At 36.1% G+C, this 288,358-nt stretch overlaps 1 protein-coding gene across 1 annotated transcript; it reads right to left on the bottom strand.

The window, feature by feature from the left end:
* Positions 1-31,379: 31,379 nt before the first annotated feature.
* Positions 31,380-207,488, bottom strand: RPS6KA6 (ribosomal protein S6 kinase A6). Its single transcript, XM_043569575.1, has 22 exons — positions 207,141-207,488; positions 179,378-179,437; positions 162,909-163,025; positions 145,647-145,728; positions 144,638-144,718; positions 143,124-143,203; positions 104,864-104,970; positions 104,288-104,325; positions 97,138-97,280; positions 93,501-93,571; positions 93,176-93,264; positions 92,067-92,125; positions 88,798-88,900; positions 87,876-88,006; positions 87,317-87,439; positions 86,732-86,821; positions 85,593-85,751; positions 75,001-75,162; positions 66,136-66,212; positions 64,209-64,326; positions 39,123-39,263; positions 31,380-34,270 (listed from the first exon to the last, which is right to left on the bottom strand). The coding sequence occupies exons 1-22, from the start codon at positions 207,216-207,218 to the stop codon at positions 34,145-34,147; spliced, it is 2,235 nt and encodes a 744-aa protein (XP_043425510.1). The 5' UTR covers positions 207,219-207,488; the 3' UTR covers positions 31,380-34,144.
* Between the last annotated feature and the right edge of the window lie 80,870 nt (positions 207,489-288,358).

Below are 288,358 nucleotides of genomic sequence, written 5' to 3' on the forward strand. Positions count from 1 at the left end.
TTAGGGTCTCTTGTAGGGCTGGTTTATTGGTGGTGAATTCCTTCAGTTTTTGTTTGTTTGGGAAGACCTTTATCTCTCCTTCTATTCTGAATGACATACTTGCTGGATAAAGGATTCTTGGCTGCATATTTTTTCCGTTCATCACATTGAAGATTTCCTGCCATCCCTTTTTGGTCTGCCAAGTTTCAGTAGATTGGTCTGCCACCAGTCTTATAGGTCTACCTTTGTAAGTTAGAGCCTGTTTATCCCTAACTGCTTTCAGAATTTTCTCTTTATCCTTGTATTTTGCCAGTTTCACTATTATATGTCATGCAGAAGATCGATTCAAGTTACGTCTGAAGGGAGTGATCTGTGCCTCTTGGATTTCAATGCCTTTTTCCTTCCCCAGATCAGGGAAGTTCTCAGCTATGATTTCTTCAAGTACACCTTCAGCCCCTTTCTCTCTCTCTTTGTGTTCTTGAATTCCTATGATATGGATATTGTTCCGTTTGATTGCATCACTTTGTTTTCTAATTCTCCCCTCATACTCCTGGATTTTTTTTATCTCTCTTTTTCTCAGCTTCCTCTTTTTCCATAATTTTACCTTCTAATTCACCTATCCTCTCCTGTGTCTTTTCAATCAGTGCTTTGGCTGCCTCTATTTTATTTTGCACCTCATTTATTTATAGCATTTTTAGCTCTTCATGACTATTTCTTAGTCCCTTGATCTCTGTAGCAATAGATTCTCTGCTGTTCTCTATGGTTTTTTCAAGCCCAGTGATTAATTTTATGACTATTATTCTAAATTCTTGTTCAGTAAGATTGCTTAAATCGTTTTTTTCAATTCATTAGCTGTTGCTTCTTCCTGGAGTTTCTTTTGAAGAGAATTCTTCTGTTTTTTCATTTTGGGTATTCCCTGGGGTGGCTTTAATCTGCAGGGCACTTCCCCTGTGCTGTCAGGAGTAACTTGTCTCGGTGGGTGGGGCCACAGTCAGACCCAACGCCAGCCCCCAGCCCACCACTGGGGCCACAGTCAGACTGGTGTGTACCTTATCTTCCCCTCTCCCAGTTGCAGGACTCACTGTGGAGTGGTGTGGCCCCTGTCTGGGCTACTTGCACACTGCCAGGCTTGTGGTGCTGCTTCGATGAGATCTGGCATATTTGCCGGGGTATTTTTTTTTTTAATTTTTTAAGTATCTCCATACTGTTTTTCATAGTGGCTGCACCAATTTTCATTGCCACCAACATTGCAAAAAGGTTTTATTTTCTCCATATTTTCACCAATGCCTGTTATTTCTTGTCTTTTTGATAATAGCCATTCTGACAAGTGTGTGGCAATATCTTTTTGAGGGTTTGGTTTGCATATATCCCTGATGATTAGTGATTTTGGCCAACTTTTCATGTGCCAGTTGGACATCTATATGTGTTCTTTGGAAAAATTTATTCAGGTGCTTTTCCCATTTTTAAATTGGATGTTTACTATTGATTTTAATGAGTTCTTTACATATTTTATATATTAACACTTTATTGGATATATGATTTCCAAGTATCTTCTCACATTCAATAGGATTCGTTTTCATTTTGTTTATGGTTTTCTTTGCTATGCAGAAGCTTTCCAGTTTGATGTAGCCACAGGTAATTATTTTTGCTTTTGTTTACTTTGCCTTGTAGTCAGATCCATAAAAACATTACCAATACCAATGTTAAGGATTTTACTGCCTGTTTTCAGCTAGACCTTTCATGGTTCCAGGTATAACACTCAAGGCTTTAATTCACTTTGAGTTTATTTTTTTATATATTGTAAGATACTGATCTAGTTTCATATTTTTTGCATGTAGCTGTCCAGGTTTCTAACGCAATTTATTTAAGAGACTGTCCTTTTCCCATTGTATATTCTTACCTCCTTTTTTATTAATTAATTAACCACATATGCATGGGTTAATTTAAAGGCTCTTTATTCTGTTCATTGATCAATGTGTCTGGTTTTATACCATAACCATACTGTTTTGATCACTATAGCTTTGTAATACAGTTTGAAGTTAGGGAGTGTGGTACCTCTGGCTTTTTTCTTCTTTCTCTAGATTGCTTTCGCTATTTGGGATCATTTGTGGTTCCATATAAATGTTAAGTTAACAGTTCTAGTTCTGAGAAAAATGCCGTTGGATTTTTTATAGGAATTGTATTGAATATGTAGATTACTTGGGTAGTATGGACATTTTAACAATAGTAATTATTCCAAACTATGACATGAAGTATGTTTACATGTATTCATCTTTACTTTCTTTCAGCAATGTCAGGTAGTTTTCAGTGTACAGGTCTTTCACCACGTTGGCTAAATGTATTCCTAGGTATTTTGTTCCTTTTGATAAAATTGTAAATGGGATGGTTTTCTGGATTTCATTTTCAGATATTTTATTGTTAGTGTATATAAATGCAACTGAACTTTGCATTCTGTGTTTGTATCTTGCAACATTGCTGAATTCGTTGATTAGTTCTACAGTTTTTTGGTACCATTGTTAGAATTTTTAATATATAAGATTATGCCATTTGCAAACAGAGACAACTTTATTTTTTCCTTTATGATTTTGGTGCCTATTATTTCTATTTCTCACCTAATTGCTCTGGGTACAACTTACAGTACCACGTTTAATAGAAGTGTTTCTGTTCCTCATTTCAGAGGGAAAGCTTGCATCCTTTCCCCCATTGAGTATAATGTTAGCTGTAAGTTATATATGTCTTTTATTATTTTGAGTTATGATCCTTCTCATATTTATTTTGTTGAAACTTGTATTATTACAGGATGTTGAATTTTGTTACATGCTTTTTCCACATTTACTGATATGATATCATTTTTATCTTTCATTTTAATAATGTGGTGTATTATGTTGATTGATTTGCAGGTGTTGAACCATTCTTGTTTTTCTGGAATAAATCCCACCTGTTCATGCTGTGTGATTTTTTTAAATATAATTTATTGTCAAGATAGCTAACATACAGTGTAAACAGTGTGATCTTGGCTTCAGAAGTAGATTCCTATGATTTATCGCTTACATATCACACCCAATGCTCATCCCAACAAGTGCCCTCCTCAATGCCCATCACCTCTTTTCCCCTCTCTCCCATTCCCCCATCAAACCTCAGTTTGTTCTCTGTATTTAAAAGTCTCTTACGGTTTGCCTCCCTCTCTGTTTGAAACTATTTTTTTCCCTTCCCTTCCCCCATGGTCTTCTGTTAAGTTTCTCAAATTCCTCATAATGAGTGAAAATATGATAACTGTCTTTCTCTGACTGACTTATTTCACTTAGCTTAATACACTCCAGATCCATCCACGTTGTTGCAAATGGCAAGATTTCATTCTTTCTCATTGCCAAGTAGTATTTAATTGTATGTATAAACCATATCTTCTTTATCCACTCATTGGTTGATGGACATTCAGGCTCTTTCCATAATTTGGTTATTGTTGATAGTGCTGCTATAAACATTGAGGTACATGTGCCCCTATGAATCATCACTCCTGTATCCTTTGAATAAATTCCTAGTAGTGCTATTGGTGGGTTATAGGGTAATTCTATTTATAATTTGTTTTGCAGAACCCCCACACTGTTTTCCAGAGTGGCCTCACCAGTTTGCATTTCCTCCAACAGTGCAATAGGGTTCCCATTTCTCCATATCCTTGATCACATCTGTTGTTTCTTGAGTTGTTAATTTTAGCCACTCTGACTGGTGTGAGGTGGTATCTCAATGTGGTTTTGATTTGTGTTTCCCTGATGATGAGTGATGTTGAGCATCTTTTCATTTGTCTGTTGGCATCTGGATATCTTCTTTGGAAAAGTGTCTATTCATGTCTTCTGCCCATTTCTTCACTGGACTATTTGGTTTTTGGGTGTGGAGCTTGGTGAGTTATTTATAGATTTTGGATATTAGCCCTTTGATGAGTGACATTGAGCATCATTTCATGTCTCTGTTGGCCATCTGGATGTCTTTGGAAAAGTGCATGCTGTATGATTTTTTACTGTATTGCTGAATTTGGTTTGCTAATTTTTAATTGAGGAATCCTACAACTATGTTCATCAGAAATATTGGCTTGTTATTTTATTTTTTTGTGGTGACCTACTCTGGTTTTATTATCAGGATAATGCTAAACTTGTAAAATGAGTTTGGGTGTGTTCCTTTCTCTTCAATTTGTTGGAAGATTTTATTTTATTTTATTTTATTTTTGGAAGATTTTAAAAAGGATACGTATTAAATCATTGTTTTCAGTGTTTTGTAGAATTCAACAGTGAATCCATCTGATCCTGAACTTTATTTAGTTGGGAGGTTTTTGATTACTGATTCAAGCTCCTTACCAGTAAACAAGCTATTCATATTTTATATTCCTTTATGATTCAGTCTTGGAAAATTTAAGTTTTTAGGCATTTATCCATTTCTGCTAGTTTTTCAACTTGTTGGTGAATACTTGTTCATAGTAGCCTCATGATTCTTCATATTTCTGTGGTATTAGTTATAATTTATCCTCTTTCATTTCAATTATAAATTGAATTATTTGACACTCTCTCATTTCTTCCTGGTAGATCTAGCTAAGTGTTTGTTCATTTTGTTCATCTTTTCAAAGAACCAGCTTTTAACTTCATTGATATTTTCTTTTGTCTTTTTAGTCTGTATTTCTTTTATTTCCACTCTGATTATTATGTCCTTTATTCTTATAACTTTAGATTTTGTCCATTTTTTTCCTAGTCCTTTTAGGTGTAAAATTAAATTATTTATTTCAGATTTCTCTTGTTTCTTGATGTAGGCCTTTTTGTCATAAAGTTTTTGTTGCATATAGAGATTTTGGTATGCTGTGCTTCTGTTTTTATTTCTCCTTTTATTTCTTTAGTAAGACAGTAGTTGTTCAGTAACATCTAATTTAATCTCCATGTATTTGTAGTTCTTTCCAGCTTCCTTCTTGTAATTGATCTATAGTTTTATACCATTGTGATCAGAATAAATATTGATATGATTTCAATCTTCTTAAGTTTATTGAGACTTGTTTTGTAGCCTAAAATGTGATCTATCCTGGAAAACATACTGAGTGCACTTGAAAAGAAAGTATATTCACCTGCTTTTGAATGGAATGTTCTGTATATATCTATTAACCCCATCTGGTCTAATATATTGTTTAAAGCCAATGTTTTCTTATTGATTTTCCATCTGGATTATCTATTCATTGATGTGAGTTAGGTGTTGAAGTCCCCTACTATTATTTTATGGTGTCAATTTCTTCCTTTAATTCTATAATATTACTTTATATATTGAGTGAATATATATTTATAAATGTTACATCTTCTTGCTGAATTGACCCCTTTATTATTATGTAGTGCTGCTTTCTGGCTTTTATTGCAATCTTTGTTTTAAACGTCTATTTTGTCTGACATAAAAATAACTACAGCAGCTTTACTTTAGTTTCAATTTGCATGGACTATCATTTTGTATTCTTTCAGGTTTAGTCTGTGTACATCCTGAATACTGAAGTGAGTCTCTTATAGGCGGTGTATAGATGTGCCTAGATTTTGTTTTTTCCCTTTAGCCACTCTTATTTCTTTTGATGGGAGAATTTAGTCATTTAACTTTAATGTAATCATTGATACATATTTATTGCCACTTTGTTTATTGTTTTCTGGTTCTTTTTGTAGATTCTTTCTCTTTTCTTTTTCTCTTACTCTCTTCCCTTGTTATTTTATGACTTTCTTTAGTACTATATATATATTTTTAATTTGTGTATTCGATATAATTTTTTAGTTTGTAATTATTGCAAGTTTCACATATAAAAAAAATTAATGTTTATTTATTTGTGAAAGACAGAGAAAGAGTGAGAGTGTGAGTGGGGGGAGGGCAGAGAGGAATACACAGATTCTGAAGAGGGCTCCAGGCTCTGAGCTGTCAGCACAGAGTCTGACATGGGGGTTCAAACCCATGATCAGTGAGATCATGACTTGAGCCAAAGTCAGTCACTTAACTGACTGAGCCACACAGGCACCCCTCACATATCTTATAGTGTAAATTTGAGCACATTCCAAGATATTGATTTTTACACACCCCACCAATGTTTTATGTTTTTGATGCCACATTTTATTATATAATTATATTATTATTATTATTATTAAATAATTCATTGATTATTGTAGTTTTAATTATTTTTACTACTTTTGTCTTTTAAATCTCATAGTAGCTTTATAAATGATTAATCCACTACCTCTACTATATATTGACCTTTTCGAGGGAGATTTTTACTTACATATGTTCTGTTAGTATTAATTAGTACCATTTCTTTTCAGTTTAAAGAAGTTCCTTTAAGATTTCTTGTAAGGCTAGTTTAGCAGCAATAAAGTCCTTTAGCTTTTATAGTCTGGAAAACTCTTTATCTTGCCTTCTATTCTGAAGAATAACATTGGTAGGTAGAATATTCTTGGCTGTTAATTTTTTTTCAGCACTTTGAAAATGATATGCCAATCTGTTTTGGCCTGCACAGTTTCTGCTGAGAGATCTGCTGATGGACTTTTGGGGTTTCCTTTGTACCTATTTGTTTTTCTCTTTCTGCATTTATGATTTTTTTTAATTTAGCTTTTGATATTTTAATTACATCGTGTCTTTGTATGTATATCTTTGGGTTTATCTTATTTGGAACTCTCTGTCCTTCCTAGAATTAGATATCTGTTTTATTTCCTATATTTGGGGATATTTCATCAATAATTTCTTTCCATTTTCAGTCCTTTTTCTCTTTCTTCTACATCTGGGATCCTATAATGTGAATGCTGTTCCATTTAATATTGTGCTATAGTTGCCTTATGTTATCCTCATTTTTTTAAATTATTTTTTCCTTTCTGCTTCTGTCTGCATAAGGTTCATTGTTTTGTCTTTCAGATCACTGATCTGTTCTGCTTCATCCCGTTTGCTGTTGAACATCTCTATTTTTCATTTAAGTTATTCTTCAGCCTATGATTTATGTTTGGTACTGTATATATGTTATATCTATTTGTTGATATTCTTATCGTGTTCATCCATTCTTCTCTCAAGTTCAGTGAGCATCTTTATGACCATTAGTATGAATTCCTTATCAGATAGATTACTTATCTCAGTGTCATTATAGTCTTTGAGGTTTTGAGTTTCTTTAATTTGTAACATATTTCTCTGTTTCCTCATTTGGCTTGGCTCTCTGTTATAAGATGAAACCGGTAGATCTCACAGGTAGATCATGTCTCATCCCATGTCTGTGATGCCATTTATTCATCCTGGCATAGCTTTTGGTGGCCTCTCAAAACTGCGATTTTCGAAACTGCTTGATTTATTCTTGATAGGTATGCTAAGGTCAAGATAGGTCTTGAAGGTATGCTAAGACTTGTTAGTGTTCCAAGGGAAGAAATTTCATTTAGCTCCTCAATTGGGGATGCTTGGAAATCAGACCCTCAGCAGCTTTACAGTAGCCAAATATATATATGGTCTTGTGGGGCTGCAATTGTAATCCTTATTGGTGTTCAGATTATGAGGTCTGGAAGAGTCCTCTGGCTGACAGTTGGGAAAAATGGGGCTCCAGACAAATGTATAAGCTCCTTTCTTAAAGGTATTGTCTGGCTGTAGTGAGGCCGAAAGAGTGCACAAAGATAAGATTTCCTTACTTACATTCCCAGAATGTACCTCTTTAGCCTCTAGATGTGTGGGAGAACTGAAGCCTGTCCCTCAGGGTAGAGTTCCAGGCTAATAAAATAGACGTTTTCTTTTTTATTTAAAATAAAATTTATTGTTTATTTACTTTTGAGAGAGACAGAAACAGAATGCGAGTGGGTTGGGGCAGAGAGAGAGGGAGGCACAGAATCTGAAGCAGGCTCCAGGCTCCGAGCTGTCAGCACAGACAGAGCCTGACATGGGGCTTGAACTCAGGAGCAGTGAGATCATGAAGTCGGACACTCAACCTACTGAGCCACCTGGGCGCCCCGAAAATAGATGTTTTATATAGGAAGAAAAGTGTTTCAGTGTGTTGTCATTTCAGAGCCCTGGGGACGGTGCCCTGCCAAGTACTGTCTTTCCAATTGTTACATTCCCTTGGATCTCAGTAACTCCACATTCTGTGGCCACCAGGGCTCGTTGAACAAGTATCATTTCCTGTGGGAATTGTGTGCTACCACTAGCTTGAGCTATGCAGCAGGAGAATGTAGGAGATAAGGAACACTTGTTGCCTTCAGAAAGGCAATACTGAGAAAGTAGAACAAAGCTGGAGGTATCACATTATCAGATTTCAAGATATAGTACAAAGCTGTGGTAATCGAAACAGTAGGATACTGGCACAAAGATGGACACGTAGATCAATGGAACAGAATAAGAACCAAAATTAAATTCACACCTATATGGTCAATTAATCTATGACAAATGAGGACACAAGACACATTGAGGGAAAGACAGTCTTTTCAACTTATGGTACTGGAGAAACTGGGTAGATAAAGCAATGGAATGAAACAGGACCACTTTATTACACCATATGCAAAAATGAACTTAAAATGGATTAAAGACATAAATGTGATACCTGAAACCATAAATATCCTAAAAGAAGACATAAGCAGTAACTTTTGGACATTGGCCATAGCAACATTTTTATTTTTATTTTTTATTTATTTTTCTTACTTTTTTTAAATTTAAATTTTATTTTTTTGAATTTACTTCCAAATTAGTTAGCATGTAGTGCAACAATTATTTCAGGAGTATATTCCTTAGTGCCCCTTACACATTTAGCCCATTCCCCCCTCCAAAAACCCCTCCTGTAACCCTCAGTTTGTTCTCCATATATGAGTTTCTTCAGTTTTGTCCCCCTCTCTGTTTTTATATTATTTTTGTTTCCTTTCATTATGTTCATCTGTTTTGTATCTTAAAATCCTCATATGAGTGAAGGCATATGATTTTTGTCTTTCTCTGACTGACTAATTTCACTTAGCATAACCCCCTCCAGTTCCATGCACGTAGTTGCAAATGGCAAGATTTCATTCTTTTTGACTGCCGAGTAATACTCCATTGTATACATAAAACACATCTTCTTTATCCATTCATCCTTCGATGGACATTTGTGCTTTTTCCATACTTTGGCTATTGTTGATAGTGCTGCTATAAACATGGAGGTGCATGTGTCCCTTCGAAACAGCACACCTACATACCGTGGATAAATGCCTAGTAGTGCAATTGCTGGATCATAGGGTAGTTCTATTTTTAGTTTTTTGAGCAACCTCCATACTGTTTTCCAGAGTGGTTGCACCAGCTTGCATTCCCACCAACAATACAAAAGAGATCCTCTTTCTCCACATCTTTGCCAACATCTGTTGCCTGAATTGTTCATGTTAGCCATTCTGACAGGTGTAAGGTGGTATCTCATTGTGGTTTTGATTTGTATTTCCCTGATGATGAATGAAGTTGAGCATTTTTTCATGTGTCGATTGGCCATCTGGACGTCTTCCTTGGAGAAGTGTCTATTCATTTCTTTTGCCCATTTCTTCACTGGATTATTTATTTTTTGGGTATTGAGTTTGATCAGGTCTTTATAGATTTTGGATCGTAACCCTTTATCTGATATGTCATTTGCAAATATCTTCTCCCAATCTGTCTGTTGCCTTTTAGTTTTGCTGATTATTCCCATCACTGTGCAAAAGCTTTTTATTTTGATGAGGTCCCGGTAGTTCATTTTTGCTTGTGTTTCCCTTGGCTCTGGAGACATGTTGAGTAAGAAGCTGCTATGGCCAAGATCAGAGAGGTTTTTGCCTGCTTTCTCCTCGAGGATTTTGATGGCTTCCTGTCTTACATTGAGGTCTTTCATCCATTTTTTTATTTTTGTGTATGGTGTAAGAAAGTGGTCCAGGTTCATTCTTCTGCATGTCGCTCTCCAGTTTTCCCAGCACCACTTGCTGAAGAGACTGTCTTTATTCCATTGGATATTCTTTCCTGCTTTGTCAAAGATTAGTTGGCCATACGTTTGTGGGTCCATTTATGGGTTCTCTATTCTTTCCATTGATCTGAGTGTCTGTTCTTGTGCCAGTACCATACTGTCTTGATGATTACAGCTTTGTAGTATAGCATGAAGTCTGGGATTGTGATGCCTCCTGCTTTGGTTTTCTTTTTCAAGATCGCTTTGGCTATTTGGGGTCTTTTCTGGTTCCATACAACTTTTTGGATTATTTGTTCCACCTCTGGGAGGAATGGTGCTGTTATTTTGATAGGGATTGCATTGAATATGTAAATTGCTTTGTGTACTGTTGACATTTTAATAATATTTCTTCTTCCTATCCAGGACCATGGAATCTTTTTCTATTTTTTTTTGTGTCTTCTTCCATTTCCTTCATCAGCTTTCTATATTTTTCAGTGTATAGATTTTTCACCTCTTTGGTTAGCTTTATTCCTAGGTATTTTATGGGTTTTGGTGCAATTGTAAATTGGATCAATTCCTTGATTTCACTTTCTGTCACTTCATTCTTGGTGTATAGGGATGCAACCGATTTCTGTACATGGATTTTATATCCTGTGACTTTGCTGAATCCACGAATCATTTCCAGCAGTTTTTTGTGGAATCTTTTGGGTTTTCCATAAGGAGTATCATGTCATCTGCGAAGAGTTAAAATGTGACCTACTCCTGGCCATTTTGGATGCCTTTTATTTCTTTGTGTTGTCTTATTGTAGAGGATGACTTCCAATAGTATGTTGAATAACAGTGGCAAGAGTGGATATCCCTGTCTTGTTCCTGACCTTAGGGGGAAAGCCCTTAGTTTTTCTGATGGAGGATGATATTAGCATTGGGTCATTCTTATATGGCTTTTATGATCTCGAGGTATGTTCCTTCCATCCCTACTTTCTTGAGGGTTTGTATCAAGAAAGGATGCTGTATTTTGTCAAATGCTTTCTCTGTGTCTATTGAGAGGGTCATGTAGTTCTTGTCCTTTCTTTTATTGATGTGATGAAACATGTTAATTGTTTTGTGGATATTGAACCAGCGCTGCATCCCAGGTATAAATCCCAGTTGGTAGTGGTGAATAATTTTTTAACGTATAGTTGGATCCTGTTGGCTAATATCTTGTTCAGGATTTTTGCATCCATGTTAATCATGAAAATTGGTCTATAGTTCTCGTTTGTAGTGGGGTCTCTGTCTGGTTTTGGAATCAAGGTAATGCTGGCTTCATAGAAAGAGTTTGGAAGTTTTCCTTCCATTTCTATGTTTTGGAACAGCTTCAAAAGAATAAGTGTTAACTCTTCCTTAAATGTTTGGTAGAATTCCCATGGAAAGCCATCTGGCCCTTGACTCTTTTTTTTTTTTGGCAGATTTTTCATTACTGATTTGTTTTCCTTACTGGTTATGGGTCTGTTCAAATTTCTATTTCTTCCTGTTTCAGTTTTGGTGGTGTATATGTTTCTAGGAATTTGTCCATTTCTTCCAGATTGGCCATTTTATTGGCATATAATTGATCATAATATTCTCTTCTTTTTGCTTTTATTTATGCTGTGTTGGTTGTGATCTCTCCTCTTTCATTCCTGATTTTATTTATTTGGGTCCTTTCCTTTTTCTTTTTGATTAAACTGTCTCATGGTTTATCAATTTTGTTAATTCTTTAAAAGAACCAGCTTCTGGTTTCATTGATCTGTTCTACTTTTTTTGTTTGTTTGTCTGTTTGTTTTTGGTTTTGGTTTTGGTTTGGTTTCAATAACATTAATTTCTGCTCTAGTCTTTATTATTTCCTGTATTCTTCTTGTTTTGGGTTTTATTTGCTGTTCTTTTTCCAGCTCCTTAAAGTGTAAAATTAGGTTGTGTATCTGAGATCTTTCTTCCTTCTTTAGGAAGGCCTGAAAATCTATATATTTTCCTCTTATGACCGCCTTTGCTGCATCCCAGCAACGTTTTTCTAAATATGTCTCTTTTGGCAAGAAAAGCAAAGGAAAGAAAAAACAATTGGAAGTAAACTAAAGTAAAAAGTTTTTGTACAATGAAGAACATTATTAATAAAATGAAAATATGACCTACTTAATGGGAGAAGATATTTGCAAATAATTTGATGAGTAAGGGGTTACCATCTAATTTATATAAATAAAACATATAACTTACTGCCAATGAAGCAAACTCTCTGACTAAAAAATGGACAGGGGACCCGAGTGGACATTTGTCCAGAGAAAACATACAGATGGCTAACAGACACATGAAAAGATATCGAACATCACTAATCACCAGGGAAATACAAATAAAAATGAGAATGAGATATCACTGTACACCATTTAGAATGGTTGCTATCAAAATGGTTGCTATCAATAACAGGTGCTGGCAAAGATGACAAGAAAAGGGAAAGGTTGTGAATTGTTGATGTGAATGTAAATTGGTGCAACCACTGTAGAAACAGTATGGAGATTCCTCAAAAAATTAAAAACGGAAATACTATATGATCCAGTAGTTCCATTAATGGGTATTTACACAAAGCAAATGAAAACATTAATTTGAAAACATATGCATCCTCAATGTTTATTGAAACATTATTTATAATAGCAAAGATATGGAAATATCTTAAGTGTCCGTAAGTAGATGATGGATAAAGAGGAGTATACACACACACACACACACACACACACACACACACACACAAAATAGAATATTACTAATCCATAAAAAATAAGTAGATCCGTTTGTGGCAACGTGGATGGATCTACAGGGTATTATGCTAAGTGAAATAAGGGAGACAGAAAGAGGCAAGTACCATATGATGTCATTTACATGTGGAATAAAAAAAAATAAGCAAACAAAAAACCACAAAAAAACCAACCCAGAACAGACTCATAAATACATAGAATATACTGGTGGTTTCCAGAAGGGAAGAGGGTGGGGAGTTCAGCAAAATGAGTGAAGGGGTTTGGAAATTGTAGCCTTCCAGTTATGGAATAAATAAGTGATGGGATTGCAATGTACAGAATAAGGAATATAATCAGTGGTATTATAATACCATTGTATTGTGACAGATGGTAGCTACACTTGTGATGAGCATAGCATAATGTATAGAATTCTTCAGTCACTATATTATACATTTGAAACTAATGTAACATTGTATTTCAGTTATACTTCAATAAAAACATTGATGAATCTGGGTAAAGAATAAAAATAAATAATGTTTTGCGTTATTAAAAAACAACAAAAAATACCTAAAGCCATATAGAAGCAACCCAAGTATACATCAATAGAGGACTGGATAAAGAAGAAGTGGTACACACACACACACACACACAGACACACCAGAATATTAGTCATAAAAATTGATTTCAGACAGAGAAATACTAACAATATATTATTTCACATATATTTGGAATCTAAAAACCAAACTAATGAGTGAACAAACAAACAAAAAGCAGAATCAAAGCTATAAATACAGAATACAAACTTATGGTTGCCAGAGGGGTGTGGTCAGGGAGAATAGATAAAATAAGTAAAGGGGATTAAGAAGTATAAATTTCCAGTTATAGAATAAGTAAGTCATGGGAATTAAAAGTTAGGTGGAGGGAATATAGTCAATAATATTGTAATAATTTGTATGATGACAATGGTAGTTACACTTATGGTAAACATTTTGTAATGTATGTAACATCAAATCACTATTTGACTTATTCAAGTTGTTCACTTGAAACTACTATAATATTCAATGCCAACTACACTTCAATTAAAAAAGAGAGACACACACAGAAAATACAGGGTTAATATGTACATGGAAGAAGTATATTGCAAATTAAAGTTTTGGACTTATCATTTGTGGAAGTACAGACTGAGGAGGAGGAGGTCTCAACCTGGCTAGAGGTTAGTTTGTGAGAAGAAAACAGACCCATTATTGCAAACTATAAGCTAAAAATATGACCTGGCCAGTAACATATATAATGTAATTCTAGTACATTAAAAGTTCAGAATCTAGATAAAATTAGCAGTGGACCACATCTGGGGTACGTACTTCTAAAATGAATGCTTTAAGATAGGGAATCATCAAAATCCTAGAGGAGAACACAGGCAGCAACCTCTTTGGCATCAGCCTCAGCAACTTCTTACTAGACACGTCTCTGCAGGTAAAAGAAACAAAAGCGAAAATGAACTACTGGGGCTTAATCAAGATAAAAAGCTTCTGCACAGTGAAGGAAACAATCCATGAACCTAAAAGACAACCTATGGGATGGGAGAAGATATTTGCAACTAACATATCTGGTAAAGGCTTAGGATCCAAAACCTATAAATAATTTATCAAACTCAACACCCCAAAACCAAATAATCCAGTTAAGAAATGGGCAAAATAAATGAAGAGACATTTTTTTCCAAAAAAGCTATCCATATGGCTAACAAACACATGAAAAGGTACTCAATATCACTCATCATCTGGGAAATACAAATAAAAACCATAATGAGATACCACCTCACACCTCTCAGAATGGTTAAAATTAACAACACAGAAACAAGGAATGTGGAGGATGTGGAGAAAGGGGAACCCTCTTACACTGTTGGTGGAAATACAAACTTGTGCAGCAACTCTGGAAAACAGTATTGAGGTTCCTCAAAAAATTAAAAATAGAACTACCCTACGGCCCAGCAATTGCACTACTAAATATTTATCCAAAGAATATAAAATGCTGATTCGAAGGGGCACATGCACCCCAATGTTTATAGAGGCACTACCAAAAATAGTCAAATTATGGAGAGCTCCCAAATGTACATTGACTGATGAATGGATAAAGAAGTGATGGTAAGTATACATAATGGAATATTACTCAGTCATGAGAAAGAGAGAAATCTTGCTATTTGCAATGATATGTATGGAACTAGAGTGTATTATTCTAAGTGAAATAAGTCTGTCAGAGAAAGACAAATACCATATGATTTGACCCATATGTGGAATTTAAGAAACAAAACATACAAACATAGGGTAAGAAAGGGAAAAACAAAGAGGGAGACAAACTATAGGAAACTCTTAACTATAAAGAGCAAACTGAGGGTTGCTGGAGGGGTGGTGGGTGAAAGATGGGCTAAATTGGTGATGAGCATTAAGGAGAGCCTTTGTTTGTGGAGCACAGGGTGTTATATATAAGTGATGAATCACTAAATTCTACTCCTGAAACCAATATTATACTATACATTAACTGACCAGAATTTAAATAAAAACTTAAAAAAAAGAAAGCCAATAAAATTTTTATGGTTTCAGGTCTCACATTTAGGTCTTTAATTCAAACATTAGCTGTATTATTTTAGTCACCACAGAATTATTTAACTGAAGTTCATTGTTATGTGTCATATTTTTGTCATTTTTACACGTTGATAAAAAAAACATCCTTATGAAGAACACCTATTGTTTTTTGCTGCCTAATGATATTCACCTTTTTTTCTGGTAACCATCCCTTGATTTCAGTCTTCTTCTACACCTTATTTTCCTCAATTTTTGTCAATGTGTTCCTGGTGGAGTTCTTTCCTGGTCTGAGAGGTGGTTATATGAATCAGTCCTGGTCATTCTGATCATTACATTCAGTAAGTCACACCATTAATTTAGAGTTGAGCTAGTAACACAGAGCAAATGATAGGATGTGAGATTTCTGTATAGGCTTGCCAGATTTAGAAAATAAAAAAAAACAGGATTTCAGTTAATTTTTAGTATGAGATTGTATTCTGTAATATTTAGGACATACAAAAAACATTGTTTATCTGAAATTCAAATTTAAGTAAGAATCCTGTATTTAACCTAGTGACCCTACTTCTATTAGGACTTCTAATACTCTTGCTCTCTCCTTTTGGACATTATGGGAGAGACTTGGAGTCTCTGAAGAATATTTTTCCTCATGTGGAAACTGAGAATCAGCCCACATGGAAGAAAGTACAGTCAAGAGATGAAGAGAAAACAAGTTCTGATGACATCATTTGAACTTTATATTCAGCAATGCCTGAATCTGGGTCTACCTCTGGACTTTCTCATTATATGGCACATTAAATACCTTTGGTTTTTAGACAGCTTGAGATGAATTTTCCATCACTTGCAATCAAATTTGTTAACATAAAATAGAACTTACCAGTGACAGAACCCTGAAATATAGAATTGGCTGACTTAAGCAAAGGTGTAGGACTAATGACCCCTCTATCTTGAGGTGGGGAGTTGGCAATCTTTTGTTATGTGGTAGCAAAAGAGGTGGCTAAAATGTCACATTTAATGATTAAAAAATGCAGGTGTTGGAAACTAAATGAGAGATAAAATTGGGATATTATAGAAATGAAATCCCTAGGCCTCTTCCAAATGATTCCTGTGTGGAGTCTTGAGATTCCTTTCAGAGAAAGGCAACAATTACCACTATTATGCTTTCCCACCAAGGTTATTGTTATAAATGGTTAGAGGTCAAAATAGAGGATATTAAATTGAAAGGTAGAAGGATGAGCAGGTTTGTTGAGAAATAGAATTTTCCAGAATATATTCTATATTTAAATATTATTAAATTTTTTTTTATTTTAAAAAAGGGGGGCTCTTGGATGGCTCAGTCAGTTGGGTGTCAGACTTCGGCTCAGGTCATGATCTCATGGTTTATGGGTTTGAGCCCCGTGTTGGGCTCCATGCTGATAGGTCAGAGCCTGGAGCCTGCTTCAGATTCTATGTCTCCCTCTCTCTCTGCCCCTCCCCCACTCATCCTCTGTCTCTCTGTCTCTCTGTCTCTCTCTGTTAAAAATAAATACACATTAAAAATTTTTTAAAAAGATTATGATTTAGCAAACTTAGTAATTAATGGTGTTCAGCAAAATAAGAATAATTGAGAGTATGCTATTTTTGTTAATTCCAGTATACTTAATGTATAGTGTTATATTAGTTTCAGGTATACAATACAGTGATTCAACAATTGTATACATTAGTTATTTGTTCATCACAACAAGTGTACTCTTAATCCCTTTTACTTATTTCATCAATTCCCCCTCCCCCAACTTCTCTCTGGTAATCATCAATTTGTTCTCTATAGTTGGGAGTCTGTTTTTGTGTTTGTCTCTTTTTTTATTTTTTTTTTGTTCCTTAAATTCCACATATGATTGAAATCATTTGGTATTTTTTTTCTGACTGATCTTATTTCATGAATTTTTTTTTATTTTCTCTTTGATTTCTTGGTTGACTCAATCATTGTTTAGTGGCCTGCTATTTTTATCTCCTTGTATTTGTTTTCTTCCCAGATACATTTTTGGTTGATTTATAGTTTGATAGCATTGTAGTTAGAAGAGATGCATGGGATGACTTCCATCTTTTTGAGTTTGTTGAGATTTGTTTTGTGGCCTAACGTGATCTATTCTAAGAAATGTTCCATGTGCTCTTGAAAAAAAAATGTGTATTCTTCTGTTTTAGAGTGAAATGTCCTGAATATATTTGTTACATCCATCTGGTCCAATGTGTCATTCAAAGCCACTGTTTCCTGGTTGCTTTTCTAATTGGATGATCTATCCTTTGATGTAAGTGGGGTGTTAAACTCCCCTAGTTTTGTATTCTATTAATTACTTCCTTTATGTTTATTTTTAGCTCCTTTATATATCTGGGTGCATTTACAATTTTTATATCTTCTTGTAAGATTGTTTTCTTTATGATTATGTAGGGTCCTTTGTCTCTTGTTACAATGTTTATTTTAAAATCTGTTTTTTTCTGATATAAGTCTTGCAACACCAGCTTTCTTTTTTTTTTACATCCATTTACAGAGAAACACTTTTCCATCCCTTTTCATGTGATTTTAGGTCTGAAATGAATCTCTTGTAGGCAGCATATAGATAGGTCTTGATTTTTTATCATTCTGTCACCCTATGTACTTTTACTGGAGCACTTAGTCCATTTACATTCAAGTAATTATTGATAAGTATGTACTTATTGCCATTTTGTTACTTGTTTTATGTTTGTTTTTATAGTTTTCTGTTCCTGTTTTCCCTTGTTCTCTTCTCTTATGTTTTGGTGGCTTTCTTTAATGATATACTTGGATTACTTTCTCTTTATTTTTTGCATATTTATTTCTGGTTTTTCATTTGTAGTTACCATTAGGTTTATATGTAATATCTTATGCATATAGCCGTCTCTATATATTAAGTAGATGGGATCACTCAAGTTTGAGCCCATTCTAAAAGCAATAAATTTTTACTCCTCTCCCCCCATGTTTTAGGTGTATGGTGTCATATTTTACATCCTTTTATTTTGTGAATCACTTGACTGATTTTTATTTTATTTTACTTTTTTAATGATTTTTATAAATATGTTTAATTTTGCTGCTTTTGTGCTTCATATTTTCTTACTCTCCCTTACGTTCTTTCCTTTCCATTCAAAGACTCCCCTTTAACATTTCTTTTATTTTTTTATTTATTTATTTTTTTTGTCTTTTATTTATTTTTTTATTTATTTTTATTTATTTATTTATTTTTTTTTATGAAATTTATTGACAAATTGGTTTCCATACAACACCCAGTGCTCATCCCAAAAGGTGCCCTCCTCAATACCCATCACCCACCCTCTCCTCCCTCCCACCCCCCATCAACCCTCAGTTTGTTCTCAGTTTTTAAGTCTCTTATGCTTTGGCTCTCTCCCATTCTAACCTCTTTTTTTTTTTTTCCTTCCCCTCCCCCATGGGTTCCTGTTAAGTTTCTCAGGATCCACATAAGAGTGAAACCATATGGTATCTGTCTTTCTCTGTATGGCTTATTTCACTTAGCATCACACTCTCCAGTTCCATCCACGTTGCTACAAAAGGCCATATTTCATTTTTTCTCATTGCCACGTAATATTCCATTGTGCATATAAACCACAATTTCTTTATCCATTCATCAGTTGATGGACATTTAGGCTCTTTCCATAATTTGGCTATTGTTGAGAGTGCTGCTATGAACATTGGGGTACAAGTGGCCCTATGCATCAGTGCTCCTGTATCCCTTGGATAAATTCCTAGCAGTGCTATTGCTGGGTCATAGGGTAGGTCTATTTTTAATTTTCTGAGGAACCTCCACACTGCTTTCCAGAGCGGCTGCACCAATTTGCATTCCCACCAACAGTGCAAGAGGGTTCCCGTTTCTCCACATCCTCTCCAGCATCTATAGTCTCCTGATTTGTTCATTTTGGCCACGCTGACTGGCGTGAGGTGATACCTGAGTGTGGTTTTGATTTGTATTTCCCTGATAAGGAGCGACGCTGAACATCTTTTCATGTGCCTGTTGGCCATCCGGATGTCTTCTTTAGAGAAGTGTCTATTCATGTTTTCTGCCCATTTCTTCACTGGGTTATTTGTTTTTTGGGTGTGGAGTTTGGTGAGCTCTTTATAGATTTTGGATACTAGCCCTTTGTCCGATATGTCATTTGCGAATATCTTTTCCCATTCCGTTGGTTGCCTTTAGTTTTGTTGGTTGTTTCCTTTGCTGTGCAGAAGCTTTTTATCTTCATAAGGTCCCAGTAATTCACTTTTGCTTTTAATTCCCTTGCCTTTGGGGATGTGTCGAGTAAGAGATTGCTACGGCTGAGGTCAGAGAGGTCTTTTCCTGCTTTCTCCTCTAAGGTTTTGATGGTTTCCTGTCTCACATTTAGGTCCTTTATCCATTTTGAGTTTATTTTTGTGAATGGTGTGAGAAAGTGGTCTAGTTTCAACCTTCTGCATGTTGCTGTCCAGTTCTCCCAGCACCATTTGTTAAAGAGGCTGTCTTTTTTCCATTGGATGTTCTTTCCTGCTTTGTCAAAGATCAGACAACAAAAGGAAATCAAAGGCATCAAAATTGGCAAAGATGAAGTCAAGCTTTCGCTTTTTGCAGATGACATGATATTATACATGGAAAACCCGATAGACTCCACCAAAAGTCTGCTAGAACTGATACAGGAATTCAGCAAAGTTGCAGGATACAAAATCAATGTACAGAAATCAGTTTCATTCTTATACACTAACAATGAAGCAACAGAAAGACAAATAAAGAAACTGATCCCATTCACAATTGCACCAAGAAGCATAAAATACCTAGGAATAAATCTAACCAAAGATGTAAAGGATCTGTATGCTGAAAATTATAGAAAGCTTATGAAGGAAATTGAAGAAGATTTAAAGAAATGGAAAGACATTCCCTGCTCATGGATTGGAAAAATAAATATTGTCAAAATGTCAATACTACCCAAAGCTATCTACACATTCAATGCAATCCCAATCAAAATTGCACCAGCATTCTTCTCGAAACTAGAACAAGCCATCCTAAAATTCATATGGAACCACAAAAGGCCCCGAATAGCCAAAGGAATTTTGAAGAAGAAGACCAAAGCAGGAGGCATCACAATCCCAGACTTTAGCCTCTACTACAAAGCTGTCATCATCAAGACAGCATGGTATTGGCACCAAAACAGACACATAGACCAATGGAATAGAATAGAAACCCCAGAACTAGACCCACAAATGTATGGCTAACATTTCTTTTAAAGATATTTTAGTGGTGATGAATTCCTTTAACTTTTGTTTATTGGGGAAACTCTTTATCTCTCCTTCTATTCTTAATGATAGTCTTGCTGGATAGAATATTCTTGGTTACAGTTTGTTTGTTTGATCACTTTGACGATATCATGCCACTCCCTTCTAGTCTGCAATATTTCTGCTGAAAACTCAGCTGAAAGCTTTATGGGGTTTCCCTTGTGTATAATTTTCTTTTCTCTTGCTGCTTTTTAAAATTCTCTCTTTATCACTACTTTTTGCCATTTTGATTAATATATGTCTTGCTGTGAATCTCTGTGGGTTGATTTTTTGGGGGGCTCTCAGTGTCCCCTCACCTGGGTTTCTGTTTTCTTCCCCAGATTAATGAAGTTTTCAGCTGTTATTTCTTTAAATAAATTTTCTGCTCTCTTTTTCTTCTCAACTTTTGATATCCTATAATGTGAATGTTATTAGGCTTGATAGTGTTACTGAGTTTTCCTTAATCTATTTTCATTTTGTATTATTTGTTTTTCTCTCTTGTTAAACTTGGTTGCTTTCCATTACTTTGTGCTTCAGGTCACTGACCCATTCTTTTGATTCCTCTAGTCTATTATTTATTCCCTCTAGTGTGTTTTCAATTTCAGTTTTTGTGTTTCTCATATCTTATTGGTTCTTTCTTATGCTTTTTATCTCTTCACTGAGGGTCTAAATAGGGTCCTCCACTTTTTTTCTCAAGTCCAGTATCTTTATGACTGATGCTTTAAATTCTCTATCAGGCATATTACGTGTCTTCATTTCATTTAGGTCTGTTGCTGTGATTTTGTTTTGTTCTTTCCCTTGGGATATATTCCTCTATCTCCTAATTTTAGTTGTCTCTCTGTGTCTGTTTCTATGTGTTAGGAAAGTCAGCTAAGTCCCCTGCTCTTGAGAGTAGTGGCCTTAGGAAGATGTTCTGTGGTGTCTTGCAGTGCATTTTCCCTATTCACCAGAACCTGGAACCTCCAGGGTGTCTATGTGTGTTGCTTATGACCTACTGTTGTGGCAGAGCCGTGCTTGTCTTCTTGTTGTGGGAAGGGTTTGGTCTTTGTGTTATTAGTGGGCAAGTATGGGGACACCTTGGGCTTGAGTTGAGTCAAACTAGGCATTTCCCAGAGATGAGGCAACACTGAAATGTAGGGCACTCTTCTTGTGTTGTCCCCTGAGAAGCTTTCATTAGTATGCAGGCCCATTGCTAGACCAAATGTCTGCCTCCTGCCCACTGCCAGTGCTGAAGCTGGACTGGTGTGTGTTTATCTTCCCTTCTTCCTGGGGCAGGAGTCACTTTGGAGTGGTGTTGTCCCCTGTTGGGGCTGCTTGCACCCTGCCAGGCTTGTCACACTGCTTTGGATTGTCTCCTGCCAAGGGCATGTTGGAGGGATGTTTTCACAGGAGAGCATTGGGGCACAGCATGTGTGCCAACAACATTTGCATAGGTACTCTATGGGATAGGACTTATGACCACCTGGGAAAACTTCTGAGGCCAGGATAGAGGGAGTAGTTTCCCAGATGAGTATGGGGGTGGGACACTCTGTTAGCAAGCTAGGTAGAGAACTTTTGTGCTGTGCTGGTTTCTGTAGGTCTCTGTGTTATCTAGGCTGGGGGTGGGGTAGGGAAATGGTGCCCATGTGTCCTTTTGTAATTTGAGAAGTCTACCAAAGATCTCTGCCCCTCCAGCATGTGTTCTGAGATTAGTAAACAAATCTTCCCTGTATATCCCAGGAATTTCTCAAGCTGCTGCTTCTATGCTTTATTTCAGTAGGGTTGTTTGTTGTGATGTCTAAGGGCAAGGACTGTTTGCTATCATCCTCCGGCTCTTCCAGAGTGGAGATGCTGATTTTTAAAATTCTAGGTGTTAAGCACCACTGATTTTAAGAAGTAGCAAAGTTTGGCCCCTCTGGTTCTCAAAGCCAAATGTTATGGAGATTCATCTTCCCAGTGTGGGTCTCCAGTACCTGGGGTACTAGGTGTGGGATCTACTCCTTTCGCTTCTCCATGCCCAAGCATGCCTCCCTCATATGGATAGTCCTGTGGCTCCTGAACACATCTCCACCATTTCTACCCTCTTAGATGTAGCCTCTTCTCTACATTTATCTGAGGACAGTCAGTTCTGCCAGTCTTCAGGTCATTTTTATGGTTTATTTACTCTCATGTGGGTGTTATCTAGGTATAACCATGGCATGGGGTGAGCCTAGGATCCTCATACTCAGCCATCTTCTCTGGAAGTCCCTGAAAGTATGCTGAACTTTTAAAGGTGCCATATTATCATGGTTCTTAAACCTAATAAAATCCTGTACTTATTCAACCCTTAAATGAGTAGTTCTCAAATGTAAGGATATATCAAATTGCCTGAATTTAAACCCACACATCTCTGGGTCCCAGCTCTAGTTTCCATTTCAGTAGGTCTGCAGTGGGCCTGAGAATCTGCATTTCTAACAAGTTCCTAGATGATACTAATGCTTCTGGTTTATAGCCTGCACTTTGAGAACAACTGGCCTAAGTCAATTTACAGTGCCTAAGGGAACTGAAAGAAAATAGGCTGCTAAGGACAGAATTTTCATTAAGATCAATTAAATTCCTATTTCTGATGTGGCCTTTAAGGGCAATAAACATACTTCAAGAACCGGGTGCTCAAAGATCAGTGAGTAAGGGTCTCATTCCATTACAAGGGCAGAAAATCCTTATTCAAACTAAGAAATAGTTTATGTTCTATGGACTGAGGACCATTTACCATTCTCACATGACCCAGTGAAAATTTTTGTTGCAATAATCCTGTTTTATCTTCACCATTATATGTTGGGAGTAATTAAATTTAATTATATTTTTCTATGAATCATAAGCATGTTGATCCAAAAGTTCATATAGAGAAATAAACACACAAGAATGGCTAGTTAAACATTTAAAAAGGAGCTATTAAAGTAAGGAGAACTAGCCACATCAGATATTTAAACATTATATCATGATGGGCACCTGGGTGGCTCGGTCAGTTGAGTGTCCAGTTTTGGCTCAGGTCGTGATCTCATGGCTTGTGGGTTCAAGCCGCACATTGGGCTCTCTGCTGTCAGCTCAGAGCCTGGGGCCTGCTTTGGATCCTCTGCCCCCCCCCACCTCTCTCTCTGCCCCTCCCCTGCTCATGCTCTCTCTGTCTCTCTCAAAAATAAACATTAAGAAAATTTTAAACATTATACCACGAAGCTTGCATAAGTAAAATACTGTAACATTTGAGCATTGGGTAGTCAAATAAGTGGCACAGAATAGAAGGTCCAGAAAAGAGACCTAACTACATAAAAAATATAGTTCATGATACAAATAGCATATCTCAAATCACTTTGAGAAAGTGTTTTCATAACTGCTGTTGAGAAAACTAGATAATCATTTGGAATGCATAAAACTAGATACATTCTTTTTTTTTTAATTTTTTTTTTCAAAGTTTATTTATTTTTGGGACAGAGAGAGACAGAGCATGAACAGGGGAAGGGCAGAGAGAGAGGGAGACACAGAATCGGAAACAGGCTCCAGGCTCTGAGCCATCAGCCCAGAGCCCGACGCGGGGCTCGAACTCACGGACCGCGAGATCGTGACCTGGCTGAAGTTGGACGCTTAACCGACTGCGCCACCCAGGCGCCCCAAGATACATTCTTAACACCATACACAAGAATAAAATTCAAAAGGAATGCAAAGAAAAATTTAAAAGTATACAAATACTAAAAGAAAACATGTGTTACACTTTACCTGGGGTGTTGGGAAAGGCTTCCTAACTATGATTAAAAGCCTTGCTACAATGAAAGATAAATATGATAATTTTGATTTAAACATTTTTAATTTTTTTCATGAAAAAATACCATGGGCAAAGTCAAAAACAAATGAAAAGCTGGGAGAAAATATTTGCAATGTATATCACAGATAAAGGTTAACAGCCTTAATTTATTTAAAGGACTTTTAAAAGTTGAGGAATTGATGGGCACCTGGGTGACTCAGTCGGTTAAACGTCCGACTTCATTCAGCTCAGGTCATAATCTCACGGTCTATGAGTTCAAGCCCTGGGTCAGGCTCAGTGGTGTCAGCTCAGAGACTGGAGCCTGCTTCAGATTCTGTGTCTTCCTCTTTCTCTCCCTCTCCCCCACTCATGCTTTGTCTCTCAAAAATGAATCAACATTAAAAAAATAAATAATAAATAAAAGTTGAGGAATAGAGAAGTCAGAATCCTGTAGACACAAGCATACAAAAATATGTTCAATTTTATTCAAAATAAGAGAAATTCAAGCTAAAATTATATTGAGATGTTATTTATCATTCCTCAGCTTGACAAAAATACCAAAGCTTGTCAATACACTTTATTGATGAAGCTATGGAAAAACAGGTGCTCATGCATTGCTGGGTAGAATGCAAAATAGTGTAACTCCTATTGAGGGGATTTTGGCAATAGCTAATAAAATTACATATGTAGTTACCCGTCAATTAACCAATCTCATTTTATAAATACTGACCATAACTTCAACAATATGAAAATGTATACACACAAGGCAGCACTGTTTGTTATTAAAAATATTGGAAACTATGTAAACACGGAAGAATAGGAGTTTGGTTAAATAAACTATAGCACACATACACCATAATGTACTATGCAGCTCTAAAAAGGAATATGGAGGGTATCTATGAACTGATACGGATTTCCAAAATACATCAAGTGAAAAATAAAGCACAAGAGAACACTTACAGCATGCTACCTTTTGTGAAAGAAAAAAGGGAAAAGAATAATACATACATATGTCAGTTTATCTTTACATAAAGAAACATTGAAAGGATGAACCAGAAAACAATGAATTTGGTTATCTACAAGGGGTGTAGGAAAATGGGGTATAGAGGATACAGATAAGGGTGACAGTTCTTGGAGTATAACTTTCTGTATAGGTTTGATTTTTGGAAACATGTTGAAGTTCTACATATTCAAACATATGTAGAACAATAAAAAATTTTAATGGGTAATGGCATTCAAAAGGTGAAAACTTTAAGGGATGCCTGGGTGGCTCAGTCGGTTGAGCGTCTGACTTCAGCTCAGGTCATGATCTCATGGTTCACGAGTTCCAGCCCTGCGCTGGGCTCCATGCTGACATCTCAGAGTCTGGAGCCTGCTTCCGATTCTGTGTCTCCCTCTCTCTCTGCCCCTCCTCTGTTTACACTCTATTTCTCTCTCTCTCTTTCAAAAATAAATTAACATTACAAATTTTTTTAAAAAGGTAAAAACTTTCAGCCATAAGGTAAATAAGTCACAAGGATGAAATGTTACAGCATGGTGACTATAGTTAATAATATTGTATTGTATATTCAAAATTTGTTAAGAAAGTAGATCTTAAAAGTTCTCATCACAATAAATAAATGTCTGTATGTATGTGTGGTGATAGGTGGTGAATAAACTTATTCTGACAATAATTTTGCAATATATATGTATATATATCAAATTATTATGTCATACACCTAGAACTAATACAGTACTATATGTCAGTTATATCTCAATTTAAATAAATCAAGAAGAATGGGATGAGGGTGCTAAAATTGAAACTAAGTTGGAACAAATAAACCCAAATGAATTTCAAATAAAACACATAACCACACTGAAGAGAAACAACAAATCTTAGCCATAAGTTATCCAGCATCCCTGATTGAAGGAACTGCACATCACGTAGAATTCCTGGTTCTGAAAGTACATTACTTAAGTGGATGAGACTTTGGGTATTCTGTTTGAGGAAGAATGGTACATTAATATACATGTAGGCATTTTTAAAAGTATATATGTGGGAAAGATATTGGGTAGCCAAAAGAACAGTAGACATGATTTGTTATGCTGTGTCAATTTGCCCTTCTTAGGGTTACATCAATTTCCATCAGAAGGATCACTCCTCTTCCCATTTTCTGTTCAAGTATTTTTTGTGGTGTTGACTCTCCTCCCAGAGCCATTCTGCTCGTTTAACCCATTTTGAATTAAGTATTAGCGCCTGAATCTATAAAGAGCCTAATGGGTTTCCTGTAAAACCATGGTTAAAGACATTCATTTGAATGCCCCTAGCATCAAATTATCCTATGTTAAATATTTTGAAACATTAGTATCAGCAAAAAAATCTCTTGCTGAATTCTCATGCTTGTCATATATTTATTACATAACCTGCTGATTTTCTCATCTTGCCTTTCCTGTCATGAAGCTCAGAGCTAAATTCAATGTTTAATTCAATTATCTATTAGTTCTGGCTGGGGGGAATGCTTTTCATTTAATGTTTTTTTTTCTTTTTTTTTTTTTTTTTGGTTTCAATTTTAATAGCCTTATTGCATACATGTCTGTTACTATAAGCAAGCTTGCATATCTTTTAGAAGAAAACAAAATTAGTAATAGTATCTGGCACAGAAGCACAACATATGTCTGTTAAGTTAAAAATGCATTTATTGGGGCGCCTGGGTGGCGCAGTCGGTTAAGCGTCCGACTTCAGCCAGGTCACGATCTCACGGTCCGTGAGTTCGAGCCCCGCGTCAGGCTCTGGGCTGATGGCTCAGAGCCTGGAGCCTGTTTCCGATTCTGTGTCTCCCTCTCTCTCTGCCCCTCCCCCGTTCATGCTCTGTCTCTCTCTGTCCCAAAAAAATAAATAAACGTTGAAAAAAAATGCATTTATTAACAAAGAAAATGTGTTTTTGTCAGAATCTGAATAATCAGAGGTCAAATAAAGTGGCTTACTTTAAAATAATAAAAAAGAGAAAACTTTAAAGTATATAAGTTCAGGAAATATAGCAAATGTACCTGAGAGTCTTACAGCAAAGAGAAAAAGAATGCCCTGGGTTCTAACCTGTACTTAGGGAGGTGGGTCATAGGGATAAGGCAAGGAAAGATATAGAAAGAGAGGCTGCTGGGGTGCCTGGGTGGCTCAGTTGGTTGAATGTCTGACTTTGTCTCAGGTCATGATCTCACAGTTTGAGTTTAAGCCCCACATCAGGCTCTGTTCTGTCGATGCAGAGTGTACTAGGGATCCTGTCTCCCTTTTTCTCTGCCCCTCTCCCGCTCACTCTCTCAAAAATAAAAATAAAAAAAATACACTACAAAAAAAAAAGAGAGGCAGCTGCAGGCTTGAATAGAGCACGTTCTAATTCTAGAAGAAGCTAGTGGTAAAAGGACATATTTTCCACCTTCAAAAATAGGTCTCCCAATATTTTCAGTCTATCTCTCCAAGTAAATAGAAGGGCACCTTGGAATCATGGGAGAAACAAATTGTGTTCTGCTTCTTCCACCCCTTATCATACCTTCAAAGTCAACTTAGGAAGATTAAGTCAGCTTTAGCCTGGTAGGCCTGAATTAATTCAGGGCCCCACAGAACAAAAAACACATTCTTATCTTGGTAGCTAATGCTTACAAAAATGCAGAAATAAGTTCAGTGCAAATAAGCTGCTTAAAGTATGATGATGTATAAATGGCTATCAGATATTTTACTAAGGGGTTGGAGGGATGGGAGGTATGAAAGAAGTAAAAGTAGAAGATAAATGAAAAAGAGGCGGCTGTGGGAAAGCAATTTTTGCAGACTTCCCAAAGTTGCCCTAGTGTCTATACTGTTTACCTTTAAGAAGTTTAGAAATATAGAAGAGGTACATAGAGATTCTGATTTCCAGGCTCTAAATGCATTTTTGAACCTTCTATAAAATCATGTCTAAATGTGTATGCATAACTGCTATATCCTAACATGGCCTACAACTGTATGACTTTTTGTGGATGGGCACAATTTATGTAATTCTACTTGATACCAAACTTAAAATAATTTTTCCAGTACTTAGAGACTAAGGTTTTAATTTTTACATACTGTAGAAAAGGTTGTCACCTCAACTAACTTTCAGACAAATGTATTTTCCTGATAAAGCCTAAAACTACTGTTAAGTTTTCATCTTCATACTTTGCCTTAAAGAAACATTAGAAGAGTAATCCTAAAGTGGGAAATTTTACAGCTCAGGAAATCTCAAGGTATAAGCATAAATAAATATCTTGAAACACTTTTATTATAACTGACTCCTAAACAATATTGAACAGGTTTTAATAAAATATGCAAATAGCTGTCTGTGTTTATAAAAGTAGACACAATTTTACATCTATAAATAATGAAACAAGGTCAATTTTAAAGTGTTAGAAAGTCGCAGTCTTTTTATTCAGTACCTAGAGAATGCCAGTAATTTAACATGATATCATGATAAATGTTACTTACAGAGTTTTAACAAGAACAAAAATAAATATAATTTCTATGTAATCTTTGGCATGTTGTAAATTCAAAATGATAACAATTTATTTAGCAGCACTGCGAGGAAAAAAAAAACCACTGTAAAATGTACTACTGGACTTGGTTTTACATGAAAAAAGTACAACGAAAACTTTAATGTCAAAAGTAACAGTGCTTTAATGAAAACAGTTATAAAATAAATGATGGTGTTAATTCCATAATTTATCAGAGAAAAAAATATAGTTATTTGAATGTTGGGGACCTTGTTTTCTTAATTGAAACTTTTAAGTTTTTAAGTACATGTGGTTCAAATTTACACACAATTTCTATTTAACACCATTTATGCCTTGAGAAGTGCGATAAAATGCCAGTAATTATATTTTTTATATCAGAAAATAAGTTTAGGAATCCCAAAATGTATGGGAAGTGTTGGAAAGACATTTTTTCTTATTGTAACTATAGCAAACATGTTATAGCTGCATAAACCCTATGTAATTCACATCTACTAACCTTACTTATTGTTTTTTTTTTAAATCAAATACAGAAAAACCATATTCTCTCTTTTTTTTTTGTACTGTGTAATTTAATGCAATATATATTCTCATTCCCAAACCATGCTGGCATTTGGATATTTAATTAAGGTTTCTTGTATAACTTAAAACATTTTTTTTTGCTAGAATGCTTTTGTGATGTTAGAAATAATTTTATTATAATTAAGAACAAACTTACATTTTTTGCTATTAGTGGTATCAGTTTCAGAAAGTGAACTGGAGAACCCAAATGTGACCTGAGCATTATTAGTTTTATAGGAAAGAAAAAAGCAAATAAATCCAATTGGTCACATTGTGACAATTTATTAAGAAACTAATGCACATAGTATATTCTGCAAAAAATATGCAGAACTGTTCTGCATAAAATTAGATGTTTAATAAATACCTTTTGAAGAGAAAATTCGTTCACATAATTAGACAAATAGTATGAAAGCAAAACAGTCATCCAATGATGACTATTGACTATTGAAGGTTTAGAAATGTGAATATAGAACAAATCCTAACTTCGTAATCACATATGGACTTATTTCTAAGCATTTACTAATATTTCTTGCTGGTCAATAAAAGGTACATAACTTGTGGAATATATGTATACAAACTTGAATTACTACATTCTAAAAATACTTTTCCTTAGTGTTTTTCTTTTTATTTCAAAGAAACGTATCCCTATAATTTAGGACTTAAATACCTTCAACCAAACTGAATTTTAGGTGATCAAGCATTATCATTTTATTCAAATTATTTGATGGATTTTACTATATTGAAAGAATAAAACCAGGAACAGTGCATCCATAAGTATAATGTATTTGGGAATAATCATTATCAATGCCACTACACTCTTGCATAGGAAGGCAGATAGCACATTACTGAGTTGTTCTGCTAATTTCAGCAATTATTTATACTGAGATACACATCAAAAATACCTAAGTAGGTTTTGAAATGTAAGAAATTGTTCTAAAGTAGTTTGATTGAAGTTGACCAGGCTATACTTAATATGGCTTTCATTCTTGTTGAGAAGTAACATTGAGGATCTCTGCGTCCTGAAATGTAGACAAAGGATCTAGAGACTTGGACTCCACTGATATTGCATTCAACCTTTCTATACTCTTGCTTATCAAAAAACAGGGATAGAGGCTGGGGGGATGGGCTGGAGACTCCTTATGTCATACGTTATATACTATGAGAAACAACAATACAGATAAACGTGCATTTAGCAACTGTCTCCCTCCACACCGTTCTGTCATAGAAGTTCACTGTGATTAAAAAGTTTGGAATCTACTCCTGAAATCATTGTTGCACTATATGCTAACAAATTTGGATGTAAATTTAAAAAAATAAAAAAAATAAAACCAAAATGTAAATGATAAAAAATTATTAAAAAATCATGGAAATTTCTTGGAAGAGAAAAAGAATTTTGAAAAGTAGAAAGGATGAAGCAGTGCAAAAAGGAAATCATTTATGGGATAATTTGATCCTGGGGCATACTGTGTAAATTCCTTGTCCCGAAGTATCTTCCCTGATAATAACTGATAAAAAATTATTCTCATCTGGTTAAACTGCCTAAAAATCCAGCAACTAGAAATTCATTAAATTAATGGGCAACTTCCTTCAAAAATACCAATTATTTATTAGCCATTGACAGAAAAATGAGAATTAATTTATCAAGATAATTCTCCTTTCACCCTTTTAGCTGAATATAACTGCTCTTTGAGAATGGAAGCTCTGATTTGGGGAGGGGAAAGCTTGTGAGGTACTTTGGGGCACAAAATCCTTCTGGAGTAAGCTTTAATCATGGAGTCCTCTGTGAGGTAGTCAAGTAGGATAGCATGTGGGGACTGGAAAGCAGGAGAAAGAGAATATACAGAATGCCAGAGACATATTTTGCCTAGTTTAAAACCTAAGTTTTCTAGTTGATCTTAAGGCCAAGTTAAGCAGGTTTATTATTTCCTTTTTTCATATATGAAGGGCCTCTTACTTCCAGGGAAATACTATTCGATCAGTATGAGTAAATTTCTATGGGCAGTAATACACTAACATGAATGTTCAATGAGGAGACATTGTAAACATTAAACATCTATTCTTAAGTTTGTGGGTTGTCTACACATAAGAAATCCTTTTGGATTAACCAGACGTACTATAAAAATGTTTTTTTTATGTTTAATTACTGATAGCAATACATTGCAAAAATTAATGTTTAGGCATTTCTGTGTCTAACAAAAGAGGCTCAAGTTTGATTTTCATGAATTGGCTGAAACCATTTCACCCCCACAAAATCACCACCACTACATTTTAATTTACTTACCAATGGCTTCCTGTGTTTACTTACGATAATATGCGCTTTAGGACCATAGATTCTTAGTCTTTCTGGGCAAACATGATGTTTTCCCTCTGAGGAAAGTAAGAATACAATATCCTCTCCTTTCCAGAACAACAAAACTCCTAAATTGTGCTATCAGTAAATACTAGCAAGAACCATCAACTAAAAAGAAAAGCAATAGAAATTAATTGTTCATGAATCCATTAGAAACCACAGTATACTAAAATTTTATAGAAAGGATTTGTTTTTACTGGTTAAGCATTTATAGGAACCCTACCAAAACAGCTCCCATTTACATATGAATTTATTGCTCTAGCCAAAAAGTACATGAGTAAGCGTCCCTATCTGGATTCCTTCTATAAAATTAGAGTATAATTTGAAGATTTCCCTTATACTAAAGTTGTCCCTACTACTTTTTTAAATCTACTTTGTTTGAATTTTCCAGCAGAAAAGTTTTGCACCATTATTGGGAAAATCTACTAGTGTTTCTGTGTCTTTTTATAATTTTTCAATCCTCATTGAGTGATGAAGAATCTTGCTGTTCATTGCTTAATTCTGATTGTGTTCCATTCATGAAAGGACTGTATAATATTACCCCTCTGAGCAACCTCAGTGAGAAATTAATTAAGATAATCTACTTTTAAAAACCATTAATTAATTTAGAAAGATTGTAATTAATTATATGGAAAGATTAATTAATATAGAAAGATTGTAAGTTATTTTGTGATAATTTTGCACTTTCCAATTTCACATACCCTAATGCTATTACTTGAAAAGAATACTTGGAAATTGTATCTCTGTTCTGAAAAGTCCAACACCAAAATCATACCTCTAAGTTTGTCATATCAATTCTGATAAAAAGAAGGCATGACAGCACCAATAAGATAATGACAAGAGGAAAGTAAGTCAGAATATATGAACACAAATGGTTACATGCAAGTAATTCTAGTAAGAAAGCAAAATGAGGAAAGAAAAGGCAAAATTGGGAAAGAAAAATCCACAAGATATGGTACATGTCTATTACTAAATAATGTTTTCCATGTGGCATTAGATGTTTTTAAATCTTTCAATTATTACAAAAGACACCTCAAAGTAAAGATGTATACTTTTATACATCATACCAAAGAAACAGATCTTTTTACATGGAATATATATCACTTATATTATAAAGAGAATATGTATAGTTTCCTTTATTGAATACCAAAGTTACAAGTCTTCTAGACTAAATTTTATACTTCAGTGCTTAATCAGCTTGCTCTCTGGATTAAGCAAAATACACAAAAAACAGTACACTTAGCACACACAAGTTGTTCGCTTATATTCACTAAACAAAGCTATAATATCCTCCAGTTTACATTCATGAGTTCTTTCTGTCAGTAGTAGTAGTAGTAGTAATGGTATTTTCTTCAACAAAATGAAAAGATTCTTTAAAATTCTATCATTTGAGATAACAATATATACTACCCCATGGTTCTAAATCATAAATTTAAAAATAAGACCAATTTTGCCAGACTTTTTTCATAAATAAGATTTAAAATGTGCTCGAATTTTATGTAGATCATTAATATTATTTTCTTTTCAAAATGTTAGTTTATCTCTTTGTAGTAATGTTTAAAGTTTACTGAAATGCATTGTATTATATCATGTGGGCTAAGCCCACAAGTCCATTACAATAAAATTTAAACTATATAACCATAGGATTCAAGGTAAATTAATACACTACACTGTAATTAAATTTTGAAAGTCCAAAGACAAAAATGTAATTCATTACCAAAGGGAAAAATATGATTAAATCCAATTGAGTAAATTGAAAGTATGTCTACATATCATGAAGGTGGTATCAACTCATGTACTTTATTTTCAAAGGCTTAATTATAACCTATTTAGATTACAAGACCAATTATAAAGCCTTTGGCTAAAAAATTTATTCATTTGTACCATAATTTCATTAGATGTAAAATTTACAGAGGTCTTATGGAAACCTTTATTTCTAGATGAGGACATTTATGGATAATATATAGGTCTGTCTGAATACATAATCTGTGATTTGATTCTGTAAAAATTTTGGCACCAACTATATCAGGAGCTCATGTATTAGCACAAATGAATGTAGTCCTTTGGTTGTATGCAAAAACAAGTTTGTACAATACATTTTTGCTTGTTTTCTTTTTTAAAAAAGCCTATTCTTCAGGATCTGATGTTAAAAATATTGGCATTGCTTGGCATTATACTATTGTATTTGCATCCTGATTGTTGGTACTGATTCCCCAAATCATTATTTTATGAAACTAGAAAAACTATTAAAATAACTTTATTTGAAAGGAACTTTACAAGTTAGTGTGCAGAGAAGTTGTTAGGACCTTGTAGACACCAATTATATATTTAAACACTTGGACACCACTACAAAACAACATAGAGTATAAATACTGTGGACCTGTGTATTTTTTTTTATCTCATCTCCCTAAAAAAGGAGGCTTAAACAGAATATTCAAGTAATGTACCAGAAAACAATGCCTTTGATATAAGATTAGGCAAAAAGCCACACATTTAGTTTTCTCTTCATCCAGTCTGGCTGAGGAACACTAGAAATCTTATAGGCCAGTTGATGTTCGTTTTTTCATGCTCCGTCGCTGAGCTAAGTTTGAAGCAGCAACAGGCTCAAGGACTGGTTGAAAGGTCTTGTGAGTCAGGGCAGAACATGTGGTGACCACTACTCCCTAAAATAATGAGAAATAAGACAATCTGAATAACAATCTCTGGAGGTAAAAAATTTCCACATTATATCATGAGAGATTTAACTACAATACAACCTTATTTCTTAGGAAAATAATTGAGTATACTTGATCTATGCATTAATGTTTCTTTCACGAATTAATATCTGAATATACCTTGTACATTTTTTTATTTCAATGACTATGCTGCTTAAAAATTTTTAAAACACTAAAATGTATTATTTTTATCAGACTTTCATCACTCATGTAATTTGTTTTAAATGCTTTAAGAATTTTATTTAAAAATTTTTAAACTATTTTAAAATGTGTTTTTGAGAGACAGAGAGAGACAGAGTGTGAGTGGGGGAGGGGCAGAGAGAGAGGGAGACACAGAATCCGAAGTAGGCTCTAGCCTCTGAGTTGTCAGCACAGAGCCTGAGGTGGGGCTTGAACCCATGTGCTGTGAGATCATGACCTGAGCTGAAGTCTGACGCTCAAATGACTGAGCCACCCAGATGCCCCAAGAATGTTTTTTTTTTTTTTATCAACTAACAAAGATTTCATGTCCAGTCACAATAGACACACACATTACAGAACTATCATAACTCTGTTATGTTTTTTTCTTTTTTTTTTTTCCAACGTTTATTTATTTTGGGGACAGAGAGAGACAGAGCATGAACGGGGGAGGGGCAGAGAGAGAGGGAGACACAGAATCGGAAACAGGCTCCAGGCTCTGAGCCATCAGCCCAGAGCCTGACGCGGGGCTCGAACTCACGGACCGCGAGATCGTGACCTGGCTGAAGTCGGACGCTTAACCGACTGCGCCACCCAGGCGCCCCTATGTTTTTTTTCTTAAGTCAACATAGTTTATTCCTTTTTAAATTTTTTTAAATGAAATTTATTGTCAAATTGGTTTCCATACAACACCCAGTGCACATCCCAAAAGGGGTCCTCCTCAATACCCATCACCCACCCTCCCCTCCCTCCCACCCCCCATCAACCCTCAGTTTGTTCTCAGTTTTTAAGAGTCTCTTATGCTTTGGCTCTCTCCCGCTCTAACCTCTTTTTTTTTTTTCTTCCCCTCCCCCATAGACTTCTGTTAAGTTTCTCAGGATCCACATAAGAGTGAAAACATATGGTATCTGTCTTTCTCTCTCTGACTTGTTTCACTTAACATAATACTCTCCAGTTCCATCCACGTTGCTACAAAAGGCCATATTTCATTCTTTGTCATTGCCACGTAGTATTCCATTGTGTATATAAACCACAATTTCTTTATCCATTCCTCAGTTGATGGACTTTTAGGCTCTTTCCATATTTTGGCTATCATTAAGAGTGCTGCTATAAACACTGGGGTACAAGTGCCCCTATGCATCAGCACTCCTGTATCCCTTGGGCAAATTCCTAGCAGTGCTATTGCTGGGTCATAGGGTAGGTCTCTTTTTAATTTTTTCAGGAACCTCCACACTGTTTTCCAGAGCAGCTGCACCAGTTTGCATTCCCCCCAACAGTGCAAGAGGGTTCCCGTTTCTGCACATCCTCTCCAGCATCTATAGTCTCCTGATTTGTTCATTTTAGCCACTCTGACTGTCGTGAGGTGATATCTGAGTGTGGTTTTGATTTGTTTTTCCCTGATGAGGAGCGATGTTGAGCATCTTTTCATATGCCTTTTGGCCATCTGAATGTCTTCTTTAGAGAAGTGTCTATTCATGTTTTCTGCCCATTTCTTCACTGGATTATTTGTTGTTCAGATGTGGAGTTTGGTGAGCTCTTTATATTTTGGATACTAGCCCTTTGACCGGTATGTCATTTGCAAATATATTTTCCCATACTGTTGGTTGCCTTTTAGTTTTGTTGATTGTTTCCTTTCCTGTGCAGAGGCTTTGCAGCTTCATGAGGTCCCAATAGTTCCTTTTTGCTTTTAATTCCCTTGCCTTTGGAGATGTGTTAAGTAAGAAATTGCTGCGGCTGAGGTCAGAGAGGTTTTTTCCTGCTTTCTCTTCTAGGGTTTTGATGGCTTCCTGTCTCACATTCAGGTCCTTTATCCATTTTGAGTTGGTTTTTGTGAATGATGTGAGAAAGTGGTCTAGTTTCATTCTTCTGCATGTTTCTGTCCAGTTTTCCCAGCACCATTTGTTAAAGAGACTGTCTTTTTTCCATTGGATATTCTTTCCTGCTTTGTCAAACATTAGTTGGCCATACATTTGTGGGTCTAGTTCTGGGGTTTCTATTCTATTCTACTGGTCTGTGTGTCTGTTTTTGCGCCAATACCATGCTGCTTGATGACTACAGCTTTGTAGTAGAGGCTAAAGTCTGGGATTGTGATGCCTCCTGCTTTGGTCTTCTTCTTCAAAATTACTTTGGCTATTCGGGCCTTTTGTGGTTCCATATGAATTTTAGGATGGCTTTTTCTAGCCTCGAGAAGAATACTGGTGCAATTTTGATTGGGATTGCATTGAATGCATAGATAGTTGGGTAGTATTGACATTTTAACAATATTTATTCTTCCAATCCATGAGCACGGAATATTTTTCCATTTCTTTGTATCTTCTTCAATTTCCCTCATAAGCTTTCTATAGTTTTCAGCATACAGATATTTTACATCTTTGGTTAGATTTATTCCTAGGTATTTTATGCTTCTTGGTGCAATTGTGAATGGGATCAGTTTCTTTATTTGTCTTTCTGTTACTTCATTATTAGTGTATAAGAATGCAACTGATTTCTGTATGTTGATTTTGTATCCTGCGACTTTGCTGAATTCATGTATCAGTTCTAGCAGACTTTTGGTGGAGTCTATCAGGTTTTCTATGTATAGTATCATGTTCTCTGCAAAAAGTGAAAGCTTGACTTCATCTTTGCCAATTCTGATGCCTTTGATTTCCTTTTGTTGTCTGATTGCTGATGCTAGAACTTCCAACACTATGTTAAACAATAGCGGTGAGAGTGGACATCCCTGTCGTGTTCCTGATCTCAGGGAGAAAGCTGTCACTTTTTCCCCATTGAGAATGATATTAGCTGTGGGTTTTCATAAATGGTTTTTATGATGTTTAAGTATGTTCCTTCTATACCGACTTTCTATGAAGCCGGCATTATTTTGATTCTTAAACCAGACAGAGACCCAGTAAAAAAAGAGAATTACAGGCCAATATCCCTGATCAATATGGATGCAAAAGTCTCAATAAGATACTAGCAAATCGAATTCAACAGCATAAAAAGAATTATTCACCATGATCAAGTGGGATTCATTCCTGGGCTGCAGGGCTGGTTCAACATTCACAAATCAATCAATGTGATACATCACATTAATAAAAGATAAGAACCATATGATCCTGTCAATCGATGCAGAAAAAGCATTTGACAAAATTCAGCATCTTTTCTTAATAAAAACCCTCAAGAAAGTCTGGATAGAAGGAACAAGAATTTTGTTTTTAATATGAGTTGTATATATTTAAGACATGGAACACATTTTGATGTGCATATACATAGTACAATGATTACTATAGTCAAGCTAATGAACAAATCACATAGTTATCATATTGTTTTGATGAAAGCACGTGAAATCTACTCTTAGCAAATTTCATTTCCAACATTTAACAAATTTTTTTTCAATTTTTTTAACATCTATTTATTTTTGAGACAGAGAGAGCATGAACAGGGGAGGGGCAGAGAGAGAGGGAGACACAGAATTGGAAGCAGGCTCCAGGCTCTGAGCCATCAGCCCAGAGCTTGACGCGGGACTCGAACTCACGGACTGAGAGATTGTGACCTGAGCTGAAGTCGGACGGTTAACCGACTGAGCCACCCAGGCGCCCCTTTTTAAAAATTTTTAATATTTGTGTATTTTTAAAAAAGAGAGAGAGAGAGAGAGAGAGAGAGAGAGAGAGAGAGAGAGAGAACAGGGGAGTGGCAGAGAGAGAGAGAGAGGGAGACAGAATCTGAAGCAGTCTCCAGGCTCTGAGGTATCAGCACAGAGCCTGATGTGGGGCTTGAACTCACAAACCATGACCTGAGCCAAAGTCTAACACTTAACCAACTGAGCCACCCAGGCACCCATCCAATATTTAATACAGTATTATTAACTATAGTCATCATGGTGTACATTAGATATCTAGACTTATTCATCCTACATAACTGCAACTTTGTATTTTGACCAACATCTCCCCATTTTACCCTCTTCCCTGCCCCTGGTAACAACCTTTCTACTCTCTGCTTTTATATATTTAACTGGTTTAGATTCCACCTATAAGAGAGATTATATAAATATATATATATATATTTCTGTGTCTGGCCTATTTCATTTAGCATGTCTTCCAGGTTCATCCGTGTTGTTGCAAATGACAGGATCTAATTTTTAAAGCTGAATAGTATTCCACTGGATATTTGTCCACCACAATATTTATCCTCAAAGAGATCTTTGTTCTCCCATGTTCAGTGCAGCATTATTCACAATAGCCAAGACATAGAAACAATCTAAGTGTTCATCAACAGATGAATGCATGAAACACTAAATTTTCCATCTAGATTCAATGTCTATAAATATGGGAATTTGCAACCATGGTTACTTAGGAACCAATAGCAATATTTTCTTTACATATAAAACCTACATTTAGTATACTCTTAGCCCCAGTGTCTAAAGAGAAAGTTAAATACAATTAAGGAATTTTTATTTATCATCTGAAAGGCAATAGGTAAAGAAGATTAACAAGAATCCACAGTTGTTATTTAAAACAAAAACAAAGAACCTATAAATACATTTTTAAAAATAAAGATATTTAAGGTAATTATATGTGTTATCAGTAAATGGCATGCAATAGCTTTATCAAACAATTAGAAGATGCATAAAAAATGTTTGTTTTACCTTAATGACATGTGATGCATCATATCTATTTGGCTGATCATTCAGCAACTGATCTCTGTGGGTTATCCATGAGTGTTTTAATACTTGTTCTGTAGTGTACCGCTGATGTGGGTCCATATGTAGCATATGGGAGAGTAAATCCTATATATTAAAATGAAAAAAAATATATATATACATATATATATACACACACACATACACACATATGTGAAACTGTATAGCAGTAAAAGTTTTAGTAAAATGTGTTATTTCATATTTTCTTAAAATATAAAAGCACCAGTAGCTTTGTGATCAGTTTTAATTGACCTATATACAGGAAAAACTAACCTATACTCTGCACAGATAACTGTCAGAATCTTCAAACAGATTTTTTGATATATGGTAAACCATTATTTATCATTTCTAAATCAGAGGACATCAAATCTGTGGAACTGGAATGTGGTTAGTGGGAGAGGAAGAAAATATAAAGTAGCAGGAGTTATCCTAGAATGTGTGAAATGGTCAAGAGGAGAAAAGATCTTTGCTGGTATTGATCTTTGCTGGTAAGCTGGGCCCCAAAGTATAAAGGTATACTTTTATATAGAAATTTCTACACTTTTATATAGTGTAGAAATGTACAACATAGAAGGGAGAACCCCATGTTGTTAACACACTCCCAATAATTGGGGGTTTATGTGTAAAATACTAAAGAAAGCAAAACATAAATTCAAGGCTAGCAGGTGATGGCTAACACTCTTTAATGGTCACAATATCCTAAGTTTCTCACAGAGTAACTGTGAATATGCTTATTTATTTCTGTTATAAGAAGTTGTAAATTTACTACAACTTGATAGTTTACCTCTGTGTTAATAACAAGTTGTAAATGTACTATAACTTGATAGTAAAACACAATTTTAAATACAAACTATCTTTATCAAACATCTTTTAGGAAATGGAGAAGTGAACTCTCCTTAACAAGCATCATATAAAATAGAAACAGTCATCCATAGCATAAGTAGTGAAACTAAAGACTCTAAGTAGTTACATCAGAATTTGAAGAATAATAAAAGTATATAAGAGAGTAAAACAACCAATCAAAATCTATTGGAAAAAGGACAAATATGAAAAAATGAATGGGAAAATAATTTAGAAAATAAAATAACAGTGAATTACTTCAATAAAACAGACCTAAATGATAGTCATAAAAATGATAAAAGTTCATAGTCCAAGGACTTCTACCTCTGGCCAAAATAGACTACCAGAGATTGGATTCATCCACCTGTTTGAAACAATACCCCCTCCCAACACAAAAGTAAATTAATTAATAAGTTAATAAATTCATTAACAAAATACAACAAACAACAGTTTTCTAGAGATCAAATATTAGGCAACAAAAGAAAGCGATTCCCAACAGACTGGGAACAAATCAAACAAGCCCTATGATTGCCCAAACTTACCACCTTGAGAGTTTTCAGACTGTTGTGTAGGTAAAGGAAACTCAGACAGAGCCTGGCAGATTCTCTGAGTTGATGAGACAAAACTGGGAGTCAGGGGGGACCAAGGCAGATAGATTAGCATGATTGACTACTAGCGTGGTGAGAGGAGCAGAGAAAAGACTACAGAGACCTGTAGAGGTCTCCTCAAATATTCAGCAGATTACTGATAAACCTACAACTGTGAAAAGAATTATTTTAAAGGTTTAGAAGGAAATCAGAACTCATGGAGGATGGACATAAAAACACTGCCTGTTTCCACAAGCCAGGCTGGAAAATCTCACAATTCATGAAGTACCTGGAGTTAACCAGCCTGAGTACTGTGTATCTCTAAACATTGTTCTGACCCTGCCTAAAAATCTTATTTATTTATTTTTTAATGTTTATTTATTTTTGAAGAAGAGAGAGACAGAGCATGAGTGGGGGAGGGGCAGAGAAAGTGGGAGACACAGAATCTGAAGCAGGCTCCAGGCTCTGAGCTGTCAGCACAGTCCCACGGGCTCAAACTCATGAACCATGAGATGATGACCTGAGTCGAAGTGAGTCACTTAACCAACTGAGCCACCCAGATATCCCTAAAAAGATCTTAAAAGGGAGAATCCAAAGCATCAGATTGTTTCACCTAACTTAATTGTGCCCCAGAATAAAGTTCAAGAATATGTATAAGAATACAAAAGTTTCCAGCACACAGTAAGGCAAAATTCACATTGTCTGGCTTCTTATAAAAAATCGTCAGGCATTACATTATATGTTAATGGCATAACATTATATGTTAAAAATAACATATAATAAGAAGAAACCAACCAATCAATCAAAAATGACCCAGAATTGATACATATGTCAGAATTAGCAGATAAGGATGTTAAAATGGTCATTATAACTCCATTCCATATGTTAAAAATTAGAGACAGAGAAGATATAAAAAGCCACAAATCAAATTTCTAGAGATAAAAAACTAAAATTTGAGACAAAAAATAAAATGAATGGGATTAAAAGAAAATTTGATATGCAAGGTAAAAATATTGGGGAAGACACAACAATAGATGCCATCAAAAAGAAATACAGAGTGTAAAACAGGCAAATGAACCGAGCATCTTGTGAGAAACAGAGCATCTGTGAGAAAACGTCAAGCAGTATAATACACAATTGCAACCGGTATCCCTGAAGTAAAGAAAAGGAAGGAAAAATATGTGAGGGAATAATATTTCCAAAATTATCAAATTTGGCAGAAACCATAAACCTACAGACCCAACAAGTTCAAGTTCAATGAAGTACAAATACAAGATATATATATATATATCTACATATATCTATATAGATATATGTAGATATATATATATCAAGGACATCAAACCAAATCTCAAAATCCAAGGCAGAGAGAATGTTAAAAGCAAATAGAGATTAAAAAAAGACACGTTACATATAGTGAAAAAATGATAAGAATAACAGAAGATTTCTTGTCAGAAAAAAAATCGAATAACAAGACAATATAACTCCTGAACAACCAATGAGTCAAAAAAAATCAAATGGTAAATATAAACAGATAAAAATGTAAATAAACCATACCACAATTGGGGCACCTGGATGGTTCAGTTGGTTAAGCATCCAACTCTTGATTTTGGCTCAGGTCGTGATCTCACCATTCATGAGTTCGAGCCCTGCATTTGGCTCTGTGCTGACAATGCAGAACCTGCTAGGGATTCTCTCTCTCTCCTTCTGTCCTGCTTGCACTCTCTCTGTCTTTCTCAAAATAAATAAATAAGCTTTAAAAAACCACCAAAACTTTATGAGATGCAGCAAAAGCAAGTCTAAAAGGAAAGTTTATAAAAAAGAATGCCTACACTAAGAAAAAGAAAGATCTCAAAAAAAGAAAAGAAAAATAAAAAAGATCTTTAATAATTCAACCTTATACCTCAAAGAACTAGAAAAAAAAGAAGAAAAAAAAAGGAAAACAAAGCCCCAGAGCAGAAGGAAGGATATAATAAAGATCAAAGCAGAAATACATGAAATAGGGACCAGAAAAACAGTAGAGAAGATCAAGAACTAAGAGCTGGCTTTTTGAAATTATAAATAAAATTGAAAAACCGTTAGCCAGACCAATAAAAATAAAAAAGAAAACTCAAATAAATTAAATAAAAAAAAAGAGGTGACGTTACATATGATGCCACAGAAATAAAAAGGATCATGAGAATACTATGAAAATTTATATGCCAACAAACTGGAATATTTGAAGGAAACAGATAAATTCCTAGATACACATATCTTACCAAAACTGAATAATGAAGAAAAAGAAAGCCTGAAAATACCAATAATAATGTGTAAAGAGACTGAAGTAGTTAATAAAAAATCTTGTAACAGAGAAAATCTCAGATAGTTTCACTCGTGAATATATGAAATATTTGAAGAAAATTAATGCCTATCCTTCCAAAACTCTTACAAAAATTGAAGAAGAGGAATATTCTCAAACTCATTTCATGAAGGCTGTATTGCCCCAGTATTAAACCCCTATAAAGATACTATAAGAAAAAAAAAAGGAAACAGGACAGTATCATTGATTAATATAGATGCAAAATTTCTCAACAAAATAGTAAGTAACTAAATTCAGCAGCACTTTAAAAAGAAAATACACCATGATCGAGTGGGATTTATCCCTGGGTTGTAAGGGTGGTTGAATATTCACAAATCAATCAATGTGATACACCACATTAATAAAAGAAAGGATAAGAATATTATCATTTCAGTAGATGAGAAAAAAAACATTTGACAAAGTACAATATATTTCATGATTAAAACCCTCAACAAAGTAGGGTTAGAGGGAACATACCTCAACATGATAAAGGCCATATATGAAAAACCCACAGCTAATATCATCCTCAATAGGGAAAAAATGAAAATTGTTTCTCTACAGTGAGGAGCAAAACAGGGATATCCACTCTCACCACTATTATTTCTTTTTATTTTTTTATGTTTTTTATTTATTTTTGAGAGAGAGAGAGAGAGAGAGAGAGAGCACGAGTAGAGGGAGGACAGAGAGAGAGGGAGACAAAGAATCCGAAGACAGACTCTAGGCTCTGAACTAGCTGTGAGCACAGAGCCCAATGCGGGGCTTAAACACATGAATGTGAGGTCATGACCTGAACCTAAGTCAGACGCTTAACCGACTGAGCCACCCAGGCACCCCTCACCAGTATCATTTAATATACTACTGGAAGTTCTAGCCACAGCAATCAGAAAACAAAATAAAAGGCATTCAAATAGTCAAGGAAAAAGTAAAACTTTCATTATGTGCATATGACATGATACTATATTGGGAAAACCGAAAAGGCTCCAACAAAATCTTGCTAGAAGTGATACACAAATTCAGTAAAAGCGATGGATACAAAATCAATGTACAGAAATCTGTTGCATTTCTATATAGCAATAATGAAGCAGCAGAAAGAGAAATAAAAGAATCAATCCCATTTACAATTGCACCAAAACCCATAAGATACCTAGGAATCAACCTAATCAAAGAGGTAAAAAAATCTGTACTCTGAATACTATAAAACACCTAGGAAAGAAATTGAAGATGAGACATAGAAATGGGAAAACGTCCCATGCTCATGGATTGGAAGAACAAATACTGTTAAAATGTCTGTGTTACCCAAAGCAATCTACACATTGACTGTGATCCCTAACCAAACAGGACCAGCATTTTCATAGAACTAGAACAAACAATCCTAAAATTTTTATGGAACCACAAAAGACCCGAAATAGTCAAAGCAATCTTGAAAACAAAACAAACAAAAAAAGCAAACCTGGAGGCATCACAATTCTGGACTTCAAAGCTATAGTGATCAGGACTATATGGTATAGGAACAAAAACAGACACATAGATCCATGGAACAGAATAGAAAACACAAAATTAAAACCTCAGGAAAAAACAGATGTTGTCGAGAATGCAGAGAAAGAGGAACACTTTTGCACTGCTGGTGGCAATGCAAACTGGTGTAGTCACTCTGGAAAACAGTATGGAGTTCCTCAAAAAATTAAAAATAGAACTACCTTATGACCCAGCAATTGCACTACTAGGTATTTATCCAAAGAATATAAAATATTTGAAGGGCACATGCACCCCATTGTTTACATCAGAGCTATCAACAACAGCCAAATTATGGAAACAGCCCAAATGTCCATTGACTGAAAATGGATTAAAAAAATGTAGTATATATATTTACAACACACATACACATACATACATACACACATACATACATACATATACAATGGAATAATACTCAGCCATCAAAAATAATGAAATCTTGCCATTTGCCACAATGTGGATGGAACTAGAGTGTATTATGCTCAGCAATATAAGTCAGTCAGAGAAAGAAAGTATCGTATGATTTCACTCATATGTGGAATTTAAGAAACAAAAAAGGGCCCCTGGGTAGTTCAGTCAATTGAGCATCTGATTTTGGCTCAGGTCATGATCTAATTTCTCGTGAGTTTGAGCCCTGCATTGGGTTCTGTGTGGACAGCTCAGAGCTTGGAGCTTGCTTCAGATTCTGTGTCTCTCTCTCTCAGCCCTTCCCCTGCTCGCACTTAGTCTCTCTCTCAAAAATAAATAAATATTTTAAAAAGTTTGAAAAAACAAAATAGATGAATATACAGGAAGGGAAGAAATAAGATAAAAACAGGGAGGCAAACCACAAGATTCTTAAATACAGAGAACAAACTAAGGGTTGCTAGAGGGGTATTTGGTTGGGGGTGCACTAAATGGGTGATGGGCATTAAGGTGGGCACTTGTTGGCATGAGCACTGGGTATTATATGTAAGTGATGAATCAATAAATTCTATTCCTTAAATTAAAAATAATAATAAAATACTAAAATACATTATTTTTTTTAATGCTTATTTGTTTTTGAGAGAGAGATGGAGAGTGAGAGGTGGAGGGTCAGAGAGGGAGGGAGACACAGAATCTAAAGCAGGCTCCAGGCTCTGAGCTGTCAGCACAAGGTCCTACACAGGGCCGAACCCATGAACTGTGAGATCATAACCTGAACTGAAGTCAGACACTTAACAAACAAAGTTTATATACTGTATGATTCCATTTATAAACATTTCTAGAAAGTGGAAAATAATGTGTAGTGTCAGACAGCAGGTCAGTGGTTGTCAGGGAATCAGGGGTGGAGATAGTGAGTTGGGAATGTGGAGCAGGAGGGAAATATTATAAAGGGACGTGAAGAAACTTAGGGTAATGGATATGTTGATTATCTTGATTTTTGTGATCATTTCATTGGTGTGTCAATACATCATAGCATTAAATTATATACTTGAAATACATGTGTTTTCTTGATCAGTTATACCTCAGTAAAGTTGTTAAAAAACAATCAGTGGTTTAGCCCCAAAATAATAGGCCCCTCTGTTCTTACCAAAGTGTTTCAACATATATATATATATATATATATATATATATATATATATATACTAACATTTAATAAGAAAAAAAACACTGCTCTTCATTAAACCTATCTCACCTTTTGCATTTTCCTGTGGATTCTCAGAGACTACTGAAAAGTACAGGTAGCGATGTTGAAAGAATGAAAAAGAATTTAGGAAATGATCCTCTACAATACTGAAATATACACCTTAAATTTTACTCATGGGGGTCTTTGTTGCTAATAGGAAGGTCAAAGATAAACATATATTGTCAGAGTGATATATAGATTCTTTTTTTTTCAACGTTTATTTATTTTTGGGACAGAGAGAGACAGAGCATGAACGGGGGAGGGGCAGAGAGAGAGGGAGACACAGAATCGGAAACAGGCTCCAGGCTCTGAGCCATCAGCCCAGAGCCTGACGCCGGGCTCGAACTCACGGACCGAGAGATCGTGACCTGGCTGAAGTCGGACGCTTAACCGACTGCGCCACCCAGGCGCCCCGAGTGATATATAGATTCTTAATGATATCAGCTAATACTTACACATACTACTTACTATGTGCCACACATATTAACCTTCATAATAGCCCTGAGGTGAAAACTGTGGCAGAAAGAGGTTAAGCATAATTCCCAAGGTAACATAAAGTAGGTGTAACATAGCTGGTAAGTAAGGAGATGCATCCAGGCAGTATGCCAGAGCCTGGCTCATAAGTATACTATTTCTCATTCTTCCTCATTAAAATCAATGTTGATGCCTGAACTTTATATAACTGTTGCTGCTTTTTCAATGTTTATAGCATTAAATAAATATTTGTGGAAAACATCAAAATCCCTATTTCAGAAAAAAATAGTTTTTAATAATGAAGTGGAACAATACTGTTTTATTATATATTCATCAACAAAATTTAACTGACATTAAGGAGAGTTAAAGCTAGGTTGGCCATATAATTTGTTTATCCAAATCAGGTCACTTGAGAGTGAAAGGCATAAACCAAAACTATCCCAGGAAAACTGTCATATATGATCAACCAAGTTAAAGCAAAAAAGATATAATTACTTCTGGGGTAAAAATCGGCTAACTTATATAGGACTAATGTAATTTTATAAATGTTTCACAGGTTCTTAAGCATACAAAATGGTCACTTTTAATTTATAAACAGACTTATTTGCATAACCAAAGTGGATTCCCCAGAAATGAAAATGAAAATATAGTAAATATGGCAATATCCTAAATGCTGATAAAATATTACAAGTATTTTTTCCTAGGAAATGTATGAACAGAATGCTGATTTGTTTATGCAATCAAATGGCTTTATAGCATAAGTATCAATATTTTCCTACTGTCTTTTAAGTAAATGGAAGTAGTTTTTTTTTTTTTTAACATTTATTTATTTTTGGGACAGAGGACAGAGCATGAACGGGGGAGGGGCAGAGAGAGAGGGAGACACAGAATCCGAAGCAGGCTCCAGGCTCTGAGCCATCAGCCCAGAGCCTGACGCAGGGCTCGAACTCACTGACCGCGAGATCGTGACCTGGCTGAAGTCGGACGCTTAACTGACTGCGCCACCCAGGCGCCCCTGGAAGTAGTTTTAATATGACTTAATTTACCTTATTTCTTTTTAGCCTCCCTCAGAAATGAATGAGTAGCAAGATCTCCTTGACAGAATGACAAGCGGAGTAAAGATGACAAATGAAAGAGCAAAATCCACTGAATTTTCTTGATAGCTAAGAGGCAAATGAGTTCAGCCACAGTTCACAATTGTATATGAATAATTTTCCACTTTTTCTAAGTGGATGTATAAGTGTTAACCAGTTTAAAAATGATACTGAGCTATGGTAAGAATGACCACTTACACAATGAGTATTTAGTTAGATAGCTTAACTGGTAGAAAACCACTACTAATAAAAATGATTAATTTAATCTAACCTAGACTTCAAGTTTCTTATTTTTTTAATATACATTTTAAGTAAATGCCAGAAAAACTCCAAATTCTTTGAATGTACATGAATACAAGAGAATGGCAATTTTCCTATTCTTCTTACAGTACTCAGATGGCAAATCATTAAAGTTTAGAAACTATTGATTAATAATTCATAAATTTATATTTCAATTTTAATAATGTGATTGAGATAAACCATTTATTCCATTAGAGTTATTATTAATTATACTATAAGCATTTTAATTCAGTCATATATGTTACAATTTATACTTCCTCAGTATAAATAGTGAGTTCCATAAATACTTTTTTTTAATGTTTATTTATTTTTGACAGAGAGAGAGAGAGACAGAGCATGAGCGGGGGACTGGCAGAGAGAGAGGGAGACACAGAATCTGAAGCAGGCTCCAGGCTCTGAGCTGCAAGCACAGAGCCAGATGCAGGGCTTCAAGTCATGGGCAGTGAGATCATGACCTGAGCCAAAGTCGGATACTCAACCGACTGAGCCATGCAGGGGACCCCATAAATACTTAAGGAACACTTACTGCCTTGATAACAGGTAACAAATAATAATCCCTACAGTAAGACTAAGAGTACAATTTTAATTACTGAATTTGCTAGTGTATCTTTTTAGCTTTGATTAGACATTGTAGTCTTTTTCTAGTAAAATTTGGCACAAGGCTACAAAAGTTATGATACCAATAATCTGTTATCACACTTTGTATTTCTGTGGTTCTCTGTTGTATTGTTTTCTCTTCCATTTTTCATTTTGGTTTTTGAATCTTCTCTATTTTATCCTTAGTGTGGTTAAAGTTTTGTCAGTTTTCTTTTTTTTCCCCTTTCCTTTCCTTTCCTTTCCTTTCCTTTCCTTTCCTTTCCGTTCCTTTCTTTTCTTTTCTTTTTTTGGAAAAATTGGTCTTTACTTTCAATGTTATGTTATTGTGAATTCTGGGCTCTATTTTACTTTATTTGATTTTGGTCTCTATTTTACTTCTGATTTTTCTTTGTTCTTTCTTTCTGCTACTAATTTTAGCAAAGTTTCTTCTTTTTCTAGTTCCTTGTGGTATAATGTTAAGTTGTTTATTGGACTTAAAATTTTTTTTTCTCCAAGTTTTTATTTAAACTCCAGTTAGTTAACACACGGTGCATGTTAGTTTCTGGTGTAGAATTTAGTGATTCAACATGTCCATACAATACCCAGTGCTCATCCCAAGTGCCCTCCTTAGTCCCCATCACCTATTTATCCCAATCCTCCCAACCACCTCCCCTCTGGTAACCATCAGTTTGTTCTTTATAGTTAAGAAACTATTTCTTGGTTTGCCTCTCCCCCCCACCCCATGTTTGTTTGTTTTGTTTCATAAATTCCATTTATGAGTGAAATCTTATGGCATTTCTCTTTTGTATACTCTTTATTTTGCTAAGCATAATATTCTATCTCCATCCATGTCATTGCAAATGGCAATTGTATATATATATATATATATATAATACATATATATTGTAAATATATATACATATATATAAATATTTATATAAGACTAATGTTATTTTGTAAATGTTTCATAGGTCCTTAAGCATACATACATACATACATACATACATACATACATGCATACCATGGCTTCTTTATCCATTCATCAGTCCATGGACATTTGGGAACTTTCAGTAATTTGTCTATTGTTGATAATGCTGCTATAAATATTGGGGTGTATGTATCCCTTCAAATAAATATTTTTTGTACTTGGGTAAATACTTAGTAGTGAAATTGCTGGATCCTAAGGTGGTTCTATTTTTAGCTTTTTTGAGGAACTTCCATATTGTTTTCCACCATTGCTACACCAGTTTGCATTCCCATCAACAGTACAAGAGGGTTCCCCTTTATCTACATCTTCACCAACCTGTTGTATCTTGTATTGTTGATTTTAGTCATTATGACTGGTGTAAGATTATATCTTATTGTAGTTTTTATTCGTATTTCCTTGATGATCAGTGATGTTGAGCACCTTTTCATGTGTCTTGTTGGTCATTTGTATGTCTTCTTTGGAAAAATGTCTATTCATGTCTTCTGCCTATATTTTACTTGGATTATTAGTTTTTGGGGTGTTGAGTTGTACAAGTTCTTTATATATTTTGGATATTCTTTATCAGATATGTCATTTGAAAATATTTTCTTCCATTCCATAGGATGCCTTTTAGTTTTGTTGATTGTTTCCTTCACTGTACAGAAGGTTTTTATTTTGATCAAGTCCCCAAAGTTTATTTTTGCTTCCATTTCCCTTGCCTCAGGAGGCACACCTAGTAAGAAGCTGCTAAGGCTGATGTCAAAGAGGTGACTGCCTCAGTTCTCTTCTAGGATTTTTATGGTTTCCTGTCTCACATTTAGGACTTTCATCCATTTTGAATTTATTTTTGTGTGTGATGTAAGAAAGTGGTCCAGTAACATTCTTCTGTATGTTGCTGTCCAGTTTTCCCAACACAAATTGTTGAAGTGACTGCCCTTTTTTACACTAGATATTCTTTCCTGCTTTGTTGAAGATTAATTGACCATAGAGTTGTGGGCTCATTTCTGGGCTTTCTATTCTGTTGTATTGATCTATGTGTCTATTTTCATGCCAGTACTATACTGTCCTGATTACTACAACTTTGTAATAAAACTTGATGTTTGGTATTGTGATTCCTCCAGCTTTGCATGACTTTTTCAAGACTGCTTTGGCTATTTGGGGTCTTTTGTGGCTCCATACAAATTTTAGAGCTGTGTTTTCTAGCTCTGTGAAAAATTCTGGTGGTATTTTGATAGGGAATATATTCAATGTGTAAATTGATTTGGGTAGTATAGACATTTTAATAATATTTATTCTTCTAATCCTTACGAATTAAATGTTTTTTCAATTCTTTGTGTCCTCTTTCTTTCATTAGTGTTTTATAGTTTTCACAGTACAGATCTTTCACCTCTTGGTTAGGTTTATTCCTATTATGGGTTTTGGTGCAATTGTAAATGGCACTGATTCCTTGAATCTAATTCTGCTGCTTCATTATTGATATATAGATATGCAACAGTTTTCTGTACATTGATATTGTATCCTGTGACTTTAATGAATTTGTGTATCTGTTCTAGTAATTTTTTGGTGGAGTCTTTTTGGTTTTCTATATAGAGTATCATGTCATCTGTAAATAGTGAATGTTTGATTTCTTCCCTGCTGATTTGGATGTTATGTATTTCTTGTTGTCTGATTTCTGTGGCTAGGATGTCCAATAGTATATTAAATAACAGTGGTGAGGGTGGACATCCTTGTCTTGTTCCTAAAGGTAGAGGAACACATTTCAGTTTTTCCCAATTGAGGATGATATTAGCTGTGGGTCTTTCATGTATGGCCTTAATCATGTTGAGGTACGTTCCCTCTAACCCTATTTGTTGAAGGTTTTAATCATGAATGGATGTTATGCTTTGCAAAATGTACTTTGTCAAATGCATTTTCTGCATCTATTGAAAGGATCATATGGTTTTTATCCTTTCTTTTATTAATGTGGTATCTCACATTGATTTTCCAATATTGAACCCCACTTGCAACCCAGGAATAAATCCCATTTGATTGTGGGGAATGATTATTTTAATGTACTGTTGGGATTCAATTTGCTAGTATTTTATTGAGAATTTCTGCATCTATGTTCATCACAGATTTTAGTCTGTAGTTCTCTTTTTAGTGAAGTGTTTATCTGTTTTTGGTATCAGGATAATGCTGATCTCATAGAATGAATTTGGAAATATTCCTTCCATTACTAATTTTTGGGTAAGTTTGAGAAGAATGGGTATTACCTCTTCCTTAAATGTTTGGTAGAATTTACCTGTGATGCCACCTTACCCTGGATTTTGTTTGTTGGGAGATTTTTTTATTATTGATGAAATTTCTTTGCTGTTTATAAGTCTGTTCAAGTTTCCTATTTCTTTCTGTTTCAGTTTTGGTAGATTTTATGTTTCTAGGTATTTATCCATGTCCTCCAGGTTGTCCAATTTGTTGGCATACTTTTTCATATTTTACTTATAATTATTTGTCTCTAGTGTTCATTATTATTTATCCTCTCTCATCTGTGATTTTTTATAAGTCTGGCTAGGGGGTTATCAATTTTATTAACTTTTTCAAAAAAAACCCAGCTCCTAGCTTCATTGATCTATTCTATTGTTTTGGTTTTTAGTTTCTATATCATTTACTTCTGCAATAATTTTTATTCTTTCCCTTCTTCTGCTGGCTTAAGGCTTGGTTTGTTTTTCTTTTTTGAGATCCTTTAGGTGTAAGGTTGTTTATTTTAGATTTTTCTTTCATTTTGAAATAAGCTGTATTATTATATACTTCCCTGTTATGATGGCTTTGCTGTACCTGAAGTGTTTTAGACTGTTGTGTTTTCATTTTCATTTGTTTCCATGTATTTTTTATTTCTTCTTTAATTTCCTGCTTGACCCATTCATTGTTCAGTAGCATGTTTTTTAACCTTCATGTGTTTGTGGTCTTTCTGAATATTTTCTCATGGTTGACTTCAAGGTTCATAGCATTGTGGTCAGAAAATATGCATGCTATGATCTCAATCTTTTTTGTATTTGCTGAGGCCTGATTTGTGACCTTACAGTATGTGATGTATTCTGGAGAATGTTCTATGTTCAATTGAAGAGAATGTGTATTCTGCTGTTTTAGGGTGGAATGTTCTGGATATATCTCTTAAGTCCATCTCATCCAGTGTATCATTCAAAGCCATTGTTTCCTTGCTGATTTTCTGCTTACATGATCTGTTCGTTGATGTATGTGTACTGTTAAAGTCCGCTACATTTATTGTGTATTATCAATGAGTTCCTTTATGTTTATTATTAATTGTTTTATATGTTTGAGTGCTTCATGTTAGGGGCATAGATACTTAAAACAGATTTTCTTGTTGGATAGTTCCTTTTATTAGTATATGGTGCCCTTCTTCATCTCCTGTTACAGTCTTTGGTTTAAACTCTAATTTGGTCATCATCAGGGAAATGCACATCAAAACCATAATGAGTTACCACTTCAAACCTGTCAGAATGACTAAAACTAACAACACAAGAAACAACAAGTGTCAGCAAGCATGCAGAAAAAGAGCAACCCCCACACTGTTTTTGCAGAGTGGCCGCAGCAGTTTGCATTCCCACCAACAGTGCAAGAAGGTTCCCGTTTCTCCAAGTCCTCTCCAGCATCCATAGTTTCCTTATTTGTTCATTTTAGCCACTCTGGCGTGAGGTGATATCTGAATGTGGTTTTGATTTGTTTCTCCTTGATGAGGAGCAACGTTCAGCATCTTTCCATGTGCCTGTTGACCATCTGGATGTCTTCTTTAGAGAAGTGTCTATTCATGTTTTCTGCCCATTTCTTCACTAGGTTATTTGTTCTTCAGGTGTGGAGTTTGGTAAAGTCTTTATAGATTTTGGATAATAGCCCTTTGTCCAATATGTCATTTGCAAATATCTTTTCCCATTCCGTTGGTTGCCTTTTAGTTTTGTTGATTGTTTCCTTTGCAGTGCACAAGCTTTTTATCTTCATGAGGTCCCAATAGTTGATTTTTGGTTCTGTTTTGTTTCCCTTGCCTCCAGAGGTGATATACTGTCCAGTTCCTGGTGCTTCAGGGAGTGTCTCTGGTGTGTGGTGGATGCACTCTGCTGCTGTGTTTTAGCTGCTATAGCCTTCAAACTAGTCATCAACGAGGCTCTCTTTGCCTGGAGTGCACGGTGTTTGGTCCTTGGGCAAAGTTGAACTTTTTTTCTTTTTTTTAAATTTTTTTTTAATGTTTATTTATTTTTGAGACAGAGAGAGACAGAGCATGAACGGGGGAGGGTCAGAGAGAGAGGGAGACACAGAATCTGAAGCAGGCTCCAGGCTCTGAGCTGCCAGCACAGAGCCTGATGCCAGGTTAGAACTCACGGACCGTGAGATCATGACCTGAGCCGAAGTCAGACGCTTAACCGACTGAGCCACCCAGATGCCCTGAACTTTTTTTTTTCTTAAAACAAGCATTTATAGGATAAATTTTACTCTAACATCTTCTTTTGCTGCATCCCACAGGTTTTGGGATATTGTGTTTTCTTTTTCTTTTGTTATGAGACATATTTTGAGGTGCCAATTGAATTCTTATTTGGCCCACTGTTTGTGCAGTAGTGTGTTGTTTAATATTTACATATTAATATTTAATAATTACATTGCAGATTTTCCAGCTTTGTTAGATTGTTGATGTTTAGTTTTGTACCACTGTGGTAAGAGTATATACTTGGTATGATTTTGGTCTTTTTAAATTTGTAATATTTGTTATGTCTCTTTTTATGTGATTTACTTAGGATTCTTCTGTGTGTACTTGAAGAAAATATGTATTCTATTTTTCTTAGATGTAATGTTAAATATATATATATATATAACACTGTATTATTAAGTATGCTTCCAGTAAAAAAATGTTGAAAAAATAACTTTAACTGAGGTTACTCATTTAAAATACAACATATCAGAGGCAATGTCGGTGTGGCGATGGGTGAAACAGGTGAAGGTGATTAAGAGTATATTAATCATGATTACAGCTGTAATCATCAAGACAGTATGGTACTGGTGCAAGAACAGACACTCAGATAAATGGAACAGAATAGAGAACCCAGAAATGGACTCACAAACGCATGGCCAACTAATCTTTGACAAAGCAGGAAAAAATATCCAATGGAATAAAGAAAGTCTCTTCAGCAAGTGGTGCTGGGAAAACTGGACAGTGGCAGGCAGAAAAATGCACCTGCACCACTTTCTTACACCATACACAAAAATAAACTCAAAATGGATGAAAGACCTAAATGTAAGAGAGGAAGCCATCAAAATCCTTGAAGAAAAGCAGGAAAAAACCTCTCTGATCTTGGCTGCAGCAACTTCTTACTCAACACGTCTCCGGAGGCAAGGGAAACAAAAGCAATAATGAAGTACTGGGATCTCATGAAGATAAAAACCTTCTGCACAGTTAAGGAAACACTCAGCAAAACTAAAAGGCAACCCATGTAATGGGAGAAGATATTTTCAAGTGACATATCAGATAAGAGGTTAGTATCCAAAATCTATAAAGAACTTATCAAACAATACCCCAAAAACAAATAATCCAATGAAGAAATGGGTAAAAGACATGAATAGACACTTCTGCAAAGAAGACATCCAGATGGCCAACCAACACAAGAAAAAATGCTCAAATCACTCACCATCAGGGAAATACAAATCAAAACCACAATGAGGTAACCACCTCATACCTGTCAGAATAGCTAAAATTAACAACTCTGTCAACAAGAGATGTTGGTGAAGATGTTGAGAAAGAGGATCTCTTTTGCACTGCTGGTGGGAATGCAAACTAGTGCAGCTACTCTGGAAAACAGTATGGACGTTCCTCAAATAATTAAAAATAGAACTACTCTACGATCCAGCAATTGCACTGCTAGGTATTTATCCAAGGGACACAGGTATGCTGTTTGAAGGGGCATGTGCACCCCGATATTTATAGCAGCACTATCAACAATAGCCAAAGAATGGAAAGAGCCCAAATGTCCATCGATGGATGAATAGATAAAGAGATGTGGTATATATATACAATGGAGTATCACTCATCAATCAAAAAGAATGAAATCTTGCCATTTGTAACTACATGGATGGAACTGGAGGGTATTATGTTAAGTGAAATTAGTCAGAGAAAGACAAATATATGCTTTTACTCATATGAGGGCTTTAAGATACAAAACAGATGAACATAAGGGAAGGGAAGTAAAAATAATTTAACAATAGGGAGGGAGACAAAAACATAAGAGACTCATATATCGAGAACAAACAGAGGGTTACTGGAGGTGTTGTGGGAAGGGGAATGGGCTAAATGGGTAAGAGGCATTAAGGAATCTACTTCTGAAGTCCTTGTTACACTATATGCTAACTTAGATGTAAATTTAAAAAATAAATTAAGTTAAAAAATTTCCCAAAATTGGAACAAAACAAAACAAAAGAAAACAAAATAAAAAGCACTGTACCACTCTATACTCACATCAACATCAAATTCAATGAACAGGCTTGATGGCAGAAACATCATAACCAACCCTATTACTCTTTTTAACTATCTGATAGTATTTTTTTGTGAAAATAAACATCTTGCTGTTCAAAACAAAACAAAACAAAACAAAAAGACTATACTAATCATGATGAGCACTGAGTGATGATGTACAGAATTGCTGAATCACTATAATGTACACCTGAAACTAATATAACACTGTACTATTAATTATGATGGAATAAAAATTAAGAAAACTTAATAAAAATACATAAATATGCTTGGGAAAAATATGTAAAGTAAAATAAAATAAAATAATAAAATAAAATAAAATAAAATCTATGGTAGTAGAATTTCTAGAAGGATTTCAATATGTTGTTTAAGTGTAAAACTGTTCTCCAATATAGATTATGTAAAGGTTAATAAGTTCATAGGCCATCTGGGTGGCTCAGTAATTTGAGTGTCCAACTTGGGCTCAGGTCATGATCTCACAGTTTGTGAGTTTGAGCCCCATATCAGGCTGTGTGCTGACACTTCAGAGCCTGGAGGCTGCTTCGGATTCTGTGTGTCCCTCTCTCTCTACCCCTCCCCTGCTCTCACTTTGTCTCTCTCTCTCTCTCAAAAATAAATAAATACATTTTTTTAAAAATTTAAAAATTAAAAAAAAGGTTAATAAGTTCAGTACACTTGATTTTCATATTCTATAAAAGAAGTGGATGAACAATTATTCCTTTGCTTTTTCATTAAAGATTTATAGACCACTTTCTCTTCCACTCTATTCACATAAGCAAGTTAATAAAGCCTTTCTTTCTCTAAAATGTCTTCCCTAAAATGTAGTAGACTAAAAAGAGTACTGGACTAAAAATCATTTCCAGCTCTGCCACTTTTTGTGTGTGACCATGGGCAAGATAAAGTGTATACACCTTGGTTTATCTAACTACAAAATGAGAAACCAGCTTCCTTCCAGCTCTATAAATCTCTGACTTGTAAAGACATAAAAAACCTCTTCTAGGGGCGCCTGGGTGGCACAGTCGGTTAAGCGTCCGACTTCAGCCAGGTCACGATCTCACGGCCCATGAGTTCGAGCCCCGCGTCAGGCTCTGGGCTGATGGCTCAGAGCCTGGAGCCTGTTTCCAATTCTGTGTCTCCCTCTTTCTCTGCCCCTCCCCCGTTCATGCTCTGTCTCTCTCTGTCCCAAAAATAAATAAATGTTGAAAAAAAAATTAAAAAAAACAAAAACAAAAAACCTCTTCTATTAAGAGAAACTTCAAGCCAAAATTAAAAAGAAATATGTATGTAAATCCTGGTCATTTACAGCAAATTTATAGTCATTCACAATTAGACAATATTTATCTTTATTTAATGGACAGGAACATCTTACTGTGCAAATTAACAAGGCAAAGTATACCTGAAGAAAAAATTAAATGGTTTATGAAAATATATTCAATTAAGTATTTATTGTGCTAAGTATGTTAGGAAATGTAAAAAAATGAGCATGACATTTAAATGCTCTCTGAATGGAAAGAATAAAAATGTATACAAATACATGGTAAAGGGGAACATGTTTAATGCTCTAATAAGGTACATACAACATAGTAATGGGAGCACAATAGAGGAAAGGTATAAGTTGTTCTTCTTACAGGAGGCAAGGGAAAAGGTCATAAATAATTGTCCCATAAGAACTTCTACTGGTCAATTCTTTGCTGGCTAAGGGTATATGCACTTGAAATACGTAACAGTTTATTTACTTAAAATATTCTAAAATTTAGATAGAACAGCCTTCTAATTAATCCAGTGTTATTGTGTTTATATACAGTGAAACCATAAAATTTTCATTACTCTCCTGCCTCTTCTATTTTTGCTGTGTTTACCAGATACTTCTTCTTGCTTTTCCTGTTTTACAAAAGGGAAGCAGTAACGCCAGTGTTCTCAAAGCCTGTGGTTTGGAGGTGAGAATTTAGCTGAAAGTATTGTAGCAATAAAACACACAAAAATAACATGATTTCCACTATCACCCCTCACCTCTACCATCATTTAACCGAATGAACAAAGTTTATGAACTCCGCATGGACAGGAGGCAAACAGAATCATCATCTTAAAAGGGAAAAGTAGCTTATAAGAAACTGCAAATAAGTAAAACAACTCTCAAGAAGTGATAGAAAATGCCATAATTCTCATAACTAAGGGACACTAGTCTAAGGAGTTATGGGAAACTGAACAATAGTTTATCTTCATTGCTAATTTAAAACAAAAAAATCAAACTGTTAAAATGTACAGAAGATAGTTTTTTAGAAGGTTCACATAGTTCCTTTGCTCAACATTTGCCATCATTTTCAGTAAGTTTGAAAGATAGAACTAAAGTCACTTGATCCATAAAAAGGGAAATAATGAAAGACCATGTGAAATATTTAAAAAATAGCCCCCAATATTTTATCCTATATTAATTGCTCCAGAATATCACACTAAAAAGAGGAGGTGAAAATAAAACTAAACTTTAATATATATTATTTCTTAAGTACTAGACAGACTCAAACATAAAACACACAGAACATGGAAAACTGAGTACTAAGCATAATTGTCATATAAATATTTCAGGAGGGACTTGGCAGAAGATGGCAGCCTAGGAGGATGCTGGGCTCACCACGTCCTGGTGATCACTTAGATTCCACCCACATCTGTCTAAATAACCCAGAAGAATGCTAGAAGAATAGCAGAATGGACTCTCTGTAGCCAAGTGTAGACAAGAGGCCCACGGAAGAGGGTAGGAAGGGCAGAGAGGCAGTGCATGCTACACGCACTGGTGGGAGGGAGCCAGGGCAGTGGAGGGGCAGCCTGCCTGGAAAGGCAAAGCCCACGAGTCTGGCTTGCAAAAGTGGAGGGGCTGGACAGAGTGTGCTCTGGCACCCAGCGGGACTTAACATCTGGAATGCTATAAGTCAACAGCTCTGCTCCCAGAGCTGGAGGGCTAAAGGACAACAGGAGAGAGAGTTATTGAGCCCCAGAAGACAGAGCTCAGCTTGGCAGGGAACAAAGGCGCTCACCAGCGCCATCCCCCTCGCCCATCCCCCAGCCAAAATCCCAAAGGGAACCCTTTCCCATCATTGAACTTGCTTGCACCGCACAAACACTCAACGCTGTGCTTCTGTGAATGCATCCCTCCGACGGTCTACCTCCCTCCCAGTGCTGCAGGGCCCCTCCTGAAGTGGAAAACCGAAGGCAAAATGAGCTGAGTCTGCCCCTCTTGCCCCTGTGCACCCTGCAGATCCACCCCGGCTAATACGGCAGATCCCATAGAAGCAGCACCACAAGCCTGGCAGTGTGGGGGCCACACCACTCCACAGTGAGTCCTGCCTCGGGGAGAGGGGAAGATAAGGTACACACCAGTCTGACTGTGGCCACAGTGGTGGGTTGGGAGCAGACATCAGGTCTGACTGCAGCCCCTCCCACCAACACAAGTTGCTCCAGACAGCACAGAGGAAGAGGCCTGCAGTTCTGCACAACTCCAGCGACTATCCAAAATGACGAAATGGAAGAATTCATCTCAAAAGAAACTCCAGGAAGTAGCAACAGCTAACGAACTGATCAAAAACGATATAAGCAACGTAACAGAAAATGAATTTAAAGTAATAGTCAAAATTAATCGCTGAGCTTGAAAAAAGCATAGAAGACAGCAGAGAATCTATTACTACAGAGATCAAGGGACTAAGAAACAGTCAGGAGGAGCTAAAAAATGGTATAAATGAGCTGCAAAAAAAAACATAGGTGACCACAGCTTGGGTGGAAGAGGCAGAGGAGAGAATAGGTGAAATAGAAGATAAAATTATGGAAAAAGAGGAAGTGAGAAAAAGAGAGATTAAAAAAAAACAGGAGTATGAGGGGAGAATTAGAAAATTAAGTGATGCAATGAAACGCAATAATATGCGCATAATTGGGATTCCAGAGGAGAAAGAGAGAAAGGTGCTGAAGGTGTACTGAAGAAATCATAGCTGAGAACTTCCCTGATCTGCGGAAGGAAAAAAAGCATTGACATCCAAGAGGCACAGAGAACTCCCTTCAGACATAACTTGAATCGATCTTCTGCATGACATATCATAGTGAAACTGGCAAAATACAAGGATAAAGAGAAAATTCTGAAAGCACCTAGGGATAAACATGCTCTAACATATAAAGGGAGACCGATTAGACTAGTGATGGATCTCTCTACTGACACTTGGCAGGCAAGAAAGGAATGGCAGGAAATCTTCAATGTGATGAACAGAAAAAAATATGCAGTTGAGAATCCTCTACCAGCAAATCTGTCATTTAGAATAGAAGGAGAGATAAAGGTCTTCCCAAACAAACAAACAAACAAAAAATGAAGGAATTCATCACCACTAAACCAGCACTACAAGAGATCCTAAGGGGGATCCTGTGAGACAAAGTACTAGAGACATCACTACAAGCATGAAACATACAGACATCACAATGATTCTAAACCCATAACTTTCTGTAATAACACTGAATGTAAATGGACTAAATGCTCCAACCAAAAGACATAGAGTATCAGAATAGATTAAAAAAAAAAAAACAAGACCCATCTATTTGCCGTCTACAAGAGACTCATTTTAGACCTGAGGACACCTTCAGATTGAAAGTGAGGGGAAGGAGAACTATCTATCATGCTACTGGAATCAAAAGAAAGCTGGAGTAGCCATACTTATATCAGAAAAACTAGACTTTAAATTAAGGCTATAACAAGAGATGAAGAAGGGCATTATATAATAATTACAGGGTCTATCCGTCAGGAAGAGCTAACAATTATAAATGTCTATGCGCCGAATATGGGAGCCCCGAAATATAGAAAAAATTAATCACAAACACAAGCAACCTTATTGATAAGAATGTGGTAATTTCAGGGGACTTTAATACTACACTTATAATCATGGATAGATCATCTAAACACAAAATAAACAAGGAAACAAGGTCCCTGAATGATACATTAGATCAGATGGACTTGATAGATATATTTAGAACTCTGCATCCCAAAGCAACAGAATATAATTTCTTCTCAAGTGCACATGGAAGGTTCTCCAAGATACATCACATACTGGGTCACAAAACAGCCCTTCATAAGTATACAAGAATTGAGATCATACCATGCATACTTTCAGACCACAATGCTATGAAGCTTGACATCAACCACAGGAAGAAGCCTGGAACACCTCCAAAAGCATGGAGGTTAAAGAACACCCTACTAAAGAATGAGTGGGTCAACCAGGCAATTAGAGAAAAATTTTAAAAAGTATATGGGAACAAATGAAAATGTAAAGACAACAATCCAAATGTCAAAATGAATAAAGGACCTGAATGTGTGACAGGAAGCCATCAAAACCCTAGAGAAGAAAGCAGGAAAAAAACCTCTCTGACCTCAGCCGCAACAATTTCTTACTTGACACATCCCCAAAGGCAAGGGAAATAAAAGCAAAAATGAACTATTGGCACCTCATGAAGATAAAAAGCTTCTGCACTGCAAGGGAAACAATCAACAAAACTAAAAGGCAACCAACGGAATGGGAAAAGGTATTTGCAAATGACATATCAGACAAAGGGCTAGTATCCAAAATCTAGAAAGAGCTCATCAAACCCCACACCCGAACAACAAATAACCCAGTGAAGAAATGGGCAGAAAACATGAATAGACACTTCTCTACAGAAGATATCCAGATGGCCAACAGGCACATGAAAAGATGCTGAACATCGCATCTCACCAAGGAAAAACAAATCAAAACCACACTCAGATATCACCTCACGCCAGTCAGTGTGGTTAAATGAACAAATAAGGAGATTATGGATGCTGGAGATGATTTGGAGAAAAAAAAAACCCTCTTGCACTGTTGGTGGGAATGCAAACTGGTGCAGCCGCTCTGTAAAACAATGTGGAGGTTCCTCAAAAAACTAAAAAGAGATCTACCCTATGACCTAGCAATAGCACTGCTAGGAATTTACCCAAGGGATACAGGAGTGCTGATGCATAGGGGCACTTGTACCCCAATGTTTATGGCAGCACTCTCAACAATAGCTAAATTATGGAAAGAGCCTAAAAGTCCATGAACTGATGAATGGATAAAGAAATTGTGGTTTATATACACAATGGAATACTACGTGGCAATGTAAAAGAATGAAATATGGTCTTTCGTAGCAACGTGGATGTAACTGGAGAGTGTCATGCTAAGTGCAATAAGTCATACAGAGACAGACAGATACCGTATGTTTTCACTCTTATGTGGATCCTGAGAAAGTTAACAATAGCCCATGGGGGAGGGGAGAAAAAAAAAGAAGTTAGAGAGGGAGAGAGCCAAAGCATAAGAGACTCTTAAAAACTGAGGGTTGATGGAGGGTGGGAGGGAGTAGAGGGTGGGTAATGGGTATTGAGGAGGGCAGCTTTTGGGATGAGCACTGGGTGTTGTATGGAAACCAATTTGACAATAAATTTTGTATCAAAAAAATAAAATGAATAAAATTAAAATAAATAAAAAATAAATATCTATTTCAGCATTACTTTCACAGTTGGCAGTTATTTTTTAAAAGAAATGCAGAAATATCATATGTATAGCTCTAAACATTGGAATTGTTCCTTGGGAAACTGCATTTTGTGACACACAAACTGGCTGACTAGGAAATACATATATTTAATTAATAATACTAGTTTCAATCACTTTGTATGTAGAAATATAACAAATTATTAAAAAAAACTGCAAAGAAATGGGATTTTGGAGTCAGAAGAAATTTTGGAGAATCTAGTTCCTAAATTTTACAGATGAGAAAACTGAGGCAGTTCTTTACTGGATCCAAAACTTGTACTCTGTTTTCCTAGCTTCTAATCAGTTTTTTTTTCTACTACACCACACAATACACTTGTGTTATGGCTGAGACCCAAACTCAATCCCTTCCCTGTTTTTCTAATGTTTGAAAGGTCATTGCAATCAAATCCCTGATTTATTTACTCTATAATAATTAGGATATGAGATTTATTTCAAAATATACCCTACAGGTTAGCTAATGTTAAGACAATTAGATTTTATCATTAGCAGATATTAAATATAAGCAATTCCTTTGGAATTAAATTGTTTTCTATTTCATATGGCAGCTTAAAAGCTTCAGGGCCCTATAAGCCACATGCAGAAAACCTTTGGAGTTTTGTTTTAAAACTAAAAAATTTTAAAGTAAAAATGTTAAGAATTCATAGTCAAGGTTTGATCAATGTTTTTTCCTAAATTAAATAAGGCCAATTACACTGAAACTATACTGTCTACTATGACAGCCACTAGCTACATGTGGCTATTAAACCTTTTAAAATGTACGTAGTCCAACTTGAGACTATAGCATAATGTATGAACTTATTGCATTACTATGCTCTACATTTGAAACTAATGTAATATTGTGTGTCAAATATACTAAAATTAAAAAACAATAATGATAAAAAAAGAAAAAAATAAAAAGAAATGTGGGTAGTCCAAATTTATATGGCCTGTAAGTATAAAGTACATAACCAGATTTTGAAGTTTTAATATAAAAAAAGAATGTAAAATATATTACTAATTTTTATATTGATTATATGTAGAAATGATATATTTTAGATATACCAGGTTAAATAAAATATATTATTAAAATTAATTTCACCAGTTTCTTTTTGTTTCTTAATGTGACTACTGGAAATTTTTAAATTACATATGTGGCTTTCATTATATTTCTCTTGGATAGCTCTGCATCATCAATAAATATCTAGGTTTTACTGATAAATAGTTCATATATTATCAAGGAATAAGTTAACATTATAAAAACTGCTTGCATTATCATGAGTCAATGTCTGTACTAAAGAAGAAAAGATGTGTAAAAATATACCAAATGCAGAAATCAGCTCTAGTTAGCTTTAAATATGTATTTTTCCTCAGTAGATTTACATTTTTAGTTTGGTAAATAATGAAACTAGTTTATATTCCTTGAACACATACGAATTGATATGAAAGAAATATGGCCCAGAAGCATGGCAGAAAAAAAAATTAGCCTTCATCTTGTTCAATCCGCATATACATGTGAGTTGACTTAAAAACAAATACTGACATATAACACCATCAGATACTCTGAAAATACAGACTAGGCTATAACTTAAAGATTTCCACAATTTAATATGAATGCAACAAAAGATATTTATACTTTATACCTTTGCTCCATCCGAAATATTGTCCCAGTTTCCACCACTCAAAGAGAACTTGCCATTGCCTATACGTAGCAGTATCTCTTCAGGAGTATCATTGGGGCCATTAGCAAATGGAGTGTAGCTATTAATAAAATAGATTTGAATAGACATGAGGGCCTAATATACAAATTAAATCTAATTGAAAGCGATGAATATAAGACAACATGCAAATACTTACTATAGCAAATTAAAAGTATTATCTAATATTTCCCTTTACCTTTCATATCAAGTTTTATATTTGAAACAATGAACTTAATATTCATGGATTATTTAATAAAATAGGGAGTCTTGCTTACATAAATATTTTTTCCTTTGATCAGTTAGTCAAATTAAAATAAAATAAAGATGGCTTTTCGTGTGAAGCTATAGGCTTAAAATTAGACCAAAATAAAACATGCAAAGTTTGTATTCTCAGGCATAAGTTAGCAACACAAATATACTTACTATGAAGAAATTGTTAACTGTATAAATTGAGAATGTATTTAGTGATTGGTTCAAATTTATTCACTAACAAATTAACAGAATTATCCAGGGAAACAGGTTAACAATATTTTTAATTAATGTCCATAAACAATGTGTTAAATATTTATATCAATGTAACTAAAAACTCTATAGTCAATAAAATTATTATGTTGATCAATATTCATGGACAGGAAGACAAATACATTGTTTAATGTTTAAGTAGCTTAAAATTAATATAGAATAGCAAAGTGATCAGTTTGTATCATTATAACAGGTGAAACTGAAAATGGTATTCAAATTTGGGAATAAAGACTTATGGTTAAGAAGTATGAGGAAGATATCTTGATATGCTTATGTCTTTATTCTCTCTTGTAACAATTAGGTAGAGATAACACTAAATATATATACATACACTCACACACAAATTCATTTTCTGTTAGTCATAAAGTAAATATTTGAAAGCAGCAATCTAGAAATGGTATCCCCCATGGTTTGAAACCAGTAGCCCTAATTGCAGTTCATATGCAAACTTTTCACTACTGTTATCCTTAGTACTTGCTGTGGTCTATAACTAAATGTTTTGCATAAGTATGTAATATATCTAAAAGTATGTGGAATATGCTGATAAGCAATTACCATCAATCCAATAAATAATGCAAAGTCATCATATTCATAACTTATATTTATAAAGCTCCTGTTATGTCAAACATATTTAAATTTTACTAAATTCTTTCTTTAAAAGTCACACCTAAGTACATTATATAATTACATTATAATTCTTCAAATTCCATTCTATGCAATATACTGCTAAACCTAGCCTTTTTTCTACAGCCATAAATTTTTATTCCTAAATAAAAGTGCTACTAATTATTAAGAGTACGACAGCAATTATATTATTTATAAATTACCAACATTAATATATTCAATTATTAAATTTGTTTAGTATTTATCTGTTTAAGGGAAGGCAGCTATGTGTTTCTGTAGTTGAGTATTCTGTTACTATTCATATTTTTTATAAAGTATGATCTTACTTAATCTCTATCATCAGAAGACCCAGAATTCAAGTACTTTCAAAAAATTAACTCAATATCAAGAAACTCAGTGGGCAAGTACTCACTGAAAAAGAAATTATTATGTTCAAGGAAACATTAAAAAATTAATGCACTGAATGTATAATATCAAAATAAAAATACATGTTTTAATTTTAAAAGTTTTAGTTCTAGTTGAAATTCTTTTAATTATATACCTGAAGAGTACCACACTAAACACTTTATTTTTTTACCTTTTATAAATAAACAATATATATTATTTTAAAATGTTGGTACTATTTTATTTAAGGCTATTTTCATCTGTCCATTTCTTTCCAGATGAAAATATACAGATGAAATTCAAATTATGATGTGTATTATTTTGAATATATGTTTCTTACCCAGCCAGCATGGTGTAAAAAAGGACACCTAGGCTCCAAATATCACAAGCAGCATCATAGCCCTGTTGCATAAGAACCTGAGGAAGAAATATATATTATCTGGTATCACTCAGTATAAACTCAGTTTTCTCATCTGAAAGACCATTGTTGTACTTCCAATAATCTCACAAATGTTCACAATTTAAAAACTTACATCATGTAAATCTTTTCAAAACTAGATTCATTTAATATTAAAGGCAGAGCCTTTGCAATTAGCAAGCATTGAATAAATGGCTAAAAATAAGGTGATTAAGTAACATGGGTCATAAAAGAAACAACTTTGAATATATGATCCCTGACTCCAATAAACTTTCACTCTTACTCTTAGAAAAACCAGACATAGACATCAAAATTTAAGATTAATGCATACAAAGAGCCTAATATATACTATATACAGTACTGTCTTTTCATCCTGACACTGACTATGAGGTACATATTATTATTTCAATTTTGAATATGAAGAAACTAAGGCAAATGTCACATAATTTGCCCAATATCAAAAAACTAGTAAGTAGTGTAGGAGGTATTCTTATTCTAGAGCTTGTGTTTTTAATGTCTATGATAATTGCCTCCTTACCATGCAAAAGATGGTAAGATGATATATACATTTATGAAAGCAAAATGAATTTATATCTTACATTCAAGGCTTATGTATTGGAAACAGTGGAATATTTATGGATCACAAAAACACATTTAATAAAATTCTGAATGGCTTAATTAATTTTTCATGCAATAATTTAGGTAGATGATTTTTGTTCTTGGGGCTAGTGTTAATAATATCAAACAATATATTTATTATATATTCATGTGAGGTTTCTATATGAAGTTAGTAGAGTTTTGTTGAAAATAGATGAAATGGATTGTAAGACAAATATTTTTAAAAGTCTATACCAACCAAAGCAATCTACACATTCAGTTCAATCCCTATCACAATACCACCAGCACTTTTCACAGAGCTAGAAGAAACAATCCTAAAATTTGTATGGAACCACAGATACCTCAAATAGCTAAAGAAACCTTGAAAAGGAAAAGCAAAGCTGGAAGCATCACAATTCTGGACTTCAAGTCATATTACAAAGCTGTAGTCATGAAGACAGTATGGTACTGGCAAAAAAAAGAAAAAAAAGACACACAGATCATTAGGATAAAATAGAAAAACCCAGAAATGAACCCACAACTCTATGGTCAATTTATCTTCGTCAAAGGAGGAAAGAATATCCAATGAGAAAAAGGTGTCTTCAACAAATCGTGTTGGGAAAACTGGAAAGTAACATGCAAAGGAATGAAACTGGACCACTTTCTTACACTATACACAAAAATAAATGCAGAATGGATTAAAGACCAAAACAAAAATGGATTAAAGACCTAATGAGAGACAGGAAGCCATTAAAATCCTAGACGAGAACTGAGGCAGTAACCTCTTTGACATTGGCCTTAGCAACTTCTTTCTAGATGTGTCTCCTGAGGCAAGGGAAACAAAAGCAGAAATAAACTATTGGGACCACATCAAAATAAAAATATTCTGTATAGCAAAGGAAAATAGTCAACAAAACTGAAAGGCAACCTTCTGATGGGAGAAGATATTTGGAAATGACATATCTGGTAAAGTGTTAGTGTAAAACCGCTATAAAAAACGTATAAAACTCAACATCCAAAAACAGTTACAAATAATAATCCAGTTAAGATATGGGCAGAAGACATGAGTAGACATTTTTCCAAAGAAGACATCCAGATCACTAACAGACACATGAAAAGATGTTCAACATCACTCACCATCAGGGAAATACAAATCAAACTACAATGAGACATTACCTGATACTGGTCATATTGGCTAAAATTAACACAGGAAACAGCAGGTTTTGGTGAGGATGCAGAAAAAAGGGAACCCTCTGACACTGTTGGTGGGAATGCAAACTGGTACGGCAACTGTGGAAAACAGTATGGAGGTTTCTCAAAAAGGTAAAAATAGAACTACCTTATGATCCACACTGCACTATTAGGTATTTGCTCAAAGGATAAAAAATACTAATTCAAAGGGATACATGCACCCCAATGTTTATAGCTGCAATATCTCCAATAGCCAAATTATGGAAACAGCTCACGTGCCCATCAACTGATGAATAGACAAAAAAGTTGTGGTATATATACACAATGGTATATTGCTAAGCCATCAAAAAGAATGAAATCTTGCCACTTGCAAGGTATAGTATTATGTTAGGCAAAATAAGTCAGTCAGAGAAAGACAAATACCATGTGATTTCACTCATATGTGGAATTTAAGAAATAAAACAAAGGATCAACGGTGAAAAAAAAAAAAAAGACACAGAGAGGCAAACCAAGCAACAGACTCTTAAGTATAGAGAACAAACTGATGATTACCAGAGGGGTGGGTGGGGTGCTGGATAAAATAGATGATGGGGATTAAGCAGTGCACTTGTGAAAAGCAATGGGTGTTGTATGTAAGGGTTGAATCACTAAATTGCACACCTGAAAATAATATTGTACTGTATGTTAACTAACCAGAATTTAAATAAAAACTTAAAAATATAAAAAAAAATAAACCCACTGCTAATGCTTTTAGGCATAAAAACAGAATAAAAATACTATTAATACCTTAACACTGGGGAGTGCATAGCCAGCAGCATGAACATTTCACTTATAAAAGGTTAAAAATATTAACGTTTGTTTTTGATAATTGTCATACATGACTAATGAGTATCTAACTTAAACTTCAAGATATAATTTTTTCTTAGTCGAAATGTACTTACAAGAACAAGTATATGTGCAAACTTGAGAAGGTAAAGAGTTTATCAAAATACCTGTGTAATTGGCTTACCTACATAACACAAGTAGGGACCACAAAGGCTAATAAATAATGATATAGCTAAACCACTCACATCACACAACTTCCCTCCAATTTACTATATGTTCCTTTAACTCAGGATCATTTTTAGACCTCAGTATACACTAAATATTAGTAGGAAATTATAAGTTGTTTGCTTTTATAAAAAATAAAATGTTTTGGGGGATATATTATTTTTTTGCAACATAGTTATAGTAGAAAAGAATCTCTAAGTAAACCTTAAGAGGTTGGTCAGGTTGATACATATCAAAAAGTGAATGCATATTTTTCTTTACTGTTAAGCCAAAATTGTACTCATTAGCATATCTTTTAGCAAACAAACATTCTATTTACTGTGATGAAATAGTGAATTTATACCCCCATAAATGCTATTATTTATTCAAATATCTGCACGGATACTTGAATCTTTCTGATTCTAGTTTAAAAGAGAATGTATTTCATATACTTTATTGCTAGTTTTTGAAAAGGTCTGAAATTTAGAAACTAATCCTACACAAAACCTCTGTATTTCATTCATAAAATTGTATAAATATTAATTTATTGCTTAGCAGAGGCTTCAGCATTTGATAATAAAACTTTTCAAAGTATTTTGAGGGGAGCCTGGGTGGCTCAATTGGTTGAGCATCCGACTCTTGAATTCAGCTCAGGACATGGTCCCAGAGTCGTGGGACCAAGCCCAACAGGCTCTGTGTTGAACACTGGGTGTGGAGCCTAAGATTCCCTCTCTTCCTCTCTCTTTGCCCCTTCCCCACTAATGTGCTCGCGTGTGTGTGAGTGCACATGCTCTCTCTCTCTCTCTCTCTCTCTCTCTCTCTCTCTCTCTCTCTCTCAAAAATAAAAAAAGTATTTTGAAAATACAAATACTACCCAAAGATAGTTCAAGCACTAGTTATGGAGAAATGGTTTTCAGACGACCACTTGAAAACCTTCAGTATTACAATGATGAGAATGTCATAATATAATGGCAGTCTGTGAAGATAAAAAGCATAAATGGGCTGTATTCTACTTTGTGGACCTGAACTCATTTAAAAATGTTTACCTCCCGACTAACCTGAAAATATTTACCTAATCATTAATCTAAACACAAACATACTCTGTATTTTTCCTTTCAATGTCTGACTTTAAAATGTTTATTTGGGACACACTTAGCCCTAACCTTTTCCCAGTGAGAAGTTTCCATCATACCAGATCCACAAGATTAAGTCAATATTAAAAATTCAGCCATTAAAATGGTTATTCTATACCCTTCTGTTGTCTACTGCATAAATGATAGAATATTTATGATGAATATATATCCTATATTTAACAGAAAAGCCCAAATCTCAAATATTCTACCTTCTTATCCTTACAAAAGCCTTAAATATTCTAGAAAGGCTAATTTTTCAATGTGTAAGCTATATTTCTTAAACCTAGGGGCAGTGCAATAACCCCTTTGTGGATCATGTATTTTTTCTGATATTTATTTTTGGAAATACAGTTTCTATATATTGTAATGTGATAAAAATTTGTACATTCATTATTCTATGTACTTAATTGAAATAGAGATTAAATTACATTTCCTGGATATGTACATAATTTTTATATGGCAAACCTCTTATCATAAAAACTTTATAAATCAGATGTTATGTTTCCTCTTCAACATCAACACCTTAAAGGAAGAAAATAAATTTTTAATACGGGAATTTTTAATGATTAATAAGTTATTTTTTATTTTCTATATTTTTATTTTTATTATTAAATATACTATTTCATACCTGAAACCAATATAACACTGTATGCAAATTTTACTTCAATAAAAATATATATACTTTTTAAAATATAATTTATTGTAAAATTGGTTTCCATACAACACCCAGTGCTCATCCCAACAAGTACCCTCCTCCCTGCCCATCACCGACTTTCCCCTCTCCCCCCACCTCCCATCTACCCTTAGTTTGTTCTCAGTCCTTAAGAGTCTCTTATGGTTTGCCTCCCTCCCTCTCCGAAACTTTTTGTTTTTGTTTTTTCCCTCTTCCCACCCCCATGGTCTTCTGTTACGTTTCTCAAGATCCCCATATGAGTGAAAACATATGGTATCTGTCTTTCTCTGCCTGGCTTATTTCACTTAGCATAATACCCTCCAGTTCCACCCACGTTGCTGCAAATGTCCAGATTTCATTCTTTCTCGTTGCCAAGTAGTATTCCATTGTATATATAAACCACATCTTCTTTATCCATTCATCAGCTGGTGGACATTTAGGCTCTTTCCATAGTTTGGCTATTGTTGAAAGTTCTGCTATAAACATTGGGGTACAAGTGCCCCTACGAATCAGCACTCCTGTAACTTTTAGGTAGATTCCTAGCAGTACTATTGCTGGGTCATAGGGTAGGTCTATTTTTAACTTTTTGAGGAACCTCCACACTGTTTTCCAGAGTGGCAGCACCAATTTGCATTCCCACCAACAGTGCAAGAGGGTTCCCGTTTCTCCACATGCTCACCAGTATCTATAGTCTCCTGATTTGTTCATTTTGGTCACTCTGACTGGCGTGAGGTGATATCTGAGTGTGGTTTTGATTTGTTTTTCCCTGATGAGGAGCGACGTTGAGCATCTTTTCATATGCCTGTTGTCCATCTGGATGTCTTCTTTAGAGAAGTGTCTATCATGTTTTCTGCCCATTTCTTCACTGGGTTATTTGTTTTTTGGGTGTGGAGTTTGGTGAGCTCTTTATAGATTTTGGATACTAGCTCTTTGTCTGATATTTCATTTGCAAATATCTTTTCCCATTCCGTTGGTTGCCTTTTAGTTTTGTTGATTGTTTCCCTTGCAGTGCAGAAGCTTTTTATCTTCATGAAGTCCCAATAGTTCATTTTTGCTTGAATTCCCTTGCCTTTGGAGATGTGTCTAGCAATAAATGGCTGTGGCTGAGGTCAATGAAGTTGTTGCCTGCTTTCTCCTCTAGGGTTTTAATGGTTTCCTGTCTCACATTCAGGTCTTTCATCCATTTTGAGTTTACTTTTTTGTATCGTGTAAGAATGTGGTCTAGTTTCATTCTTCTGCATGTTGCTGTCCAGTTCTCCCAGCACGATTTGTTAAAGAGGCTGTCTTTTTTCCGTTGGATATTCTTTCTTGCTTTGTCAAAGATCAGTTGGCCATACATTTCTGGGTCGAGTTCTGTGTTTTCTATTCTATTCCATTGGTCTATGTGTTTGCTTTTTTGACAGTACCATACTGTCTTGATGATTACAGCTTTGTAGTAGAGGCTAAAGTCTCGGATTGTGATGCCTCCTGCTTTGGTCTTCTTCACTATCACTTTGGCTATTCAGGGTCTTTTGTGGTTCCATACAAATTTTAGGATTGCTTGTTCTAGCTTTGCAAAGATTGCTGGTACAATTTTGATTGGGATTGCATTGAATGTGTAGATAGCTTTGTGTAGTATTGGCATTTTAACAGTATTTAGTCTTCCAATCCATGAGCATGGAATGCTTTTCCATTTCTTTGTATCTTCTCCAATTGCTTTCATAAGCTTTCCATAGTTTTCAGCATACATATATTTTACATCTTTGGTTAGGTTTATTCCTAGGTATTTTATGATTCTTGGTGCAATTGTGAATGGGATCTGTTTCTTTATTTTTCTTTCTGTTGCTTCATTATTGGTGTATAAAAATGCAACCTATTTCTGTACATTAATTTTGCACCCTGCACCTTTGCTGAATTCATGTATCAGTTCTATCAGACTTTTGGTTGAGTCTTTTGGGTTTTCCATGTATGATATCATGTCATCTGCAAAAAGTGAGAGCTTAACTTTATCTTTGCCAATTTTGATGCCTTTTATTTCATTTTGTTGTCTGATTGCTGATGCTAGGACTTCCAATAATATGTTAGACAACAGCGGTGAGAGTCAACATCCCTGTTGTGTTCCTGATCTCAGGGGGAAAGCTCTCAGTTTTTCCCCATTGAGGATGATATTAGCTGTGGGATTTTCATAAATGGCCTTTATGATGTTTAAGTATGTTCCTTCTATCCAGACTTTCTTGAGGGTTTTCATCAAGAAATGATGTTGTATTTTGTCAAATGTTTTTCTGCATCTATTGACAGGACTAGAAGAAGAACAGCAAAGTCACCCCAATCCAACAGAAGAAGAGAAATAATGAAGATCAGAGCAGAAATAAACAATCCAAAAAAGCAGTAGAACATATCAGTGAAACCAAGAGTTGGTTTTTGGAAAAAAAAATTGATAAACTTCTAGCCATGCTTCTCAAAAAGAAGAGAGAAATGACCCAAGTAGATAAAATCACGAAGGAAAATTGATTTATTATAACCAATCCCTCAGAAACACAATCAGTTATCAGGGACTACTATGAAAATTATATGCCAACAAACTGGACAACCTGGAAGACATGGACAAATTCCTAAACACCCACCCACTACCAAAACTCAAATGGGAAGAAATGGAAAATTTGAAGAGACCCATAACTAGTGAAGAGATTGAATGAGATGTCAAAAATCTCCCAACAAATTACAGTCCTGGACCAAATGGCTTCCCTGCGGAATTCTACCAGACATTTAAAGCAGAGTTAATACCTATCCTTCTCAAGGTTGTTCCAGAAAATGGAAAGGGAAGGAAAACTTCTGGATTCATTCTATGAACCTAGCATTAACTTTGATTCCCAAACCAGACAGAGACCCAGCAAAAAAAGACAACCAGAGGCCAATATCCTTGATGAATATGGATGCCAGAATTCTTAACAAGATAACTAGCAAATTGAATTCAACAGCATATAAAATGTTTTATTCACCATGATCAAGTGGGATTCATTCTTGGGCTGCAGGGCTGGTTCAATATTTGCAAATGAACCAATGTGAAAAATCACATCAATAAAAGAAAAGAAAAATATTTTTCTAATAGCTACATTAAAATACAGATTTATTGATATTCATATACAAATGTCTTGCTATATGTGATGTGAAATATTATCCTGAAAGTTATAGTATTTGATATAAAAAAACCCAGAAAACATGCACATGAGATGAGATAAGAATTCATCCTCAAATTATTTTACTCTTCTTCTCTGACTTGAAACATTCAATTTTTCAAACATCTGACTTGAAACATTCAATTTTTTAACATGAAGATTTTTGTGTATTCTGATTTATGTTGTATATATGATAATTCATATGGGTTATCATTATTCATAGCATATAAGAACAGTTCCTAATTTATAAACAATAATATGTATATGGCCAATTCCATCCCTGATTTATTTTTTATCAATCATAATTACAGTCCTGTTGAGGTTGCTACTGTCAAAGCTCCTATCCCCAGTATCAGAAGTGACTGTTGGAAGTTGGTAAAAATGAAGCCTATACCCCTTTACCTCTCCAGACTCACCTTTCCCGACTCTTCCCTCTAAGATCTACAAATGAGTATTATGTGCCAAGAAAAATCCCACTGCTTATAAAAATCCCTGTGAAGCTGTTTGCTCCAGGAATTATATCTTAAAGACAATCATGAGTGGTACTGCCCTTATAAGTTATATATAATGTTAAATATAAATTACCTCTTCTTCAGCACAAACTAAAATATCTGCAAATTTATCCTGGTTTTATTACTATGGGAATGTTGGGTCTTGAAAAATTTATTTAAGTACTTTGAGCCTCAATTACTTCATTTAGAATATTTAATGTTGAAGATGGGGTTATCTCTATTCTCCTCCCAGCTCTACAAGGGTATGATTCTGATGCTAGTACATAACACAAGAGAATACAATAGTCTGATTATTATACATTCAGGCTAGTTTCAGATGTGAGTTGCTAGTTTGAATATTTATATTAAGGGTTATCAGAATTTGTGGATTTAAACAGCTTTATAGTTGGGAAAAGATAACTCAGTTTTTACCTATCAACTATAACACATACATGACATTATGTATATTCAACTAAAAGAAAATAACAAAAGGCTAATACTAAAGTTTTAAAGAATACCTCAGGTGCTACAAAGTTTGCAGTGTAGCATGGAGTTAAAAGAAGTCCATTTTCTCCACGAAGCTGTTTTGCAAACCCAAAATCACAGATCCTAATGGAGTCTGCATTGGCCGATTCATCCATATATAAAATATTACTAGGTTTAAGATCACGATGAACAACCTTGAACATAAAAGAAAAAAATATATTTCTATAGTGAACTATATATATCTATGAAATAACACATTTTGAGTTAACATATTTCCAGGAAAAATAACTTTCTAAATTATAAAAATTTGAAAATGACACTCTCTCCAGTGTTGGTAGCCTTGACAGCCTGAAGTATGTTCCAGTTTCTATTCAAGCCACAAGGTTCATTAAACATTTCCAACCTCAAATATTAAAACTCAATTCTCAGTTCCATTTCTGGAAATAAGGGACTAAGACCCTACTCAATGCTCTCCTCCCCACAATAAACAACTCTAAAGCTTGAACAAAATTGAAAAATCAACTACATCAAGATACTGGAGAATGGACAGAAGCAGACAGACTCTGATGGAATGCGTACACTTTGTTAAGGAGGGAAAATAGGGAGCTATAAGTAAGGCTCCCATATCTGTGGCTTTTAGCCTAGGATTAAGTGTAGTTCTTATGTCACCCAGTGATGGTGAAAACACATGTGGAAAAGCCCAGTCTTTCTGGCATGGAGGAACATAAAAGAGATGCTAAAAAACAGTGAATGCTTGTGAGGAATTCTGTACAAAAAAGAGCCAAAACTGACTCCTGAGTTAAAAATGTATAGAAGAGGCTCAATGTAATTCATACAAAGACAAAAGATAACAGAGTCCAGAGTTGCTGCCCAAAAGGCAAAGAGTTTTCAGTGCAAACACTGCCATGAAAATTATCCACCAAAAAAATAATAATAATCATTGAAGAAAAATATCATTACAAAAAATTTTCATAATATTCAAATATGCAGTATATAATCCAAAATTATCTAATTAACAAAGAACCAAGTAAATGGAACACCGTTTCAGGAAAAGAGAGTATCAATCAATTCCAAGTCCAAGATGAACCATATTGGACCTAACAGATGATTTTAAAGTGGCTGTTGTTATATGTGACATGATGAAGCTGCTAACTAATGCCATGGTATTAATCAAATTACAGTACATAAATGTATCAAATCAATATGTTGTACACCTTAAACTTACATAATGTTATATGTCAATTATATCTCAATAAAATGAATTATTCAAAATTCACAAAACATTAAAAAATTAAAACATAAAATGGCTATTATAATTACATCAATGAAGTAAAACAAAAACATGCTTTCAATGAATGAAACTCTCAAGAAGAAAAACAGAAACAATGAGAACAAAATGAAATGCTAGAAATGGAAAATTTTCTAAACTTCCTTATGTGATGATTTTCTTACTAATACTATACACTTCATTTATTCTAGTCCTATATTTGATCAGCATTTCACTACACTAAAAGTTACTTAAAGATAAGGACCAAGTCTTACTCATGCTTGAATCTGCAATACCTTTTACAATGCCTGGCATGAAGAAATGTTCAATATACGTCTGTCAAGTTATTTAATTGATGTAAGAACCTGAAGGTTTCTAAAATAAAAGGGAGGAGTGATCAGGATGGTGGAGAAGTAGGGGGACCCTGGCCTTTCATTGTCCCTCAAACACAGCTGTAATGAGGTCAGATTACTTGGAGTACCCAAGAAATAGATTTGCAAAGTGGCAGAAGTATCTCCATAGTTGGAGGGAGACAGCTTGGCAAATGCAAGATGCATGGAGGTGATTTGGGGGACAGAAAAAATAAGAGTCATAGAGGGGAGGAAACCCTTTCTGGAGAGACAAAAGGGAGAGACAGAGAGAAGGGTTGAGAAAGTGTGGCATCGCATTAGCACAAGAGGAAAATCTCTCTGGACCATGGATTGGGAAGCAAGAAGTAATGAGTGTCCCAGTTCGGTTTTGCAAACAGCTTTTGGAGTTCAAACTCTGAGGTTTTGGAAGTATGCGACTTTCTCCAGAGTGGAGCCATGGCTCATGGTCCTGGGGAGGAAGGATCTGGCCCTGGAGTGCATAGCATGTAGATATTTATGGTGTGCACTGGGAAAGAACAGTCCCCTTCCTGGAGTACTTTTGGAAGAAGGTTTGTTGCCTCCCCAAGGACAAAAGACCCTGCAGGTGCCAGCCAAAAGCCTTTTATCAGCAGGGTGGAGAGGCTCTACTCCAGAGAACGGGAGCAGATCCACACCTTGCCAGGTCTTTAAGAGTTTGGGTTTTGAATCCTAGCCATGAACCAAGGAGAGGCACGGGATAGTTGTGGCACAGGGAAAACCTACTGCCATCGCTATTCTGTGAAGGCTTCCTGTATAGTGAGGGTTAAGATCCCCGCTCTGGAGACAAGAGATTGGTGTGGTGCCATTTTCCCCACCAAAACCAACATGGTGAGATTTCAGAGAGCAACACAGTGACCCTTAGTGAAGGCGGGCCCCAATTTCACCAAACCCTTCACCTCTGTGCCTAGTAACTGCTTATTTACTGGGGCAAGACTGATTCCAAGCCAGTGCAGCTGGCCTCTTTTCCAGACCAGCATAGCTAACACCTTTCAGGCACCAAGAGAGAACTCTTTTTCTTTCTTTTTTCCTCCTTCTTTTTTTCTTTTGTAATCAGGCTCATAATAACTGATTTTTTTTTGTCATTTCATCTTCTATTTTTCCTTGGATCAGACTTTTTTATTCTTTTCTTTTTCCTACTTTTCTCTTTCCTTCTACTTTTTTCTTTCTTTTTCCTTGGAATCAGCTTTATAGTTTTTTTTGATTCTCTGTTTGTTTTGTGTGTGTGTGTGTGTGTGTTCCCTTTCTTTTTCTTTTCTTTTTTTCTTTTTTTTAACGTTTATTTATTTTTGAGACAGAGAGAGACAGAGCATGAATGGAGGAGGGCCAGAGAGAGAGGAAGACACAGAATCTGAAACAGGCTCCAGGCTCTGAGCTGTCAGCACAGAGCCTGACGCGGGGCTTGAACTCACAGACCGCGAGATCATACCTGAGCCAAAGTTGGACGCTTAACCGACTGAGCCACCCAGGCGCCCCTCTTTTTCTTTTTTTATGGGATCAAGCTACTGACACCTTTTTTTCCTCCCACAGTTCCTTCAACAAACAAATCAAAGCACACCTGGGTAAAGGCCCAACACTCCACTACTGCAAGGCAGGAGGATCTCTGCAGAGGACTGACTAGTGGGAAAAAACAGCAAAAATGAAACAGCAGAGTGCCAACATTGTAAACCAGAAACACTTGCTGAAATGCCAGGCCCTCAACAGTGTGTGATCAATTTTTCATTTAGTAGTACTGTCAGGTGCAGGAAACATAACAAGCTTTTAAAACACACAAAAACAGAAACTTAGCCAAAATGAGAAGATGGAGGAATTCTCCCCAAAAGAAAGGTCAAGAAGAAATCACAGCCAGGACTTGCTCAAAACACATATAAACAATATATATGAAGAATAATTTAGAATAACAATCATAAGACTGCTAGTTGAGCTTGAAAAAAGCATAATACACACAAGAGAGACCCTTGCTATGGATCACAGACTTAAGAACTAGTCAGGATGAATTTTAAAATGCTATAGGTGAGATGCAAAAGAAACTAGATACAGTGACAGTGAGGATAAAAGAAACAGGGGAGACAATAGGTGAAATAGAAGATAAAATTATGGAAAATAATGAAGTTGAAAAGAATAAGGAAAAGAAATTACTAGATCATGAGGGGAGAATTATAGAACTAAGTGATTCCATGAAACGAAACAATACCCATAACATAGGAGTCTCAGAAGAAGAAGAGCACGAAACAGGGACAAAAGTTTTATATGAACAAATTATAGCTGAGAACTTCCCAGTCTGGGGAAGGTAACAGGCATTCAAGTCCAAGAGTTACAGAGAACTCCCTTCAAGATCAACAAAAACAGGTCAACATCACAACATATCATAGTTAAACTTGCAAAATACAAGGATAAAGAGAAAATTCTGAAAGCAGCTAGGAACAAATGGCCCTTAACCTACAAGGGTAGACACATAAGGTTAGCAGCAGACTTGTCCACCAAAACTTGGCATGCCAGAAGGGAGTGGCAGGAAATATTCAATATGCTGAATAAGAAAAATATGGAGCCAAGAATCATTGATCCAACAAGGCTGTCATTCAGAATAGAAGGAGAGATAAAGAATTTCCCAGACAAAGAAAAAATATGAGAGTTCATGACTACTAAAGCAACCCTTCAAGAAATTTTAAGGAGGACTCTTTGAGGAAAAAAAAACAAACAAACAAAAAAAACACCAAAGCAGCAAAGACTACAAAGGGCCAGACAACATCACCAGAAACATGAAATCTAAAGATAACACAATAACACTAAATTCATATATTTCAATAATCACTCTGAATGTAAATGGACTAAATGCTCCAATCAAAAGGTATAGGGTATCAGAACAGATAAAAAAAAAAACAAGATACATCTATATACTGCTGTGAAGGAACTCAGTTTATACCTGAGGACACCTGCAGAGTGAAAGTGAGGGGATGGAGAACCATCTATCATGCTAATGTATGTCAAAGGAAAACTGAAGTAGCCACACTTATATCATACAAACTAGATTTTATTTGTTTATTTATTTATTTATTTATTTATTTACAATTTTTTAATGCTTATTTATTTTTGAGAGAGAGACAGAGTGTGAGTGGGGGAGGAGCATAGAGAGAGAGACACCCAAAATCCGAAGCAGGTTCCAGGCTCTAAGATGTCAGCACAGAGCCCAATGCAGTGCTCAAACTCATGAACTGCAAGGTCATGACCTGAGCCGAAGTCGGACACTTACTGACTGAGCCACCCAGGTTACCATACAACTATATTTTAAAGCAAAGACTGTAGCAAGAAGTTAAGATGGGCATTATATAATATTTAAGTGGCTTATCCATCAAAAATATCAAACAATTGTAAATATTTATGGCCCCAAGTTGGAAGAACATGAATATGTAAATCTATTAGTAATAAACATAGAGAAATTCATTGATAGTAACACCATAATAGTAGAAGACTTTAATACCCCACTTATAGGAAAGGAGAGATCATCTAAGCAGAAAAGCAAAGAGGAAACAATGGATTTGAATGACATAGTGTGTCGGATGAACTTAACAAATATATTCACAACATTTCATCCTAAAGCAGCAGAGTACACATTCTTTTTGGTGCATATGAAATGTTCTCGAGAATAGATCACATAATGTGTCACAAATCAGCCCTCAACAGGTACAAAAGATTGAGATCATACCATACATTTTTTTCAGATCACAACGTTATGAAAATTCAAGTCAACCACAAGAAAAAATTTGGAAAGCTCTCAAATATGTGGAGGTTAAAGAACATCCTAATAAAGAATGAATGGGTGAGCCAAGAAATTAAAGATGAAATAAAAAGTACATGAAAGCAAATGAAAATAAAAACATGGCAGTCCAAAACACTTGGGATGCAGCAAAGCCAGTTCTAAGAGGAAAGTACATTGCAATTCAGGCCTATCTGAAAAAGCAAGAAAGGTTCCAAATACACATCCTAACCTTACACCTAAAGTACCTAGAAAAGGAGCAGTAAGTAAAGCAAAAAAGGCAGCAAAATAAGGGAAATAATAAAGATTAATGCAGAAATACATGATATATAAACAAACAAAAAAAACATGGTAGAACAGATCAATGAAACTGAAAGTTGGTTTTTTGAAAGAATAAACAAAACTGATAAACCCTTAGCTAGACTTCTCAAAAAGAAAAAAAAAAAAAAAGAGAGGATCCAAATAGGCCAAATCACATATGGAACAGGGCAGATCACAACCAACACCAAGAAATACAAACAATTATAAGAGAATACTATGAAATATTATATGCCAAAAACTGGACAATCTGGAAGAAATGCACAAATTCCTAGACAGTCACACACTACCAAACCTCAATCAGGAAGAAACAGAAAATTTGAATAGGCCAATAAACAGCAAAGAAATTGAATCAGTTATCAAAAATGTCCCAACAAAATAAGAGTCCTGGGCCAGATGGTTTCCCAGGGGAATTCTACCGGACATGTAAAGCAGCGTTAATACATATTCTCAAATTTTCCAAAAAATAGAAATGGAAGGAAAGCTTCCAAACTCATCCTATGAAGCCAGCATTACCTTGATTCCAAAACCAGTCAAAGACTCCTCTAAAAAGGAGAATTACAGGCCAATATCCCTGATAAACGTGGATGTAAAAATTCTCAACAAGATATTAGGAAATCAAATTCAATAGTACATTAAAAGGATTATTCACCATGATTAAGTGGAATTTATTTCTGGGCTTTAGGGATCATTTAATATTTGTAACTCAATCAATTTGATAAAACACATTAATAAAAGAAAGGATAAGAACCATAAGATCCTTTCAATAGATGAAGAAAAAACATTTGACAAAACGTAGCATCCTTTCTTGATAAAAACCCTGAAGAAAGTAGGGATAGAAGGGAATATACCTCAACATCATAAAAGTCATATATGCAAGGCCCATAGCTAATATCATCCCAAATGGGGAAAAACTGTCAGGAAAACGACAATGGGATGTTCACTCTCACCATTGTTGTCCAACATAGTACTGGGAACCCTAGCATCAGCAATCAGACAACAAAAGCAATAAAAGGCATACAAATTGGCAAAGAAAAAGTAAAACTTTCACTCTTCACAGATGACATGATACTCTACATGGCAAATCTAAAAGACCCAACGAAAAATCTGCTAGAACTGATATGCGAATTCAGCAAAGTCACAGGATATAAAATGAACATACAGAAGTTTGTTATATTTCTATACACAAGTACTGAAGCAGCAGAAAGAGAAATCAAGAAATCAATCCCATTTACAATTGCAACAAAAACCATAAGATAACTAGGAATAAACCTAACCAAAGAGGTAAAAAATATGTTCGTTGAAAACTTTGGAAAGCTTATGAAAGAAACTGAAGGAGAAACAAAGAAATGGAGAACATTCCATGTCCATGGATTGGAAGAAAAACAAATTGTTAAAATGTCTATACTACCAAAGCAATCTACACATTCAATACAATCCTTATCGAAATAACAGCAGCATTCTTCACAGAGTTACAAGAAACAATCCTAAAATTTTATGGATCCAGAAAAGACCCTGAATAGCCAAAGTAATGTTGACAAAGAAAAGCAAAGCTGGAGGCATCACAATTCCGGACGTCAAGCTGTAGTACAGAGCTCTAATCATCAAGACAGTATGGTACTAGCACAAAAACAGACACAAAGATCAATGGAACAGAATAGAAAACCCAGAAATGGTCTCATAAATATACGGACAACGAATCTTAGACAAAGGAGGAAAGAGTATCCAATGTAAAAAAGATGGTATCTTCAGCAAATAGTGCTGGGAAAACTGGACAGCAACATGTAAAAGAATGAAACTGGACTACTTTCTTACGCCATGCACAAAAATAAATTCAAAATGTGTGACAAGAAACCATCAAAATCCTAGACAAGAAAACAGGCAACAACCTCTTTGACCTTGGCTGGAGCAACTTCTTACTAGACACGTCTCCAGAGGCACGGGAAACAAAAGTAAAAAGGAACTATTAGGACCTCATCAAAATAAAAATATTCTGCACAGTGAAGGAAATAATCAACAAAACTAAAAGACAACTGATGAAATGGAAGAAGATATATGCAAATGACACATCAGATAAAGGGTGAGTATCCAAAATCTATGAGGATCTTGTCAAACTCAACACCCAAGAAACAAATAATGCAATAAATAAATGGGCAGAAGACATGAATAGACTCTTTTTCAAAGACATCCAGATGCCTAACCTGAGAAGATTCTGAATATCACTCATCATTCAGGAAGTAGAAATCAAAACCACGATGACACACCACTTCACACCTGTCAGAATGGCTAAAGTTAACAACTTAGGAAACAACAGATTTTGGCAAGGATATGGAGTACAAGGAACCCTTTTGCACTGTTGGTGGGAATGCAAACTGGTGCAACTACTCTGGAAAACAGTGTGGAGTTTCCTCAAAAAATTAAAAATAGAACTGCCCTATGACCCAGTAATTGCACGACCAGGAATTTATCCAAAGTATACAAAAATGCTGATTCAAAGGGGCATATGTACCCCAACGTTTATATCAATGCTATCAACAATAGCCAAATTATGGAAAGAGCCCAAATGTCCATCCACTGATAAATGGATTAAGAAGATGTAGTATATATATACAATGGAATACTATCTAGCAATCAAAAAGAATGAAATCCTGTCATTTGCAACAATGTGGATGGAACTAGAGTGTATTATGCTAGTGAAATAAGTTAAGCAGAGAAAGACAAATATCATATGATTTCACTCACATGTGGGATTTAATAAACACAACAGATGGACATAGGGGAAGGGAAGGAAAAATAAGATAAAAGCAGAGAGGGGGGCAAACCATAAGAGATTCTTAAATACAGAAAACAAACTGAGGGTTGCTGGAGGGGTGTTGGGTGGGGGAATGGGCTAAATGGGTGATGGGCATTAAGGAGGGCACGTGTTGAGATGAGCACTGGGTGTTATTTGTAAATAATGAATCACTGGGTTCTATTCCTGAAATCAATACTACACTGTATGTTAACTTATTGAATTTAAATTAAAAAAATAAATGTGTATAAATTAAAATAGTAATGAAAAAAGTTATTTTACTCTTCTCAAAAATTCTGATTACACTTTTTTTAGAGAGTGTTGGTAACAAAAATCAAGGAATTAAATTATAATAGAATTATTCCTTTAGCACTATGCATTTTATTTCAAAATATTGAAAATATACTCTCCTAAACCACACACTGAGTAGTCTTATTTTTCTTAATTATAATAAGGCCCTATGTAGAATTTTCATTGTGCCAATTCTTAACAGTACATTTTTAAGTGTTTTCATCTTAAGCAAGTATAGTTGCACAATTATGATGGATTCAAACTGAAACTTTTAAATGATTTGTGACTTTGTTTCCTTGTATAGCTGTATATAATAAAAGTTGACCTTTTTTTCATAACTCAATTCCTTTGCTTTCTATATGAAGACATAGGAAGCAAAATAACAGGCCTGCTCCTCAACTACAAGTTTTAATATGCTAATACTTCAAATGTTTAGAATCCAAATTTGCTATTGTATTTGGAGGAGGGGTTGGCAAGGGTCAAGATATATAGTCTTCTGGACATTTTTGTAAAGAAGACATACAGATGGCCAACAGACACATGAAAAGATGCATTTCATCATCAGGAAATGCAAATCGATACCACAATGAGTTACCACCTTACAATTATCAAATGGCTAGAATCAAAAAGACAAGTAATAACAAGTGTTAGCAAGGATGTGGAAAATAGGAAGCCTCGTGCACTGTTGATGGGAATGTTAAGTAAATTGGTACAACCAGTGTGGAAAACAGTATGGAGAGCCCTCAAAAAAAAAAAAAAAGAAAAATAGAAATACCATATGATCTAATAATACCAGTAGTATTTACACAAAGAAAACAAAAATACTAATTGAAAAAGATATATGAATCCCTGTGTTTATTGCAGCATTATTTACAATACCCAAGATATGGAAGCAACCCAAATGTCCATCCGTATGTGAATGGATAAAGAAGATAGGATATGTGTGTGTGTGTATGTGTGTGTGATGGGATATTATTACACAGCCATAAACGATTAGAGCTTGCCATTTTCAACAACATGGATGGACCTGGAGGGTATTATCTAAGTAAAATGAGTCAGACTGGGAAAGACAAATACCATATAATTTTACTCTTAAGTGAAATATAAAAAAAATGAGTAACAAATAAAAAGCAGAATCAGACCTATAAATACAGAGACAAAATGGTGGTTCTAGATAGTATTAGGTGGTGGTATGGGCAAAATGGGTGAAGAGGAATGGGAGATACATGCTTCCAGTTATGGAATAAGTAAGCCACAGAAATAAAATGTATGGCATAGGGGATATAGTCACTGGTAATGAAATAGCATTGTATGGTGACAGACAGTAGCTGAACTTATGGTGAGCACAGCATAATATATAGAGTTGTTAAATCACTATGTTGTACAACTGCAACTAATGTAACACTGTGTGTCATCTATACCTCCCCCAAAAAGATATACAGTCCTTTTACTGCCAGAACCTTGTATGTTAGATACATTATAATTTGAATAATGTTCACAACATGTCCTTGGCTAATTATTTTGTTTGACTTTTTAATAATTTCAAAGTCAAGGTTACATACATTTATATAATTCAAACCACTTTTAAAACTAATATGCTTTTAAATCAGGGCAACAAGCAGAGTAAAGAGAATTAATAAAGTATTACCCAATTTCCTAAATCTATAACTTTTACTACATTATGGGTTTTCTTAGGATATCCTCTACAGAAATACATGTTACAGGAAAATTAATTCATTTTGGGTGGCATCTCCTAGATATATTTTTATTAAGATATAAGTCCTATAATTGAAGGGGTGAATATAACTACAACTTACTCCTTGACAATGAAGATAGTCAACTGTCTTAATTATTACAAACAGTACATCACTAGCTTCCCGTTCTGAGAAACACTTTTTTTTGAGAATACGGTCAAGTAGTTCTCCTCCTTTCATCAAATCCGTAACAAGGTAAACATATCTACCATCATCATAAACCTAAAAAAAAAAATTAATGTTATTTTTAATTATAATTCTTAAATGTTAAAATTATATTTACTTTCCTTTTCTAGTGAACCTCTAGTGGTCAAAAAGGACATTATCCCTTTACTGTTAATATAGTACAGACTACACTGAAGATTAAACTGGATAAACAACCTCCTACAGTCTTGAGATATGTAAAACATATAATTTTATTAACTTTTGAAGTTGTAAATTGTACTTCATCAAATTATATAAATGGAACAATAGGAATCTGTGCCTCTAAAATGGAATCTTATTTTTGACTATATTATAGCCACTTCTGTTCCCTACTAACAATAAGCTCCCTTCTGGCAGTAAACATTGTTTTTAAATATCATTCCCAAAGTCCATTATCTGATATGGTGTCTTAAATATTTATTGAATTCAACTAGTATATCAAGGAAAATAAATAAGAGAAATACATGTACCCTTTCACTAGGGCATGTGGGATGTTAGTGTATATGGTGTGTGCGTGTGTGTGTGTGTGTGTGTGTGTATAAAAAACTGCTTAAAGATTACAAATCAAAATGCATAATACTATTTCACTCAAGAAACAATCCATAATGTTATAGCTATTTACTGTATAACCAAGAAAGTAAAATATTTTAGAATTTGGCAGTTTCCCAATCTCCTATATCTTCTATATTTATAGTACTATAGGATAATAAATGGTGCTGGCTATAATGTTGACTAGTTAATGAGCTAGAATATATTCAAGTAATCAGGACACTCTCATTCACCTATCATCATAGTTCCTTTTTGATGTTGTATAAGAAGGGTAGGAGTATAGAATCACAGGGGGGAAAAAGAACTGAAGTGGCAAACTTAGGAATTTTGAGATTTTGTGGCATAAAAGTAGAATATACCATAAACAGGAAAAGTTTCAAAAAGAAAATAAAGTACCAAGTCATAACTTCATTATCTTATTATCTGATATATAGATTTTAGATACCTACATCCTTTAAAGTAATAATGTTGGGGTGTTGTCCATAGCGCATCAATATTTCAATTTCTTCTGAAGGGTCTCTCTTACTTTTGTCAATGATCTAAAAAATAAGTCAAGAAAAATCTCAGAGAAAACCAAATTATTTTCTTTACCTAAAAGTGAATGAAATATTTTAATTTGGTCATATTTTAAGCAAACACTTAAAACTCAAGAATGATGCCTGCTTCGCATTATTTTAACATTTAAAAATTTCCTATAATGAAACTTAACAATAAAAAATACACCTTCCTTAACACTTTCCTATATTCCAGATAACTGAAACTATACCAACTGATAATGTGATTCAAATGTGACAGTAATTGTCACAATTGAACAATTTTAACATATTATATTAAAATAAAACTAAAACAAGACATTCATGAAATACACCATTCCTCCAAAATAAAGTTTTAGAAATGCAAATGAAAATATTAAGTCTTAAGACTTTTCCTCATTATTTTATCTTTGCTATCTCCACTTGCTTCACTGAAAAATGTCTGTCAATTAACCTTTAATTTATATATATATATAAACAAACAAAAGAGTTAGATAATACCTTCACTGCAAATTCCATGTTCGTAGCTGTATGTATGCATCGCTTGCAAACAGAATAGGAGCCAACACCAATATCTTCTTTTAGTTCATATAATTCAGCAAATTGTCCAGAATTTCCATTTATCTGTTTTTTTAAAAGTAAGATACTAAGGAGAATGAAATATGTTCACTTTTTTTATCTTCTTTCCTAAATATGCATTAATCTTAAATATTTTAAAAATATTTTAGAGAAGTTTTATCAGTATTTGTAAAAGGTTTAAAGAGATTCTGAGCTGATCCTAAATTTTAGGTTTTCTAGATCCCCAAAGCCAATACAATAAATCAACCAGTTTATACACTGCCATTACACTTTTCTTGCCAGAGGAGATTACGTAAATATAATTAAAGGTTAATTACTGTCTGCTTTTTTTCCAAAACATATTGTGACACCTTTAAATCATATTATACACAGAGACAAATTTAGAAGTTAAAAATCACTTAAAAATTACTGTAAATCCATTAGCAATAACTGAAAGAAATAGTTATCCCTACACTGAATAATCTGATTAGGTGGAATTTACCTGAACAATTGGTAACACATTTGCACTTGTAACAGGAGTGATTTTATATTCTTCTGCAATAGAAGTTGCCACAAAGCTGAATCCTTTGAAGAGTTGATGAGCATTAGCACTAGCTGGTAAACCAGGAGAATCTAATATCCAAATAATGTTATTTAATTAGAACTACACAGAATTATGTGATATGAAATGTTAGCATTTCTTTAAATATAAAAGAAACCATTAAATGCTACCATCAGACATAGTATATCATGTGTTTGATTAATCGTATATTATTTGTCTCCTCATGCTAGTATGCAAGCCCCATGGACTGTAATTGTTGCCTCCCTGTTCACTGCTACATCTTCACTGCTTAGTACCTTCAATATTTGTTGGCATTCAATATTTGCTGGATGAACGTGTGAAATACATGCTACTATAAGTAGAACTTATTAAATTATAAATTTTACGAGTCCGTTATATATGTCATGTCTTACCTCCTACCCCTTAACCTATAATTCATTAGCATGTGAAAGGACATTTAAAAGAAGGAAGAAAAAAAATTTACCCTTTGCTCTAGCCCCTGCTTCCCTGATAAATATTTCCTATTTAAATCCTCTGTTTGACTATTGTTGAGAGTGCTGCTATGAACATTGGGGTACAAGTGGCCCTATGCATCAGTACTCCTGTATCCCTTGGATAAATTCCTAGCAGTGCTATTGCTGGGTCATAGGGTAGGTCTATTTTTAATTTTCTGAGGAACCTCCACACTGCTTTCCAGAAAGATGTGCAACAATGATGTATATAAGTTCTGCACTTTCATAAAGGGCAATCAATTATCTGCAAACTTAAAAATCATTTAGTTTTTACCTAAGAAGCTAGTTTATTTTTTAACCATCTAATTGAATGAAAGCCCCGATGTTACATATAAACAAATATGCATTACCTTTAGGTGTTTTTGCAGTAAACTCAGGATCAAAACAAAAAGTATCATCTGGTTTTCCAGAAGCCGGTTTGAAAGGAGGTTGAACTTCTCTTCTATATAATTTCTAGAAGAAACAACAGGGTAGTGCAAAATCATATTAACTCTAAAATTATATTTTGTAAGGGAAAGCAGAACATAACATTCACAGTCTTTAACAGAAGCTCACAATTTAATAAATAAAATTTTAACAGGCTTCAGATACCCATTAACCAAATTGTCAAAATTTGAGAGATAATATACACAATGAAACAAGACCAGGAAACACAGCACTGATGCCAAAGGTTGTATTCACAAGGAATGATATTCAATTTTGATATCAAAAACTGACTTGAATTTTCATTAGTATACCACAATGTGACCATGCAGAAACACCTAGCAACATTCAAGAATTTCAAAATTAGTAGACTATCTTCAAGAAGTATATATTTCACCTAAAATATTTTGTTTTTACATTAAAAATGCATTAAATACACTGTTTATGACTCTTCTTATATAATTCAAAAATGTAATCTTGTCCAAAATTTAAATTCCTAAAATTTATGTTTTTGAAACACATTTAAAACATCTTAAAATGTATACAATCTACTCCCATTTTTTTGAAAGCAACTTTTTTAAAAGGTTATAGACCCACAGTGGGGGAATATTAATAGAAAATTACTTTGATTTTAATTTATTTAAATAAATAAACATTACATTCTTTTGTTATTTAAATTAAACACAATGGACATAAACTGTTTAGATATGAGAATGATGAAAAAAAAAAGGAATTTGCAGTTTGTATACTTAAGAAGAAAGGAAGAGTAGATATGCATTAGAAAAAAAAATAAACCAGTGAAGAAATGGGCAGAAGACATGAATAGACACTTTTCTAAAGAAGACACCCAGATGGCCAAAAGACACATGAAAAGATGTTCAACGTCACTCCTCATCAGGGAAATACAAATCAAAACCACACTGAGATACCACATCATGCCAGTCAGGGTGGCTAAAATGAACAAATCAGGAGACTATAGATGTTGGAGAGGATGTGGAGAAACGGGAAGCCTCTTGCATTGCTGGTGGGAATGCAAACTGGTGCAGCCACTCTGGAAAACAGTGTGGAAGTTCCTCAAAAAATTAAAAATAGACCTACCCTATGACCCAGCAATAGCACTGCTAGGAATTTACCCAAGGGATAGAGGAGTGCTGATGCATAGGGGCACTTGTACCCCAATGTTTAAAGCGGCACTTTCAACAATAGCCAAATTATGGAAAGAGCCTAAATGTCCATCAACGGATGAATGGATAAAGAAGATGTGGTTTATATATACAATGGAGTACTACTTGGCAATGAGAAAGAATTAAATCTGGCCATTTGTAGCAATGTGGATGGAACTGGAGAGTATTATGCTAAGTGAAATAAGTCAGGCAAAGAAATACAGTTACCATATGTTTTCACTCATATGTGGATCCTGAGAAACTTAACAGAGAACCATGGGGGAGGGGGAAGGAGGGGAAGTTACAGAGAGGGAGGGAGGCAAACCATAAAAGACTTAAATACTGAGAACAAGCTGAGGGTTGATGGGGGGGTGGGGGAGAGGGGAAAGTGGGTGATGGGCATTGAGCAGGGCACCTGCTGGGATGATCACTGGGTGTTTTATGGAAAACAATCTGACAATAAATTATGTTTAAAAGAAAAAAGGAAAACAAAGTGACACGGGGATAAAAGGACACCAGGGAAAGAAGCACATACATATAACAGGGCAGACTCCCATGTAGCGTGCCCATTGAGTGGTCTTTTAGGGTATTAATACTAACGGCTTCTGTTATGCAGTTTTACAATTATAAAAAATAAGTCACTTTTTCCAAGTTTTTGTTTAAATTCCAGCTAGTTAACATACAGTGCAATATTAATTTCAGGTATATAATTTAGTGATTCATCACTTACATACCACCCCCCGTGCTCATCATAACAGGTGCCCTCCTTAATGCCCATCACCTGTTTAACCCATTCCCCCATCCACTATCATTTTGTTCTCTAGAGTTAAGAGTCTCTTTCTTGGTTTGCCTTTTCTTCCCCGTATGTTCATCTGTTTTGTTTCTTAAATTCCACATATGAGTGATATCATATGGGATCTTCCTCTGACTGACTTATTTTGCTTAGCATAGTACACTCTAGCTACATCCATGTCATTGCAAATGGCAATATTTCATTAGTTTTTAATGGCTGAGTAATATTCTATTCTATATATATACTACTTCTTTTTATATTCGTCAGTATGAACATTTGTGTTCCTTCCATACTTTGGCTATTGCTAATAATACTGTTGTAAACATTGGGGTGCATTTATCCCTTCTTTTTTTTATCCTTTGGGCAAATTCCTAGTAGTAGAATTTCTGGATGATAGGGTAGTTGCACCTTTATGTGAGGAACCTCCATACTGTTTTCCCAGAGTGGCTGCACCAATTTGCATTCCCACCAACAATATAAGAAGGTTCCCCTTTCTCCAAATCTGTTGTTTCCTGGGTTGTTAATTTTAGCCATTCTGACTTGCATGAGGTGAAATCTCACTGTAGTTTTGATTTGTATTTCCCTGATGATGAGTGAAGTTGATTATCTTTTTATGTGTCTGTTGGCCATCTGGATGTCTTTGAAAAAATGTCTATTCATGTCTTCTGCACACTTTTATTTGGATTATTCATTTTTTGGGTGTTGAGTTTTATAAGTTCTTTATAGACTTTGGATATTAGCCCTTTATCAGATATGTCATTTACAAATATCTTCCACAATTCTGTTGATTGCCTTTTAGTTTTGTTGATTGTTTCCTTCACTGTGCAGAGACTTTTTACCTGTTAAGTGTGGTTGTCTACCACATTTAGATTGGGGAGTATGAAGGAGGAAGAGAAATGAATTAGAATTCATTTTCTTTAAGAATTTGCCTTATCATTCACCTCCTCACCTCTTTCTCTTCCTCCTTCACCTTCCCCAACCTAGAACAGGGGAAAATAGTAACCACACTTAACAGGTAAAACATATGAGAGACAAAAATTTAGTAAATATCATCCACACACCTACTGGTTCAAGGTAATTGCCATGACATCTATGCCTCTAAGTAAAAACCTCATATCAAAAAAAAAAAAAGGATTAAGTTTATCAGCAAAGCCCAAATATGAGCATTTTATTCTTCAGTGTTAATTCATATTAAGTCACTCAGTGACAAAGTTTCTACTGAAGTTACAACTGAACTTACATTCCAGTCAACATTTGCAAAAAAAAGATGTCTTTTGATTTCCTCAACTCCTTCTGAACCTATAAAAAAGGAAATAATTTTTTACTGGTATAATTATTTTTAATCTTTCTACCTGGCTTCTCTGCTGTTATCTGTACAAACGAATACACTTTTCATATACTCCTTGCAGTGAAATGTTTATTATTTCTTATTTGATATTTTGGGTTTTTTTCAATTTAATATAATAAAACATAACTGATGCTCACACTGAAGCATATAAAGTATGATGAGATAATGAAATTCCTTCTAAATCAAATAAAAATAATGTTTAACATATCACTAAAAAAAATATATATGTGTATATATATATGTGTGTGTGTGTATATATATATATATCACAATTAAACTTATGGCTTAGTATCTCAAAGACAAATTACAAAGTGCAATATAATAAAGTGATATTAAAATTTTAACACAAAAATTAAATAATATAATCACATTTGGATCCAGGGAAAGGCTATCAGAAAGTGGGCAAATAATGAGTGGCTATGGAAACATATTTATCTCAAACAATACTTGAAGGGACAAAATAATTACCTTCAAACATCTAAAAAGATTACCTATATAAGGGAGAATTCTGTGAATTATTTCAAAAGAAGTAATCCATATGATATACATAATGACATATATTAAACGGAAGTTCTTTTTAAAAATTTTTTTTCAACGTTTTTTATTTATTTTTGGGACAGAGAGAGACAGAGCATGAACGGGGGAGGGGCAGAAAGAGAGGGAGACACAGAATCGGAAACAGGCTCCAGGCTCCGAGCCATCAGCCCAGAGCCTGACGCGGGGCTCAAACTCACGGACCGAGAGATCGTGACCCGGCTGAAGTCGGACGCTTAAACGACTGTGCCACCCAGGCGCCCCCTAAATGGAAGTTCTGAATAGCTAGACTATTGTTAAATCATGGACAAAACAGAGTTTACTGGATCTATGTGCTTACAAAATGCAAACTCCTAGGTATAAATATATAGCAGCAGTAAATGAATTAGGCCAGAAAACATAAAGGTACAATGATCCTCCCAAAACAGGCAGTGAATTATTGTAAAAGTTAAGGCAATAAACAATACCCAATCTATTTGCTGGATTTCTTTTGAATAACATCCTTAGTAGACTTTGTGCTTCAGCACTAAGAAACTGAGGCATTCCGAGTTTTGCTCTGAAAAAGAGTTTTAGAAAATTTCATTTAAATCTAGACATACTTTAAATTGACAAATCTCAAAAAGAACTTAAAAGAATGTTTTAACAATGAAAAATAATGTCCCTTATATAGTAGGAGAAGAAAATAAGACAGTGTGAAAAAGTGTTCTTTTGTGTCAATTGAAAACAAGTTTCAAGAAACTGAAAACAAGGAATTTTTCCCGAAAGAAAAAAAAAATAACTGTTTACACTTACTTTAATATCATATTCATGGTCTCATTTCTGTCTTTACCTTGAAATGGCAGAGTACCAGTAAGCATTTCAAACTAAAACAAACAAAAAGTAACACATAATTTGCCAGAGCTTAGAATATATGATAAAATTTTTTAGGAAAACAACTGAGACTTGTAATACATGATCATCAAATGATTAAGGATCTATACGATAGGTCAAAATAGGAACAGAAAAGTAAGTCAATTAAGGAAATGCACTGCTGGTACCTCACTATATATAGCCCAACTGATAGGTGACCTGTAGCAAATGAAACCAACCAGTTTTTTTTTGTTTGTTTCAGTCCTATCTAATCTGGCTGGGTTCCCAAACCAAAGCAATTTGAAAATAGATAGACAGCATTTTCTTTTAAACCAAAGATATGCTCTTAAAGCAAACATTTAACAAAGAATGGAAAGTAAAACTAAGCAGGGAACCATTTCAAATTCATAAGTGCTTTGTACACCTGAAACTAATATTACACTCTATATTAACTAACTGGAATTTAATGTTTATTTATTTTTGAGAGAGAGAGAGAGAGAGAGAGAGAGCATGAGTGGGGGGGGGGGGTGCAGAGAGAGAGGGAGACACAGAATCCGAAGCAGGCTCCAGGCTCTGAGATGTCAGCACAGAGCCTGTCGCGGGGCTCGAACTCATGAACTGTGAGGTCGTGACCTGAGCTGAAGTTGGATGCTCAACCTACTGAGCCAGCCAGGTACCCCTGGAATTTAAATAAAACCTTAAAAAAGAAGATACACAAAAGGCCAATAAGCACATGAAAAGATGCTTAACATCATTGGTCATTAGGGAAATTAAAAAAAAGAAAGAAAGATGTAACCATTCTCATTCTCCTCACTCCAAAAAGCAATAAAAAAAGAACAAGAAAGCTACACATGTACACCAGTATCTTAAAAAAATAAGAAAGCTGTACATGGCATAAAAATAAACATTTTCCCTAAGATATTTAATTGCTATGTATATTACTAGAACATTAAATAATGGTGTAAAAAACTAGTTTTGAAAATGAAGATCATTATACTTCGATAAAAATAAAAGTTTTCATATCTCTAATATTTAAATAGTGAACTTAGATTCAGTAATGACGTTGGCTTCAGTCCTCTGCTCATTTATCTGAATTCATAACCTTAGTTAAATTATTAATTCAACCCTTTCCTATATATTGATGACTTTCAAATCTGTTCCAGCCTCAATCTCTCTCAAGTCCTAGTTCTCCCTCCCAAATCTACAGTAATGTTTCTTAACTGGATGTTGAAGAAGTAGGGGCAGGGGCCACAGAAAGAGAAAGAAGACAAAGAAAGTATGGTATATGGGGATCGTCTCTCTCAAGCTCCAGTCCTCTGCTTCCAAATTTAAAGTTATTGTTCTCTATTGGTGACCAGAGTAGCAGAGGTGGTAATGGCAAGGACAAAAAGAGGGAGCATATTATACTGGAATCCACCTCCCCCCTAAATTAAATTGCATGTTGGCTGACTGAGTAGTATTTTTAAAGGTCTCCAGATGATTCTGATCCTGTCTCCACTGTTCCCTCCTAATTTATTACCACCAAGTGTTTAACCACAAACCTGTAATAACCTATGCAACATGTTATAAATAAACTATTTCTCCACTTCCAAAACCAGCTGCCCTTTCCAGGTATGTCTTTTCTGCTGAACTATCATTCTTTTCAAACTCCCTAAAGTTAATAAATTTTAGAGGTGTTTTTATCTTTGACCTTAACCCTCTCCATCTGTGACATTAAATCAGCTATTAAGATCAGACACTTCTTCCTTTGACATATATTTAAGATTTCATCTTTTATATTCTATAATGTTACAACTATCTTGTAAGGAGACCTTGTTGGTCTCCCTACTTCCAGTTTCCTCTATTTACAATCCATTTATACAATGCTGTCAAGGCTAATCTTCTTTAAATACACTTTTCTCTAATTACTATCTTGTTAAAGAACTACAAAATCTGGGGTGTCTGGGTGGCTCGTGTCAGTTAAGCATCTGACTATTGATATTGGCTCAGGTCATGATCTCACAGTTCATGAGATCCTTGCTTGGGATTCATTCTCTCTCTCTCTCTCTCTCTCTCTCTCTGTCCCCGCCCTTTCAAAATTAATAAAGATGAAAAATTAATAAACATTAAAAAAAGAATCTACAAAAGTTTCCTACTACTCAAAGTACTGCATGCAAATGCTTATTGGCATATAGTCTCATTTCCTCCACCGTCACCCTCATTCTCTACTACTATTCTACTCAAACTAGTTCTCTAGGTCTTTGCTACTAATACGATCCTTCTTGATTTGCAGCTATTTAAATTTTTCTACCCTTCCGGGATTAATCTAAGCTCCACCTCCTCCACTTTTCCTACATCAACTTATATGATTTCTTGCCTGAATTCCTAAGGTATATTTTTGGATGGTTCATTTAGCTATTTCAACTGTTTCCCTAAACAGATTGTATGCATTCTTTGGTCACAGAAAATGTCAAAATTATATCTTCAGTTTGTTGCTACCCCACTATCCTACACAAATGTCAGGTTTATAATAGGCCCTAATATATTGAAGTGTCATATAGTATGTTATAAAGTAATAAATAGGCAAAATGGATTATCAGCAAGATGGATTATAGAAACAAATTGATTCAATAGCTATTGACTTAGTGCCCTACTTGATACTGAAAATATACTCTTAATTTATACCAAATTAGTCAGTTTGTATGCCTGCTATGCTAGGTACCATGACAGATGATAAGTAGCATGAGACATGACTGCTCTCCACAAAAAGTTTAGTCTTTCTAGGGACATGCATGAAACAATTTGACAATAAGTTTATGGTAAGGTGCTAAATTCTGTGATACCCAACTAAAATAGTATATGGTATTTTTTTAAGTTTATTATTTTTGAGAAAGAGCTGGAAAGGGGCAAAGAGAGAGAGGGAGAGAGAATTCCAGGCAGGCTCTGCACCATCAGTGTGGAGCCTGATGTGGGGTTCAAACCCATGAACTGCGATATCATGACTTGAGCTGAAATCAAGTGTCGAGCACTTAACTGACTGAGCCACCCAGGCAACCCCCCCATGTGACATTTAAACAAAGTAACCTGGGGGTGCCTGGGTGGCTCAGTCAGTTAAGCATCCGACTTTGGCTCAGGTCATGATCTCACAGTTCGTGAGTTTGAGCCCTGCATCGGGTTCTGTGCTGACAGCTCAGAGCCTGGAACCTGCTTCAGATTCTGGGTCTCTCTCTCTCTGCCCCTCCCCTGCTCATGCGCTCTCTCTCTCTCTCTCTCTCTCTCTCTTTCTGAAATAAATACACGTTAAAAAAATTAAACACAGTATTCTGAAATCTAAAATCTGGTAAGCCTTTTTCTAAGTTTCAAATTTGAATAGCTTATAAAAGAATACTACCATTTACCTTTTCATCTAGAAACTTTAAAACAAATCAGAATACCAAAATCGTAATTCTTCCTTTATAACAGCTAGCCAATCAGAAGGGTTTTTTTAAATAATCATGAATTATCAAAACTCTATTCTCACCTGACACATTCCAAAATTTAAAACAAAATTCTAAATAATATTAATTTTATATTGGCACAATTTAAAAATAACACTACTTACCATAAGTACACCATATGACCACCAATCAGCACTTTGGGAGTGGCCTCTCCTATTTACTACTTCAGGAGCCATGTACTCCACTGTACCACAAAATGAGTAAGCCTTCTTTTCTTGATCTACAGATTCCTTGCTGAGTCCAAAATCTATGATAACAATGTGACAGAAAAATATATCTGAAGATACTCAGAAAATAGAAACTACCAAAGGAAACAAAACTATGTGTTAGAACTTAAAACGATTCATGGATGGGCTATAATTACTCTTAAGAAAGCTCCGGTTAGATAAATAATGGAAAACAGCCTGTATTTCATGATACCGTTTTAAGAGCATTTAAAGATTGCTCAGTTAAATTCCATCCTCAAAATACATGTTTTCATATTTATATTAGTATATCATTCAGCAATTTTGAGAGGTCAACAATTAAATCATCAAAGCTGTCATAGTGTTCTAAGTTTTAAAATAAACTAAGACACAAGAGACACTTTTTAAAGCACTAAAAAAGCAAATTATGCTTTTGAGCTTCCATTTTTGTGTAAGGCTTTCAAAGAGCTAAAGGTACCAATATATAAAAACCAATCATTCCTATGTGCTAGCAGTGAAAATTGGAAGTTGAAATGTAAAAAGTACCATTTATAATACCACCAAAAAAAAAAAAACCTGCATGAAATCCACAGGCATAAATATACAAAGTAGATGTAAGACCTGCATGCTAAAAACTAGAAACACCTATGAAAGAAATCAAAGTAGATCTAAATAAGTGGAGAGACATATTGTATGCATGGTTTGGAAGATTCAATGTTGTTAAAGATATCAAGTCCCAAAAAACTGATCTACAGTGTCAATGAAACTTTAATAAAAGTCCCAGTAAGATTTATTTTGTAAAAACAAAAGAAAACTAAACTTAAAATTTATAAAAAAGACTCAAGAAAATAGAATAGCCAAAATAATTTTGATGAAGAAAACCAATGAAGGACTTACACAACCTCACTTCAAAACTTATGATAAAGCTACAGTAATCAAGAAAGCATGGTATTGGAGAAAGGCTACATATGTATATATCAATGCAAAAGGACAGTGCCCAAGAATAGACTAACACATACAGTTCTGCTATAATGCTTGTTTTGAAAATGCAAATTTATTCCGTGATTGATATATTAGAAAACAATTTAAGCATAACACAAATTTCAAATGGGTTTGACTTAATGTGTGGTTTATATGCAATTTTGTCTATAAGAAACACTAGGTGAGACACTATAAAACTGAACCTAGCTGGGGGTGCCTGGGTGGCTCAGTCAGTTAAGTGTCTGACTTTGGTTCAGTTTGTGATCTCAGTTGATGAGTTAGAGACCCACATAGGGCTCTCTGCTGTCAGCACAGAGCCTGCTTTAGATCCTCTGTAGCCCTCGCTCTACCCCTCACCCCATCTCAAAAATAAATACTTAAAAAAATTCACCTAGTTGAACCAAGCCAAGTAATGATAGATACATGCACATACCCAAACATCTGCCAGATTTCAGCTCATTATGTATATTATGAGCTACTCCTGCCCACCTGTAGTGTTACAATCTTCCTCCCAATTCCACATAATCTATCTTCTACCACTTCACAATAACCAACATACTGCAACCTTTCTGACAACAATTCTACAGGCAAATATCAGGATTTTTTCAAGGTAAGGTACCTTTTTATTGTAGTATTTACATATTCTTAAACATTTAGAATATGTAAAACAATGTTGTCATTTTTATCAACTTCTTTTCTTTAGTGTGCACTGGTTATATATTTGAGTGTTAAATCCCTAACCTCATTTCTCCCATAAGTCCTGTGCTTTTTATTATATGTAATTATTCACAGTGAAGTGATTTTTTAAAAGATCACACGTGCACATGTGCTGTATTAGATCTTGCTATATATTGTCAATTGATTCCTGATAAAGGTGTAAAAGCAATTCCATGAAGAAAGTTCTTAACAACAAATGGTGACAGAACAATAGGATTAATATACAAAAAAACATCCTCATACCATAAAAAATTAACTAAACATGAACCACAGAACTAAATGTAAAACATAAAACTAAAATTTTCAAAAGAATAAAAAGAAAATCTTTGTGATGTTTTGTTAGGCAATGATTTCTAAGATACAACATCAAAATATAATTCATGAAAGAAAAACGTTGATAAATGGACTTTATCAGAATCAAAGCTGCTCTTCAAAAAATACTGTTCAGAGAAGAAAAAAGAAGCTACAGACTGGAGAAAATATTTGCAAACTACATACCTGATATAGCTCTTGTATTCAGAGTATATTTAAAAACTCAAAATTCAATAATAAGAAAATAATACACATTTTTTAAATGGGAAAAATATCTGAACAGACATTTCTCCAGAAAAATAAATGCATAAAAAGATGCTCACTGTTGTTAGTTATCAGGGACATTCAAATTAAAACCCCAATGAGATACTACTACATGCCTATTAGTAGAGCTAAAATAAAAATACTGACAATACCAAGTAATGGCAAGGATGTAGATAGAGCAAGTAGAGCTCTCCTATGTTGCTGATGGGTATACAAAATGGTACAACCACTTGGAAAACAGTTTGGAGGTTTCTCACTAAGTTAACAATACACTTACCGTATAACCAAGCAATCCCACTCCTTTGGTATTTACTCAAGTGAAATAAAAATTTATATTCATATAAAACCTGCACATGAATATTTAAAGTGGCTTTATTTATCACTTTCAAACTGGAAAAAACCCAAATACCCCTTAATTGGGGATTAGACAAGCAAACCATGGTATCATCATAAAATGGAACACTATTCAGCAATAAAAAATAAACTGATACGCACAAAATATAGATTAATCTCAAATGCACTTTATTAAGTAAATGAAGTCAGACTCAAAAGGCTATTTACTATATGCCTCTGTATACATTACATTGTGGAAAAGGTGAAACTGTAGGGACAGAAAGCAGATGGATGTTTAGATAGGGTAAAAAGGAAGGTAAAAAGGACTTATGCAGAAATTGTGGAGAGTGGTAGAATTGTATTATACCTCTTTTTTATTTCAAGTTTTTATATAAATTCTAGTTAGTCAATATATATGGTAAAACTGGTTTTCGATGTAGAATTTAGTGATTCCTCACTTACATAATTTTGATGTTGGTGGTGGGAATACAACTAAATGTATTTGTCAAAGTTTGCAGAACTATAGATGAGAAAGTGATTTTTTTTAAATTAAACTTTATATTTTGAGACAATTACAAACTCACATGCAGTTATGTGAAATACAAGAGATCCTATTTACCTTTTACCCAGTTTCCCCCCCCCCATGGTAACATCTTACAAAACTTATATTAAAATATCACAGCCACAATACTGACAAGGATGTTGCCATGATACAGAATAGTTCCATCACCACAAGGATATGAAGAATGAGTTTTACTGTATGTAAATTATATCTTAATTCTATAAGTGATAAAAAAAAAGTTGTAGCCCTACATTGCTCTTAAAATAAAATACCAACATTAATAATTTTATCATCCCTCAAAACTAATTTTCTAACCATGTTTAATATTTTCATTTAAAATTCATTTATCCTTGTATAATAACTTGAATGAATTATGATTTTTAACATAATAAATTTTTTCAATGTACTATTATTAGTTTCTTTCTCTACATTTTGAGACTTTTAAACTCTTGCACATTCCATTTCAAAGATGAAATATAATAAAAGCTAATCTTCAAGGTCAGTTCAGCTGAATATAACAACATACCTTGCAGAGAAGAACACTGGTTTCTTTGGCCATTCCACAGAGGAGGAGAAAGGGAAGAGAATTTTCTTATCCTCCATTACCTTTCAGAGATTTATACCACTCCATAGAGGTCCTCTGCTGTTTTTTTTTTTTTTTCTGACAAAACTGACATTTAACACTAGAATTTGCTCAGCAATCAATTGACAAAAAAAAAAAAAAACTTCTATGATAATAAGACTTAGCTACAAGATTAAATAAAACATATGTTAATTAGTGATTTCTCCAACCCACTATTTTAAAAACAAAATGCAGAGTTCAGCTACAAAAAGGCTCCTTTTGGGGAAGGAGGGCGGTATATCTTTGTAACCTTAAATGAGTCTATGATTTTAAAATTTAAAAGCCTGCCTAGAAAACAATAATAAGTATTTACTATGAGTAAAAGTAATCTCAGTGACTAATTTGCAGATAACCATAAAAATTATTAAAACTATTTTAGTGTATACATTTTCTCTTAAATATCTAGTTCAAGTACTGTGTGATATAAATTTCTGACACTGTCTATTTTTTCTCCATTCTCTTTATATAAATTACCCTACATTATGTCCCTCAGAAAACACATTATAGCAACTACAGAGAGTTCAAATCAATTGTGTGTTCAATTTATGGTTTTTAGTGGGATATTATGAGTAAATATTATTTTCTAAACCAGGCAACTCATATTACATGGTTAATTTTATATAGACTATAAGGTGGGGTGTTCCAAAAAAGTAAGACATAAAAACAATATAAATAATATATTGACATGTATGCAGATATTTTCAGGGTACTTATTCTCATTCTACCAATCTTATTTTATACAATCATAATCTTGGTATGAAGTCAATTAGGCTCAAAGCATAGTCATACCAATGAACCTCTCTATAGTCCACTGCCATTCCAGCTAACCTGTTAAACATTAAGTGTATTCTTTACATCTAGAGGATTTTTAAAGTAGACAGGTCAAAAGAAAGATATTGCCTGTCTCTGGTACTTTTGACTGTAGTATTCAAAATGGGAGGAAGAAGATAGGAAAAGTAAGAGGAAAAGGAGAGGAAGACGGAAGAAAGACACACAAAAATTAAAAAAGAAAGGAAGAAAAAGAGAAGGAAATAATAAAAAAGAAAATAAATTAAAGGAAATAATGAAAAAACATTATTAGAATATTTACTATGAATGGTCACACTTTAACCAACCTGATTGGGATGTTCTGAGGTTAAATTCATAAATTTATTACTCATTTAAAAACTCTGAATTAGGCTATAATTATAAAATAGTGTCAATTACCTAATATTCATTATTGTATATTTCTTCAAAGAAATTTTTATGGCACCTTGAGGAAAATAGATTGAATTGTGCATATATATATATTTTAACAATTAAATCTAATATGTGCATATATACATATTTTTAACAATTGAATCTATTTTCCTTAAGATGTCATAAAGACTTCTTTGAAGACATATACAATAATGAATGCATATATATGTGCATATATATATATACATATATATATAACATTTTCTTCCTGTTACAAGCCTTCTGTCCCTTGTTTATAAGTTAACATTTATTCTAACTATTCATTCCTCCTCAGCCAGTTTAAGTCCAAAATCTATAAAAGAAAAATTCACATTACAAGACTAAATATAAAATATAAATATAAAACAATTTGACATCATTATTCTCTTACTGGAGAATATAGGTAGGGTTTATTCTAATTTTTTCCCACCTCCTTTCTTCATTCCTTACAAAACAATTATACTGTAGTTTTTAAATGAAAATAATTAAATTCTAACCAAATTTGCAACAAAAACTTGAATGCTACAAAAATTATATAATACATAAAATCTCAAAACTCTATTATTCTGTCTTCCTATTTTTTTTTCCTTTTCCTCTTTCAATCCCTTTAAATCTACTTTGTATCTTCTAAATATGAAAAAGAGAATCAGGCTATGAATTAAAAAGATTTACTAAACTTTATTTGAGCTTGGTCACATTTTCTTGAGCTTTCAAGTTAACAGCTTTATACTTTATTTTTACATTGAAGCAGTATACTTAGGAATTTAAAGCAACTTACCTTTAAAGTGTACTGGTCCAAAATTCTCTGTAAAGACCACATCTTCATTTTATTTCTGTTTTAATATTCTGATAATTAAATAAAGATTTTACTATCTATTTATAACAATTAGCCTTTCGAGATTGACTCACTCAGCATAATACCCTTGAGTCCATCCAAGTTGTTGCATATATCAAGAGTTCTTTCCTTTTTACTGATGGGTAGTACTCCATTGTATGGATGTATCAGTTTGTTTATCCATTCATTCTCTGAAGGACATTTGGGACATTTCCAGTCTGGGGCTATTACAAATAGAGCTGCTATGAAAATTCGTGTATAGGTTTTTATGTGCACATAAGTTTTTATTTCTCTAGGATAAATGTCCAGAATGGGTACTGTGTGGTTGTATTTATATCATATTCTCAACATAACAAAACTAGAGTTGTAGAATAAATAAGTGATACCAGAAGTGAGAGTAGGAGGAGGGAAGAGATAACTGTAAATAGGAAGCACAAGAGAGTTCTTTTGCAATTGTAGAACAATTTTGCATATTCATTATAGTGGTGGTAATAAAATATATATGTGATAAAAATGTCATAGAATTATACACAAACAAAAAAATACATGCATGCAAAAACTAGTGAAATCCAAGTAAAGTATATGGTCCAGTGAGTTGTACTCTATCAATTAATTTCCAGGGTTTAATAAAGCACTGCAGTTTCATAAGATGTCACCATTGGGGAAAGCTGAGTGACGGGTACACAGGTCCTCTCAGTACTATTTTTGCAACTTACTAAGAGTCTACAATTATTTGAAAATAAAAGTTTTTTTAAAATGGTATAATAGATATAATTTATGCCTAATAATCCTGTAAGGATTTAGCACCTTGTCTTATAGTAAACCCTCAATATTCAAAATAAGGAAAAATAAAACCTGTTTTCACAAATAAAGAAAAAAAGGAACTTCCGATTCTGAAATACTTGGTTTAAAAGTTTATAATCCACTACACTTGAAACGTGATAACTACTTATGATAAATCTTATAGTCGAGATTAGCTAAAATAATCTTTTTACCTAGCATGCCAAATGTCATTTGAAAATTAGGATAGTGACTCTATTGTATAAATTTTTGGTATTACAATTAGAACATATTGAGAGCTACCTTATCTACTTTTTAAATGAATTTTAGTTCACTAAAGAGATGAATAAAATACAAATTAAGTAAAAGAAAAAAGAAAACAGGCTTAGTCAGATATATATTAAATAAAATTATAAAATAGAGTAAAATAAGAAAATCTGCATACCTGTTAACTTGATATGTCCTATTTCATCAAGCAAAATGCTGTAAATCAAAATTCACATTCAACAAGATGGAATCAAATATTTTTATATTTTCATTTACATAAAAATCATCATAAACTTAAAAATGGTATCTATTTGATTTACTGGAAAATATTTAAATGATTAACTTAAAATCAATGAGTATCTCGGTGCGCCTGGATGATTCAGTCAGTTAAAGCATCTGGCTTCGTCTCAGGTCATGATCTCAAGGCTCATGAGTTCGAGTCCTGCATCATGCTCTGTGCTGACAGCTCAGAGCCTGGAGCCTGCTTGGGATTTTGTGTCTCCTTCTATCTTTCCCGTCCCCACGCTCACTCTCTCTCTCTTTCTCCTCTCACTCTCTCAAAAATAAATAAAAATTTAAAAAATTTTAAAAATCAATGGGTACCTCATAAAGATTACTTGTTATAAATAAGTTTCATATAATTGCATAATTCATATATATTTTCACATAATTTTTAAAACAAAACACTTAGTGGAGAAAACTGTAATTATAGAAATACTGGTGACAGGGATTCATAAGGAGAATATAGCCTTACTTTTCTGGTTTCAGGTCTCTATATACAATTCCTAATTGGTGCAGATGATCCAAAGCAAGTGCCAGTTCTGCAAGGTAGAATTTCACATCTTCCTCTGTAAACAGAACCTAGAATGCAATAATTTACCATTTGGTCCTTTCTTCAATATTGAATTTTAAAAATTTACTTCTTTAAAAATGAATAAACAGACAAATCTAGGTTAATTAAAAAAAATAAGAGAAGTAGTTAGATGAAATTAACTCTTTAAGAATCCTCTCTTTAATACTGTTTTAATGCAAATCTTCCTAAAACATATAATGGAGTTTATATATCTTCTACATTGAATGTACTCTGCAGGATTTACCTTTTTGTAACACTTTAGTGTCATAATGCAATTATTAATTTTAGTACTCTGCTACAATGTAGTCATATTCTCAGGATTTTTGAAGTTTATAGGATATTTTGGTGTACATTGGTAATTCCACTATTTCTACATTTTCTCTTTCACTGTCTACTATCACTTCTCAGGAATTTCACTATTAACAGCTCTAACTAACCCAAAGTTTCTAGTATACCAAAACAAGATGTTAAATGAGTAACTCTTACATTAAACACAGTTCTAAACCCAGTGTCTAACCTAAAGAGTAGATCTAGGCCCATTCTGCTAGTAAAGTACTTGGGTTTAATGACATTTTATTCCTCATTTTGTGCCTGGGAATAAAGCTGCTATGGTAAAGTGAAAAGAGCACTGGAATTAGAATCAGATTAGCAGTGTAATGTTTGACATGTTACTTAGCCCTCTAGGCTTTAGTTTCTAAAGCTGTAAAATAAGGATAATAACACTTGCTATATCTACCTAACAAGGTTATTTTAAAAGCCATATTAGGGGGCTTGTGTGGCTCATTCAGTTAAGCGTCTGACTTCAGCTCAGGTCATGATCTCACAGCTTGTGGGTTCAAGCCCCATGTCGGGCTCTGTGCTGACAGCTCAGAGCCTGGAGCCTGCTTCAGATTCTGTGTCTTCCTCTCTCTCTCTGTGCCTCCCCCTCTCACACTCTGTCTCTCTCAAAAAAATAAAAATAAACATTAATTTTTTGGTAAAAAACCGTATTAGTTTATGTGGAAAAAAAACTTTGTAAATTGTAGAATGCTATGTATTTAACCATGAGGCATAATTATTATAGGTTTATGCCTATATTCATTCCTGAGTGTTAAATTTACACACAAAATTGGGTACTACTCAAACATTAGATGTAATTTTTAAGATTTATCAAAGGCTTCTGAATGGCAAAACAAATAACTTGTCTAGAAATTAGCTATTTTCATTAAAGAAATCTCTGGATTATTAGGAAAGCTCAAAATTTGAATGAAACATCATAAAATCTTATAACTGAACTGCCCATTTATTATTATGCTCACTGAATTACATAATACAGACTCAGGTTACTAGTAAAATTTCAGAGAATGAGCAGTTAAAGATAAATTTTGAAACTCTGCCTACTTCTGAAAATGATCTATAGAAAAACAAAGTTGTGCATTATCTAAATTTCAGAGTTCATCTGAATATAATGGTAAAAGTATATGAACATAATTTTCACTTGATACTTTATGAAGAATAAATATGTTTGTTACTTATTTCTCAAGAAGGCTAATCAAAACTTTCATTTAAACCTAACACATAAGAAAACCTTAAACAAATACCTTACAAATTCTAAATTAGAGTCTTTGCCTATGTTTTATGGCAAGCATATTATTTTGTCATTAAACTGTCTGTGTTAAAAGCGTCATGAGAGACACAAATAAGAAACTTACTAAGTAGCAATTATATGCCAGTAACTTTGCATTCATTATGGTATTACACTCTTTCAAACAACCCTATGAAGTAGGTATTATCACCACCTTACATATGGAAAAAGAGACAAAGAGACAAAGTGATAAAATATCTTGCCCAGAATAACATAGCTAGTAAGAAGCAGGTCTAGGATTTGAACTCAGGAATACTTATTCCTAAGAACTACCTAAGAAGTACCTCTTTCCCAGAAGCCACTTCTGCCGGCTATATTTCAACTCTGTTTTAGTTTCAGTACCATTAATGCTTTCCTATTCACTAATTACCCTATCACAAATGAACCCATGAAAAAACATCACTTAAAACCCTAGCACCCTGCTAGGCTTTCGTTGTCTGCTCTTCAAATTGTGTATGTATGAGTGCATGTGTGTTTTAACATATTTAAGATCACACTATATACTATTTAGTGTCCTCCTTTTTACCCACTTATCATATCATAAGCAACATCCCATATCTTTAAAATGTTATACACACACACACACACACACACACACATATTATAAAGTTACCTAAGATAATTAAGATAATTAAAAACTGGAAATAACCCAACAGAACACTTAGGTAAATTATGGTAAATTAGTTTGGTGATATTATATTTTATGGTTCTCAATGCCTGAAGAATATCAACATAACTAATTTACCATAATTTACCTAAATGTTCATTTGGGTTACTTCCAGTTTTTCATTATCTTAGATAACTCTATTTTATATATATATATATATATATATATATATATATATATGTATATATGTATTTTCCACACTTATGAATATTAACCCAAGAAGGATTCCTAAGAAATAAGACAGGAAGTACTGGGTTGGTAAAAATAAATAGTCCAAGATTTTTGATATAAAGAATAAAATTATTTTCCAAAAAAGTTTACAATAATTTATACTCCCATCAGCAATTTATGAAAACATTTGTCTTACTACATACACCATAGCACTGAATATTACTCTTCAAAAAATATTTTTTAATTTGCTACACAAAAATGTCACCAATTTTTTTTAATTTAAATTTTGATTCCTAGGCTAAACATTTTTTACCATGTTCTCTAGGCCTTTCTATTTTTTAAGTGAATTATCAGCAATGTTTTTGCCTATTTTTAATTATTTACTTACTGTTTTTTCAGTTGGTATAAGCCCTTTAAATATTAAAAATGTCAGTTCTCCATAATATTACTTGTAAATATTGTAATATTGTAAATATTGTAAGTATTTTCACCATTTTGTGCTTGTTGTCTTATATTCAGTAATTCTTAATTTTATGTAGTCAAATTTATGTATCATTTATGTATGATTTTCCTTCACTATTTTAATGATTACAGAAATCTCTATTCAATGGTCAACTACAAATTCAACTGCATTTTCTTTTAGAACAATTGTTTTCCCAGATTTAACTATTTAGGTAAAATTTATCATTTGTATGAAATAGAGATGAAAATTTAAAATGACTTTTCTCTGAAATATCTGATTTATAATATACTATTTGCTAATCAATCAATCTCTGCCGTTAACTTGTTATCCATCTTCTATCATAGTAACATATGGTAAATCATATATACCAGAATATTTTGGGCCTATACAGTATGTGTCTAATCTTGTGTTGATACTATGATGTTTGCTGATAGAAGTATCTTTATAAAATTTTAAACAAGAGGTAGGGCAATTAAAAGGTGTGCCTTATTTTCAAAACCTTAGTTTTCCTCCATTTGTTTACTTTCCCAGATAAGTTGGTAAAAATAATTCTGTCACTTTCAAACAAACAAAAATTCCTACTGAGACACTGATTGAAATTTTATTAAACCTATAAATTAATTCTGGAAAAACTGGAAGCTCTAAAATTATCATTCATTCATCCAAATATATTTTCTGAATATTAGCAAAGTAAAACATAGCTTAAGAGTTTTGTGTGTGTATCTGTGTATGTGCATGTATATGTTGGGGGTGGGGAGAGAAATTTAGGAAGGTACCATTCCCTTTAAAATATATGACATATATCATAAAAGTCTTTAACACATACAAAATTTACTTTTAAAAGTCTTCTTCTAAGGCATAATGAAAATACCTCATTTTGGATGACATGACAATTTTATTGTATACACAAGTGAAGTATAACAAATAAATAACTTATTAATAAGCTGTCTAAAGAAGTAACAAATCATTTTCTAAAAGCCTGTACAATGAATATACTAATTTATTGTCTTTTGGGAAATGCATTGAAAATGCTTGCTCTTACCTAATATTCCAGACTTAGGAATCAAAACTTACTGACTGCATCTCTGTGCTAGTATGGGTTTAGATAGTCCCACATCGACAATGAAGGTCTGAAGAGTTTAAAAGAAAATTAGAAATGACTACAAGTAAGAATTGCTCACACATTCTTGAAATTTCTACACTATAACACAAGAAACCATGAATTCTGGAACCTTGTTTCTCTGTTGTTATTCTATGTCTTGAGAACAGCTTTTATCAAGGTCCTTTAAAAACCCTCCTTGGAAGGGGGTCCTAGACAGACCCTACCATAAACTGAATTCTGTTCTATAATAAACAATATACCAAGATCACAGTCTATATTCATGCATGGCATGTTCTGCACTGGAGGTAGACAGATAGAAGCCAGAGACCTTAGCCACTTAAGCACTAGCTAGCATATCATAAGCATACTTTTCCCTTTTCAAAGCAAGTTCCACAGCTCTGGGAATCAATAATACCTTTCCTGTGCTCAACATTTTAATTCTGGAAGTGAGATGTTGATCCACTATCACCCAATTGAAATGCTAGTCCCAGACTACCACTTTAAGACAAAATGAAGTAGACAAAGACACGATTTAATCTTCTGCCTGAAACAACTAAAAAACAGTACAAAATCTATGAAATGACATTTTTGAAGACATTGGCCATCAGTCAACAAAAGACAGTGAATGTGAAAAATAGGAAACAAACAAGATAAGCATTACAGCTGTCCTACCTAACAATCTGGAAACAGTTTCTAAAGCAGCAGTGCAGGAAGGGCCAAGTAAGGCAGAGCCTTGAAGACTCTGAGTTAGTGAGAGGCTGGGGAGACAAGAAGGATAGAATTCACAAGATAGAGTACAGAAGGGATAATTTCGGAGAGAGAAAGAGAGGGAGAGAGAGAGAGAGAGAGAGAACAATAGAGTTATGTAGAGGTCTCTCTCAAGTATTTAGCAGAGAAATGCTTGGGACATATGAGTGAAGAAACTATCCTGAACTAGGAAACAATAAATTAAAGGATTAGAGGGACTATCCTACAGAATTTATACAGGGTGAGGAACTTCCTGTTACCTCCAACCAGAGCAGAAAATCTCATAATTCACAGGGTATTGGATAAAGTAATCCAAAGTGTTTTGCATCAGAGTGGTGCAAAATTAGTCCCTGACTAAACGCAGTTTTAGTCCAGTTTAACAACCTGAAAAAAATCAAATTAGTTCTATATTCCAGAATAAATCTAAATATTTATAATACAAAAATATCCATCACCTAACAAGATAAATTTCAGATTGTCTGCCATCTAATAAAAAATTGCCAATCATGGACATGAGGAAACTACCTAAACCCAGGTAATCCTAAAGGATTAAAAAAAGAATCCACAGAGTTCACAAAGGAACAGGATAGGTCCTGTTCTCAACAGTGAGAATAAAAAATATATATATATATAATTCACAGGGTATGGGTTAGAATACTAAAAAGGGTCATGCTGCAGTATTGGCAAAAATTGATTCTAGACTAAATTCTGCTCTAGTTCTACATAACAAAGTTTAAAATCAAAAATCAAAAGCTTAACTAAATCTGAGAACAAAGATAATTCTACTTATAAGAAAACAATAGTATCCAGAATACAAGAAAAATATATTCATAATGCTTACCATCCAATAAAAAATTACCATGTAATTACACTTCCTGTTGAAGCATGAAAGCAGATACAGATAAAACTTAAATCAATTGGTGTGGCTGTGTTCCAACAAAACTGTATTTACAGAAATAAGAAACTAGCTATATCTTCTGTGAGATCACAGATTCCTAACTCCTGAGTTACAGATTTACACTATAAACACTAAAACAACTGCTAAAATAACAAAAAAGTGTTATGGATAAAAACAATTAAATTGAAAATAACGCACTAAAGGGGAGGTGGTGGTCCAAGACAATGTCCTGATAGGAAGATTCTGAACTCACTTCGTCCCATGGACACACCAAATCTATGGCTATATAAGGAAAAATTCACTATGAAAGAGACCTGAAAACTAACTGAACACTTCGTCACAAGAAATGGTAAAAGGCTCACACTTTAGAGCCTATGGAGGTGGTCTGAGGAACATAGGCCAGGGAGCAACATTTTTGTGCCCTCACTCAGCCTTGATACAACATGCTGGTACCTCACATAAAGGAACTCATACACTCATATGAATTTCTGAATTTTTTAACTATAGCCTAGGGGCCCCTACAGATTTCCAGGTCTGGAGCACAGTAGGATTTATAATTATACTCCAAAGGAATATATATATATATATATATATATATATATATATATATATATGCATACTTTAAAACTCCTGCCTGAGGCTTCTGAGAAGGGGGCAACCTGGCAGAGAAGTAGTGAGACCTGTACTTTCTGCATCTCTCAAACAAAGAAAGTCTGAAGCCAATGGACTTTGAACCCCAAGAGTCTGGGAGGAAAAGAGACTGAGTATAACAGGGAGACACTGGAACAACCTTACAGGCTATAGGGCTACTTCAAGAAACAAATCAAAGCACACTTGATGGAGGATCCAAAACATCACTACAAGTAGGGAAATAAAATAAGCAAAGTCACTACAACAGACAGCAAGTAACACTCTCCAAAAAAACATCTCCTGAAGGCCCAGGCCATGGACACTGTATGACCCCACCCCTTTAATATAGCAGTGCTCACAGGTGAAGAGCATATAAAAAGCTTTTAAAACGCATAAGGGACAGAAAATTAGCCAAAATGATGAAAAGGAAGAATTCTCTGCAAAAGAAATTCCAGGAAAAAGTAACAGCTAAAGAATTGATCAAAACAGATATAAGCAATATAACTGAACAAATATTTAGGGTAATAGTCATAAAATTTATTGCTGGGCTTGAAAAAAGTATAGAAGACAGCAGAGAATCTATTGCTGCAGAGATAAAGGGACAAAAACAGTCATGAGGAATTTAAAAATGCTATAAATGAAGTTCAAAATAAAATGGAGGCGGCTACAGTGCGGGTGAAGAGGCAGAGGGGTGAATAGGTGAATTAGAAGATAAAATTATGGAAAAAAGAGGAAGCTGAGAAAAAGAGAGATAAAAAAATCCAGGATCATGAGGGGATAATTAGAGAACTAAGTGATTCAGTCAAACAGAAAAATATGCATATCATAAGAATTCAAGAAGAATAAGAAGAGAAAGGGGCTGAAGGTGTACTTGAACAAATCATAGCTGAGAACTTTCACAATCTGGGGAAAGAAACAGGCATTGAAATCCAAGAGGCACAGAGAACTCCTCTCAGACATAACATGAATAAACCTTCTGCATGACATATACTGAAACTGGCAAAATACAAGGATAAACAGAATTCTGAAAGCAGCTAAGGATAAACAGACTTAACATACAAAGGTAGATACATAACGGTAGTAGCAGACTTAGCTACTGAAACTTGGCACGCAAGAAAGGAATGACAGGAAATATTCAATGTGATAAACAGGAAAAATATGCAGCCAAGAATCTTTTACCCAGCAAGCCTGTCATTCAGAATAGAAGGAGAGTTAAAGGTTTTCCCAAACAAAAACTGAAGGATTTCATCACCACCAAACCAGCCCTACAAGAGATCCTAAGGGGGGCTCTGAGTGAAATGTTGCAAGGACCACAAAGTACCAGAGATATCACTACAAGCATGAAACCTACAGACATCACAATGACCTTAAACCTGTAACTTTCTATAATAACACTGAATGTAAATGGACTAAATGCGCCAACCAAAAGACATAGGGTCTCAGAATGGATTAAAAAAAAAACAAGACCCATCTATTTTCTGTCTACAAGACTCATTTTAGACCTGAGGATACCTTCAGATTGAAAGTGAGGGGATGGAGAACTATCTATCATGCTACTGGAAGTCAAAAGAAAGCTGGGGTAGCCATATTTATATCTGACAAACTAGACTTTAAATTAAAGGCTGTAACAAGACATGAAGAAAGACATTACATAATGACAGGGTCTATCCATTGGGAAGAGCTAACAATTATAAATGTCTATGCACCAAAGTCAGGAGCACCCAAATATATACATATAATTTAATATAATTTAATAATTATATTAAATATTATATTAATAATTTAATATAATATACATATATATACATATAATTTAATATAATACATTTAATCACAAACATAAACAATTTTATTGCTAAGAAGGGGTTAATTGCAGGGGACTTTAATACTCCACTTACAGCAATGGACAGAACATCTAGACAGAGAATCAGTAAAGAAACAATGGCCCTGAATGATTGGACCAGATGGACTTGACAGATACATGTAGAACTCTAAATGCCAAAGGAACAGAATATACCTTCTTCTGAAATGCACATGGAACATTCTCCGAGATAGATCACATAATGGGTCACAAAACAGCCCTTCATAAGTATAAAAGAATTGAGATCATACCATGCACACTTTCAGATCACAATGCTATGAAGCTTGATATCAACCATAGGAAAAATTCTGGAAAACCTCCAAAAGCATGGAGGTTAAAGAGCATCCTACTAAAGAATGAATGGGTCAACCAGGCAATTAGAAAAGAAATTTAAAAAATATATGGAAATAAATGAAAATGAAAAGACAACAATCCAAACGCTTTGGGATGCAGCAAAGGCAGTCCTAAAAAGAAAATACATTGCAATCCAGCCCTATCTCAAATAACAAGAAAAATCCCAAATACAAAACTCTAATAGCACACCTATAGGAGCTAGAAGCAGAGCAGCAAAGACACCCCAAAGCCAGCAGAAGAAAATAAATAATAAAGATCAGAGCAGAAATAAACAATATGGAATCCAAAAAAAGCCCAGCAGAACAGATCAGTGGAACCAAGAGTTGGTTTTTGAAAAAATAAGCAAAATTGATAAATCCCTAGTAAGACTTCTCAAAAAGAAAAGAGAGAGGAATCAAACAGATAAAATCACGAATGAAATGGATTTATTACAACCAATCACTCAGTGATACAAGCAATTGTCAGGTAATACTATGAAAATTTATATGCCAACAAACTGGACAACATGGTAGAAATGGAGAAATTTCTAAATACCCACACACTACCAAAACTCAAATGGGAAGAAATAGAGAATTTGAACAGACCCATAACTGGTGAAGAAATTGAATCAGTTATCAAAAATCTCCCAACAAATAAGAGTCCAGGACCACATGGCTTCCCTGGGGAATGCTACCAGACATTTAAATCAGACTTAATACCTATCCTTCTCAAGCTGCTCCAAAAAATAAAAGGGGAAGGAAAACTTCCAGTCTCATTCTATGACACTTACATTACTTTGATTCCCAAACCAGACAGAGACACATCAAAAAAAAAAAAAAAAAGAAAAAAGAAAAAAAAGAGAGAGAGAGAGAGAGAGAGAACTACAGGCCAACATTCCTGAAGAATATCGATGCCAGAATTCTCAACAAGTTACTAGCGAATGAAATTCAACAGCATATAAAAAGAATTCTTCAACATGATCAAGTGGGATTCATTCCTGGGCTGCAGGGCTGCTTTAATAATCACAAATCAATCAATGTGATACATCACATTAATAAAAGAAAAGATGAGAACCATATGGTCATGTCAATAGATGCAGAAAAAGCGTTTGACAAAATACAGCATCCTTTCTTACTAAAAACCCTCAGGAAAGTTGAGACAGAAGGAAAAACTTAAACATCATAAAAGCCATTTATGAAAAGCTCACAGCTAATATCATCCTCAATGAGGAAAAAGTGAGAGCTTTCCCCCTGAGACCAGGAACACGACAGGGATGTCCACTCTCACCACTGTTGTTTAGCATAGTGTTGGAAGTCCTAGCATCAGCAATCAGACAACAAAATGAAATCAAAGGCATCAAAATTGGCAAAGATGAAGTCAAACCTTCACTTTTCACAGATGACATGCTACTCTGCATGGAAAACGTGAGAGACTTCACCAAAAGGCTGCTAGAACTGATACATGAATTCAGCATGGAAAACCTGACAGATTTCACCAAAAGGCTGCTAGAACTGATACATGAATTCAGCAAAGTTGCAGGATACAAAATCAATGTACAGAAATAGGTTGCATTTTTATACACCAATAATGAAGCAATAGAAAGAGAGATAAAGAAACTGATCCCATTCACAATTGCACCAAGAACCATAAAATACTTAGGTATATACTTAACCAAAGATGTAAAATATCTGTATGCTGTAAACTATAGAAAGCTTATGAAGGAAACTGAAGAAGAGACAAAGAAATGGAAAAAGATTCCATGCTCATGGATTGGAGGGACAAATATTGTTAAAATGTCAATACTACCCAAAAAAATTTTTTTACAAAAGTCAATACTACCCAAAGCAATCTACATATTCAATGCAATCCCAATCAAAATTGCACCAGCATTCTTTCAACGCTAGAACAAGCAATCCTAAAATTTGTATGGAGCCACTAAAGACCCCAAATAGCCAAAATAATATTGAAGAAGAAAATCAAAGCAAGAGGCATCACAATCTCAGACTTTAGCCTCTGCTACAAAGCTGTAATCACCAAGACAGTATAGTATTGGAACAAAAACAGACACAAAGACCAATGGAATAGAATACAGAACCCAGAATTGGACCTACAAAATATGGCCAACTAATCTTTGACAAAGCAGGAAAGAGTATCCAATAAAAAAAGACGGCTTCGTTAACAAATAGTGTTGGGAGAACTGGACAGCAACATGTAAAAGAATGAAGACAGACCACTTTCTCACACCATTCACAAAAATAAACTCAAAATGGATAAAGGACTTGAATGTGAGACAGGAAACCATCAAAACCCTAGAGGAGAAAGCAGGAAAAACCTCTCTGACCTCAGCTGCAGCAATTTCTTACTCGACACATCTCCAAAGGCAAGGGAATTAAAATCAAAAATGAACTACTGGGAACTCATGAAGATAAAAAGCTTCTGCACAGCAAAGGAAACAATCAACAAAACTAAAAGGCAACCAACAGAATGGGAAAAGATATTTGTAAATGATGTAGCACATAAAGGGTTAGTATCCACAATCTATAAAGAACTCACCAAACTCCACACCTGAAAAGCAAATAATCCAGTGAAGAAATGGGAAGAGTACATGAATGGACAGTTTTCCAAAGAAGACATCCAGATGGCCAACAGACACATGAAAAGATGCTCATCATCAGGGAAATGCAAATCAAAACCACAATGAGATACCACCTCATGCTGGTCAGAGTGGCTAAAATGAACAAATCAGGAGATTATAGGTGCTGGCGAGCATGTGGAGAAATGGGAACCCTCTTGCCCCATTTGTGGGAATCCAAACTGGTGCAGCCACTCTGGAAAACAGTGTGGAGGTTCCTCAAAAAATTAAAAATAGAACTACCCTACAACCCAGCAATAGCACTACTGAAAATTTATCCAAAGTATATGGGAGTGTTGATGCATAGGGTCACTTGTACCCCAATGTTTATAGCAGCACTTTCAACAATAGCCAAATTATGGGAAGAGCCTAAATTCCCATCAACTGATGAATGGATAAAGAAGATGTGGTTTATATATACAATGGAATACTACTTGCAATGAGAAAGAATGAAATCTGGCCATTTGCAGCAGCATAGATGGAACTGGTGGGTATTATGCTGAGTAAAATAAATCAATAAGAGTAAGACCAATACCATATGTTTTCACTCTTATGTGGATCTTGAGAAACTTAACAGAAGATGATGGGGGAAAGGGAAGCGGAAAAAAGTTACATAGAGGTAGGGAGGCAAACCATAAGAGACTCTTAAATACTGAGAACAAATTGAGGTTGATGGGGGTGGGGGAGAGTAGAATGTGGGTGATGGGCATTGAGGAGAGCACTTGTTGGGATGAGCACTGGGTTTTGTATGGAAACCAATTCGACAATAAGGTATATTTAAAAAAATAAAGAATAAAATAAAACTCCTGCCTGAGGATCTGTCTCTCAATCCTGTAACTAGGTGCTGACTGAGATCTTTCCCTCTGGAACACTGACAGTTCTTGGCACACCCTCAACAACTGGGACCTATCAAAAATAAATCAGGATGCTTAGACAATCACAAAGGTTTAAGAGAACCAAGAGCTAGGATATGGTTGAAAGATAAGGTTCATCTCTTACACAAGACCATTCTTTGAAGCAAGATTGGGATAAGCAGATGTTTCATGTAATACACAGAAACACAGAAAGTCAAGTGGAATGAGGAAATAGACATATGTGTTCCAAATGAAAGAACAAGATGAAACCCCAGAAAAAAAAGACCTTAATGTAACAGATATAAGTAATGTACCTAATAAAGAGTTCAGAGTATTAGTTTCAAAAATCCTCATCAAAGCATTTTTGCTTTGATAGAGAAGCATGGAAATACGGTGAAAACTGCAACAAAGAGATAGAATATATAAGAAAAAATGAACAAAAATAATAGAGTCAAAGAATAAAATAACTAAATGGAAAAATACACTAGAGGGTTTCTACAACAGATTAGATGAAGCAGAAGAAAGACTCAGTTGTTTAGACGACAGGGCAGTTGAATTCACCCAAACAGAGTGGCAAAAAGAAAAAAAGAATTTCAAAACTGAAGATAGTTTTAGCATCCTATGGACAACATAAAACAGAACAACATTCACATTATAGGAGTTCAAGAAGGAGAAGAGAGAGAGAAAATGTGAGAAAATTTATTTGAAACAATAGCCCCAAACTTCTCTAGCCTGTGGTGAAAACAAATATCTAGATAAAGGAAGCCCTCAGAGGCCCAAATAAGAAAAACCAAGGAAGATCCACACAAGACATTATAAGTAAAATTTCAAAAGTTAAAAATAGAGGTTCTTAAGAGCAGCAAGAGAAAAACAACTTATTACATACAAGGAAACCCCATAGGACTGTCAACAGATTTTTCAGCAAAATCTCTGCAGACCAGAAGGGAGTGGCACAATATATTAAAAAGACCAAGGGAAAAAAGTTCAAAAAATACTGTACACAGTAATATTATCATTTAAAACTGAAGGAGAAATAGAGTTTTCCAGACAAGAAAAAAGCTAAAAGAGTTCATCACCAATAAACTGGTCATATAAGAAATGTTAAGGGACTCCTTTAAGCTGAAAAAAGGGGTATTAACTACTCACAAGAAAACACATGGAAGTATAAATCTCACTAGTAAAGGTAAATACAGTAGTCCTCACAATTACTGGCAAGAGATATGTTCCAACACACTCAGTGGCTGCCTAAAACTGCAGGTAGTGCCAAACCTTATACATAGTATGTTTTTTCAATACATACATTATTATAAAGTTTAACTTATAATTTTGACACAATAAAATATTAGCAACAAAAACAAATAACAAAAAAGAATAAGTATAACATTATGTTGTAATAAAAGTTACATGAACGTGGGTTCTCTCTCTCTCAAAATAATTGTTATGCTGCAATTGCCCTTATTCTTGTGATGATTTGAGATGATAAAATGCCTACGTGATGAGATGAAGTAAAGGGAATGACATATACATTATGCCATAGCATTAACCTACTACTGATCTTCTGAGGATATGTTCAAAGTACGATTGTCTGCTTCTGGACCATGGCTGCCCATGGGTAAGAGAAACAGCACAGAAAAACTGCAGATAATGAGGGACTGCTGTATATAAGATAGTGGATTGGGGTGCCTGAGTGGCTCAGTCAGTTGAGCTTCTGAATTCAGCTCAGGCCATGATCTCACAGCTCATGAGTTCGAGCCTCACATGGGGCTCTCTGCTGTCAGCCTGTCATTGCAGGGTCTGCTTTGGATCCTCTGTAACCCCCTCTCTCTCTGCCTCTCCCCCACTCATGTTCTCTCTCAAAAAATAAATTAAAAAAATTATTTTAAAAAACATAGTGGATTAATTACCTATAAAATAGTGTGAAGAATAAAAGACACAAGTAGAAGAGAGGGTTAAAATGGCAGAGATGTAGGGTGACCCTAAGCTTGTCTCCTCCCCTGAACAGCTAGATAAATATCAAATCATTCTGAAAACCCAAGAAACCAATCAGAAGTCTTAGATAATGAGGCTGCACTACTACAAACAAAAAATAACCCATGGAAGGTAGGAACCGCAGAGTTGATTGGAGGGAGAAAACAGTGGCAGGCCCTGCGGTGGGGAGAGAGCTCTGATCTTAGAGAGAGAAAGAGAGAAACAGAATGGAAAAAAAGGAGTGAAAACACACCCAGAGGACTGCACAAGAAACTGTTACCAAAAAATATTGATGGGGAAAAAGGAGAGGTTTTCAATACTGCCTGTTTTCTTAAACAGCAGAGCACATAGCCTGAAGTTTTGGAGGTCAGTGTCTGGTGGTGCTCCAGCAAGGAAGCACGGCTGAGCCTTGGTGGCTGGCAGTGTGGTCTGAGGATCCCCTGGACTGCACAGGGAAAAGTGATTCCCCTGCTTGGAGTGCCTTTGGTAGAGGTGATACAGCCTCTCCATGGGCAAAAGACTCTACCAATAGGAGACATTGAGCTGTTCCATTTATCAGTATAGTAACAAAGACACTGGCTGAGGGCTGCAAACCTTGAAGCCAGCTGTGTGTTGTAATTTACTCTAAACTCTAAGCCACTGCCATTGCAGTTAAAGCAACTGTTTTCTGGGACAAACTGGCACCAGCCAGAGCACAACAAGACCATCCCCCAGGGGATCAGTGCAGGTCCAAGCTGCGGGGGTCTCTAAAGCATGGGATTTTAAAACACAGCCTCATCTGGGATAAAACACACGATTGCTGGCAGGCAGACAGCTCAGTCAAAGACAGGGTGAAAGTGCGGATCTGACGCAAGCCAAAACCCAGGAGGGGTGATTCTGAGGGCATGAACTTCCAGCTTTTGAGACTAGAAAGCAGGGCAAAGCATTTACACCCTTAGCCCACCAGCATTGAAGGACCTCAATGAGTTAAACAGTGCCACCAAGTGGAGAATGGAGCCATTACACCAAGTCCAACCCCACTGCACACTCCACAGGCACATCTTTACTAGGGCAAATCCACCTGAGAATGAGAACAGGCCTCTCTCCCAGAAGACCAGCACAAAACCCTCCCACACACTAAGTCTACAGATCATAGAATGATACAAAGCTTCAGCTCTAGGGGAAACAGGATCTAGCTTCATATGGGTTGTTTATTTTTTGTTTGTGTGTGTGTGTGTGTGTGTGTGTTTTGTTATACTTTGTTTTTGTATTTTTTTCTTAGAGAAAGAGCAAATTTTATTTTATTTTATTTTATAATTTTTAAATAAGTTTTTTTTCTTTTTCCTATCAAGCTTCTCACAGCAAGCAGAAAGAAAACACACCTAGAATCTAGCTTCATTTATCTTTTATAATTATTAAATTTTAATTTAATTTTTTTAATTTATTTAAATTTTAGATAGTAAGGATACAGTGAAATATTGGTTTCAGGAATAGAATTCAGTTTTTCATCACATACAATACTCACTGATCATCAAAATTGCCCTCCTTAATACCCATCACCCATGTAGCCCATCTCTAGCCCAGTTCCCTTGATCACCCCTTTGTTCTCCATCATTAAAAGTTCCTGTGGTTTGTTTCCCTTTCTTCTCCTCACCTCCTTCCCATATGTTCATCTGTTTTGTTTCTTAAATTCCAAATATGAGTGAAATCATATGGTGTTTGTCTTTCTCTGATTGACTTATTCTGCTTAGCATAATGCATTCTAGTCTCAACCATGTGGTTCAAATGGCAAGATTTCGTTCTTTTTCATGGATGAGTAATATTCCACTACATATATATATACATATATATATATATATGTATATATATATGTCTTTATATATATCGTCTTTATCCATTCATCAGTCGATGAGCATTTGGTTTTTCTCCATAGTTTGGCTATTGTTGATAATTCTGCTATAAATATTGGGGTGCATGTATCCCTTCAAATCTGCATTGTTGTATCCTTTGGGTAAATACCTAATAGTGAAATTTCTGGATCATAGAATAGTTCTGTGTTTATTTTTTTGAGGAACCTCCATACAGTTCTCCAGATTTGCTACACAGCTTTACATTCTCACCAGCAGTGCAAGAGGTTTCCCAGTTCTCCACAACACCTGTTTTTTCTCGTCCTGTTAATTTTAGCCATTCTAACAGGTATGAAGTGGAACTCATTGTGGTTTTTATTTGCATTTCCCTGATGATGAGAGATATGAGCATCTTTTAATGTGTTTGTTAGCCATCTGGATGTCTTCATTGAAAAGAAGACGTATTTGGAAATGAAATAGACATACATGTCTATTCATATATTCTGCCCATTTCTTAACTGGGTTGTTTGTTTTTTGCATGTTCAGTTTGATACATTCTTTATAGATTTTGTATACTAACCATTTATCAGATATGTTGATTGCAAATATTTTCTCTCATACTGTAGGCTGCCTCCTAGTTTTTTTTGATTGTTTGCTTTTCTTTGCAGAAGTTTTGGTCTTGAGGAAGTCCCAATAGTTCATGTTGTCTTTTGTTTCCCTTTCCTTTGGCAACGTGTTTAGTAATAAATTGCTCTGGCCAAGATCAAAGAGGTTGCTGCCTGTGTTCTCTAGGATTTTGATGGTTTCTTGATTCACATTTAGGTCTTTCATTCATTTGGAATTTATTTTTGTGGATGGTGAAAGAAAGTGGTCCAGTTTCATTCTTCTGCATGTTGCCATCCAGATGTCTCAATGCCAATTTTTGGAGAGACTGCCTTGGATTTTTTCTTACTACTTTCTCAGAGATTAGTTGACCATATAGTTGTGGGTCCATTTGTGGGGGTGATTTCTTACTGTTCTTTGTTCTTCCTGTTCACCCCTATTGGGGTGAATTCCTCTGTCTTGTCCTTGTGGACAGAAAAATTATAAAATAAAAATTTAAGGAGAAGTTAAGATGTTGGTTATGTAGGCAGGCGTGGGCTTTTCTCATCCATCAAAAACTGTTGTACTGAGGTCAGAACATTTGGAACATGCTGGAAATCAATCTGACAATGGGTAGAAAGATTTCCATGGTTGGAGGGAGGTATTGTGGCAGGCACAAGGCTTATGTTAACAAACAAATCAAAGGACACCTAGTTAAAGGTCCAAAGGTTCCCCATTGCAAGCCAGGAGGAGCTATACAGGGGAGTGACCACTGGAAAAGAGCAGCCAAAATGCAGCAGCAGAGTACACACAGTATACCCCAGAAACAGTTCCTGAAGTTCTAGACCTGGACATTGCATGACTCCTTTTTAATATAGCATTACTCTCAAGTGCAGGAAACATAACAAGCTTTTAAAATACAGAAAAGGCAGAAACTTAGCCACAATGGCAAGATGGAGGAATACTTCCCAAAAGAAAGGTCAAGTAGAAATCACAGCCAAGGATTTTCTCAAAACAGATATATGCCATATATCTAAACAAGAATTTAGAACAATAGTCATAAGACTACTAGCTGGGCGTGGGAAAAAAAAGCATAGAAGACACCAGAGAAACCCTTGTTGCAGACACAGAAGAATAAAAATAGGCTGTAATAAAAAATGATATAACTGAGATGCAAAGCTGACTAGATATAGTGATAATGATAACTGAAGAAGCAGAGAAAAGAATAGGTGACATAGAAGATAAAATTTTGGAAAATAATGAAGCTGAGAAGAAGAGGGAAAGAAAATTATTAGCTCATGAAGGGAAACTTAAGGATCTCAGTGATTCCATGAAATGAATCAATATTTGTACCACAGGAATCCCAGAAGAGTAAGAGTGGAAAAATGGGGTTGAAGGTTTATTTGAACAAATTATAGTTGAGAACTTCTTTAATCTGGGGAAGGATACAGGCATTCAAGTCCAAGAAGTACAGAGAACTCCCCTCAAAAGCAAACAAACAAACAACAACAAACACCCACAGGTCAACACCACGACATATCATAGTGAAACATGCAAAATACAAAGGGAATATAAAGGGAATTCTGAAATCATCTAGGGACAAAAGGTCCTTACATAAGGGTGAGTGTAGACACATAAGGTTAGAAGCAGACCTGTCCACTGAAACTTAGCAGGCCAATGGGAATGGCAGGATATATTCAATATGGTGAATGGGAAAAATATGCAGCCAAGAATTCTTTTTTTTTTTAATTTTTTTGAACTTTTATTTATTTTTGAGACAGAGAGAGACAGAGCATGAACGGGGAGGGTCAGAGAGAGGGAGACACAGAATCTGAAACAGGCTCCAGGCTCTGAGCTGTCCGCACAGAGCCCGACGCGGGGCTCAAACTCACGGACCGCGAGATCATGACCTGAGCCGAAGTCGGCTGCTCAACCGACTGAGCCACCTAGGCGCCCCAAAGAATTCTTTATCCAGCAAAGCTGTCATTCAGAATAGGAGAGATAAAGTGCTTTAATAAAAATTAAAGGAGTTTGTGACCACTAAACAGCCCTGCAAGATATTTCAAGGGTGAATTTTTGAGTGGAGAAAAACAAATAAACAAAGAAAGAGACCAACGCAATAAAGACTATAAAGTGCCAGAAGCATCACCATAAACACCAACTTTACAGGTAACACAATGGCACTAAATTTATCTTGCAATCATCACTCTGAATGTAAGTGAACCAAATGCTCCAATCAAAAGACATAGGATATCAGAAGGGATTAAAGAACAAGATCCATTTACATGTATCCTAAAAGAGACTCATTCTAGACCTAAAGATACCTGCAGATTAAGTGAGTGAATGGAGAACCATCTATCATTCTAATAGATATCAAAAGGAGCCAGAGTTGCCACACTTATATCAGATAAGGTAGATTTTAAAACAAAGAGTATAACAATTGATTAAGAAAGGCATTATCATAATTAAGGGGTCTATCCATCAAGAAGATCTAACAATTGTAAACATTTACTCCCTCAACTTGGAAGCACTCAGATATATATAAATCAATTAATAACAAACAAAAAGAAACTCATTCATAATAATACAGTACTAGTAGAGGACATTGATATCCCACTTACAGCAATGGACTGATAATCTATGCAGAAAATCAACAAGAAAACAATGGCTTTGAATGACACACTGGACCCGATGGACTTAACAGATATATTCAGAACATTTCATCCTAAAGCAGCAGAATACACATTCTTCCCGAGTGCACATGGAACATTCTCCAGAATAGATCACATACTGGGACACAAATCAGCCCTCAACAAGTACAAATATATTGAGATCATGTAATGGATATTTTCGGATCAAAACGCTATGAAACATGAAGTCAACCACAAGAAAAAATTTGGAATGACCACAAATACATGGACGTTAAAAAAACATCCTACTAAACAATGAATGGGTTAACCAGGAAATTAAAGAGTTAAAAAATACATGGAAGCAAATGAAAATGAAAACATGAGAGTCCAAACACTTTGGGATTCAGCAAAGGCAGTTCTAAGAGGGAAGTACATTGCAATTTGGGCCTACCTCAAGAAGAAAAGTCCCAAACACATAATCTAACCTTACACCCACAGGAGTTAGAAAAGGGAAGAAAATAAATCCTCAATCCAGCAGAAGAAGGGAAATAATAAAGACTAGAGCAGAAGTAAATGATATAGTAACTTAAAAAAAAAGCACGAGAACAGATCAATGAAAGCAGGAGCTGGTTTTTTGAAAAAGTTAATAAAATTGATATCCCTCTAGCCAGACATACCAAAAAGAAAGGAGAAATGACCCAAATGAAATAATAACCAATACCACAAAAATACAAACAGTCATGAGAATATTATGAAAAACTTTATGCCAAAATATTTGACAACCTGTAAGAAATGGATACATTTCTAGAAACATATAACCACATTCCAAAACTGAAACATGAAGAAATAGAAAACTTGAACAGACCAATAACCAGCAAAGAATTTGAATCAGTAATGAAAACTTCCCTTACAAACAAAAGTCCAGGCCTAGATGCCTTCACAGAAAATTCTACCAAACATTTAAAAAAGAGGCAATTACTCTTCTTCTCAAATTATTCCAAAAAATAGAAATGGAGGGAAAATTTCCAAATTTATTCTATGAGGCCTAAATTACTTTGATACTAAAACCAGATAAACACTCCATAAAAAAAGAGAACTATAGGTCAATATTGCTGATGAACATGGATTCAAAAATTCTAAATACCGGCACTAGGGTGACTCAGTAGGTTGAGTATCTGACTCTAGATTTCAGCTCAGATCGCGATTTCATGTGATTTGGCCCAGCATTGGGGATTCTCTCTCACCCTCTCTCTCTGGCCCTCCCCCACTCATGTTGCTCACTCTCTCTCTTTCTCAAAATAAATAAACCTAAAAAAATTAAAAATTCTCAATAAAATACTAGCAAATCAAATTAAACAGTACATTAAAAAAATCACTTCACATGATCAAATGTGATATATTCTTGTGCTGCCAGGGTAGTCAATTATTCACAAATCTATCATCAGAACACACCACATTAATAAAATATTTATGAACCATATGATCCTCTCAATAGATGCAAAAAAACCATTTTACATATTACAACATCCATTCATGATAAAAATTCAACAAAGTAGGTTTAGAATGAACATATATCAACATAATAAAGGCCTTATATGAAAAACTTACAGTGAAAATAATATTCAATGGGGAAAAGCCAAGAGGTTTCCCCCTAAGGTCAGGAACAAGAAAAGGATGTTTACTCTCACCACTTTTATTAAATATATTACTGGAAGTCCTAGCCACAGGATTCAGACAACAAGAGGAAATAAAAGGGATCTAAATCAGCAAGGAAGATATAAAACTTTCACTATCTGCAGTTGAGAGGGTATTCTATATAGAAAATCTGAATGAATCCACCAGAAACTAATTAGAACTGATTGATGAATTTGGTAAAGTTGCAGGATAAAAAATCAGTGTGTAGAAATGTGTTGCCTTTCTATGCACAAAATAATGAAGCAGCAGAAACTGAAATTAAGATAATAATCAATTTTACATTTGCATCAAAAACAATAAAATATCTAAGAGTAAACTTAACCAAAGAAATGAAAGACCTGTAGTCTAAGAATTATAAAACACTGATGAAAGAAACTGAAGACGACACAAATAAAAGGAAAGATATTCCATGCTCATGCATTAGAAGAACAAATATTGTTAACACGTGTATACTACCCAAAGTAATCTACACATTTAAAGTAATCCTTATCAAAATAACAACAGAATTTTTCATAGAACTAGAAGAAATAATCCTAAAATTTGTATGGAAGCATTGAAGACCCTTAACAACAAAAGCAACCTTGAAAAATAAAAACAAAACTGGAGGCATCACAATTCCAGACATCAAGTCATATTACAAAGCTGTGGTAAACAAAATAGTATGGTACTGGCACAAAAATAGACCCACACATCAATAGAAAATAATAGAAAATCCAGAAATATACCCACAATTATTTGGTAAATTAATTTTGGACAATGGAAGAAAGAATATACAATGGAAAAAAGACATCTTTTCAAGAAATGATGATGCTAAAACTGAGTTGTAACATGTAAAAGAATGAAACTGGACCCTTTCTTATACCATATACAAAAATAAACACAAAAGCAATTAAAGACCTAAATGTGAGACCTGAAACCATAACATTCCTACAACAGAGCATAGTTGGTAATTTTTCTGACATCAGCTGTAGCAATATTTTTCTAGATAAGTCTCCTGAGGCAAAGAAAATAAAAGGAAAAAAAACAACTATTGGGACTACATCAAAATAAAAAGCTTTTGCACAGCAAAGGAAATGATCATCAAAATGAAAGGGAACATACTTAATGGGAGAAGATATTTTCAAATGCCATATCTAAAAATGGGCTAGTCCCAAGAAGGTGTAAAAAGATTGATACCCCTCTTGAAAACAATGTGGAGTCTCTTCAAATATCTAAAATAGAACTACCTTATGATCCAGCAATCACACTACGGGGTATTTATCCAAAGAGTAAAAAACAAACAAACAAAAAACCAAAAAACCCTGATGTTTATACTAGCATTATCTACAATAACCAAATTATGGAGACAGCCCAAGTGTCCATTAACTGATGAATGCATAAAGATAATGTGGTATATACATATGATGGAAATTGCTCAGCCATAAAAAGAATGCAATCTTGCCATGTGCAATGACATGGATAGAGCTAGAGAGTATTATGCTAAGCAAAATGAATCAGTGAGAGAAAGACAACATATTATTTCACTCATGTGTGGCTTTAAGAAACAAAATCAACAAGCCAAGGATTAAAAAAAAAGAAGAAGAAGAAGAAGAGGAAATCCAAGAAACAGATTTTTAACTCTGAAGAACAAACTGATGGTTACAAAGGGAGTGTTGTCTGGTGGGATGGATTAAATAGTTGATAAGGAATAAGGAGAGAAATTGTCTTGAGCACTGGGTGTTAAGTTGAAGTGTTGAATCACTGTATTGTAGAACTTAAACTAATATTACACTGTTAACTGGAATTTAAATAAAAAACTTATAAAAAAACAGATTTGATACAACTCAACTTCCAAAAAACAAATAATCCAGTTAAAAAATAGGCAGAAGACATGAACAGAGGTTTATCCAAAAAAGACATACAAACAGCCAATAGACACATGAAAATATGTTCAACATCACTCATAATCAAGGAAATGCAAATCAAAACTACAATGAGATATCACCCCACTTCTGTCAAAATGGCTAAAATAAAGAACACATGAAACAACAAGTGTTGGTGAGGATGTTGAGAAAAATGAACCCTTGTGCACTGTTTGTGGGAATATGAACTGGTGCAGCCACTATGGAAACCAGTATGGAGGCTCCTCAAAAAGTTAAAAATGGCACTAATCTGTGATCTAGTAATCACACTACTGGTTTGTTTTTTTTTGTTTTTTTTTTTTACCAAAAACCACAAAACCCTAATTCAAAGGGATACGTGCATCCCTATATTTATTGCAGCATTATTTACAACAGTCAAATTATTGAAGCATCCCCAGTTTCCACTGACAGATGAGTGGATAAAGATGTGGTATATATTTGTACAGTGGAATATTATTCAGCCACAAGAAGAATGAAATCTTGCCATTTGCAATGACAGGATAAAGAAAATTGACAAACTTTTCACTAAACTCACCATGAAAAAAGTAAGATGGGTCAAATAAATAAAATCAGAAATGAAAGAGAAGTTACAACCTCTAACAAATATAAAACATAGTGTAAGAGGTTGCTATGAACAATACTGGAAGCAATAGTAAATTCTTGAAACATATAATAATCCAAAACTGGATCAAGAAGAAATAGAAAAACAGAACAAAGCCATTAGCAGTAATAAAACTGAATCATTTATCATATATATATATATATATATATATATATATATATATATATCCTAACAAAAGTCAGACAACTTCAGTCAGATAGTTGAATTCTATCAAACATTTAAAGAAGAGTGAGTACCTATCCTAAAACTATATTAAAAAAAATGAAGTAGAGGCAAAGTTTCCAAAATCGTTTCATGAAGCCAGAATTATCCTGATAATGAAACTGCACAAGGTACTAAAAAAACTAAAAGAAACAAGAGAAATAAAAAAAAAAAAATAGAAAAGTGAAGCGCAACATCCCTGATAAACATAGATTCAAAAATTTTCAACAAAATATTCCCAAATTCAACAACACATTAAAGAACTGTATACCATAATCAAGAGGTATTTATTCCAGGGATACAGGGATGATTCCACACTGAAAAATCAAACATGAACCACCACATTAACAGAATAAAGGATAAAAATTACATGATCATGTCAGTAGACGTAGAAAAAAACATGTGGCAAAATTCAACACCTTTTTAAGTAAAATCTCTCAAAAATGTGGGTGTAGAGGGAACATAGCTCAACGTAATAAATAAGTCCACAGCTAATATACTCAACTGTGAAAAGCTTCCTAAGATAGGAACAAGACAAGGATGTCCACTTTCTCCACTTTTATTCAACATATGTATTAAAAATCTTCACTAGACCAATTAGGAAGAAAAATAATTAAAAAGACATCCAAATTGGAATGAAGAAGTAAAACCACCACTATTTGTAGACACCATAATTTTGTATATGGAAAACACTAAAGACTCCATTAAAAAAAAAAGTGTTAGAACTAATAAACAAAGTTGGTAAACTTCCAAGGTACAAAATCAACATGCAATAATCTGTTGCATTTCTATAAACTAATAATGAACTATCAGAAAGAGAAATTAAGAAAACTATCCATTTATATTATATTATTTAAAAAAGAAAAAAATATCTACATATAAACTTAATCAAAGGGTTGGGGCGCCTGGGTGGCGCAGTCGGTTAAGCGTCCGACTTCAGCCAGGTCACGATCTCGCGGTCTGTGAGTTCGAGCCCCGCGTCGGGCTCTGGGCTGATGGCTCAGAGCCTGGAGCCTGTTTCCTATTCTGTGTCTCCCTCTCTCTCTGCCCCTCGCCTGTTCATGCTCTGTCTCTCTCTGTCCCAAAAATAAATAAACGTTGAAAAAAAATTAAAAAAAAAATAAACTTAATCAAAGGGTTAAAAATCTGTACACTGAAAACTATAACACATTGATGAAAGTAATTGAAGAGGGAGTTAAGATGGGAGTTAAGTAGGGCGACTGGGATTTTTGTTGTCCCTCAAACACAGCTTTATTGAGGTCAGATCACTTGGAACACCCATGAAAGCAATCTGTGAATTGGCAGAAGGATCTCCACAGTTGGAGGGAGACAGCTTGGCAGGATCGAGGTGCCTGCATGTGAATTGGGGTTGATAAAATGGCATAGGCACTGAGGGGAGGGAACCCTTTCTGTGGAGAGACAAAAAGGAGAGAAAGAGAAAGGGGTTGTGAAAGTGCAGCATCACATTAGCACAAAAGGAAAACCTCACTGGATCACAGACTGGGAAACAAGAAGTATGGAGAGGGCCAGTTTATTTTTTGCAAACAGCCTTAGAAGCTGAAACTTGGGAGGTCTGAAAGTGTGACTTTCTCTGGAACAAAGCTGGGAGCCTTGGTTTGTACACGTGGGCAGGTAAGAGCTGGCCCAGGAGTACATAGCGTGGTATAGCGTTCTCAGGGGCACACTGGGACAGAACAGCCCCCTTCCTGGAGGACTTTGGGAAGAAGGTTTATTGCTTTCCCAAAGACAAAAGACCCTGCAGGTGTCAGCCAAAGGCCTTTTATCAGCAGGGCAGAGTGGCTCTATTCTGCAACAGGGGAGAAAAGCCAGACAGACTGGGTCCTTTAAGACTTTGGGCTTTGAAGCTCAGCCAAGTACCTAGAAGGTGAAGGAGAACTGTGGAGCAGGGCAAGCTGACTGCCTTCACTATTCTATGAGGGCTGCCTGAACAGCGTGGGTTGAGATACCTAGTCTGGGGAGGACAGAGTGGGGTGTTGCCATTTTACCCCCAACACCAAAATGGTGGGACTTCAGAGAGCAGCACAGGGGACCCCAGTAGAGATGGGACAGGCTTACACCAAATCCCCTAAGTCCATGCAGGCAACTGCTTATCTACTGGAGCAAGACTGACTGCCCCAACTCAGTCAGACTCTCCTCCAGTCCAGCACAGCTACTGGTCCCAGGAACCAATAGACATATCTTTTTCACTTATTTTATTTTATTTTTCATTTTTTTCTACATTATTTTTTTTCTTTTGGAATCAGGCTCATCATTTCTGATTTGTTTTGGGTCAATTCTTACTATAAATACACACACACACACATTTGTTTGTTTCTTTGTTTAATCAGGCATCTTTATTCTTTTCTTTTTCCACCTTTTCCTTTCTTCTTTTTAATTCCCTTTCTCTTTCTCTGGTTTAACCTTATATTTTTTTGATTCTCTGCTCTTCTTACTGCCCCTTTCATTTTTCCTTTTTTATAGGATCAGTCTTCGCCTCCCCCCCACCCAACTTTTCCTTCTTTTATTTCCACAGCCATTTCAATAAAAAAATCAAAGCATATCTGGTTGAGGGTCCAAACACTCCACTGCTACAATCAAGGAGGAGCTCTGCAGAGGACTGACCAGTAGAATACACCAGCCAAAACGTAACAACAGGTGCATGCAACATACACCGAAACCACATCCTGAAGTGCCAGGTCAGGACAATGTATGGTGCCTCTATAATACAGTAGTACACTCAGGGTTAGGGCATATAACAAGCTTTTAAAAGACACAAAAGACAGAAGTTTGGCAAAATGACAAGTTGAAGGACCTTTTGCCAAAGAAAGGTCAAGAAGAAATCACAGTCAGAGAATTGCTCAAAACAGATATAAGAATATATCTGAAAAACATTGAAACACAGTTTTTTAATATTTATTTTTGAGAAAGAGGGAAAAACCATGAGCACTGGGGAGCAGGGAGCAGAGAGAACAAGACACATAATCTCAAGCAGGCTCCAGGCTCTGGGCTGTCAGTACAGAGTCTGATGTGGGCATGGGGCTCGAACTCTCAAACCACTAGATCATGACCTGAGATGAATTCAAATACTTAACCGACTGAGCTACCCAGGTGCCCCATGAAAAAAATTAGTATAACAGTCCTAAGACTAATAGTTGGGCTTGATAAAAGCATAGAACACACCAGGGAAACTCTTGCTGCAGATATCAAAAACTTAAGAACTAGTCAGGATGAATTTAGAAATGCTATAACTGAAATGCAAAATAAATTAGATACAATGACAGTAAGGATGAAAGAAGCAGATGAGAGAATAGGTGAAATAAAAGAAAAATTATGAAAAATAATAAATCTGAAAAAAATAGGGAAAGGAAATTACTAGATCACAAGGGGAGAATTGGAGAGCTAAGTGATTCCATGAAATGAAAATATCTGTGTCAATGGAGTTCCAGAAGAAGAGCAAGAGAAAGGGTCAGAAGGTTTATTTGAACAAAGTATAGCTGAGAACGTCCCTAATCTGAGAAGGGAAACAGGTATCCAAGTCCAAGAGGCACAGAGAACTCCCTTCAAAATCAACAAAAACAGGTCAACATCACAAAATATCATAGTGAAACTTGCAAAATACAAAGACAGAGAGAATTCTGAAAACAGCTAGGGACAAACATTTCTTAACCTACATGGGTAGATACATAAGGTTAGTAGAACCTCTTAGTAAAACCTGTCCAATGAAACTTGGCAGGCCAGAAGGCAGTGACAGGAAATATTCAATGTGCTGAACATAAAAACTATGGAGCCAAGAATCCTTTACACAGCAAAGCTGCCATTCAGAATAGAAGGAGAAATAAAGACTTTCCCAGACAACCAAAAACTATGGGAGTTATTGAGCACTAAAATAGTCTGGTAATAGATCCTAAGGGGGACCGTGAGAGTGGAAAGCAGCAAAGACTGAAAAAGACCAGAGACATCATAACAAACATGAAATCTATAGATAACACAAAGGCACTAAATTCGTATATTTCAAAAATCATTCTGAATATAAATGAACTAAATGCCCCAATCAAAAAAGTATAGGACATCAGAATTGATTAAAAAAAAAGATACATCTATATGCTGCCTACAAGAGACTCATTTTAGACTTAGACACCTGAAGAGTGAAAGTGAGGTGATGGAGAACCATCTACATGCTAACAAACATCAAAAGAAAGCCAAAGTAGCCATACTTATATCAGACAAACTAGATTTGAAACCAAAGACTGTAACAAGAAATGAAGGGCATTATATCATAATTAAAGGGTCTATCCATCAAGAAGAACTAACATTATAAATATTTATGCCCCCAATATGATAGCACCCAAATATATGAATCAATTAATCACAATCATAAGCAAGCTTATGGATAATACTGTCACAATTGCAGGAGATTTTAGTACTCCATTAACAGCAATGGACAGATCATCTAGGCAGAAAATCAATAAGGAAACTACAACACTGAATGACACATTGGACCAGATAGACTTCACAGATATATTCAGAACACTTCATCTTAAAGCAGCAGAATACACACTCTTCTTGAGTGAACATGGAACATTCTCCAAAACCGATCATATACTGTGTCACAAAATAGCTCTCAACAGGTACAAAAAGATCAAGATCATACCATGCATATTTTCAGATCACAATACTATGAAACTTGAAGTCAACCACAAGAAAAAAATTGGAAATCCCTCAAATACATGGAGGTTAAAGACCATCCTACTAAAGAATGAATGGGTTACCGAGGAAATTAAAGAAATTAAAAAATACATGGAAGCAAATGAAAATTAAAACACAATAGTCCAAACCCTTTGGGATGCAGGCCTAAGAGGAAAATACCTTGCAATTCATCCCAATCTCAAGAAGCAAGAAAGGTCCCAAATACACAACCTAACCTTACACCTAAAGGACTTAGAAAAGGAGCACTGAATAAAGCCCAAAGCCAGCAGAAGAAGGGAAATAATAAGGAACAGTGCAGAAATAAACAATACAGAATAATAATAATAATAATAATAATAATAATAATAATAAAAAACAGTAGAACAGGTTAATTAGACTAAGAGCTGGTTTTTTGAAATAATAAACAAAATTGATAAAGCCCTATATGGACTACCAAAAGAAAAGAGAGAGGACCCAAATAAATCAAATCGCAAATGAACAAGGAGAGACCACAACCAACACCACAGAAACACAAACAATTATAAGAAAATAGTATGAAAAATTATATGCCAAAAAACTGGACAATCTGGACGAAATGGAGAAATTCCTAAACATTCACACACTACAAAAATTCAAACAAGAAGAATTAGAAATTTTGAACAAACCCATAACCAGCAAAGAAATTGAATGAGTTATCAAATATCTTCCAACAAGTAAGCATCCTGGGCCAGATGGCTTCCCAGGGGAATTCTACCAGAATTTAAGGAAGAGTAAATACATATTCTCCTCAAAATGTTCCAAAAAATAGAAATGGAAGGAAAAGTTCTAAACTCATTCTATGAAGCAAGCATTATATTGATTCCAAACTAGACAAAACCCCACTAAAAAGGAGAATTATATGCCAATATTCATGTTAACCTAGATACAAAATTTCTTAACAAGATATTAGGAAATCAAATTGAACAGTATATTAGAAGAATTATTCATCATGATCAACTTTAAATCATTCCTTGGCTGCAGGGCTGGTTCAATATTTGCAAATCAATCAACGTGATGCATCACATTAATAGAAGAAAGGGTAAGGATTATATGATCCAGTCAATAGATGCAAAAAAAAGCAGTTGAGAAAATATAGCATCATTTCCTGATAAAAACACTCAAGAAAGTAGGTATAGAAGAAGCATACCTTAACGTCATGAAAGCCATACATGAAAGGCCCACAGCTAATATTATCCTCAATGTGGAAAAACTGAGAGCTTTCCCCATAAGATCAGGAACATGACAGGGATGTCCACTCTCACCACTTGTTGTTCAACATAGTGTTGGTAGTCCTAGCCTCAGCAATCAGAAAACAAAACGAAATAAATGGCATACAAATTGGCAAGGAGAAAGTTAAACTTTTACTCCTTGCAGATGACATGATACTCTACATGGAAAACCCGAAATACTCCACAAAAAAAAAAAAAAAAAAAAGAAAGAAAGAAAAAGAAAAACTGCTAGGGCTGATACATGAATTCAGCAAAGTCGTAGGACATAAAATCAACATACAGAAATCAGTTACATTTCTATACACCAATAATGAAGCAACAGACAGAGGTATCAAGGAATCGATCCCATTTACAATTGTAACAAAAATGATAAGATACCTAGGATTAAACCTGACCAAAGACGTAAAGATTTTTATGCTGAAAACTATAGAAAGCTGATGAAAGAAATTGAAGAACACATAAAGAAATGGAAAAGCATTCCATGCTCATGGACTGGAAGAACAAATATTGTTAAAATATCAATACTCCCCAAAGCAATCAACACATTTAATGCAATCCCTACCCAAATAATACCAGCATTCTTCACAGAGCTAGAACAAACAATCCTAAAATTTGTATGTAACCACAAAGACCCTGAATAGTCAAAGTGATGTTGAAAAAAAACCAAAGTAGAGACATCACAATCCCAGACTTTTAACCTGTATTGCAAAGCAATATCATTAAGGTAGGATGGTATTGGCACAAAATAGACCTATAGACCAATGGAATAAAGAACCCAGAAATGGACACACAAATATATGGTCAACTAATCTTCAATAAAACAGAAAAGAGTATCCAATGGCAAAAAGACAGTCTGTTTATCAAATGGTGCTGGGAGAACTGGACAGCAACATACAGAAGAATGAACCTGGACCACGTTCTTAAACCATACAAAAATAAATTCAAAATAGATGAAAGATCTAAACGTGATACTGGAAACCATCAAAATCCTATGGGAGAATACAGGCAGCAACCACTTTCACTTAGGCCACAGCAACTTCTTACTTGACGTGTCTCCAGTGGCAAGAGAAATAAAAGCAGAAATGAACTATTGGGACCACATCAAGATAAAAAGCTTCTGAACAGCAAAGGAAACAATCAACAAAACTAAAGGGGATCTGATGGAATAGAAGAAGATATTTGCAAATGATATATCAGATAAAGGATGAGTATTCAAAATCTATAAAGATCTTACCAAACTCAACACCCCCCCCAAAAAAACCAAATATCTAGTGAATAAATGGGTAGAAAACACAAATAGACACACTTTTCCAAAGAAGTCATCCAGATGACTAACTGACACATGAAAAGAGGCTCAACATCACTCATAATCAGGGAAATACAAAACAAAACCACAGGGAGATACCAGTCAGAATGGCTAAAATCAACTCAGGAAACAATAGATTTGGGCAAGAACATGGAGAAAGGGGAACCCTTTTGTACTGTTGGTAGGAATGCAAACTGGTGCAGCTATTCTGGAAAACAATATGGAGGTTCCATTTTTAATTTTAAATAATTAAAAATAGAACTACCCTACAACCCAGCAATTGCACTACTAGGAATTTATTCAAAGAATACAAAAATGCTGATTTGAAGGGGCATGTGTGCCTCAGTGTTTATAGCAGTGCTTTCAACAATAGCCAAATTATGGAAAGAGCCCAAATGTCCTTCAACTGATGAATGGATTAAGAAGATGTACATACAACATGGTACACTACTTGGTGATGAAAAGAATAAAATCTTACCATTTGCAACAATATGGGTGGAACTGGAGAGTAGTATGCTAAGTGACATAAGTCGGTCTGATAAAGACATACCACATAATTTCATTCATACGTGGAATTTGGTAAACTCAACAGATGAACATAGGGGAAGGGAAGGAAAAATTAGATCAAAACAAAGGGGGATAAAACCATAAGAAACTCTTAAATACATAGAACAAACTGAGGGTTGCTGGAGGGGGTGAGTTAAATGGGTGAAAGGCATAAAGGAGGGCACTTTTTGAGATGAGTTCTATCACATGTAAGAGATGAATCACTGGGTTCTACTACTGACACCAAGACTGCACTGTATGTTTACTAACTGGAAAATTTAAAAAAATAATAAATGGAAAAGGTCACAAATAAATGGAACAATATTCTCCACTACAGATCAGAAGAATTAATACTGTTAAAATGTCCACATTATACAAGAAAAATGTACAAATTCAATGCAATTCCACTATAATTCCAAAGGCATTATTGAAGAAAGTTAGAATGAACAATTTTAAAATCTGTTTGGAATAATAAAAGATCTTAAATATCCAAAGCAACCTTGAGAAAGAAAAAAAATGTAGTCATCAAGCTCCCTGAGTTAAAACTATATTACAAAGCTATAGTAAGAAAAATAATATGGTATTGACATAAAAATAGACACATACCTTAATAGAACAGAGTCCAAAAATAAACCTATACATATATGGCCAATTAACTTATGATAAAGGAAGAATATACAAGGGCGAAAAGATAGTCTCTTTAATAAATGTTGTTGGGAAAACTGGATAGCCACATGAAAACAATGCAACTAGGTTAATATCTTATACCATACACACAAAGAAAATTAAGTTAAAATGGATTAAAGAGTTAAACATAGGACCCAAAACCATACAACTCCTGAAAGAAAACTTAGGCAGTAAAAACTCCTTGACATTGATCTTAATGTTTTTTTTTAATCTGACTCCAAAGGTAACAACAGCAAAAATAAACAAGTGGGAGCACATCAAACAAAAAAGCTCCTGCACGGCAAAGAAAAATATCAATGAAATGAAAAGGCAACATACTAATATTTGCAAGTCACATATCTGATAAGGTATTACTATCCAAAATATATAATGAACTCCTGCAACTCATCACCAAAAAATAAAAAACAATTTGATTTTAAAAAATGATCAGAAGATCTGAATAGACATATTTTCAAAGAAGACATTACTAATCATCAGGGAAATGCAAATCAAATGCACAATGAGATATTGCCTCACACCTGTTAGAATGGCTATCATCAAAAAGAAAAGAATAATAACTATTGAGGATGATGTGGAGAAAATGGATCACTTGTGCACTGTCTGTAAGAATGTAAATTGGTATGGCCACTATGCAAACCAGTATATGAAGATTCCTCAAAAAGTTAAAAAAACAGAACTACCATGTGATCTAGCAATTTCAAGGCTGGATATTTACCCACAGGAAATATAAACACCAATTTGAAAAGATGTCCACCCCTATGTTTGCTATAGCATTAATTACAACAGCCAATATACAGAAATCATGTTAAGTGTCCATTGATTTATGAATGGATAAAGAAGAGATGGTATATGTATACAATGGAGTATTATCTACCAATAAAAAAGAAGGAAAATTTTCCATTTGTAACAACATGGGTGGACCTTGAGGGTGTTATGCTACATGAAGTAAGTCAAAGAATCGCAAATATCATATCATTTCACGTGTAATCTAAAAAACAAAACAAACAAATATAATAAAAGTCATGGAAATGAGAAGAGTGGTGGCTGCCTGACAAAGGATGGTTGGTGAGTGGAGGAATGGGTGAGGGGGGGGTCAGTAGGTACAAACTTCAGTTGTGATAAACAAATAGGTGGTGGGTATGTGGTGTGCAGCATGGTGACTACAGTCAGTGGTATTGTAGTGAATATTTATAGATGACACAAGAATAGATCTTGAAAATTCTTAGCACAAGAAAAAAAATTGGTAACTTTTTGTGGTGAAATATGATGACTAAATTTACTGTGGTGATAAATTTGCAGTGTACACAAGTGTCAAATCATTGTTGTACACCTGACACTAATATAAAGTTGTACATCAATTTAAAAATAAGTCAGAAAATAGGGAAAAACAAAGAACAGATGAGACAAAAAAAACCCATATAAACAGCAAAATTGGAGATTTAAACACAGCCAAATCAATAATCATATTAAATGTAACAGGTATAACACTCAAATTAAAATTAAAAGGCATAGATTTTCAGATTGGATAAAAAGCAAGGATAATTGCTTTAAGTACATTAACAGTGTTAAAATAAGTCATCTCATAATAATAAAGGTATCAGTTTATCAAAAAGAAATGATAATCCCGAAAATTTACACACTCAGCAACTTTGAAATACATAAACCAAACCTTAACAGAAATTTAAAATTAACAGAAAAAAAGATAAATATATAATTATAGTCAAAGTTTTCAATCTCTGTATCACAAAAATTTATAGAATATATAGACAAAAAATTAAGAATGCAGTAGACTTAATACCACTATTAGCCAACTTGATCTAATTGCATTTAGGACCTTCCACTACTCGAAATCAGAATACACATTCTCCTTAAGTATACACAGAACATTTACAAAAATATACTATATACTGAAGCATAAAATAATTATAAGTGAATTTAAGGGAATTGAAGTCATACAAACTATGGTTTATGACTACAATGAAAATAAATTAGAAGTCAATAATACAAAGTTATCTGGAAAATGCCAAAATATTTATAAATTAAATAACATACTTCTAAATACTCCATGAGTCAAAGAAAAAAATAAAAAGGAAATTAGAGAGTACGTGAAACTGAAGGAAAATAAAAACATCACATATCAAAATATGTGGGATAATGCTAAAGTATTGTTCAGAGAGATGGTTAAAACAGTATACACCTACATTAGGAAAGATGAAAGGTCTCAAATTAGTAACTTCAGCTTCCATCTTAAAAACCTGAAAAGTTAGTGAAATATATAGTAAGCAGGAAAAAAATGAAGTAATAAAAGTTACTGTGGAAAACAATGAAATAGAATAGAGAAAATCAGTGAAGCCCAAAGCCAGTTGATTTGTTGAGAAAAAATAAAATAAAATTGATAAACCTCTAGCAAGGCTAAGCAAGATAAAAAAGAGAGAAGAGACAAAATAAGAACATCAGGTATGGTGATACAAGTATCATTAATGCTTCTACTGCTATAAAAAGGATAATAAGGGACTATTATGAACATTTTCATGCCAGTGAATTTGATAAATTTGCTAAAATGGTAAAATGGTTAAATTTTTAAAAGGCAAAGATACCAAAGCTCACTCAAAAAAAAAAAAAAAGATAAACTTAATACCTCCAAGTCTCTTAAACAAATTGAATTTGTAGTTAAAACATCTTACCATTAAAAAACTTCAGGCCAGATAGATTCACTGGTGAATTCTACCAATCATTTAGTAACAATTTAACATTGAATTCTTCTAGACTTTAATAACAATTTAACATTGAATTCTCTAAAAAAACAGAACAGGAGAAAACACTACCCAACTCATTCTATAAAACCAGATTTGCTCTGACATCAAAACAAGGCATAAACAATACACAAAATCTATAGTCAAATGTCCCTCATAAAAATAAATGTAAAAATTCTTAACAAGCATTTAGGAAATATCACCCACCAATATGCAAAAAAGATAATGCATCATGATTACATGGTGAGGGTTCATCCATAGGCAAGATTGCTTCAACATTTGACAATCAATCAATGTAATTCACCTATTAAAACATTAAAGAAGAGGGGCGCCTGGGTGGCTCAGTCGGTTAAGCGTCCGACTTTGGCTCAGATCATGATCTCACGGTCCATGAGTTCGAGCCCCGCGTCAGGCTCTGTGCTGACAGCTCAGAGCCTGGAGCCTGCTTCAGATTTTGTGTCTCCCTCTCTCTCTGACCCTCCCCCGTTCATGCTCTGTCTTTCTCTGTCTCAAAAATAAATAAAACATTAAAAAATTTTTTAAAAAAACATTAAAGAAGAAAAAATATATAACACCTCAATAATGGCAGTAAAAGAATATTACAGGGGCGCCTGGGTGTCTCAGTCGGTTGAGCATCCAGTTCCTGATTTTGGCTCATGTCATGATCTCATGGTTCGTGGGATTGACCACTGCATCGGGCTCTTTGCTGACAGCATGGAGCCTGCTTGGAATTCTCTCTCTCCCTCTCTCTCTGCCCTTTCCCTGCTCCCACATAAATAAATAAACATTTGGGGAAAAAAAGAAAAAATAATTAAATATTACAAAATCTAACATACAACAAACAAGTAACAGAAAGGAACTTTCACTTGATAAAGAACATGTAAAAAGACCTATACTTAACTTTATAACTTATGCTAAAATTATGCTTTTCCCCTAAGACCAGAAATAAGGCAAGAGTGTCTGCTCTTATCAATTCAATAGAAGACTGAACTGGAGGGCCCAGCCAGTGCAGCAAAGACAAATAAAAGAAAGAAATGATGTTGATAATGGAAAAGAAGTAAAAACTCCTTATTTGCAGATTACAAATAGAAAATTCTATGGAGTCTACAAAAAAAAGCTGTTAGGTGTAATAAGGAAGTTCAGTTAAACTGTGGGACACAAATTCAGTATGCAAAAAAACATCAATTGTATTTCCATCCAACTTGAAAATGAAATTAATAAGAAAGCAATTCCATTTACAAGGGCATTTTTATTTTTTTTATTTTTTAATTTTTTTAATGTTTATTTTTGAGAGAGATGGAGACAGAATATGAGTGGGGAAGGGAGAGAGAAAGAGGGAGACACAGAATCCGAAGCAGGCTCCAGGCTCCAAACTGTCAGCACAGAGCCTGACGCGGGGCTCAAACCCACGAGTTGTGAGATCATGACCTGAGTCGAAGTTGGACGTTCAACTGACTGAGCCACCCAGGCGCCCCTACAATGGCATTTTTAAAAGGAAACAGGTAAATTTGATTAATAAATGCATAAGACTTATAGACTGAAAATGACAACCTATAGACTTAAAATGACAAGATATTGATGAGAGAAATTAAAGAAGACTCAAAAACTGGAAAGAAATATATTCGTGGATTGGGAGACTCAATGTTATGAAAATGTAAATTATTTGCAAATTGACTTAGAGGTTCAATGCAATCCACAGTAAGCTTTTTTGTAGAAAGTGAAGAGCTGATTTTAAAATTGATATGGAAATGCAAAGGATCCAGAAGAGGCAAAACAACTTTGAAAAAGAAGAGCAAAGCTCAAGGATTTGCACTACCTTACTTTAAGACATATTATAAAGGTAATCAAGAAATCACGTGGTATTGAAATCAAGATAGACAAATAGATCAACAGAACAAAATATGATCAATTGATTTTCAACAAAAATGCAAGGTAATTCAGTGAAGAAAGCATGGACTTTTCTAATCATAATGCTAGAACAATGGGGTATGTACATGCAAAAAAAAAAAAAAGGACTTCAACACATATCTTCACCATACACTAAAGGATTATAAACTTAAATGTAAAACCTAAAATTACAAATTGTGTAGGAAACAGAAAATCTTTGTGACCTGAGATTAGGCAAATATTTTTTTAAATAGGACACCAAATTCATAAAAGAAAAAAATTAAGTTGGACTTGATCAAAATTAGGAACTTCTGCTTTTTTAAAAAGAACTGCTTTTTGAAAGAAATTGTTACAGAGAATGAAAAGATAAACTACAGACCAGAAGAAAATATTTACAAACAACATATATGTTAAACGACCTACCATCCAAAATATATAAAGACTCTCAAAACTCAGAAGAACAACTCAATTCAAAAATGGGCCAAAGATTTAAACAGATATTTTACAAAAGAAAATAAACAGTTGTCAAATAAGTGCACTGAAAAATTCTCAACATCATCAGTCATTAGAATTATGCAATTCAAAACCACAATAAGGTACCACTACCCACACTCATGTCCAAAATGAAAACAAGACTGACCATATATCAAGGGTTGGCAAGGATGTGGAGCAACTGGAACTCTCATATGTTGCTGCTGGGAGTGTAAAAGTTATACCACCTTGGAAAACAATTTGACAGTGTCTTTAAAATAAGTTAAAACATACATCTACCAAATAGCCCAGTCATACTCCTAGGTATTTAACCATAAATATGAAAACATATGTCCATACACTCATTTGTACATGAATGTTTGTAGCAGTTTTATCAGTAATATCCCAAAACTGCAAACAATCCAAACATCCATCAATAAATTAATGCATAAACAAATTGTGGCATATTCATACAGTGGAATACTACTCAGCAATAAAAATGAATGAACCACTGATACATATAACACCATGGTGAAATCTCAAAATAATTATTGAGTTAAATACGCCAGACCAAAAAAAATACATACTCTATGGTTCCATTTATATAAAATCCTAGAAAATGCAAACCAAACAATGACAAAAATCAGATTCAGTAGGAGTGGGGCAGAAGGGAGGAATTACAAAGGGGCACAAGAAAATGGTTGGGGACGACGGATAAGCTTATTATCTTGATTGTGACGATGGTTTCACAGGTATATACGAATGTCAAATTTTATCAAATATGTACCGTAATATGTGCAATTTATTCTATGTCAATTATACCTCCATACACCTGTTTTAAACATGAATAAAATAAACACTACTCCCAGAGGCATTTTGGTAGCTTGAGTAGCCAAAATCCTAGGCTTGCCCCTATCTACTTCATCCAGTTATTTATATTGATCTTGTGCCTAAGGGAATAATGAGTAGCACATTGAGATGGATCTAAATGACAGGAAGACAGAAAATACCATTAACTGGCACATCCACTAAATACTATGCAGTGAAACAAACAGAATAATTATTTAGCTTTTCTATAGAAAAATTAATTATCAGAACAAAAATGATTTTTGTTTCAATAAAATATAGTAAAAAATTCACAGATACTCACCTCTTTGGATAATCTTGTAAAGACATCTCCTCCCCTGAGAAAATCTAGTATTAAATACAGCTTCCCTTCAGTCTGAAAGGCTAATTATAAATTAGAATGTAGTAACAGAACAATCTTAAAGGCTTAACAAGCTTAGTATAAATTTTGATAAACAAATTTAGAGTTTTATCATTAAACACTATAAAGGAATTAAGAATTTATTCAAATGGTCCAATGTTTTTGGGTAACATTATCTCACAATTGAATTTAGCGTTGAAATAGCTATAAACGCCTTCCCAGAACATAATCAACTTTGCATGTGGCTTTACACAGAAATGTCTACCACCATCATTTTCCTGATTTATGGATCAATGGTGTTCAATTGCAAACTTCCTGAACTCTGCCTCCCTACCTAATGAAAATCTACTAATTTTTTCAAGCTCAACAAAAATGCCAACTCCTCTATTAAGCTTTCCTCTATTAAGGATTTCTCTCTTTTCACATTTCCTTTAGCATCTTTACCCTCTTCTGCATAAGAATAATTTGTTACTACTTTTGAGATATCATTGTTCTTTATTTATGTCTCTCTTAACTCCACTTTGGAATGTACAGTTAATTCGTTTACATGTCTGTGTTCCCATAGATATAATTTTTTTTGAGATCAGAGATTGTTTCACCTCTATAGCCTACTGCATTCAATACAGTGTTTTGCACACAATTGGTATATACTGATTAATGTCATGTCACCCTAGAGATTTAAGGAAGAGATTTAGGATAACAGGGATTAAAAGAAAAATGGGTGGACATTTCTTGAGTGTTTTTTATAAAAATAATTTAATACCTACTTTACTGCATTATTTTTCAAAATTACCTAAGAATTTTTTAAATCTACTGCTAATTTATCTCTTGAAAATTTAAAGTGACATTGTAGAATGTATCAGTGATTTAATGATGTATATACCTTTGAATTCTCCAGGAAAACCAAACTTCACAATCTCATGCATGCATTAAATTATCAATGGAGCCATGATTCAAACTCAGAACAGTCGGACTCCAAATTCATGTTCTTTCCATTATACCTACTTGCTTCTTACTGGTATTCTTCTCCCCCCAAATATAAGAGAGAATAACTTAAATGGACTAATATACCTACATTGTCCTCTCCAATAGAAGTAGGAAATAAATGAATATACTCATTATGAACAACATGTAAGAGGAACACATGCAAACACCAAATGCTTTGAATAAATCATCACACTTTATAGCCTAAGATCATTAAAGGTACAGCATAGCAGAGTAAAGAAATACTACCAGACAGGTAATCAGAAGATACTATCTTATTACCTTAGACAAGTTAACCAACAGATACAGAAAATACAATTCAAAGCTGGTTATTAATTCTTATTCTTATTTCAGATGAATATGTTTTACATAGTTGAATTATTAAATCAGTTTGAAGTATTTATTTCCTATTATATTATTACTTGAAAGGAAAGCTTAACTCTCTAATTCCATAAATTAAAAAAATTACATACCATAGTGTAATTTGACAATAAATGGATGATTTACTTCCACCAGTATATCCCTCTCCATCTTTGTCCGAACTCTGTCTCGAACTAAAAATTATAGTAGAGTAGAATATATTACTCTTCTATATAAAATTTAAGTAGAGATCTCATAAATAATTCACCAAACAAAAATATGAAAATATAAAATGCAACTTTATAAGTGCCTAAATTTGCCTAAATTTGCAGTCTATATATTCCTAGACAGTAATTACCATACTATCAGAAAGCCAACAAATTTAGTTTTGATCTAGAGATGGGTTAAAGTGACATAAATAGGTATTTGGTTAATATGCATTTATTATGTATTGGTCTCCGATTGTTCAAATGTGTTTACTGATTAAAACTGAGCAATGTTGGGGCACCTGGGTGGCTCAGTTGGTTGAGCAATTGGCTTCGGCTCAGGTCATGATCTCACTGTTTGTGAGTTTGAGCCCCGCGTCGGGCTCTATGCTGACAGCTCTGAGCCTGGAGTCTGCTTCGGATTCTGTGTCTCCTCCTCTCTCTCTGCCCCTCCCCCACTCATGCTCTCTCTCTCTCTCTCTCTCAGAAATAAATAAACATTAAAAAATTTTAAAAAAAACTGGGCAATGTTATTGTTATCACAGCCTAGAAGATGGTGTATATATGTGTATCCAAGTGGTTGTGCTTTTTCAGTATGCAAAACCAACACAAATAGAACAGAAAAAAAATTAAGAAACTTGAAATAAAATAATATAGCTTAATAAAACAAGTACATTTTAAGTAAAATAAAATGTGTCACTTTTATACCATTAAATTTTTACCAGGGTATAGTCTCACTAAATTATAGTATATGCCAATATCAAACCTAGAAATATCACTTACAGGCTAGAAAACTGTAACAATTACTAATGTTTAAAGAAAACTGAATCTACTCAATTTTTACAAGCAATACACAGCATATTTGTTAAAACAAGGTTTATCAAATTCTATTTTATTAAACTTTCTCATCTTCTACCTTTTAAAGAAGCTTTTTTTAACACCTTCATTGCATAGAGCTGCCCAGCATCAGGACCAGTCTTCTTTCGAACAAGAAAAACCTAACAGAGGAATTTTTTGAAAAAAGTAAAATTCACATTTCAAGACATTCTTGCTATACACAGACTAGTGCATGTTTCAGGCCCTACATTTTCTCTAATTTTATAAAGATAGATCTTTCTCTATAAATTATACTCTTACTTGATTTTTTTCTCATTTTCATTCATTTACTAAATCACACTCTCATACATATTACCATAAGAAAGAAAATTATTAAAATAGATAACATGGTCAAGGACTTTAAGAAGTTTGTGACATAAAAGATAAGCAACATAATGAAGGGCAATTTCATCTAAAGGAACTCCTTTTAAGACCCAAGCTCCTTTTTGTTACCTTAATAAAGACCAAAAAATGATATAACTCGTAGTTTGATATCTTCATTTCTACTTCCTTATTGGTCCATTTTAGAAGTTAGCATACATTTTATTTTCTGTAAGAAATCATAGGCAATTATATCTGTCTGCCAGGTTGAAGAATCAAGATGGCTAATTATTCCAATACATTAAAGTTAAACTCTTTACTGTTACTGAGCAAGCTTAGGTAATAATATCTCATATTTTCAAATTAAAATTATGACTCATTAAAGCTAAGTTTCTAGGGGTGCCTGGGTGGCTCAGTCGGTTAAGCATCCAACCTCAGCTCAGGTTATAGTCTCATGGTTCATGAGTTTGAGCCCCACGTCAGGAACTGTGCTGACAGCTCAGAACCTGGAGCCTGTTTCGGATTCTGTGTCTCCCTCTCTCTCTGCTCCTCCTCGGCTTGCTCTCTGTCTCTCTCTGTCTCTCTCTGTCTCTGTCTCTCTCTCAAAAATAAATAAACATTAAAAAAAGCTGTTTTTAAAAAGCCTCAGTTATAAAGATAAATATTAATAGATGAAAATTTTACAGGAGTTATTTACTAGTAGAGGGTGGTTTCATTTTTTTAAAATAGTGAAAGTTGTTCACTGATTTGAAATAAACTATATAGAAACAAAAAAAAAACAACAATAGAACAGATCAATGAAAGCAGGAGTTGGTTCCTTGAAACAACTAATAAAACTGATAAACCTCTAGCCAGATTATCAAAAAGAAAAGAGAAAGGACCCAAATGAATAAAATCACAAATGACAGAAAAGAAATAATAGCGAACACCACAGAAATACAGTTGTAGAAGAATATGAAATACAAATATGAAAAACTATATGCCAACAATTTGGGACAGCCTGTAAGAAATGGATAAATTCCTAGAAACAATATAAATTACAAAAACTGAAACAAGAAGTAATAGAAAACTTGAACAGACCAATTACTAGCAATGAAATGAATCAGTAATCAAAAAAATCCAAACAAACAAAAGTTCAGGACCAGATGGGTTCGCAGAGTTCTACCAAACCTTTAAATAAGAGTTAATATATATTCTTCTCAAATTATTCTAAGAATTAGAAAAAAGAAGGAAAACTTCCAAATTCATTCTCTTACCATTACCCTGATACCAACACCAGAGAGACACCACAAAAAGAGAACTACAGGCCAATATCCCTGATACCAACACCAGACAGACACCACAAAAAGAGAACTACAGGCCAATATCCCTGATGAATACAGGTGCAAAAATTCTTAACAGAATATTAGCAAAATTAATCCACAATAGATTTTAAAAAAATCAAGGTTGTCTGGATGGCTCAATCAGTAGAGCATGCATCTAATCTCGGAGTTGTAAATTCAAGCCCCACAGTGGGTGTAGAAATTACGTAAAAATAAAATCTTAAAAAAAAACTATCATTCACCATGACCAATTGGGATTTATTCTTGGGTTAAAACAGTGGTTCAATATTCATAAATCAATCAACATGATACATAACATTATTAAAAGAAAAGACAAAAACATTACAATCATTTCAAAAGACGCAGAAAAAGCATTTGACAAAGTACAATATCCATTCATAATAAAAACCCTCCAGAAAGTAAGATTAGAGGGAGCAAACCACAATATAATTAAGGTCATATATGACAAATACACAGCTAATATCATCTTTATTGGGGAAAAACTGAGAGCTTCCTAACAAGACAGGAAAATCCACTCTCACCACTTTGATTTAACATAGTACTGGAAGTCTGATCCACAGCAATCAGAGAAAAAAAAAAGAAGAAACACAAAGCATCCAAATTCTTCCTTGCCAGAAGGAATAAAACTTTCACTATTTGTAGATGGCATGGTACCATATATAGAAAACCCAAAAGACTCCACAAAAAAACTTACTAAAACTCATAAACAAGTTCAGTAGAGTCACAAGATACAAAATGAGTGTACAGCAATCTGTTACATTTCTATACACCAATAATGAAGAAGTGAAAAGAGAAATCAATAAATTGATCCCATTTCCAATTGCACCAAAACCATAAGATGCCTAGGAATGAACCTAATGAAAGAGGTAAAAGATCTGCACTCTAAAAAACTATAGAATACTGATGAAAGAAATTAAAGAGGACACAAAGAAATGGAAAAACGTTCCATGCTCATGAATTGGAAGGACAAATATTGTTAAAATGTCTACATTACTCAAAGCAATCTACACATTTAATGTAATCTCTAAAAAAATACTACAGTATTTTTCACAGAGCTAGAACAGTCCTAAAATTTGAATGGAATCACAAAAGACCCCGCATAGCCAAAGCAATCTTGAAAAGAAAAGCAAACCTGGAGACATGACAATCCCAGACTTCAAGTTATATTACAAAGCTGTAGTGATCAAGAAACTACATTACTGGCAAAAAAGAGACACACAGATCAATGGAACAGAATAGAAAACCCAGAAATGAACCCAGAACTATATGATCAAATAATCTTTGACAAAGTTGGGAAGAATAACCAATGGATAAAAAACAGTCTCTTCAACAAATGATACTGGGAAAACTAGACAGTAATTTGCAAAAGAATGAAACTAGACCAGGGGCACCTGGGTAGCTCAGTCAGTTGGGTATCCGACTTTGGCTCAGGTCATGATCTCATGGTTTGTGAGTTCAAGCCCCACATCAGGCTCTGTGCTGACAGCTCAGAGCCTGAAGCCTGCTCCAGATTCTGTCTCTGTCTCTCTCTCTCTGCCCCTCCCCTGCTTGTGCTCTGTCTGTTTCTCTCTAAAAAATAAAAAAATAAAACTGGACCACACTTTTTTACACTATACACAAAAACAAATTCAAACTGAATGACAGATGTATGTGAGACAGTAAACCATCAAAAACCTAAAGGGGACATAGGCAGCAACCTCTTTGACATCAGGTATGACTAGGTATATCTCCTGAGCCAAGAGAACCAAAGTCAAAAATAAACTACTGGGACTTTATCAAAATAAAAGTTTTCTGTACAGTGAAGGAGACAAACAACAAAACTAAAAGGCAACTTACACAATGGGAGAAGATATTTGCAAAAGACATATCTGATAAAGGGTTCGAATCCAAAATATGAAAATAACTTATCAAACTCAACACCCAAAAAATAAATAATCCAATTAAAAAATGGGCAAAAGACACGAATCAATATTTTTCCAAAGAAGACATACAGATGGACAACAGACAAATGAAAAGATGTTCAACACCACTCATCAAAAGGGAAATACATATCAAAACCACAATGAGATATCACCTCACACCAGTCATAATGGCTAAAATTAACAACACAGGAAACAACAGGTGTTGTTGAGGATGTGGAGAAAGGGGAACCCTCTTACACTGTTGGTGGGAATGCAAACTGGTATAGCCACTCTGGAAAACAGAATGGATGTTCTTCAAAAAATTGAAAATAGAACTACAATATGATCTACCAATTGAATTACTAGGTATTTACCCAAAGGATACAAAAATACTGATTTGAAGTGATACATGCACCCCAATGTTTACAGCAGCATTACCAACAATAGCCAACTTAGGGGAAGACCCCAAATGTCCATCTACTGAAGAATATATAAAGATGTGGCATACACACACACACACAGAGTGTAATATTACTCAGTGATGAAAAAATAATGAAATATTGCCATCTGAAAGGACATGGATGGAGCTAGAGAATATTATGCTAACTGAAATGTCAGAGAAAGACAGATACCATACAATTTCACTCATATGTGGAATTTAAGAAACAAAACAAACGAACATGGGGGTGAGGGGAAGAGAGAAAAATAAAGATACAGATTCTTAACTATAAAGATCAAACTGATAGTTGCCAGAGGGAAGGTGGGCAGAATATAGGGTTAAATATGTGATGGGGACTAAGGAGGGGATTTGTGATGAGCACCAGGTGATTTATTTAAGTGTTGAACCAGGAAAGTCTACAACCGAACCTGCATTACACTGTATGTTCACTAAAAGGAATTTAAATAAATCTTGAGGGAAAAACAAAACAAAGGAAAGAAAATCAGAAGGACCAACTGAATGTCCACTTAGAGAGTATTTAGACCACCAAGTCCCCTCTTTACCTTAGCTCAGTGGATGGTTGCCTTCTTTGTTCTCACTCCAATAAAATTCTGATGTCTTATTCTCTGGAGAAATCTCTCAACTGTATGACGCTAAGCACAAACCCTAAACCTAACACACTTTAACCCTGACTCTATGCCTAACCCTACCCCTTACCAATAACCCCTAAGGTCTACATCTAGCCCTAACTCTAACCCTAAACTTAGCCTCTGGAGAGGTCTCAAACTGCTGGAATGGAGGCACATAGACTCACCCTAATCTTAAACCTAGCTCCAAACCTTAACCCTAACCCCTAACTGCTAACCATTAATCCCAACCCTAACTCTAACCCTAAACTGATGCCTCTGTAGAGGTCTCTGAATTGCAAGATAATAGGCATATACCCTCACCCTGGCTGTAACTCTAACCCTAACCCATACCTTAGCTCTAAACCAAACCCTAATCCAAGATCTGAGGAAAAAAATTTGCTATATATATCATATGTATGTATGAGAAAAAAAGAAACATAGAGGCAAACCAAGAAACAGACTATAGACAGCAAATGATGGTTGCTAGAGGGAAGGTGGGTGGGATGTATGGGTGAAATAGGTGATAGAGATTAAGGAGAGCACTTGTGATGAGCACCAGGTGTTGTATGGAAGTCTTTAATCACTATGCTGTACACCAGTATCTAATATTACCCTATATTTTAACAAACTGGAATTAAAATAGAAACTTAAAAGCAAACCAACAAAAAATAGAGTAAATGAATTGCCATAACACACACACACACACACACACACACACACACACACAGACACACACACTTCAGCTAAATATATGGCATTAACCCTAAGCATCAGACTCAAAGTTTTCAGATACCCAATTTCCCTTTTCCTAATCAATATCATGTGGCCAAGAGGATGTCAACAAAGAAGTCAAGTAATTTCATGAATAATGACTCTACCACAAGTAGGAAAACTATTTTTATCAGTTTCTTAAAGTAAAGCAGTTCTCATTTTCTTTGGTCTCAGAAATCCTTTAGAATCTTAAAAATTATTGATGACTCCAAAGTGTTTTTGATATTTTTGTGGATATCTATTGATATGTACCATATTAGAAATTAAAAGAGAAAAAGCAACTAGGTATTGATTCATTGAAAAATAATAAACCTGCCACATGTGAGCATATTTTTTATAAAAATAACTATGTTTTCCACAGCAAAAAAAAATGTGAAGAGTGACATTGATCATTTTTTTTGTGAATCTCTAATATCTGACCTAACAAAAAGAGAGTTGAATACTTATGTCTGCTCTGCATTCAGTCTGTTGCAATTAAGTTGCTTTGCTTGAGGAAGAGAAAGAAAATCAGGTCTCACACATGTATGTATATAGAAAAGAAGAGGAGTATTTTAATAGCTGTTTTACATAATTGTGCTGATTCTTCTTTGATATGACACAAGAACTTAAAAAGTGGCAGTTTCTTAAAGCTTAGTTATAATGAAGAATCTGAAACCATATCCATTAATTGTCCGAATTCTGTTATGTAATAATCCATTTGTCTACCTTACATTTTGAAAGTGTTTGTACTCATGTCTGATTTGATAACATAACATATTGGTCTTCTCAAAATTACTGCTTCACTGAATTATGCAGATCTACATATGAACAGCAGTGATCTCATCAGAAAAGTTTAGTATTAAGGTGTCAAGTTCACAGTGGCAAATAAAAATTTTCCAAAACTAAATTTTTGCTTCAAAGTTCAAATTTTATCATTGACAAAAATATTGTCAGTTGTTTTACATGAAATAACAGGATCACTCCTATTCATTTTTGAGGAAACATCTACCAAATACACAAGTTTAGTAACCATAATTTGTCAATCATTCTTTCAAATAAAAATGATGTTCTATGGAAAAAGTGGCTAGTTCAGCTTACAACTCAAAAAATCACACAAGTGCTTTGTCTTGATGGTATGAAACTTCTGGTATACACCTAAAGTGCTTTATGTGTACTTCTCATTTCATCACACAATATTAAAAAGAACTATACTCAAGGGTTGGGATTAAATAAATTTAATCACTGTTAACACTTCATCAAGGACATTCTGAGGTAACATTTGCATTTTTTAAACTGCAAAGTGTGTAGCAGTGAAGAATACAATGACTACTGACATAATTTGTAATCACTGCCTTGATTGTGCCAAGATGCCAGAAGTTTTATAAATAGTATCTTAGTATTATTATAAAATAGTTTCGACCTTGAGGATTCCCTGAAAGCATCTTATTAGACAGACCATACATTGAGGGCCACTGTTCCAAAACACAACACTTAGTAGAGTTGAAAAAATGGAATGTAGAGGGCAAAAAGAAGCAAGTAAGCAAGAAAAAAAAATGGTCCAGACTTTCTGGAAGACATCTGCACAAAGCAGCCACTTTTTCTCTAGCTCTTCTAAAGCTCACTAACATCCTACTATGTCATCTAATAGAAGCCACTATTTATAGTCTACAGAAATAATTGTTTATTTGTTCATCACCTGATTTGTTCTTTTCTGATCTTATGGGTGGACTTAACTAGCATAAGAAAATATCATCTCACTCTGTTCTCTTCCCATGATCGACTACAAAAGAAGTCGCATATCTTCAAACTACTGTATCTAAAAACATATCTATCCTCATCAAAGAGGTTTCTTTTCAGCCACACTGATACAATTCTTGGAAACAGTTTGTTAAAGAAATGAGTGAGTGAGCTACTACAATATATCTCTTTAGGTCATGTGGACTTTTATATTTTACATGAAGAAGTACTCAGTAAGGGGGAACCTGGGTGGCTCATTCAGTTGAGTGTCCAACTATTGATTTCAGCTCCGGTCATGATCTCACAATTTGTGGGATCAAGCCCCACATCAGCATCTGCACTGACAGTGTGGACCCTGCTTGGGAATCTCTCTCCCTCTCTCTCTGCCCCTCCCCTGTTCATGCTGTTTCTCTCTTTCAAAATAAATAAATAAATAAATAAATAAATAAATAAATAAATATTTTAAAAAGTACTCAGTAAATATTTGTTGAAGTGAATTTTAACAGTGACACTGACTGAAGATAAGAACAAACTGCAAGGGATTTTAAGATACAAAGATATATTTTTAAAACTATCTCTTGATAATTACTCAAGAGGGCAAGGGTTTAATATTTTCAAAAATTCATTTTAAAATCCTATATAATCCATGAATGTTAAAATGTATGCTTTGTATAAATATTACTTGGCATGTGAAATACAAGGAAGGCCAGTCTGACAATTGTGATCATGTTTTCATGTGTTGTATTTGATTGTGTTTTAAAATAATCCACATAACTTGTTTGGTATACTACATTTCAATCTCTCATTAGTAATCATTAATAGCATTATACTTGGTGTGTTTAGTACAGAATTTTTATATGCATATTTCATGATGATAATGCAAGCTTCTTTAAAATACAATTTTACAAATGTCTTTAGTAGTGATTTTCCCCATTAAATATACTATAAAGATATCTAATCTTGCAAGACTTTGTATAGGCTAAAAGTCCATTTATTGCATTTTAACAATGGAACTTTTGCAGGCAACTATATAAGACTGCAGCCCAAAGTTTCTTAGAATTGCTCCTACACTTCTCTGATTCACAGCCTTGGTCAAATTCCTGCATAGGTTCAGCCTATAACAAGTCACACCCAAACAATGCAAATGATGTATTCCTGACAAGCAAGTAGGTTCACATACTAGGAAGAAAAAAATATTAAGCTACCTCCTTAATATTTGGTTGATGAACTGCATGAAATTCACTATTCTGTAATTCAGTATTACAAATTTTAAAAAGGTTTCTATGATATGCTTGTTAAACTAAAGTTCCTACACAAAACTGAGTATTCCCTGAATTTAAGGACTGCATGAAAAACGTGTCTACATGTTGCTATATATAATGTGGAGATATGACTGAAGACATTTCATTATGTTAAACTGTATTCTTCTATGGAGCCCCATGGGGAAAAATTTTTTTTGGTCTGTTAGATCTTTTTACAACCTTAAAGATACTGTCAATAATCATGCAATAAAAGGTATCAACTTCTTTATAATGGCTACCAAAAATTTTAAGTCTTCATTTTGTCCCAGTTCTGGAAGATATAGGCCATTATGCCATGCATTTGTAAACAACAAGAATGTATCTCTGGCTTCATCTATTCTTTCCTGCTCTAATTTTTCTGCTTCCATTTCCCTCTCCACTTATTTTTTAATTTTTTTTTACTTGGTATTCATCTACAAAAACCTTAAATTCTTTCTGGAGCAAAGCTGGATATAAATATATATACATATGAATTAATATATAACTGAAATGAAAAAAACAAATGACTTTTAATGGCTTGAACGGTTTGCCTATTGAGATTTTATTCAAGTCAATATTTAAGCATTTATACATTTGGGATATAAAAGAACTTCATCTCTGTTCTTCTAAAATTAACATCATAAAATGCAAAATATTTAAGAGAATATTATACTTTTAGAAAGTTTAAAAGCTAAAGGTCTGCAAGGGTGCCTGGGCGGTTCAGTCAGTTGAGAATTTGACGTCACCTCAGTTCATGATCTCATAGTTCGTGAGTTTGAGCCCCACGTTAGGCTCTGTGCTGAAAGCTCAGAGCCTGGAGCCTGTTTCATATTCTGTGTCTCCCCTGCTCTTTGACCCTCCCTCACTCGCTCTCTGTCTCTCTATCTCTATCTCTCTCAAAAACAAATAAACATTAAAAAAATTTTTTTAAAGTGTGCAGAATGTACATACCTACTCCACAGGTCAGTTCTATAAGCACACCTCACATACAATATATATTAAAAGCTCCTTCTAATTTTAGTCTTCTCAGCACAACTATTCAAGTCATATCTCCTTATCTTCATATGCCTCCCTTGCCAATTTACTGCCAAACCATAACCTGCCTTAGTTTTGTGTGTGTGTGTGTGTGTGTGTGTGTGTCCTGAAAATGCTTTTCTGTATTTTATATGTTACATTCTATACCACATGAATAACAGGTTACTTTAAGAAAATTAATGTCAAGTTTATATTCACTAATACAGCTTTTACAAATGTTCTGCGCACACACTGGGTATTCAAAAATATTTTTCTTTTGAAGAAGGGAGTTAAGATGTTAGAGAAGTAGGGGGATCTGGAGTTTCCTCATTCTTCAAACAGGGTTGTATTGAGGTCAGATCACCAGGAAATAGATGCACAGAGCAGTGGAAGGATCTCCACAGATGGAGGGAGACAACTTGACAGGATTGAGGTACATGTATATTTGTTGGGGGAGACAAAATGATGGAGCTACAGAGGAGAGGGAACCCCTTCTGTGGAGGGACAAAAGGGAGAGAGAGAGGGGTTGTGAAAGTGCAGCATTGAGTTAGCACAATAGCAAAACCTCTCTGGACCACAGACTTTTGCAAACAGCCTTGGGAGCTGAAACTCTGAGGCTTTTGACATGCATGATTTTCTCTGGGTCTTTCTCTGGATCAGAGCTATGGAGCAGTTCCTGGGGAGGAGGGAGCTGGTCCAGGAGTGCATAGAGTGGTGTAGCGAACTCCAGGGACACTGGAAGAGAACAGTTCCCTTCCTGGAGTACTTTGGGAAGAGGGCTTATTGCCCCCAAGACAAAAGAACCTACAGGTACCAGCCACAGGCCTTTCATCAGCAGGGTAGAGAGGCTCCACTTCAGAGCAGAGAAGCAGATTGAAGCAGTGCCAGGTTCTTTAAGACATAGGGTTTTGAATCCCAGTCAGGGGGCCAAGAAGAAGGTGTGGGCCAAATGTGGAGCAGGACAAGCTAACCACCATTGCTATTCTGTGAAGACTGCCTGAAGACCAGACTCATCCAAGTCTGGGGAGAAGAGATTGGGGTGATGCCATTTTTTGCTCCAACAACAACATGGTGGTACGTCAGAGAATGGCACAGAGACCCCCAGTGGAGGAGGGACAAGCTTACACTAAACCCTGCTCCTCTGTGCCTGGCAATTGCTTATTTACTGGAGCAAGGCAGACTAACACGATGCAGTAAGACTCTCCTCCAGACCAGCACAGCCACCAAACCCAGGCAACAAAGGACAACTCTTTTTCTTTTTCTTTCCTCCTTCTTTTTTTCTAATGGAATCAGGCTAATAGTTTCTGATTTGTTTTTTGTCAATTATTATTTTATATATGTATATTTTTAATCAGGCATTTTTATTCTATCCTTTTTCCATCTTTTCTCTTTATTTTTCTTTATTTTCCTTTCTCTTTCTCTGGAATTAGATTATAGTTTATTGATTCTCTGTTTGGTTTTCTTGTCTCCCCTTTCCTTTTTCTCCTTTTATGGGATCAGGCTTCCCCTCATTTTTTTTCCAGGGTTACTACAACAAACCAATCAAAGCATACCTAGTGAAAGGTCCAAACACTCCACCACAGCAAGAGAGGAAAAGCTCTGCACAGAACTAACCAGTGGGACAGAGCAGCCAAAACACCAGAGCAGAATACATAAAACATATACCAGAAACACTGCCTGGAGTGTGAGGCCCTGGAGAGTGTATGACCCTTTTGGAATATAGTAGCACTCTGAGGCGAAGGAAACATAACAAACTTTTAAAACAGAAGTTCAGCCAAAATGACAAGACAGAGGAATTCTCCCAAAGAAAAGTCAAGAAGAAATCACAGCCAAAGAATTGCTCAAAAGAAATATAAATAATATATCTGAAAAAAATTTAGAGTAACAGTGATAAGACTAATATAGCTAGTCTTGAACAAAAGCACAGAACACATCAGAGAAACCCCTCCTACAGAGATCAAAGACCTAAGAACTAGTCAGGATGAATTAAAAAATGCTATAGCTAAGATGCTAAATAAACTAGATACAGTGACACCAAGGATTGAAGAAGCAGAGGAGGGAATATGAGAAATAGAAGAAACCATTATGGAAAATAATAAAGCTTAAAAAAAGAAGGAAAGGAAATTGTGAGAATAGGAGGGAAGAATTAGAGAACTAAGTGATTCCATGAAACGAAACAATATCCATATGATACGAGTCACAGAAGAAGAGAGCGAGAAAAAGGGGTGGAACGTTTATTTGAACAAATTATAGCTGAGAACTTTCCCAATCTCGGGAAGGAATAGGCATCAAAGTCCAAGAGCACAGAGAACACCCCTCAAAATCAACAAAAAGAGGTCAACATCACAACATGTCAGAGCAAAACTTGCAAAATACTAAGATTAAGAGAATTCTGGAAGCAGCTAGTGACAAAAGGTCATTAACCTACAAGGGTAGACACATAAGATTATTAGCAGAGCTGTCCACTGAAACTTGACAGGCCAGAAGGAAGTGCTAGGAAATGTTCAATATGCTGAATAGGAAAAAAAAAATGCAGCCAAGAATCCTTTATCCAGCAGGGCTGTCATTCAGAAAGGAGAGATAAAGGCTTTCCCAGACGAACAAAAACTAAAGGAGCTTCTGAACACTAAATCAGCCCTGTAAGAGATTCTAAGGGGGATTCTTTCTGAGTGGAAAGCAGCAAAGACTACAAACAACTGGAAAATATCACCACAAACATGAAATCTACAGATAACACAATGGCACTAAAATCATGTATTTCAATAATCACTCTGAATGTAAATGGAGTAAATGTTACAATCAAGAGACGTAGGGTATCAGAATGGATTAAAAAAAACAAGATCCATCTATATGCTGCCTGCAAGAGACTCATTTTAGACCTGAGGACACCAGCATAGTGAAAGTGAGAGGATGGAGAACAATTTGTCATGCTAATGGACATCAAAAGAAAGCCACAGTAGCTATACTTATATCAGATGAACTAGATTTTAAACCAAAGATTGTAACAAGAGATGGATAAGGGCATTATATCATAATTAAGGGGTTTTTTTCCATCAAAAAGAGCTAATGATTATAAATATTTATGCCCACAAAAAGAGAGCACCAAAATATATAAATCAAGTAATCATAAACAAAAGCAAAGTTATTTATAATAATATCATAATTGTGAGAGATTTTAATACTCCACTTACAACAATGTATAGATCATCTAAGCAGACTATTAACACAGAAACAACAACTCTGAATGACACACTGGGCTAGATGGACTTAACAGGTATATTGAAAACATTTCATCCTAAATCAGCAGAGTACACCTTATTCTCAGTGCACATGAAACAGTCACCAGAATAGATCCCACAATGGGTCACAAATCGCCCCTCAACAGGTACAAAAAGATTGAGGTCATACCAGGCATACTGTCAGATCACAACGCTATGAAACTTGAAGTCAACCACAAGAAAAAAATTGGAAAGCCCTCAAACACATGGAGGTTAAAGAACATCCTACTAAAGAATGAATGGGTTAATTAGGAAATTAAAGAAGAATTTAAAAATACATGGAAGCAAATGAAAATGAAAACACAACAGTTAAAACCCTTTGGGGTGCAGTCCTAAGAGTAAAATACATTGCAATTTAGCCCTATCTCAAGGAGCAAGAAAGGTCCCAAAGACACAAACTAACCTTACACCTAAAGGACCTAGAAAGAGAGCAGTGAATAACGCCCAAAGTCAGCAGAAGAAGGGAAATAAATAATAAAGATTAGAGCAGAAATAAAAGATATAGAATCCAAAAAAACAATAGAACAGATCAATGAAACTAGGAGCTGGTTTTTTGAAAGAATAAACAAAATTGATAAGCCCCTAGCCAGACTTCTCAAAAAGAAAAGAGAAAGGACCCAAATAGATAAAATCACAAATGAAAGAGGAGAGATGACAACCTACCACAAAAATAAAACAAGTATAAGAGAATACTAGGGAAACTTATATGTGAACAAAGTGGACAATCTGGAAGAAATGTACAAATTCCTAGACACTCACATACCTCCAAAACTCAAAGAGGAAAAAATAGAAAATTTGAACAGGCTCATAACCAACAAATAAATTGAATCAGTTATCAAAAACCTCACAACAAATAAGAGTCTTGGACCGGATGGCTTCCCAGGGGAATTCTATCAGAGATTTAAAGAAGGGTTAATACCTATACTCCTCAAAATGTTCCCCCCTCAAAAAATAGAAAAAGAAAAAAAGCTTCCAATGTCATTCTATGAAGCCAGGATTACCTGGATTCTAAAACCAGACAAAGACCCCACTAAGTGGGAGAATTACAGTCCAATATCCATGATGAAACTGTATGCAAAATTTCTCAACAAATACTAACAAATCCAATTCAACAGTACATTAAAAGAATTATTCACCATGATCAAGTGGGACTTATTCCTGGGTGCAGGCTGTTTTTATATTTGCAAATCAATCAATGTGATACACTACATTAATTAAAAAAAAAGGATAAGAACCATATGATCTTTTCAATAGATGAAGAAAGAGCATTTGACAAAATATAGTATCCTTTATTGATAAAACCCCTTAAGAAAGTAGGGTTAGAAGGAACATACCTTAACATCATAAAAGCAATACATGAAGGGCCCACAGCTAATATCATCCTCAATGGGGAAAAACTGAGAGCTTTTCCCCTAAGATCAGGAATATGACATGGATGTCTACTCTCACCACTGTTGTTCAACATAATGTTGGAAGTCCTAGCCTCAGCAATCATACAACAAAAAGAATTACAAGTCATCCAAATCAGCAAGGAAGAAGTCAAATATTCAGTCTTCACAAATGACATGATACTCTACATGGAAAACCAGAAAGACTCCACCAAAAACCTCCTAGAGCTGATACATGAATTGATCAAAGTCACAGAATATAAAATCAATGTTCAGAAATCAGTTGCATTTCTATACACCAATAATGAAGCAACAGAAAAAGAAATCAAGGAATCAATCCCATTTACAATTGCACCAAAAACTATAAGATACTTATGAATAAACCTAACCAAAGAGGTAAAATATCTGTATGCTGAAAACTATAGAAAGCTTATGAAAGAAACTGAAGACACAAAGAAATGGAAAAACATTCCATGCTCATGGATTGGAAGAACAAATGTTGTTACAATGTCAATATTACCTAAAGAAATCTACACATTCAATGCAATCCGTATCAAAATAACACTAGCATTCTTCACAGAACTAGAAAAAATAATTCTGGACCCCAAATACCCAATGTAATCTTAAAAAAGAAAACCAAAGTTGGAGGAATCACAAATCCAGACTTTAATCTGTATTGCAAAGCTGTAATAATCAAGACAGGATACTATTGGCACAAAAAGAAACACATAGACCAATGGAATAGCATAGAGAATACAGAATGGAAGCACAAATATATGGCCAACTAATCTTTGACAAAACAGGAAAGATTATCCAACGGAAAAAAAAATATATTTTCTAGCAAATGGTGCTGGGAGAACTGGACAGCAACATGCAGAAGAATGAACGTAGATACTTTCTTACAACACACATTCAATAAATTCAAAATGCGTGAAAAACCTAAATGTGACACTGGAAACCATCAAAATCCTAGAGTGGAAAACAGGCAACAGCCTCTTTGACCTAGGCCATAGCAACTTCTTACTTGATATATCTTCAGAGGTAAGAGAAGTAACAACAGAAATGAACTACTGGGACCTCATCAAGATAAAAACCTTCTGCACAGCAAAGGAAACAATCAACAAAACTAAAAGGCAACTAATGGAATGGGAGAAGGTATTTGCAAATGACATAGCAGATAAAGGGTTAGTATTCAAAATCTGTAAAGAATTTACCAAACACAACACACAAAAAACAATCTAGTGAAGTAATCGGCAAAAGGTATGAATAGACACTTTAATCCAGATGTCTAACAGACACATGAAGAAAGGCTCAATGTCACTCATAAGGGAAATAGAAATCAAAACCACAATGAGATACCACTTCACACCTGTCAGAATGGCTAAAATTAACAACTCAGGAAACAACAGATGTTGGCGAGGATGTGGAGAAAAGGAACCCTTTTGCACTGTTGGTGAGAATGCAAACTGGTGCAACCACTCTGGAAAACAGTATGGAGGTTCCTTTTTTAATTAAAAAAAATAAAAATAGAACTACCCTTCAACCCAGCTATTGGACTACTAGGAATTTATCCAAAGAATACAAAAATGCTGATTCATAGGGGCACATACACCCCAATATTTATAGCAGTGCTATTAACAATAGCCTAATTATGGAAAGAGCCAAAATGTTCATCCACTGATAACTGGATTAAGAAAGATTTGGTACACACACACACACACACACACACACACACATACACACACACACACACACACACAATGAAATACTATTTGGCAATGAGAAGAATGAAATCTTGCCATTTGCAACTATGTGGATGGAACTAGAGGGTATTATGCTAAGTGAAATAAGCCTGTCAGAGAAAGACGGACATCATATGATGTCACTCATATGTGGAATTTGAGAAACTCAACAGATGAACATAGGGGAAGGAAAGGGAAAATAAAATAAAAGCATAGAGGGAGGCAAACCATAAGAGACTCTAAACTACAAAGAACAAACTGAGAGATGTTCGAGGGCATGTGAGTGGGGGTTGGGTTAAATGGGTGATGGGCATTAACAAGGGCACTTTTCAGGATGAGTACTCGGTGTCGTATGTTAGTGATGAATCACTGGGTTCTACTCCTGAAGCCAAGACTACTCTGAATGTTAACAAACTTGAATTTAAATTATGTGTGTGTGGGTGTGTATCTTTCTTTTAAAATGATTTAAATCATAATGATTTAGATCATAATAATCACTGCTCAGTTGCCCTGCTTTTCCCCTTTAAAACTAAATCTCAGCCACACTCAAATTAGTAGTTTCTCCTTATCTTTCTCCCCTATCTTTAGCTGTACAAAGTCAAGAACCAGACCTACACCCTCTAAAAATTATATGCCATTAAGCACTTAATATACAGTTTTAATAATGAATTTCTGAGTTAATGTTTCTCAATTTTTTTCTCTTTCTCTTGAAATTTAAGCTCCTTAAATGTAGGGTTTCACATCATCCACATGTCACCCAGTATCTTTCCCTTTTGTCCTTCACACACATACTACTTTAACAGATGACAGGTGAATTCATGCATTCATATATGAATTGATACCTACATTCTGGCTTTTGTGATAGAGCTACAGAATATAAATAAAATCATCAGGAGAGAGAAAGCTGTAATCATGCAAGCATATGAACAGAGAAACAAGGAAGACTTTTTTTAAAAAATACTTTAATTTAGACAGCTAATAAATAGCATGCTATATTTTGTCCTAAAGAAATCAGTGATGAGTGCCTGGGTGGCTCAGTCAGCTAAGCATCTGATTCTTGATTTTGGCTCAGTTTATGCCCTTGCTGTTCATGAGATGGATCCCCACCATCAGGCTCTGTGCTGACAATGTGGAGACTATGTAGGATTCTCTCTCTCCCTCACTCTCTGCCCTTAACTTGCTCATGTGAGTGCTCTCTCTCTCTCTCTCTCTCTCTCTCTCTCTCTCTCTGAAAATAAATAAATATACATGAAAAAAAGAAATCAGTGAGCCAAAGGTACTAGAAAACATTCATTATTATAGAGAAGTACAAAGAAATGGAATTAAAAGTAGAAATAAAAGCAGTAAAATTACAGAATTACCTTTGTGTGTATCCTTTGACAAATTTAGAAATGGCATATTTTCAGATTTTTCTATATGTGTACCTTTTATTTGCTAAATGTTTAGAAGAGGAAAAAATGTGGAATAAAACATTTATTACCTTTCCAAAGGATCCCTGACCAAGAACTTTGAGCAACTCAAATTGTGCAGGATCTGCTTTCTCATACCCTTCCTTAACATGATGAGTAATAGGGATTTCTTTAACAATTCCTTCATCCTGTAAAAAGAAATCCAAAAATACTCAAATCCAGCTGCAACATCTTAAGATTAGCTCCATTAAGAATCAGAAATCACACCAGAAATTAACTGAATATCCAACTCCTTTAATATAACACAGAGTTTTATGGACTACTGGTATATTCATTTCCCTGTTTTCTAACACATAGAGATACACCACCATCTTCACCACCCCTATTAAGTAATTGCATGTAAATATAAGCATATAAAATCTATGTTTCAGCTTTTCCTGTTTCAGCTTTCCCTTCCAACTAGGTAGTGACACAAGAAAAACATCAATAACTAACTAACTCACTGGAGTGGTGCCTGGCTGGCTCAGTTGGTTGAGCATCCAAATCATAATATTGGTAAAGCATGTGACTCTCAGTCTCAGGGTTTATTCAAGCCCCATGTTGGGCATGGAGTCTACTTAATAAAAGGACCCTCATTGGAGTATGATTTATGAAGTAGATGCAGAAAAAAAGATAGATAAAACCTTGTGCATTATAGGGCATGACAAAATATGTGAGCTTCAAAAGTTCTTTGAAATAGAATTCCACTGTAGCCTTTTAAGTAGTCAGTGATATATAAATACTTAAATGTCCAACTAGCCATATTATTGAAATGAAAAACTGGCTATAGGCAAACAAAATCTGCAAATCCCAAACAAATGTTTCCAGGCCATATTTGTTATTGAAATTTTGTATATAAATTATATGCCAGATTTCCTACCACCTGGTCAGGCAGATAAGAAGGTACCCAGGGAGTGTTGTTCTGCTTTTTGTTGCTCTATTCAGCTGTGAAGATTACACTCAGATGAGGTGAAATTCTAGTCCCTAGAGAAGCATAGTAGCTAGGATGAAAAAACGTCAAATGTATTACATATCACAAAATAACAAGAGCTGGGAAATAGTATCTAACATTCTGACTATATAGTGGAAAAAAACTTGAGATCCACAGAGTTTAAGTTCACATGACCAGTTAATCACCATGTCTAGAAATCTTGGTAGATTTCCATAATACCATATTAAATCTTGTCTAGATGGCAAGAATCATCTCAATTCATGGTTTAATTAATTAATAAATAGTGGCTGTGGCCAAAGCAGGCACGAACATAATCCCAAGTAAGCTAGACTTCATGGTAGCTAAAATAACACAGGTAGTCAAACATTAATTCACCAGAGTGGTAGGTAGGAGGAGTATTCAGTCATAAATGAAGAATCAGCTCTGAACGTATGTCCATGGATGTTCGTTACACATTAAAATATTATTTCAGCAGACTCTTAACTAGCTATGAGAGTGAGTTTTCCTTTTGAAGGGGTTTCTTTTTTAAAAAATGAAAAACCCCTTTTAATGCAAATACATATGCTTTGCAGCTACCATTTTGGATTAAAGTATGGCATATCTGTATGCACCTTTGCAACAGAATATGCGTATACCAAAAGCAACATCATCAGATTGTATACTTTTAAATTATGGTTAACTGAGTTTTCACCACATACTATGAATGTACTACTAGTCTTCAAAGAATATAATAAAAACACTTACTGGAATTTCTATCCACATGAAAGAATACTGGTAGAAGAGTCAGTAGACTAAGTTTTGCTCCTAGCTCTGCCATGTATAAGCTAAGCAGCCTTGGCCAAATCACAAACCACTTTATTTCAGTATTCTCACATGACAAACATGTTATGTTAAAAGGGTCTTTAAGGTTTCCCCACAAGTCTGTGATTTTTTTTAACTTTTTTAATGTTTATTTTTGAGATAAAGGGGGGGGGAGGAGCAGAGAGAGAGGGAGACACAGAATCCGAACAAGGCTCCAGGCTCCAAACTGTCAGTACAGAGCCCGACACGGGGCTCGAATTCACAAGCCATGAGATCATGACCTGAGCCAAAGTCAGATGCTTAACAAACTGAGCCATCCAGGTGCACCAAGTTCAATTCCATATTGAACACAGTACAGCAGTTTTATGCATGAGCGCTTTAGTTTCTGCCCTGTTTAAAATCATTATAAACATGGGTCATGATGACATTAGTTTTTTTTTAAATGTTCATATTTAGGAAGCAACTACTCTATTCTAATTACTGTCACCAAGGAAACAACTATACTCTACTCTAGTTAGTTTCACCAACCCTAAGAATGTCTTCCAAATGAAAGAGTCTGTCGAATACCTCTTCTAATTAAAGTCCACATATGCCCATCCCTTAAAAATGTAATATGTCTTTCAATTTTTGGCAGCATTCCCATAAAATTTCCAACATGAAAATGCTACTATATTAGAAAAGACCACTTTTCCCAGTGGATAGTCACCATAGAATATTGTTACACTGTGTCCTAATAACTCATCACCTTGTCTTTCTCTCCCACTAGACCATGAGCTGCCTGAATGCAGGTATTAATCATACTCATCTCTGCATTCCTAATGCTTAGCACGATATTTGTTTCATTTTATGGGAGCAGACATCCAAAGAAATCCACCCAATTTCGTAACAAGGGCATGAAGAAAACCATTTTTTCAGTATAGTTGACACAAAATGTTACATTAGTTTCAGGCATACAAGGTAGGATTCAACTATTCTGTATGATATCCTATGTTTACCGCAAGTGTAGCTACCATCTGTCACAATAGAAAGCTATTATAGTACCATTGACTATATTCCCTATGCTGTAGATCTTATTCCCATGACTTATTCATTCTGTAACTGAAAGCCTGTATCTCTGACTCCACCTCACCCATTTGGCCCATCCGTTAGCTCCCCTCCCTTCTGGCAACCATCAGCTTATTCTCACTTGTAAAAAGAAAGATTTTAAAGATAAATTAACTAGTAAGAAGCCTCAAAATTATTTTTAAATACCTTTTAGAAAAACAGAAAAATATGTGTCCAAAATTATTTTTTTAATACTTAAAGGATATAGGCAAACAGGAAATTCATTCTGGATAATGGATAATGTCGTTTTGAATACAACTGCCTTTATTTCTAAATTTAATTAAATATGCATTTTTCCTTAGAGTGTGAGGAATATAAATAAACATTTTTCCAGATTACCCATGGTCAGTAGTTTTATTACACTGTGTGGTACTCAATACAAATGAAGAGCATAATGACACCAGAATCTGTATTTTTTTTTAAATCCTGATATTAACTTGCTAATTGGCCATCTGTCTTCTCTAATAAAAATATAACTCCCCAGGAAAACAACTACTATGCATTATATTACTAAATTATGGATAGTTTGCCTTTAAGTAGATAGTAGCTTACAATGCCCTAGCTGCTAATAAAAATTAATAGTAAAATATTTTTTTTCATTTTTTTAATATGAAATTTATTGTCAAAATGGTTTCCATACAACACCCAGTGCTCATCCTAAAAGGTGCCCTCCTCAATACCCATCACCCACCCTTCCCTCCCTCCCACCCCTCATCAACCCTAAGTTTGTTCTCAGTTTTTAACAGTCTCTTATGATTTGGCTCTCTCCCACTCTAACTTCTTTTTTTTTTCCTTCCCCTCCCCCATGGGTTTGTGTTAAGTTTCTCAGGATCCACATAAGAGTGAAAACATATGATATCTGTCTTTCTCTGTATGGCTTATTTCACTTAGCATCACACTCTGCAGTTCCATCCACGTTGCCACAAAGGGCCATATTTCATTCTTTCTCATTGGCACGTAGTACTCCATTGTGTATATAAACCACAATTTCTTTATCCATTCATCAGTTGATGGACATTTAGGCTCTTTCCATAATTTGGCTATTGTTGAGAGTGCTGCTATAAACATTGGGGTACAAGTGCCCCTATGCATCAGTACTCCTGTATCCCTTGGGTAAATTCCTAGAAGTGCTATTGCTGGGTCATAGGGTAGGTCTATTTTTAATTTTCTGAGGAACCTCCACACTGCTTTCCAGAGTGGCCGCACCAATTTGCATTCCCACCAACAGTGCAAGAGGGTTCTCGTTTCTCCACATCCTCGCCAGCATCTATAGTCTCCTGATTTGTTCATTTTGGCCACTCTGACTGGCATGAGGTGATATCTGAGTGTGGTTTTGATTTGTATTTCCCTGATGAGGAGCGACGTTGAGCATCTTTTCATGTGCCTGTTGGCCATCTGGATAAGTGTCTATTCATGTTTTCTGCCCATTTCTTCACTGGGTTATTTGTTTTTTGGGTGTGGAGTTTGGTGAGCTCTTTATAGATTTTGGATACTAGCCCTTTGTCCAATATGTCATTTGCAAATATCTTTTCCCATTCCGTTGGTTGCCTTTTAGTTTTGTTGGTTGTTTCCTTTGCTGTGCAGAAGCTTTTTACCTTCATAAGGTCCCAGTAATTCATTTTTGCTTTTAATTCCCTTGCTTTTGGGGATGTGTCGAGTAAGAGATTGCTATGGCTGAGGTCAGAGAGGTCTTCTCCTGCTTTCTCCTCTAGGGTTTTGATGGTTTCCCTTCTCACATTCAGGTCCTTTATCCATTTTAAATTTATTTTTGTGAATGGTGTAAGAGAGTGGTCTAGTTTCATTCTTCTACATGTTTATGTCCAGTTTTCCCAGCACCATTTGTTAAAGAGACTGTCTTTTTTCTATTGGATATTCTTTCCTGCTTTGTCAAAGATGAGTTGGCCATACTTTTGTGGGTCTAGTTCTGGGGTTTTTATTCTATTCCATTGGTCTATGTGCCTGTTTTTGTGCAATACCATGCTGTCTTGATGATGACAGCTTTGTAGTAGAGGCTAAAGTCTGGGATTGTGATGCCTCCTGCTTTGGTCTTCTTCTCCAAAATTACTTTGGCTATTCGGGACCTTTGTGGTTCCATATGAATTTTAGGATTGCTTGTTCTAGCTTCGAGAAGAATGCTGGTGCAATTGTGATTGGGATTGCATTGAACGTGTAGATAGTTTTGGGTAGTATTGAAATTTTAACAATATTTATTCTTCCAATCCATGAGCACGGAATATTTTTCCATTTCTGTATATCTTCTTCAATTTCCTTCATAAGCTTTCTATAGTTTTCAGCATACAGATCTTTGACATCTTTGGTAAGATTTATTCCTAGGTATTTTATGCTTCTTGGTGCAATTGTGAATAGGATCAGTTTCTTTATTTGTATTTCCCTTGCTTCATTATTAGTGTGTAAATATGCAACTGATTTCTGTACATTGTTTTTGTATCCAGCGACTTTGGTGAATTCATGTGTCAGTTCTAGCAGGCTTTTGGTGGAGTCTATCGGATTTTCCATGTATAATATCATGTCATCTGCAAAAAGTGAAAGATTGACTTCATCTTTGCCAATCTTGATGCCTTTGATTTCCTTTTGTTTTCTGATTGCTGATGCTAGAACTTCCAACACTATGTTAAACAACAGAGGTGAGAGTCGACATCCCTGTCGTGTTCTGAATCTCAGGGGGAAAGCTCTCGGTTTTTCCCCATTGAGGATGATATTAACTGCGGGCTTTTCATAAATGGCTTTGATGATGTTTAAGTATGTTCCTTCTATCCCGACATTCTCAACGGTATTTATTAAGAAAGGATGCTGAGTTTTGTCAAATATTTTTTCTGCATCAATTGACAGGATCATATGGTTCTTTTCTTTTTTCTTTTCTTTTTTCTTTATTAAGGTGATGCATCACATTGATTGATTTGTGAATGTTGAACCATCCCTGCATCCCAGGAATGAATCCCACTTGATCATGGTGAATAATTCCTTTTAGATGCTGTTGAATTCGATTTCTAGTATCTTATTGAGAATTTTTGCATCCATATTCATCAGGGATCTTGGCCTGTAGTTCTCTTTTTTTTTACTGGGTCTCTGACTGGTTTAGGAATCAAAGTAATGCTGGATTCATAGAATGAGTCTGGAAGTTTTCCTTCCCTTTCTATTTTTTGGAATAGCTTGAGAAGGATACGTATTATCTCTGCTTTAAATGTCTGGTAGAATTCCCCTGGGAAGCCATCTTCCCATCTGGTCCTGGACTCCTATTTGTTGGGAGATTTTGACAACTGATTCAATTTCTTCGCTGGTTATGGGTCTGTTCAAATTTTCTATTTCTTCCTGTTTGAGTTTTCGAAGTGTGTGGGTGCTTAGGAATTTGTCCATTTCTTCCAGGTTGACCCGTTTGTTGGCATATAATTTTTCATGGTATTCCTTGATAATTGCTTGTATCTCTGAGGGATTGGTTGTAATAATTCCTTTTCATTCATGATTTTATATATTTGGGTCATCTTCCTTTTCTTTTTGAGAAGCCTGGCTAGAGGTTTATCAATTTTGTTTATTTTTTCAAAAAAAAAAAAAAACAACTCTTGGTTTCATTCATCTGCTCTACAGGTTTTTTTTTTTATTCTATATTGATTATTTCTGCTCTAATCTTTACTTTTTCTCTTCTTCTGCTGGGTTTGGGGTTCTTTGCTGTTCTGCTTCTATTTCCTTCAGGTGTGCTGTTAGATTTTGTATTTGGGATTATTTCTTGTTTCTTGAGATAGGCCTGGATTGCAAAGTATTTTCCTCTCAGGACTGCCTTTGCTGTATCCCAAAGCGTTTGGATTGTTGTATTTTCACTTTCATTTGTTTCCATATATTTTTCAAATTTCTTCTCTAATTGCCTGGTTGACCCCCTCATTCTTTAGTAGGGTGTTCTTTAACGTCCATGGTTTTGGAGGTTTTCCAGGCTTTTTCCTGTGGTTGATTTCTTTTTTTTTAATTTTTTAATGTTTATTTTTTTTTGAGACAGAGAGAGACACAGCATGAGCAGGGAAGGGGCAGAGAGAGAGGGAGACACAGAATGTGAAGCAGGCTCCAGGCTCTGAGCTGTAAGCACAGAGCCCGAAGCAGGGCTCAAACTCACGAACTGTGGAGATCATGACCTGAGCCGAAGTCGGACGCTTAACCCACTGAGCCACCCAGGCGCCCCTCCTGTGGTTGATTTCAAGCTTCATAGCATTGTGGTCTGAAAGTATGCATGGTATGATCTCAATTCTTGTATACTTATGAAGGGCTGTTTTGTGACCCAGTGTGTTATCTATCTTGGAGAATGTTCCATGTGCACTCGAGAAGAAAGTATATTTTGTTGCTTTGGGATGCAGAGTTCTAAATATATCTGTCAAGTCCATCTGATCCAACGTATCATTCAGGGCCCTTGTTTCTTTAATGATCCTGTGTCTAGATGATCTCTCCATTGTTGTAAGTGGAGTATTAAAGTTTCCTGCAATTACCACATTCTTATAAATCAGATTGCTTATGTTTGTGATTGTTTTATATATTTGGGGACTCCCATATTTGGCGCATAGACATTTATAATTGTTAGCTCTTCCTGATGGATAGACCCTGTAATTATTATATAATGCCCTTCTTCATCTCTTGTTGCGGCCTTTAATTGAAACTCTAGCTTTTCTGATATAAGTATGGCTACCCCAGTTTTCTTTTGACTTCCAGTAGAATGATAGATAGTTCTCCATCCCCTCAGTTTCAATCTGAAAGTGTCCTAAGGTCTACAATGTGTCTCTTGTAGACAGCAAATAGATGTGTCTTGGTTTTGTTTTGCTTTTTCCATTCTGATACCCTATCTCTTTTGGTTGGAGCATTTAGTCCATTTACATTCAGTGTTATTATAGAAAGATATGGGTTTAGAGTCATTGTGATGCCTGCGGCTTTCATGCTTGTAGTGATGTCTCTGGTACCTTGTCTCACAGGGTCCCCCTTAGGATCTCTTGTAGGGCTGGTTTAGTGGTGACAAATTCCTTCAGTTTTTGTTTGTTTGGGAAGACCTTTATCTCTCCTTCTATTCTAAATGACAGATTTGCTGGATAAAGGACTCTTGGCTGCATATTTTTTCTGTTCATCACATTGAATATTTCCTGCCATTCCTTTCTGGCCTGCCAAGTTTCAGTAGATAAATCCGTCACGAGTCTTATCAGTCTCCCTTTGTATGTTAGAGCCTGTTTATCCCTAGCTGCTTCAGAATTTTCTTTATCCTTGTATTTTGCCAGTTTCACTATGATATGTTGTGCAGAAGATTGATTCAAGTTACGTCTGAATGCAGTTCGCTGTGCCTCTTGGCTTTCAATGCCTTCTTCCTTCCCCAGATCAGGGAAGTTCTCAGCTATGGTTTCTTCAAGTACACCTTCAGCTCTTTCCCTCTCTCTTCCTCTTCTGAAATCCCAATTATGTGTATGTTATTATGTTTAATTGTGTGACTTAGTTCTCTAATTCTCCCCTCATACTCCTGGATTCTTTTATCTCTTTTTCTCAGCTTCCTCTTTTTCATAATTTTATTTTCTAACACCTAACTCTCCTCTACCTCTTGAATCCGAGCTGTGGTTGCCTCCATTTTATTTTGCACCTCATTTATAGCATTTTTTAGCTCCTCCTGACTACTTCTTAATCCCTTGATCTCTGTAGTAATAGATTCTCTGTTGTCCTCTATGCTTTTTTCAAGCCCAGCCATTAATTTTATGACTATTATTTCAAATTCATTTTCTGTTACATTGCTTAAATCGTTTTTGATCAGTTCGTTAGCTGTCACTACTTCCTGGAGTTTCTTCTGAGATGAATTTTTCCATTTCGTCATTTTGGATAGACCCTGGAGTGGCGCAGAACAGCAGGGCTCTTCCTCTGTGCTGTCTTGAGTAACTTGCATTGGTGGGCGGGGACACAGTCAGACCCAATGTCAGCCCCCAGCCCACCACTGGGGCCACAGTCAGACTGCTGTGTACCTTATCTTCCCTTCTCCCAGGGGTAGGACTCACTGCGGAGTGGTGTGGCCCTTGTCTGGGCTACTTGCACACTGCCAGGCTTGTGTTGCTGCTTCTATGGGATCTGGTGTGGTAGCCGGGGGGGGGGGGGGGATCCGCAAGGTGCACAAGGGTGCGAAGGGCAGACTCAGCTCATTTTGCCTTTGGTGGTCCACTTCAGAAGGGGCCCTGTGGCACTGCTAGGGAGGCAGATCCGTCACAGGGATGGATCCACAGAAGCACAACGTTGGGTGTTTGCGTGGTGCAAGCAAGTTCAGTGACGGAAACTGGTTGCCTTTGGGATTTTGGCTGGGGGATGGGCGAGAGAGATGGTGCTGGCGAGCACCTTTGTTCTCCATGAATCTGAGCTCTGTCCTCTGGGGGTCAACAACTCTCCCTCCCATTGTCCTCTAGCCTCCCCCATTCTCAGAGCAGAGCTATTGACTTATAATATTCCAGATGTGAAGTCCCAATGGCTGTCAGAACACACTCCGTCTGGCCCCTCCACTTTTGCAAGCCAGACTCGGGGGCTCTACCTTGCCAGGTGGGCTGGCTGCCCCTCCACTGCCCCGGCTCCTTCCCATCAGTCCGTGTACTGCGCAACGCCTCTCAGTCCTTCCTACCCCTTTCCGTGGGCCTCTCATCTATGCTTGGCTCCAGAGAGTCCATTCTGCTAGTCTTCTGGCAGTTTTCTGGGTTATTTAGTCAGATGTGGGTGGAATCTAATTGGTCAGCAGGACGTGGTGAGCCCAGCTTCCTCCTACGCTGCCATCTTCCTCTTCTTCATCAATAAATATTTATTTAATACACATGTTTGAGTCTCACCCTCAGAGATTATGGTCCAGTAGAACTAGGGTGAGACCTAGCATTTTCTAAAACCTCCCCAGATGATTCTGATACATGATCAGGACTGAAAAAGTTATTTAGGTGTTTCTAAGATATACTTATATGGGTATATATAGATACACAAATACACACACATCCACAGCTACTTATTACAGAAGTGTTTTATATTTTGTATGTACTAGCTCTTTTTATTGTCAAATCATGACACCCTCTGTGTCATCATTTGTAATATCAGTCTAATTTCATCTACTCCCCACCCTAGTCTTGTCTATTGCTTAACATGTCTCAGCCTCCCCAAGGCTATACTTATTGATGTTTACTATTAAAACATTTTTGTGTCATCTGCAGCCCTTTTCCCTTCCACTAATTCACTTTCTTCTGCTTCTGCACTATTCCAAAAGCTTGAGACTGGAAGCATTCTAGCCTGAAATAAGATAGTGATGTACCTATCAGCAATCCATTTGTTTTCTCTTAGGAATGAATCATCTTCAAAAAATGTTCTTTATTCTGGTACAATGAAGTCATGATATATTACATAATCTTCCCATTTATACAGTCTTTTCTCTTTAATCATTCACTCATTCAGATAAATCAACATTTAAGGAACATACACTATGTATTAGGTACAGTGCAACACATTGGGAATATAGGATAAAATGTAGACTTGAAGATAACATTTTTTTTGTCTTATATATCACATTCCCTAATGAAACAAAATGGTATACTATACATTATGGGCTAAATCTTTTCCCCTCAAAACTCATGTGCTAAAGTCTTAACCCCCAGTAGCTCAGAATGACTATTTGGAGACAGGGCCTTTAAAAAGGTAATTAAGGTAAAATAAGGTCATTAGGATGGACCCAATCCTAATCCAATATTACTGGTATTCTCATAAGAAAAGGAGATTAGGAAACAGACACATAAAGGATGAGGCACAGCACGAAGACAGCCATCTATAAACCAAGGGTTTGAAATTTTTAAAAAACCAAGGAGAGTGGCCTCAGAAGAAACCAGCTCTGCCAACACCTTGATCTTGAACTTCTAGCCTCAATAATTGTGATAAAATAAATTTGTCTTTTAAGTTACTTAGCCTGTAGTATTTAGTTATGGCAGCCCTTGCAAACTTATACAAAGTACCTAATCATAGTTGATCTGTGTAAAGACAGTTGGTACTGTGAAATTAAGATTTAATAACTTTGAAATAGGAACCACTATTCTTTCCAACACCATATGAAAAAATTTGGTGATTTTTTAGAATATCATAGTAATTGTTGATAAATACAAAAATTATGAATGCTCAGTAACAACCAAAATAGTATGCTCTGATATCTATAATCTGTGATCATCTTTTTAATTCAGGGGTCAACAATGTTATAACACTGGAAAAATATACTGATATAGTTCAAAATGAACTTCTGAGTACACTACTGCTCCATTCATTTGAAAACCAATTTCAAATCATCTGTTAATGAGAAAGAAAAGTTGATGACAATCTATTAGGAATTCATACTATATAATTCTATTACAACAGTTTCCTTGGACTATGGAACTAAGCATAGATACCTCCAGAAAAGAGGTCAAAAGAAAAGGGATGAACTTAGGAAGTATAATGCTAAGTGAAGCAAGTCAGTTAGAAAAAGACAAATACCATATTATTTCACTCATATGTGGAATTTAATAAACAAAACAAAGGAGCATGGGGGAAAGAGAGAGAGAGAGAGAGAGAATGAGACAGAGAGAGAGAGAGAAGCCAAAAAACAGATGCTAAACTATTAAGAAAAAACTGATGGTTACCAGAGGGGAGGTGGTGGGGGGGAGGATGGTTGAAACAGGTGGTGAAGATTAAGGAGTATAATGGGGCACCTGGGTGGTTCAGTCAGTTAAGTGTCCAACTTAGGCTCAGGTCATGATCTCACAGCTCGTGAGTTTGAGCCCCAGGTCGGGCTCTGTGCTAACAGCTCAGAGCTTAGAGCCTGCCCTGGATTCTGTGTCTCTCCCTCTCTCTGACCCTCCCATGTTCATGCTGTCTCCTTCAGTCTCTCAATAATGAATAAACTTAAAAAAAAAAGATTAAGGAGTATAATTGTCATGATGAGCACTGGATGATGTATAGAATTGTTGACTTGCTATATTGTACACTTGAAACTAATATAACACTGTATATTAACCATACTGGAATTAAATTTTTTTAACTTAAAAAGAAGAGGGATTTTAAAAGCATAAATTTGGGGGTTTTATTCAATAATGCCATATCCACCTGTCCAAACATGTGTTTTATTTGGGAGTAGATAGGCCAGTTTGATCATCAGGAAATTCCAAAAGCATGTAGTTGTGGATTTGTTAAAATGTACATGCAGAGATTTGGGAAAGCGGCTTGATGTATTTTTCTCATGCAGGTCTTCTTTCTTTATTGTGGGAAAGCAGTGAATAATCCAGGGTCACTGAAAACCAAGCGAAGTATCAGCATACTTTGAACGAAGGCTAACAGTAATAATAATGTACATGTCAAAATGCCACTAGGATGAAGAAAACATTTCAAATGATGTACATATTGAAAAGTAATTGCCAAATATTTAGGTTGGGAAAACAGTATCAATTTGTATGAATGACTGAAAACCAAAGAAGGATGGCAAACTAGTTCCCACTTGGCTTGGTTTATTCTACTTTATAGAATTATCTCTTTAGTTCCCTTATCTATAAAATTGGAATAAAACCTGCCCTATCCATTTCATATCTGGGTTAGAGAATTTTGAAAACCACAAAATGTCTATAAAAATTGAAGTCATTGAATTATTTATACTATTTATCTTTGCATCCTTTGTGGTTTAGCATGGAACTCTACCTTATATTGGCTGTCCATCAATGTTTAGTTGAACAATAATTGTTTATCTAAGAGTTTTGCATACCTGTAATACAAGGGTTTGAAATTTTTAAAAAACACTAAATGAATAAAAAGAACCAACTTTCCAAGGAAAGAAAAACATTGAAGCACAGCAAGGATAAATTTTTAGAATGGGAAGGAAATAAAAGAAGGAAAAATCCACCATAAAGAAGCAGGCCCCCAAAGTTAAAAGACTTCCTACTTACAGCTATACCTGAGTTTAAGTAAAACACACTTGTAAAAGAATATTTCTTAAAGGATTCTTACTACAGACATATGTCTAGAATGGTTTTCAAAATTAGAAATGTAGGGCTTCAAAATATCAGGAAATCATTTTTTTATGTACATTTTCAGTTAAATGTAACCTTTTTATTTCTGGGTATTAAAAATATATATCAGCTTGGAGATTAAACATACTGCTGATGTACTAATGGAATAAACTAAAAAAATCTAAGTGTTAAGTGAATATTCTTTTGAAATTTCTAAAATATTGGTAACATTAAAAATATGTATCTTATTTCAGGAAAAATAATCATTCCACACAAACTTTAAAAGTAAATATAAATGGATCACAAACTAGGAAATATAAGACATCTCTATTCATTTTGACAACATAAAACAATTAATTCATGTCAGTAATCTACTAAAGAAGAATTATAACACCTTTTTCTTCTAGCCTGGACACAGTTGGGAGAAGTAAGGGACTAGGTGATGAATATGGTATCAAATATCTTTTATCAGTGAGCTGTTACATAATACTTACCAAATGTGAACATTGTCTTGAGAAATGAAAAAATTAATTCTAACTAAACTAGACATATTAAAATTATATGAACTATAATTTAGTCTTGTCAATAATATGCTGGACACATACAGGAAGTTTGGGAAGCAATTTAATTAACTTTGCTTGTTTTAACTGAAGAAAAGAGATCAGATGACCATGAAAGTATAAAGCTATGATAAGTGAGATGAAGTAGATCGGTTGTTTAAATCAGTCAATCACAAAACAGCATCAGGCAACATAAGCAATACCTAAGTTCAAATTTAAAGAACACTGTTTAAAGAATCTCTGCATCACAGAGCAATCTACAACATTCCATTATTAAACAAAAAAGAGACAGCTGCAAAAAAAACACACATCTGCCAGCATCACACTGGAATAGGCAACTACGTCCCCTCAAATCCTATATTTTAAACCAGTACACAAAGATATAAATTTATATGGTTAGTGTTTCTTATCACCCACATCATTTAACTGACACAAAATGAGTACCTGAACCATTGCACAGCAAATGTACTTTGTTTTAAGTTCCAATAGCTCAGGCTATAAACTAAATCAAATCCTTGGAAGTGATTCTAGGTCTCTTATTTTCCAATACTTCAGATTTCCCTTTCTAGATACTGAAGTTGACTGTCTAATTTAGATCATATTAACATCTATCACTGTATATTTTACTGCTTTTCCATTAAAACTGTAATTCTTGACTCATCTTTCATTAAAATTGGGAAGGCAAATATTTGACAATAACCCTATGTATATATCTATATTTTTATGTTGGCTACACATGTACTTATGTACACATGCACATACATAGTTGTTTTGGGTTTTTTTTTTTGTCTTCCTCCTATGGTGTGGGGCATGGCATTTCCTTGTTAATTTATTAATACTCAAATATACCCTTCCCCACTGCCTTTTGTATTTTCTTACACTTTATGTTTTATAAACTAGTAACATAATTACAACTATGCCTCCTAGTATACATGATCTGTAATAAAGCTTTAGATGACTTTGATAGCAGCTTACATTTAATTATACTCAAAATTAACATGTTACTAATATCAAGTAAAGTGCAAAAGCCATAATGACAACATTTTACCTCTTATTAAGCAGAAGTAAGATTATTGTTACATCATCACAACCTGAAGAGACAGTGAATTTTTACATAGACTATTTCAAATAAGAGTCTTGGAGAAACCCAATTTAAATATCTCTCCTGGTCCTATCTAAAAAGATCCTCTTGGGGCGCCTGGGTGGCGCAGTCGGTTAAGCGTCCGACTTCAGCCAGGTCACGATCTCGCGGTCTGTGAGTTCGAGCCCCACGTCGGGCTCTGGGCTGATGGCTCAGAGCCTGGAGCCTGTTTCCGATTCTGTGTCTCCCTCTCTCTCTGCCCCTCCCCCATTCATGCTCTGTCTCTCTCTGTCCCAAAAAAATAAATAAAAAACGTTGAAAAAAAAATTTTTTTTTAAAAAATAAAAAATAAAAAAATAAAAAGATCCTCTTATAAACTAGTATCAAGGAAAAAAAAGGACATCAAGGTTGATTTTATCAATAACTAAATAAAAAAGTATGGAGCTTTCCTTATTTTCCACTTCTTTGAGTCTACACAATACACAGATGACTTAGCATGAGGCACACTGGGTCATAAGTCTTGTTTCTGCTATTGTTATTTTGATGACCTAGTATAACAACCTCTCCAAGTCTCAAAAGACTTGCCTAAATATACAATGAGGTTATTATAAAATATTATCTCTGAGGCTCCTTACAGCTTAAACAGTCCATAATTCCATGAAAATATCAATTAAAATGATAATCATAAAATAACAAAATAAATGTGGATGTCCATCTTAGACACTTCTTGAAAACTTAAGAACACTCTTCCATAAAACTAGACCTTAGGGCACCTGGCTGGCTCAGTTGGTTGTGTGTCCAACTTCGGCTCAGGTCATGATCTCAGCATTCCTGAGTTCAAGCCATGTTTTGGGCTCTGTGCTTATGGCTCAGAGCCTGGAGCCTATTTCAGATTCTGTATCTCCCTCTCTGTCTCTGCCCCTCTCCCTCTCATGCTCTGTCTCTCTCTCTCTCTCTTCCAAAAATAAATAAACATTAGGAAAAAGAAAAAGAAAACTAGACCTTGTACAATGACAGTCTAGTATATAGGCCTGGCATTGAATGGCCTAATAGTTAAATGGTCTTTAAAATTGGTTAGAAACTTCTAGGGCACCTGGGTGGTACAGTCAGTTAAGCATCCTACTCTTGATTGCAGCTCAGGTCATGATCTCGCAGTTCATGAATTCAAGCCTCACATCAGGCTCTGCACTGACATTGTGGGACCCGCTTAAGATTCTCTCTCTCTCTCTCTCTCTCTCTCTCTCTCTCTCTCTCTCCCCACACACACGCTTATATTCTCTCTCTCTCTCTCTCAAAATAAATGAATAAACTTAAAAAAAAACTAGTTAGAAACTACTGAAATAATTTAGTTGTAAAACTTTTTCAAAGCCAAGAAATGGATTTTAAATGATCTCAGGTTAAATATTTCTACATTAAATCTCCTTTCTACCCAAAAGTTGAGCATAACCTGATATAGTTTAATGTAGAAGACTGTGTATTTTAGTGCTACACTTACTCATATGCTAGCAAGTAAAAATTTCATTCATTACACTAAAAATGAGTGAATTTCATGGCATGTAAATTATACCTCAATAAAGTTGTTTAAAAAAAACTTCACTGGGGCCCCCCGGGTGGCTCAGTCAGTTAAGTGTCTAACTTGATTTCAGCTCAAGTCATAATCTCACAGTTCATGAGATCAAGCTCCTCATTGGGCTCCACACTGTCAGCACAGGACCTGCTTGAGATTCTCTCTCCCTTCTCTCTCTGCCCATACCCCAGCTTGTGCTCTCTCTCTGCCTCTCAAAATAAATATTTTTTTAAAAAACCACTTCAGTTATAAAAATTTCTAACAAGAAAACTGTCTTATATTTTAAACTGCTATTATTTTATTAATAAATGAATTTGCTTATTATTAACTTACCTGAATAAATTTATTTAAGTGACAGAAGACTTTCTCTTTTCCCATTATTCTCTTTCCTTATATTTTAAAAATGTACCTTAATGAATTAATGTGAGTACTTACTTGGCAAGAATCTGCTTCTCCCTCTTCCATTGGCTCATCAACCATTTTAAGACCATCCACCTGAAAAATATTCAAATCAAAAACCAAAGTTCAGGATTACTAGAATAAGAATAAGAACTAAGAAAAATATAACAACTAGGCATTTCCCATCACGATCTAACAAGATCCACTCTTACTGAAACACAAACTGACAAAAGACATATAAAAGGTATTTAGAAAAGGAACATTAAATATGGTTTCCAGATTATTCTTGAGAATCCTTAACTTTCAGAGCTGTAGATTTCATTCCATAGTATTTAGAGCATTGCTATGATAGATTAACATATACTAACCATATGACCTTTGTGGTTTCATTAATAGTATCCCCAGCCCAACACCAAAAAGTCAATTAAAAATAGGGCGCCTGGGTGGCCCAGTAGGTTGAGCATCTGACTTCAGCTCAAGTCATGATATCATGGTTCGTGAGTTTAAGCCCTGCATTGGGCTCTGTGCTGACAGCTCCGACCCTGGAGCCTGATTCTGATTCTGTGTCTTCCTCTCTCTCTCTGCCTGTCCCCTGCTCATTCTCTGTCTCTGTCTCTCCAAAATAAATAAATGTAAAAAAATATTAAAAATAGGCAGAAGATCTAAATAGACATATTTCCAAAGACATACGGAAGTTCAATAGGCACATGAAAAGATGCTCAACAGTACTAATCATCAGAAAAATGCTAGTCAAACCCACAATGAGATATCATCTCACACCAATGAGAGTGACAATTATAAAAAGACAAGAAATAACAAGCATTGATAAGGATGTGGAGAAAACAAAACCATTGTGTAGTGCTGGTGAAAATGTAAATTGGTGTAGTCACTGTGGAAAATAGTATAGAGGTTTCTCCAAAAATTCAAAGTAGAAATAGTATACAATCCAGCAATTCTACTTCTGGGTATTTACCTAAAGCAAAAAATAAAAATAAAAAAAAAACACTGATTGGAAAAGATACATCCACTCCTATGTTCATTGCAGCATTACTTGCAATAGCCAAGATATGGAAGCAACCTAGGTATCCACTAGTAGATAAATGGATAAATAAGATGTGAGATACGTGTATGTATGTATATATATATATATATATATATATATATATATATACACACACACATATATGTGTATATATATGTGTGTGTATATACACACACACATATATATATACACATTGACTCATTTCACTTAATATAACACTCTCTAGATTCCTCCATGTTGTCATGGCCATATTTCATTCATTTTTATGGCGGAGTAATATACTATGAGTGTGTACATACACACACATATGTATATGTATATATATGTGTATATATATATATATATGTGTGTGTATATATATGTATATACACATATATGTGTATATATATGTATATACATATATATGTGTATATATATGTATGTATGTATATACAAATATATACATATATGTTCTGGTTCTTTTTAGATTCTACATGTAAGTAAAATCATATGGTATTTGTCTGTGACTCATTTCACTTAATATAACACTCTCTAGATTCCTCCATGTTGTCATGGCCATATTTCATTCATTTTTATGGCAGAGTAATATACTATGAGTGTGTACATGGAGGAATCTAGAGAGTGTAGAATCTAAAAAGAACCAGAACAAATGAACAAACAAAACAAAACAGAAACAGACTCAAAAATACAGAGACCAAACTGGTTCTAGAGAGAGGGGATGGATGGGGAAAATAGGTGAAAGGGATAAAAAGGTTCATAAACTTCCAGCTATGAAATAAATAAGACACAAAGATTTAATGTACAACATAAGGAATATAGTCAGTAACATTGAAATAACATTGCATGGTGACAGATGATAATTACACTTATCATGGTGAGGATTTCAAAATAAATATAAATGGCAAATCACTGTATTGTACACCTGAAATTAATATAACGTTGCATGACAACTATACTTTAAACATTTTTTAAGAATAATTTTTTAAATTTATTTCTTTCTTTTGACAGAGAGAGAGAGAGAGAGAGAACAAGTGGCGAAGGGTCGGAAAGAGAGGGAGAGAGAGAGAATCTGAAGCAGTCTCCACACTGTCAGCACAGAGCCCAATGCAGTGCTCAAATTCACAAACGTGAGATCATGAACTGAGCTGAAATCAAGAGTCAGATGCTTAGCCAACTGAGCCATCTAGGTACCCCTAATTAAAAAAAAAATTGAAGTTCTCCCTAACCAAATATTTATGAGATGGGAGGGGGGATGCCATACAAATATCTACTGTGGGGATATATTTAAAGCAAATTAAAATGGGAAGAGTTTTATGTAATTGCACTATTGTTAATTCCTTTCCTTTCTTTTAGTTCAATTAAATTTTGAGTTACTCTACAGAAGAATAAATTATAGGAAAAATATGTGTAAGTAGTGATGAAAACAAAATTAATTTAACATACAAAGTTCAGTAGGTAATAATACTCTTCAAGCACTATTTTAGGAAAGAGTTAGTTGCAGAGGACTTAGATCAGGAGTCTGCAAACTATGGCCCAATGGGCCAAATCTACCCCACTGTTTTTGTTGTTGTTGTTTGTTTGTTTGTTTGTTTTTTGTGTTTTTTTGTAAATAAAATTTTACTGTAACACAGAAACATCCATTTGTGTCCATATTATCTATGGATGCTTTCTCACTGCAACAGCCGAGTTGAATAGATGAGAGTTCCCTATACTTGCAAATCCTGCAATATTTACTGTTTGTCCCTTTACAGAAAAACTCTGTCAGCTAGTGATCTAAGATATTTGAAAATTAAGCACAGCAAGATGGTCTAGAAAAAAAGAAATTTAACCACTGCCTATTTATGAATCTACAGAAAGGACAGGACAGGACAGGACAGGAAAGGAAAGGAAGAAGGAGGGAGAGAGAGAAAGGAAGGATGGATGGAGGAAGGAAGGAAGGAAGGAAGGAAGGAAGGAAGGAAGGAAGGAAATAGAGCTTCTGGTGACAGCCAAGAAGAAATAAGTTTATTTGTTCTCTAGTTATAAATTAAAATCTCCACACAAAATACAAAAAGGACTATCTAAGGACTCTGAAATTAAATATTAACAAGCAGTTTAGGGACGGACAACACAATTCAAAGAATAACTAGTATTGTGGTGAGTTTCCTGGGTTTATTTCCAAACTTTGTCTCTTGACTTTGACCCAAGAAGAGACTGATTCATGGAACTCCAGAGTAAGAACAATATTTCCAAAAGAAACTCCACTTATTTCAAAGAGGACCAGGGAAAGATGCACTTTTGAGCTGGTAAACAAAAAGAGAATCACAAGTTTTATTTTTTTCCCATTTTTTTTTCTTTTTTGACTCCCACTCCTGATCCAAGGCAAGCCCCAATTAAGAGAAAACCTATCTGATCAAAGAGACAAGGAAAAGAGGCCCATATGATTTTTTAAAAAGAGGTTAGGGTAATCCTTGTTATATTTTTCATGTTCTCCTTCATTTCACCCCAAAGGCAGCCCCAACAGTACTAACCTATGTGACATCATCAAAGACTAAAACTCAGAGAAACTCTACTTCTGGTCAGTGGAATCAGGATAAAGGGCCCATTGAACTGGAGAATTCATAGAAGAAATCATGGCAAGACAGAATTGGAAAAGGAGATCCCTAATTCTCTGTATGAACAGACACAAGTCCTTGTCTCAACAACAAATTGCATATATGTGGAACAGAATCAAACCACTGCTCAGTTCTCAAACTAACCACTGAGTTAGCACATGCAGAGTTCTGACCCAAACAATCTGAATACATAATCAACACTGGAACCATCACACAGAGAGGGGGAGATAGAACTTGAACCTAACCAGGAAGACTATGTGCTGAAACAGTCAAAATTAACAGGCATCAATCCCAGTATAACTCCAATGTTGAAATATCTGACAAGGATCATGCAGCTATTATAAATATGCTTTTGATTAAAAATAAACACAATTGAAAAATAAACACACTTGAGTCGAATGTTAAAAGTTATCAGAAGAAAAATATAAACTATTAAAAACAAAACAAAACAAATGTAGAGGGGTGCCTGAGTGGCTCACTTAGTTAAGCATCTGACTTCAGCTCAGTTCATAATCTCGTGATTCATGGGTTCCTGCCTGCATTGGGCTCTATGCAGGCAGCTCAGAGCCTGGAGCCTGCTTCAGATTCTGTGTCTCCCTTTCTCTCTGCCCCTCCCCTGCTCACACTCTGTCTTTCTCTCCTTCAAAAAATAAATAAACATTTGAGAAAAGCTGTGCCTCTGCAACCAATCAGAGCCGCTTCCCCAAGCAGCTGCAGTGTCCATGTTGATGGCCCAAAGTGGAAGTCCTTAGGCAGAGCAGAAGGGGAACCTGCAGGGGGAATTCTGACAGCAACCTGTGCCTTTTCTCTGGCTGTCCGAGCATGGCCTCTGGAATCAGACCACTTAGATTAAAGTCCTAGCTTGACCACTTGCCATCTGAATGCTCTCCAGTAAGTTATTTCACTTCTCTGGGTCTCAGTTTCCTATCTGTAATAATAGTATTTACCTCAGAGGATGACGATGAAGAACTAATGAGTTAACATTTGCAAACATCCCAATAGGGTGGAGACACATCTCTGCTGATCTCTCCTATATCTGCTCTCAGGGATATACAATGTGTTACCACTGAGAATGGGCAGTAGTTAACTTCACAGCAGAGGAGAAGGTGGTGGCATAGGAGGACTCTGGGCTCACCATGTCCTGCTGATCACTTAGATTCTACCCATATCTGTCTAAATAACCCAGAAAACTGCCAGAAGACTAGCAGAACAGACTCTCCAGAGCCAAGCATAGGCAAGAGGTCCACTGAAGAGGGTAAGAAGGGCAAAGAGGTGGTGCACGTTACACGGACTGGTGGGAGGGAGCCAGGAGAGTGGAGGGGCAGCCCGCCTGGTAAGCCAGAGCCCCCAAGTCTGGCTTGGAAGAGTGCAGGGGGCAGACTGCATGAGTTCTGACAGCCAGCGGGACTTAACTACTGGAATGTTATAAGTCAAAAGCTCTGCTCGGAGAGCAGGAGGGCGAGAGAACACTGGGAGGGAGAGGTGTTGAGCCTTGAAAGACAGAGCTCAGCTCAGCGGGGAAACAAAGGCACTGGCCAGCGACATATCCCTCTCCCATCCCCCACCTGAAATCCTAAAGGGAAGCAGTTCCCATCACTAAACTTGCTTGCACTGCGCACACACCTAACACTGCTTCTGTGGATCCATCCCTCCGACGGGTCAGCCTGCCTCTTTCGAGGTGCTGCAGGGCCCCTCCTGCAGGGGACTACCAACAGCAAAGCAATGCTAAGCCTGCCCCTCCTGCCCCTGTGCACCTTGCAGATCCACCCCAGCTAATACGCCAGATCCCATCAAAGCAGCACCACAAGCCTGGCAGTGTGAAAGTAGCCCAGACAGAGGCCACACCACTCTACAGTGAGCCCTGCCCCAGGGAGAGGGGAAGATAAGGTACACACCAGTCTGACTGTAGCCGCAGTGGTGGGCTGGGGGCTGACATCGGGTCTGACTGCTGCCCCACGCACCAACACAACTTACTCCATACAACACAGGGGAAGTGCTCTGCAGTTCCGTGCCACTCCAGGGACTATCCAACATGAAGAAATGGAAGAATTCATCTCAAAAGAAACTCCAAGAAGTAGCGACAGCTAACGAATTGATCAAAAACGATTTAAGCAATATAACAGAACAAGAATTTAGAATAATAGTCAAAAATTAATTGCTGGGCTTGAAAAAAGCATAGAAGTCAGCAGAGAAACTATTGCTACAGAGATCAGGGGACTAAGAAACGGTCACGAAAGGTAAAAAAATGCAATAAATGAGATGCAGAATAAAATGGAGGTAACCACAGCTCGGACTGAAGAGGCAGAGGAGAGAATAGGTGAATTAGAAGATAACATTATGGAAAAAGAGAAAGTTGAGGAAAAGATAGATGAAAAAATCCAGGAGTCTGAGGGCAGAATTAGAGAACTAAGTGATGCATTCAAACGGAACGAAGTCCCCATGATAGGAATATTAGAAGATGAAGAGAGAGAAGAGGGGGACTGAAGGTGTACTTGAAGAAACCATAGCTGAGAACTTCCCTGATGTGGGGAAGGAAAAAGGCATTGAAATACAAGAGGCACAAAGAACTCCCTTCAGACGTAACTTGAATCAATCTTTGACATGACATATCGTAGTGAAACTGGCAAAATACAAGGACAAAGGGAAAATTCTGAAAGCAGCTAGGGATAAACAAGCTCTAACTTACAAAGGTACACACATAAGAGTAGTGGAAGATCTATCTACTGAAACTTGGCAGGCCAGAAAGGAATGGCAGGAAATCTTCAATGTGCTGAACAGAAAAAATATGTAGCTGAGAATCCTTTATCCAGCAAATCTATCATTCAGAATATAAGGAGAAATAAAGGTCTTCCCAAACAAACAAAAACTGAAGGAAGTCATCACCAGTAAACCGGCCCTACAAGAGATGCTAAGGGGAATTCTGTGAGTGAAATCTTGCAAGGACCACAAAGTACCAGAGATATCACTACAAGCATGGAACCTACAGACATCACAATGACTCTAAACCATATCTTTCTATAATAACACTGAATGTAAATGGACTAAATGCTCCAACCAACAGATATAGGGTATCAGAATAGATAAAAAAAAAAAGCAAGATCCATCTATTTGCTGTCTACAACAGACTCATTTTAGACCTGAGGACACCTTCAAGTTGAAAGTGAGGGGATGGAGAACTATCTATCATGCTGCTGGAAGTCAAAAGAAAGCTGGAGTAACATATCAGACAAACTAGACTGTAAATTAAAGGCTGTAACAAGAGATGAAAAAGGGCATCATATAATAAATACAGGGTCTATCCATCAGGAAGAGCTAACAATTATAAATGTCTACACGCCAAATACAGGAGCTGCCAAATATACAAAACAATCACAAACATAAACAACCTTATTGATAATAATGGAGTGACTGAAGGGGACTTTAATACTCCATTTACAACAATGGATAGATCATCTAGACACAGGATCAATAAAGAAACAAGGGCCCTGAATGACACATTGGATCACATGGACTTGACAGATATATTTAGAACGCTGCATTCCAAAGCAACAGAATATATTTGCTTCTTGAGTGCACATGGAACATTCTCCAAGATAGATCACATACGGGGTCACAAAACAGCCCTTCATAAGTATGCAAGTATTGAGATCATACCATGAATACTTTCAAACCACAATACTACAAAGCTTGAAATCAACCACAGGAAAAAGCCTGGAAAACCTCCAAAAGCATGGAAGTTAAAGAACACCCTACTAAAGAATGAATGGGACAACCACACAATTTAAAAAATATATGGAAACAAATGAAAGTGAAAATACAACAATCCAAAAGCTTTGGGATGCAGCAAATGCAGTCCTGAGAGGAAAATACTTTGCAATCCAGGCCTATCTCAAGAAACAAGAAAAATCCCAAATACAAAATCTAACAGCACACCTGAAGGAAATAGAAGCAGAACAGCAAAGAACACCAAACCCAGCAGAAGAAGAGAAATAATAAAGATCAGAGCAGAAATAAACAATATAGAATCTAAAAAAACTGTAGAGCAGATGAATGAAACCAAGAGTTGTTTTTTTTTCTTTTGAAAAAATAAACAAAGCTGATAAACCTCTAGCCAGGCTTCTCAAAAAGAAAAGGAAGATGACCCAAATATATAAAATCATGAATGAAAAAGGAATTATTACAACCAATCCCTCAGAGATACAAGCAATTATCAAGGAATACTATGAAAAATTATATGCCAACAAACGGGTCAACCTGGAAGAAATGGACAAATTCCTAAGCACCCACACACTTCGAAAACTCAAACAGGAAGAAATAGAAAATTTGAACAGACCCATAACCAGCGAAGAAATTGAATCAGTTGTCAAAATCTCCCAACAAATAGGAGTCCAGGACCAGATGGGAAGATGGCTTCCCAGGGGAATTCTACCAGACATTTAAAGCTGAGATAATACCTATCCTTCTCAAGCTATTCCAAAAAATAGAAAGGGAAGGAAAACTTCCAGACTCATTCTATGAATCCAGCATTACTTTGATTCCTAAACCAGACAGAGACCCAGAAAAAAAAAAAGAGAGAGAGAGAGAGAGAGAGAGAGAGAACTACAGGCCAAGATCTCTGATGAATATGGATGCAAAAATTCTCAATAAGATACTAGCAAATCGAATTCAACAGCATATAAAAAGAATGATTCACCATGATCAAGTTGGATTCATTCCTGGGATGCAGGGCTCGTTCAACATTCACAAATCAATCAACCTGATACATCACATTAATAAAACAAAAGAAAAGAACCATATGATCCTGTCAATCGATGCAGTAAAAGCATTTGGCAAAATTCAGCATCCTTCCTTAATAAAAACCCTTGAGAAAGTTGGGATAGAAGAAACATACGTAAACATCATAAATGCCATTTATGAAAAGCCCACAGCTCATATCATCCTCAATGGGGAAAAACGGAGCTTTCTCCCTGAGATCAGGAAACATCAGGGATATCCACTCCCACCGCTGTTGTTTAACATAGTGTTGGAAGTGCTAGCATCAGGAATAAGACAACAAAAGGAAACCAAAGGCATAAAAATTGGCAAAGATGAAGTCAAGCTTTCACTTTTTGCAGATGACATGATATTATACATGGAAAACCCGAGAGACTCGGGTACATGAATTCATGAATTCATGCAAATTCAGCAAAGTCACAGGATACAAAATGAATTCAGCAAAGTCACAGGATACAAAATCAATGTACAGAAATCAGTTGCATTCTTACTACACTAAAATGAAGCAACAGAAAGGCAAATAAAGAAACTGACCCCATTCACAATTGCACTAAGAATCGTAAAATACCCAGGAATAAACCTAACCAAAGATGTAAAAGATCTGTATGCTGAAAACTATAGAAACTTTATGAAGGAAATTGAAGAAGATATAAAGAAATGGAAAAACATTCCATGCTCATGGATTGGAAGAATAAATATTGCTAAAATGTCAATATTACACAAAGCTATCTACACATTCAATGCAATTCCAATCAAAATTGTACTAGATATCTTTGCAAAGCTAGAACAAGCAATCCTAAAATTTGTATGGAACCACAAAACGCCCCGAATAGCCAAAGTAATTTTGAAGAAGACCAAAGCAGGAGGCATCACAATCCCAGACTTTAGCCTCTACTACAAAGCTGTCATCATCAAGACAGCATGGTATTGGCACAAAAACAGACACATAGACCAATGGAATAGAATAGAAACCCCAGAACTAGACCCACAAACGTATGGCCAACTCATCTTTGACAAAGCAGGAAAGAACATCCAATGGAAAAAAGACAGTCTCTTTAACAAATGGTGCTGGGAGAACTGGACAGCAACATGCAGAAGATTGAAACTAGACCACTTTCTCACACCATTCACAAAAATAAACTCAAAATGGATAAAGGACCTAAATGTGAGACAGGAAACCATCAAAACCCTAGAGGAGAAAGCAGGAAATGACCTCTGTGACCTCAGCCTTAGCAATCTCTTACTCGACACATCCCCAAAGGCAAGGGAATTAAAAGCAAAAATGAATTACTGGGACCTTCTGAAGATAAAAAGCTTCTGCACAGCAAAGGAAACAACCAACAAAACTAAAAGGCAACCAACGGAATGGGAAAAGATATTTGCAAATGACATATCAGACAAAGGGCTAGTATCCAAAATCTATAAAGAGCTCACCAAACTCCACACCCGAAAAACAAATAACCCAGTGAAGAAATGGGCAGAAAACATGAATAGACACTTCTCTAAAGAAGACATCCGGATGGCCAACAGGCACATGAAAAGATGTTCAGCGTCACTCCTCATCAGGGAAATACAAATCAAAACCACACTAGATATCACCTCACGCCAGTCAGAGTGGCCAAAATGAACAAATCAGGAGACTATAGATGCTGGAGAGGATGTGGAGAAATGGGAACCCTCTTGCACTGTTGGTGGGAATGCAAACTGGCGCAGCCGCTCTGGAAAGCAGTGTGGAGGTTCCTCAGAAAATTAAAAATAGACCTACCCTATGACCCAGCAATAGCACTGCTAGGAATTTACCCAAGGGATACAGGAGTACTGATGCATAGGGGCACTTGTACCCCAATGTTTATAGCAGCACTCTCAACAATAGACAAATTATGGAAAGAGCCTAAATGTCCATCAACTGATGAATGGATAAAGAAATTGTGGTTTATATACACAATGGAGTACTACATGGCAATGAGAAAGAACGAAATATGGCCCTTTGTAGCAACGTGGATGGAACTGGAGAGTGTGATGCTAAGTGAAATAAGCCATATGTTTTCACTCTTATGTGGATCCTGAGAAACTTAACAGAAACCCATGGGGGAGGGGAAGGAAAAAAAAAAAGAGGTTAGAGTGGGAGAGAGCCAAAGCATAGGAGACTGTTAAAAACTGAGAACAAACTGAGGGTTGATGGGGGGTGGGAGGGAGAGGAGGGTGGGTGATGGGTATTGAGGAGGGCACCTTTTGGGATGAGCACTGGGTGTTGTATGGAAACCAATTTAACAATAAATTCCATATATTGAAAAAAAAACTGAGAACAAACTGAGGGTTGATGGGGGTGGGAGGGAGGGGAGGGTGGGTGATGGGTATTGAGGAGGGCACTTTTTGGGATGAGCCCTGGGTGTTGTATGGAAACAAATTTGACAATAAATTTCATATATTGAAAAAAATAAAATAAAATAAAATAAAATAAAAGGTAAATAAATAATTTAGAACATCACCAAAAAAAATAAATAAAATTGCACTATCACTATAATAGCCATTTATGTTTTCTGCCATATTTTAGCACATACTTCAGCAAGCTGGAGATGAAACATACATAATCAAGTATCATTGAATTGAGAACTACTACTGGCTACTTGAAGGGTGACTTGCTAATCCAGAAAACCAACCTATAGAAACCTGATTATTTCAACATCAATGGAGTAAGTTCAAAGAACTAAGAAACCCAAATTCAAAGGCAATCCATTAGTAAAAGTAAGGTTCCTTTTCCATGTAGCAAAAATGATTGTAGAAGAACACTAAATAAAAGCAAGAGGGACATATGTCCAAACATAATAATCCTCTCCAACTGACACAATCAAATGCCAGGAGTAAGGGGAGGGAGTTAAAACAAGAATAAGGCACCAAATGAATTGCCACACATACTGTGACTCCACTCTTGATAGCTGGCTTAAATAGAGGAAATCTATTAATATTTTGTAAAAACTGCCAATATTTTTTTAGAAAGCAAAGAGTGGGAAGCAACTATCACTTAATCTGCAAGTAATAATACCACAGGACTATAGATTTAAAACATTAATGCCCCAGAAAAATAAAATTTAAGAAAAGCTTTCTATAAGCCTAAATTTGTTGGTCTTTTTAACACAATACACTGTGCTTTCAGACATTTTCTTGTGACTATGGAAGAATGGATGTATACACTTAATTGGTATTCAGTTATCAAGAGAAACCTAGAATATTAACCAAATGATAGATATCTAATAACTAACATAACACCTTACACATAAACAGGCATTTAAAATAATCTACTGAATAAATGCATGCAAAATAATATTTAGAACCAATTAAAGCCAATTTCATTACCATCATGCTTTAAAAAGGACTAGTAGGGGCGCCTGGGTGGCGCAGTCGGTTAAGCGTCCGACTTCAGCCAGGTCACGATCTTGTGCTCTGTGAGTTCGAGCCCCGCATCAGGCTCTGGGCTGATGGCTCAGAGCCTGGAGCCTGCTTCCAATTCTGTGTCTCCCTCTCTCTCTGCCCCTCCCCCGTTCATGCTCTGTCTCTCTCTGTCCCAAAAATAAATAAACATTGAAAAAAAATTTAAAAAAAAAACTTAAAAAAAATAAAAAGGACTAGTAGTGGGGCGTCTGGATGGCTCAGTTGGTTAAGCTTTGGACTTCAGCTCATGTCATGATCTCACAGTTCATGGGTTCGACCTACGCATTCAGCTCTGTGCTGATAGCTCAGAGCCTGGAACCTGCTTCAGATTTGTGTCTCCCTCTTTCTCTGCCCCTCCTCCATTCACTCTGTCTCTCTCAAAAAATATATAAAACATTAAAAATTAATAAAAAATAAAAAGGGCTAGTAGTTCTGCAAATGATAGGTTATTATGAGTTGAACTATGCATATCAATATCATATACACATTACAAGGTATTTGTGGAACATTTGAGTTTTTAAAAGTTGTTGGTCCTGAGAAACTTAACAGAAGACCAGGAGGGAGGGGAAAGGGGGAAAATAAGTTACAGAGAGGGAAGGAGGCAAACCATAAGAGACTCTTAAATACTGAGAACAAACTGAGGGTTGATGGGAGGTGGGGGAGAGAGAAAAGTGGGTAATGGGCATTGAAAGGGGCACCTGTTGGGATGAGCACTGGGTGTTGTATGGAAACCAATTTGACAATAAATTATATAATAATAATAAAGTAAAAACAAAAAATAAAAATAAAATAAAAGTTTGATTCAGTGACAGAGAAGCAGCTTCCCTGGTTATTATTCAGGCAGGAATGTTTACTCTGCTTGGTTGAAATCAAAGCTAATGACTTTAATGGTTTTTAATAGGTCCAATGTATGCCTAATGCCAAGGCACTGGCCATCCAGCCAGTATCATATTACCTACAACATATGCATTAGAAAGTTTACTTTCAAACAATATGTACATATACATGTGCAGAAGAATTCACGTGTATACATGACATATGTACATACATGGCATTCTTTGGTAGTAATTCTTCTTCCTGGAGTAACCTCTTAGAGATATGAAGTCCATGTAATTTCATTAAAATACTACCTTGGGAAACGTGAAATAAGTTTAAACTGCCCATTGAGTTATTTATCAGGGTAAAAAAGTACTTTGTTTAGGACAATTAAATTTTAGAGTCATTTTGTTAAAACAACAGGACTTTATTAATCTTGTCAAACATTACAAAGCACAATTGCTTTACTTCTCAAAATAATAAGAAAAATTAATTTTCATCTTATATATGAGGAAACTGAAGATCTTTATTTGCTTTTGCACTTTGTCAGATATCAGTTAAGCATATTTGTGTGGATCTATTTCTGGGTTCCCTATTTTGTTCCATTAATCTATGTATCTATTCTTCCATCAATACAACACTGTCTTAATTACTTGCTGTAATATAGTAAATCTTAACTTTCCATATAGAATAATTCCTTGCATTTAGTCTTCTTTTTCAAAATTGTTTTAGATATTCTAGGTCTTATATAAAAATGTGTATGTCTAGGAAAAACTTCATTGACTTTTGTTGACCTTTATTTTGAGTAGATATGGTTATTAAATTGGCAGATCTGATTTACTTATCCGATATGGTTACCAACAACTTGTCTACATCCTCTCCTTATCTTTAATATTGTCCTTATGGGGGGTGGGGGCAACAATGTATAGATAAAAGAGCATGAAATTATGAAAATTATCTAGGTTCAAATTCCAAATATGCCTCCCACTAATTTATACGTCTTTTTCTCATCTGTTAAAAAGACGCACCTTTTTCTTACCAAGCTATTTTGAAGAGTGAATAAAACTGAAGAGATCATACATGCTCAATAAATGTCATATCTTTCTCCCTTAGGTTTAGAAACATTTAAAATGGAATGTATTCCACTGTCTTTTAGGTAAAAATGTTGCATTAGGTGTTAGATTACTATATTCCCTCTTAAAGTGTGTGCCCAATCACTTTATAGGAGAGGCAGATAGGTCCTATAGTAAGAATAATTGTCTATGGCCTTTGAAATTTTTGTTACAGATGTAGTAGGATATTTTATCGAAAACAGAGTCACTATCTCCTTACTTAGCTGGTAAGGCACATAGATCATTTTAATCTACACATTATAAGGATAAGCAACATCAAAATCAGCTAGATCACTTATATTTTGTCTTTACTCTTATGGGAAAGCATGTTCCTCAAAACTACACAGCAAGAGTATACAAGACAGCTCAAGTACTTCCAATACCCCAGCCATATCTTAAAATAGCAATAAAATGAAACATGCAGAAAAAACAATACAATTCACAGGAAATTTATTTTAGGGCTAATTGCTAGCTTTTGTAATTGATATGCTTTTTGTTGTTGTTGGATAATGAGAACTATATCACTAATTATATTTCTACTCTCGCCCAGAACTATGTTTTTATATCCTTGGTTGTATACCATAATCATCTGGGGAATGATGCCCAGGCCCCCACCAGATCAGTAAATTATGAATCTCTATGAGTCACTAGCATGGAAAATTATTTTTAAATTCCCAGGTATATATAATATACAGTCAGAGTTGAGAACTACCATCCCAAGGAAATTCAAAGCCAAATTTGCAATTCAACTATATTTTAAATGTGTAGACGACTCTTATAGCCTACTTACCTGTGTTCTATTTCACTCTCCCACCCCATCTCCATCCTTTCCATACATCTCCTACTTTATGTTTTTCTTTATCCTAAATACCAAACTAGTTTGTTATTGGATTGTATTTCCTATAAACCATCTCAAAGACTTTGTGAAATGAAGGAAGGTATAAGTAAAATTCTCTCTCAGGTGCATACATACACATGCACACATGCACACACACACACACACAGTAGGACCTACTTCAAATGTATAGATACAGGTTGAAATCCAGCAGCAAAATCAGTTATATAGAATTCCTCCAGGTAAATTCAGAAAACACTGCTATTATCTACAAAAACCTGATTAAGCTCAACTCTAAATTTCTCTCCCATCCAACTCCTTTCCCACTTCCTATGTAAAAACAAACCAAAAGAAAACAAAATACACAAAGAAAACTATCAGCAAGAATAGTAAATAATCTTTGAAAATAACGTGTAAACATTGTATAGCAAATTCTGACAAAGTACTAAAAGGCTTTTCTAAATATTCCAAGTGCTTACCAAATCTTCAGAATTGCTGATAAAGACAATGAAAGCATCCACCAATACAGAAATTTTCAAGAAGGTAAAAAATTTTGTATTTCCTTCTCACAATTAGAGATGGAGACTATAAGAGAGGTGGTATTGAAACAACAGTGTGGTCCACAATAGCAACACCACCAAATCAGTTATTATGCAATGGTAATGATAATGATAAGCTCTCTTGATGAAATAATCAAGGTCAGTAAATACAGAGGTCCTTCCCTGAAGGAACTGACTGGAATATTTCCAGACCAGACCTGATTAAAGGAAAACAGTTTTGGAGGAAACTGGAGGTACTTGTGGTGGAGAGAGCAGGGCCCTATTGGCCCCTCCCACTTCCTAATCCAAATAAACTTTGTGAAAACACACAAGAAATACAGATGTCCCTATTCCTTTTTCTACATTCCAGAAAGTAGCACCAATCACTATTTCAGAACAGCCCTCTGCACCCAGGGGCTGCTGACCATTTAAGATGAATATTGATGAAACAAGAATTACAGGTCCAAGACCATTTAAAAAGCATGAAGGGGCGCCTGGGTGGATCAGTCAGTTGGGCATCTGATTTTGGCTCAGGTCATGATCTCACAGTTGCTAAGTTCCAGCCCTGCATTGGGCTCTGTGCTGACAGCTCAGAGCCTGGAGCCTCGGATTCTGTGTCTCCCTCCCCCTCTGCCCCTCCCCCATTCGTGCTCCATCTCTGTCTCTCAAAAATAAATAAATGTTAAAAAGCATGAAAAACTTTTTAGCTAAGAAATAAATGCATTTGTCTGTAGCAGTAAAAATTTTAAGCACAGTAAGAAATCATCAGAGTGGTCTGCTTTTGTTCAAGACAATATGAGAGAAGGGAAAGTTCATTTTAGCTTTCTATCTACCTATGCTGCAAAGATCTACTATCTTTGTACTAGTCCAGTGGCTAACATAGACACTTATATTGGCTGGAATGCATTAAATATGTATTAAATTAAGGACTATCAAAACACTCCTAATAAGTGTTGTTTTTCATTCTTCCCTCTTATTTCTAATCAGTTGCCAACTTCTGTTTTATCTCTGTAAGTTCTTTCCCCATAAGTCTTCTTTTCTACCCTTTTTGCCCTAGTTCAAAAATCTCACTATTACTTCCACTAATACAATAGCCTCCTAGCTGTTATTCCCCACCTTCAGTCTCTCCCTGACTCTGATCTATCCTACACACTACCATCAGTTATTTTTCAAAGCATAGATCTAGTCATGTCACTCATGTCCTTGACATCCTTTATTATATCCCCTTTATAAATTAACATTGAACCCTCAAATCCTTTTAAATCCCCATGAAAACTGGGACTAACCTACCTTTAGTACATTACCTACCTCATCTCACACTGTATCTTCATTCTCACATCATAGACTTATATCCTAGCAGTATTAGATTCTTCCTACAAGAACACCCCTATGTATTTGCCTCTACTGTCCCGATCCACCAGAAATATGCTCCGTTCATCTCTATCTGTGAAAATATTACCCACTCTCTAATGCCCTGCTCAAATTCCACCTCTTTCACAAGGCATTACCAGATCTATCCCTAAATCACTACCACAACCACCTCATTGTTGATGGTCTTGTGATTTGTATAACAGAAGTTTCCATACATGTCTATCTTGCCCACCCAAATGTAAACCCATGGGAATGGGGTAAGACTTTGTGTGGTATATATTTAGGCATTTCATATTACAATACTATGTACTGCACTGCCTTGTACCCTATAAACACTTGATCAACTGAACCAATTCCTACCATGACAAAAGTTCAGAAAGGGGGGAAAAAAGAAATGTCAATGAAATACCTCATTAGCCAGTTATAATAAATTGAATTGTCTCTTATCCCCCCTAGTGCTCCTAACTTCATATTTTATCCCTGAATCACCCTATCTGTGATTACAAAAGTGATTACTATACTTCAATGAAATATTCAGATATAGGATGAAAGTCTTAAGAAAAACTTCTCATAATAGAGAAAGCTGGGGGCTATGACCACAGCTATCTAAATCCCAAAGGTTTTTTTTTTTCTTTTTGACAGAAAGATGGAGCATTTTATTATCTTTTAATATGAAATTTACTGTCTAATTGGTTTCCATACAACACCCAGTGCTCATCCCCACAGGTGTTTTCCTCAATGCCCATCACCCACTTTCCCCTCCCTCCCACCCCCATCAACCCTCAGTTTATTCTCAGTTTTTAAGAGTCTCTTATGGTTTGGCTCACTCCCTCTCTAACTTTTTTCTTCCCTTCCCCTCCCCCATGGTCTTCTGTTAAGTTTCTCAGAATCCACATAAGAGTGAAAACATATGGTATGTTTATAGCAGCACTTTCAACAATAGCCAAATTATGAAAGATCCTAAACGTCCATCAACTGATGAATGGATAAAGAAATTGTGGTTTATATATATACAATGGAATACTACTTGGCAATGAGAAAGAATGAAATATGGCCTTTTGTAGCAATGTGGATGGAATCAGAGAGTGTTATGCTAAGTGAAATAAGTCATACAGAGAAAGACAAATCCCAAAGTTAATATAGGTGACAATAATTCAGAGTTTAAGGGTGGGGGAAAGAAAAATGATGATGATTGCGGGGAAAGAGAGGGAACCCCTGTGTATTAGAGATGTACTATTTGCAAAGCAACTTTTATTTATTTTGTTATCCTTAGATCTTTTTAACAAAAATAGTCATGGTTTAATTTGATGTTAAATTGTATTCACTATCTCTAAAACAACTCCAAGCATTTTGTAATGCAAGAGTTATCTTGTCCAAGAAATTCAGCTATACACATTTCTGTTGCTTTCCTACATACCCTCATCTGAACAAAAAATTCAAAGCATCAAAAGGCTTAATACTGCCTAACAGTATTATATGCATAATACTGCCATAACAATTACAAACAAAATTTGTTGGTAGAGCTTAAATAAGATAGAATTTCTTTTTCCCCCTTCCATGAAACAATTGCACTGTGAAAGACATATGCCCTAATTCTGGTACTGAAAGATATTTTCATTTTTTTGTTGTTGTTGTTTTTGTGATAAGTGTATTAAACCCAGTACTGAATTTTTTAACATAACAATGCTTGAAATTTTTTTTTTCCCATTTACAAATGAAGAAACTTAGTCTCAGAGAGACTAAGTGTTGGGTCACACATCTAGTATGAGTTGGAGGGGAGAATGGAACCCATATTAATAAGCTTCCTAAACCCATGTTCTTTCCTCTGTTACTATAGGGTCTCATTAAATTAAATAAAACTAGCAATTTTTCTCAATCTGCCATATAGGTGTCATTCTGGTTAAATATTTAAAGTCTGTGGCTTTAATCCCAAACTGTTTTTATCAGTGAACTTTATTTCTAAACTAACTTCTTTAAACAAAGCCAGTATTGATAAAGAAATAATATAAAAGTACCATTTAGAGAAATGAAGATGGTGGCATAGCAGGAGGACCCTAGGCTCATCTCATCCCATCTCTTGAATACATCTAGATGACTATCAAATTATTCTGAATACCAAAGACATCAACCTGAAGACTGATAGAACAAACTCCACAACAAAAGGGAGAGAAGAAGCCACATCCAAGAAGGTAGGAAGTGCAGAGACTTGGTTTGGGGAAGAAATGGATGACAGGTGTTGTAGGAGGAAGGAAGCCATGGTCCCAGAGAAATGTAAGAGAGAGAGAGAAGCACACAGTGGAACTCATAAAGATAATACTTCCCCAAAACCACTGCCTGGGAAAACGAGAGGAGCTGATTTTCATGAGTTTTGCAAGGAGCAGGGCTTGAAGACTGGAGTTTTAAAGGTCTGAGGCTAGGCTGGAATAGAGCCCTGAGGGTACTACCCTACTCCTGGGGAGAGGCAGCCAAACAAATCTATGGGCAGACAGCATAGAAACAGTGATCTGAGGAATGCCTGGGTAACAAGGGGTAGATTACTGGCTCTTCTTGGATGTCCTACATGAGAGATAACATTGACAGGCAAGCCTCTTCAGGGACAGAGAAACCCTCATGCTCCATTTCCCTCCCCCCTCAGCATAAACACAGAGCCATCTGCCAAGGGCAGCTCAGCCCCAACACTGGCTGCCTGGTCTGTTTGTTTTGGGTACCACATCCCTGCACTCTGGTGCAACTGCCCTTCCAGGTTAATCCAGCACATCGAAACCCTTCCCAGTGGACTGGCGCAGGCTGCTGCCCACATCACTTCCCTAGAGCCTGGAGTTCTGAAAGTCTCCAGGCTTGGCTGGGAGAGAACCTGGAAGGCACTGCACTGCTCCTGGAGAGAAGGCAGTAAAACATCCCAGAGGCAGATAGTGATCAGGGAAGGCACCTGGGACACAAAGGAGGGAACCTGTTTGCTCTTCCCGGGGTGCTTCCCTGATGGCAGCAAGCACAGAAATCCCACTTCAGGGACAAAGGAGCTGGCTAGCCCCATTTTCCTCCTCCGCATAAAAACAGGACCAACTTCTGCACCACAGTGCCAATACTGGCTGTCTAACCTGATTATGCCAGGTCCCATACCCCTGTACTCTGCAAGTAAGGACTTTCTAGGTGAAGTTTGCCTCTGTCCCAGTATGCTGGGCCTCTTCCTGAGAAGACCAGCAGAACTCCCACCCACACCATGTCTCCCAACAGGACAGTTCTGCAAGGCTTCAGTTCTAGTGGAAATAGCATCAGGTTTCATTCAATAAGCAGACCAAAGCACACCTAGTTAAAACTCACCACACTCTAGCCAAGGACCAAACACTGCCCACTGCAGGCAAGGAGAGCCTCTGCAGACAACTGGTATGAAGGATAGAGCAGCCAAAACACAACAGCAGATGCACACAGCACATTCCAGTGAGACTCCCTGAAGTGTCAGGCCCTGAACACTGCATGATCTCTTCTGCAGAAAGCCATTACACTAAGGAATAGGAAACATAACAGGCTTTTCTAACACAGAAGAAAAGACAGAGACTTAGAAAAAATGCCAAAATGGAGGAATTCATCCCACATGAAACAAGATAAGGTCATGGCAAAAGATCTAAGCAAAACAGATATAAGAAATATGTCAGATGGAGAATTTAAAGCAATAATCATAGAGTTGCCTGAGTGGCTCAGTCAGTTAAGCATCTGACTCCTGATTTGGTTCAGGTCATGATCTCATGGTTTGTGAGATTGAGCCCTGCATCAGGTTCCATGATGTCAGCATGAAGACTGCTTGAGATTCTCTCTCTCTCTCTCTCTCTCTCTCTCTCTCTCTCTCTTTGCCTGTCCCCTGCTCACTCGCTTGCTCTCTCTCACTCTCTCTCCCTCAAAAATAAATAAACTTTAGAAAAACAAATTTAATAAAGATAAAGCAACAATCATAAGGAAACTCGCTGGACTTGAGAAAAGAATGGAAGACTTTGGGGAGGTCCTTACTGCAGAGATAAAAGAGTTTAAAAAATCAGTCAGAAATGAAAAACGCAATAACTGAGGTTCCAAACACACTGGATGCAATGACACAAGGCTGGAAAAAGAAGAGGAATGTATAAGTGATACAGAAAAAAATAATGGCAAATTAATGAAGTTCAACAAAAGAGAGAAAGAATTATGGAACAAGGAAAATTAGGGAACTCAGTGACTCCATCAAACATAATAACATTCATATTATAGGAGTCCTAGAAGAAGAAAAGGGGAAAGAAAATTTATTTGAGGAAATAAAAGGTGAAAACTTCCCTAATATGGGGAAGGAAACATATATCCAGATACAGGAGGCACAGATAATTCTCATCAAAATCAACAAAAGCAGGACAACACCAAGACAGTGTAATTAAATTTGCAAAATATAGCACAAAATAAAAAATCTTAAAAGCAGCAAGACAAAAGAAGTACCTAATTTACAAGGAAACATCCATAAAGCTAGCTACAGATCTGTCAACAGAAACTTGGCAAGCCAGAAGGGAGTGGCATGATATATTCAAAGTGCTGAATGGGAAAAATCTGCAGCCAAGAATACTCTATCCAGCAAGGCTATCATTCACAATAGAAGGAGAGATAAAGAGTTTCCCAGACACACAAAAATGAAAGGAGTTCATGACCACTAAAGTGGCACTGCAAAACATATTACAGGGGACTCTTTGAGTGGAAAAGAAAGACCAGAAGTGACAAAGGCAAGAAAAAAAAAAGCAGAAAATCTGCAGAAACAATGACAAAATGGGCACTAAAATGGCACTAAATACATATCTATCAATAATCACTCTGAATGTAAATGGAATAAATGCTCCAATCAAAAAATATAGGGTGTCAGACAGATTAAAAAAAAACAATTCCCATCAATATGCTGCCTACAAGAAATCCATTTTAGAACTAAAGGTACCTGCAGATTCAAAGTGAGAGGATGAAGAAATATTTATCATGCAAACAAAGTCAAAAGTCAGATGAGCAATACTTACATCAGACAAATGAAATTTTAAACCAAAGACTGTAACAAGAGATGAAGAGCACTATATCATCATATATCCAACAAGATCAAACAAATGTAAACATTTATGCCCCTAATAGGAAAGCACCCAAATATATGCAATAATTAACAATAAAATTAAAGGAAATCATTGACAATAATATAATAACAGTAGCAGATTTTACATCCCACTTACATCAATGGACAGATCATCTAAGCATAAAATCAACAGGGAAACAATGCTTTTAAAAGGCACATTGGACCAGATGGACTTAACAGATATATCCAGAACACTCTATCCTATAGCAACACAATTCACATTATCTTCAAGTGCACATTATCTTCAAGTGCACACTAGATCACAAATTAGGCCCCAACAAGTACAAAAAGAGTTAGATTGTACCATGCATATTTTCTATCCACAACACTATGAAACTTGATGTCAACTAGAAGAAAATTAGAAAGACCACAAACACAAAGAGGTTGAAGAACATGCTACTAAACAATGGTTGGGGCAACCAGGAAATCAAAGAATAAATAAAAAAAATACATGAAAACAAATGAAAATGAAAAAACAATGGTCTAAGACCTTTCAGATGCAGCAAAAACAGTCATAAGAAGGTAGTATATAGCAATACAGGCCTATATCCAGAAGCGAGAAAAATCTCAAATAAACAACCTAACCTTACACTTAAGGGAGCTTGAAAAAGAACAATGAACGAATCCTAAAGCCAGCAGAAGAAGAGAAATAATAAAGATTAGACAAGAAATGGAGGAAAAACTTCCAAATTCATTCTCTCAGGCCAACATTACCCTGATACCAAAACCAGACAAAGACACCACTAAAAAAGAGAACTACAGGTCAACATCCCTGATGCACATGGATGCAAAAATTCTCAATAAAATAGTAGCGAATTGAATCCAACAGTACATTAAAAGAATCATTCTCCACAATCAAGTAGGATTTATTCCTGGGCTACAAGGTGGTTCAATATTTGCAAATCAATCAACATGACACTACATTAATAAAAGAAAGGATTAGAACCACATGATCTTTGCAATAGATGCAGAAAAAGCATTTGACAAAGTACAACATCCATTCATGATAGCATTTGACAAAGTACAACATCCATTCATAACAAAAACCCTCAACAAGGGCTAGAGGAAAAATACCTCAACATAATAAGGGCCATATACAAAAAACGCACTCTTCATATCATCTTCAATGGGCAAAAACTGAGAGCTCTTCCTCTTCAGTCAGGAAAAATACAAGGATGTCCACTCTTACCACTGTTATTTAACATGGCACTACTAGTCTTAGTCACAGCAATAAGACAGCAAAAAGGAATAAAAGGCATCCAAATCAATAAAGAATTCAAACTTTCACTATTTGTAGATGACATGATATTTTATATAGAAAACCTGAAAGACTCCCCTCAAAAAACTGCTAGAACTGACATACAAATTTAGTAAAGTCACAGGATACAAAATGAACATACAGAAATCCCATTTACAATTGCACAAAAAACAATAAGATACCTAGGAATAAACCTAACCAAAGAAGTGAAAGACCTGTACTCTGAAATCTATAAAACACTGATTAAAGAAATTGAAGATAACACAACAAATGGAAAAACATCCCATGCTCATGGACTGGAAGAACAAATATTGTTAAAATGTCTATATTACCAATGCAATCTATATATTTAGTGCAATCCCTATCAAAATACCCCCAGTATTTTTCACAGAACTAGAACAAACGATCCTAAAATTTGTATAGAACCATAAAAGACCACGAAATGCCAAAGCAACATTGAAAAAGAAAAGCAAAGCTGGAGGCATCACAATTCCAGATTTCAAGTCATATTACAAAGCTGTAGTGATCAAGAGAGTATGGTACTGGCACAAAAAGAGACACTTAGATAATGGAATAGAATAGAAAACCCAGAAATGAACCCACAACTATATAGTCAACTAATCTTTGACAAAGCAGAAAAGAATATCCAATTGGGGAAAAAAAGGCTCTTCAACAAATGCCATTGGAAATGCTATAGGCATGCAAAAAATGAAAAGACTGAAACCGGACCACTTTCTTACACAATACACAAAAATAAATTCAAAATGGATGAAAGACCTAAATGTGAAAGAGGAAACCATCAAAACACTAGAGGAGAACACAGACCGCAATCTCTTTGACATCAGCCATAGCAACTTTTTACTAGACACGTCTCTGAAGGCAAGGAAAACAAAACAAAACAAAAAAGACATTGGGACTTCATAAAAATAAAAACCTGCTGCACAGCAAAGGAAATAATCAACAAAACTAAAAGGCAACCTACTGAATGGGAGAATATATTTGCAAATGGAGTATCTGATAGAGGGTTAGTATCCAAAATACATAAAGAACTTATAAAATTCAACATCTAAAAAACAAAGAATCCAATTAACAAACAGGCAGAAGACATGAATAGACATTTTTTCCAAAGAAGTCAGACAGATGGACAACAGCCACATGCAAAGGCTCATTATCACACATCATCAGGGAAATACAAATCAAAACTACAATGATTTATCACCACACAACAGTCAGAATGGCTAAAATTAACAACACAGGAAACCACAGGTGTTGGTGAGTCTGCAGAGGAAGGGGAACCCTCTTACACTGTTGGGGGAATGCAAACTTGTATAGCCACTCTGGAAATCAATGTGGAGGTTCCTCAAAACTTTTAAAATTGAACTACCCTAGATTCAGCAATTGCACTACTAGGTATTTACCCTAAGGATACAAAAATACTGATTAGAAGGGATACATGTACCGGGATGTACAGAAGTATTATCAACAATACCCAATTTATGGAAAGAGTCCAAATGACCGTCAACTGATGAATGGATAAAAGTGGTATATGTAATGGAATATTACTCAGCTATAAAAAAGAATGAAATCTTGCCATTTGCAAGGACCTGGATGAGCTAGAGAGTATTATGCTAAGTGAAATAAGTTAGAGAAAGGCAAATATCATCTGATTTCACTCATATGTGGGATTTAAGAGACAAAACAAATGCATATGGAGGAAAAAAAAAGACAGGAAAACCAAAAAACGGACTCTTAACTATAGAAAACAAACTGATGGTTACCAGAGGTAGGGTGTGTGGGGTGATGGGTTAAATAGGTGATGGGGATTAAGGAGGGTACTTGTGATGAGCACTGGGTGCTGTATGTGAGTGTTTAATCACCAAATTCTACTCCTGAAAATAATATTACACTGTATGATCTTAGGATGACGAGTTCAAGCCCCACACTGGGTTAGAGATTACTTAAATAAATAAACTTTCAAAATAATATGCAATTTGAAAACTATAATCAATTCCTCCATCACGAAGCAAGCACTGTCTCACCAAAAACAACCAACCAACCAACCAACTAAATGCACACTGTAATGTATATTGCACTAACTCATGAAAAGTTAACTTTACTAAATCAGGCTGTTCTTTATGACCCTTACCCAGGAGTGTTCAATACCCATAAGACCTCAAGTAACACCTCTTCCTTCATCCAGACAAAAATCCAGGCAAGAGCTAAAATTATGGCTTTCTAGAGGGTGATGCCCTTTGAAGTTCCTACTCCTAGTATACTTAATTAAGACAGTCACTGTAAGAGCTCTCGCAACCAAAGCCTCTTGCTTATCCTATTTCCACTCTCCCAAAAACCTTCTCAGAAACCAACAGAGCCCATATTTGCCCTTTTCAGGCCCATTTTCCACCTCTCACTGGAACCAAGCTAGTTCTTATCTAAAACGTCCAACACACTTCCCCACAGGACAATTTTACAAACAGTGGTTAGTTCTTCATCATTATACCTCACTATTGTGCACTGGTCTAAAAATGTAACTATTAATAAGTTTTTCCTGTAGGAAATCATGTTCAGAATCTCAAACAAGCAATCCTCACACTTTTGAATGTTAATTCAGAGGTTAACAATTGCCCATGAAATAAGACAAGTAAAAGATAGATGCGGAAAAAGACTCCACAGTATATGATAGTGCATATAATCTTTAATTTTACCAGGATACAACACACAAAAAAAAACCTGACAGAAATAACTCCTTTGACATTAAAGTTAACACATTCTCACTCACATTTTCTTTAAGGATTCCAATACATTTTCAAAAAACATATTCCACAATTAAAGCATCCTTAGTCCTAAAAACTATCATGACTGGGGCTGCAAAGCTCATGCTGAAGGGTTAATATTCCTAAAGTCAACATCAACAAACAAGAAATTAAAATAAATATAAAGTCTGGGAGGTAAAATTGTTTCCTTCTTATCAAAAGAGCACTATTATAAACAACAACAACAACAACAACAACAACAAAAAAGCTCTTTTACATACTAAACAGGTCTGTTCAGATATAGCACTTAGGTTTCACCTAGAATATTTTTAAGTCACTTGAAGAATTAAATCTAAAAAATCATAACTGTTCTAGACAAAGGAGGCAAAATGCTATCTTCACCACAGTACCTTCACCTTTTGTTTTACTTCAGAGGGTTTAACAATTTCCACTTGAGTATTTTCCAAACTGCGGAGTTAGAGAGACCCATTGTTAAATCTCTATAATAACCTAAAACATACTGCAAACAACAAAAATACCATATATGGTAATTATGATTTAAAACAGTTCTGCATGCAAATGTAACAAAAATAATAAAATAGTAGGCATGCAAAAGGCTCTCCATCTCCCACCCCATCCTTATATACAACCATTTAACTGTTTTTATAAACGTGATACCTGGGACTATAAGTCAACTGATTACATTAGTGAATAAAATAAAATTCCTCTCCCTTTTAATGGTCTTGCTAGAAAATTTTTGAAGTACGAATCAATTCCAAGAAGAAATGAACCCTTTTTCATTTATCCTGTTCTTAAGAGATGTAGACTATTAAAATGCATTTTGGAACTGCTTAATTTACTTGTAAAATATGTACTATAGTGGAGAAGGTTCAACTTTAGACTCCTGAATTCATTTCTGTTACACATTTCTTGTTAAATGTTATCCTTGCACGTAATTTTAACCCCAATTTGTTGGAAATTTGAAAAAGATAAAAGAACGAGTTAAACAGAGAACAGTCCAAAGTGTATTTTTAAGGATGGAACAAGTATTTGAAGACAAATTTGCATCTTGAGATGCGGAGGACTGCGATTGCCAGTGCTACCTCAAAATATCCTATTGTGAATCAATACTTGGCATTCACGTATTTTTATGAGGTCTATTATGGCCTCTACTGGAGTACTATGCTGCCAATCCATTAAGTTATCATAAAATGATCCAATTTTCTATCCCCAAAGTCTCATTTTTAGTGTTTAAATGCTGCCCGCTTCTAACAACACCAACAAACAGCAATAACACTGCTTTTACAGAGTACCTGTGCACATCTAAGTGTTCACTACATAGCTGACCTAAGTCCAACCAGAACAGTTTCAGAAGAGCGAGAACAGAGAAAAATCAAAATATCCTGGTTGAACCTAGTAGTCTTCCAAAGATTCCTCTTAATAAGGGCTGGGGTTTCCTTTGCGTTTTCTTTTAAAGACTAACAGGGCAGAGACATCATTTGGGGAAAGAAGGGCAGGAGGAAGAGGGTGGTGGAACTGAGGGGACCACAGAACATCACCTTAATGTAAATAAAGAAACCTGGCTGCCAGTTAATCTCTACTTGGGTTGTTACAAAAACCACAACGTGCCACGGAGAATCCAGCAACCTAAGTAAGAGGCACACATCCCTATAAGCAAAGGTCCCCAGAGTTAGTCTGACACCTAGGTATGTTTTTGTTGCGCTGGAATCCTAAAGCACACGGGGTTCTACAGCTAACTGGAATCAGCAGCTGTCCCCGAAAAGTGGTCCCAACCAGCAAACCCGGCGCAGCAGAGAAAGAGGAATGCACAGAGCTAGGCGCTGCACCAGGGGGGTTCCCTAGTCCCATTTCAGGTCGCAAAGGGAAACTTAGTCACAACTCCAGCGTGGTTCGTGCAGCAGGAGCTCCTTCTGAGAAGGAGCCCAGGCCCGGGCTGCTCTCGCTCCCCACGCCCTAGCCCGCCGTCTCCAGGGAATGCACAGTTGGGGCAGCGCGTGCTTCACCATCCTGCAGCCTCAAGGGATCTTGCCTGATCACCCCGCTCCCTAGCCCTATGCCCCTTCTCTCTCAGGCCTCCAGCCAGCGTCCTGTGGAAAGGAGGGGGTTGGCTCCAGTCCTCGGCCACCATACTAACCTCGCCGCTGCTTGCGCCGCCTCCGAACACCTCCATTTTTTGGTTCCAAAGCTCCTCCTGAGGAGTGAACGGTAGCATTGCCCCTTCAGGAGCACTTGAACAAGAGCTGCCAACTGCTGGAGCGACCGCGCATCCCGTCGTTTGAGCTTGCCTGCCGCCGCCAACACCCACGTAACCCTCAGACCCTGCTTCAGCCACCGCTGCCCTCGCTACAGCGTCCGCTCACAGGCTGCGAGCTGAGGATCGCCGCCGCAGGCAGCTGCCCCAATAGACAAGAAAACTCTGCTGCCTCACGGAGAGCTCCTCTCGACTGGTGCTCAGCACTGCCGCCGCCGCGACTGTCGCTTGGCGTTGACTCGGTCCCCCACCCCTCTTCCTAGGGCCCCCTCCCCATCCCCAGCTCTGTCAATATGGCGGCAGCGGTGGCGTTACCTGTGCAGCGCTTGGAAACCACCCCCACCTACCCACAGTGGAAGCACAGTAGCGTCACCCGAACGTCAATGGAGATTCCCCAGCCTGGGGTGATGAGTGGGTGGGAAAGAAAGGAGGGGGTGGATACGGAGGACAGCGTGGTTGGGGTTGGGAAGAGGGAAGACGGACACGCCGGTTGTAGAGGCGGGAGAAGAGTAGTAAAAGCCACTGCTAACGCTTCAATAAACCTGCCCACTACAGGGAGCATGCGCGTCGCTGTTCACACAGGCTCAGCAGGCCCTCTCAAGTCTATGAGGCTCGCTTGCTGGCGGGAGGATTCCCAAAATGAATGCTGGAACTGGGAGATGATCCTGAGTATTGGAGGAGTCAGTGTCAGGGGAGGACTCCAGGAATATCTGCTTGCAGGGCTCACAAAAGCAGGTAGGTGTCCTATACACCAAACCACATCCATTTTTGTATAGTGATGAATACTACAGCGGGGGTTTTAGTCCAGTATTGGACTTCTAGAAGCTGGATGCAGAAATAAAATTCATCAAAAATAAATTAGTGTACCTGCGCTCCCTTTCTCCTCCACCCCCTGCTCTTGTCCCTCTCACAGCATTTCCTCTGGTATTGATGACAGTATTGATGACACGCAGTGTTTCTAGTGTTCACATACACATGCACATAAATACACCACTTACTGGATTCTACCTGTCGTATTGAAAACAAAGTAATCGAAGCTAACCTCACCACCCCCCCCCCCAACACACACACACCCCGCTTAGAAGGTACTGGACCTGTAGTGAAAGCAATAATCATTTTCCTATCTTCTTCAAATCAAACCTTTGCTACTCTAAGCCACACGCTGTACTGGGAGGTAGTGATATAACTGAGATATATAAAGTACAGTCTCACACACGGGGGATGATCAAGATCCTTATCCAAACACTTTAGAACACTTAATAACAAAGTTATTCCACTGTTGACACTTCAAAGACTTAAAATAGCAAAGGTAATAGCAACAAGGCAGCTCAATATCTTGAAGAGGTTTCTAATGGTCAATGTAAAATGCTAACACCCTTTTCCCACTTACTACACATAGAGCTACTGTGTTGTGCTCTAAGAAAACACTGAACTATGCCCTCCATTTATTTCACCATAGCGTGCAGTGCTAGGGAAGTAAAAAGCAGACCTACTACTGCTTGACCTGACTCAAATGCCAGTCAAATCCATGCACGTGTTATTATATCCTCCCTATCCCAGTCTTCCTAAGCAACTTATTTTAATAGTAGTCAATACTAACAACTATTTAGTGATAGCCCACTATGTTCCAGACGTATGCTCTTCATGAATTCATTTAGCACTCATAACAACTTGCAAAAAACATATTATCTGTATTTTAAAGATTAAGAAATTGAGCCCAGAAAAGTTCATTGCTTTTACCAAGACCTCACAGATATTAAATGGAAATTCTAGAATTAAAAATAGTTTTGCCTGATGTCGAACCTTATATCCCATTGCTCTGCGAAACCCCTCTGATATTACCTTACCCTCTCCATACCCTCCTTCCTCTCGTCCCTAGGGAAAATGAGTCACCCATTCCTCTTTACTTCCATAAAATATTTTCCATATCCTTATTTCAACACCTTAACCTTCTTTACCAACAAACTTTGAGATTTTGATGTTAGTAAATTAACCTATTAACCTCTGCATTCAGAGCATAGGGCCGGTGCTCAATATGTTAGACGGACAAACAATACTCTATCTAGACACTGTGTTAAAGCTGTGGGCTAATATAAAAATGAATGGCACTACTTAACTCTGCAGAGTTTAATGCTTCTTTGTTCTGTGTTGATTCACTATATCAAAGATATATTCTCTGATTTTAAGTTACTAGTAACCAGGACCTATTATGTACAATTTTGACTAGCCCAGAGGTTCTTAGATTGTCGGTGAAAAATATTTTAGCTTTATTTAAGCACAAAGGCAGGTATTAAAGAAGACTCAAGCTTCAATTGTAGAGATTCTTGCTTTCACTTTAGTCTTCAGGAAAATTTTAGCCTAAAATTTTCTGTATACCTATGTATCTCTGGATCTCCAGTCATTCTAGCATAACATTAAAAGTTTACACAATATTTAGTAATATTTGGGTGGCTCTGGAACTGGGATGCACTACATCTAGTTTCTAAATAATGTATTGTTCATCATAAAAGGTGATGAGATGGGCTCTACCACCATTAGATCATGTGTTATGAATATTTTCAGGACTAAGGAAAAAGTACACTTAAACCTTCACAGTGACTCATTTACCCTGTGATAAATGGCATACATTGGATTACCAGGGTCAGAGGTGAAAATAAGTGGTCATGCAATTTAACTGATAAAAATTAACTGACCCATATGGAGATAAAAACTTCCTGGCCCCACTAGAGGGTTGTAAAATATGAAACAAGAGCCTTTGATCAGCAGATCACAGACCAACCACGAATTCTACACTGTGGTTCTGATTTCTAAACTGTAGCATATACAAAGCCATGCATACTTGGGGTATAATTATAGAAAGAACCACATAGTATCTCAGTATTCTCCAAAGTTTATAATCCAAATAGCTGGAAAATGGTGAACCAACACAGAACATAAAAGCACAATTAGGGAAATATTCAAATATTTTATTTTGGAGGTATTCAGACATAAAATATAAAAATGGATTCATGTACACAAACGTGGAATTTTTAATGCTTATTTATTTTTGAGAGAGAGAGAGAGAGAGGATCCGAAGCAGACCCACACATGGGGCTTGAACTCAAGAACGGTAAGATCTGAGCCAAAATCAAAAGTCAGACATTGACTGAGCCACAACGGCGCCCAACACAAACAGTGAAGTTTTAAGTGTTTAATTTTTAACAAATGCTGCACTTATAATCTTTAAATAATGACTTAGTTGTGTCAGATAACTTTCATTCTCTAAAAATAAGAAATAACTTTGAGACCCCTACAAATCAATTTCAAAAGGGGAGCAATTCACACTTACTTGTAAAATGTGAGCTCATAATTGCCTTTTTGTTGAAATTAATGAGATTAAACAATAAACAAATGATAAATATGATCATAGTTTAATAGTTGTTCTTGTTTGAACAATAAAGTTTATAGTGCATGAAAAGGGAAATCCCTTAATAAGGCTAGAGAGTAGGAAGAGTGGTAACCATCATTTTTAGTCTAACTCCTAGGATTTTTACGAAAGATACTTACATATCATGATTTAGCTTCAACTCCTTAAATTGTAGCAATGGTATATTGCTAGAAAGGAGTTCTACTGTATTATATATAAGGATAATAACAAGGAGTGAAATTTTACTTTCTTTTTATTTCTAAATATCTTTGAATCATGTCTACATATTGGTTATAATGCTATTTTCCAGGGAAAAAGAACAGTTGATCTTACTAGTGGGTATGTCAAAATGGTAGAATGACAGGAAATGAATTCCAAGAATGATGTAAATAAATATAATAACCAACCATAGTTGATTAAATCGATACATTTTTATAAACCAAAGGAATACACCAGATATGAAAGCAATCTGCCTGCCCGTATCCTTCACAGCATTGTTCACAACAGTTGAGTTAGCCAATTTGACAAGTTATTTGACATCTCTTTCCTAACTCACAATTTTCCATTGGGTCCCTAGCAAATCTTGGAAACTTTTGTGAAGAGAATTCCATCTGAGATAAGGTGTACCATCCACTGGTTAAGAATATAGGAATATCTAGGTCACCTGAGTGGCTCAGTCAGTTAAGCAACTGATTTTGCCTTAGGTCATGATCTCATGGCTAATGAGTTCAAGCCCTACATAGTGCTTCATGCTGAAAGTGAGAAGCCTACTTGGGATCCTCTCCCCCTCTCTCTGCCCTTTCCCCCCTCTCAAAATAAATAATAAATGAAAAAAGAATTTGGGAAATAGCTATGTTACCCCGTTCAAACTTCAAACATACTCATAAATCTGTAAAGCAATTAAAATATATAAATGTGTGCAACCACCAATTTAACTAGTTTCAGAATGTCTTTTGCATATAATTTGCAAAACTGTTGTTACCTACAATAAAACATGTGATTAGAGTTCCCATGACTGAGGTAATGATAAAAAGTTTCCCTGGAACCATCCACACCTGCTTACTGGGTTCTCTCAGTATTTAAGGTTCTACATTTAAGGTTTCTACAGAATTTACATTAAATTGAACCAGATAATTTTAGATTTATAGTCATGGTCTTATTAGCATCATACTCTAAGTCACTGATAAGTGTGCATCAGAATTTTCTGCAGTGATTTGTCAAAACATAGATTTCCGAACACTAATGTTTCTGATTCAGTAAATTGGGATTGGGAACTGAGTGTTTGCATTTCTACCAAGTTCCCAGGGATTCTTATCATGCTGGCTTGGGGACTGTACTTTGACAACCACTGCTTTTTAAGTTATAGTTAGCCAAATTAAGACATAGGTATTTTAGAGTAATTTTGTTCAAATAGCCTAAATAATCCATTCAAATTTTAGATCTTTTTGAACTCATGACAAATGAATAGAGACTTGGAAAGTAAATTAATTTTTCAAAGGAAAACCTATAGAAGGTACAAACCCTATTAAGGCATTTAAAAACATTATAAGGGGTGCCTGGGGTGGAGGATTACTTAAATTTCCTAAGTAATATTTGGAACCCTTATCAGATGAAAGGGGTACATATTTTTACTACTCTGGAGTAATAGAGAGATCCATAATCCCAAGTAGGTCTATGTCAAGATCCAGATATATGTAGATAAAACAAGACTTTTCAAACTAAGAATTTTTTTTTTCATTCTGAAACTGAAAATCATTGTCATTATTTCCTTTCGGAATTTAGTGAGTCAAAGTTCATTAGGTCCTAAATTACTCATTGAACTGACCTAAAGTCTAGTCTCAACAGGTTTTCAAAGTGAATGTAATACAAACTTCTTAATATATACCAGGAAAATATAATGTATATAACCATTTAAAGTTATTGAAGGCAACACAGCTTCTACCTAACATCTCTGCTTTTTACATCTTTGAGTATATTTAAATGGAAATTTAATTAAAACTAGATTAAAACCTATTTTTTAAAAAATCTTATTGTTATTTATTTTTGAGAGAGAGTGAGATAGAGTGATAGCAGGGGAAGGACAGAGAGAGAGGGATACAAAATCTGAAACAGACTCCAGGCTCTGAGCTGCCGGCATAGAGCCTAACGTGGTGCTCGAACTCGGGAATGGCGAGATCATGACCTGAGCAGAAGTTGGACACTCAACCGACTGAGCCACCCAGGTGCCCCTGATTAAAACCTATTTTAATAAAAAAAATTGTACCCGCTTAACATGTACAATATGATGATTTGATATACATATACATAGTAAAAGGATTATTGTAGTCAAGCTAATTAACATATCATTTCCTCCTAGCTACCATTTTTTGTGAAATCTATTCTCTTAACAAATTTCCAGTATTCACCATAGTATTATTGACAATAGTTGCGAAGTCTGGGTGGCTCAGTTGGTTAAGCATCCAACCAACCTGACCTGAGCATGGTTAAGGTTGGTTAAGCATCCAAACCATGACCTGAGCATGGTTTTCGCTCAGGTCAAGATCTCAGGGTCATGAGATGGAGCCATGCATTGGGCTCCATGCTGAGTGTGGAACCTGCTTAAGATTGTCTCTCTCCAAGGGCGCCTGGGTGGCTCAGTCAGTTGGGCGTCTGACCACTACTTGGGTCATGATCTCACCATTTGTGAGTTCAAGCCCCACATCGGACTCTGTACTGACAGCTCAGAGCCTGGAGCCTGCTTCTGATTCTGTGTTTCCCTCTCTTTCTGTCCCTCTGCTGCTCATGCTCTCTCTATCCCTTCAAAATAAATAAATATTTTTTTAAAAAAAGGTTCTCTCTTTCCATCCCTCTACCCCTTACCCCACCTGCTCATGCATGCTGTCTCTCTCACTTTCTTTCTCTCTTTCTAAAAAAAAAAACAATAGTCATCATTGCTGTAGATGATCTATAGACTTATTCATCCTAAATAACTGCAACTTTGTATTCTTTGATATTTCCTCCACCTCCTTGCCCCTGGTAACCACCATTCTACTATCTGTTTCTTTGTGTTAGACTTTTTTAGATTCTACATGTAACTGAGAACATCCAGTATTTTTTTTTCTGTGTCTGATTTATTTCACTTAGCATAATGCCCTCTAAGTTCATCCATGTTGTTACAAATAGCACAATTTCCTTCTTTTTCATAATTAGATAATATTTCAAATACTTTCTTCTGTATCCATTCACCAATCAACACTTAGGCTGTTTCCATATTCTGACTGTTGTGAATAATTCTGCAGTGAACGTGGGAGTTCAGATATCTCTTCAAAGTACTAAATTCATTTCCTTTGGATATATATCCTGAAGAGAAATTGCTGAACCATATAGTTGTTCTATTTTTAGAACTCTACCTTTACTTGGAGGTCGACCAATGGTATTTCCCGTCTTATGAATTTTAATCCATTTGAAGAAAATAAGTTAAAGTCTTACTTAAATGGATAGCTATTCAAACTGACTCTAATTTGATACCTTATAAACACTTTGCTGTTTATCATATGACATTTAAATGAGAAAAAAACTTAATAAAAACATAAATACTATAAATTAAATCAGGTGAGATTCTTAAGTCTTTTAAAAATAATAAAATATTGACATTGCAATCAACTTAGAACTCGAACAGATAACTGGGCCTATATACAAGGAGGCATAATACTAAAGGAGACTCATATATTCTCTCCTTCAACATTATTTGAGAAAATTGAATATTTAAGAAGATACTAACCAACGTTTCACTTCAACCTAGGATATCAAGAAGATGGAAAGTGCATCACTTCTACCCTAACAACAACAAAAAAGAAAATAGGCAGCAAAATCATAACATTTCTTGAACACTTCAGAGACCTGATGCCACAGGGCAACAGAATAGCCCCAAATACAAAGACAAGCCTTCCAAGGACAGAAAGAATACAAATTGGTTCACCTATAGCAGAGCACTGGGGTAAGAGATATAGGGTGCCCTAAAGCAGGAGGAGAATTGAATTAAATATTTAATGAATTGCCTAAAGCCAAATGTGGAGTAGCATGATATCATAGAGTTTCTTGGAGTTGCAGAGACACAGGAAGTTGACCTCCACTCTTAGGCTTTCCTCCTCAGACTTACTTCTGGTGATCATAAGAAAGATAGATGGTAGGGAAAAATATTAGATAAAGTCTTCCTGAAGATTACAGGCCTGGGAGAGAAGGACAGCCACTGTTGCAGGAAAGGTAATAACACTGCACAAATGTTACTGGGTGGTAGTTGGGAGGTGGGGGTAGCACACACAGTTGCCTCTCAGGAAACATGTGAACACCCACTGCTTCAAAGGAAGGTAAAAGAAAAAAAAATCCCTCTATTTCTTAGGAGAGGGAAAGAAAAGTGTTTTAGACTCAGATTATTAGAGGCTTCTTACCAATGGGAAGGGGAAAAATAATTCCCTCAAATGTTCACCAAAGATATAAGGCAAACTTTGGCTTCCATGTAGAGGAGAGTCAGTATCACCGAGAAAACACTGGAAAAACAAGGACACAACTTGTCTAAGGCTAAGGCTAAACCAGGACAACAGGGAAATACCCTTGTCCCACTAACATGCTTGCATGCACTAAACAAAAAGCAAATAGCAAATTAACTGAATTTGAACCTTATTATAAAATTTAAAAACTATGAAACTTTTAAAAGAAAACAGTAAATAATCTTTGTGACTTGGCATCACAAGTCTTATGTGAAGAGTTCTTAAATATGAGACCAAAGCCATGATCCATAGAACAATGAATTGATAAAGTAGGTCTCATCAAAATTAAAGTATTTTGTTCTCAGGGCACCTGGGTGGCTCAGTCAATTAAGCATCTAACTTCAGCTCAGGTCATGATCTTGCAGTTTGTGAGTTTGAGCCCCACAATGGTCTCTCTGCTGTCAGTGCAGAGCCTGCTTTGGATCCTCTGTCTCCCTTCCGCTATACCTCTCCCTCACTTGCTCTCTCTCTCTCTCTCTCTCTCAAAAATAATAAATATTTACAAAATGAAATATTTTGCTCTGCAAAAGTTCTTATGTAGAGTATTAAAATGTAAGCTAAAACTAAGGAAAATATTTGGAAATCACATATCTGATGAAACCCTTGTACCCAGAACATATAAATAATTCTGTAATTTCAAAAGAATAAAAAGGATCCAATTAAATTAAAAATATAAGAAAAAAAGAAATTAACACCTACTAAATAAAACATGTGCAAACAAAACCTGAAAACATATTCAACACTGACAATACCAAATTCTGGTAACAGGAAATTTCATTCATAGTTGGAGGGGATGCATAATGGTATAGCCACTTTGGAAGACAGTTTGGTGGTTCCCTACAAAATTAAACTCTTAAACATCTGATCCAGAGATTGTACTCCTATGTATTTACCCAAAGGAACTGAAAAGTTATATCCACTTGCACATGGATGTTTATAGCAGCTTTATTTATAATTGCCAGAACTTGAAAGCAACCAAGATTTCCTTCAGTAGGTGAAAGGATATGTAAATTGTGATACATTCACACAATGAAATACTATTCAATGCTAAAAAAAATGAGAGCAGAACGGAGTCTCCTGAGCCAAGCGCAGACGAGAGGCCCACGGAAGAGGGTAGGAAGTGGAGCGAGGCGGTGTGCGCTCCATGGACTGGCGGGAGGGAGCCGGGGTGGAGGGGCAGCCTGCCGGCCAAGCAGAGTCCCCGAGTCTGGCTGGCAAAAGCGGAGGGGCTGGACGGAGGGGCTGGACGGAGTGTGTTCCGACAGCAAGCGCGACTTAGCATCTGGGAGGTCATAAGTTAACAGCTCTGCTCAGAAAGCGGGAAGGCTGGAGGACAAAGGGAGGGAGAATTGCTGAGCCCCAAGACAACAGGGCTCAGCTTGGCGGGGAACAAAGGCGCTCGCCAGCGCCACCTCCCTCGCCCATCCCCCAGGCAAAATCCCAAAGGGAACCAGTTCCTGCCAGGGAACTTACTCCCTCCGCACAAACACCCAACTCTGTGCTTCTGTGGAGCCAAACCTCCGGCAGCGGGTCTGACTCCCTCCCGTTGCCATAGGGCCCCTCCTGAAGTGAATCACCTAAGGAGCAGCGAGCTAAGCCTGTCCCTCCTGCCCCAATGCACCTTGCCGACCCACCCCAGCTAATATGCCAGATCCCCAGCACCACAAGCCTGGCAGTGTGCAAGTAGCCCAGAAGGCCACACCACCCCACAGTGAATCCCACCTCTAGGAGAGGGGAAGAGAAGGCACACACCAGTCTGACTGTGGCCCCAGTGGTGGGCTGGAGGCAGACATCAGGTCTGACTGCGGCCTCACCCACCAATCCAGTTATACACCACAGCACAGGGGAAGTGCCCTGCAGGTCCTCACCACTCCAGGGACTATCCAAAATGACCAAGCGGAAGAATTCCCCTCAGAAGAATCTCCAGGAAATAACAACAGCCAATGAGCTGATCAAAAAGGATTTAAATAATATAATAGAAAGTGAATTTAGAATAATAGTCATAAAATTAATCGCTGGGCTTGAAAACAGTATACAGGACAGCAGAGAATCTCTTGCTACAGAGATCAAGGGACTAAGGAACAGTCACGAGGAGCTGAAAAATGCTTTAAATGAAATGCAAAATAAAAAGGAAACCACGACGGCTCGGATTGAAGAGGCAGAGGAAAGAATAGGTGAACTAGAAGATAAAATTATGGAAAAAAAGGAAGCTGAGAAAAAGAGATTAAAAAATCCAGGAGAATGAGGGGAAAATTAGAGAACTAACTGATGCACTAAAGAGAAATAATCTACACATAATTGGTATCCCAGAGGAGGAAGAGAGAGGGAAAGGTGCTGAAGGGGTACTTGAAGAAATCATAGCTGAGAACTTCCCTGAACTGGGGAAGGAAAAAGGCATTGAAATCCAAGAGGCACAGAGAACTCCCTTCAGACGTAACTTGAATCTATCTTCTGCAAGACATATCATAGTGAAACTGGCAAAATACAAGGATAAAGAGAAAATTCTGAAAGCAGCAAGGGAAACGTGCCCTCACATATAAAGGGAGACCTATAAGACTCGTGACTGATCTCTCTTTTGAAACTTGGCAGGCCAGAAAGGATTGGCACGATATCTTCAGTGTGCTAGACAGAAAAAATATGCAGCCAAGAATCCTTTATCCAGCAAGTCTGTCATTTAGAATAGAAGGAGAGGATAAAGGTCTTCCCAAATAACAAAAACTGAAGGAATTTGTCACCACTAAACCAGCCCTACAAGAGATCCTAAGGGGGACCCTGTGAGACAAAGTCCCAGAGACATCACTACAAGCATAAAACATACAGACATCACAATGACTCTAAACCCGTATCTTTCTATAATAACACTGAATGTAAATGGATTAAATGTGCCAACCAAAAGACATAGGGTATCAGAATAGATAAAAAAACAAGACCCATCTATTTGCTGTCTAAAAGAGACTCATTTTAGACCTGAGGACACCTTTAGATTGAGAGTGAGGGGATGGAGAACTATGTATCATGCGACTGGAAGCCAAAAGAAAGCTGGAGTAGCCATACTTATATCAGACAAACTAGACTTTAAATTAAAGGCTGGAACAAGAGATGAAGAAGGGCATTATATAATAATCACAGGGTCTATCCATCAGGAAGAGCTAACAATTATAAATGTCTATGTGCCAAATATGGGAGCCCCCAAATATATAAAACAATTACTCACAAACATAAGCAACCTTATTGATAAGAATGTGGTAATTGCAGGGGACTTTAACACCCCACTTACAGAAATAGATAGATATCTAGACACACGGTCAATAAAGAATCAAGGGCCCTGAATGAGACATTGGATCAGATGGACTTGACAGATCTATTTAGAACTCTGCATCCCAAAGCAACAGAATATACTTTCTTCTCGAGTGCACATGGAACATTCTCCAAGATAGATCATATACTGGGTCACAAAACAGCCCTTCATAAGTTCACAAGAATTGAAATTATACCGTGCATACGTTCAGACCACAATGCTATGAAGCTTGAAATCAACCACAGGAAAAAGTCTGGAAAACCTGCAAAAGCATGGAGGTTAAAGAACACCTTACTGGGGCGCCTGGGTGGCTTGGTCGGTTAAGCGTCCGACTTTGGCTCAGGTCATGATCTCACGGTCCGAGGGTTCGAGCCCCGCGTCGGGCTCTGTGCTGACAGCTCAGAGTCTGGAGCCTGTTTCAGATTCTGTGTCTGCATCTCTCTCTGTTCCTCCCCTGTTCATGCTCTGCTTCTCTCTGTCTCAAAAATAAATAAACGTTAAAAAAAATTTTTTTTTAAAAAAAGAACACCTTACTAAAGAATGAGTGGGTCAACCAGGCAATTAGAGAAGAAATTAAAAAATATATGGAAACAAACGAAAATGAAAATACAACAATCCAAACGCTTTGGGACGCAGCGAAGGCAGTCCTGAGAGGAAAATACATTGCCATCCAGGCCTATCTCAAGAAACAAGAAAAATCCCAAATACAAAATCTAACAGCACACATAAAGGAAATAGAAGCAGAACAGCAAAGGCAGCCTAAACCCAGCAGAAGAAGAGAAATAATAAAGATCAGAGCAGAAATAAACAATATAGAATCTAAAAAAACTGTAGAGCAGATCAACGAAACCAAGAGTTGGTTTTTTGAAAAAATAAACAAAATTGACAAACCTCTAGCCAGGCTTCTCAAAAAGAAAAGGGAGATGACCCAAATAGATAAAATCATGAATGAAAATGGGATTATTACAACCAATCCCTCAAAGATACAAACAATTATCAGGGAATACTATGAAAAATTATATGCCAACAAATTGGACAACCTGAAAGGAATGGACAAATTCCTAAATACCCACACTCTTCCAAAACTCAATCAGGAGGAAATAGAAAGCTTGAACAGACCCATAACCAGCGAAGAAATTGAATCGGTTATCAAAAATCTTCCAACAAATAAGAGTCCAGGACCAGACGGCTTCCCAGGGGAGTTCTACCAGACGTTTAAAGCAGAGATAATACCAATCCTTCTCAAGCTATTCCAAGAAATAGAAAGGGAAGGAAAACTTCCAGACTCATTCTATGAAGCCAGTATTACTTTAATTCCTAAACCAGTCAGAGACCCAGTATAAAAAGAGAACTACAGGCCAATATCCCTGATGAATATGGATGCAAAAATTCTCAATAAGATACTAGCAAATCGAATTCAATGGCATATAAAAAGAAATATTCAACATGATCAAGTGGGATTGATTCCTGGGATGCAGGGCTGGTTCAACATTCGCAAATCAATCAACGTGATACATCATATTCATAAAAGAAAAGATAAGAACCATATAATCCTGTCAATGGATGCAGAAAAGGCCTTTGACAAAATCCAGCACCCTTTCTTAATAAAAACCCTTGAGAAAGTCGGGATAGAAGGAACATACTTAAAGATCATAAAAGCCATTTATGAAAAGCCCACAGCTAACATCATCCTCAATGGGGAAAAACTGAGAGCTTTTTCCCTGAGATCAGGAACACGACAGGGATGCCCACTCTCACCGCTGTGGTTTAATATAGTGCTGGAAGTTCTAGCATCAGCAATCAGACAACAAAAGGAAATCAAATGCATCAAAATTGGCAACAATGAAACCAAGCTTTTGCTTTTTGCAGATGACATGATATTATACATGGAAAATCCAATAGACTCCACCAAAAGTCTGCTAGAACTGATACATGAATTCAGCAAGGTTGTAGGATACAAAATCAATGTACAGAAATCAGTTGCATTCTTATACACTAACAATGAAGCAACAGAAATACAAATAAAGAAACTGATCCCATTCACAATTGCACCAAGAAGCATAAAATACCTAGGAATAAATCTAACCAAAGATGTACAAGATCTGTATGCTGAAAACTATAGAAAGCTTATGAAAGTAATTGAAGAAGATATAAAGAAATGGAAAGACATTCCCTGCTCATGGATTGGAAGAATAAATATTGTCAAAATGTCAATACTACCCAAAGCTATCTACACATTCAATGCAATCCCAATCAAAATTGCACCAGCATTCTTCTCGAAACTAGAACAAGCAATCCTAAAATTCATATGGAACCACAAAAGGCCCCGAATAGCAAAAATAATTTTGAAGAAGAAGACCAAAGCAGGAGGCATCACAATCCCAGACTTTAGCCTCTACTACAAAGCTGTCATCATCAGGACAGCATGGTGTTGGCACAAAAACAGACACATAGACCAATGGAATAGAATAGAAACCCCAGAACTAGACCCACAAACGTATGGCCAACTCATCTTTGACAAAGCAGGAAAGAACATCCAATGGAAAAAAGACAGTCTCTTTAACAAATGGTGCTGGGAGAACTGGACAGCAACATGCAGAAGGTTGAAACTAGACCACTTTCTCACACCATTCACAAAAATAAACTCAAAATGGATAAAGGACCTGAATGTGAGACAGGAATCCATCAAAACCCTAGAGGAGAAAGCAGGAAAAGACCTCTCTGACCTCAGCCGTAGCAATCTCTTACTCGACACATCCCCAAAGGCAAGGGAATTAAAAGCAAAAGTGAATTACTGGGACCTTCTGAAGATAAAAAGCTTCTGCACAGCAAAGGAAACAACCAACAAAACTAAAAGGCAACCAACGGAATGGGAAAAGATACTCGCAAATGACATATCGGACAAAGGGCTAGTATCCAAAATCTATAAAGAGCTCACCAAACTCCACACCCAAAAAACAAATAACCCAGTGAAGAAATGGGCAGAAAACATGAATAGACACTTCTCTAAAGAAGACATCCGGATGGCCAACAGGCACATGAAAAGATGTTCAGCGTCGCTCCTTATCAGGGAAATACAAATCAAAACCACACTCAGATATCACCTCACGCCAGTCAGAGTAGCTAAAATGAACAAATCAGGAGACTATAGATGCTGGAGAGAATGTGGAGAAACGGGAACCCTCTTGCACTGTTGGTGGGAATGCAAATTGGTGCAGCCACTCTGGAAAGCAGTGTGGAGGTTCCTCAGAAAATTAAAAATAGACCTACCCTATGACCCAGCAATAGCACTGCTAAGAATTTTCCCAAGGGATACAGGAGTACTGATGCATAGGGGCACTTGTACCCCAATGTTTATAGCAGCACTCTCAACAATAGCCAAATTATGGAAAGAGCCTAAATGTCCATCAACTGATGAATGGATAAAGAAATTGTGGTTTATATACACAAGGGAATACTAAGTGGCAATGAGAAAGAATGAAATATGGCCTTTTGTAGCAACGTGGATGGAACTGGAGAGTGTGATGCTAAGTGAAATAAGCCATACAGAGAAAGACAGATATCATATGGTTTCACTCTTATGTGGATCCTGAGAAACTTAACAGAAACCCATGGGGGAGGGGATGGGGAAAAAAAAAGAGGTTAGAGTGGGAGAGAGCCAAAGCATAGGAGACTGTTAAAAACTGAGAACAAACTGAGGGTTGATGGGGGGTGGGAGGTAGAGGAGGGTGGGTGATGGGTATTGAGGAGGGCACCTTTTGGGATGAGCACTAGGTGCTGTATTGAAACCATTTGACAATAAATGTCATATATTGAAAAAAAATGAGCTACATTTTGGCTGAATAATATTCCAAAGAATATGTATCTTCCAAAGAAGATGTATACCCCACATCTTCTTTATCCATTCATCTATTTATGGACTCTTGGCTTGCTTCCATAATTTGGCTATTGTATACAATACTGCGTCTATCCCTTCGAATTAATGTTTTCATATTCTTTTGGTAAATACCTAGTAGTGATTCCTGGATCATAGGGTAGCTCTATTTTTAACTGTTAGAAGAAATTTCATACTATTTTCAACAGTGGCTGTGCCAGTTTGCATTCCCATCAGCACTGGAAGAGGGTTCCTTTAATTCCACATCCTCACCAACACTTATGGTTTCTTGTGTTTTTGATTTTAGTCATTCTGACAGGTGTGAGGTGGTATCTCATTGTAGTTTTCATTTGCACTTCCCTAATGATGAGTGATGTTGAGCATCTTTTCATATGTCTGTTGACCATGTGAATGTCTTCTTTGGAGAAATGTCTGTTCATTTCTCCTGCCCATTTTTAATCGGATTATTTGTTATTTGGCTGTTGAGTTGTATGAGTTCCTTATATATTTTTAACACTAAGCCAGTATCAGATATACCATTTACAAAAAATCTTCTCCAATTCGGCACGTTACATTTTAATTTTCTTGATTGTTTCCTTCATTGTACAAAAGTTTTTGCTTTTGATGTATTCCCAATTAGTTTACTTTTGCTTTATTTCCCTTACCTCAGAAAACATATCTAGAAACATGTTGGTACAGTTGATATTAGAGATATTACAGCCTGTGCTGTCTTCTAGATTGTTTATGCTTTCATGTCTCACATTTAGGCTTTTAATCCATTTTGAATATATTTTTTTGTGGATGGTGTAAGAAAGTGGTCCAGTTTCATTCTTTTGCATATAACTGACCAGTTTTCCTAACACCATTAGTTTAAAAGACAATCTTTTTCCCATTGTGTATCCTTTCCTTGTTTGTTGAAGATCAATTGACTACATAATTGTGGGTTTATTTCTGGTGGTTTCTATTCTGTTCCACTGATTTATGTGTCTATTTTTGTGCTAGTACCATACTGTTTTGATTACTACAACTTTTAATGTTTATTTTGAGAGAGAGAGGGAGAGCACATGTGCACGTGGGGGAGGGACAAAGAGAGAGGGTGAGAGAGAATCCCAAGTGGGGTATGTGCTGTCAGTGCAGAGGCTTGATCTCAATGGAATATTGTGTGCATATATATATATATATATATACAACATTATATTTTGGAATGGAATATCACACACACACACACACACACACACACACACAGCATGGAAAAACCAATCTGAAGAGTGCCTGGGGCTAATAGCAGGGATGTTATTCACTCAACTTGGAGTGCCTTTCAGAGAAAGGGCATTCATGGAGATACAACTCTGGGAACAAAGGGACTGGCCAGTGCCATTTCCCTTCTCTGCCCCTCAGCATAAATGAAAGGCCACCTGAGGGAACCAGCAGAATTCCTCTCTTCATTATCCATTCATCTATCAATGGACACTTGGAATAGTTTGGCAGCCTTCTCTCTTTTTTCTTGATTGGTACAAATAGTGGTTTATCTGTTTGATCTATCTTTTTTAAAAGTGTCAAATGTTGGTTTTGTTGATTTTCCTTATTGTTTTTTGTCTTCAATTTCTTTGATTTCCAGTCTTATTTTTTATTATTTTTTGTTTGCCTTGAGTTCAATCTGCTCTTCTTTTACTACAGCTTTGGAAGATAACTTGAAGTCTGGAATTGTGATACCTCCAGCTTTGATTTTCTTTTGCAAAATTACTTTGGCAATTTGGGGTCTTTTGTTGTACTATATAAATGTAGGGATTCTGGTTTAGTTCTCTGAAAAATGCTGTTGGTATTTTGATAGGTATTGCATTAACTGTGTAGATTGCTTTGGGTAGTATAGACATTTTAGCAATGTTTGTTCTTTCAGTACATGAGCATGGAATGTCTTTCTATTTCTTTGTGTCATCTTGAACTTCTTTTATTAGCCTTTTATAGTTTTCAGAGTACATATCTTTCACTTCTTTTATTAAATTTATGGATAGATATAGTGAAATAAGCCAGTCAGAGAAAGACAAATGCCATGTGATTTCAATCATATGTGTAATTTAAGAAACAAAACAAACAAAAAAGGAAAAGAGAGAGAGAGGCAAACCAAGAAACAGACTCTTAACTGTAGAGAACAAACAGAAACATATGGTTAACAGAGAGAGGTGGGTGAGAGGATGGGTGAAATAGGGGAAGGGGATTAAGAGTACACTTATCTTTATGAGCACTGAGTTATATATGGAAATGTGGAATCACTATACTGTACACCTGAAACTAATATAGCAATGTATGTTAACTATACAGGAATTGAAAAAGAAAGATTTATTGATTGTAAAAAATGTACAACTCTGGTGTGGGATGTTGATAGTAGGAGAAGTTATACATGCATGTGGAAGGGCATGTACAGGAACTCAATTATGCTAACACTGCTATAAAAAATAAAAATCTAATTTAAATATTTTTAAAGAATTGAGCCAGCATTAAGTTATTTTTATTTTTTTAAATTATTTTTTAATTTACGCCCATAAATCTAAAAACTTAGATAAAATGACTGAATTTCCTGAAACAAAACAAAAGCTTACTCAAGAATCAATATATATTTAATAGAATATTATTCAGCCATAAAATAAATGAACTACTGTAACATCTACAACATTGACGAATATTGAAAACATGCTAAGTGAAAAAAAAGACCACATACTGTAGGATTCCATTTATATAAATTATCCTCAATAAGCAAATCTATAAAGATAGAATACAGATTAGTAGTTTCCAGGAGATGAGGGGAAAGGGAAATAAGGAGGTACTATTAATGAGTACTGGGTTTTTTTAAGGGGTGATAAAAATGTTTTGGAGTTATAAGGTATTGATGGTGATACAATATCATAAATATACTAAATTATACACTTTAAAATGGTGAATTTTATAGTATGTAAATTGTATCTCAATAAAAATGATAGCATGACTACTCTATTAAAGTCATTGAACTCATAGTCTAAAATATCCAACAAAGAAAATTTTAGCTCAGAATATTTGGTGAATTCTAACAAATATTTAATTAATAAATAATACCATAAAGATGTAGTCTGGGAAAGAAAGGGATCATGACTTCTCTAGTGCTAAGGGAGCCCTGGTTCTGGGAAAGAGTGAGAGACAGACTAGCACACAGGAGAGTGCATGGGGAAAATGAATCCCCATAGCAATTGGCTTGGAAAATGAGAGGGACCTAATTTCATGAGTTCTTGAAACCAGCCAAGCTTAAAGCCTGGGTTTTTATTTTTTTAATGTTTATTTACTTATTTTGAAAGAGAAAAAGAGAATGAGTATAAGTGGGAGAGGGGCAGAGAGAGAGGGAGAGAGAGAACCCCAAGAAGGTTAGCAAGCTTCATGCTCAATACAGAGTCCAACACAGGCATGATCTCATCACCATGAGATCATGATCTGAGATGAAATAAAGAGCTGGACACTTAACCAACTAAGTCACTCAGGTGCCCAATGCCTGGAGTTTTAAAGGTCAGCATTCTTGGCTCTGGGAGAGCCCAGAGGTAATTGGGGCTGCTCTTAGAAAGGAGTAAGGAAAACAACTCATGCACATACAGCATGGAAAAACCAATCTGAAAAGTGCCTAATGCTTATAGTGGGGAGGTTAGTCACTCAACTTGGAGTGCCTTCCAGAGAAAGGGCATTCATGGAGATACAACTCTGAGAACAAAGGAACTTACCAGTGCCATTTCCCTTCCTTACCCTTCAGCATAAATGAAGGTCCACTAGAGGCAACCAGCAGAGTGCCAACATTCACTACCTAACTTGCTTACACCAAGCCCCACACCCCTGTGATCCTGTGGAACTTCCTTCACAGTCAGGCTTATGCCTGAGTCCCTTTGCCCAGAAGACAATCCCAAATCCCTGCTCACACCACATCACTCAACATGGGAGTTTTTAGAGCCTTGAATCCAGTAGTGGTAGTGAGAGGTCTCATTTCAACAGAGAAGAGCACACCTAGTTAAAATATGCCACATTCATGTCAGGGGCGAGACACTGTCCACAACAGGTAAGGAGAGCCTCTGGAGACAACTGGCCTGAAAGATAAAGAGGCTAGAACAAAACAGCAGGGCACATGCACAGCACATTGGAGACACTACCGGCAGCATCAGACCCTGCACAATAGGGGCACTACACGTCAGGGCACTACAGGCCTTTTTCTTCATAAGGGCATTTTTCAGCAGACACTTGCCAAGCCAGAGGGGAGGGCATGATATATTCGATGTACTGAATAGGAAAAATCTGCAACAAAGAATACTCTATCCAGCAAGGCTATCATTAAGAATAGAAGGAGAAAGAAAAAGTTTCACATAAAAAAACAAACTAAAGAAGTTTATGAACATTACATCAGTCCTACAAGAAGTGTTAAAGGAGAATCTTTGAGTGGAAAGGAGAGACCAAAAGTGAGAGTATACAGTTAGGAAACACAAAAGCAGTAAGAATGAGTATTTCTGTAAAAAATCAAGGAACTCAAAAAATAAAAAGATGTAAAACATGACAACATATACTTAAAACATGGGAGGAGAAGAGTAAAGAATGGATTGAAATTTAAATGACCATGAACTTAATATACCCTGCTTTATGCAGAAGAGGTTACATGTAAACATGTATTAAAACATATGTTAAAAAACAACTAGTGCAAAGACTAAAGAGAAAGAAGTACAAATATATCACTAAAGAAAATTGAGAAACTGTGAAAGAGAATACAATAAAGGATCAGAGAAAACTATCAGAAACAACCACAAAACAAATAATAAAATGACAACAAATGCATATCTATCAATAATTACTTTGAATTAAAATGCACTAAATGCTCCATTCAAAAGACATAGGGTAACAGAATGTATAAAAAACAAGACCCATTTATATGCTGCCTATAAGAGACTCATTTTAGGGGCGCCTGGGTGGCGCAGTCGGTTAAGCATCCGACTTCAGCCAGGTCACGATCGCGCGGTCCATGAGTTCGAGCCCCGCGTCGGGCTCTGGGCTGATGGCTCAGAGCCTGGAGCCTGTTTCTGATTCTGTGTCTCCGTCTCTCTCTGCCCCTCCCCCGTTCATGCTCTGTCTCTCTCTGTCCCCCAAAAAATAAATAAACGTTGAAAAAAAAATTAAAAAAAAAGAGAAAAAAAAAGAGAAAAAAAAGAGAAAAAAAAAGAGAGAAAAAAAAAAAGAGACTCATTTTAGACCTAAGACACCTGAAGATTGAAAGGGAAGAGATGTAGAAACATTTGTCATGCAAATAGATGTCAAAAGAAAGTCAAAGTCAAAGTAACAATACTTACATTAGACAAAATAGACTTTAAAGATTGTAACAACAAAGAATAACACTCTATAATAAAGGAGACAATCCAACAAGAAAATATAACAATTGTAAAAATTTATGCACCCAACACAGTAGCACCCAAATACATAAAACAGTTTAAAACAAACATACAAGAACTAATCAAAAGTAATACAATAATAGTAGGAGACTTTAACACCCCACCTATGTCAATGGACAGACCATCTACACAGAAAATCAACAGGGAAGATATGACTTTCAGTGACACAGTGGAACAGGTAGATTTAACAGTTGTATTCAAAACATTCCATCCTAAAACATCATAATCCACATTTTTTCAAGTGCATATGGCACACTCTCCAGAATAGATCAATATTAGCCAACAAAACATGCCTTAACAAATTCAAGAAGATCAAAGTCATACCATGCACCTTTTCTGACAACAACACTATGAAACTTAGAAGTCAATCACAAGAACAACTCTGGAAAGACCAACCAGGAAATAAAAGGAGAAATAATAAGTACATGAAAATAAATGAAAATGAAAAAAGCAATTCAAAGCCTTTGGAATGAAGCAAAAATGGTTCAAAGAGGGAAATTTATATTAATACAGGGCTACTTCAAGAAATAAGAAAAATCCCAAATAAACAACCAAAACTTTACACCTAAAGGAGCTAGAAAGAGAACAAAGAAAACAAAACCAGAAGGAATGAAATAATAGAAATTTGAGCAGAAATAAATGATACAGAAACAAATAAACAAAAACCAATAGAACAGATCAATGAAACCAAGAGCTGGTTCTTTTAAAAAATTCAATAAAATTGATAAACTGCTAGCCAGAACTTATCAAGAAAAAAAGAGAAAAGACTAAAATAAAATCACAATTGAGAGAGAAGAAATAATAACCAATGCCACAGAAATACAATTACAAGAGAATATTATGAAAAACTGTATGCCAACAAATTAGACAACCTAAAAGAAATGGACAAATTCCTAGAAACATAATAAACTACCAAAACTGAAACAGGAAAAAATGGAAAATTTGAACAGACTGATAACTAGCAAAGAAATTGAATAAGTAATCAAAAACTTCCAACAAACTAAAGTTCAGGACCAGATGGCTCCATAGGAAAATACTACCAAACATTTAAAGAGTCAATACCAGGGGCGCCTGGGTGGCGCAGTCGGTTGAGTGTCCGACTTCAGCCAGGTCACGATCTCGCGGTCCGTGAGTTCGAGCCCCACATCAGGCTCTGGGCTCATGGCTCGGAGCCTGGAGCCTGTTTCCGATTCTGTGTCTCCCTCTCTCTCTGCCCCTCCCGCGTTCATGCTCTGTCTCTCTCTGTCCCAAAAAAATAAATAAACGTTGAAAAAAAAATTAAAAAAAAAAAAAAAAGAGTCAATACCTATTCTTTTTAAACTATTCCAAAAAGTGGAAAAGGAAGGAAAACTTCCAAATTCATTTTATGAAGACAGCATTACCCTGACATTAAAACCAGATAAAGACACTACCAAAAAGACAGTGAGAGAGAGAGAGAGAGAGAGAGAGAGAGAGAGAGAGAACTGCAGGCCAATATCTCTGTAGTAAAATACTAGCAAACAGAATTCAACAGTACATTTAAAAAATCATTCACCACAATGAACTAAGATTTATTCCTGGGTTTCAAGGATGGTTCAGTATTCACAAATCAGGCAACAAGATACATCACATCAATAAAAGAAAGGATAAGATACATATGATCATTTAAATATGACACAGGAAAAGCATTTCATGATAAAAAAAAACCCTTAACAAATCAGGTTAAAGGGAACATAACTCAACATAATGAAAGCCATATACGAAAAACCCACTGTGAACATCATCCTCAAGGGGGAAAAACAAAGAGTTTTCCTGTAAGGTCAGGAACAAGACAAGGATATCTACATTCCCCACTTTGTTTCAACATAGTACTGACAGTCTTAACCACAGCAATCAGGCAAGAAAAAAAATAAAAGCACCCAAATTGGTAAGGAAGAAGTAAAGCTATTACTCTTTACAGATTACATACTATGTATATAAACTCCTAGGGAGTAGACACACACACACACACACACACTACTAGAACTGATAAATGAATTCAGTAAAGTCACAGGATACACAATTAACATACACAAATCTGTTGCATTTCTATACAGTAATAATGAAGGAACAGAAATTGACAAAAAATCTCATTTACAATTATACCAAAAATAATAAAATACCTAGGAATAAACATAATCAATGAGGTGAAAGGCATTTCCTCTGAAAGCTATAAACCACTGATGAAAAAATTTGAAGATGACACAAAGAAATGGAAACACATTCCACACTCATGGATTGGAAGAAAAAATATTGTTAAAATGTCTATACTACGCAGAGCAATCTACACATTTAAAGCAATCCCTATTAGGGGGGCGGCAAGATGGCGGCTTAGGAGGACGCTGGGCTCACAGCACGTCCTGCTGATCACTTAGATTCCTTCTACACCTGCCTAAATAACCCAGAAAACCGCCAGAGGATTAGCAGAACGGAGTCGCCGGAGCCAAACGCAGACGAGAGGCCCACGGAAGAGGGTAGGAAGGGCAGCGAGGCGGTGCGCGCTCCACGGACTGGCGGGAGGGAGCCGGGGTGGAGGGGCGGCTCGCCGGCCAAGCAGAGCCCCCGAGTCTGGCTTGCAAAAGCGGAGGGGCCTGACGGACTGTGTTCCCACAACAAGCGCGACTTAGCGTCTGGGAGGTCATAAGTTAACAGCTCTGCTCGGAAAGCGGAAAGGCTGGAGGACAGAGGGAGGGAGAGCTGCTGAGCCCCCTGACAACAGAGCTCAGTTTGGTGGGGAACAAAGGCGCTCGCCAGCGCCATCTCCCCCGCCCATCCCCCAGCTGAAATCCCAAAGGGAACCGGTTCCTGCCAGGGAACTTGCTCGCTCCGTGCAAACACCCAACTCTGCGCTTCGGTGGAGCCAAACCTCCGGCAGCGGATCTGACTCCCTCCCGCTGCCACAGGGCCCCTCCTGAAGTGAATCACCTAAGGAGAAGCGATCTAAGCCTGCCCCTCCTGCCCCCGAGCACCTTGCCTACCCACCCCAGCTAATACGCCAGATCCCCAGCATCACAAGCCTGGCAGGGTGCAAGTAGCCCAGACGAGCCACACCACCCCACAGTGAATCCCGCCCCTAGGAGAGGGGAAGAGAAGGCACACACCAGTCTGACTGTGGCCCCAGCGGTGGGCTGGGGGCAGACATCAGGTCTGACTGCGGCCCCGCCCACCAACTCCAGTTATACACCACAGCACAGGGGAAGTGCCCTGCAGGTCCTCACCACGCCAGGGAATATCCAAAATGACCAAGCGGAAGAATTCCCCTCAGAAGAATGTCCAGGAAATAACAACAGCTAATGAGCTGATCAAAAAGGATTTAAATAACATAACAGAAAGTGAATTTAGAATAATAGTCATAAAATTAACCGCTGGGCTTGAAAACAGTATACAGGACAGCAGAGAATCTCTTGCTACAGAGATCAAGGGACTAAGGAACAGTCACGAGGAGCTGAAAAACGCTTTAAACGAAATGCATAACAAAATGGAAACCGCCACAGCTTGGCCTGAAGAGGCAGAGGAGAGAATTGGTGAACTAGAAGATAAAGTTATGGAAAAAGAGGAAGCTGAGAAAAAGAGAGATAAAAAAATCCAGGAGTATGAGGGGAAAATAAGAGAATTAAGTGATACACTAAAAAGAAATAATATACGCATAATTGGTATCCCAGAGGAGGAAGAGAGAGGGAAAGGTGCTGAAGGGGTACTTGAAGAAATTATAGCTGAGAACTTCCCTGAACTGGGGAAGGAAAAAGGCATTGAAATCCAAGAGGCACAGAGAACTCCCTTCAGACGTAACTTGAGTCGATCTTCTGCAGGACATATCATAGTGAAACTGGCAAAATACAAGGATAAAGAGAAAATTCTGAAAGCAGCAAGGGGTAAACGTGCCCTCACATATAAAGGGAGACCTATAAGACTCGTGACTGATCTCTCTTTTGAAACTTGGCAGGCCAGAAAGAATTGGCACGAGATTTTCAGGGTGCTAGACAGAAAAAATATGCAGCCAAGAATCCTTTATCCAGCAAGTCTGTCATTTAGAATAGAAGGACAGATAAAGGTCTTCCCAAACAAACAAAAACTGAAGGAATTTGTCACCACTAAACCAGCCCTACAAGAGATCCTAAGGGGGACCCTGTGAGACAAAGTCCCAGAGACATCACTACAAGCAAAAAACATACAGACATCACAATGACTCTAAACCCGTATCTTTCTATAATAACACTGAATGTAAATGGATTAAATGTGCCAACCAAAAGACATAGGGTCTCAGAATGCATAAAAAAACAAGACCCATCTATTTGCTGTCTACAAGAGACTCATTTTAGACCTGAGGACACCTTTAGATTGAGAGTGAGGGGATGGAGAACTATTTATCATGCGACTGGAAGCCAAAAGAAAGCTGGAGTAGCCATACTTATATCAGACAAACTAGACTTTAAATTAAAGGCTGTAACAAGAGATGAAGAAGGACATTATATAATAGTTACAGGGTCTATCCATCAGGAAGAGCTAACAATTATCAATGTCTATGCACCGAATACCGGAGCCCCCAAATATATAAAACAATTACTCGTAAACATAAGCAACCTTATTGATAAGAATGTGGTAATTGCAGGGGACTTTAATACACCACTTACAGAAATGGATAGATCATCTAGACACACGGTCAATAAAGAAACAAGGGCCCTGAATGAGACATTGGATCAGATGGACTTGACACATATATTTAGAACTCTGCATCCCAAAGCAACAGAATATACTTTCTTCTCGAGCGCACATGGAACATTCTCCAAGATAGATCATATACTGGGTCACAAAACAGCCCTTCATAAGTTTACAAGAATTGAAATTATACCATGCTTACTTTCAGACCACAATGCTATGAAGCTTGAAATCAACCACAGAAAAAAGTCTGGAAAACCTCCAAAAGCATGGAGGTTAAAGAACACCCTACTAACGAATGAGTGGGTCAACCAGGCAATGAGAGAAGAAATTAAAAAATATATGGAAACAAACGAAAATGAAAATACAACAATCCAAACGCTTTGGCACACAGCAAAGGCAGTCCTGAGAGGAAAATACATTGCAATCCAGGCCTATCTCAAGAAACAAGAAAAATCCCAAATACAAAATCTAACAGCACACCTAAAGGAACTCGAAGCAGAACAGCAAAGGCAGCCTAAACCCATCAGAAGAAGAGAAATAATAAAGATCAGAGCAGAAATAAACAATATAGAAACTAAAAAAACTGTAGAGCAGATCAACGAAACCAAGAGTTGGTTTTTTGAAAAAATAAACAAAATTGACAAACCTCTAGCCAGGCTTCTCAAAAAGAAAAGGGAGATGACCCAAATAGATAAAATCATGAATGAAAATGGAATTATTACAACCAATCCCTCAGAGATACAAACAATTATCAGGGAATACTATGAAAAATTATATGCCAACAAATTGGACAACCTGGAAGAAATGGACAAATTCCTGAACACCCACACTCTTCCAAAACTCAATCAGGAGGAAATAGAAAGCTTGAACAGACCCATAACCAGTGAAGAAGTTGAATCGTTATCAAAAATCTCCCAACAAATAAGAGTCCAGGACCAGATGGCTTCCCAGGGGAGTTCTACCAGACGTTTAAAGCAGAGATAATACCTATCCTTCTCAAGCTATTCCAAGAAATAGAAAGGGAAGGAAAACTGCCAGACTCTTTCTATGAAGCCAGTATTACTTTAATTCCTAAACCAGACAGAGACCCAGTAAAAAAAGAGAACTACAGGCCAATATCTCTGATGAATATGGATGCAAAAATTCTCAATAAGGTACTAGCAAATCGAATTCAACGGCATATAAAAAGAATTATTCACCATGATCAAGTGGGATTCATTCCTGGGATGCAGGGCTGGTTCAACATTCGCAAATCAATCAACGTGATACATCACATTAACAAAAAAAAAGAGAAGAACCATATGATCCTGTCAATCGATGCAGAAAAGGCCTTCGACAAAATCCAGCACCCTTTCTTAATAAAAACCCTTGAGAAAGTCGGGATAGAAGGAACATACTTAAAGATCATAAAAGCCATTTATGAAAAGCCCACAGCTAACATCATCCTCAACGGGGAAAAACTGAAAGCTTTTTCCCTGAGATCAGGAACACGACAAGGATGCCCACTCTCACCGCTGCTGTTTAACATAGTGCTGGAAGTTCTAGCATCAGCAATCAGACAACAAAAGGAAATCAAAGGCATCAAAATTGGCAAAGATGAAGTCAAGCTTTCGCTTTTTGCAGATGACATGATATTATACATGGAAAATCCAATAGACTCCACCAAAAGTCTGCTAGAACTGATACATGAATTCAGCAAAGTTGCAGGATACAAAATCAATGTACAGAAATCAGTTGCATTCTTATACACTAACAATGAAGCAACAGAAAGACAAATAAAGAAACGGATCCCATTCACAATTGCACCAAGAAGCATAAAATACCTAGGAATAAATCTAACCAAAGATGTAAAGGATCTGTATGCTGAAAACTATAGAAAGCTTATGAAGGAAATTGAAGAAGATTTAAAGAAATGGAAAGACATTCCCTGCTCATGGATTGGAAAAATAAATATTGTCAAAATGTCAATACTACCCAAAGCTATCTACACATTCAATGCAATCCCAATCAAAATTGCACCAGCATTCTTCTCGAAACTAGAACAAGCAATCCTAAAATTCATATGGAACCACAAAAGGCCCCGAATAGCCAAAGGAATTTTGAAGAAGAAGACCAAAGCAGGAGGCATCACAATCCCAGACTTTAGCCTCTACTACAAAGCTGTCATCATCAAGACAGCATGGTATTGGCACAAAAACAGACACATAGACCAATGGAATAGAATAGAAACCCCAGAACTAGACCCACAAACGTATGGCCAACTCATCTTTGACAAAGCAGGAAAGAACATCCAATGGAAAAAAGACAGCCTCTTTAACAAATGGTGCTGGGAGAACTGGACAGCAACATGCAGAAGGTTGAAACTAGACCACTTTCTCACACCATTCACAAAAATAAACTCAAAATGGATAAAGGACCTAAATGTGAGACAGGAAACCATCAAAACCTTAGAGGAGAAAGCAGGAAAAGACCTCTCTGACCTCAGCCGTAGCATTTTCTTACTCGACACATCCCCAAAGGCAAGGGAATTAAAAGCAAAAGTGAATTACTGGGACCTTCTGAAGATAAAAAGCTTCTGCACAGCAAAGGAAACAACCAACAAAACTAAAAGGCAACCAACGGAATGGGAAAAGATACTTGCAAATGACATATCGGACAAAGGGCTAGTATCCAAAATCTATAAAGAGCTCACCAAACTCCACACCCAAAAAACAAATAACCCAGTGAAGAAATGGGCAGAAAACATGAATAGACACTTCTCTAAAGAAGACATCCGGATGGCCAACAGGCACATGAAAAGATGTTCAGCGTCCCTCCTTATCAGGGAAATACAAATCAAAACCACACTCAGGTATCACCTCACGCCAGTCAGAGTGGCCAAAATGAACAAATCAGGAGACTATAGATGCTGGAGAGGATGTGGAGTAACGGGAACCCTCTTGCACTGTTGGTGGGAATGCAAATTGGTGCAGCCGCTCTGGAAATCAGTGTGGAGGTTCCTCAGAAAATTAAAAATAGACCTACCCTAGGACCCAGCAATAGCACTGCTAGGAATTTATCCAAGGGATACAGGAGCACTGATGCATAGGGCCACTTGTACCCCAATGTTCATAGCAGCACTCTCAACAATAGCCAAATTATGGAAAGAGCCTAAATGTCCATCAACTGATGAATGGAGAAAGAAATTGTGGTTTATATACACAATGGAATACTACGTGGCAATGAGAAAAAATGAAATATGGCCTTTTGTAGCAACATGGATGGAACTGGAGAGTGTGATGCTAAGTGAAATAAGCCATCCAGAGAAAGACAGATACCATATGGTTTCACTCTTATGTGGATCCTGAGAAACTTAACAGGAACCCATGGGGGAGGGGAAGGAAAAAAAAAGGTTAGAATGGGAGAGAGCCAAAGCATAAGAGACTGTTAAAAACTGAGAACAAACTGAGGGTTGATGGGGGGTGGGAGGGAGGAGAGGGTGGGTGATGGGTATTGAGGAGGGCACCTTTTGGGGTGAGCACTGGGTGTTGTATGGAAACCAATTTGTCAATAAATTTCATTAAAAAAAATAAATAAAGCAATCCCTATTAAAATACCAACAGCATGTTTCACAGAACTAGAACAGTCCTAAAATTTGTATATAACTACTAAGGCCGTGAATAGTTATAGCAATCTTGAAAAAAGAAAAGTAAAGCTGGAGGCATCACAATTCCAGACTTCCAGTTATATTATAGAGCTGTAGTAATCAAAACAGTATGGTATGGGCACTAAAATCAACACATAGTTCAATGGAACAATAGAAAACCCAGAAGTATACCCACAGCTATATGGTCAATTAATCTTTGACAAACAAGGAAAGAATATCCAATGAGAAAAATGTCTCTTCAACAAATCGTGTTGGGAAAAGTGGATAGCAACATGCAAAAGAAAGAAACGGGACCACTTTTTTTACATCATACACGAAAATAAATTCAAAATTGATGAAAGACCTACATGTAAGACCCGAAACCATAAACACCCTGAAGAGAACACAGGCAGTAACTTCTTCGACATCAGCCATAGCAACTGCTTTCTAGATACATCTCCTGAGGTAATGGGAACTAAAATAAAAATAAACCATTGGGACTACATCAAAGTAAAAAGCTTCTGCATCGCAAAGGGAACAATCCACAAAACTGAAAAGCAACCTACGAAATGGGAGGAGGTATTTGCATATGACATACCTGATGAAGGACTAGTATACAAAATATATAAAGAATATATAAAACTGAACATCCAAAACACAGATAATCCAATTAAAAATGGGCAGAATACATGAATAGACATTGCTCCAAAGAAGACATACAGATGGCCCACAGATATATGAAAAGATGTTCATCATCACTTACCATCAGGGAAATGCAAAAAAAAACTACAATAGGATGTCACCTCACACCTGTCAAAATGGCTAAAATCAACAGCACAAGAAACAAAAGATGTTGGGGACGATGTGGAGAAAAAGGAACACACATGCACTGTTGGTGAGAATGCAAACTGATGCAGCCACTGTGGAAAACAGTATAGAGGTTCTTCAAAAAGTTAAAAATGGACTATGATGGGGCACCTAAGTGTCACAGCTGGTTGAGCGTCCAACTTTTGATTTAGGCTCAGGTCATGATCTCACAGTTCATGGAATTGAGCCCCGTGTCAGTCTCTGCTGACAGAGTGGAGTCTGCTTGTGATTCTCTCTCCCTCTGCCTCTGCCCCTCGTGCATATGCTCTCCCTCTCCTCTCTGTCTCTCCAAACATAAATCAATAATTTTTTTAAAAAAATACAGGCCAATATACTACAAGAACATAAATGCAAATATTGTTAGCAATATATAAGCAGGTTTCATAAATAGATAAAAATGAAGAAAGAAAGAAAGAAAGAAAGAAAGAAAGAAAGAAAGAAAGAAATTAAAAGAAATAAAGAAATTCTTTACAACATGAGAGATTTCTCATGAGAATTAAAGGTAGCCCAACATTGAATAAACGAGCAATGTATTTCACCATATGAAGAAACTAAAGAAGAAAAAAATACAAATAATTGCTTCAATGGATGCGAAAAAAAAAAAAACATTTGACAAAATCCAACATCCATTCATGACAAAAACTCTCAGCGAATTAAGAACAGAAAGAAACTTCCTGAACCTGAATAAGGATATCTACAAAAACCATACAGCTAACATTATACTTAATGATAAAATATTGATTGCTTTTCCCCTAAGATCAGGAACAAGAAAGGCAAGAGTGTCCACTCTCAACACTGCTACTTGACATTGCACTGTAAGTTTTAGCCAGTACAATATGAGATGAAAATAATTTTAAAACATACAAATTGGATAGGAAAAAATAAAATTCTCTATTTGTAAAAAACATGAGTGTCTACACAGAAAAAAACAAAAAAGATACATAAAAATCTGCTGGAACTAATATGTGAGTTCAGCAAGGTCACAGGCTACAAGAGCAATATAAAAAATATTTTTATGTCTATATATTAGCAATTGGAAATTATTAAGTAAACTATACTATATATAATAGCATAAAAGAATATGAAATACTTAGATATAAGTCTAACAAAATATGTGTAGGCTTTTTATGATGAAAATAAAAAACAGTGATGAAATAAATCAAAGAAGATATATAAATAAAGAAGTGTACTGCATTCATTGATTCAATTTCAAAGAGTCAATATTATTAAGATATTAATTCTCTCCAATATGAATCTATATATTCAATGCAATTTCAATAAAAATCCTAGTATAATACTTGTAGCTATTGATAAGGTAATTATGTAATTTATACAACTGATAGAAAGGCAAAGGACCAAAACAATTCTCAAAAACAACAAAGTTGAAGGATTTGCAGTATCAGACTTGAAGACATTACAAAGATACACTAATCAAGAGAGTATATTGACAAGATAAACAAATACATCAGTGGAAATTAGTGTAATTGCAGAAATATAGTCAACTGATCTTTTACAAAGCCAGAAAGGTAATTCAATAAAGAAAGGATAGACTTTTCAACAATGTGTGGTATAAAAATTATGTATACATTTGAAACAAAATGAACTTTGATCCATTCTTTGCATAAAGAGTAAGTCAAGATGGATCATATGCAGCAATGTAAAACTTAAAACCATAAAATTGTAGAGAAACGTAAAAAGGAAAAAAAAATTGAGACCCTTTGCTAGGTAATGATTTCTTAAATTGGATACTAAAAGCACAATCCGTAAAAGAAAAAAAAATTGACTTCATCAAAATTTAAAATGCTTGCTCTTGTAAGACACTTTAAGAATGAATAGACAAGCCACAGGGTGGGAGAAAAGATTTGTAAATCTTATATCTGACAATGGACTTGTATCTAGTGTAAGAGGTTCTTAAAATCCGATAATAAGAAAAATAAATTTTTGAAAATGCAAGTGATTTCAATAGACATCTCACCAAAGAAGATATACTGATGGCAAAAAATCCCATGAGAAAATGCTCAACACCATTAATCAATAGGGAAATCCACATGAAAACCATAATAAGATGTAACTGAACATCGGTTATGGACTGAATTTTTTATCTCAAAATTTTGTTTTGAAATCCTAACACTCAATTTTATGATATTAGAAAGTGGAGCCTTTGGAAGTTAATCCCTCATGAATGGGGTTAAAAGAGATTCTAGAGAGCTCTTTTCTCCTATTTCAAGCACGTGAGGATATAATGAGATGATAACCATCTAAGAACAAAAAATGGGCCCTCATCAGACTACTACATCTGCCAGTGTCTTAGTCTTAGAACTCTCAGCCTCAAAAACTGTGAAAAAGTAAATGTTTGTTGTTTAAGCCACTCAGTCTATGATATTTTGTTATATCAGTCCAAATGGACTAATGACTAAACAAATAAGAAAAACCTGACAAAACCAAGTGTTAAAGAGAATGTGCAGCAATTGGAATTCTCTTGCAGTGCTAACTGGAACACAAAATGTTACAGCCACTTTGGAAAACAGTTTGACTATTTCCTGTAAAGTAAGCATATACTTCTTAAATAACCTAGCACCCTACTTCTAGATCTTAACCAAGGAAATTAAAATATATGTTCACACAATAACAGTATGTGAATGTCCATAGCAGCTTTAATCACAGTCTCCCCAAACTGGAAACCACCAAAATGCCCTACATCTGCAGAATGGATGAACAGACTATGGTATATCCATTGAAAAGAATACTACACAAAAATAAAAATGAAGGAACTACTGGTAACTGCAACAAAATGAATGAATTTCAAAAACATTATTTCATGTGAAAAAATGCTAGCTTTAAAAAAGCTTCATACTCTATTATTTCCTTTGTGTGGTATCTTAAAAAGGCAAGCTGTAGAGCAAACTGTAGTGGTTGCCAGGGGCAGGAGGTGAAGGGAAGAATTTTATTCAAAGGGCCAGAAGTTTTGGAATGATTAAAATGTTCTGTGGTTGTGGTTACATGACTGTATGTGTTTATCAAAACTTACAGAAGTGTATCCTCAAAATCGTGTTTTATTATAGAAAAAGTATTCTTCAAAAACCTAACATATAAAAGGACCATCATACAGGCCAAAAGAAAGGAAATATATATACATAGTCACACAAAGTATGAACAATAGTGGAGGGTAATGTTAAGAATTTTAAGGATTGTACAGGGATGTACAAGGAGCTGCATTTTTGCAAAATGTCATTTTGAGGCTCAAAAAAAATATTTAAAGGAGAGGAAACTTTTGTGACAAAACCAACCTTGTTACCTTGGTTATGGACGTGGGTGTTTATATACTGATTATATAAGAACACCTCAAATCCTTCTTAGCAATAGCCTGTTATGTACCTGATTATCCCTCCCACTGAAATATTGAGTCACTATCCTTCCAGAGTACCTGTGCAGCACAAGCAAGATACTCCCTGTAAGAGTGCAGAGCATCATAAAATGTGAGGCCCAAAGGGCTTGCTATGATGTGCTAATCCTAGAGTCAAATCCTCTGCCTGAATAAATTTTGAAAAATGCCCTCAGAAAGGAACACATTCCAATTTATATATTTAATTTTTTCGATTTTTAAATTGAAGTATAATTTAAAAAATAAAATAAATTGAAGTGTAATTGACATACAATGTTATATTAGTTTTAGGTGTGCAAAATATTAATTCAACAATTCTATACATTATTTAATGTTCATCATGATAAGTGTTGTCACCACACATTATTAGAATATTGATGACCATATTTGATATGCAGTATTTTTCATCTGTGAATTATTTATTTTGTAACTGGAAGTTTGTACCTTTTAATCCCTTAGGTCTGTTATACCCATTCGTCCACTCACCTCCTCTCTTGCAACCACCAGTTTCTTCTCTGTATTTTTATTTATTTTTATTTTTTTAAATATGACATTTATTGTCAATTGGTTTCCATACAACACCTAGTGCTCATCGAAACAGATGCCTTCCTCAATACCCATCACCCACCCTCCCCTCCCTCTCACCCCTCATCAGCCCTCAGTTTGTTCTCAGTTTTGAAGTCTCTTATGTTTTGGTTCCCTCCCTCTCTAACCTCTTTTTTTTCCCTTACCCTCCCCCATGGCCTTCTGTTACATTTCTCAGGATCCACATAAGAGTGAAAACATATGGTATCTGTCTTTCTCTGTATGACTTACTGCACTTACCATAACACTCTCCAGTTCCATCCACGTTGCTACAAAAGGCCATATTTCATTCTTTCTCATTGCTATGTAGTATTTCATTGTGTATATAAAGCACAATTTCTTTCTCCATTCATCTGTTGATGGACATTTAGGCTCTTTCCATAATTTGGCTATTGTTGAAAGTGCTGCTATAAACATTGGGGTACAAGTGTCCCTATGCTTCAGCACTCCTGTATCCCTTGGATAAATTCCTAGCAGTGCTATTGCTAGGTTATAGGGTAGATCTCTTTCTAATTTTTTGAGGAACTTCCACACTGTTTTCCAGAGCGGCTGCACCAATTTGCATTCCCACTAACAGTGCAAGAGGGTTCCCGTTTCTGCACATCCTCGCCAGCATCTATAGTCTCCCTATTTGTTCATTTTAGCCACTCTTACTGGCATGAGGTGGTATCTGAGTGTGGCTTTGATTTGTATTTCCCTGAATAGAGGCAACATTGAGCATCTTTTCATGTGCCTGTTGGCCATCTGGACGTCTTCTTTAGAGAAGTGTTTATTCATGTCCTCTGCCCATTTCTTCACTGGCTTATTTGTTTTTTGGGTGTGGAGTTTGGTGATTTCTTTATAGATTTTGGATACTAACTCTTTATCCAATATGTCATTTGCAAGCATCTTGGTGGAATCTATCAGGTTTTCCATGTATAATATCATGTCATCTGCAAAAAGTGAAAGCTTGACTTCATCTTTGCCAATTTTGATGCCTTTGGTTTCCTCTTTTTGTCTGATTCCTGATGCTAGCACTTCCAACACTATGCTAAACAACAGCAGTGAGAGTTGACATCCCTGTTGTGTTCCTCATCTCACGGGGAACGCTCTCAGTTTTTTCCCATTGAGAATGATATTAGATGTGAGCTTCTCATAAATTGCTTTTGTGATATTTAAGTATGTTCCTTCTATCCCAACTTTCTCGAAGGTTTTTATTAAGAAAGGATGCTGAATTTTGTCAAATGCTTTTTCTGCATCAATTGACAGGATCATATGGTTCTTTTCTTTTCTTTTTCTTTTCTTTTCTTTTCTTTTCTTTTCTTTTCTTTTCTTTTCTATTATTAATGTGATATTTCACATTGATTTATTTGAGAATGATGAACCAGCCCTTCAGCCCAAGAATGAATCCCACTTGATCATGGTGAATAATTCTTTTTATATGCTGGTGAATTCAATTTGCTAGTATCTTGTTGAGAATTTTTGGATCCATATTCATCAGGGATATTGGCCTGTATTTCTTTTTTTTTGCTGGGTCAGTGTCTGGTTTAGCAATTAAAGTAATGCTGGCTTCATAGAAATATTCTGGGAGTTTTGCTTCCATTTCTATTTTTTGGAACAGCTTGAGAAGGATAGGTATTATCTCTGCTTTAAATGTCTGGTAGAATTTCCCTGGGAAGCCATGTGGTCCTGGACTCTTATTTGTTGGGAGATGTTTGATAACTGATTCAATTTCTTCGCTGGTTATGGGTCTGTTGAATTCTATTTCTTCCTGTTTGAGTTTTGGAAGTGCATGGGTGCTTAGGAATTTGTCCATCTTTTCCAGGTTGTCCAGTTTGTTGGCATATAATTTTTTCATAGTATTCCCTAATAATTGCTTGTATTTCTCAGGGATTGGTTGTAATAATTTCATTTTCATTCATGATTTATCTATTTGGGTCATCTCCCTTTTCTTTTTGAGAAGCCTGGCTAGAGGTTTATCAATTTTGTTTATTTTTTCAAAAAAAACAACTCTAGGTTTCATTGATCTGCTCTACAGTTTTTTTAGATTCTATATTGTTTATTTCTGCTCTAATCTTTATTATTTCTCTTCTTCTGCTCGGTTTGGGGTGTCTTTGCTGTTCTGCTTTTCTTTCCTTTAGGTGTGCTGTTAGATTTTGTGTTTGGTATTTTTCTTGCTTCTTGATATAGGCCTGGATTGCAATGTATTTTCCTCTCAGGACTGCCTTCACTGCATCCTAAGCCATTTGGATTGTTGTATTTTCATTTTCATTTGTTTCCATATATTTTTTAATTTCTTCTCTAATTGCCTGGTTTACCCACTCATTCTTTAGTAGGGTGTTCTTTAACGTCCATGGTTTTGAAGGTTTTCCAGACTTTTTCCTGTGTTTGATTTCAAGCCTCATAGCATTGTGTTCTGAAAGTGTGCATGGTATGGTCTCAATTCTTGTATACTTATGAAGGGGTGTTTTGTGACCCAGTATGTGATCTATCTTGGAGAATGTTCCATGTGAACTTGAGAAGAAAGTATATTCTGTTGCTTTGGGCTGCAGAGTTCTAAATATATCTATCAAGTCGATCTGATCCAATGTATCATTCAGGGCCCTTGTTTCTTTATTGCTCCTTTGTCTAGATGATCTCTCCATTGTTGTAAGTGGAGTATTAAAGTCCCCTGCAATTACCACATTCTTATCAATAAGGTTGCTTATGTTTGTGATTAATTGTTTTATATATTTGGGGGCTTCCGTATTCGGCGCATAGACATTTATAATTGTTAGCTCTTCCTGATGGTAGACTCTGTAATTTTTATATAATGCCCTTTTTCATTTCTTGTGACAGCCTTTAATTTAATGTCTAGTTTGTGTGATATAAGTATGGCTACTCCAGCTTTCTTTTGACTTCCATTAGCATAATAGATAGTTCTCCATACCCTCACTTTCAATCTGAAGGTGTCCTCAGGTCTAAAATGAGTCTCTTGTAGACAGCAAATAAATTGGTCTTGTTTTTTTTTAAATCTATTCTGATACCCTATGTCTGTTGGTTGGAGCATTTAGTCCATTTACATTCAGTGTTATTATAGAAAGATATGGGTTTAGAGTCATTGTGATGTCTGTAGGTTCCATGCCTGTAGTGATGTCTCTGGTACTTTGTGTTCCTTGCAACATTTCACTCACAGAATCCCCCTTAGGATCTCTTGTAGGGCTGGTTTAGTGGTGATGACTTCCTTTAGTTTTTGTTTGTTTGGGAAAACCTTTATCTCTCCTTCTATTCGAATGACAGACTTGCTGGATAAAGGATTCTTGGCTGCATATATCTTCTGTTCATGACATTGAAGATTTCCTGCCATTCCTTTCTGGCTTTCCAAGTTTCAGTAGATAAGTCTGCCACTAGTCTTATCGGTCTTCCTTTATGTGCTAGAGCATGTTTATCCCTAGCTGCTTTCAGAATTTTCTCTTTATCCTTGTATTTTGCCAGTTTCACTATGATATGTCATGCAGAAGATCAATTGAAGTTATGTCTGAAGGGAGTTCTCTGTGCCTCTTGGATTTCAATGCCTTTTTCCTTCCCCACATCAGGGAAGTCTCACCTATGATTTGTTCAAGTACACCTTCAGCCCCTTTCTCTCTCTCTTCCTCTTCTGGAATTCCTATTATATGGATATTGTTCTGTTTCATTGTATCACTTAGTTCTCTAATTCTCCCCTCACACTCCTGGTGTTTTTTTTTTTTTATCTCCCTTTTTCTCAGCTTCCTCTGTTTCCATAATTTTATCTTCTAATTCACCTATTCTCTCCTCTGCCTCTTCAGTCTGTGCTATGGCCACCTCCATTTTATTTTGCACGTCATTTATAGCATTTTTAGCTCCTCATGACTATTTATTAGTTCCTTGATCTGTAGCAATAGATTCTCTGCTGTCCTCTATACTTTTTTCAAAAGCCCAGTGATTACTTTTACAAGTTAATCTAAATTCTTGTTCTGTTGTGTTGCTTAAATCGTTTTTTTCAATTCATTAGCTGTCGCTACTTCCTAGAGTTTCTTTTGAGGGGAATTCTTCTGTTTCATCATTTTGGATAGTCCCTGGCATGGCGCGGAACTTCAGCGCACTTCCCCTGTGCCGAGTGGTGTAACTTGTGTTTGTTGGTGGGGCTACAGTCAGACCTGATGTTATTCCCCAGCCCACTGCTGGGGCCACGGTCAGACTGGTGTGCACCTTATCTTCCCCTCTCCCAGAGGCAGGACTCACTGTGGAGTGGTGTGGCCCTGTCTGGGCTACTTGCACATGACCAGGCTTGTGGTGCTGCTTTGATGGGATCTGGTGTATTAGCCAGGGTGGATCTGCAATGTGCACAGGAGCAAGAGGGGCAGGCTTAGCATTGCTTTGCTGCTGGTGGTCCCTGTGGGAGGGGCCCTGCAGCACTGGGAGGGAAGTAGGCAGACCAGTTGGAGAGATGGATCCACAGCAGCACAGCGTTGGGTGTTTGCTAGGTGGAAGCATGTTCGGTGATGGTAACTGTTTCCCTTTGGGATTTCAGCTGGGAGATGGGAGACAGATATGGTGCCGGCCAGTGCCTTTGTTCCCTGCAGAGCTGAGCTCTGTCTTCCAGGGCTCAACAACTTTCCCTCCCTGTGTTCTCTTGCCCTCCCCACTCTCTGAGAGCAGAGCTGTTGACTTATAACATTCCAGATGTTAAGGCCCACTGGCTGTCAGAACTCATGCAGCCTGGCCCCTCTGCTTTTGTAAGCGAGACTAGGGGATTCCACCTTGCTGGGTGGACTGCCCCTCCACCTCCCCAGCTCCCTCCCACCAGTCCGTGAAGCATGCACTGCCTCTCCACCTCTCCTACCCTCTTGCGTTGGCCTCTTGTCTATTCTTGGCTCAGGAGAGTCCATTCCACTAGTCTTTTGGCCAGTTTTTGGGTTATTTAGGCAGATATGGGTGGAATCTAGGTGGTCAGCATGACGAGGTGAGCCCAGTGTCCTCCTACGCCACCATCTTCTCAATCCTCTCTCTATGTAATTTGATTGGAGCATTTAGTTCACTTAAACTCAAAGGAATTATTGATAGAAATGTATTTATTGTATTTTGTTATTTATTTTGTGGTTGTTTCTGAAGATTTTCTCTGATTCTTTCTTGTCTTTCCCTCTTTCATGGTTTGTTGATTGTCTTTAGTTATGTATTTGTATGTCTCTCCTTTCATTCTTTGCATATTAGTGGGTTTTGATATGGTTACCATTAGGTTCGTATATAACCTCTTCTCGATATAACAGTCTACATTAAGTTGACGGTTTTAATTCAAACCCATTCCTGACTCTTCTCCTCCCTATGTTGTAGGCATATGTTGTCATATTTTTCACCATCTTGTTTTGTGAGTACCTTGACTGATTTTTTACAGATACATTTATTTTTTACTGCTTTTGTGTTTCCTAACTCCATACTGTCACTTTTGGTCTCTCCTTTCCACTCAAAGATTCCCATTTAATATTTCTTGCAGGCCTTAGTTAGAGGTCATGAATTACTTTAGTTTGTGTTTGTCTGTGAAACTCTTTATCTGTCCTATTCTCAATTATAGACTTGATAGAGTATTCTTGGTTACAGACTTTTCCCATTCAACACTTTGAATATATCATGAGACTCTCTTCTGGCTTGGAAAGTTTCTGCTGAAAAATCCCCTGCTAGACTAGTGGGTTTTCACTTGAAGTTAATGTCTTCATTTATCATGCTGTTTTAAAGTTTTTCTTTATTGGGGTGCCTGGGTGGGCTCAGTCAGTTAGGCGTCCAAGTTCAGCTCGGGTCATGATCTCATGGTTCATGGGTTTGAGCCTTGCATTGGGCTTTGTGCTGACAGCTCAGAGCCTGGAGCCTGCTTTGGATTCTATGTCACCCTCTCTCTGCCCCTCCTCCACTTGTGCTGTCTCTCAAAACTAAATAAACATTTTAAAAAATTAAAATTTTTCTTGTTTATTACTATTTTTTGCCAATTTACTGACAATATGTCTTGGTGTGGATTTGCTTTTGTGGATTTTGATGGGGCTTCTCTGTGCCTCCTGGATTTAGATTTCTGTTTTCTTCCCCAGATTAGGGAAGTTTTCAGCTATTATGTCTTCAAATAAATTTGCTTCCCCCTTTTTTCTCTCTTCTCCTCTGGGTGTCTTATGATATGAATGTTATTACATTTGATGGAGTCCCTGAGGTCCCTATGTCTATTCGTATTTTGCATAATTATTTTTTGTCTCTTTTATTCAGCGTGATTATTTTTCACTACTCTGTCTTCTAAGCCATTAATTCATTCTTCTGCTTCTTCCAGCCTGCTGTTCATTGCATCAGTAACGTTTCTCATTTCATTTATTGAGCCCTTCATCTCTGCTTCCTTGTCTCTGTGTTAAAGGTCTCATTCATGTCTTCTCCTCTTCGTCAAGTCTAGTGAGTATCTTTATGATTATTACCTTAAATTCTCTATCAGGCATGTTAGTTATATCTGTTTAACTTGGGTCTGACTACTGCCTTTTCCTGTTCTTTCATTTGAGATAAATTTGTCTGTTGACATTCTCATTTTGTGTAGTCCTCTGTGCATGTTTCTCTGTTAGGAAACTCAGCTATGTCCCCTGTTCTTAAGGGTAATTGTCTTCTGAAGATGTTCTGTAGTGTCTTTCAATGTAGAGTCTCCTGTTCCCTGTTGCTTGGCACTTCCAGGAGTTTCTCCAATGTGTGCTGCCTGTGCTATGCTGTTTTGTTTGGATGCTTTATCTTTCAGGACAGTGATCCCCAGAGGCTATTTGCCTGTTGTGGGTAGTGTTTTTTCCCTTGCCTGAATGTGGCACATTTAACTTGGCATGTTATGGTCTGCTTGTGAAATGAGATATGTGGCCAGCCACCACTGGAACCAAGACTCTGCAAAACTCCTGTATTATGAGACAAGGTGTGAGTAGGGGTTTGAGCAGGTGTGGTGGGGGAGAGGGACTGTTGTGCTGGGGCTCAGGTGAGGGGTACTGGGAAGGAAAGTTTTTCCAGAGCACGATGGGCTGATCTAGGTAGTTGGGTGAGTTGGGTGAGTTGCTGCTGTACTGGTTCTTGTAAGTGGCCCTTTGTTTATGCTGAGGGGTTGGGGAAGTAAATGATGAAATCTAGTTCCTTTGCTTTTGGAGGGTGTCTCCATGAATGCTGTCTCTCTAGGAAATTCTCCAAGATGAGCTAATAAACACACTGTGTGCCCCAGGCACTCTTAACGTAGCTTTTACTATACTGTATGACCATGGGTTGTTTTCATGCTTTCTCTCCAAGAGCAGCCCCAATGCCCTTTGAACTCTATCCCAGTCATGCTTGCTGATCTTTAAAACTCCAGGCTTTAAGCCCCACTGGTTGCCAGAACTCACAAAATTCAACCCTTAATATTTTTCAAGCCAGTTTTTAAGGTGATTCTTTTTCCACTGTGCACTCCCCTGTTAGTCTGTCTGTTGCCTTTCTCCAAGTCCCTCTCTACCAGAGCAGCCATGATCCATTTCTCTCATAAACCATGCTTCCACACTTCCTAACTTAGATGTGTCCACTTCTCTACCTTTAGTTTGTTCAGCCAGTCTTCAGGTCAATGTCTTGGATATTTAAGATAATTTGATAGTTATCAATTTATATTCATGTGAGGAGGTGAGCCTAGGGTCTTCCTAATCTGCCAACATCCTCCAACCTGGTATGTTGTAGTTTTGGTCTTATTAATCTCAAAGAATTTTCTAACTTAGCATTTATTCTTGAGACATTAGTTGTTTAAAAATGTATTATTTAATTTCCACATTTGTAATTTATTTGTAAATTTTTAGTTTTGCCTTTTTTTACCATTTTATTATTTTTTTTAATTTACATCCAAGTTAGCTAGCATATAGTGCAACAATGATTTCAGGAATAGATTCCTTAATGCCCCTTACCCATTTAGCCCATCCTACCTCCCACAACCCCTCCAGTAACCATCTGTTTGTCCTCCATATTTAAGAGTTTTTTTATGTTTTATCCCCATCCCTGTTTTTATATTAATTTTGCTTCTCATCCCTTATGTTCATCTGTTCTGGGTCTAAAAGTCCTCATATGAACGAAGTCATGTGATATTTGTCTTTCTCTGACTGACTAATTTCTCTTAACATAATACCATCTAGTTCCACACATGAAGTTTCAAATGGCAAGATTATATTTTTATTTCCAAATAATACTCCATTGTGTGTGTGTATATATGTGTATATATATGTATACACACACACACACACACACACACACACACACCACACCTTCTTTATCCATTCATCCATCAATGGACATTGGCGCTCTTTCCATACTTTGGCTATTGTTGATAGTGCTGCTTTAAACATTGGGGTGCATGTACCCCTTTGAAACAGCACACCTGTATCCCTTGGAAAATACCTAGTTGTGCAATTGCTGGATCATAGGGTATTTCTATTGTTAATTTTTTGAGGAACCTCCATACTGTTTTCCAGAGTGGCTGCACCAGCTTGCATTCCCACAAGCAGTGCAAAAGAAATCCTCTTTCTCCTCATCCTCGCCAACATCTGTTGTTGCCTGAGTTGTTAATGTTAGCCATTTTGACAGGTGTAAGGTGGTATCTCATTATGGTTTTGATTTGTATTTCCCTGATGATAAGTGATGTTGAGCATCATTTCATGTGTCGGTTGGCCATCTGAATTTCTCCTTTGAAGAAGTGTCTATTCATGTCTTTTGCCCATATCTTCCTGGATTATTTGTTTTTTGGGTGGTGAGTTTGATAATTTCTTTGTAGATTTTGGATACTAACCCTTTATCTGATATGTTGTTTGCAAATATCTTCTCCCATTCTGTCGGTTGCCTTTTAGTGTTGATGATTGTTTCCATCACTGTGCACAAGCTTTTTGTTTTGATGAGGTCCCAATAGCTCATTTTTGCTTTTGTTTCCCTTGCTTCTGGAGATATGTTGAGTAAGAAGTTGCTACAGCCAAGATAAAAGAGGTTTTTGCCTGCTTTCTTGAGGATTTTGATGGCTTCCTGTCTTACATTGAGGTCTTTCATCCATTTTGAGTTTATTTTTGTGTATGGTGTAAGAAGGTGGACCAGGTTCATTCTTCTGCATGTCACTGTCTAGTTTTCCCAGCACCACTTTATTCCATTGGATATTCTTTCCTGCTTTGTCAAAGATTAGTTGACATTACATTTCTGGGTCCATTTCTGGGGTCCCTATTCTGTTCCATTGATCTGAGTGTCTGTTTTTGTGCCAAGAAGTATATTTCTTAATGCCCCTTACCCATTTAGCCCATCCCACCTCCCACAACCCCTCCAATAACCCTCTGTTTGTTCTCCATATTTGAGTCCTAATGATTTTCCCCCACCCAGTTTTTATATTATTTTTGCTTCCTTTCCCTTATGTTCATCTATTTTGTATCTTAAAATACTCATATGAGTGATGTCATATGATATTTGTCTTTCTCTGGCTGACTAATTTCGCTTAGCATAATACCATCTAGTTCCATCCATCAAGTTTCAAATGGCAAGATTTCATTCTTTTTGGTTTCCAAGTAATACTCAGTTGTATGTATGTATGTATGTATGTATGTATGTGTGTGTGTATCACATCTTCTTTATCCATTCATTCATCAATAGACTTGAGCTCTTTCCATACTTTGGCTATTGTTGATAGTGCTGCTATAAACATTGGGGTGCATGTGTCCCTTCGAAACAGCATACCTGTGTCCCTTGGATAACTACGTAGTAGTGCAATTGGTGGGTCATAGGGTACTTCTATTTTTATTTATTTTTTTTTTTTGAGGAAACTCCATACTGTTTTCCAGAGTGGCTACACCAGCTTGCATTCCCACAAGCAGTGCAAAAGAGATCCTCTTTCCCCGCATCCTCACAAACATCTGTTTTTTGCCTGAGTTGTTAATGTTAGCCCATTTTGACAGGTTGAGATTGTATTTCATTGTGGTTTTGATTTGTATTTCCCTGATAATGGGTGATGTTGAGCATCATTTCATGTGTCGGTTGACCATCTGAAGGTCTTTTTTGAGAAATGTCTATTCATGTCTTTTGCCCTTTTCTTCCTGGATTATTTGTTTTTCAGGTGGTGAGTTTGATAAGTTCTTCATAGATATTAGATACTAACCCTTTATCTGATATGTCATTTGCAAATATCTTTTCCTATTCCATCGGTTGCTTTTTGGTTTTACTGATTGTCTTTTGTTGTGCAGAAGCTTTTTATTTTGATGAGGTCCCAGTAATTCATTTGTGATTGTGTTTCACTTGCCTCCGGAGACGTGTTGAGTAAACAGTTCCTGAGGCCAAGGTCAGAGAGGTTTTTGCTTGCTTTCTCCTTGAGGATTTTGATGGCTTCCTGTCTTACATTTAAGTCCTTCATCCATTTTAAGTTTATTTTTGTGTACAGTGTAAGAAAGCGGATCAGGTTCATTCTTATGCATGTTGCTGTACAGTTTTCCCAGCACCACTTGATGAAGAGACTGTCTTTATTCCATTGGATTTTCTTCCTGCTTTGTCAAAGATTAGTTGACCATATGTTTGTGGGTCCATTTCTAGGTTCTCTTTTGTGTTCCATTGATCTGAGTGTCTTTTTTTGTGCCAGTACCATACTGTCTTGATGATTACAGCTTTGTGATACAGCTTGAAGTCCAGGATTGCAATTCCTCCTGCTTTCGTTTTCTTTTTAAAGATTGCTTAGGCTATTTGTGGTCTTTTCTGGTTCCAGACAAGTTTTAGGATTGTTTGTCCTAGCTCTGTGAAGAATCCTGGTAATATTTTGTTAGGTATTTCATTGAATATGTAGATTGCTTTGGGTCTTATTGACATTTTAACAATATTTTTTCTTTATATCCAAGAGCATGGAATCGTTTTCCATTTTTTTGTATGTGTGTTTTCTTCAATTTCTTTCATAAGCTTTCTATACTTTTCAGTGTATAGATTTTTCACCTCTTTAGTTATATTTATTCCTAGGTATTTTATGACTTTTGTCCTATTGTAAATGGGATCAATTCCTTGATTTTTTTCTTTCTGTCACTTCATTGTTGGTGTATAGGAATGAAACCGATTTCTGTTCATTCATTTTGTATCCAGCAAATTTGCTGAATTCATGGATCACTTCTAGCAGTTTTTTGGTGGAATCTTTTGGGTTTTCCATATAAAATATCATGTCATCTGTGAAGAATGAAAGTTTGACCTTCTCCCAATTTGGATGTCTTTTATTTCTTTGTGTTGTTTGATTGCAGAGGCTAAGACTTCCAATACTATGTTGAATAATAGTGGCATGAGTGTACATCCCAGTCTTGTTCCTGACCTTAGAGGGAAAGATTTCATTTTTCCCCATTGAAGATGATACTAGCATTGGGTCTTTCATATATGGTTTTATGATCTCTAGGTATGATCCTTCTATTCCTACTTTCTTGAGAGATTTATTAATAAAGTATTATGTATTTTGTCCAATGCTCTTCCTGCATCTATTGAGAGGATCATGTGGTTCTTGCCCTTGCTTTTATTGATGTGATAAATCACATTGACTGTTTTGAAAATATTGAACCACCCTTGCATCCCAGGTATAAATTTCACTTGGCCGTGGTGAATATAATTTTTTAATGTATTGTTGGATCCCATTGGCTAATATATTGTTGAGGATTTTTGCATCCATGTTCATCAGGGAAATTGGTCTGTAGTTCTCCTTTTTAGTGGGGTCTGTGTCTGGTTTTGGAATCAAGGCAATGCTGGCTTCATAGAAAGAGTTTGGAAGTTTTCCTTCCATTTCTATTTTTGGAACAGCTTCAAAGAGAATAGATGTTAACTCTTCCTTAAATGTTTGGTAAAATTGCCCTGAAAAGCCATTTGGCCCTGGACTCTTGTCTTTTGGGAGATTTTTGATTACCCATTTGATTTCTTTACTGCTTATGGGTCTGTTCAAATTTTCTATTTCTTCCTGTTTCACTTTTAGTAATATATATGTTTCTACGAATTGTCCAATTCTTCTAGATTGCCCATTTTATTGGTGTATTATTTCCTGTAATATTCTTTTATTATTCTTATCATTTCTATTGTGTTGGTCGTGATCTCTCCTCTTTCATTCTTGATTTTATTTATTTGGGTGCTTTCCTGTTTCTTTTTATTAAACTGGCTAGGGGTTTATCAATTTTGTTAATTCTTTTAAGGACCAGCTTCTGGTTTCATTGATCATTCTATTTTTTATTTATTTGTTTGTTTGTTTATTGTTTTGTTTTGCTTTTTTTTTTGGTTTTGGTAGCATTGATTTCTGCTCTAATCTTATTTCTTGTCTCCTTCTGGTTTTGGGTATTATTTTCTGTTCGTTTTCCAGCCTTTTAAGGTGATATGTTAGGTTGTGTATCTGAGACCTTTCTTCTTTATTTTGGAAGGCCTGGATTGCTATATACTTTCCTGTTATGATGCCTTTGCTACATCCCAGAGGTTTGGAGCTCTGGTGCTATCATTTTCATTAGCTTCCATGTACTTTTTAATTTCCTCTTTAACTTATTGGTTAGTCCATTCATTCTTTAGTAGGATGTTCCTTAGTCTCCAAGTATTTGTTACCTTTCCAAATTTTTTCTTGTGGTTGATTTCGAGTTTCATATTCTTGTGGTCTGAAAATATGTACGGTATTATCTCAATTTTTTTGTACTTGTTGAGGGCTGATTTGTGTCCCAGTATGTGATCTATTCTGGAGAAAGTTCCATGTGCACTGGGAAAGAATGTGTATTCTGCTGCTTTAGGATGAAATGTTCTTAATATATCTGTTAAGTCCATCTGGTCCAGTGTGTCATTCAATGCCATTGTTTCCTTGTTGATTTTCTGTTTGTATGGTCTGTCCATTGTTGTAAGTGGGGTGTTGAAGTCCTCTACTATTATTGTATTATTATTGGTGGATTTTTTATGTTTGTGATTAATTGACTTATATATTTGGGTGATACTACATTTGGTACATAAATATTTACAATTGTTAGGTCTTCTAGGCGGACTGACCCCTTAATTATGATATAATGTCCTTCTTAATCTCGTTATAGTCTTTATTTTAAAGTCTAGATTTTCTGCTACAAGTATGGCTACTCCACCTTTCTTTTGTTGACCATTAGCATTCTAGATGATTCTCTATCCCTTTACTTTCAATCTGAATGCGTTTTTAAGTCTAAAGTGGGCCTCTTGTAAACAGGATACAGATGGATCTTGTTTCTGTTACCCTATGTGTTTTTATTGGAGCATTTATTCCATTGAGGTTTACAGTGAATACTGAAAGATATGCGTTTATTGCCATTATGATGCTTGTAGAGTTGGAGTTTCTGGTGGTTTTTCTGGTCCTTTCTAGTCTTTGTTGCTTTGGGTCTTTTCTTTTCTTTTTTTTTTTTTTTTTTTGTCTTTTCTACCCTCAGAGAGTCCCTGTTAACATTTCTTGCAGGGGTGGTTTAGTAGTCACAAACTCCTTTCATTTTCCTTTCTGAGAAACTTTTTATCTCTCCTTCTGTCTTGAATGACAGCCTTGTTGGATAAAGAATTCTTGGCTGCATATTTTTCTGATTCAGCACATTGGATATATCCTACCACTGCTTTCTTGCCTGCTGAGTTTCTGTGGATAGGTCTCCTGCAAACCTGATCTGTCATCCCTGTTAAGTTAAGGACTTTTTTCCCTTGCTGTTTTCATGGTTCTTTCCTTGCCTGAGTATTTTGTGAATTTGGCCATGATATGCTTTTTCAATGTTCGGTTTTTGTTGAATCTAATGAGAGTCCTCTGTCCTTCATGGATTTTGATGTCTGTGTCTTTCCCCAGCTTAGGACAGTTTTCTGCTATGATTTGCTCATGTAACCCTTCCACCCCTTTTTCTCTGTTTTCATCTTCAGGGATCTCTATGATTCTGATGCTGTTCCTTTTTAATGAGTCACGGATTTCTCTAATCCTTTCCTTTATTTTTTAATCTTTATTTTTGAGAGAGAGAGAGAGAGAGAGAGAGAGGGAGAGAGAGAGAGAGAGAGAGAGAGAGAGAGAGTGTGAGCAGGGGAGGAACAGAGAAAGGAGACACAGAATCTGAAGCAGGCTCCAGGTTCTAAGCTGTCAGCACAGAGCCCGACATGGGGTTTGAACCCACAAACCATGAGATCATTACCTGAGCCTATGTCAGATGCCACCTGACTGAGCCACCCAGATGCCCCGCTGATTTCTCTAATTCTTTAATCATGTTCTTTTGCCTTAGTCTCCCTCTTTTTTTCTGCTTCATTATTCTCTGTAAGTTTGTTCTTTATATCGCTGATTCGCTGCTCGGTCTCATTCATCCTTCCTGTCATGGCAATCATTCGAGATTGCAGCTCAGTTATAGAATTTTTTATTTCATCCTGAGGAGCTTTTACTTCTTTTACCTCCACAGAGAGGGATTTTAATCTATTTTCAATCCCAGCTAGTATTATTATTGTGATTCTAAATTCTGGTTCAGACATCTTGCTTGTATCTGTGTTGATTAATTCTCTGGCTGCCATTCCTTCCTGCTTTTTCCTTTGGCATGAATTCATTCATTTCATCATTTTGAAGGAAAAATAGTAATGAATAAGGTAAAAAAATTAAAATTAAAAACAGCACACACACATAAAATGAAATAAATGATGTTAAATCCTGGGTGTTTTTTGGTCTGGGTGTTGAAATGAGCTTGATATATTAGAGAAAAAAGGGAAAAAGAAAAAAATATGGAAAAAGGTTGAAAATTTTTAAAATGAATATAATGAAGTATAATAAAATGAAATGATGGAAGTAAAATAGAATTTGAAAAATTTACATAAAAGTAAAAACTTAGTCGAAAAAACTTTAAAAAATATTTTTAAAACAATTAAAAATAAAAATAATTCTTTTTCTTTCTGCTGAGTTCTGTGGTTCAGGTTGTTCAGATTGTTGTGTTAATCCTCACATCAAGTTTCTATATGTGCAGGATGGTTTAGTGTTGTTCTGGCTGTATTTCATGGACACAAGACACAAAAATCACTTCCATGCTGTCCCGCCATCTTGGCTCCTCCTCTATTTTTGCCTTTTTTAAATTGAATTCTAGCTTCATCTCATTGCCAGGGAAGAAGATACTTTTGATGATTTCAATCTTTTAAAATTTATTAACACTTCTTTTTGATCTAGTACTTAACTTAGGAAAAACATTCCATCTGCACTTGAGAATGCACAGTATGTTGTTTTTGGATGAATTTTCCTACTATATCTAGTTAAATAACAGAGTTGTTCAAGTCCTCTATTTCCTTGCTCATCTTCTGTCGAGATAATCTATCCATTATTGAAAGTATATATTGAACTCTTCTACTCTTCTTATAGAACAACTATTTCTTTCTTCCAGTCTGTCAATTATTACTTTATATATTTTGAATCTTCTGTTAGGTTTGTGAATGTTTATAATTCTTGTATTCTTCCCTTATATTCTTCTCTCTGTATTGAACCAAATATTTTATCAATATATAATGCCATTATTTGTCTCTTGTACATTTTTGAGTTTAAAGGCAGCTTTACCTGGTATTTTTATAGCTTCCCATTTCTCTTTTGGCTATTATTTGCATGAAGCATATTTTGTCATCATTTCACTTTCAACAAACTTGTGTCTTTGCGTCTAAAGTGAGTACCTTGTAAGAAGAATATAGTTGGAACATGGTTTGTACCCATGCTGCCGATCTCTGTCTTTTAATTGATGAGTTTAATCCATTTGCACTTAAAGTGATTACTGGTAATGGAAGGATTTATTTCTTCCATCTTGCTATTGTAATATATGTTTTGTGTGTTTTTTCCTTATTTTTTCCAATACTACCTTTTTTGGTCTTTTGTTATTTCTTTTAGTGTACTATTTTGATTTCTCATTGTCTTTTCAGCCTGATTTATTTTTTTTTAATTTATTTAATATTTATTTATTTTTTTAGAGAGAAAGAGACAGAACATGAGCAGGGAAGGGGCAGAAAGAGAAGGAGACACAGAATCTGAAACAAGCTCCAAGCTCTGAGCTGTTGGCACAAAGCTCAAGGTATGGTTCGAACCCATGAACTGTGAGATCATGACCTGAGCTGCAGTCAGACCCTCAACTGACTGAACCACCCAGGCGCCTTTTTAAAAAAGTTTTAAACATTCCTTTTATAATGTTTATTTTTATTTTTTAATTTTTAAATTTTTTTTAACATTTATTTATGTTTGACAGAGAGAGAGAGAGAGAGAGCATAAGCAGGGGAGGGGCAGAGAGAGAGGGAGACACAGAATCTAAAGCAGGCTCCAAGCTCCAAGCTGTCAGAACAGAGCCTGACACAGGGCTTGAACTCACAGACCGCAAGATCATGACCTGAGCTAAAGTCGGACCCTCAACTGACTGAGCCACCCAGGCACCCTTAATGTTTATTTCTGAGAGAGTGAGAGAGCGACCTGGGCAGGGACAGAGAGAGACAGAGACACAGAATCCGAAGGATGCTCCAAGCTCTGAGATGTCAGCAAAGGGCCTGATGCAGGGCTGGAACCCACAAGCTGTGAGATCATGACCTGAGCTGAAGTCAGACCCTCAACCAACTGAGTCACCCAGGTGCCCCATCTTCCTGGTTTAGTTGTTTTCTTAGTTTTTTGCCATGGAGATTACAGTTAACATCTTAAATTTATAACAACCTAGTTTGAATTGACACCAAATTAGCTTCAAGAAACATATTTTATCTCCTATACAGCTCCATCCTTCCTTTATGTTTTGTCACAAATTGAATCTTTATACTTTGTGTGCCAATTAACATGGATTTATAATTATTGTCCTATGCATTGGTCTGTGAAATCATGTAAGAAACAGAAGAGTTGCAAACAAAAAATACAATAATACAAGCTGTACTTCTTTTATTTTCATTGAAGTATAATTAATATACAGTGTTATATTAGTTTCAGGGGTACAACATAATAATTCAACAACTGTATACATTACTAAGTACTCACCACATAAGTGTACTCCTAATCCCCTTAATCTATTTCACCTATCCACTTCCCCTCTGGCAAACATCAGTTTATTCTTTGTATTTCATAGTCTGCTTTGTTGTATGACTCTTTCTTTGTTTCTTAAATTCCACATATGACTAAAATCATATGGTACTTGTTTTTCTCAGTCTGACTTATTTCTCCAAGCATTCTATGCTCTAGTCCATCCATGTTGTTGCAAATGGCAAGATCTCATTGTTGTTGTTGTTGCTCTTTTCATAGTTGAGTAATATCCCATTGTTCATATATATACCAACTCTTCTTTATCCATTCATATATAGATGAACACTAGGATTGCTTTAGTGTCTTGGCTATTGTAAATAATGCTTCAATAAACATAAGGGTGCATATATTATTTCAAATTAGTGTTTTTGTTTTCTTTGGGCAAATGTTCAGTAATGGAATTACTAGATCATACAGTAATTCTATTTTTAATTTTTTGAAGAAACTTCAAACTGCTTTCCACAGTGACTGCACCAATTTACATTCCCACTAGCAGTGCACGTTTTCTCTTTCTTCACATCTTTGCCAACACTTGTTATTTCTTGTCTTTTTCATTCTAGCCTTTCTGACAGATGCAATGTGATATCTTATTGTAGTTTTGATTTGCATTTCTCTGATGGTTAGTGATATTGAAGATCTTTTCATGAGTCTATTGGTCGTTTGTATGTCTTCTATGTAAAAATGGCTATTCAGTTTCTCTGCTGATTATCAAATCTTATTTTTAGTTTTTTTTTAATGTTGAGCTGTATAAGTTCTTTATATTATTTTTTGCATATGAACCCGTATTGGCTATATCATTTTCAAAGTTCTTTTCCCATTCAGCAGATTGTCCAATCATTTTGTTGATGGATTCCTTCACTTTGCAAAAGTGTGTGTGTGTGTGTGTGTGTGTGTGTGTGTACTCCCACTAGTTTTGTTTCTGTTTCCCTTGCATGATGGCACATGTTTGGAGAAATGTTTCTATAGCCAATGTCAAAGAACCTGCTGCCTATGATTTTGTCTAATAGTTTTAGGGTTTCCAGTCTCATATTTATGTCCTTAACACAATTTGAGTTTATTTTTGTGTATGGTATAAAAAAGTAGCCCTGCCTCACTCATTTCCATGTAGCTGTCCAGTTTTCCTAATACTACATATTAAAAAGACTGTCTTTTACTTGTTGTATATTCTTGTTTCCTTTGACATAGATTAATAGACCAAATCAGAGTGGGCTTATTTCTAGGGTTTCTATTCTGTTCTCTTGATCTCTGTGTCTATATTTGTGTCAATACCTCACTGTAGCTTTGTAGTACACATCGAAATCTGGGATTGTGTTACCCTCATCTTTGTTCTCTTTTGTCAAGATTGCTTTGTCTATTCAAGGCCTTTTGTAGTTCCATGAATTCATGTTTTTATTTGTTCTCATACTGTGAAAAAAATTGTTTGAACTTTTACAGAGATTGCATTAAATCTGTAAATTGCTTTAGGTTGCATTGGCATTTTAGCACTGTTTGTTATTCCAATCCATGAGCCTGGAAAGTCTTTCCATTTCTTTTGTATCATCTTCAATATATTTTTAAAAATATTTTTTAAATATTTATTTTTGAGAGTGATAGAGTATGAGTGGGAGAAGAGCAGAGACAGAGGGAGACAAAATCCCAAGCAGATTTCTATCTTCTATTTTTTGGAATAGTTTGAGAAGCAGAGATATTAACCCTTTTTTATTATGTTTTTAACATTTATATTCAAGTTAGTTAATACGCAGTATAGTCTTGACTTCAGGAGTAGAACCGAGTGATTAATCTCTTACATATGACACCCAATGCTCATCCCAACAAGTGCTATCCTTAATGTTAATCACATCTTTAACTCACCCCCCACCCTGCCCTACAGCAACCTTTAGTTTCTTCTCTGTATTTAAGACTCTCTTATGGTTTGTCTTCCTCTCTGTTTTATCTTATTTTTCCTTCCCTTCCCCTTATGTTCATCTGTTGAGTTTCTCAGATTCCACATATGAGTGAAATCATATGAAATCTGTCTTTCTCTGACTGACTCATTTCACTTAGCATAATACTCTTCAGTCCATCCACCTTATTTCAAATGGCAAAATTTCATTCATTTTCATTGCCAAGTAGTATTCCAGTGTGTGTGTGTGTGTGTGTGTGTGTGTGTGTGTGTGTTCATACCACACCTTCTTTTTTTGTTATGAAATGTATTGTCAAATTGGTTTCCATACAACACCCAGTATTCATCCCAAAAGGTGCCCTCCTCAATGTGCATCACCCACCCTACCCTCCCTCCCACCTCCCATCAACCCTCAGTTTGTTCTCAGTTTTTATGGTTTGCCTCCCTCCCTCTCTAACTTTTTTTTTTCCTTCCCCTCCCCCATGGCCTTCTGTTAAGTTTCTTAGGATCCACATGAGAGTGAAAACATATGGTATCTGTCTTTCTCTGTATGACTTATTTCACTTAGCATAACTATCTTCAGTTCCAACCACGTTGCTACAAAAAGCCATATTTTATTCTTTCTCATTGTCAAGTAGTATTCCATTTTGTATATAAACCACAATTTCTTTATCCATTCATCAGTTGATGGACATTTAGGCTCTTTCCATAATTTGGCTATTGTTGAAAGTGCTGCTGTAAACATTGGGGTACAAGTGCCCCTATGCATCACCACTGCTGTATCCCTTAGATAAATTCCTAGCAGTGTTATTGCTGGGTCATAGGGGAGATCTATTTTTAATTTTTTGAGGAAACTCCACACTGTTTTCCAGAGCGGCTGCACCAGTTTGCATTCCCACTAATAGTGCAAGAGGGTTCCCGTTTCTCCATATCCTCACCACATCTATAATCTCCTAATTTGTTCATTTTAGCCACTCTGACTGGTGTGAGGTGGTATCTCAGTGTGGTTTTGATTTGTATTTCCCTGATGAGGAGCGACGTTGAGCATCTTTTCATGTGCTTGTTAGCCATCTGGATGTCTTCTTTAGAGAAGTGTCTTCATGTCTTTTGCCCATTTCTTCACTGGATTATTTGTTTTTTTGGGTGTGGAGTTTGCTGAGTTCTTTACAGATTTTGGATACTAGCCCTTTGTCTGATATGTCATTTGCAAATATCTTTTCCCATTCAGTCAGTTGCCTTTTAATTCTGTTGATTGTTTCCTTTGCAGTGCAGAAGCTTTTTATCCTCATGAGGTCCCAATAGTTCATCTTTGCTTTTAATTACCTTGCCTTTGGAGATGTGTCAATTAAGAAAATTCTGCGGCTGAGGTCAGAGAGGTTTTTTCCTGCTTTCTCCTCTAGGGTTTTGATGGTTTCCTTTCCTGAAAAGGATTCAGGTCCTTTATCCATTTTGAGTTTATTTTTGTGAATGGTGTGAGAATGTCGTCTAGTTTCTTTCTTCTGCATGTTGCTGTCTAGTTCTCCCAGCAACATTTGTTAAAGAGACTGCCTTTTTTCCCTTGGATATTCTTTCCTGCTTTGTCAAAGATTAGTTGGCCATACGTTTGTGTGTTCAATTCTGGAGTCTCTATTCTATTTCATTGGTCTGTGTGTCTGTTTTTCTGCCAATAGCATGCTGTCTTGTTGATTACAGCTTTGTAGTACAAGTTAAAGTCTGGGATGGTGATGCCTCCTGCTTTGGTCTTCTTCAATATTACTTTGGCTATTCGGAGTCTTTTGTGGTTCCATATAAATTTTAGGATTATTTTTGTTGTAGCTTTGAGAAGAACCCTGGTGCAATTTTGATTGTGATTATATTGAATGTGTAGATTGCATTGGGTAGTATTGACATTTTAACAATGTGTATTCTTCCAATACATAAGCATGGAATGTTTTCCCATTTGGGCTCTTTCCATAATTTGGTTATTGATACCACTGCTATAAACATTAGGGTGCCTGTGCCTCTTCGAATCAGCATTTTTATATCCTTTGGATAAATTCCTAGTAGTGCAATTGCTGGGGAACCTCCAGCTTTGGCTTTCTTTTTCAACATTACTTTGGCTATTTGGGTCTTTTGTAGTTCCATACAAATTTTAGGTTGTTTGTTTTAGATCTGTGAAGAATGCTGGTGGTATTTTGTGGATTGCATTAAATGTGTAGATTACTTAGGGTAGTATAGACATTTTAACAATAATCATTCTTTAAATCCATGAGTATGGAATATTTTGGACTTTAACATGTATTATAAAGCTGTAATCATCAAGACAGTATGGTATTGACACAATAACACTTTATTATTTTTTAATTGTTTTAAATGTTTTTATTTATTTGAGAGAAAGAGAATGAGCAGGAGAGGGGCAGAGAAAGAGGGAGACACAGAATTTGAAGCAGGCTCCAGGCTCTGAGCCATCAGCACAGAGCCGACATAGGGCTTGAACTCACAAACCGTGAGATCATGACCTGAGCCAAAGTCAGATGCTCAACCGACTGAACCACCCAGGTGCACCACTCTAACCCTTCTTTAAATGTTAGTAGAATTCACTGCGAACCCATCCGGTCCTGTACTTGATTTTTGGGAGATTTTTTTAAATTACTGATTCAATTTCATTGCTAGTAATCAATGTGTTTAAATTTTCAATTTCTTCTGGATTAGGTTTTGGAACGTTATATGTTTGTAAGAATTTGTCCATTTATTCTAGGTTGTCCAATTTAGTGGTATACTATGCTTCATAAAAGTATCTCATAATCCTTTGTGTTTTTTTGGTGTCAATTGTTATTTCTCGTCTTGCATTTCTGATTTTATTTTTTGAGTCCTCTCTCTTTATTTCTTTTTGAGTTTGTCTAAAATTTTATCAATTTTGTTAATTTTTTCAAAGAACCAGCTCCTTCTTTCACTTATCTTCTTTGTTTTTTTTTTTAGTCTCTTTCATTTATTTGTATTCTAATCTTTATTATATCCTTCCTTTACTGGCTTTGGGCTTTGTTCTTCTGGGTCCTTCAGTTGTAAGATTAAACTTTTAATCTGATATTTTTCTTGCTTTCTAATGTAGGTCTGTATTGCTATAAACTTCTCTCTGAAGAATTTTTGCTTCATCCCAAAGATTTTATATAATTGTATTTTCACTTTCATTTGTGTCTCTTTATTGTTTATCTCCTCTTTAATATCTTGATTGACTCAGTCATTGTTTAGTAGCATGTTATTTATTCTTCATGTATTTATACTCTTAGAGTTTTTTTTCTTGTGATTGATTTGTGTCATACAGTTGTGGTTGGAAAAGATACATGGTATAATTGCAATCTTCTCGAGTTTATAGAAACTTATTTTGTGACCAAACATGTGATGTGTCCTGGAAAATGTGCCATGTACATTTGAAAAGAATATGTATCCTGTGATTTTTGAGAATGGAATATTCTCTATATATCTGTTTTGCCTATCTGGTCTAATGTATTTTTCAAACCACACTTCTTCCTTGTTGATTTTGTGTCTAGATGATCTCTCCATTGATGTTAGTAGGGTGTTAAAGTCCCCTTCTCCTTGTGATTTTTTTTCCTTTATGTCTGTTAATAGTTGCTTTATGTATTAAGGTGCTACCATGTTGGGTGCATAAATATTTAATATTGCTATTTCATATTGTTGGATTGTTCCCTTTATCATTATGTAGTGTCTTTCTTTGTCTCTTGTTACAGTCTTTGTTTTAAAGTCTATTTTGCCTGATACAATATTGTTAAACCAGCTTTTTAAAATTCTATTTGCATGGTAAATGTTTTCCATCCCTCCACTTTCTTTTTTTAAATGTTTATTTATTTTTGAGACAGAGATAGGGAGAGTGAGAATGGGGGAGGGGTATAGATAGATAGGGAAACAGAGGATCCAAAGCAGGCTCCACACAGACAGCAAAGAAACCAATGCAGGGCTTGAACTCAGTGAACCAGATCATGACCTGAGCTAAAGTTGCATGCTTAACTCACTGAGCTACCCAGACATCCCCCATCCCTCTACTTTCAATCTACAAGTGTCTTTAGGTCTAAATTGAGTCTCTTGTAGGCTGCAAATAAATGAATGATACAGTTTTACCCACTTAGTCAAGCTATGTTTTTATTATATCCATTTAGTCAACCTATGTTTTTTACTATTGGAGCATTTAGTCCAATTCCATTTAAGTTATTGATTTGTATGTACTTATTGGCATGCTGTTGCCTGTTTTACAATTGTTTTTATGGTTCATTTCTGTTACTTTCTTCCCCTCTTGCTCTCTTTCCTTGTGGTTAATAGCTTTCTGTAGTGTTTTGCTTGGATTCCTTTCTTTTTATTTTTCATTTTCTTTTCATTTCTAGTACAAAAACTAAATTATGTTTTTTTTGATTTGTGTTATTACATTCATATGTGGCATCTTATGTATATAGCAGTCTACATTACGTTTATGGTGGCTTAAGTTTTAACCCATTTTAAATGTTTATTTATTTATTTATTTATTTATTGAAAGAGAGAGAGAGAGAGAGCACAAGCAGGGGAGGGGCAGAGAAAGAGTGGGAGACACAAAATCCAAAGCAGGCTTCGGGCTCTTAGCTTTCAGCACAGAGTCCAACACCGGGTTCAAACCCACAAGCCGTGAGATCATGGCCTGAGCAGAATTCGGATGCTTAACAGACTGAGTCACCCAGGCAACCCTTACATTTTAACCCATTTTAAAGCATTGAATTTTTACTCCCCTACCCCACATTTTATGTATATGAGGTCTTACTTTTTATCCCTTTTATATCGTGAATCTCTTGGTTGATTTTTGGAGATGTATTTGATTTAACTACTTTTATACTTTGATCTTGATATTACTTTTATAAATAATTAGATTAATACATTTAGTATATGTTTGCATTTACCTGTGAAATTTGTTGTTTCCTCATTTTCTTATTCCTGATTATAGCCTCTCTTTTCCACCCAAAGAATTCCCTTTGACATTTCTGTAAGGCTGGTTTAATGTTGATGAATACTTTTAACTTTAGTTTGGGAACTCTACCTATTATTCTATTTTGAATACTGACATTGCTAGGTAGAGTATTTTTGTTTGCAGTTTTTTCCTTTCAGCACTTTGAATAGATAACGCCACCCTTTTCTGGCCTGAAAAGTCTCTGTTGAAAGCATCAGCTGATTGCCTTATGGTATTTCCTTCGTATGTAATCATTTTCTCTTCCTGCTTTTAAAATTCTCTCTTAATTACTACTAGTTGACATTTTAATCATTCTACCTCTTTCTGTGGACATCCTTGGGTTAATTTTGTTGGTGAATTTCTGTGCCTCCTGGATTTGGATGTTTATATCCTTCCCCAGATTAGGGAAGCTTTTAGCTATTATTTCTTCAAGTACCTTTTCTGCCCCCTTCCCTCTCTCTTCTCCTCTTAGAATTCCTATAATGCAAATGTTATTATCCTTGAAGATGTCTCTATGTTCCCTTAAACTATTTTAATTTTTTATTATTCTTTTTTCTTTCTGATGTTCATCTTGGTTGCTTTCCATTACCCTATCTTCCAGACCACTGATTCATTCTTCTGCATCCTCTAATCTGCTATTGATTCCTCTAGTGTATTTTTTATGCCAGATATTGAGTTCTTAATCTCTTACTGGTTCGTTTTAATATTTTCTATTTCTTTATTGAAGGCCTCACTGAGATCCTCCACTCCTTTCTCTAGTCCAGTGGGTATCTCAATGACCATTACTTTGCATTCTTTGTAAAGCATATTGCTTACCTCTGTTTTATTTAGCTCTTTTATGGTGGTTTTGTTGTATTCTTTACTTTGAGATATATTCCTCTGTCTCCTCATTTTGTCTTTCTGTTTGTTTCTATGTATTAGGAAGGTCAACAATATCTCTTGATCATGAAAATAATGGCTGTCTGAGAAGGAGGTCCTTGGTGCATTGTAGCAACTGCCCTCTGTTTGTCAGAAACAGGTGCTTAAGAGTATTTTCTGACACTGTTGTGCCTTACTGTTGTGGCTGAGCTGAGCTGAATTTACATTCAGTCTAGTCAGCTGCAATGACCCACTTTTCTTGTTGTGAGTGCACAAGCAAGGTTTTATCCCTGTGCTGTTACAGGGCCTGTCTAGGGCTACCCCAAGTTTGTATTTGGGCAGTATCCAACTGGATGCTGTGTTCCATCAGTCCACTAGGCCTGCAGTTGCACTGAACTGTTGGGCAATCTTTCTGGTGTGTATGGATATATTCCCCTCTCCCCAGGGTATGGGTCACTTTGGAGTGATGCAGGTCTCTGCAGGGGTTGTTTACAAGGGTTGTGTTCCAGGGACACCTACCAGGTGAGGCAGAGTGAATGGTACTGATCTGCAGAAGATCAAGGGTGTAGGTCATGGAATGCTAGCAAGATAGGTAGAGAGTATTGCAATGGTTCCTGCAAGTGTTTACATATCTAAGCTGGGGAGGGGGGAGAAATTACACCTTCCAGTTCTTTTGTTTTTCGAGAAGTTTGCTAAAAAAAGAAAATGTTTTTCCAGTGTATGTTCTAGGATTAGTAAATAAATCTACTTTGCATATACCCCAGGTGCTTTTCAATCTGCTGTTTGTGTGTTGGGCCTTGGCTGGGTTATCATGCTTACTTTTTTAAAGGAAAGGACCCAGTTTCCTATTGCCGTAGGCCTCTCTTAGAGTGAAGCCTACTGATTTTTAAAATACCGAGTTAAACCCTGCTAACTGTAAAAATTCACAAAGTTGAGCCCCACTGTTTTTCAAAGCCAAATATTATGGGGAGTCCTTTTCCCAGTGCCAGTCCCTCTGCCTGTAGTGACTAGTGTGGGATATGATCCTCTCACTTCTCTGTGCTTATATTGTCCACCCCATTTGTGGTTAGTCTCAGTAAGGATTGATTCTCAACTGCATCTCTCCCACCCTACCCTTTTCAGTGTGGCCTCCTCTCTACGATTAACCGTGGAATGTCTGTTCTGCCAATCTTCAGGTCATTTTAAAAATTGGTTGCACAAATGTAATTATTATCTCAATATGTCCATGGGACAAGGTAAGCTCAGGTTCCTCCTACTCCACCTTCTTCCCTGAAGTGTCCCAATGATACTAGCTTCTATTTTTACCTATTTAGTTACCTTTACAAGAAATCTTTATTTCTTCACTTTGCTTTGAGTTACTATATAGTTTTTTTTTATTTTATCCTGAAGGACTACCTTTAACATTTCTTATAGAGGAAGTTTACTAGAAGCAAACTCCTTTAGCTTTTACATGAGAATGCCTTAATTTCTGCTGTATTTTTGAAGAATAGTTTTTTATGGACTTAAAATTCTTTGCTGATATATGATCTAGCAATTTCACTCCTAGAATTATATCCACAAGACTTGAAAGCAGGTACTTGAACAGGTATCTGTACAGATTTGAGGAAATGAATTAAGACCTTAAAAACATCATGTAAGAGCTAGTATAAGGAGCACACAACTGAGTAAAATTCCTAAAAACCAAATTAATAAAATAGAAGAATATTCAAAATATAGACACAGAAATTAAACTAATTAGAATATAATAGAGATAGAGAACGAAGATAAACTAATAAAGATAATGCTGAAATTGAATAACTTCAATTCAGGAATGGAAAAGATGTATGAGAAGATGTATGTATGAGAAGATACAACAAACAGAAAATTTCCTTGAAATAATGTAGGAACTAAATTTGCAAATATAAAGACTGTACTCTGTGTTCAAGGTTAATGTGATAGATATTGATTGAAATCTAGTCATAACTTGAATACATCATTAAACATCAAAGATAAAGAAGGCAACCAGGCACAGAAGGCAAGTCATGTATGCACACAAATGAAAAAAAAATGTTGGTATTGCGCTTCTCTGGAGATGCAGCTAGTGTCAGAAAACAATGGATGAAATGTGTATAATGTTCTAAGAGACAGTATGATCCAAAAATACTAGTCAAGTTTTAGATCAAATGCAAATTTTACGGGCATACCTTCTAAAGCATGAGAGAACTCAGAATATATATAATGAGCATGAGTACACTTTGAGGGGGAACTACTGAATGATAAAATGTTTCATTTAAAAAAAAACTACTGGGGGTACCTGCTGAGCATCTGACTCGGTTTTGGCTCAGGTCATGATCTCAGTTTGTGGGTTCAAGCCCCTCATCAGGCTCTGTGCTGACAGCTAGGTACCTGCTTGGGATTCTGTCTCTCTGTCTCTCTCTCTCCCTCCCTACCCCACTCTTGCTCTCTCTCTCTCTCAAAATAAATAAACTTATGAACTTATAAATAAATTAATTAAATAAGTAAGTAAACAAATAAACGAACTACTGAATAATTAATGGTCAACTGAAAAAAGAATGGAGAAGCTGTAGAAAATGGACTAGTAGTGGACATTTATTCCAGTTAACCATATAGTTAAGAATAAACGGAGGGACTATTGTTATGGAATAGGATATGAATGTCACATATTCTGACTAAGTTGTAAATGTCATATATTCTAATTATACATACATACTCATATAACTATATCATCAAGCAGTGGTGGAGAAGAGTATATGAAATATACCAGTGCTATTTTCCTCATCTTTCAAAACAGAGAATCAATAGTTATTGTATAAAATTGAGGCATAAAGCTTAACAATTCATAACTCCAAAATCTTACTGTTTCTAATTCTATATTTTCTTTTATATTGCCATACATAGTCTCACATTCACAACTCATTATATGATTATGAGAGTCACCAATTCCCAATCTGAAAATCAAAGGAAAATAGTACATTGGAAGACAGAGGTAAGATATATTTTACTCCAAATCAAGGACATCTCCATCACTACATGATATTCCCTAGAACTTGACAGCTTCAACAAAGCCTGGAAAACAAGAAAAGAAATGAAAATTTTGGCTTAGGTGCACTAAAGCAACAAATGAAAGGCTAAGTGGCACTGTCTCCTAATCAGGGAAGTAATTTGAGAATAACTTGCTGCAGGTGAGGGAGAATAGACAGTGCCACCATGTTTACATAATTATTGCCAGTAGAATGATCAAGGATCATTTTCATAGAATTATAGGGTGAACTATGAGGTATAGGCAAAAACTGGAGAGGTGTGGTGGGTAACATGAGCAAACAATGTAGGTACACAGACTGGTCATATATTTACAGGGCAAAGTTCTTCCTATTGGTAGCTTCAAGGACACTAAACTGTGAGACAAATCCCAGTTTTGCCACTTCACTGGCTATATGACCTTGGGCATGTCACTTCCTCTATGGAGGCCTCAACTTTCCTCTCTCTGGAGTATTCTTGATATTCCTGAGTCTCTGGTACATATGGGGTCACTTTCTCAGGCTCGGCTGAAGCTGGGACAAAACTCCCTAATTGGTAACTACTAGACATCAATTTCTAGGTATAACCTTTAGCAAAAATCTGAAGTTGGTAACACTTATCTCTGGAGCCCTCCCATATTTCTAATACCGTGAGTAATCCTCATTTTGGTGCTTGTTTCAATTTCTCTATCACTTCCTCCAATAGCTTATCTAAAGTTTTTTTAAGGTTAGCTCAAAATGGTTTAAATGTTAAAGGTGGGGGGGATTAAGGAAATATTTATGGATAGGAGAGGTTAACATGTGCAGTGTAAATATTTGGGGCAAAGGAAATTGTCCATTTTGCTAGATACACAGGGTAGATTGCTGGTAATGATGGGCTAGAATTGTTATATTGGGATATAATTGTGGGGGGCTTTATACCTCAGGGTCGAGACATTTGAAATTAATTTTATTGAAAGTGGAAAGCCTTTTAAGATTTTGTCCAGGGGGTAACCCGAACAAGATGAAGGAGTTTACAAAAAAAAACAAGTTAAAATGCAAATTATATTCCCTGAAAGGGTAATACATTAGTTCATTAGCACTTACTAACACATTAGAGAGAGATTTATTATCAAGGAGCAAAGTGCCCTGACTGGGTTATAAGCACCAGTCTGAGAAATATTGATTAGGAAGAAAAACAGAGTAAACAAGATTCAGAGAACAAGTGGTACCTAAAATATATATTGCAAGGGGGAACTGAACAGATGGAAGCAGGAGAACATCACTGGGCTTCAGATGAGGAGAATGTAAGGGCACCAAAGTTAGAGTGCAAGGTTGGGTTCTGGGTCCATGTATAGTGATTTGAAAACAGCTTCTGACACAGAAAGAGCTGCCTTTTTCTGCTAGCTAGAAATCACACCATAAAAGATTAATTCTCTATGATCTGAAGAATTCTCTAGGTATTCATTTTTATATATCCTGAGATCCAAAGAAAATTCAAATACCTTTGGGTAGCAAACACCTAATATGGATTATTGGGCTCTAATTTCATCACTTCTTATAATCTCATTTTCCACATGTATAAAATGGGAGAAATGCCTGTTTTGCCTAACTCATAAATTTGAGGTGAGAGAATGAGAAACTCAGATGAGATGGTAGATGTTACAGAATTTTGTAAATGATAAATTACTAGGCCAGTATAAAGAGGGTTGAGTGTTTTCTATAGTTTTCCTTTTCCCCCATTGTACTAGGCAGACAGCTGGGCATTTTGTCATATGTATGTAATTATCAAGACTGTTTGAATTGAAATGACTTGATGTAATTTAAAATATTTTCACAAGAATTACATGGAGGTAAAAATCTCTAAATACAACAACAAAAACAAAGAAACCCACCATGCTTTTTAAATGAAAGTAGTCCATAATCAATCTCATTCAGATTCCAGAATATATAGGAGAGTTTGAAAAATAGAAATTACTTACCTTTACTTTTGCTATAGCCTCTTCAAGATTTATGGCTAGGCTGCTGAAGTTCAAATTTGCCTCAGATTATCACCACTTCCTAATTAACTGCAGGCTTAGAGTACGGCTCTATTTAGCTTTAAAAAAAAAGGATCTAGTACAATTTGTTTATTGAAGCAATTTCTTGTGTTTAATTTTAATATGAGAGTATCTAACTACTTTGTTCCAAATGTTTTATATCAATGGTTAATGATTTCATCTTTTCTAGATATATTTTTGCTGAATATTTTTTATCATTCCAAGACTTTGTTTAAATTTAAAAGGGGAAGTGTTAGTCTTTAAATGTAAAAGTGTATTTTCCTGATCTTCAAGTCACAATCAGTCTTATAGAGCCTAGGTCCAGGTATTTGAAAACACTCTGAGGATCACTGTAGTGCAATGGATTTAAAATGGCTTTAGCTCTTCATCTTTATCCTGGTTCTCTGTTTCCTTAACTACATCCCAAACTAGCTGGACATCCCCAACGGCAATGAATTCTTATATATTGGCATATGTCACTGAAAGAACACAAGTGTAAGGGAAAAATAAGGCTTACCTATGGAAAGCTGTTTTCAGAAGAGCAAATGATAAAAATTTTAATTGGCAGAGTTGTAGTCCTGGGCCAGATAGTCACTACATTAGGTAAGTCACATTCCCCTTCCAGGCCATAGATTCTCTATACATAAAACAAATTACTGGACTAGAAAATATGTGAGGTCTCTTCCACAAACATCTACTGAATCTCCTAGCCTTAGAATATAGTGTACACTTCTACCTAGTGAGCTATGTAAATGATATCAAAAGGTATGTGTAGACAACAGTGTTCTACCAAATTATTTCATTATGTTTTATGGGTCTTTTAGCAAAATATACTAGACCACTTTTCAAAGTACTCTCCTGGTCGTCAGCTTAAAACAGTGCACAAGGTCTTTCAGAGTACTTGTTATTGATGTAGCTGAACACCCAGACAGTACAATCTCAAAAAAAAAAAATGAAACCTGGGTCTCCTCATTAGAATCACCTAGAATGCATATACCAAGATACCATTGCAATTTCTTGAATAAAATTCTTCAGAGTAGGTGATAACTGGGAGCGTACACATTATTAAGCTCCTCAGCTGATTCTAACACCCACTAAAGTTTGAGGGTCATAAAATACAAAGTTAGAGTCCTTCAGGCATTTGGCAGATACACAGAGAAATAGGATAATTGTGCCTTGAACACAGCAGTTGCTGGGATTATAAAAGTGTGGGTGAGGAGGTAATCAGGACACTCACTAAAAGAAAAAATTTCCTGCTTATAGAATAAAACATTACAAACTATAGGCATGAAACTAAGTACAGGATTATATGAGAATGAATCCTCAGAGGAGAAAAGTGACAGTGTGATAATTTGACATTATAAAAATCACTCTTGGGAAGATGGCAGTGTAGGAGGATTCTGGGCTCATTTGTCCTGCTGATTGCTTAGATTCCACCCACATCGGCCTAAATAACTCAGAAAACCAGCGGAAGACTAGCAGAACAGACTTTCCAGAGCCAAGCATAGACAAGCGACACACGGAAGAGGGTAGGAAGGGCAGAGAGGCGGTGCATGCTACACGGACTGGCAGGAAGAGGCTGGGGAGGTGGAGGGGCAGCCCGCCTGGCAAGGCAGAACCCCCAAATTCTGGCTTGCAAAAGCAGAGGGGCTGGACTGCGTGAGTTCTGACAGCTAGCGGGACTTAACATCTGGAATGTTAAAAATCAACAGCTCTGCTCTCGGAGACCAGGGAGAGCGAGAGGACCCTGGGAGGGAGAGTTGTTGAGCCCCAGAAGGACAGAGCCTGGTGGGGGGAACAAAGACACTGGCAACAGCCATTTTCTGCTCCCATCCCACAGCCAAAATTCCAATGGGAACCAGTTCCCATCACCAAACTTGCTTGCAACACGCAAACGCCCAACACTGTGCTTCTGTGGATCCATCCCTCCAATGGGCCTGCCTCCCTCCAGGTGCTGCAGAGTCTCTCATGCAGGAGACCACCAACAGCAAAGCTACCTAGGCCTGCCCTTCCCACCCCTGTGCACCTTGCAGATCCACCCCTCTAATACACCCTTGGACAGATCCCATCAAAGCAGCACGACAAACCTGGCAGTGTCCAAGCAGACCATACAGGGGCCACAGCACTCCACAGTGAGTCCTGCCCCTGGGAAGTATAAGGTACACACCAGTCTGACTATGGCCCAGCGGTGGGCTGAGGGCAGATATTGGGTCTGAGGCAGCCCTGCACACTAATACAAATTTCTCCATACAGCAAAGCGGAAGTGCCCTGCATTTTGGAGCTACTGCAGGGACTAGCCAAAATGACAAAACTTAAGAATTCTCAAAAGAAACTGCAGTAAGTGTTGACAGCTAACGAATTGAACAAAACCAATTTAAGCAATATAACTGAAAAAGAATTTAGAATAATAGTCATAAAATTAATCACTGGGCTTGAAAAAAGCATAGAGGAAAGCAGAGAATCTATTGCTACAGAGATAAAGGGACTAAAAAATAGTCATGAGGAACTAAAAAATGCTATAAATGAAGGGCAAAATACAATAGAGGCGGCCACAGCACAGTTTGAAGAGGCAGAGGAGAGAATAGGTGAATTAGAAGATAAAGTTGTGGAAAAAGAGGAATCTGAGGAAAAGATAAAAAATAAAAACAGGAGTATGAGTGGAGAATTAGAGAACTAAGTGATGCAACAAAATGGAACAATATCCCTATCATGGGAATTCCAGAAGCAGAAGAGAGAAAGAAAGGGGCTGAAGGTGTACTTGAAGAATTCATAGCTGAGAACTTAACTGATCTGGGGAAGGGAAAAGACATTGAAATCCAAGAGGCACAAAGAACGCCCTTCAGACATAACTTGAATCGGTCTTCTGCACGACATATCATAGTGAAACTGGTAAAATACACGGATAAAGAGAAAATTCTGAAAGCAGCTAGGGATAGACGTGCTCTAACATATAAAAGGAGACCTATAAGACTCGTGAAGGATCTGTCTACTGAAACTTGGCAGGCCAGGAAGGAAAGGCAGGAAATCTTCAATGTGGTGAACAGAAAAAAAAATTATGCAGCCTATAATCCTTTATCCAGCAAGCCTGTCATTCAGAAAGGAGAGACAAAGGTCTTCCCAAACAAAAACTGAAGGAATTCATCACCACTAAACCAGCCCTACAAGAGATCCTAAGGGGGATTCTGTGAGTGAAATGTTGCAGGGACCACAAAGTACCAGAGATATCACTACAAGCATGAAATCTACAGACATCACAATGACTCTAAACCCATATCTTTCTATAATAACACTAAGTGTAAATGGGCTAAATGCTCCAACCAAAAGACATAGGGTATCAGAATGGATAAAACACACACACACACACACACACACACACACACACACACACACAAAACAAGACCCATCTATTTGGTGTATACAAGAGACTCATTTTAGACCTCAGGACACCTTCAGGTTGAAAGTGCGGGGATGGAGAACTGTCTAATATGCTACTGGAAGCCAAAAGAAAGCTGGAGTAGCCATACTTATATCAGACAACCTAGACTTTAAATTAAAGGCTTTAACAAGAGATGAAGAAGGGCATTATATAATAATCACAGGGTCTATCCATCAGGAAGAGCTAACAATTATAAATGTCCATACACCAAATATGGAAGCCTCCAAATATATAAAACAATTAATCACAAAATAAGCAACCTTATTGATAAGAATGTGGTAATTGCAGGGGACTTTAATACCTCACTTATAACAATGGATTGATCATCTAGACACAGGATAAAAAAAAAAAAAGGGCCCTGAATGATACATTGGATCAGATGGACTTGACAGATATATTTAGATCTCTGCATCCCAAAGCAACAGAATATACTTTCTTCTTGAGTGCATATGGAACATTCTCCAAGATAGATCACACACTGGTCACAAAACAGCCCTTCATAAGTATACAAGAATTGAGATCATACCATGCACACCTTCAGACCACAATGCCATGAAACTTGAAATCAACCACAGGAAAAATTCTGGAAAGTTTCCAAAAGCATGGAGGTTAAAGAACACTTTACTAAATAATGAATGGGTCAACCAGGCAATTAGAGAAGAAATTTAAAAATATATGGAAACAAATGAAAATGAAAAGACAACAATCCAAACGCTTTGGGATGCAGGGAAGTCAGTCCTGAGAGGAAAATACATTGCAATCCAGGCCCATATCAAGAAACAAGAAAAATCCCAAATACAAAATCTAACAGCACACCTAAAGGAAATAGAATCAGAACAGCAAAGAACCCCAAACCCAGCAGAAGAAGAGAAATAATAAAAATCAGAGTAGAAATAAACAATATAGAATCTAAAAAAACTGTAGAGCATATCAATGAAACCAAGAGTTTTTTTTTTTTTTTTGAAAAAATAAACAAAATTGACAAACCTCTAGCCAGGCTTCTCAAAAAGAAAAGGGAGATGACCCAAATAGATAAAATCATCAATGAAAATGGGATTATTACAACCAATCCCTCAGAGATACAAACAATTATCAGGGAATACTATGAAAAATTATATGCCAACAAACAGGACGACCTGGAAGAAATGGACAAATTCCTAAACACTCACACGCTTCCAAACTCAATCAGGAGGAAGCAGAAAGCTTGAACAGACCCATAACCAGCGAAGAAATTGAGTCACTTATCAAAAATCTCCCAATAAATAAGAGTCCAAGACCAGATGGCTTCCCTGGGGAATTCTACCAGGCATTTAAAGCAGACATAATACTTATCCTTCTGAAGCTGTTTCAAAAAATAGAAAGGGAAGCAAAACTTCTAGACACATTCTATGAAGCCAGCATTACTTTGATTCCTAAACCAGTGACCCAGAAAAAAAAAAAAAAGAGAACTACAGGCCAATATCCCTGATGAATATGGATGCAAAAATTTTCAATAAGATACTAGCAAATCGAATTCAACAGTATATAAAAAGAATTATTCACCATGATCAAGTGGGATTCATTCCTGGGATGCAGAGCTGGTTCAACATTCACAAATCAATCAATGTGATACATCACAGTAATAAAAGAAAAAAAAAACCATATGATCCTGTCAATCGATGCAGAAAAAGCATGTGACAAAATTCAGCATCCTTTCTTAATAAACACCGTTGAGAAAGTCGGGATAGAAGGAACATACTTAAACATCATCAAAGCCATTTATGAAGAGCCCACAGCTAATATCATCCCCAATGAGGAAAAACAGAGCTTTCTCCCTGAGATGAGGAACACGGCAGGGATGTCTACTCTCACTGCTGTTGTTTAAGATAGTCTTGGAAGTTCTAGCATCAGCAATCAGACAACAAAAGGAAATCAAAGGCATCCAAATTGGCAAAGATGAAGTCAAGCTTTCACTTTTTGCAGATGACATCATAGTATAAATAGAAAACCCGATAGACTCCACCAAAAGTCTGCTAGATCTGATACATGAATTCAGCAAGTCGCAGGATACAAAATCAATGTACAGAAATCAGTTGCATTCTTCTACACAACAGAAAGACAAATAAAGAAACTGATTCCATTCACAATTGCACCAAGAAGCATAAAATTCCTAGGAATAAACCTAACCAAAGATGTAAAAGATCTGTATGCTGAAAACTATAGAAAGCTTATGAAGGAAATTGAAGAAGATATAAAGAAATGGAAAAACATTCCTTGCTCATGGATTGGAAGCATAAATGTTGTAAAAATATCAATACCACCCAAAGCTATCTACTCCTTCAATGCAATCCCAGTCAAAATTGCACCAACATTCTTCTTGAAGCTAGAACAAGCAATCCTAAAATTTTTGTGAAACCGCAAAAGACCCTGAATAGCCAAAGTAATATTGGATAAGAAGAGCAAAGTGGGAGGCATCACAATCCCAGACTTTGGCCTCTACTACAAAGCTGTAATCATCAAGACAGCATGGTATTGGCACAAAGGCACTGATTTTCATGTTTTTGCAACCAGTGGGGCTTAATGACTACAGTTTTAAAGGTCTGCAGGCTTGGCTGGGATAGAGCCCTGAGGGTGCTGCCCTATCCTGCAGAGAAGGCAGGGAAACACCTGGGGGCAGACTTTGTGAAAATAGTGAAAGGAAGAACTCCTATGTCACAGGGGTGGTGGTGGGGGGTGGGGTTATTCGCTTTTCTTGGGGTGCTTCCCTGAGAGGGAGCATTCATGGAGATGCCTCTCTGGGGACAAAGGAGCCCACTGGTGTGATTTTCCTTCTGTGACCCTCAGCAGAAACACAGAGAAAAGTGCAGGAAGCAGTGCAGCATCCACACTGGCTGCTTGAACTGCTTGTACCAAGTCCCACAACCTTGGATTCTGTCAAGATTGGCCCTCTCTTCTTTTTTTTTTTCCCCTTTTCAAGTTATTTAAACTCTAGTTAGTATATATGGTAAAATTGGTTTCAGATATACAATTTAGTGATTCATCACATAACACTCAGTGCTCATCACAAGTGCCCTCTTTAATACCCATCACCCATTCAGCTCATTCCCCACCCCCCTCTTACCATCAACTTTCAGTTTGTTCTCTGTAGTTAAGAGTCTTTTATGGTTTGATTTTATCCTTTTTTCCCTTACTCTTATGTTCATGTTTTGTTTCTTAAATTCCACATATGAGTGAAATCATATGGTAATTGTCTTTCTCTGACGTATGTGGCTGAGCATAAAACACTCTAGCTCCATCCATCGCCCATGCTGTTGCAAACGACAAGATTTCATTCTTTTTTTTCTGGCTGAGTAATATTCCATTATGTGTGTGTGTGTGTGTGTGTGTGTGTGTGTTTGTGTGTGTGTGTGTATAGATATATTTATGTAATATATGTAACATACATATATATGTGTAAATGTAATGTACATGTAAAACATGTAATGTAAATGTAAAACAAATAATATATGTAACATATATATATGTACATATATATATATGTAAATAACAGCTTCTTTATCTATTCATCAGTTAATGGACATTTGGATTCTTTCCATATTTTGGTTGTTACTGATAATGCTGCTATAAACATCATAGTGCATGTGCCTCTTTGAATCAGTAGTTTTGTATCCTTTGGGTAAATACCTGGTAGTGAAATTGCTGAGTCGTACTGTAGTTCTACTTTTAACTTTTTGAGGAACCTCCATATTGTTCTCCAGAATGCCTGTACCAGTTTGGATATCCACCAACAGTGTGAAAGGGTTCCCCTTTTTCCATATCCTCACCAACACCTCTTGTTTCCTGTGTTGTTAATTTTAGCCATTCTGACAGGTGTAAGGTGATATCTCATCATAGTTTGGATTTGTATTTCCCTGATGATCAGTGATGTTGAGCATCTTTTCACATGTCTGTTAGTCATCTGTATGTTTGCTCAGTCAAATTTGCCTCAGTCCCAGCCCAGTGAGCCCCTTCCCCAGAATATCAGCAGAAACATCTACCCTCACCATATCTCCTGATGAGAGAGTTTATCAGGGCTTTAGTTCTCGTGGAAGTAGTATCATGTCTCATTTAACAAGCAGACCAGAGAACACCTAGATAAAAGTCACAACATTCTGGCCAAGGACCAAAAACTACCCACTGCAGGCAAGGAGAGCATCTGAAGACTCCTGGCTTGAAGTATAGAACACAAAAAAAAACACAATAGCAGAGCACATGCAGCACACACCAGAGACCCTCCCTGAAGCTCCAGGCCTAGACACTATAAGACCTCTTGTACATAAAAGCATTGCCTCAGGACCAGGAAGCATAATGGGCTTATCTGACACAGAGAAGAAGACACAGACTCAGACAAAATGCCAAAATGGAGGAATTCATCCCAAAAGAAAGAATAAGATAAGTTCACTGACAGAGATCTAAGTGAAACAGATATAAGTAATGTGCCTAATGAAGAGTTTAAAGTAACAATCATAAGGCTATTCACTGGGCCTGAGGGGGAAAAAATAGACTTCAGGGAGACCCTTACTGCAGAGATAAAAAAAATTCATTCAGAAATGAGGAATGCAATAAATGAGATTCAAAACAGGTTTGATACAATAGACAGCAGGCTTGAAGAAGTAGAACGAATTAGTGATATAGAAAACAAAACAATTGAAAATAATGAAGCTGAACAAAAGAGAGAAAAACAAATTATGGGACATGAGAATAGACTTAGTAAATTCATGGACTCCATCAAACATAATAACATTTGCATTATAGGAGTCCCAGAAGAAGAAGAAGAGAGAAAAGGGGGCAGAAAATTTCTTTGAGGAAATATTAGCTAAAAATTCCCTGATCTCAGGAAAGAAACATACATACAGATCCAGGAGGCAAAGAAAACGTCAATCAAAATAAACAAAGATCACACAAGGTATAATTAAATTTTCAAAATATAGTGATAAAAAATCTTAAAAGCAGCAAGACAAAGGGAGTCCTTAACTTACAAGAGAAAGCCCATAAGGCTAGCTGCAGATCTCTCAGCAGAAACTTGGCAAGCCAGAAGGGAGTGGCATGACATATTGAAAGTGATGAATGGAAAAAATCTGCAACCAAGAATACTTTAGGGGCACCTGGATTGGCTCAGTCGGTTGAGCATCCAACTTCAGTTCAGGTCATGTTCTTGCAGGTCGTGAGTTCGAGCCCCGCGTCGACCTCTATGCTTTCAGCTCATAGTCTGGAGCCTGCTTCAGTTTCTCTTGCTCCCTCTCTCACTGCCCTTTCCCTGCTCATTCTCTCTCTCTCTCTCTCTGTCTCTCAAAAATAAATGAACATTAAAAATTTTTAAAAAAGGATACTTTTCCCAATAATGCTGTCATTCAGAATAAAAGGAGAGATAAAGAATTTCACAGACAACAAAAACTAGAGGAATTTCTGAGCACTAAAACAGCTCTGCAATTTTTTTTTTTTGCAAGATGGTGGCTTAGGAGGACGCTGGGCTCACCGCACGTCCTGCTGATCACTTAGATTCCATCTACACCTGCCTAAATAACCCAGAAAACCGCCAGAGGATTAGCAGAACGGAGTCGCCGGAGCCAAACGCAGATGAGAGGCCCACGGAAGAGGGTAGGAAGGGCGGCGAGGCTGTGCCCGCTCCACGGACTGGCGGGAGGGAGCCGGGGCGGAGGGGCGGCTCGCCGGCCAAGCAGAGCCCCCGAGTCTGGCTGGCAAAAGCGGAGGGGCCTGACGGACTGTGTTCCCACAACAAGCGCGACTTAGCGTCTGGGAGGTCATAAGTTAACAGCTCTGCTCGGAAAGCGGGAAGGCTGGAGGACAAAGGGAGGGAGAGCTGCTGAGACCCCTGACAACACAGCTCAGTTTGGTGGGGAACAAAGGCGCTCACCAGCACCATCTCCCCCGCCCATCCCCCAGCCAAAATCCCAAAGAGAACCGGTTCCTGCCAGGGAACTTGCTCGCTCCCCACAAACACCCAACTCTGTGCTTCTGCGGAGCCAAACCTCCGGCAGCCAGCGGATCTGACTCCCTCCCGCTGCCACAGGGCCCCTCCTGAAGTGGATCACCTAAGGAGAAGCGATCTAAGCCTGCCCCTCCTGCCCCCGTGCACCTTGCCTACCCACCCCAGCTAATACGCCAGATCCCCAGCATCACAAACCTGGCAGGGTGCAAGTAGCCCAGACGAGCCACACCACCCCACAGTGAATCCCACCCCTAGGAGAGGGGAAGAGAAGGCACACACCAGTCTGACTGTGGCCCCGGTGGTGGGCTGGGGGCAGACATCAGGTCTGACTGCGGCCCCGCCCACCAACTCCAGTTATACACCACAGCACAGGGGAAGTGCCCTGCAGGTCCTCACCACGCCAGGGAATATCCAAAATGACCAAGCGGAAGAATTCCCCTCAGAAGAATCTCCAGGAAATAACAACAGCTAATGAGCTGATCAAAAAGGATTTAAATAACATAACAGAAAGTGAATTTAGAATAATAGTCATAAAATTAACCGCTGGGCTTGAAAACAGTATACAGGACAGCAGAGAATCTCTTGCTACAGAGATCAAGGGACTAAGGAACAGTCACGAGGAGCTGAAAAAGGCTTTAAACGAAATGCATAACAAAATGGAAACCGCCACAGCTCGGCTTGAAGAGGCAGAGGAGAGAATAGGTGAACTAGAAGATAAAGTTATGGAAAAAGAGGAAGCTGAGAAAAAGAGAGATAAAAAAATCCAGGAGTATGAGGGGAAAATTAGAGAACTAAGTGATACACTAAAAACAAATAATATACGCATAATTGGTATCCCAGAGGAGGAAGAGAGAGGGAAAGGTGCTGAAGGGGTACTTGAAGAAATTATAGCTGAGAACTTCCCTGAACTGGGGAAGGAAAAAGGCATTGAAATCCAAGAGGCACAGAGAACTCCCTTCAGACGTAACTTGAATCGATCTTCTGCACGACATATCATAGTGAAACTGGCAAAATACAAGGATAAAGAGAAAATTCTGAAAGCAGCAAGGGGTAAACGTGCCCTCACATATAAAGGGAGACCTATAAGACTCGTGACTGATCTCTCTTTTGAAACTTGGCAGGCCAGAAAGAATTGGCACGAGATTTTCAGGGTGCTAGACAGAAAAAATATGCAGCCGAGAATCCTTTATCCAGCAAGTCTGTCATTTAGAATAGAAGGAGAGATAAAGGTCTTCCCGAACAAACAAAAACTGAAGGAATTTGTCACCACTAAACCAGCCCTACAAGAGATCCTAAGGGGGACCCTGTGAGACAAAGTCCCAGAGACATCACTACAAGCATAAAACACACAGACATCACAATGACTCTAAACCCGTATCTTTCTATAATAACACTGAATGTAAATGGATTAAATGCGCCAACCAAAAGACATAGGGTATCAGAATGGATAAAAAAACAAGACCCATCTATTTGCTGTCTACAAGAGACTCATTTTAGACCTGAGGACACCTTCAGATTGAGAGTGAGGGGATGGAGAACTATTTCTCATGCGACTGGAAGCCAAAAGAAAGCTGGAGTAGCCATACTTATATCAGACAAACTAGACTTTAAATTAAAGGCTGTAACAAGAGATGAAGAAGGACATTATATAATAGTTACAGGGTCTATCCATCAGGAAGAGCTAACAATTATAAATGTCTATGCACCGAATACCGGAGCCCCCAAATATATAAAACAATTACTCATAAACATAAGCAACCTTATTGATAAGAATGTGGTAATTGCAGGGGACTTTAACACCCCACTTACAGAAATGGATAGATCATCTAGACACACGGTCAATAAAGAAACAAGGGCCCTGAATGACACATTGGATCAGATGGATTTGACAGATATATTTAGAAGTCTGCATCCCAAATCAACAAAATATACTTTCTTCTCGAGTGCACATGGAACATTCTCCAAGATAGATCATATACTGGGTCACAAAACAGCCCTTCATCAGTGTACAAGAATTGAAATTATACCATGCTTACTTTCAGAACACAATGCTCTGAAGCTTGAAATCAACCACAGAAAAAAGTCTGGAAAACCTTCAAAACCATGGACGTTAAAGAACACCCTACTAACGAATGAGTGGGTCAACCAGGCAATGAGAGAAGAAATTAAAAAATATATGGAAACAAACGAAAATGAAAATACAACAATCCAAATGCTTTGAGGCGCAGCAAAGGCAGTCCTGAGAGGAAAATACATTGCAATCCAGGCCTATCTCAAGAAACAAGAAAAATCCCAAATACAAAATCTAACAGCACACATAAAGGAACTAGAAGCAGAACAGCAAAGGCAGCCTAAACCCAGCAGAAGAAGAGAAATAATAAAGATCAGAGCAGAAATAAACAATATAGAATCTAAAAAAAGTGTAGAGCAGATCAACGAAACCAAGAGTTGGTTTTTTGAAAAAATAAACAAAATTGACAAACCTGTAGCCAGGCTTCTCAAAAAGAAAAGGGAGATGACCCAAATAGATAAAATCATGAATGAAAATGGAATTACAACCAATCCCTCAGAGATACAAACAATTATCAGGGAATACTATGAAAAATTATATGCCAACAAATTGGACAACCTGGAAGAAATGGACAAATTCCTGAACACCCACACTCTTCCAAAACTCAATCAGGAGGAAGCAGAAAGCTTGAACAGACCCATAACTAGCGAAGAAATTGAATCGGTTATCAAAAATCTCCCACCAAATAAGAGTCCAGGACCAGATGGCTTCCCACGGGAGTTCTACCAGACGTTTAAAGCAGAGATAATACCTATCCTTCTCAAGCTATTCCAAGAAATAGAAAGGGAAGGAAAACTTCCAGACTCATTCTATGAAGCCAGTATTACTTTGATTCCTAAACCAGACAGAGACCCAGTAAAAAAAGAGAACTACAGGCCAATATCCCTGATGAATATGGATGCAAAAATTCTCAATAAGGTACTAGCAAATCGAATTCAATGGCATATAAAAAGAATTATTCAATGGCATATAAAAAGAATTATTCACCATGATCAAGTGGGATTCATTCCTGGGATGCAGGGCTGGTTCAACATTCGCAAATCAATCAACGTGATACATCACATTAACAAAAAAAAGAGAAGAACCATATGATCCTGTCAATCGATGCAGAAAAGGCCTTTGACAAAATCCAGCACCCTTTCTTAATAAAAACCCTTGAGAAAGTCGGGATAGAAGGAACATACTTAAAGATCATAAAAGTCATTTATGAAAAGACCACAGCTAACATCATCCTAAACGGGGAAAAACTGAGAGCTTTTTCCCTGAGATCAGGAACACGACAAGGATGCCCACTCTCACCGCTGCTGTTTAACATAGTGCTGGAAGTTCTAGCATCAGCAATCAGACAACAAAAGGAAATCAAAGGCATCAGAATTGGCAAAGATGAAGTCAAGCTTTCGCTTTTTGCAGATGACATGATATTATACATGGAAAATGCGACAGACTCCACCAAAAGTCTGCTAGAACTGATACATGAATTCAGCAAAGTTGCAGGATGCAAAATCAATGTACAGAAATCAGTTGCATTCTTATACACTAACAATGAAGCAACAGAAAGACAAATAAAGAAACTGATCCCATTCACAATTGCACCAAGAAACATAAAATACCTAGGAATAAATCTAACCAAGGATGTAAAGGATCTGTATGCTGAAAACTATAGAAAGCTTATGAAGGAAATTGCAGAAGATTTAAAGAAATGGAAAGACATTCCCTGCTCATGGATTGGAAAAATAAATATTGTCAAAATGTCAATACTACCCAAAGCTATCTACACATTCAATGCAATCCCAATCAAAATTGCACCAGCATTCTTCTTGAAACTAGAACAAGCCATCCTAAAATTCATATGGAACCACAAAAGGCCCCGAATAGCCAAAGGAATTTTGAAGAAGAAGACCAAAGCAGGAGGCATCACAATCCCAGACTTTAGCCTCTACTACAAAGCTGTCATCATCAAGACAGCATGGTATTGGCACCAAAACAGACACATAGACCAATGGAATAGAATAGAAACCCCAGACCTAGACCCACAAACGTATGGCCAACTCATCTTTGACAAAGCAGGAAAGAACATCCAATGGAAAAAAGACAGCCTCTTTAACAAATGGTGCTGGGAGAACTGGACAGCAACATGCAGAAGGTTGATACTAGACCACTTTCTCACACCATTCACAAAAATAAACTCAAAATGGATAAAGGACCTAAATGTGAGACAGGAAACCATCAAAATCTTAGAGGAGAAAGCAGGAAAAGACCTCTCTGACCTCAGCCGTAGCAATCTCTTACTCGACACATCCCCAAAGGCAAGGGAATTAAAAGCAAAAGTGAATTACTGGGACCTTCTGAAGATAAAAAGCTTCTGCACAGCAAAGGAAACAACCAACAAAACTAAAAGGCAACCAACGGAATGGGAAAAGATATTCGCAAATGACATATCGGACAAAGGGCTAGTATCCAAAATCTATAAAGAGCTCACCAAACTCCACACCCGAAAAACAAATAACCCAGTGAAGAATGGGCAGAAAACATGAATAGACACTTCTCTAAAGAAGACATCCGGATGGCCAACAGGCACATGAAAAGATGTTCAGCGTCCCTCCTTATCAGGGAAATACAAATCAAAACCACACTCAGGTATCACCTCACGTCAGTCAGAGTGGCCAAAATGAACAAATCAGGAGACTATAGATGCTGGAGAGGATGTGGAGAAACGGGAACCCTCTTGCACTGTTGGTGGGAATGCAAATTGGTGCAGCCGCTCTGGAAAGCAGTGTGGAGGTTCCTCAGAAAATTAAAAATAGACCTACCCTATGACCCAGCAATAGCACTGCTAGGAATTTACCCAAGGGATACAGGAGTACTGATGCATAGGGCCACTTGTACCCCAATGTTCATAGCAGCACTCTCAACAATAGCCAAATTATGGAAAGAGCCTAAATGTCCATTAACTGATGAATGGATAAAGAAATTGTGGTTTATATACACAATGGAATATTACGTGGCAATGAGAAAAAATGAAATATGGCCTTTTATAGCAACGTGGATGGAACTGGAGAGTGTGATGCTAAGTGAAATAAGCCATACAGAGAAAGACAGATACCATATGGTCTCACTCTTATGTGGATCCTGAGAAACTTAACAGGAACCCATGGGGGAGGGGAAGGAAAAAAAAAAGAGGTTAGAATGGGAGAGAGCCAAAGCATAAGAGACTGTTAAAAACTGAGAACAAACTGAGGGTTGATGGTGGGTGGGAGGGAGAGGAGGGTGGGTGATGGGTATTGAGGAGGGCATCTTTTGGGATGAGCACTGGGTGTTGTATGGAAACCAATTTGTCAGTAAATTTCATTAAAAAACAGCTCTGCAAGAAATATGAAAAAGGACTCTTTGAGTGGGAAAGACTAAAAGCTACACTAGAAAGTAGATAGGTAGATAGCCCAAGTGTCCATCAACACCGAATGGAAAAAGAGGTATATATATATATATATATATATATATATATATATATATATATATACACACACACACACACACACACACACACACATACACACACACAGTGGAATATTACTCAGCCATCAAAAGGAATCTAATTTAACCATTTGAAATGATGTGAATGGAGCTAGAGAGTATAATGATAATTGAAGTATGTCAGAGAAAGACAAATGCCATTTTATTTCACTCATATGTAGAATTTAATAAACAAAACTAATGGTTAAAGGGAAAACAAAAGAAAGAGAGGCAAACCAAGAAAAAGACTCTAAACCATAGAGGACAAATGATAGTTAGCAGCAGAAGTTGGTGGGGGATGGATGAAATAGATGATGAGCATTAAGGAGTGCACTTGTTGTGATGGGTACCGGGTGTCATATGGAAATTTTGAATCATTATATTGTACACCTGAAACTAATATTACACTGCATCTTAACTATACTGGAATTTACATCATAAAACTTAAAAAGAAAAAACATGTATCAAAGTTAAAGATAAAATCAGTATAGTCACTTATAAGTATAATGATTACTCAAGGGATTCACAAAATAACATGATGTAAAGTATGACATACTTAAAACATGGCGGGAGTAAAAACTTAGTGCTTTTAGAGTGGGCCTAAACTTCAGCCACCATCAACTTAATACAGACTGCTATATACATGTTATATATTAACATATTGATAAGTATAAATTAAAAAACCTATAATATATATACAAAAAACAAAGAGGAATCAATCCAAGTATAAGATTAAAGAAAGCTATCAAACCACAAAGGAAGAGAGCAAAAGAAGAAAGGAACAGAGAAGAGCTAAAAAATAATCTGTAAAACAAGTAATAAAATGAGTTCATACTTATCAATAATTATTTTCAGTGTAAATATACTAAATTCTTCAATCAAAAGGCATAGAGCGACTGATACAAATAAGAAAGTTACAATATAAGTTACAAATAAGAAAAAAAAGTCCCATTTTATTATGCCTACAAAAGACTCACTTCAAACCTACAGACTCATACAGTTTATAACTGAAAGGTGGAGTACATTTACCATGCAAATGGATAAGAAAAGAATCCGGGAGTATCAATACTTGTATCAGACCAAGTAGACTTTAAAACTAAGATTGTAACAAGAGAAAAAGGACACTGAATAATAATGAAGGAGCTACCCAACAATAAGATATAAAAATTTTAAATATTGTGGCCTCTGGGTGGCTCAGTCGGTTATGTAACCAACTTCAGCTCAGGTCATGATCTCACAGGTTGTGTGTTTGAGCCCTGCATTGGGCTCTGTGCTGACAGCTCAGAGCCTGGAGCCTGCTTCAGATTCTGTGTCTCCCTCTCTCTCTCCCCCTCCCTCGCTTGTCCTCTGTCTCTGTCTCTGCCTCTGTCTCTCTGTCTCTGTCTATCAAAAATAAATAAACATTAGATTTTTTAAAATTTAAATATTTATGTACCCAGGGGCGCCTGGGTGGCTCAGTTGGTTGAGCGTCCGACTTCGGCTCAGGTCATGGTCTCGCAGTTTGTGAGTTCAAGCCACACCTTGGGCTTTGTGCTGACAACTCGGAGCCTGGAGCCTGCTTCAGATTCTGTGTCTCTCCCTCTGTCTCTGCCCCTCCACCACTCACACTCTGTCTCTCTCTCCTTCAAAAATAAATAAGCATTAAACATTTTTTTAAAAATTAAAAAAAATTTATGTACCCAACATGAAAGCAGCTACATACATAGTGCAAATAATATCAGACATTAAGGAAGAAATTGACAGGAGTACAATAATACTACGGGACTTTAACACCCCAATTACCTCAATGGCTAGATCATCCAGACAGAAAAACCAACATGGAAACATTGGCTTTGAATGGCTAAATTAACCAGATGGACTAGATATATTCAGACATTTCATCCAAAACAGCAGAATTCACATTATTTTCAAGTTCACAGAGAACATTCTCTAGGACAAACCACATGTTAGGTCAAAAAACAAGTCTCAACAAATTCAAAAAAGATTGAAATCATATCATGCTCTTTTCTGACCACAATAGTATAAAACTATAAATCAGTGATGTGTGCCTGAGTGACTCAGTCAGTTAAGCATCCTACTTTTGATTTGGGCTCAGGTCATGATCTCACGGTAGTGAGATCAAACCCTGTGTTGGGCTCTGCACTGGATGTGGATCCTGTTTGAGAGTCTCTCTCCTTCTCCCTCTGCCCTTCCCCTGCTCGCTCACTCACGCTCTCTCTCTCTCTCTCAAAAAAAAAAAAAAAAGCACCATAAATCAATCAGAAGAAAAATTTAAAAAGAACACAAATACATGGAGGTTAATTTAACATGCTAGAGCAATGATTTGGTCAGTGAAGAAATCAAAGAAAAAGAAAAAATACATGAAGATAAATGAAAATGAAAACACAATGGCCCCACGTCTTTGGCATGCAGCAAAAGCTGATTTAAGAGGAAAGATTATAGCAATACAGGTCTACCTCAAGAAGCAAGAAAAATCTCAAATAAACTATCTAACCTTATACCTGAAGGAGCTAGAAGAGCAAACAAAGCCCAAAGATACTAGAAGGAAGGAAATAATAAAGATGAGAGCATAAATAAATGAAGTAGAGACTAAAAAGTAAAAGAAAAAGTTAAAATAAATCAAAACTTCAGCCAGACTCAACAAGAAAGAGGATTCAAATAAAATTAGAGATGAATGAAGAGAAAAAACAAATGGCATCTCATAAATACAAAAGATTATGAGAAT

Source organism: Prionailurus bengalensis, chromosome X (genome assembly GCF_016509475.1).
Source record: "Prionailurus bengalensis isolate Pbe53 chromosome X, Fcat_Pben_1.1_paternal_pri, whole genome shotgun sequence".
NCBI classification, from domain to species: domain Eukaryota; kingdom Metazoa; phylum Chordata; class Mammalia; order Carnivora; family Felidae; genus Prionailurus; species Prionailurus bengalensis.

Coding starts and splice junctions, on each gene's coding strand:
- RPS6KA6 (XM_043569575.1), bottom strand. CDS start 207,218: ATGCTACCGTTCACTCCTCAGGAGGAGCTTTGGAACCAAAAAATGGAG. Junction 163,026..179,377: donor GAGAAGCAGATTCTTGCCAA/GTAAGTACTCAC, acceptor TTCTTTTTACAG/GATGAAGGAATTGTTAAAGA. Junction 93,265..93,500: donor ACCATGAATATGATATTAAA/GTAAGTGTAAAC, acceptor ACTCTTTTTCAG/AGCAAAACTCGGAATGCCTC.